Source organism: Mesoplodon mirus (assembly GCF_964341445.2).
Source record: "Mesoplodon mirus genome assembly, chromosome: 1".
In the NCBI taxonomy this organism is placed as follows: domain Eukaryota; kingdom Metazoa; phylum Chordata; class Mammalia; order Artiodactyla; family Ziphiidae; genus Mesoplodon; species Mesoplodon mirus.
Window position 1 is genome coordinate 222,803,268 of NC_138976.1, and position 279,683 is coordinate 223,082,950.

Consider the following 279,683-nt stretch of genomic DNA (forward strand, 5'->3'; position numbering starts at 1 on the left):
ACTGAATCATTTCCTGGATTAAGAAAAGTGGCAGAGACCCACTCCGAGACAACACGCACGCAGACATCCACCTCGTAAGGCAGGAGTCCCTACGAGCACGTCTGCACAGCCCTCTCCTCCGGGGAGGGGTGCCCATTCTAGGTTTAAGGAATTTCAGGGCCGCAAGGCTTGCGGGCGAGCACCCTTCACCACCTAGCGTGGGGGGGGGGGCGGGGGGTTGTAGGCGGGCGCTGTACAGGCTAGGAGATTTTAAAACACCCACACAACAAAAAAAACAACAAAAAACAAAACTGTCCTGGGCGGCTTTAGCTGGACCCTTCCAGGAACGCAGCGGCCTTGGCACCTTCGCTGCAGTCCCGCCTTCCGCCCCTCCTCCGCCCCACTCCCGCTCCGGGAGCTCGCAGATCCAGCTCCGTGTTTTCCCAGCCGCCCTCCCGCCCTTCGGGTTAAAGCTCCCCCGCCAGGAGTAAACAAGCAGCCCGACAGGCAGCCGGTAGGACCGGCCCCCTCTCCCCGTTTCCTGCGCCAGCCCCAGCAACAGGCCCTGCCCTTCGCGACAGGCCCCGCCCCGGGCCGCCAGCCCTCCACCTCTCCGCGTCCGTCGGCCCCGGCCGGGTCCGGGCTGCCGGCCCAGTCCCCGGCCCGCCCCCGGAGCCGCCTCCCTCAGGACCCCGCTCCCCCGCCCGCCCGCGAGCCCCCAGCCCGCGCCGAGGGAGGGTGCGTGGCGCACACGTGACTCGTGTTGTGGGCGGAGCCTGCGTGGGCCCGGGCGGCGACGGCCGCGGGGGCCGGGAGGGCGGGTCCGGCCTCGCTTCTCTTACTCCCGCCTGGGCCGCGGCCTGCCGCCAGCTCCTCCTCCGGCCGGGCTGGGGCCCCGCTCTGGCCCCTCGCCCGGCGAGCGCTGCGCTAGGCCTCCCAGTGACTTTGCCACTGTGACTGCTCCTCCTCGCGCAGTCTCCCCCTGCAGCCCGGCCGCTGGGCTCGCTCCCGACTCCTCGCCCCCAAGTCCCCACGCGGCAGAGCCTCTGAAGTTTCCTGCCCCGTCCGCAGCGCCCTGCGTACTCACAAGCCCCCTGCTGCACAGACACACCGCCTTCCTGATTGCACCCGCAGTGAAGTCCTCCTGCACACACAGACCTGTATTGTACCGCCTTCCGACACCTCTCCATTCATTACCTATCCCGGCCCAGCTCCCTTTCCTTTCTTGTACTTTGAAGGTGGGGAAACCTGAGGTTCAAAAAGGTGAAAAGATTTCCTAGATCCGGAACCAAGACCAGACCTCCTGTGGCCAGGGCCTTCTGTGCCCTGATCCTTTCCTGCAATTCAGGGTCAAACTGACTACCCTGAACCGGTAGTTCCAGCCTTGGTTATCAGTTAATACCCTCTAGATCTCCCCCCCACACACACACCCCCGGGGAAAATGTATCCGCCCTCTACCTTCTGTCCGTCTCAGGGTAGCTCAGGAAATAGATCAGAGCTGGCAGAAAAGAAAACCTTTACCGAGAGGCAGTTTCATCTCGAGGTTGGGAGCGTGGACTTGGAATCAGTCGGCCTGAATTCCAGTCCTAGCTCTTTCCCCTACTAGGTATCTTGGGCAAGCCAGGTGATTTCTCTCTGCCTCTAGTTCCTCACTTGTAAATCGGGGATAATGACACTACCTACCTCATAGAGATGTGAGGATTAAATGTTACCGTAAGTAGAGTTAGGACAGCACCTGTCATATAATAAAGCCATCAAAGAAATCACTCTGGGCTATAGCCACTGGGCTGGGTTTCTTTACGTCCCAGCTCGCTTTCCTGACGCCTCCCTCTATGTATTGCAGGCAGATTAATCTATCAGGCCAGGCTCAGCTTTAGAGGAGAGACTTCAGGCTCCAGCAGATAGTGACTGGAAGGGCAGAGGCAGGGGAGCCATGTTGGCTGGGGCCTCCCCAGGTTGAGAGCAGCACAGCTGACTTCTGAGGAGGGGAACAGGATGTGTGGCAGAGTAAGGACAGGCAGGGAGCTTCTGAGATCTGCCCTTGTAGGGTGAACGTGGTGGGGTGCTGGAATAGGGGGAAAGCTGGGGTGCAGAGGTGGGATTCACACAGTGCAGTGGGGAGACAAAGGCCACTCCCAGAGGGAATGTCAGATAGATACTCCACCAGTTGCTGACCTTTTAGCGCCTGACCCCTCATTCAATAAATTCCGCAAGTGAATATGTTCATCTAATCCTCCCCTGTAAATTTCTTGAGGGCAAGCTCTGTGTTTCGGTCTCCTTTTTTCATCCTTTAGCACCTAGCTCAGTGCTTTGGAAATAAGTGATCGACAGATGTTTGAATGTTTTTTAAATGAAAGTATAACATGCCTATCACTGAGTTGGGTCTCGGCCGGAGGGTCCTAATTTTAAGAGAAGGAATCTTAGAGTTTCCCTATCCAACCCCCTCACTGCTGAGTTAATTTGCCCCGGGGTTAGACAGAAAGTTAGAAACAGAAGCCAAGTCTCTGCTTTCCGTCTGATGTTATTTCCATGACACTGCACTGGACTTACAACGCAACTGGAAGGAAAAACAAACTCCCTAAAAGCTATAAAACAAAATAAGGCAGTGTGTGGTTAATTCCTGAATGCAGGGTTCAGATGGGAGGAGTGGTAGGAGTTGGGAGGACTGCAATCCCCAGGGCCTGGGATCAGTCAGAAAATGCTCACTCCAAGAGAGCGGACCAGTCCTAAAGAATGGGTAGGATTCAGGACTGTGGAGAGGAGAGACAATTCCTGGCTTTCCCTGAGGCCGTGGTGGATATTTAAAGGTCAGTGAAGAAACCAGTCTGGTTAGAAGACAGGTTTGGGTTGGGTTAAGGCGGTGGGGGGGAGGGGGGGGATGCTAGAAGGTTAAGTTGAATCCTTTTTTTTTGGCCGCACTGCTTGCAAGATCTTTGTCCCCCCCTCACCCAGCCCCCTGCAAGGATTGAACCTGGGCCCTCAGCAGCCAAAGGGCGGAGTCCTGACCACTGGACCGCCAGGGAATTCCCAGAAGGTTAACTTGAGATGTGGGGAAATTTCAAATACCAGGAAAAGGAGTTTCAGCCTTGCTCTGTGGATGATTGGGAACCCCTGAAAATAGACACTGAGCTAGGCGCTGCACACCAAGGCAAGACACCAGACAAATATCTGCCAACTTGGTCTGATTTGCATCTTTCGTAGACAGTTGCTTGCCATATATGTGCATTTACTTAATTTACCCACACAAGAAGGGAAACGCCACCAACCAGCTTGTCTATATTTGTTTTGTCTCCAAATATACATGATATCTGTGTGGGAGCAGAGGAAAGAGAGGGAGATTGAGTTTGTGTGCCTGCCGCAGACCAGGGACTTTCATCTGTGATATCTCATGTAACCCTCACAATCTTGTGGGGTGTGGGTTTTATTGCTCCAGTAACACCAGAGATGGTAAGTGACTTGCCCACATCACAGAGTTGGAAGTGGTGGAGCCAGAATTCAAACCCAGCTTTGATGCCAAAGCCCTTTCCAGTCCCCTGTCACAACTTTCCAGTGAGAGGATACAGAAATTGCGTTCCCACTCTCAGGTTCCTTCTTACAGAGGGTCAAGTGTGGAGATGACCCAGCTAGGCTCACATTTCTAGGAGTGCTTTCACATCCCTGGTTTTCTATTTTTATCTTTCCATTCTTATCTTCCTATTCTTATCGTTTCTAGTCTTATTCTTATCTTAAGCATCAGGACCCCTCCTTGCATAGGCCCCTGGCAAGCCCTCTACCCAATTCTGAACCCTTAATCGTGCATGACTGTCTGTACAGAGAACTTCAACAATTGTATAAGCTTCAGGTCCTGTGAAACCTGGATCTGCCTCATCTGGATGACCTCCATCAAGTTACTTTCTGAGACTTAATTTCCTTGTCTATATAAAAATCATCCTAGACTCTGGCCTATCTATTTTACTTCATTTTTTTTCAGGCCACACCATTCGGCATGCAGGATGTTAGTTCCCCAGCTACAATCACATACTCATGAAATTTTTTTTTAATATTTATTTATTTACTTGGTTGCACCAGGTCTTACTTGCGGCACACGGGCTCCTTAGTTGTGGCATGCAAACTCTTAGTTGTGGCATGCATGTGGGATCCAGTTCCCGGACCAGGGATCAAACCCGGGCCCCCTGCATTGGGAGCACAGAGTCCTATCCACTGCGCCACCAGGGAAGTCCTATACTCATGAAATTTATGCACCTGTGGAGCTCTGCAAACTTCTCAAACCTTGGAATCAGAATGCGCACAACCACCCTCTTTTCCTTTTCCCCATCAATTTTCTTTTTAACACAGCAGCCACAAAAAAACCCAACTCCATAAACACAGGATGTCATCGAAACAAATGTCATGCAACCTTATGTTGAAATTGTGGATTTCCTTTAACTAGTAATGCATACCGTGTGGAACCGGTGTTACCCATCAGTGTTTCCCTCAACGACGTAAAATATCCCAAGGTGCCCCTGTGAATTTTCTGCAGCACCCTGGGGTGAGATGGCACACCGTTTGGGAACCTGGGACTGAGGACTGTGTTCGAGACTATTTAAGGAAGCAGCCAGAGGGTAGCAGAGTTCTCTCCCAGAGAATGGGGGAGGGGGACTCACTCACACCCTTGTTCAAGTTTTGCCCCAGTGTTAGTACTCAGCTATCCACAGGGAAGTTTCCAGAAGTTGCCCTTCCTGTTGCCTCTCCACTCTGCCTTGCGGCTATTTACACGACATTAACAATGCAAGGGATGATGGTGGTTTGTCGGGAGTCCTGGGCTCCAGTTCTAGATCTGCCACTTGAGAGGTCCAACACCTTGACCATAAATAACCTCCTCTTTCCAAAGTCCCTTCCAGATTTAAGTATGTATGAATCTATGGATCTACCCTCAGGCTTTCTCCCGAAAAGCCAAAGTTTTTAATGCACTTGATTTTAACTTGGCCTCAAGACTAGGAAGGAAAGAAGTAGTTCTTCTGTTGTACACATGCTGCATGCGAGGAAGCTGGGGAATGTGCCATCTTTAAATCAGATAAAAATCCATTTTCATGTCAGGCACATTTATGAAAAGAGGGAAGAAAGAACAACAACAAGAAGCTCTATACAGGGGGGGCTTCTGGGGTGAAGGAAATGTTGTGTCTGGATCTGAATACAAGTAACTGGGTGTGTTCAGTTTGGGAAAGTTCATCAAGCTATAGACTTTTGATATTTGCATCTCTCTGTATAAATAAATAAATAAATTACAAAAAGGGAGGAAAGCAAATCGCAGAATTCAAGTGATATGTAACTTACATAAAAATATAACACAAACAATGCTTTTCAAAAAATACTTATTGGGCCTCCCTGGTGGTGCAGTGGTTGAGAGTCCACCTGCTGATTCAGGGGACACGGGTTCGTGCCCCGGTCCGCGAGGATACCGCGTGCCGCGGAGTGGCTGGGCCCGTGAGCCATGGCCACTGAGCCTGCACGTCCAGAGCCTGTGCTCCGCAACGGGAGAGGCCACAACAGTGAGAGGCCTGCGTACTGAAAAAATAATAATAATAATAACTTATTCATTATTTATTTTCTATTTTTTGGCTGTGTCGGGTCTTAGTTGCAGCACACGGGATCTTCGTTGTGACATGTGGGATCTCTCGTTGCGGTGCACGGACTTCTCTCTAGTTGTGTTGTGCAGGTTTTCTCTCTCTAGTTGGGGTGCACAGGCTCAGGAGTTGTAGTGCGAGGCTTAGTTGGCCTACAGCATGTGGGATCTTAGTTTCCCGACCAGGGATCGAACCTGCATCCCCTGCATTGGAAGGCGGATTCTTTACCACTGGACCACCAAGGAAGTCCCCAAACAATGCTTTTAAAATTAAAAACAAAAACAAAAAAAAAACCCTGACAATAAATTGTAAAGGTGTTAGTATGCTGTATGTTTGTGGTAAGGTTTTAAAATAAATTTTAAAGCATTTGAAAAACAAAATAAAATAAAACTCTTGCCAGCTCCAAGGAAGCTTTAAGCCTTGGGCCAGGAGTAGGGATGCTCCTTTCCTGATGCATGAAAGAGTGGGATTTTTGAAAGGTCCTCTTTTGTCCCTGCTCTTTTCCCTGTCATACTACTGAGGGTCAGATGATGAGCCAGTCCAGTGCAGAGCCATTATGGGAATTCCCTGGTGGTCCAGTGGTTAGGACTCTGCGCTTTCACTGCTGAGGGCCTGGGTTCAATCCCTGGTTGGGGAACTAAGATCCCATAAGCCTCGTGGCACAGCAAAAAAAAAAAAAAAAAAAAAGTTTATCAGGACATTCTTCAGAGTTAATATAAGCAAAATCCACATTGCTCAAGAATTCAGGATTGGCTAAGCAATCATCTTGAGTAGCCAAGAGACAGAGGCCTCTGCTCAATCTAAGGGCATTGATGGGTTACCTGTTCTCATTGTGAAGCTAGTTCAGGAGAGCCTGAATCCAAGGAAACAGTCAGTGATCAGAGGCTGAAGGAAAGAGCATGGGATGCCTGTGTCCTAGCCTTGGTGACTCAACTAGCAGAGTGGCCAGAGAGTACCTCCTCTTGAAAATGATGAGCAGACACTGGATAAGGTCTCTTCTAGCTTGAAGATTCAATCATTTTGTGAGTTAGTGATGCTAAGAGAATGGTTAATTGTCTTAAGGAAACCCCAGAGAAGAAGTAAACAACACATCCACACTGGAAAGAATAGTTAAAGCAGTCTTTAAAACATCACAAGGGGGTTTCCCTTTCCCTGGTGGCGCAGTGGTTAAGAATCCGCCTGCCAATGCAGGGGACACAGGTTCGAGCCCTGGTTCGGGAAGATCCCATATGCGGCAGAGCAACTAAGCCCGTGCGCCACAACTGCTGAGCCTGCGCTCTAGAGCCCGTGAGCCACAACTACTGAGCCCACGTGCCACAACTACTGAAGCCCGGGCACCTAGAGCCCATGCTCCGCAACAAGAGAAGCTACTGCAATGAGAAGCCTGTGCGCCACAGCGAAGAGTAGACCCCGCTAGTTTAACTAGAGAAAGCCTGCGTGCAGCAAGGAAGACCCAATGCAGCCAAAAATAAATAAATAAATTTATAAAAAAAAAAAGAGAGAGAACTTCGCAAGGCCAGTGGCCCAGGAGATGAAAGGCAAATACATGAATATAACTAACTTCAAAGGTAAGGCCAGAACAGGAGGCTCTGGGTGCAGGAGTGAGCTGAATTATGGGGCTGGGAATTCAGGCCAGCTTAGTGGATAGAATATGGTAAAACCACGTGATGACAAATTTGCAGCCAAATAGAAGTAAACGTGAAAAGTGGTTGCTGCAGCTTTGTGGTTTGATCCCATCAGTGCTGTGCTATGATTGGGTTGACATGGTACACAGGGGGTTAGAATTTAAGAAAAAGTGCAGATCTTGTTCATATTCACTCTCTCTCTCCACTGGTGCAAAGGGGTAAAAGAGAAAGCAACATATGCTATCAGTTACAGAGTATCAAGGAATCAGAAAAACCACTCTGACTTCAGTTTCCTCATCTGTAAAATGAGGACCATAATACTACCTTCCTCAAAGGGTGATTATGACCTAACACTCAGAGCATACAAACTCATGCTCAATAGAGTGGCAATTATTATTTATTCTATCATTATATATTATGCAATGCCAAAGCTCCAGAAAGTCACCCAGAGTCCCTTCAGCCACCCTGATTTGGGGAATCTAGTACTGTGACTTGCTATGCGGTCCTGAATGGAGAGGCATTCAGTTTTCGAGATTTTTTTTTCCCCTCTTGGCATTTTGCATTAACCTTTATTATAGCACTTGTCCATTTAGATTTTAATTCTTCGTGGGATGAGGTGAGAGTGAGGTCATTTCTGTGCACAATGTTGCTTCTTTTCTATTTTATTCTCTAGGGTCTCCCGCTATATGGGACTTTTTTTTTTAATTGAAATACATTTGACATATAACACTGTGTAAGTTTAAAGTGCACAGCATGTTGATTTGATACATTTGCAATGTGATTACCACTGTAGCATTAGCTAGCACTTTGATCATATCACATCACAAAATTATCATTTCATTTTTGTGGTGGGACGAATTAAGATCTAGTCTCTTAACAAGTTTGATGTTTATAATACAATATTGTTGTATATGATCCCTGTATTGAGCATTAGATCCCCAGGATTTATTAGATCCCCAGTCTGCTAGTTCCAAGTATGTACCCTTAAATGACATCTCCCCTACTCCCCCATCCCCCATCCCCTGGTAAGCACCATTCTACTCTCTGTTTTTACGAGTTCAGTTTTTTTTTTTTTTTTTTTGCGGTACGTGGGCCTCTCACTGCTGTGGCCTCTCCCGTTGCGGAGCACAGGCTCCGGACGTGCAGGCTCAGCGGCCATGGCTCAAGGGCCCAGCGGCTCCGCAGCATGTGGGATCCTCCCGGACCGGGGCACGAACCCGTGTCCCCTGCATCGGCAGGCGGACTCTCAACCACTGTGCCACCAGGGAAGCCCCATGAGTTCAGCTTTTTATAGATTCCACATGTAAGTGATATCATACAGTATTTGTCTTTCCCTGTCTGACTTATCCCCCCTAGCATAATGCCCTCAAGGTCAAATTATATATATCTGGTATCTATGTGATATATATATCCCACATCTTCTTTAGCCATTCATCCCTCTACTGGTACTTAGGTTGTTTCTCAGGGATTCCGAGAATTCTTAATAGGAATAATTACTTAACACCTGAGCTTTGACTTCTTTTTGGCCTGATCCCATGGGAGCCACTGCACCTATTAGCAGGCTGAGACCCTGAGGAAACACACTGAAGTAACCTCACTTGGAGGCAGGAGGGCAGGGTTCTAGAAGAGAGACTTCTGGCTGATTTCCCTTCCATCTTTAAGATACTGATTGGGTGGTATCCTTTCAAAGCTTTAGGGGAATAGAAAATGGTGGGGGAAACTGAAAAACAAGAACTGGCCAAAGTCCCCAATAGTCAATGTCTGAGTCCAAAAGGCTTTGAATTTTTCTTTACATTTTTAACGAAAGGAGGCAGGTAGAGCAGAGGTTTGGTGTGGAGCAGAGATGGGGTTACCTGATCAAGGCCCTGGTGTCTTTCTCTGATCAACATATACCGGTGTACTAAGACTGGCCACTCATTCAGTGCGACTGGAAAAATAAATTAGGACAGTCTTTGTGGAGAACAATTTAGTATTAAGAATCAGGAACTTTTAAAATACTTTAATCCTTTCTTTGGACCTTTAAAAAATGAAAACGGTTACATTTTGCTTCAGCTCTATGTTAGCACAGAAAATGTGTTCAAGGAAATGGGAAATGTTTGTAAGGCTACTAAGCACAAAAAGCAAGATACTAAATAATTTGCACAGAATTATCAATTATGTAAAGAAAAATATACACAGCCTCATATGAAGAAATATCCCAATATGTCAAGTGTTTCTTGTGGTTAGTGGAACGATGGGTGCTCCTGTTTTTATTTCTTTTGGGTCAAATTAAGTTACACTTCTGTAACTATGGTGGCAGGCGGAGGTTGAAACCGACCTCAAATCCTCTCAGTTTCCTTCCCAATTCTTTGAATCAGGTTAATTTCCTCTAGGTTAGTTCCCCCTCTTAAAAGTGTTGAAGCCCCCCGCAGGGTCCTTCAGGCGAGCCCGGCGAGGCTGGAGAAAGAAGATTCAAGAGGCCGAGGCGAAGCGGGGAGGGAGGCGTCGGGGGGAGGGCGGGCTTCTGCACGTTCCTTCCCAGATGCGAGCACCGCCGGGGCCGTCCTGCCTCGTGCGTCCCGGCTCGTCAGCGCTCGGAGGAGCTGCGCCCGGGACGCCCCCAGACCGCGCAGGGCGACGGCTGCCAAGGCCCTGGGCCGTCCGGCGTCCCCGCTCCGTCTCTGCCCGGGCGCAACGCCCAAGCCCCGGCTGCGGCCGGCGGAAGCGCCCGGGCCCGGAGGCAGCGCGAAGCCCCTCCCCGCCAGCTCAGCCTCCGGGTGCGCGGGGCCAGGAGGGCGGCGGCGCGGACGTGCCCCGGCCCACGGAGGCCTCTCTGCGCCGCTCCGGGCGCGAGGCCGGCGGGCGGGGAGAGCGGAGGGGACGCGAGGAGGAGCGTGGAGGCCGGGCAGCCCCGCAACCCGGCCGCGCTGCCTTCCCCGCGGCCTGCGCGGCCTTTTGGTCCCCGAGTCGTGCTCGGCCCGCGGATGGGAATCGCGTCCCCGGGCCGTGCGCGCGCTTCCGCGCCGGGGTGGCTGGCCACTCCCCGCCCGCGTCCCGCCGTCTGGTCCTGCGGGCTCTCCACCAGCCCAATCGTTAAGGCCCGCTCAGTCCTAGGCACCAGACAGGGTTTTAAGGCAGCGTTTGGCTTGTCCTCAGTCTGTCCCCTCACCTTTTTGGCCTTGGCTGTCTTTCTACCTCTATTTTCCTGCCGTCCCGCTGCCTGACCAAGGCTAAGTCTGCCGCCCCAAAGGCCTTGAACCCATCTTTCGCCTTAAATCCACCCTCACTCGGCAGCTTCGGTAACCTCCTCCCACCATCCACTGCCCTTTCGCAACACACGTGCCCAAGGCTAAGTGAAATTTGACCTGCGCTTTGCCCCTGGGACAAGGTACTGACCTCTCTCTGTCACCTACACATATTCCCAAAGAATAGATTACCCTTGCGGGGCCACTCAGGAGCAGCCACATAATTTGCAAGGTCCAGTGCAAGACGAAAATGCAGGACCTCTTGCTCAGAAATTAAGAATTTCAAGAGCATTAAACCAAGCCTGCGACTCTTCTAAGCGCGGGACCCTGTGTGCCTACACAGGTGGTACCCCCAGGACGGCGGTCCTGCCAACACCCTTTCTATCAAGCGTATGCGCTAACCATACCCCTCCGCCACCAAAATTTGTCGGATGCATACAAGAACAGACGGATAATGTCTTCCTTGTGGCTGGTTATCAGAACTAGGGATCCTTCCTTGGTCAGCCGTCTCCTTTGTCTTCTTTGCAGTACACACATGGCTGACTACTCTTCCGTACAAAACCCCCCTTTCCTTTGGTTTCTCTGACGCGGCACCACTGGATTTCCCTCCCTCTTTGATGCATTCCTTTAGGTCCTTTGCGGGCTTCCTTTTTCCTTCTCTACCGCATCTGTGCGCGTTCCCAAAGGTGAGGTCCCCAGTTCTTTTTCTTTCTCATTCCCTCGGAGAGATTATTCTCCCCGTTTCAATCACCACCTTTGTGCGTGTAACGCCCCAGCCTTTATCTTCAGCCCAGATTTCACTCCCAAGCCCTAGCCTTGCTCTTCTAACGCTTAGGGGTCCGGGCAACTCAAAGGTAACAAGTCAAAACTTGAATGCAGGGAATTCCCTGGCGGTCCACTGATTAGGACTCTGAGCTCTCCCTGCCCAGGGCCTGGGTTCAATCCCTGGTTGGGGAACTAAGATCCCTCAAGCAGCAAAGCCAAAACATAAATAAATAAATAATTTTAAAAAATTTTAAACTTGAACCTCTTTGCCCCTTCCTTCCCTCCCTCCTTCCTTCCTTCTTTGTGGGAACTGAGCAAAAAGCAAACCAAACCTGGGACCCTTCTAAGTGCAGGGCCCAGTACAACTTCATTGGTGGTACTGCCAGGAAGCCAGCCTTGTCAGCACTGTTTCAAAGTATCTCTTCACTACATATTTTAGTAATTAGATAGGGAGGGTGGAGTCACTTTACCATGGCGAAAACTGGCAGATACCATCTTAATCAAACTAGGAAAGTTAACATAAGTAATGAGATAAATCACTTTGTTGATGCAGGGAGAATACGGTCACTTCTGTGACAGTCCAATCAGAGGTGCATCACCTGGGTCTAATCTGGAGGAAGCAATACACAAACCCAAACTGGGGGACAAACCTACAAAATGGCCTGTAATATTCAAAAAAGTCACAGCCATGAAAGTAAAGGAAAATCACAGCACTTTTCTAGATGGAAGGAGATTTGAAAGACGTGACAGCTGAGTGCGCTGCGTGGTCCTATTTTGGATCCTTTTGCTGAAAAGGACATTGTTGAGATGGGTGAAAGTTGAGTGAGTTTCCGGGTAAAGGGAATGTGGTAGTTATTTTGTACTACTCTTTTGGTATACCTTTTCCCTTAAGTTTGAAACTATTTCAAAAGAAAAAGAAAAAAGAAAATTTACCATTACAAACCCCCCTCCAAAATCGCTTTTCCTCTGGGGTTCTGTTAATAGCAATAACATTCTCTTAGGTGCCCAAGTTCAAAAACTTTGGGATCACCGTTGATTCCTCTCTTCCCTGCCATCCCTTCCCCCACCAACCTACCACTCACTAAGTCCTGTCAATTAAAAAAAATATATTGCTCACATAACCACTTTTAAATTAAATGTCCACTTTTTTTTTTTTTTGGTTTTTGGTTTTTGGTTTTTAATGACACTTCCTCATATACTCATTTTAAGGAGTGCCTCTGAAAAGAATGTGTATAACATAAAGTAGGGTAAATATAAGGTCCTATTACTCCATCTCAAGTCTGGATTACTGCTGTTTACTGATCTAATCTCCCAACTGGTCTTCTTGTCTTTGGTTGCTCCCTTCAACAACCCAGCGTGTATACAGTTACCAAAGTAATCTGCTTAAAAGCACACATTTATCCTTTCGGGTCCTTACTTCCCACGGCTGACAGTGGGACTTAATCCATATTCCCTGGGAAGTCTGATGTTCTATGAGCTGAACCAAGGTGGTCTGCCCTCGTATCAAATATCCTTGACCTTTCCCCAATTAATAGAGAAAAGAACATTTACCAGGTAGAATTTCCTCAACTTGTAAGGGTTTTTTCCCCCCCGATACTTGTTTTTCCATAGTAGTAAGGATCCAAACTTTTATCTGCTAGCATTAGCAGATGACAAACTGAATGAACCAGAAGCAAGTAAATAATAACAAAGATTTGTCAATTGCTGATTGTATTTAACAGCTTGGTTTTCTCCTGGGCACACGCGCTGGTAGTAGCAATCATTATGATATTAAAGGTATAGTCATTTTCTTTCTTAAAATTGTTTCTCTTTGGGATGATGGAAGGAAATACATCAAACTTTCATCATGAACACGTTAGAGAAAACACTGCACTCCTGAATAAGTACCGTGGCCTCTTCTTCAGGGTTTTTCCAGTCTTATCACTACTCCTCCCCTTCATGAATCCTTGACTTCAGAAAAGGTTGTCTAATCTCTGTTCACATTCGCTTTTTTTTTTTTCTCCTTTGCATAAACAATTTTATCTCCCCGGAACTCTGTCCTGGCCTACACCTATCCATACAAACCCCGTCCAGCCTTAAAGGAACAAATCAACTCTCTACTTGGTGAAAACTTCGAAAATCATAATAATCTCTTCTAACTCACTATGTTACTGTGAAAAGTGCATGGGGAAGAACAGAATGGCTTGCAACAGTGTTCTTCAAACAGCAAAGTGCATAAGAAACACCTGGGAATCTTTTGAAAACACAGTTTCTTGTTTGGGTGAGAACATTTAAATTCTACTCTCTTAGCAAATTTCAATTATACAGCCCAGTGTTATCAACCATAATCACCATGTTTTACGTTAGATCCTCAGGTCTTTTTTATGTTACAGCTGAGTTTGTACCCTTTTACCAACCTCTCCTATTTCCCCCATCCCCCCTCCAGCCCCTGGCAACCACTTTTCTACTCTGTTTCTGTGAGTTTTGACGTTTTTTTTTTCCAGATTCCACATATAAGTGATATCATGCAGCATTTGTTTTTCTTTCTTTGCCTTATTTCACTTAGCATCATGCCCTCAAGGTCCATCCATTTGTGGTCACAAATGTCAGAATTTCCTTCTTTCTCATGGCTGAATAATATTCCATGTGTATATACACATTTTCTTTATTCATCTGGTTACAGACACTTTGTTTCCCTATCTTGGCTATTGTGAATAATGCTGCAGACATAGGAATGCAGACATCTCTTTAATAGTCTGTTTAATTTCCTTTGGATATATACCCATAGGTGGAATTCTGGATCACATGGTCGTCATATTTTAAACTTTTTGAGGCAGCTCCCAATTGTTTTCCACAGTGGCTGCACCAATTTATATTTCCACCAGTCGTGTGTAAGGGTTCCCTTTTCACTAGATTCTCCCCAACACTTGTTATTGCTTGTCTTAATGTCTTTATGATGGTCATTCTAACTGGTCTGGGGTGATATCTCACTGTGGTTTTGATTTGCATTTCCCAGATGATTAGTGAGGTTGAACACATTTTCATGTGCCTCTTGGGCCATTTGTATGTCTTCTTTGGGAAAATGTCTCTTCAGTTCTCCTGCCCATTTTATTTTATTCTTCTTCTGCCCATTTTCAAATTAGATTTTTTTTGCTCCTGAGTTGTATGAGTTTTTTATATATTTTGGATGTTAACCCCTTATCAGATATATGATTTCAGCTATTTTCTCCATTCTGTAGGTTGCTTTTTCATTTTCTTGATGGTTCCCTTTGCTGGGCAGAAGTTTGTTAGTTTGATGTCATCCCACCTGTTTATTTTTACTTTTGTTGCCCTTGCTTTTGGTGTCAAATCCAAACAATCGTTCCCAAGACCAATATCTCACCTTCTATGTTTTACTTATTTTGTCGTATCATTTCTCCATGCAAGAACCCACGAAGGCTCCTTACTGCATCTTGTTCAGGTTTTGCCTCCCCTTAGCCCCACACTCCCCATCCGCCCCTCCTCTTCTGCCCTCACGGGGTAAGGGTCAAGCCTTTACACCCCTCCTGGTAGCCAACTTTCCTGCCTCTGTCCTCATGCTCCTACTGTTGTTTCCTCCTCTCTGTCTATCCAAGCCTCACCCTTCCTTTGGGGCTTGGGGCAAGATTCACTGTCACAACACTCTTTAATGATCCCGGCCCACACCGACTATATTCTTTGAACTACAACTATGCTTAACACCTTTAAAATGAAGACTAGAGTTTTGAGGCCCTCCAGTTGTTTCTTTTCTATAAGAAACCTTCCTGCTACATTGTAGTTTCCTTGATGGCAGGGATCCTGTCTTACAGCCTTTAGAATCCTTTATGGAATCTGGAAGAGAAACAACTTTTTTTTTTTTTTTTTAGTACAAAAGGCTGCTATCTTTGTTAAATACACTGATGACAAGTGGATGGGGTCTCATGAAAAATCAGTTATTGGTGTTTCAATGGTATTAGCAAGGGAGTATTTATTGGGGCTTTTCTGTAAGATTGTCTCATAATAGAGCCACGATTCTCAACTCAGGGTGCGTGCTCTCCCCCGAGCTCTAAATCACATTCATTACACACCCCGATTGTTATGCACTCTCCCAGAATCATCAGCACAGAGAGCCACTGATATAATAGGAGAGTCAGTTCCATCAAGTGTTTTGGGGTTGAGAACCACCATGACAGAAAAGTGAAGGTATTGGTGGTATTTATCAAAATAAGATTATTTCGACTGTACGGGGTTAGAATTGCTCCTTTCTGAGAGTATATCAGTTCTTAGTTCCTTGACAACTGATGAGTAAAAGACTCTGCTAGACAAAGTGGGGAAGAATAGGCCAGATCTAGGAATGACATGTGCTTCCATGCCAGCAGGCAGGGCAGACCACCCTGACAGCGCACCTGCTCATGTACAAGCATCTCTAGACCACCTGAGATTCCATTTGTGTGCGATGGTGCACTCAGGAGTAGGCACGGCCTCTCATTCCCTACTCTGCCACTCCTTGGCACCTATATATTTTACCTTACTTTTTTTTTTCTTTTTTTTTTAATTCTTTGGCTGTGCTGCGTGGCATGTGGGATCTTAGTTCCCCGATCAGGGATAGAACCTGTGACACCTGCAATGGATGTGTGGAGTCTTAACCACTGGCCCACCAGGGAAGTCCCTATTTTACCTTAGTATACACACACACGTACACACACACACACACACACACACACTCTCAGATATTTTTTCTTATTCCTCACAGATAGGATTTTGGGGAAGTAAATCTCTTCCCCCGTAAAGAAACTGAGGCTCACAGAAGTTAAATGATCCCCACAATCATGAAGCCAAGTGGGGCAGCCCCGTCAGAAGTGTCTAAGATCCTTCCTGCCTCATTTTATGTTTAAGAAATAAACGAGGGACTTCCCTGGTGGCGCAGTGGTTAAGAATCTGCCTGCCAGTGCAGGGGACACAGGTTCGAGCCCTGGTCTGGGAAGATCCCACATGCCATGGAGCAATTAAGCCCATGTGCCACAACTACTGAGCCTGCGTGCCACAGCTACTGAAGCCTGTGTGCCTAGAGTCTGTGCTCTGCAACAAGAGAAGCCACCGCAATGAGAAGCCTGCACACCACAACGAAGAGTAGCCCCCGCTCGCTACAACCAGAGAAAGCCCACACAGCAATGAAGAGCCAATGCAGCCAAATAAATAAATAAATAAGAAATAAACGAAACATCCTTGGCTGCTGAGTATGAGGTACTGGCAGAACATCCAAAGCTCAAACACCCTGTAAATCTGGGGAAAGAGTGGGATTAAGTGAGGGAAGGTGGTCTGAATTGGGGATAGAGATTTGGGAGTCATCATCATAATCTGGTAAAGTAGACACAGGTCTGATGACCTCTAAGGCGAGACCACAACAATGTCGATAGAGTAAACAGATGGCTGCTACAGACTCAAGGGACCGACCACAGTTAAGCGACGGAGAAGAACCAGGGTTGGAGAAGCCAGTAGTGGGTAGAAGTCAAATAAGACAGTAGCTAGAGGAGAGAACAGGCTTCGGCAGCAGTCACCAAGATGGAGACAGACTTCTAAAAAGAAAAGAACTCGGACTTCCCTGGTGGTCCATTGGTTAAGACTCTGTGCTTCCACTGCAGGGGGGCGTGGGTTTGATCCCTGGTCAGGGAACTAAGATCCCACGTGCTTAGGGGCCAAAAAATTAAATAAATAAGAAAAGAAAAGAAAAGAATGCTTGTCTAGACCAAATGCTACAGAGAGATCAAGTCAAATGAAGACACAGCAAAGGCCATTTGATTTGGCATTGAGGAGGGTCCTGGTAACCTATGTGCTACGATCTGAATGTTTGTGTCCCTGCAAAATTCATGTTGAAGTCCTGGGGTTATTAGCTGGGGCCCTTGGGAAGCGATTAATACATGAGGGTGGAGCCCTCATTGGTAGGATTAGTGCCCTTATAAAGGAGACCCCAGAGAGCTCCCTTACCCCTTCTGCTAGGTGAGGAGGACACAAGAAGAAGGTGCTGCCTGTGAACAAGGGAGAGGAGCCTGACCAGACACCGAATCTGCCAGCACCCTGATCTTGGATTGCCAGCCACCAGAACTGTGAGAAATAAATGTCTGTTGTTTTTAAGCTGCTCAATCTATGGTATTTTGTTTTAGCAGCCCAAATGGACTAAGACTCCATGAGGGTACAATTGCCATGAGGTTAAGGCTGAGACCAGGTTAAGGAGAGTAGTTATTGAAGAACAAAAGAAAGACACACATGTAACTTGCAGGAGAGTGTTTAGTGAAATGAAGGAGAGGAACAAGGCTGCGTCAAATGATAACATTTTAAAGACCAGTGGTAAATTGTGGGGTGAAAAATGTAGGCACCCGAAAGATGCTAAACTGAGAAAGCATGGTCCCAGGAGACCAAAGGGGATGGAACCAGGAGCCCAGGTGGGTGGGACACTAGTCTTAGCAGGGGCCATATTCAGAAACCTTGGCTCTCTCCCTGACAGACGTGGCGATGCACGGCCATGAGGTTCTTCAGGACTCTAAGGCACCTTGGTAAGAGATAAGGCTGTATATGAAACAGGGCTTAAAGATACATCTCTCTCGGTCTGGGGTTTTTTTTTTTTTCTTCCATCTTTAAAGGTATGCTTTAGTAGAATTAAGTAGATTTTTGTTTATCCACTCATCTGTCAATGGACACTTGGGTTGCTTCCACCTTTTGGCTATTGCAAATAATACTGCTATGAACATGGGTGTACAAATATCTCTTTGAGTCCCCACTTTCAGTTCTTTGGGGGTTATACCCAGAGTGGAAATGCTGGATCTTATGGTAGTTCTGTGTTTAACTTTTTGAGGAACCACCATACCATTTTCCATAGCAGCTGCCATTTTACATTTCCACCAGCAATGCAGAAAGCTTCCAATTTCTCCACATCTTTGCCAACCCTTGTTATTTTGCATTTTTGATAATACCCATCCCAATGGGTATAAAGTGGTTGGTTAATTTTTAAAATAGATGTTTCTTCCTTAGCTTCCAAAACTGACTATGTGAATATTTGTTTGATTCAAATGGAATCAAAGACTTGAGCTCAATAAATATTTCCCTAAGTGTGTCACTGTAAATATTCAAAATTCCCCAAAGCCTCTCCCCAGTAGTAGTAAAAAACATGTTTTCACCAATGTCAGTCGTGTCTAAGTTTTCAAGAGAGACCTGAAGGGTGCAGCTCCCTGAACTGAGATAAGGGTGCAGAAGAAAAGGTGCAGCTCCCTGAACTCAGATAAGAGGGGAAGGAGCGCCCTCTTGTGTCCTTTCTGTGCCAGTGTCAGTGAATAAAGAAGCCAGCTGAGAAATGATCATTTCAGATCTTCTGATGACACTTCCAACGACAACAAACTCCAGACACATGCCTACTGCATAAAAGAAAATGTGAAAACATGGAGAGAGTGCAACTAGGATCTTTTGAAGAATTCCCAATCTAGAAGGGGGACGGGAACAAAATCCATGCAGAAATAACAATAGAAGACTAAAAGCAAAATGGATTAGATTACTATAAGCAAAATGAATAGATTATCTATTAAGACTCCACAGGAGATAAGGTTCGCATCAAAATGTAAACGTGGCTGCTTACGAAGGAGCTTGAGTTGGCTCTCAGGTTTCTCTTAAGGCTCCAGTTCCAGGGTCCTGGAGGGACCTGGGAGGGCAGCCTCCATGTAGGGGCCACTTACATGGCTGTCAGGTTTCCAGAGCCCTTTCTGAGGTTTAAACAAGCTCACTGTGCACTCCCATCTTTGGGAGGGAGGCCCTGGGGACTCCTCCCGTGTTCCTTTCTTCCCTGTAGTGTCCTGCCCATGGCTACCTATCCCTTGAGTTTCATTCCCCCCACCCCCACAATCCCTCCCTCCCTAAACAGGCTGTTGATGGGCACAGTCTCCAAAGCTTCATCTGGCCTTGACGTTCACAAAGATAATTATACAGGAGGTATGGCTTTCGGAGTTTTGCAGGTATCATCAGCACGGGGACCAGTTACAGAGGATTAAGAAGCTCTCTTGCAAACTTTGCTCCTGCAAGCAGCCTTCAGCTAGCCTCTTAGGGCCCTGAAGGAGGTACAGCCCTTACTTTGGTTCGCATCCTCCTCTCTCTCTCTATTTTTTTGGCCATGCCAAGGCATGCAGGATCTTAGTTCCTGGACCAGGAATCCAACCCATGCCCCCTGCAGTGGAAGCGTGGAGCGCTAACCACTGGACCGCCAGGGAAGTCCCTGCATCCTTCTCAAATGCTGAATGAAGATAGAATGAAGGCATGGCAGTAGATGTGACCACATATCCAATCGGTAGAAACTAGTGCGCTAATTAGGGAAGCAGCATGGTGGAAGGAGCAGTTCCTCAGAGTCAGGCGCAGCTCACTGTAGAGCCCAGCTCTGCCGCTCTGGGGCAGTGGCCCCGGGGGCACGCTACTGTATCCCCATGCGGCAGTTCTGAAACGGGAATAACAGTCTCCACCTACCTCCCTCGTAAGATGCTCGTGAAGCTTAAAAAAGATAGTGTACATAAACCTTGAGGAAGAATCTAGTGTCATAAACACCCCTCTCCTTCCCCCTCTCGCCCCAGACTTCTTCCTTATCCCGATGTTCCCATACGTCTCCTGGCTGTACGGACCTGAGATTTCTGGGGCAGTTGCACAATACCAGAGATTGTAGGTCAACGAGAGCTGTATGGGAAGCAGAAGAAGGGCTGCTTTGTTTGTATTCTCATGTCAGGTGCAGTGGGGAAGCTATTTCCAAACCATCGTAATGACTTCCCGAGACTTTTTCCAGTTGCCCAAGCCAGAAATCTGGGAGTCATCCTTGACTTCTCCTTCTCTCTCACCTCCCACACGTATATTTCTAAGTTCTGTTACTTCTCCTTAAGACATTCTGAATCCTCTGGGTCTCTCCATCTCCCTCTATTATTTTATTTATTTATTTGTTTTTTGCGGTACGCGGGCCTCTCACTGTTGTGGCCTCTCCCGTTGCGGAGCACAGGCTCCGGACGCGCAGGCTCAGCGGCCATGGCTCACGGGCCCAGCCGCTCCACGGCACGTGGGATCCTCCCGGACCGGGGCACGAACCCGCGTCCCCTGCATCGGCAGGCGGACTCTCAACCACTGCGCCACCAGGGAAGCCCTCCCTCCATTATTTTACTTTAATTCCCCATCTCTGTTCCCTGGAAAACCACCATGGCTTCCTGACTGGCCTTCAGTATCGTCCCTCTTCTTCATCATCCAGCAGACAGAGCTCTTTCTAAATGCAAGTCTCGGCAAGCTGCCGAGATCACTTATTGATGGCTCAACTACTTCCAAGAGAAAGTCTTAACTCCTGAGTGTGTCTCAGTTCCTGTTTGGGCTCCTCCTACTTTTCCAGCGTTTCTCCCACCTATCCTGTGGCAACGCCCATTCCTCTGTGCACCAGCTCTACTGGACTATTTACGGTTCCACGGAGAAGGCACAGTGGCCAAGGTGTTTTCTGGACATGGGACTTTTCGTGCTAAAACCAGGACAGCCCTGGGCAAACCAGGATCGTGGTCACCCTAGTTCCACCTCAGGCCTCCGGGTATCTTCTTTCTTAATCCCCTTGTCTGTCCCACCCCGTTTACTACTCAATACTCCTCATCCTCGGTTTCTGCTTGGACATCACTTCGGCAGCCTCCACGGACCGGTATATTGGTCCCTTCTGGGAGCTGTCACAGCAAGCTCTCCTGGCAGCCATCACTGTATCGTAACGGCTGATCTGTCTCCCTCGCAGGTATAAACTCATTAAAGACAGGAACAGTTTTTTTCTCCTGCCTGTATTCCCAGAGCCTAGTAGAGAGGCCGGCACACGATAGGTGTTCAATGAAGTTTTCTTGAATTAATGAGTATCAATCTAAATTTATCAAGTGTCATCTATTTCATATCACTATGGGGGATGTTAGGGACTGAGTGTGCCCCCCCAAAATTCATATGTTGAAGTCTTAACCCCCAGAGGGGCTGTATTTAGAGATGGGGTCTCTAAGGACATAATGAAGGTTAAATGAGGTGATAAGGGTGGTGCCCTGCTCTGATAGGATGAGTGTCCTTATAAGAAGAGACACCAGGAGAGACATCTCTCTTCCTCTCTCCTTTTCCTTCTCCCTCTGCAAAGGCACCAAGGAAAGGCCATGTGAGCACACGGTGAAAAAAGACAACCCAAGGAAATCTCTCATCAAACACTAACCCTGCTGACACCTGGATCTCGGACTTCCAGCCTCCAGAGCTGTGAGAAAATAAATTTCTGTTGTTTAAGCCACCCAGTCTATAGTATTTTATATGGCATCCCAAGCAGACTAACAACACAGGGGATGTACCTAGTTCACATAACTATGCTGTGACCAATGATGGGTACGGGTCACACAGGTACCATCCTGAGGCAGAGATTTGGTTTCTACTCCGAAACAGCCATAATAATATTTCCCACCCCACGTGTTCTTCCAGAACCTTTCAACTCTCCTCCGTCTACAACCCCTCTGCTGGAAATTGGACAAGCCTCGTGATCACCAGGGGATGATGGAGTGACTTGGAGACTTCCAAGGTGTACAGTCAGGCCACTCAATATGGCTGTTCTCTTGCTCTCTGTACATCCCCTGCCCAACCAGTGCCTGCTTCACCTATATCTCACACCGGTGGCCCCCAGCTTTTCTGGCACCAGGGACCAGTTTCACGGAAGACAATTTTTCCATGGATTGGAGGGGACGGGACGGTGCAGGCAGTAACGCGAGGGATGGGGAGCAATGGGAAGCGGCAGGTGAAGCTTTGCTAGCTAGCCACTCACCTCCTGCTGTGCGGCCCGGTTCCTAACAGGCGGCGGACTGGTACTGGTCTGGAGCCCGGGGGTTGGGGACCCCTGTCTTACACACATGACCGACCTTCCTACTTACTTGCCTCTCCCCCAGCTGATGATTGTTCTTATTAAAGAGGTGGTGAGGGGCGTGCCCCTCTGCTAGTTTCCCTGGAAACCGATGAGCCCACCTGACGTCAATTCTCCTATAACTGGTAATCTCCACTTCCCCACCCCCCGTCCACCCCGAACGAAGACTGCCGCCACATCCTGCCTGCCGTCCACCACACACGGTGAGGTGTTGCTCCAGGACCTTGATCCAGATGTGTAAGCTCCCCCATCCATTAAACCACTGATGTCTCTGTTATTGACTTTGGACTCTTTCTTCAGTCTTGAAGTTGGCAAGTGCAGGCCTTGCAGGCCTGTGGGGTGCAGCCCAACTCAAGGCTAGGATAAAAATGTGATTCAGTTTCCACCTGGCTCTCTTGGGACTTTTGTCCTTAGAACCCACCCCCCATGCGATGAGAATCCCAGCCCACGTGGAGAGGAACAGAGGCCCCCCAACCCTCAGCCCCGTTGAGTGCCCAGTGGACGGCCAGGACCAACTTTCCAGCCATGTTCCTGCACTATCTTGGAAGTGGACCTTCCAGCCCTCTGCTGGGGGGAAGATGCCGTGGGGATCAGAGACAAGCTCTCCTCCAGGCCCCTCCCAAACTGCAGATTCAAAAGGAGAATAACAGACAGCTGTAAGCAACCAAGTTTGGGGTTGGTTTGTTTCGCAGGAATAGATAACCCAATACAGCTTAAGACAAGATGGAACCACTTGTACTGGACGAGCCCTTCTTTCTCTGGATTATGTCCTTGCCCCAGGATATCCTGGTTTATTCCAGAAAGGGCTGGGGACTTACTCCAGACTGGCCCATTCAAACATAGGCCTCCAACATGACTGGTTTCTGACATATGCACAGGAGTTCACTGGGACAAAGCGGGGCAGAATCCTGGAGCTGCAGGTCCTCCCACCCCAGCTTACACAGCTGCCCCTGGCTCCTGGGGGCTGACCATGGGGGCTCAGACCCCAGGAAGAGGAAACCCTAACTGACAGCCATCTGCTTTGCCCATGGGAAGAACACAAGGTCTCATTCTGGGTGTGTCTTCTTTCTTCTCTGCCTCAGAGCCACATATTAAGCTTCATCCTGGGTGATGCAAACCAATCAATTGTAAGTTGGTCATGTTTTGTCCTCCACCGATCATTTGGGCAGCCAAACCACTGTATCTTGGGCCATTCTGCCAGGTCACCATTTTGAACCATTTGAAAATACCTATATTGCAGTATATAAAGTAAGAACATAAGTGTTCAACAGGACAAGATTGACAAACATATTTGTTTTTCTACCATTCTGCTTTATTTACGCAAATAAGTATCCTAGAATGGTCACTTTTGGGACCTGGAAATGGTTACATGAGCAGGTGGTTTAGTTTAGAATGTCTGACTAATATTTTTGCAGTTAAGTAGCATTTTCTGTTTTCCAGTAACTCTTTAAAGCCCATTTACGTTGCCTGAATATGCATCATAATTCCTCCTTTGGAAATGTCTACGTTTCCACCACCGTGCTGGTGATTTTTCATCATCCCACTCAAATCCTACCCCTCCCCGCCCACTCCTGGCCACACCTGTCAGCCTGTTCCCTGGCTCAAAGGCTGACACCTACGAGCTGCATCCCCCCGGCTTCTCTGTTCTCTGGCTTCCAGGTGGGATTGACCAAAGGGAAGTGCTGTTGGAGTGTGAAGAGTGGCGAGAGAGAGGGCTGGGTCTTCTCCCTCCCTCCCTGCTAGGCCCTGGTCTCCATGATGGCTGCGTTCCTCCACCATATACCATAGGCTGGGCAGTCCCTCTCCCGTGGCTACAGCTCCCACTGGGTTCCAGGAATAGCACACCTTTCTCTTTTGCTTCTTCAGGCCAAAGGATGATAAAGGCTTCTGCTGTTGCTAGTTTCCAGGGGCTTCACCATCTCGTCTTGATTCTCTTAACCCCGCCCACAGTGTGGGTTAAGGGCTGAACTGTAACCTCCCCACACCAATTCCTATGTTGAAGTCCTAACCCCCCCGAGACCTCAGAATGTGACTGTCTTTGGAGAGAGTATCTTCAAAGAGGTAATTAAGGTTAAACAAAGTCATATGGGTGGGCCCTAATCCAATCGGACTTGTGTCCTTATAATAAGAGGAGATTAGGACACAGACACACGCAGAAGAAAGACCACGTGAGGACACCGGAGAAGACAGCCATCTGCAAGCCAAGGAGAGAGGCTTCAGAAGAAACCAACCCTGCCCACACCTTGATCTTGGACTTCCCAGCCTCCAGAACTGTAAGAAAATAAACGTCTGTGGTTTATAAGCCACTCGTCAATGGTATTTTTGTTATAGCAGCCTGAGTGGACTCAGATAGCAGTAGTTTGTCACGGCAGCCCTAGAAAAAACACTCCCATCATTAAACTGCTCAAGTAGCCTTGGGAATGTGCTGGCCGTATCCTTCTGGGACCGTGCCTCACACACCCAGTCTCACCAACGGTGCTATCGTATGTCCCTTTATCAACCCCATGGTATCTATCATCACATTTCTATCTCAGTTTGTAAATACGTCAACATCTGTGCCATGAATACCTTTTACCGAAATACTGTAGGACTCACTTTCACAATAAGGTACCTAAACTGTTTCTAATAAAGGAGCCAAGTAACATCCAACTCTCCATGTAGAGCAGCCTGTCATTTCTAGAAAAATCCTTTCACATTTTTAAATCAACTTTGGCTGGAAGGCCTGGGGGTAATGATTGAAGCCCAGAGTGTCTCTGGAGATGCTGCATGAGAGTTGTCGTTGCTGCTTCAGTGGCTGGGAGCCCCACTGGTCAATGTGGAAGCCAAGCAAGATGAGCTGGAATGTGTAGGGGGGTGCTGGGTTCTTCACTTAGGGATATCTAGGGAGGAAAAAGATATCACTAGAGTGAGATTCGTTAAAACATCCAAAAAAGCTATACAGTTAAAATTATTTAAATGATAAAAAACGATTTTATAAAATCACCGGGCTGGATGGGATGTATTGAGTTTCCCAACTTCACCACCTTCCCCCCGTCCCCGCCATCTTCACCTTGAGTTACTAATAATAAGTTCCTTAGTCTCCAAAGTGCTCTTACAACTATATTTCATTTGAATCTCAAGAAAATTCTGCGAGGTAGGTAGGGAGGTATTAACAACTCCGTTTTACAAATAAAGGAAACCGAAGAACAGGTAGTTTAAGTGCCAGCTCAAGTTCATGGAGCTAAAAGGCATTAGAGCTGGGTCTGGAGACTTGTGATTCTTAGACCAGGTGGGTATCGGTAGAGTTCCCATCGTTTATCCACCCTACTAATCTGGGCATGCACGCAAAAGGCAAATGTCACAGGTTGACACCCCAACCAAAACTCACAGCGAGAAAGGACTTCTCCTCGACATCTGGCCGTGAGCAGAAAGAGGAAAGAATGGAGAGAACAAGAGAAAGACATAATACGAGCTGAGCTTGCAGGGAACAGGAGGGATGTACGCTCACCCGTATCTTGGCCCCGGCTGTGTGCAGAGCGACACAGGAGGGCTGGCAGATGTACAGATGCTGAACTTCCTCAAACACTGTCCCCCTCCCCGACTCCACATTCAGCTGCCAAGTCCCAGCAGTCAGATCATCCATTACATCCCTCTAATGCTCTGACGGCTATGTTTGCAACGCGCAGGGTTTCTATTAATCCGGGGGAAATCCTACTTTAGACTCTGTCATCGAATCAGAAATTGCTTCCGCCGTGACTGCCGTCTCCAGCGAACCAGGTCCCTCTTCCTCCACAGAGATGTGCCACACGGGCTGGTCTCGCCCACACCCTCCACCTGCCTCAGGTGCTCTCTTTACTCCTTCTCTAAATCTGTCCTTGGAGGCCCCCCTTCTCCTAGAAGCTTCAGTGTATTGACCCTCAGGGATTTCTGCCTCAGCTGCATTCCCGAAGCCATTATTACCCAGACCCCTAACTTAGCACTGATCGTATGCTCTCGGGCGTCAGGACCTGTTTCTGAATGTACTGGGTTGGCCAAAAAGTTCGCTCGGGTTCTTCTGTAACATAGATAACCTGAGCGAACTTTTTGGCCAACCCAATAATAATAATAATTTTTTTTTTTTTTTTTTTTTTGCGGTAGGCGGGCCTCTCACTGTTGTGGTCTCTCCCGTTGCGGAGCACAGGCTCCGAACGCGCAGGCTCAGCGGCCATGGCTCACGGGCCCAGCCGCTCCGCGGCATGTGGGATCTTCCCGGACCGGGGCACGAACCCGTGTCCCCTGCATCGGCAGGCGGACTCTCAACCACTGCGCCACCAGGGAAGCCCCCCAATAATTATTTGTCTCCTGATGAGACTGTCAGTTCCCTGAGAACAAAGCTGGAATCCCACACCCTATTGAATCTACAGTCCTGCCTTTAGTAGGTCCATCCATGTTTGCTGGTGACTTTTCTGGGAAAGAGTAGGCAAAAGTGGGGTTAAACATAGCCAGTTGTTCGAATCCAGGAGGAAAGGGGGAAGGAGTGGGAATAAATCATCTTCCCATGTTTGAAGTTTTCAGTGTTGTTTCAAGATCAGTGTACAGTCAGCATTTTTTTTTTTTTTTTTTTTTTTTTTTTGTGGTACGCGGGCCTCTCACTGTCGTGGCCTCCCCCGTTGCGGAGCACAGGCTCCGGACGCGCAGGCTCAGCAGCCATGGCTCACGGGCCCAGCCGCTCCGCGGCATGTGGGATCTTCCCGGACCGGGGCACGAACCCGTGTCCCCTGCATCGGCAGGCGGACCCTCAACCACCGCGCCACCTGGGAAGCCCTAGTCAGCATTTTTGTGTTGTTCTAAGATCAGCCTAAGGTAAGAGAACAAACAGAAGCCTTCCTTCGTATCATTTTAGGAACAATGAAAATAAAATAATACCTGTTGAATGGAGAAAAAGCCTAGCTTTCTGTGATACAAGAATGGGCTAGTAACACCTCATCTGTAACAGTTTCAAATTTAATCCTATTACAGTGCAAAGCATAATTTATCACTGTATTTGAGGAACCCTTTCTCCTAAGTCCCCCAGGGAGATTCACAGGCCCAGGCAGGCTCTCCTTAAGCTTTCCTCTTCCACCCTGGCAGGTCCCAGGGACTCCCCCGCCCCCCCTCCTCTCCTCCTGGTAACCGCCACCACCTACCCAGACTGTGGGTTTCTCATCCCTCCTAGATGGGTTCCTGAAGATGGTCTCATTATGGCCACCTGTTGGGCTGCACCCCGCAGGCCTATGGGCCCTGCACTTGCCGAGGTTCAAGACTGAAGAAAGAGCCCGAAGTCAACAACAGAGACATCCATGGTTTAATGGATGGGGGAGCTTACATGTCTGAAGCAAGGTCCCCCCATTTGCAGCAGGCGTCAGACAGGACATGGCGGCAGTCTTTGCTCCCAGGGCGGGGGCGGGGGGGCGGAGATTACCAGTTATAGGGGAAATGACGTCAGTGGGGGGGTCATTGGTTATCAGGGAAACCAGCAGAGGGGCACGCCCCTCACCACCCCTTTGATAAGAACAATCACTAGCTGGGGCGGAGGCAAGTACATAGGAAGGTCAGTCACATGCGTCAGATATAGGTGACGCAGGCCCTGGTCGGGCAGAGGACTTACGGAGAGCAGGAGAACAGCCATCTTGACTGGCCTGACTATACAGGCTTCCTTGCTGTCCCTGAAAACAAGTTTGCAGACCCTTTTCATTTTAAGACTTTTATGTGCATCATTACAAAAGAAAAGACAAGATCTAAGAGCAAAATATGGGGAAGTTATATAAAAGGGTACAAATCTGACAGTCTTGGGTCCTGGTCCAGAGCATCTGATGATCTGGTTAAAATAACTGGAAATTTCTTTTACACTAACATTGGGTATTATAAGCAGAAAGGGTAGGGGGTCCCCGGAGAAAAGAGAACCAGGCATGGCTTTCTTGACACAAGAGAACCCATTTTGACCTAAGCCATTTTGTGATCTAAGCCTGGCCACAATGCTTGCCCTTGAACAGGTCTCAGTAATGAATGATCTTAAGGGAACAAAAGAATGCAGGAACAAAGAAAAAGCAGTCAAGAAACAACGGTTCTGTGATAAAAGAGTCCTAGATTCTCCTCAAGAGATATACATAGATGCAGAGAATGGACTTAAGGACACAGAGAGGGGGAAGGTTGTAAGCTGGGACGAAGTGAGAGAATGGCATGGACATATATACACTACCAAATGTAAAATAGATAGCTAGTGGGAAGCAGCTGCATAGCACAGGGAGATCAGCTCGGTGCTGTGTGACCACCTAGAGGGGTGGGATAGGGAGGGTGGGAGGGAGATGCAAGAGGGAGGAGATATGGGGATATATGTATGTGTATAGCTGATTCACTTTGTTATAAAGCAGAAACTAACCATTGTAAAGCAATTATACTCCAATAAAGATGTTAAAAAAAAGAGATACATAACAATCTGATACATATCGTTGAGTACATACATATCTCTGGGGGCAGAAAGTAAGGCCCCCACCCAGGTGGAGGATGGAATGATGATGTTGATCTTTTCTGACCGTCGTGACTCCAATCAATTGAAGCCTGCACTCTGTCAACCTTTGCCCCAATTCTACACTGACTTTTCCACTGCTTAAGACCCTTCATGAATATGCATGTATCCTTAGTTTCAAACTTCCCCAATTTTGCTATTCAGGGAGGCACAGCTTGGGAAAGATCCCTGGTGTTCCCCTTTCTTTTGGCTGCGCTGTGAGATCTTAGTTCCTTGACCAGGGATTGAACCTGGGCCCTCGGCAGTGAAAGCATGGAGTCCTAACCACTGGACCACCAGGGAAGTCCCTCTCCTTCCTTGCTGCAGATAATAATTCCTTCCTTCTCCCATTCTTTGGTTTGGCCATGTTTCTTGGCTTGACACCCACCCAAAGGCAAATCCAGTTTTTTGGGTAACACATCCACACCGGGAGGATGACACACCCCAACTTCACGGGGACAGAGGCTCCTGTGCTTGGGACCCTCCCAGACCTCGCCCTCTGTGTCTCTTCATCTGGCAGTTCATCTGTGTCTTTTATCACATCCTTTAATAAACTGGCAAACGTGTTTCCCTGAGTTCTGTGAGCCGCTCTAGCGAATTAATCAAACCCAAGGAGGGGGTCGTTGGATCTATAGCTGCTTGGTCAGAAGCACAGGTGACACTGGTGACTGAAGTGCAGGGGAGGAGGGCGGAGAGCAGTCTTGTGGGACTGAGCCCTTATCCTGTGGGTTCTGACGCCGCCTCCAGGTAGATGGTGCCAGAATTGAGTTAAATTGCAGGCCACCCAGCTGGTGTTGCAGAGAACTGCTTGGTGTGGGGAAAACGCCCACACACTTGGTGACCAGAAGTGCCAGAAATGTGTGTCTTGTGTGAGAAGTAAAAGAAGCACTTAGGAGACAGATGGGGCTGAGGTTTCTTCCTACAACAGGAGGGAAAGACTAGAGTTTTCCTTCACACTGGGGCTCATCAAACCTTTTACTTCCTACTCATCTTTGGCTGCTGCCTTGCTGTGAAACTCCGTCTCAGTCCTTCCCCCAGAAAAGTCCATTTCTTCAGTGCAGAGACTTAACAAGGACTATCTTAGCAGGGTAGTTGAACCCCTATTTCAAGTGGTTTCAAGAACTTTCACTTCTGAGCACTTGGAGACTCGGCAAGACATATTTTACTACACTTCTATCCTACATGGGATTCTTCTTTTAAGAGCTTTTGCCTACAGCTCCACTGACTTTTTTCCCTTTTCTCTCTTTTTAAAAATAATTGTTTATTTTTGAACAGGTTACTTTTCTACATAGTTCAGTATTGGAAAGATACAAAAAGGGACAGTGAAAAAAATCTCCCCCACTCACCTCCCAGCCGTCCAGTTCCCTTCCTCAAGGGCAACCAAGATGATCTCTTTTTCCTGTGTATCCTTCCAGAGATATTTTATACATTGCAAGCAAATATACACATAAAATGCAAATATATTCTCCCCCTCTCCTTTTTCATACAATTGGTAGAATACCATCACTTTGTGTTCACTATATATATGAGAGTATGCGTGTGTGTGTGTGTGTGTGTGTGTGTCCGCGTGTATGAACAGTACTTAAAGAACTTCCTTGGGGACTCCCCTGGTGGCACAGTGGATAAGACTTCACAATCCCAACGTAGGGGGCCCGGGTTCGATCCCTGGTCAGGGAACTAGATCCCACATGCATGCCGCAGCTAAGAGTTCGTATGCCACGACTAAAGAGCCTGTGTGCCTCAACTAAGGAGCTGGAGAGCTGCAACTAAGGAGCCCTGGAGCCACAACCAAGGAATCTGCCTGTCACAACTACGGAGCCCGCGTGCTGCAACTAAGAAGCCCGCAAGCTGCAACTAAGGAACCCACCTGCCACAACTAAGACCCGACGCAATCAAATAAATAAATAAAATTTAAAAAAGAAAGAAGCATAAAGGAACTTAAAAAAAAAAAGAACTTCCTCAATCTTTCAAGGGTTGTATTATAGTCCATTTATAGATGAGCCAAATTTATAGCTATTTGAGCTGTTCACAATCTTTTGCTCTTAGAAACGATGCTGATATAAATTTTTTTTTTTTGGCTGTGCCACACAGCATGCAGGATCTTAGTTCCCTGACCAGGGATTGAACCTGCGCCCCCTGCAGTGGAAGTGTGGAGTCTTAACCACTGGACCGCCAGGGAAGTCCCAGATATAAATTGTCTTTACATATGCGCAGGTCTGTCTGCCGTCGCCTGTTTTCTGATGGGCTAAGGGTGTCGACAGCCATGCAATCTACCAGTAATCCCAGTACCGGAGCATCTTCACATAGAGTATTCCTTTCCTCAACCTGCTCCTACAAAGACAGACAGAATCGGGTAATTTAAATGTATTTTTTTCATCAGGTGAACTTACTGTTCTTTTTCTAGAGATATTTACACAATAGTTTCTCTCCATGTTGCTGTCACGTGTTTAAATGGAAGGCCATGGGAGAAGATGCATGGAAGGCCATGCTTCACACATCAGAACTCTCTGGGGTTCTTTTCTTAGACCACTTCCTGGGCAATCAGTGCCTAAATCTTCAACTGCTGGATTTATATCTCTCGCCCTGCTCTCCCTGCCAAGTCTCGGCTCATACATTCAGCTCCTTCTCAATGTGCCTACTTGTCGTCCCACAGGTACTTCACAACAAGCATGTCCAGTCTCAGTAGGAGATGGCATGGACCTTTACACAATCGCCCAACTCAGATACCCAGGAGTCATCCCTACGCGGCTGGAGCCTCCCCCTCAGCCTAAGTCCCTCGAGGGCACGAGGGCACGACTGGGTCTTGTTAGGGTCACACATCCCTCGAGCTCTCTCCAGTGGCTGTAAGATACTTGTTGGATAAATGAATACATATATGAATGACTTCTCCTTCTCTTTCATTTCAGGGCAATGGCTGAAACCACCTGGCAGGGGAAATTTGAAGCAGGGAGAGAAAATTCCTGTCTTCCGGCTGGGTGTCATTTTATTGGGCACAGACAAGGGAGTGAGAAAGGCAACAGGCTACTGATTGACCTGAGGCTGAGTGACCCCAGAAAGAGGGGGGCTCCTCAGGAGGCTAAGGCCCAAGAAGGGCTGTTACAGGGAACAATTTGCATACCAGTGTGTACACTATACACCTGTGTCTGTCACTCCCCAGTTGAATTGTTTTTTGTTCTCCATTTATGTTATTTGCAGACTTTTGCAAATGATCACTGATACACACAACACCCTTCGATAAACCCATGGATCACTTAAGAGAATAGATCGCGTAAAGGAGTACTGTAGGTGGATATGGAAACAGATAAATAGAATCACAACAATGATAGCCCTGCAGGGTGCCGATCACTCTTCTAGAGACACCATCACCACCAACAATAATAATTGCAAATATCTGGCTGCTGGGCATTATATTACTTCATTTAATCTTCCCAAGCCTGTGATGCGGTAAAATAAGCAAAAGAGGGACTTCTCTGGCGGTCCAGTGGTTAAGACTCTGCACTTCCACTGCAGGGGGCGCAAGTTCGATCCTTGGTCGGGGAATTAAGATCCCACATGCCTCGCGGCCAAAAAACCAAAACATAAAGCAGAAGCAATATTGTAACAAATTCAATAAGGACTTAAAAAAAAAATCTACCCTCAACACTTTATGATGACTCCCAGTTCAGGGGTGATGTGCTAATACTGTATGTAAATATAGATTATTGTGTTTGAAAGTCATAAAATCAGGAGTTTTTCATTTTAGTCATATAAACACAACTTCAAATCACCCCTGTAAATTGCCTAAGCGTAGGCTTGGAGCTGAGTGACAAGTAACGGCCACTGGTGGGGATGAAGATGTCTGGGGAGGGACCCCCACCCAGAAGGGTTTCCTTCCAGGAGGAGAGTCTAAGCGGGGTGACTGCTCATCCTGGCTTCAGCTGAGTGGATGCTTCACCCCCAGGATGGAACTGCTTCCTGGACCCCTGCTGTCCTCTGTCTGCCTACAAGCCCAGAAGGCTGCGCAGACGGTCTGATCACCCCTCCAGGTGACACTGACGAAGAGGGTGCTCTCTTTTCCTCCTAGCTTACTCTGCTTCTATGAGAAATAGAGGAAGGTGTGAGGGAGAAATAATCAACACAGCTTTAAAGAAGCCACAGGCCTGTCTTTCTTCTTGGTTTGTCTTTAACTCGGGGTGAAACTGTCAGCTGTGGAGGAAGGCTAGGCAGAAAATTCTAGCCAGGGTTTTGAAATTTAAATCCAAGATTTTGTGGGACTTCCCTGGTGGGCCAGTGGTTAAGACTCCATGCTTCCACTGCAGAGGGTGCAGGTTCGATCCCTGGTGGGGGAACTGAGATCCCACAGGCTGCACAGCATGGCCAAAAAATTAAAAAATAAATAAAATAAATAAAATAAATCCAAGATTATGTGATGGTACCATTCAGCCTCCCAAGTAGGTGGCATAAAGTAGGGATGTGTTCCAAAACATTCCAATGGTTGTTTGTTAGTAAGGATCATGAATTCATATTTCAAAACATCCATGTCTTAGAATATTGGCTTCTACTGTAGTTTGTGGTAAAATACCGCATTACAAAATGTTTTACACGTGCACATACCTATATACTACATATACACATATATTTTAAACCCCAGTAATAACAGTGATTAAAATACCCGTCATAACTAATATGTATATAACTAAAAATATCACATAACTCATAAACACGGTTCTTCTTTTCTGGTAGATCCTCAAGAGAAGCCCATTTTTGTCAAATACTTTGTGATTAACTCTTCAGTAAAAACAAGCAGCCATTTGGCCCCAGGGCAAGAGAAGCAGGTAGAATTACTCCTGTTGGAAATGCCAGGGTAATTTATTATGGGTAGCATGATCAAACAAGAGGCTACAAGACAGAACATGTAAATTATGCTCCTTCAGAGGCAAAGGAGAGATGCGAAGACGCTAAGCAGTGGCCCTTCCTGAGAGTTAATTTTGCCCCCAGGATTCTTAGCAATTAGGACTTTTGGTCTTGTAGGTATCCGAAATTAACAAAAACCCATATTGTAGTTAGTAGGCAGCGAGGGCGCACAAGACAGAATTCACGGCACTGAGTTTAACACACTATTCCATCTGGGAGCATGGAATCAAAAACCCAACACTGGGGACTTCCCGGGTGGTCCAGTGGTTAAGACTCTGCACTCCCAATGCAGAGGGCCCGGGTTCGATCCCTGGTCAGGGAACTAGAGCCTGCATGCCGTAACTAAAGATCCCACGTGCCACAACTAAGACCGGGCACAGCTAAACAAAAAAGCAAAACACAAAACAGAAAAACAACCCCACACCGATGAGGCATAATGAGCAGGCAGAAGATGTTATGGAGGCCAGGCAGGAAAAGAAAATATAGGGCTTACATTTTCTTATAGCTCTGGCTGCAACTATTTTTTACACAGGGGAAACTGTGAGAAAGAAGACAAAGAAAAGTGGGGAAAGTAAAGGTAAAAGCGAGAAACAAAGCTTATTCCACAGGTTGGAGCCTCCTCCTGGCCACGTGGCTGACCGCTCATCAGCGTCACAGCAGCTGGTCACCATCAGCACTCTCACTGGTCCCTGTTGTCTCCATGATGATTTGGTGCGACTCTGACAGCTTCTGCTAGTTACTGAACGCTTGCTTTGAGCTGAGCACTGTTGTTACTAACTCTATTCTACAGACGAGGAAACAGAGCCTCCAAGATTGCTAACAATTTGGCCCAAATCACTGAGCTGCTGAGACTGTGAGATCAGGCACTGAACCTAGGCTGTTTCAGTCCCTAGCCTGTGCTCTTGTTCAGCAAAGTGAAAAATAAGATGGTATTTAATGGGGGAGAACACGAACATGTATTGAGTACTTAATATATACCTGGCGGCATTTAGTCCTTACCACAGTCCTGCAAGGGAGGTATCATTATTCCCATTTTATAGACGAAGAAACTGAGGCTCAGAGAGGTTAAGTAACTTATCCAAAGTTGCGCTGTTAAGTAAAAAAGCCCAGATCTCTCAGACCGCAAAGCCCATACTCTTTCTTATTCTTCCTTCCAAATGGAATTCTCAGGAATTTCACTGAACTAACTAAATAAAAATCTCTCCTTTAGATATTTTTACCTCTGCACATCCAAACCAAACAGACGTTATAAAATGAATACCTGGGGGTTTCATCAGAATTTGAAAGGAATCTATTAAAGATTGCCTGCAAGGAAGCCACTGCATAAACTGTGTTTTGTAAATTCTTCTGTTGTAATTAATTAAGTTTTCTAAAGTTCAAAGAGAAAGATGGGAGGCAGAAACCAGTTTTTATTGGTTTACAATCAGAATTCATGAATATACTGGCTTCTTTTTTGGTATAAGGAGAGAGCAGAGAGTAAATGTGGTAGGAAACTATGGGGGTCCACAAATCCAGACTTTAGCCTGGAATGGACTTTAAAGATGTAATTCAAACTTATAAACGGGGAAATGAAAAGTCAAATAGCTTGAGTGACTGCTAGTTAACAGCAGAGCTGAGGCTAGAAACCTGCGTGTCCTGATTCTTAAACCATTATTCTTTCTATGACATGAACCAGGAATCACTTTAGAGAATATTCCTTTTTTCTCCTCTTTTGACCCAGACAGGGATGAAAAAGTGAGAAAGCTTAACAAAGCATTAAGGATCATACACCATGATCAAGTGGGGTTTATCCCAGGAATGCAAGGATTCTTCACTATATGCAAATCAATCAATGTGATACACCATATTAACAAAATGCAGGATAAAAACCATATGATAATCTCAGTAGATGCAGAAAAAGCTTTCCACAAAATTCAACACCCATTTATGATAAAAAACTCTCCAGAAAGTAGGCATAGAGGGAACCTACCTCAACATGATAAAGGCCATATATATCAAACCCACAGCCAACATTGTTCTCAATGGTGAAAAACTGAAACCATTTCCTCCAAGATCAGGAACAAGACAAGGTTGCCCACTCTCACCGCTATTATTCAACATAGTTTTGGAAGTTTTAGCCACAGCCATCAGAGAAGAAAAAGAAATAAAAGAAATCCAAATCGGAAAAGAAGAAGTAAAACTGTCACTGTTTGCAGATGACATGATACTATACATAGAGAATCCTAAAGATGCTACCAGAAAACTACTAGAGCTAATCAATGAATTTCATAAAGTAGCAGGATACAAAATTAATGCACAGAAATCTCTTGAATTCCTATACACTAATGATGAAAAATCTGAAAGAGAAATTAAGGAAACACTCCCATTTACCACTGCAACAAAAAGCATAAAATACCTAGGAATAAACCTATCTAAGGAGACAAAAGACCTGTATGCAGAAAACTGTAAGACACTGATGAAAGAAATTAAAGACGACACAAACAGATGGAGAGATATACCATGTTCTTGGATTGGAAGAATCAACATTGTGAAAATGACTATACTACGCAAAGCAATCGACAGATTCAATGCAATCCCTATCAAACGACCAATGGCATTTTTCACAGAACTAGAAAAATTTCACAATTTGTATGGAAACGCAAAAGACTCCGAAGAGCCAAAACAATCTTGAGAAAGAAAAATTGAGCTGGAGGAACCAGGCTCCCTGACTTCAGACTATACTACAAAACTACAGTAATCAAGACAGTATGGTACTGGCACAAAAATAGAAATATAGATCAATGGAACAGGATAGAAAGACCAGAGATAAACCCACGCACATATGGTCACCTTATCTTTGATAAAGGAGGCAAGAATATACAGTGGAGAAAAGACAGCCTGTTCAATAAGTGGTGCTGGGAAAACTGGACAGCTACATGTAAAAGAATGAAACTAGAACACTCCCTAACACCATATACAAAAATAAACTCAAAACGGATTAAAGACCTAAATGTAAGGCCAGACACTATAAAACTCTTAGAGGAAAACACAGGCAGAACACTCTATGACAAAAATCACAACAAGATCCTTTTTGACCCACCTCCCAGAGAAATGGAAATGAAAATAAAAATAAACAAATGGGACCTAATGAAACTTAAAAGCTTTTCCACAGCAAAGGAAACCATAAACAAGACGAAAAGACAACCTTCAGAATGGGAGAAAATATTTGCAAACAAAGCAATGGACAAAGGATTGATCTCCAAAATATACAAACAGCTCATGCAGTTCAATATCAGAAAAACAGACAACCCAATCCAAAAATGGACAGAAGACCTAAACAGACATTTCTCCAAAGAAGATATATAGACTGCCAACAAACACATGAAAGGATGCTCAACATCACTAATCATTATGTGATTAGAGAAATACACATCAAAACTACAATGATGTATCACCTCACACTGGTCAGAATGACCATCATCAAAAAATCTACAAACAATAAATGCTGGAGAGAGTGTGGAGAAAAGGGAACCCTCTTGCACTGTTGGTGGGAATGTAAATTGATACAGCCACTATGGAGAACAGTATGGAGGTCCCTTAAAAAACTAAAAATAGAACTATCATATGACACAGCAATCCCACTACTGGGCATATACCCTGAGAAAACCATAATTCAAAAAGAGTCATGTACCACAATGCTCATTGCAGCTCTATTTACAATGGCCAGGACATGGAAGCAACCTAAGTGTCCATCGACAGATGAATGGATAAAGAAGATGTGGCACATATATACAATGGAATATTACTCCATCATTACAGCCATAAAAAGAAATGAAACTGAGTTATTTGTAGTGAGGTGGATGGACCTAGAGTCTGTCATACAGAGTAAAGTAAGTCAGAAAGAGAAAAACAAATACCATATGCTAACACATATATATGGAATCTAAAAAAAAAAAAAAAAAAAGTGGTTCTGATGAACCTAGGGGCAGGATAGGAGTAAAGACGCAGATGTAGAGAATGGACTTGAGGACACAGGGAGGGAGAAGGGTAAGCTGTGACAAAGTGAGAGAGTGGCATGGACATATATACACTACCAAACGTAAAACAGATAACTAGTGGGAAGCAGCCGCATAGCACAAGGAGATCAACTTGGTGCTTTGTGACCACCTAGAGGGGTGGGATAGGGAGGGTGGGAGGGAGATGCAAGAGGGAGGGGATATGGGGATATGTGTATACATATAGCTGATTCACTTTGTTATACAGCAGAAACTAACACAGCATTGTAAAGCAATTATACACCAATAAATATGTTTTAAAAAAAAGAGTAAATAGGCATAAGGGATCTTATTGGGGTTTTAAAATGACATGTTTTAAAACTGATTTAGGGCTTCCCTGGTGGCGCAGTGGCTGAGGGTCCGCCTGCCGATGCAGGGGACACGGGTTTGTGCCCCGGTCCGGGAAGATCCCACATGCCGCGGAGCAGCTAGGCCCGTGAGCCATGGCCACTGAGCCTGCGCGTCCGGAGCCTGTGCTCCGCAACGGGAGAGGCCACAACAGTAAGAGGCCCGCATACCGCAAAAAAAAACCCAAAAAACTGATTTATGTTGATGGATACACAACTTGCTAATTTCACTAAAAATTATTGAATTGCACACTTGAAATGGGTGAATTAAATGTTTTGTAAAATATGCCTAAAAAACCCCCCAAAACTATCCAGACACTAAGAATCAAGTTATCCTGGAAAGAGGTCAAGAAGGTAACTGCAGAGGCTGGAGCTAGCAAAGCTCAGGAAAAGATACGGTCTTATCTAAAGCAATTAACAGTAAGCCGGCAATTAGAAGCTTTTGTTACTTGTATTTAGCTGAATGCTGTGAATAGCAAGCTTTTTGAAATTCTTGGCCAGATCAGAACCTAGAAAGTGAGGACTTCTAACCTCCAAGAAAAGGTTGAGTGTGAGACAAAAAGGTAGTTGTTTTTATACTTAACTTGGTAGAAAAAAGAAAAATAAAAACAAAAACAGACGAGAAACAAGCTATCAGCTGGGGTCTCTGGGGTCCCAATTCCAGGCCCTGGGAAGACCAAAGCTCACCCCCTTGGTTTTTGTGAATTGTCCTGAAGGGCTTTCTAGGTTTCTAGGCTTCGTTTTTTTCTTTCTAATATTAGAAAGTGAAGTCATCCTTTATTTCTCTTTTCTTCACAGGCCACAGCCAATCTACCACAGTGCAGAATATGATCATTCCTCACCAGTACCACCGCTAACATGCTGGTCTGGGCTACCAGCAACTCTCCTAACTTCTTCCCGTTTCCATTCTTGCCCACCCGCCCCCCCCCCCTTTTCTTATGGTCGTGCCACACGGCATGCGGAATCCTAGTTCCCCGACCAGGGATATCGAACCCGTGCCCCCAGCAGTGGAAGTGTGGAGTCCTAACCACTAGACGACCAGGAAAGTCCCCGGTTTCTAGACCTTTGAGACCTTGCTTCCATGTGTAAATTGAGCAGAATTTACTAGAGAGATGGAAGGCGGGGTATACATCCCAGTAATAGGGAATAAATTTGCTGGGAATGGATGGGTTACTATCCAGCACTAACCTGGCCCCTCTCCCCCTTCCCTGTCTCAGCTTCTCTCCATCAGGCTGGCTTCTCTTTCCTGGTCTTACCTCTCTCCTCCCCTCTCTCTGCTCCCCCTCCACTCCCCTTGCAGGAGCAGAAGCAACAAGGTCTTCCTCTAATCTCCAGCCTCGGCAGTCGTTCCTCCTCTGGAGCCCAGGTGCCTGCAGCATGCAAGCCCTCGAGGTGTCATCCCTCCCTACAAGCCCCTCAGCGGCTTTCCCCCAAGGAGACAGCTCCCTCCTTCCCCTTCCCAAAGAAGAATCGTAGGGTCAGCTGTTAAGATTTAAAAAAAATTTTTTTTCACGTCTTTTCACAAGATGGGAAAATCTCTGAAGTTTAAGATGGTACCCGGCTGTCCTGTGGTGTTTATATTTTTTCATTGCTTTGTTCTGTATGGAATTTTGTTATAATAACTAATGGTAATGGGCATTTCCTGATATTTATATAATTTTAATAAACCAGCTTCAAAATGACAAAGCATTAGTGATCGGATCTAGGCTTTATTCCCATCTTCTATCAGTGATTCACACTAAAAGGTGGTTCAATGAAGCAGCTATGATGAGGCAGTGCTAGAATTAAAAGGGAAATCAGGTACCCTTGTGAGGGGCAGGCTTTGAGAACTCAAACCTAATGATAATAGAAAACATCACCAACTCACAGCAATATACGTGGATTTGAAACTGTTTCCTTGAGAATGTTTCTGATATGGGGGAGAACTCTCATATTTGAAGGCTCTAAGTAATGACAGACAAAAAGTGAAAATGTCTCAGTGGCCTGACAGCCACGTCCTGGAGAGATGACCTAAGGAATATTCTTTGTACTTTACATCCATGCTTTTTTTTTCCTTCCAACCCTTCCATTTAAAACATTTATTTATTTATTTTTGGCTGCATTGGGTCTTCATTGCTGCACATGGGCTTTCTCTAGTTGTGGCTAGTGGGGGGCTTCTCTTGTTGCGGAGCACGGGCTCTAGGCCCACGGGCTTCAGTAGTTGTGGCTCGTGGGCTCTAGAGCGCAGGCTCAGTAGTTGTGGGGCAAGGGCTTAGTTGCTCCGCGGCATGTGGGATCTTCCCGGACCAGGGCTGGAACCCGTGTCCCCTGCATTGGCAGGCGGATTTTTAACCACTGTGCCACCAGGGAAGTCCCCAACCCCTCCATTTCACAAAGCTTTAACTTCTCCAAGTATCACATACCCCTTTGCCACTTAGAGGGGCAAGGAATACTCCAGTGTTCAGGCCTCAGGTCCTTCCTGGCTTTGGTGATCTGTCCTTCTCATCCTGGCTTTATAACGTGTTCCCCTAAGTCTGCCTAGTCACCTGTTTCAAGTTCCTCCTGAATCTTCCTAGATAAACCTGTCTAAATGATGCAAGGATTTTCTATCTAATGAATACGGGATTTTCTCCACTGCAATCACACCCAGGCTGTGTCTACCACACTCTCTCTACAAGAGACAAGCTGCACTTGTCGGAGTTTTATTTACTCCCTACTTTTCTTATGTCCCTTAATTGAATTTCCTCAATACCCATTTCCTCTCCTCTCAGACCCCACTGCCACTACTTCTTCATTTTCACAATCACCTTGCCTCATCTAGGAGGTTGTTCTTTTCCTCTGAGGGATGTGGTGGGCAGTGGGGCAAACTGGCACCTCAGGGGGAGGGGGCTTTAGCCACCTGCAGCCTGTGGTCCAAACAGCAGGCTTATCGCAGACATCATTACAGAGTCAAAAATCCTAGCTCACTTTTGGAGGGTTTAATTATGCCTTGTGCTCCTCAGAACTCCTAAGCAGAAACAGGGATTCTCTCTCTTTTTTTTTTTTAACCTTTTTTTTCTTTTTTTTTTTTGGCCTCGCCATGAGGCATGTGGGATCTTAGTTCCCCGACCAGGGATCGAATCCGCGCCCCCTGCAGAGTTAGTGCGGAGCCTTAACTACTGGACCAGCAGGGAAGTCCCCAGAAATAGTGATTCTAATTAGCATATTTACAGAAACAATACAAGTAGATCGATACAATTGTACACTTCACTTATTAATAGCTTAATGGTTCTCCATCATTGTTTAATTTGCCCTGGCTTCCCTTTCAGCTTTAATTAGCACAACTTTTGAAGTTGTTAATTTATAATGACTATTTTCACTTAAGCAAGCCCAGCTAGTGTGTGCCAGATGGTAAACATCAAAAACCCAGAGGAAAGGTTTCTGTTTAGGCTTTGATTTTTGTTTGGTTTTTATTAAGCCAGAGAAAGCTTCGATTGTGCTGATAATTTGTAAGCATACATCACCAACTTTTATCTTCCTTCAAATTCCCTGTTCTCCCCCAGATATCTCTTCTACTTCTGGCCTAGGAGGGGCCAGGGAACTAGGCAGAAGCATGCCTGAATGGCTTGGGTGATAAGCCTCATAAAGTTATTTTTCTCAATTAATGGTTTTCACTGCCAATTTTACTGCTCTATTTTAAGCTTCCCCATTCCCTTGGGCATCTGTACATACGTCTGTGATAAGCCTCATCCAGTCCAACAAAACTGGCTTCTCAGAATACAGACTACCCTGTCTTAAAAAGCTCATCTCTCTTTTTGGAACATAACACTTGAAAATGCATTTAAACAGAAAGTAATTGAGCTTTTAAAGGAGAACTATAAAAGTAATTTATTCACGAGTACACACTTATTCCTCTCCCAATTGACACCCATTTTATATTAATTTTCCTTGAGTGTGTATCCGCAGCCTTCTTCTAAATCTTTACTACTAATAGAAACTGTTTATTCCACCCTTATTCCCTTCAACTTTGCTCCAAAGATTCTCATGTGTGCTGAAAGGAATCTATTGGGGGTACAGAACCACAATTTGGGAAAGTCTGCTATGAAATAATAATGCTCCCTAGTCATAATCACTGACTTTTATTAGGTAGTCAATTAGCTACTTTTTAATTAGGGAAAGAAAAGTTCTTAATTCATTTTTTCTGAAGTTATTTGAAATGCAGTTTTATAATCATGTTCCATTGGTGGTAGGAAAGCTATGGAAATCATGCCTTTTTCTTAGATTAGTGGAACCTTCACTCTACAGATAAGTAATTTCTATAGAGAAATTTCTATAGGCTCTCCTCCCCCCACCCCAAAGGACTCACAGAAGAAGAAAGAACCAATGATAATAATGCTCCCTTTATACTGTACAGTTTTCAAAGCAGATTCATACGCATCAGTTCATCCAAGCTTTTCTCTCTCTTTTTTTTTAAACAGGTGGGAAAACAGAGGCTCAGAGAGATAAAATAAAGGGCATCTTCAAGGTCACACAGCTAGTCAGTCAGTGCCAGAGACTAGGATTTAAACCACCACTTGATGATTCTGATTAAAAAAAAAAAAAATTCAGGGACTTCCCTGGTGGTCCAGTGGTTAAGAATTCGCCTTCCAATGCCTGGGATGCGGGTTCGATCCCTGGTTGGGGAGCTAAGATCCCACGTGCCCCAGGGCAACTAAGCCTATGCGCAGCAACTTCTGAGCCCACACGCTGCAACGAAAGATGCTGCAGGCCGCAACAAAGACCCTGCATGTTGCAACTTACACCCGACACAGCCAAATAAATAAAATAAATAAATAAATAAATAAATTTTAAATTTAAAAAGTTAAAACAAACAAACAAACAAAAAAACAAATTCAATCTTGCGAATAGGATTAGAGATCCAGCAATTATCTTTAACATTATGTTGGGGAATCTTTTGTAAGAAATACTTACCAGTGACTGTGCTTTTCTTAGTTTAGATCTGTCCTGTGATTTATTTTTCTTATCACGTGACTGTCGGTTGAAATCTGGGGTCATTTCGTGTCTTTTCCTTCTTCTGTAAATTGGAAAGCATTGGAAAAATTATAAATATCATTTTAAAGCTTTGGTGGTTGGCATAGCTGTTTGTCCATTTGATTTTGTTGTACCTGTGGTTTAAAAGATTGTCTTCACTCAACTGGAAACAAGCCAAATATCTATCAATAGAGAATGGGTGCAATAAACTCTGACATATCCACACAATGGAGGACTGTGAATTGTAAAAAGGAAGGCAGAATATTTCTTTATATAACTGTGGAGTGATCTCCAGGATATACTGTTACATGAAAAAAGAAAGGGGGATAAAGTGGTATGTACTGTGTGACACTATTTCTTTCAGAAAGGTATGTGTGTGTGTATTTGTTTATATATATATATATATATATATATATAATTTTTTTTTTTTTTTTTTTTTGCGGTACGCGGGCCTCTCACTGTTGTGGCCTCTCCCATTGCGGAGCACAGGCTCCGGACGCGCAGGCTCAGCGGCCATGGCTCACGGTCCCAGCCACTCCGCGGCATGTGGGATCTTCCTGGACCGGGGCATGAGCCAGTGTCCCCTGCATCGGCAGGCAGACTCTCAACCACTGCGCCACCAGGGAACCCCTTGTTTATATATTTTTAAATGGAAGGACTGCACCACGACATTTTGAAAAATAGTTACCTATCAGCAGGATTCCTTTGTGGTCCAGTCAGGAACAGGGAACAGTATGGAGGGGTCGGAACAGAAGCTAGACTTCTCCAAATACACTTTGTTTTGTGTATCTGACTTTGGAACCACATCAAAATTATAAAATAAAATGAAGGAAGAAAATTCCTAAAAATCTAAAAACAAAATGAAACAAATGATCTTATCTCTCCAGTTGGTGGCATTACCCCACACAAGGGAATTACTTCGTGGGACTTTAACATAGTAATTTGTCTGAATAGTCTGAGTAGAATATATCCTAAGGACAAAAACACAGATAAAGAAATCTTAAACTGTTTTTAGTAATCTTATTGTTTGTATTAATACTAATATTTGTTTTCTAAAACTATTGTATATAATAGGACAAAGTAGGGATCCACAAACTACAGCCCAGAGGCCATGCAGACCCATGCCTGTTTTTGTAAATAAAGTTTTACTGAAACACAGTCATGCTTACTTTTTACATATGGTCAATGGAGATTTTCAGGCTGCAGTGTTGGAGTTGAGCAGTTATGACAGAGGTATATCCTGCAAAGCCTAATGTATTTGCTGTTCAGCCCTTTCCGGAAAAAGTTTGCCTAAAATAATGGACCAAGGCAATGATCGTCAATGGCCACTAACATCACAAAAAGAGAGACAAACAGAAACCATGTGCCTCATGATGGAAGTACCTGAGCATTATATACTCAGGCCTCCAGATCTGACGACTGGTACTTGTACAGGAGACAGAGGAACATGCTGGGAGTACAGTCCCCAAAAACCAGAAGGTGAGAAGGTCTGTAGGATAAATGACCTGATTTCTATAACAAACAAATTGCAAGGGGAAAAAAAGGAGGGCAGAGAAGAAACCTATGGATCAAAAAACCCAAAAAAACTTAAGTGACACATGGACCAAATGTAATATGTAGACCTTATTTGGGACCTGATTAAACAAATCAACTGTTTAAAAATATCAAACCCTTATGAGACATTCAAGGAAACCTGAAAACTGACTTGATACTTGATTGATTATATTAAGGCATCATTCACTGACTTAGAAGTGATATGGTATCATCTTATGATTTTTAGACAGAGTCTATCTTTTAAGGAGAGGCCTTGAAATATGTATGAATGAAATAATATGACATTTGGATTTGTCTCCAAGGTAACCAGGGGGAACAGCAGAGTGGGTGAGAAATGAATAAAACCAGACAGGTCATGTGTTGAAAACTGTTAATGCTGGATGGTGGTTATAAGAGGCTGTATTCTCTTTACTTTTGCATATATTTGAATTTTCATTATAAAAAGTTTTATTGGGACTTCCCTGGCGGTCCAGTGGTTAAGACTCCATACCTCCATTGCAGGGGGCCCAGGTTCAATCCCTGGTCGGAGAACTAAGATCCCTCAAGCTGCGCGGCCAAAAAAACAAAACAAAAAAAGACCAGTTTTGCCCAAATATTTCCTGATACTTAATTTTCAAAAATTTCCACCAGCTTTTTTTTTTTTTTTTTTTTTTTTTTGCGGTACGCGGGCCTCTCACTGTTGTGGCCCCTCCTGTTGCGGAGCACAGGCTCTGGATGCGCAGGCTCAGCGGCCATGGCTCACGGGCCCAGCCGCTCCGCGGCATGTGGGATCTTCCTGGACCGGGGCACGAAACCGTGTTCCCTGCATCGGCAGGCGGACTCTCAACCACTGCGCCACCAGGGAAGCCCTCCACCAGCTTTTAATTAAGAAATTTCAAACATACAGAATAGTTGAAAGAACAGTAAAGTGATTACCCATATACTCTCCAACTAGATTCAACAACTGATAACATTTTGCTATTTTTGCTTCATCTCTGTGCATGTGTATATATATTTTCCCCTCCCCTGGGCCATAAAAATGTAAATTGCAGACACTTCATCCCCAAATACTTCACTCATCTCCTAAGATAAAGACATTTGCCTACCTAACCACACTAGTGCCATCATACCTTAGAAAATGAGCAGTAATTCTTTAATGTCATTTTAATATATGGTCCATATTAACTTCCTGCAATTATCCCAAGTGCCCATTATAATCTTTCTTTTTTGAACCAGATCCCGCCTAGATTCCAACTGCATTGGTTTGTTATGTCTCTTATATCTAGAACATTTCCCCCCACCTCTTTTTTCCCCCTATGGCACTGACTCTTGGAAGAGTTCAAGCATCTGGTCTATTTTGGTGAATGTAGCACATGCACTTGAAAAAAAATGTTTGTGGAATTGTATGTTTATCTTTTAAAATCTTTCAGTGTTTGCTTTCTGTACTTTTAGGCTTTGTAATTACGTACATATGCATTTGCAACAGTTATGTCTTTCTGTTTAGTTTATAGATCCCTGTATCATTATGAAATGTCCCTCTTTTTGTTTGGGAATACTGTGTCTTTATGTCTATTTTAACAGATATTAACGGTCATTCTAGCCTTCTTATGCTTCCTCTTTGTATGGTACATCTTTTTCTATCGCTTTATTTTTAAGCCTAACTGTACCTTAGTATTTAAGGTGTAACTCTTGTAAAAAAGCATATAGTTGGTTCTTGCCTTTTTTACCCATTCTGATAATCTCTGCCTTTTAATTGGAGTGTTAAGTACATTTAATGTAATTATTGCCTTTCACAAATAGTATTTGAGTCTCACAGAAAACTCAGGAGACTATTGGTTTTTCTCAGGTTAATGTACCATTCATATGCCTAGGTAACTAAATTTGCCTCTCTCTAATTTACCAACCTAGTCCAGACTAAGGGCCGCATACAAACTTAGACACTATCTTCAGGGGTACACTGACCAATACACAGTTAATACATTCACAGTGATTCCAAATTCAAGAGTTCAAAAGGATATACAGTGAAACTTTCCTATCCATCCTTGTCTCCAACTTACCATTCTCCTTGAGGGCAAATGGTAGTATAAGTTTCTTGTGTTTATTCCAGAGATACTGTATGTATATAAAAATATGAATGTGTATATATGTATCTTTCTCCTCCACCCATTTAGATGTAAACAGTAGTATTTCTTTCAAACTCTGTTTTGTACCTTGTCTCCCTGCCACCCACCTCGAACTTTCTAAATTATCAGCAAACTATTTAGACTTTTTCTGATACAACTAGATGAATGTGAAGTTCATGAATCAAAAGGCTATACTTCCTTTGAAATCAACCATTCAATGAGTATTGCAATGACAGCCAGTGGTAACAGAGATGAGTAAGGCATAGTCTGTGCTCTCAAAGAGCTCAATTCTTGGGGCTCCCCTGGTGGCGCAGTGGTTGAGAGTCCACCTGCCGATGCAGGGGACATGGGTTCGTGCCCCGGTCCGGGAAGATCCCACATGCCGCGGAGCGGCTGGGCCTGTGAGTCATGGCCGCTGAGCCTGCGCGTCCGGAGCCTGTGCTCCGCGACGGTAGAGGCCACAACAGTGAGAGGCCTGCATACCGCAAAAAACAAAACAAAAGAGCTCAATTCTTGCTTAATTAGGGATACCACTCTCATCTCACCTCCAAAGGACCCCAATGTAATTTGAATGTCCCTAATTCATCAAGCCTTCTGGGATTACCTTTCCTTTTTTAGCCAAATAATATCCTTTTAGAAGCCATCGTACTAAAAAAAAATGCTTACTTACTATGTGCCAGGCACTATTATAAGCATGCTACATATATTAATCCTCACAGTGATCCTATGACTCAGGTATTACTACTATTGCCATTTTACAGAGGTGGAAACAGGCACAGAGAAGTTAAGGGACTCCCCAGGGTCACACAGCTAGAAGTGTGGGAGTCTGGATTTGAACCCATGCAGTATGGCCCCTGAGCCTGTACACTGTCACTATCTTATGCTGCCTTGATGTTAATCTGTTGAAATAGAACCTGAAACTATGAAAAATGTATTAAAACATTTTCAAATTTTGTTTCCTTAATTTCTTGTTTATCCTGTGTGCGTGCGTGTGTGTGTGTGTTAACAATTGAACAGATACATATGTACCTACAGATGTATATTTTCTTACTCTCTTTTCTTTCTACATTATGTGTAGGATACTAGAGACACTCTTTTGCAATTTGCTTTTCTCACTTAACTATGTACCCTGGAAATCACTCCTTACCCTTTCATAGAGATCTTCCTCATTCATTTTTACAGTTGCCTATTACTCCATTGTGTGAATGGACCATAGATAGTTTATTCAACAAACACTCTCCTATTTATGGGCACTTAAGTTATTTCCAGTATTTCAAAATCATAAACAATACTGCAATAAATATCCTTGTGCTGGAGTACTTTTGGTATTTTCAAGGTTGATTCCTAGAAGTGGGATTGCTGGGTCAAAATAAATACAGATTTTTTTTGCTGGATGCTATACAATTTTTCTCCACAAGGTTTGAGCTGATGTATGTTCCCTCCAGCAGTGTATGAGGCTGCCTGCTTGCCCACAGCCTCACCAACAGAATATACTGTCAAACTCTAAAGTTTTTGCCGATCAGAGAGTTGAAAAATGGCATATTTTGCAACGTTGTGCAAAAAGCAACACTGGGAGATAAACCAGAAACGCATGGGATTTGTAAGTGGGAATGGGGTGGAAAAGATGAATGTGCGGTAGAGTGGAGGAGATGGAGGGGTGATTCTCTGAGTCCACCTTCTGTATGCTTTTTGTATAGTTTTACATAGTTTTAACTCTAGAATCACATAACATACTCACATGGGGAAGGGGATATTTAAAGAAAAGAACCCACATGACTTTTGAACACAGTAGTATGTGTATATACCCAGGCTAAAGGCAAAAAAAAAACAGAAACAAATATTGAATTCTAGTTAGTAGATTTGTTTCGATAATGATATTAGTTAGCAATTCTGAAATTACTTTCAGAATTTGTTAAGTAGATATATACTCTGTGTATGTACTATATATAATACATTTTATATAAAATTATATATGTACATATAATATATAATCAAAATTATATATGTATATATATATGGAGATATGTATATGGAGATGTACATATTTGTATATCCCTCCCTCTGTCACAGAAGGGAGATACAACTGTGGAAAAGGAAAAGACTAGAATGAACTTTATGGTACTGGATTGGAATCTGAGGTATTAAAATATTAAAAGAAGCTGTAAGGAAAGCATTACAGCTACAAAATGCAAACAAATCCTAAAGAACCGGGCAAATTTACCAATAATGGTTCATTTACTTTTCAATTACTTTTTGCTTCTACGTAGTGAAAAGCATTTGTATTTCACAGTAAGTTCTGTTTTCATCTTTTCATAGACTGAAGTGCCAGTAGATTGTTTCTAAAAGCAAAAGAAGTGGAGAAGGGCATGACTCTCACCCTTGCCAGCTTTGCTCAATGGGGTCACAGTTGTCCAGGTAATTGAAGCGAATGATATCAGTTGGATGTTTGTCAGAGGATCGCCAGGGTGGGAGTTCTTTCTCCCCTGGGTGGTTCTTCTTTCTCAAAGAGGAAGAGGACCGGAAAGCTGATGAAGCGGACGGCTTTTCCTCTGGAGAACTGCTTGTAACTGGTTGAACATCAGTGATCACAAACCCATCTTTTGGAGGTGTCTAGAAGAAGAAAATTAATTATTTCTGTTCTCAAAATACTATAATAATAACAGAAGTAAAACAAAGAACACCATCATCACCATGATGGCAATGATGACAATGGTGACAATGATTATAGCAGCCACCAACCCAGGACTACTTGCTATGTGCCAGGCACTGTCTCAGAAGTGTTCATGTGTTACTTTATTTAACCTTCACAATAACTCTAAAAGGTAATTGTAACTACTCCCATTTCACAGAAGAGGAAACTGAAATAGGATAAACTAATTAATTTGCTCATTACTACTACCTAAGTATTGACCCGGGGTCAGAATTTGAATCCAGGACTATCCTGCTTCAAGTCCACACACTGAACCTCTCTATCCTGAACTGTCCCCTCTCCTACAATATCATTGTACAGTTTTCCACAACTGCAGTTAATTTATTCATAAAAATATACACATTCTAAAAAAAAAGTACCCCAGCCCTAAGTATACCTAAAACACAGAGACAATTTCGATTATGTAGGGGTGGACTTCATAGATTTTATCAGTTATCAAAACTTCAGCCGTTCGCAAAGAATACTTCTGCTTTAATTGCCCAAAATGAAAGTCTATTTTTTGTGTATAAAATTCATAAGGTTTTTATGTGGTTGTAGCCTAAGGGAAGTGGTAGTGGTATGCTGAGAAGCCATTAAAGGTTTACTTTTTGTTCTTTAAGAGATTAGGGAAGCTTTGCTCAGTAAATTGGTTTGCTTGACTTGTTTGTGAAAATTAAAAAATTCCCCAGTCCCTCCAAGCAGAGTCAGTTAATTTCTTATCCTTGTTTCAACTGTTCTTTGTATATATTTCTATTACCAGATAGCACTTAGTATTCAATGTTGTTATTATTTGCTTGTCTGTGTCCTGGGCCACTAGACTAGGCTTCCAGAAAGCAGGGTTAAATACTGTTATGTATTTAATAAATATTTATTCATTTAGTGAGTGATTGCAATTAACAGAGTAAGAAGACATTTTACATTTATATAACTGATAGCTCATTACTGGTTTAGTATTCAATATTTTGTGCAGATCTCATTTTAAATGGACATTCAGGGAATTCCCTGATGGTGCAGTGGCTAGGACTCTGCGCTTTCACTGCCTAGGGCTCGGGTTCGATTCCTGGTCAGGCAACTAAAATCCCAAGCCACACAGCGCGGACAAAAAAATAAAATAAAATAAAGTAAATAAAATGGACATTCATTTCATTTCTCTGAGTTCATATTGAATGAAATCTGTCTGTTTTTGCTGGAAGAAGTCTTGTTTAACACTATTGAGAATAAATAATACATGATAATAAAAAGCAATTTCAGGGGAGAAAATTTAGGCGTGCATGCTAGTAACTATATATAAATAAGCATCATTAATTCTGAAAAGTACACAATATTTGACCCATTAACAGAATAGGTAATAAAGAAAAACTGATGACTTTTCTGTTAAGTAAACAAAAATCTTGTTCCCTTTACCCAAAGTCTTTTTGAGAATTTTTAAAATTGTGAATGTTGAAAAAATTTTGAATGCTTTTGTTTGCATATATTGAAATGACCATACATCTTTTCTCTTTTATTCTGTGAATTACATGGATTGATTTTTGAATATTATGCCAACTTTATTCTCCTTGGATACATCCCACTTGGTCATCATTTATTATTCTTTTTTATATATTACTGGATTTAATTTGCCAATATTTTTAAAGGATTTTTGTGTCTGTGTTCATGAGGGGTATTGGTCTGTGGTTTTGTTTTGTTTTCTTTTAAAGTCTTTATCTAGTTTTGGTACAAAGGTTATGAGTTGGGCAGTGTTCCCTCTTCCTCTATTTTCTGAAAGAGTTTATGTAGAATTGGTATTAAAATTGGTATATTAAAAAGTACTACCTACAGAAATTTAATACTAAGCAAAGATGTGGCAATTTTCTTGCATCAGAACTATTCATTATTTTAAAATATAGTTATGCATAAATATTTTGTGGAGAAAGAGTTATTGCTGAAGACGAAGCATTAAAGTCAGTATTATATATAATACTCAAAACCTTTCTTCAGGGGCTTCCCTGGTGGCGCAGTGCTTGAGAGCCCCCCCTGTTGATGCAGGGGACACGGGTTCGTGCCCCGGTCGGGGAAGATCCCACATGCCGCGAAGCGGCTGGGCCTGTGAGCCATGGCCGCTGAGCCCGCGCGTCCGGAGCCTGTGCTCCGAAACGGGAGAAGCCGCGACAGCGAGAGGCCCGCGTACCGCAAAAAAAAACCAAAAAACTTTTTTCATTCTACAAGTTGGTTAATTACTTTTCTCTCCTCTGCCTCAGACCAGCCCATGCTTCAGCCATTGAATGCCATTTCCTGCCTACAACTGAGAACGAGAGTCAAGAAAAGCCTCATGGGGACTTCCCTGGTGGCGCAGTGGTTAAGAATCCACCTGCCAATGTAGGGACACGGGTTTGAGCCCTGGTCCAGGAAGATCCCACATGCCGCAGAGCAACTAAGTCTGTGCGCCACAACTACTGAGCCTGCGCTCTATAGTCCGCGAGCCACCAACTACTGAGCCTGCATGCCGCAACTACTGAAGTCTGTGCGCCTGGAGCCCGTGCTCCGCAACAAGAGAAGCCACCGCAATGAGAAGTCCACGCACGGCAATGAAGAGTAGCCCCCGCTCGTGGCAACTAGAGAAAGCCCGCGCGCAGCAACAAAGACCCAACGCAGCCAAAAATAAAAATAAATAAATTTTTAAAAAAGAAAGAAAAGTCTTTTGATAAAAAAAGTCATAGCTATTGTAATTTTTAAAATAACTTGTCTACCAGTTCAGTTTAAAAATTTCTTTTTTAAAGAAATCCTCATGGAGAACACCAATTATTGAACTCAGAAAGACTAGTTTTATCATTGCAATTATAACAATATTAATTATGCATAGTTTATTACTCTATTAAATGTAGATGGCTTCTTCTTTGAGCAAACAATAGAACGAAACCTAAATGAGCACACTAAATAGTCAGCTCAGGAGCTGACTATTCATATTTCAAACGGATTCTTCAATTTGAAAAGGATTCACTGCAGCTTTTTTACAGAAAACCCCTGTGGTTTTAAAAATCATTAAACTTTTTAAATTTACACATAATTTTTCAGGAACTCATCTACTGTACAAAACAATGCATAACTCTGTAAGTATATATTAGATCATGCCATAAAGAAAAAGCTCATAAAAATTTCCCATAAGTTACCTAATTAACTGTGACTACAAGAATGAACATAAACATTGGTTATAATGCATGCAAAACCACTAGAAAATATTATGCTCACATTATTTACTTTCTATGATTGTATGTAAATTACATTGCTAGTTTCTAGGGTAAAAAAACTTTAACATACCCATTATGCCCTTCCCTAATTACTAATTTATTGCAAAACTCTTCTTTATAAATGATACAAAAATAAACTTCAGTTCGTCTGGTAGAATCATAGAAAATTTGGATCAGTTACGTAAAGTGTGATGACCCATAGGTAATAAGGACTGCACACTCCCCCAGAATCCCAGTGTCAGAACTCTGTGGTATAGGCACCAGAGACACAGTAATCCAGGAATCTGAAGAGTGAGGAGCTCCCAGTCCTAACCTGGGTGGAACTGTGGTTTGGCAGTGTCCGGTGACAGTTCTCAACTCACATGGATACCTTGAAAAGCGCCATCAAGTTCTCAGAAAAGGAGAATTTTAAAGTCACATCAACAGTATATTTCCTTTGAGTCAACTGCCTTCCCCAACTTCAAGATTGATCATTTAGTCTTAGTTCTAGAATTCCTACATAGTGGATGTTTGTAATTTTGTTGCTTCTTTCCCCAGATTTACCTTGGGCTTGGTAACATGGAGTTCTTTCACCATTTGAATATAGTGTTTCTTCCATATACCCTGCTCAAAGGGAGTTGGAGAGAAATTGATGTACCAATTAAACCGTAAACATTTGAGCATCCAGAGCTGATCCAGTTCAGTTAAGTTCTTCCAATGCCAGCTCACCTGGAAAAACAACACAAATTAAAAAAAAAAAAAACTATTCAGTTTACATGCTCACTTTTTCTAGGTTTTGAGCTGTCCCTTTCCTCCAGATCACAGCTTAGTTACCTACTGCCTGAAGTGCTGCCTAGCCAGGCAGAAGGATTTTTTTAATGTTAATTCAGACTTAGAATCAGAGTCAACTAATGTTTATTGAGCACCTATTAACCATTCTCATAGCAACCTAAGGAGGGAAGTATAATTATTATTCTCATATTGCAAATGAGGAAACTGAGGCTCAGATAGACTTTGGAACTTCCTAAAGGTTCCTGAAGGTCTCCATATGAAAGTTATATGAAAGTTACAGAAACTCCGGTTGGCACATTGCTTATTCTTTTCATCATATGCTTCCTTTTTTCCCTCCATTCTTATGATTTAACTAAATATAAATGTTATAAAGGGAACACCATTGCTAATACTATCTTGGAGTGTCCTAAATAGCCTTTAAGTTTCAATAGAGCATTAAGTATTTGTTCTATACATTCCATTTCCATAGCTTTAGTGTCAATCCTACACATCCAGCAAATAGTGGAGGTGACCCTATTATGTGTAGTAGTACTTACAATAATTTACTCCAGGTTTTGAGTAAGTTTTGTTAGAAACTAGAGTCAAGTCCATAAATAAAGTTGAGACTAGGCATTCTATGTCTCTTATCAAGAGTTGCAAAGATGAGAGCTAACCTTCAAACTCAAATTTCATCCTTGGAAAACTGGCCTCTTTTTCAAGATTAACTAAATAATGAATAATGTTTGAGTGCCCCCCAAATAAGCAGAACACTCTATAATGGAACTTGCTACCCATCCCCATCCATTTACCTATCCCTCTCTTCCTCCCTCCTTCCGTCCTATCATGTCTAGGATTGTTTTATGCACTGAAGATGAGACGTGCAGGAGAGAGGCATGCCGGAGAGGGCACAATTAGAAGTAATGACAAGTTCAGGAGCTGGAAGGAGGAAAAAGCTTAGAGGATCTGATAGAGCCCTGCGGGCAGAAACAGAAATCACATCTACTTTGTTCAACCAGACATGAAACTACACAGCCCTTAATCTCCGTATGGTTAGTTAACTCAATTCAATCGAGAGGTGAGGTTTGGGAAGGAGGGGATGGGGAGAAAAGTTGCTCAATTCTCACTCTTTTCCTCTGAAAAGAGGAACCTTAGATCTGGTTTAGACCTGGGTATTTAAGTTGGGGGTCCCTCCACCGGGGTAAATAAAGTTTTCTTTGTGTTGTTTTTTGTTTTTTAAACTAAACAGGAATGAGGAGAAGGGTTGGTAAGAGCTTTCAAAACTATAAGATAGGGACTTCCCTGGTGGCACAGTGGTTAAGAATCCGCCTGCCAGTGCAGGGGATACAGATTTGATCCCTGGTCCGGGAAGATCCCACATGCCAGGAGCAACGAAACCCGTGTGCCACAACTGCTGAGCCCACGCTCTAGAGCCAGCGAGCCACAACTACTGAGCCCACGTGCCACAACTACTGAAGCCTGCGCGCCTAGAGCCTGTGCTCCGCAACAAGAGAAGCCACGGCAATGAGAAGCCTGTGCACCGCAACAAAGAGTAGCCCCCACTCACTGCAACTAAAGAAAGCCTGCGTGCAGCAACGAAGACCCAATGCAGCCAAAAAAAAAAAAAAGTTAACAAAACAAAAAACTATAAAGCACCCCCCACCATATTTTTAAACAGCTCAAAGCTCATTTTGGTGCAATGACTTTACTGTTTACTTTAAATCTAGCTGAAGAACAACCGCCTCACAGTCAGTTCTGGGAATAAAATACGATGCTGAAATCTTGCAAGACTGACATATGGTGCACATAGATGAGAGGATTAGTTAATTTAAAATAACATCTCCCTGGAATGATAACATTCTCATTGTGAAACACTTGGAAAATTCTGAGAAGCTTGAAGGAAAACAATACCCATAACCCCATCAATCAGAGATGACCATTATTAACAGCTTGGGAGAGTTCTTTTCCTTGCCATCTGTCTCCTAGGCATATACGAAACAAAACTGGGAAACTCTGTATACAATTTAAAATCATGCTTTCTTCATTTTACACATAATAAGCATCTCTGTTCTTTCAAAACATGTTTTCTAATGGCTGCATAGTAATTCATCATATGACTGTATGATACTCTCCTATTATCGGGCACTTAAAATGCTATGTTGGGGACTTTCCTGATGGCGCAGTTGTTAACAATCTGCCTGCCAATGCAAGGGACACGGGTTCAAGCTCTGGACCGGGAAGATCCCACGTGCTGTGGAGCAACAAAGCCTGTGTGCCACAACCACTGAGCCTGCGCTCTAGAGCCTGCGAGCCACAACCACTGAAGTCCACATGCCTAGAGCCCGTGCTCTGCAACAAAGAAAAGCCACTGCAATGAGAAGCCCGTGCACCACAATGAACAGTAGCCCCTGCTCGCTGCAACTAGAGAAAGCCCGGGCGCAGCAACGAAGACCCAACACAGCCAAAAATAAATAAATAAATAAATAAATAAATATTTAAAAAATGCTATGCTTTTTTTTCTTTTTCTTTTTAAATATTTATTTATTTATTTTCTTATTTGGTTGTGCCGGGTCTTAGTTGTGGCAGGTGGGCTCCTTAGTTGTGGCATGCATGTGGGATCTAGTTGCCTGACCGGAAATCGAACCTGGGCCCACTGCATTGGGAGCACGGAGTCTTAACCACTGCACCACCAGGGAAGTCCCGCTTTGCTTGTTTTTTTTTTTTTTTTTTTTTTTGCGGTACGCGGGCCTCTCATTGTTGTGGCCTCTCCCGTTGCGGAGCACAGGCTCTGGACGCGCAGGCGCTCAGCGGCCATGGCTCATGGGCCCAGCCGCTCCGCGGCATGTGGGATCTTCCCAGACCGGGGCACGAACCCGTGTCCCCTGCATCAGCAGGCAGACTCTCAACCACTGCGCCACGAGGGAAGCCCCCGCTATGCTTTTTTAAAAAATTGTTTCATTTTTGGAATAAGTAATATGTGTACATTAATACTAAATTCAAAGACACCAAGGGGCACAAGGTAAAAAAGAAGTCTCTCTCATACCTGTCATTTAGCCACTCATTTCCCTCCCTGGATGTAACCATTGTTACCAGCTTCTTGTGTGTCATTCCAGAATATTAACAGATATGGATATACTCTTATTTTTTCTTTCCAAAATGGTAGGACAACTCTGCACTTTTGCTTTTTTCACTGATATATTGTGGAGATGGTTGCAACCGGTCCCCTATTAGCAGACACTTCCATTGTTTTCCAACATTTTGCTACTACAAACTATGCTGCAATATTCTTTTTTTTTTTTTTTTTTTTTTTTTTTTTGCTGTACGCGGGCCTCTCACTGTTGTGGCCTCCCCCGTTGCGGAGCACAGGCTCTGGACGCACAGGCTCAGCGGCCATGGCTCATGGGCCCAGCCGCTCCGCGGCATATGGGGTCCTCCCAGACCAGGGCACGAACCCGTATCCCCTGCATCGGCAGGCGGACTCTCAACCACTGCGCCACCAGGGAGGCCCTGCTGCAATATTCTTACACAGACGTAATTTTTGCATGTGTTGAAGTATGCCCATCAGACAAATTCCAAGAAGTGGAACTGCTGGGGCAAAGGGAATCTTTATTTAAAAACTGAATACTACAAATTGTTCTCCGTCATGGTTGCATCAATTTATCTACCAACAATATATGAAAGTGCTTGTTTCCCCACACCTCCACCAATATAAAATAGTATCATTAAAAAAAATGACTCAATCCATCTGAGTCATGAAAGATGGTATGATAATGAGGCTAAACGTTTTACATATTTTAGAAATACCTGCTTTTCTTTCTGTAAACTACTTGTTCACTTCCTTAGCTCATTTTTCTGCTGGGTTTTTTTTTTTCTGAATGTAGATTTATAGTAGTTCTTTAAAAAATAAGGAAATGAGCTCCTTGCTGGCCATATGTTTTTCTCCCTGTGTACTTTTTTTTTTTTTTTTTTTTTGGCAGTACCATACGGCTTGCAGCAACTGAACCCTGACCAGGAACTGAACCCTGGGCCCTCGGCAGTGAAAGTATAGAGTCTTAGCCACTGGACCGCCAGGGAATTCCCTCTTGTTTACTCTTTGGATTTATTTATAGTGTTCTTTTCCATGGAGAAAATTTTAATTTTTATAGTCACAACTTAAAATCTGTTTTCTTTATTCTTATTTATCAAACATATATAATATATATACAAAATATATAAAATAAATAAAGATTTTCAGTCATATATTTTCTTTCGAGGCCCTGAATATTATAGAATACTCACAAAGGCCTCCTTCCCTATGTTTCCTTTGAGTACATTTTTGGCTTGCAGGATCTTAGTTCCCTGACCAGGGATGGAACCCGGGCCCTCGGCAGTGAAAGTGCAGAGTCCTAATCACTGGACCGCCAGGGAATTCCCTCCTTCGAGTACTTTAATGGTTTCCTTTAATTTCATATCAATCTTTTATCCTTCTAGAATTTTTTTCCAGATAGCTGCCCAATTGTCTCAACACCATTCACTGAATAATTCATATATCTTACTGCATTCATTTTCTTAATCTTAAAAACTAAAGTTACCATGTTACACATATGTGAATGCAAAGTAACAGGTAATTTCTGGTCTTACTAGGCTATGAAAAGAATCAACAAAATGACTATCAGTTTTCTATCTTAAATAATATACTTTAATACACCATGGAATTACTTGCAAGAAAATAATGGTCAGATCCTTTCCCAACCTCACCCCTGTGAGCACATCTGCCTACTCTGAAGACTTTTTGTCTCATATTCTTTTGTAATTATTGCATTAGCACCTTATTTTAAGCTTTTCTATTTATGAATGGCCTGCACTCTACAGTTTAGGATTTTACTGTAGTTCTGTGCTGTGCAATATAAGACTGTCCTGCTGAACAATTACATACATGTGTATTTCCCCAGCTAGTTAATACTATTTTGTGGACACTTAGTAGTGTCTTACACTTTTTCCCGCTCTTGAGCACTAAGTGCAGAGTCAGACACAAAGGAGATGAGGGTTAATTCAAACTGTACAGACTAGTCATACTGAGCATCTCATCTACTTCTTGGTTTTGTGTACGTGCTGTTTTTTCTCTCAAGTTTCAGCGTTTTCTAGGCTGTCTTTACAAGATGCCATACACTGCTTCTTTGTCTTTACCTGTGCACAACGACAAAGGCTTCGGGGATCCAGGAAAGAAAAGATATATAAAGATAACACCCTTGGAAGCTTGGTAGTAAAATCCAGAGCTTCTGCTGGAATTTTTTCCTGAAGCTTTCGACAGCAGAACTTTTGCTGTGACAGGGAGCAGCGTTCTAACAGCCCTGTCAGGATTCTTCTCCTTTGAGAGTCTGTCCATTTGTCAAACTGGGGAAAAAAAGAAAAAGGAAAAGAAAACAAAAAAAGCTCTAGGTTTAGTCTGACACCAGAGATGCATTGTAAAAAGAAGAGATAAGAATGGCATAGAAAGTGAGTTTAGTAATTTATTCCTAATGAATAGCATGTATTTCTTTCCCTAACTAGTAAATTCCACGTTTTACCACTTATCTGTCCTTCCTCATGTTTGCGTGGGTGAACCCATGCAAGACTGGGGTGTGGACACAGAAGTGCACTTGACCTCAAAACTTGGAGTTACATAAAAACAGTAAGTTGAGAGCTGGCCATATTCATAAACTGAGAATATATATACTTATAAAATACAGATTTTCCTCAACTTCTGATGGGGTTACGTCTTGATACACCCATCTTAAGTTGAAAATAACATGTTGAAAATGCATTTAATACACCTAACGTACCAAACATCCTAGCTTAGCCCAGTCTACCTTAAACGTGCTCAGAACACTTCCATGAGCCTACAGTTGGGCAAAATCATCTAACACAAAGCCTACTTTATAATAAAGTGTTGACTATCTCATGTAATTTATTGAATACTAGACTGAACGTGAAAAACAAAATGGTTGTCTGGGTACAGAAGGTTGTGAGTGTATTCGTTGTGTATCCTCATGATCGCGTGGCTGACTGGGAACTGTGGCTTGCTGGTTGCCCAGCATCATAAAAGAATATCCTACTGCACACAGCTAGCCTGAAAAAAAAAACCCAAATTTACAATTTTTAATATGGTTTCTGCAGAATGTCTATCATTTTTGCACCATCATAAAGCCGAAAATTCACTAAGTTGAATCACCCTAAGTCGGGACCGTCTGTACAACCTCAAGAGAAGACACTCGGGCAGCCTCTCTCCCCCAACCTTTTCTCTATTAACTCGTTAGTGATTAAAACTCCAGGACGGGAAACAAACCTTTGTGTTCACAATCAGAGATAAGGAATAGCAAGCAAACATCCCGGAGAAGGGGAATATACAGGGTTAAAGTTCTACTAATATGTAAATGATTGATATGATTCCAAAGGAAAAGTTGATAGGGGGACCTGGGAAAAAAGTACCAGAGATAGGAAGTAGATGCCAAAGCCATCTGGGGCATGCCAAACAAAAGCTTTGGTTACTTCACAATTTTCTTCAGAGATAACCCCAAACCAGTCCCAAGATCAGTGACTGATCAGAGATAAGAACTTGAGGGCTGGCCAAAACCAAAAGAAAGCCTCTTAGGGGAATACCTAGCAGCTGAAGGGGCCATTACCAGAGTCTAAATCTCTTTTCTTCTTTAGGCCGTTAGAGAAGAGAAAACAGGGAAGTTTGGGGCTACTTGTATTTTGTATACTATTGCATTTAACATATAGAGGTTTACTAGTTATTATAAAGTAATCAGAATTTTATAATAAACTTTAGCTGTAATCATAAAATACATTGACCACCTAAAAAGGCAAATAAAGTAAAAATGTATTTTTTATAAGCCTTATGACAAGTCAACTTCGTTATAATCATAGGATGTATCTTTTTAATTAGTAGGAATACTTCTTCATTAAAACTATTCACTGTTACAGATCTATTCAGTGACCCATGAATCTCACTTTGGAGACTATAATTCATGCACAGGGGGTGGAGTTGGGGGGATGGGGAATCCTAAAATGAAAAAAAAAAAAACCCTAAAACCTTAACTTACAAATACGTGAATAAAATGTATTCATGTGTGAGTGTTCCCAGATTTCTTCTGTTTGTTTCTGCAAAGTCCATATTTCCAACTCCCACAAAATGAGACTTCTTTCCTTTGGGGTTGGATTATTAGAATGAATATAGAGAAGCTGGACCAGAATGGCCAGGGCCAGGGAAAGGATCGACCCAAGAAGCTGCTTTGATCTATAAAATAAAGAGCCAACGGGGAGGCATATGGAGATAGAAGAGCTGCAGGGCTTGGGCTTGTAGGGAGTTTGGGGGGTTCAGACTGTAATTGCCTCTGCAGCAGTTATAGAGTGTGAGAGAACTGGGGAATGAAGGAAGGAGATGTGGGAAGTATTGCTATGAGTTTTGAATTGGATCCCCTGTGATTTTTCTTTGAGAGACAGAATGAATATTGGTATTCATTTTTAAAATTACTTTTGGGCAGTGCTATGTGGCTCTGTAGAAACTGAGCTACGTGGGGATCCAGGATGATTATGCTTACAAAATAATTTTTATGGGATATTATTAGCACCTCAAGAAATCAGAAATAACCCCAAATGCCTAACAAGAGTAGATCAGCTCAGCAAACTAATATATCAGCATGATAGGAGAAAGTATGGCATTACAGATGGAAGGTGGATTTGGGAATGAGGCCATTTGAGTCTCACTAACAACCTCTTAATTTCTTCATTTACACATTAAGAATAATTATATCTAACTTGCAAGATTGTCGTGAGGATTAAATAAAATATGTATAAAATTCCTAATACGGTGCATGATTCGTAGTCATGGCAGTTAATATTATAAAATATCATAGTGATGTTAAAAATAATAAGTATGTGGGGTAAATCAATGTAAAAAGAATAGATATGCAAACAATTAAATTACAAAGCATAAAATTACCACGTTTGTACATTGACAAGGACAGGAAGTACATTTCGAATGACTGAGGTTAGCTCAATTACTTTCATGGTTGCCCACAAAAAGAATGAGCTCAGATTGAAGAACAAGTGATTTAGAATGAATATAAAAGAACATTAGGATTATAAAATGCTGAAGAAATCTATAAAAGAAAACATTAAAACATTTTCCTCTAGAGATTAAAAAGATCATTACATTGGTTCCTCATTTATTTCCCTGATTACAACAAAGATAATTTATATTTGGTTTTGATTGGTGTTCTTTGCCTCGAGGGATTTTCCTTTCTAATTGTGTTTATTTAGGCTAAAAGAAAACTAATTTGCATTCCTTGAACTCCTACCAACTGAAGGTGGGTAGGTGACTCAGAAGAATGCTTAACAGTTGGGGAAAATCCCTTTGGAATTTAAAAGGTGCTAGGAATAATCCAAAAAGTAAATAATCCATGGAAGTGTTAACTGTACAGGAATTTGGTAATCTCCCAGTATCTCTTTTTTTTATTTTAATTTTTAACTGAGCTTAGTTGATTTACAATGGTTTAGGTGTATAGCAAAGTGATTGTTATATATATATATATATATATATATATATATATATATATTCTTTTTCAGATTCTTTTTCCATTATAGGTTATTACAAGATATTGAATATAGTTCCCTGTGCTATACAGTAGGTCCTTGTTGTTTACCTATTTTACATATGGTAGTGTGTAGCCATTCCAACATCTCTTGCAGCACCTCTCAAGAAAAAAGAAAAGAGCCATAACACTGTAGCCAGGGATCTAATGTGTGAGACTGGGGAGTAGCTAGGGTCACTTTCCTATCCTGGTAGGTACCTCACTTCACAGTTAGTTCCTTTTTAACGTTATATATTATATGACACTCTGCTATATTATATTATGCTATACTATCTTATATCATATTATATTTTATAATTATATTTAATGCCTTTTTATAGGCCTTTCTTGACAATAGAATTGTGAAAATCCTATTTTCAGAGTAGCTGTTACAACGATTCTTGCTGCACTTTCAGGAAGTGAGGACAGTTGCTAGAGTGTCAGTGCCACTCATCTTACACCCAATAGCAAGGAAAGTTCCTGGGGAGTGAGGGGCAAGATGAAGACAGAGGCTTGTTATTTTTTGCTTACTGGTTATATTATCTTAATCTGCTTGAGTTTCTGAATCTTATTATCAAACACTTAATTTCACAATAAAAACATGAATACATTATTGTTTTAAAAGTTTCAAATAGGTACTTGCAGAATTAAACATGAAAATCCTCTTTATTCCTTCCCATCAAATCTCACTCCATTCCCCAGTAATAACCACTGTTTACAGTTTGAAGTTCATGCGTTTCTATGCCTTTACATATACATACAGCCATCAATACGGAAGCAGTTGAAACAACAAGGTCCTATTGTATAGCACAGGGGACCATATTCAATACCCTGTGATAAACCATAATGGAAAAGAATATATATATACGTATAACTGAATCACTTTGTTGTACAGCAGATTAATACAACATTGTAAATCAACTATACGTCAATAAAATTTAAAATAAAATAGAGGGGCTTAGGGCCTCCCTGGTGGCGCAGTGGTTGAGAGTCCGCCTGCCGATGCAGGGGATACGGGTTCGTGCCCCGGTCTGGGAGGATCCCATATGCCGCGGAGCGGCTGGGCCCGTGAGCCATGGCCGCTGGGCCTGCGCGTCCGGAGCCTGTGCTCCGCAACGGGAGAGGCCACAACAGTGAGAGGCCCGCATACCGCAAAAAGAAAAAAAAAAAAAAAAAAAAAAAAAAATAGAGGGGCTTCTCTGGTGGCGCAGTGGTTAAGAATCTGCCTCACAATGCAGGGGACATGGGTTTGAACCCTGGTCTGGGAAGATCCTACGTGCTGCGGAGCAACTAAGCCCGTGCACCACAACTACTGAGCCTGCACTCTAGAGACTGTGAGCCATAACTACTGAGCCTGCATGCCACAACTACTGAGCCTGCATGCCACAACTACTGAGGCCTGCGCGCCTAGAGCCCGTGCTCCGCAACAAGAGAAGCCACCGCGACGAGAAGCCCGCACACTGCAACGAAGAGTAGCCCCCGCTCACCACAACTAGAGAAAGCCCACGCGCAGCAACGAAGACCCAAAGCAGCCAAAAATAAATAATTAAATAAATAAATTTATTTTTAAAAAATAGGGAAGCAGTTAAATAAATTAGAGTATACCCACCCCATGGAATACTACACAACAGTTTTAAAAACAAACAAAATATAGCCATAAACGTCCAGATATGCAATGAACTTCAGAGCATGATATTTTCTCCAGTCATTCATAGAAGTACACATCTGCCATGATCTATTTATTCAATATACTACTGATACCATTTAGGTTGTTTCCAACACACACACACACACACACAAACACACATGTGCCTACACACACTGCAATATTCTTGGGCACATTTTTTCATGTCCCATGTGAATATTTCTCTAGTCCAGATAAACAGAAGTGGAATTATAGGTTCAAAGATTCTGCATTTAAAAGTTTAATAGATTCTATCAAATTGTCTTTAAAAAGTCTTTATTATTTTACATTCCCTCTAATTGTGTTTTAAGCATATCCTACTATTCCCCAATGAATGGTTACTTACACTGGATATTATTTATCTCTTCAATTTTTGCCCCATAGACCAAGAGAGGGGTTGGGAATCTCATTATTTTAATTTGCATTTCTCTAATTTTAGTAAAAAGAACATAGTTTCCATGTTTATTGGCCACATATATTTTTGTGTATTTCTCATTCTTCTGTTGGCCCATTATTCTGTAGGGGTATTTGTATTTTTCTTATTGATTTGTAGTAACTTTATATATCTCAGTTATTAATCTTTTTTCAATTTTTTAATTGACATATAGTTGATTTACAATATGGTGCCAATCTCTGCTATACAGCAAAGTGACTCAGCTATATACATATATACATTCTTTTTTTATATTCTTTTCCATTATGGTTTATCACAGGATACTGTATATCATTCCCTGTGCTATACATTAGGACCTTGTGGTTTATCCATTCTAAATGTAATAGTTTGCATCTACCAACCCCAAACTTTCAGTCGATCCCTCTCCCTCCCCCCCTCCCCCTTGGCAACCACAAGTCTGTTCTCTATGTCTCTGAGTCTGTTTCTGTTTTGTAGGTAGATTCATTTGTGCCATACTTTAGATTCCACATATAAGTGATATCATATGGTATTTGTCTTTCCCTTTCTGACTGAGAAGTATACTTTAAATAGTTACCCATTTTCCAAGCAGAGCTCTTCTTTCTTCAAATACCTACAATAAATTAAAAAAAGAATGGAATGATTTCATATTTCACGGTTCAAAATACCCATTACAAAAAAGACATCATTAAAGTATCAATAAATATTGACAGGCTTTTCATTATATCTACTGAGTATAAAACAAATTTTGTACCTGAAAAGGTACTTTACTTATATATATATATATTTTTTTTTTACTTATATTTTTTAAATATTTATTTTATGTATTTATTTGGCTGTACCGGGTCTTAGTTATGGCATACGGGATCTTCATTGCCGCATACAGGACCTTTTCTTTTTTTTTTTTTAGTTGCGGCATGTGGGATCTTTTTTTAGTTGCCACGTGCGGGATCTAGTTCCCTGACCAGGGATTGAACCCAGGCCCCTTGCATTGGGAGTGAGGACTCTTAGCCACTGGACCACTGGGGAAATACCTTTACTTATTTTTAACTTGGGCAAAGTTTCTTTTCTCTCAGTTTCTCCATGTGAAATAATTCATCTTAAAGAAGAAATAATTTTTTAAAGGCAAGAAATAAGAAAAGCTGGGAATTCCCTGGCAGTCCAGTGGTTGGAACTTCGTGTTTCCACTGCAGGGGGCACGGGTTCAATCCCTGGTTGGGGACTAAGATCCCACAAGCCACTCGGCATGGCGAAAAAAAAAAAAAAGAAAGAAGAATGGAATTGTGAAGTGAAATCATTTTTGGAATTTGAAAGCAGATGAAAAAACTGACAAAGGAAAAACAGGAAAATGGAGAACCTCCCCCAAATATTTCAGCATCAATAGTATAAGAACCTGTGAAATTTATGAGTGAGTGGCTCTGTTTTTATATTTCCATGAGTTCACATATCAGGGGGGTGTACATGACATATGTTTGTAGGATTAGAAACTTGCATATGTGCGCCTCTGGGCTTACAGCTCAGTGTTTATCTGTATAGGTTTGTCGTTATATACTATTTAGGATAGAAACCATGTCTCAGTCACCTTGACTTCTCCATTGCAGAGTGCTGTACAGGGCATATTACAGGGACTCATGTTTGCCGGACTAAATGAATGTGATCGTGACAAATGAATATCCTTATGGATGTATCGGTACAATGTGAGTGCATTTCTAAACTGGTTTTTCTGAGCATCAGTCATTTGTATATTTGAATGAGTGAGGAAGGGACAACTAATGTGAGAATGTTTGTTGGAGGAGGGAGTTCTGGGGAGAGGAAGCAAGAGACAGCAGTGAACAGATGTGAATGTCTCTCTCACTCCTACACTACACCCTCTGTCAGCTTTCAAAATTGGGCCTGATGTTTTTCCCTTCCTCTTGGCACTATCTAAATTCTCTCGCACTGTTAAGATCATTCCTATTTGGAAAGTAGCTCAGGCCTATTTCTTCCCTTTTGTGGAGGAGGATGAGGCGCTGGCTTCATTCTTCCAACAGATATGTTTTCCTTCCTTTTTCAGACTCTCAAACCCTACTTTCAAAGGGCATACGACACGGAGATTGAAATAACTGGTTCAACAACAACCTCAAGGCCTGTAAAATGTCATCTTTGCTACTAACCACAGAACCTCATACATCACAGGCAGACACTTTTTATACTTTAGAGAAGAAGAAAAAGAATACCATTCTCCCTTTCCCCCTAATTAACTGCCACCTGGGCTACTAGGACGGCAACAGATAAACTCAGAATTTCTCAATGAAAATAGAAGAGCGGACTTCCCTGGCGGTCTAGTGGTTAAGACTCTGCACTTCCACTGCAAGGGGGCGTGGGTTTGATCCCTGGTTGGGGAACTGAGGTCCCATATGCTCCAGGCGCGGCCAAAACAACAACAACAAAATTAGAAGAGAACCTATAGAATACAGAAGATTGAAAAATCAGGATTCAGATATTTCCTGATCCCTTCTCTTGTGTCTAACCAAATCCTATCAGTCATCTAATTCCCAGCCCAAGTCCCTGGCACCAGCACGTTTCCGGCACCCGCTGACTTCACTCCTCCTAACTCCTCCTCCACTTGCAGCCCATGCTCCACCTGGACTTTCTAGGGTTTGCTATTGCCTGCCAAGTGATTCTGTTCATTTTATCTTCCCTGTAGATGACAACCACTTTCCCTTATATGCTCCACAGGCTCCACGGCAGGCTCTCAACGAACACCCGCTGATGGAACAACAACAGTTTCAGACGTCGTAGAACTTTAGAGCTAGAAGGAATCCTAAGATCTTTTTGTTCAATTCCCTGATTTTAGAGGGGACAAGCAGAGGCCCAAAGAGTTAATCATTGGTTCCAGACTGTCTGTTCAGCTCAACTCTGTACTTGGTTCCCCACTAGATCCCTGGTCTTCCCTATCCCGACCTCCAGCCCTACGTTCTCCTTTTTTTTTTTTAAGCTTATATTTAGTCGGACAGATTGATACATGTTTTATTTATTTATTTATTTTTACAACTTATTTGGCTGTGCCGTGTCTTAGTTGTGGCATGCGGGATCTTTGTTGTGGCATGTGGGATCTCTAGTTGTGGCACATGGGATTTTTTGTTGCAGCATGCGGAATCTAGTTCCCTGATCAGGGATCGAACCTGGGCCCCCTGTATTGGGAGTGTGGAGTGTTAATCACTGGACCACCAGGGAAGTCCCAGCCCTGCATTCTCAGTGAACCGCTGCTCACACTTTGGCCTGACAGTGGGAAGAAAAAAAGATTAGGTCCCAAGACTACAACCTCCTTTCAAAAGGAAGTTGGGATGACTATCGTGGTGTCCAATGGTAACAGGAGGCATTGGAAAGAAAGGGGCACTGACTTGAAGGGGAGAGGAGAGTCACCAAGAAGGTGTCAGGAAAGGAACAGGGTGGGAGGTGGAGTATTTAGAGAGCCAACAACCAAGTCTAAGCAGGATCCAAGCAAATCCAGTTCTTTACCAAAAGGCATTTAGACCCAAGTGGAAACTGATGGGAGTAAAGGGGGAGAGGAGAAACACTAGACAAACTCAGATCTAGTTCTGACTCTGCCCTTGACAAGAAATATAATTTGGGACAAATTATTTAATTGTCAGGTCCTCAGTCAGACTCAGAATCACGTATTCTCTGGTTTGGAGCAAGTCTTCATTCCAAGGATTTGCAATCAGGTGTTTCATCTTTAAGAGCTGGGAAGGGGATGGAGGGATAAATTAGGAGTTTGGGATTAACATATACACACTAATCTATATAAAATACATACCCGACAAGGACCTACTGTATACCACTGGGAACTACACTCAATATTTTGTAATAACCTGTAAGGGAAAAGAATCTGAAAAAGAATATATATATATATATGTATAACTGAATCAGCTGGCTGTACACCTGAAACTAATACAGCATTGTAAATCAACTATACTTCAATTAAAAAAGAGCTGGGAAATGTATCGCTTCAAGTGGAAACGTTAAAGTGGGTCTTCTTTCCTTGCAAAATGCTGTAGTCTGTTTATATCACAGTTTACTCAGAGCCTGCTGTTAAGTCAAAATCCCACGGTTGTTATTTTAGTCTGTTGACACTGCAGTTGCATATTTTACCATGTGACATCATTAAAGTTTGGAATAAGACATTTCGGGGCTCCTAAATTATGACAGATGTATGGTAGTTAGGTGCTTTTTCTCAGAACGCCCTTTTAATATGCACTGTACTACATGTGTGAACCATACTCAAAAAGAAATGTTGATCATTTTCCATTAAAACACTGGATGGCAAAGAAATACATACTTTTAAAACATTCCTGGGCTTCCCTGGTGGCGCAGTGGTTGAGAGTCCGCCTGCCGATGCAGGGGACACGTGTTCGTGCCCTGGTCCGGGAAGATCCCACATGCCGCGGAGCGGCTGGGCCCGTGAGCCATGGCCGCTGGGCCTGCGCGTCCGGAGCCTGTGCTCCGCAACGGGAGAGGCCACAACAGTGAGAGGCCCGCGTATCGCAAAAAAAAAAAAAAAAAAAAAAAAAAAATTCCTTCTCTCAAAGTTCACAATGCCTGAATTATTTTATAATCTGTTATATTTGCCTAAACTGATGATGCTGTTTTTTTAGGTGTTTACATTTGAATTCAATCTCTATGCTTAAAGCCTGCTGTGAAGTTAAAACCCTGTGACTTTCAGTCTGAGACAGTTATGTATTTCACATTTTACTACAGAGTAGAAAAAAGGCAAAATTAAAAACCAAAAACAGAACCTCAAAATTACGCTGATCATTGGTGACAAACGCCCTGTTTTAGAAATACAGGGTAGCCCTTGAAGTTATTGTATGCACACCTTCTGCCGAGCTGTATCCTTGGCCATCTATTTTTAATCCTTTTCACACAGTCAGAATGTTAGATCTGGAAGGGACTTTTGAGGTCATCTGACCCAACCCACTCATTTTCCAAAGGAAGGTAGTGAAGACCAGAGATGTAAGTGATCATTGAAGTTAAGCAGAAGATTATTAGTACAGCTGATCTAGAACCTGTGTTTTCATTTCTCAGAGTTTTTGTTCTTTGTTTGCTTTTATTTATATTTGTTTTTTAAATTGTTTTAAAATTTGAAATATTATTGCACTGTATAAAGTAAAAACCAAAAACCCTTCTAACAGACCTCCCTCCCACCTTCCCATGCCATCCAACTCTTTGGGGGAAACCACTATTAATAGTTTGGTATATACATATCCAAATTTCATTGGTGTGTCTATGTACATTAATACACAGACATATGGGTATATACACATGCCAAGATTTTTTTTTTAATTTTTTTTGCCACACCACGGCATGTGGGATCTTAGTTCCCCAACCAGGGATCGAACCCACGCCCCCTGCAGTGGAAGTCCCCCAAGATTTTTTAGGTTTTTTTTGCAGTACGCGGGTCTCTCACTGTTGTGGCCTCTCCCGTTGCGGAGCACAGGCTCCGGACGCGCAGGCTCAGCGGCCATGGCTCACGGGCCCAGCCGCTCCACGGCATGTGGGATCTTCCCGGACTGGAGCACGAACCCGTGTCCCCTGCATCGGCAGGCGGACTCTCAACCACTGTGCCACCAAGGAAGCCCCCCCAAGATTTTTAAAAATAATTTTACTCCAAACTAGAACCTAACTAAACCAAAATAAAACAATTCTGGAATAAAATGGGAGTTCTGAACAACAAAATAAATATCATCTTTAGAAATTATCATGAAATTTGACAAAAGCTCTTCAGGAACCAAGATAAGGCTGTGTCGTGCTTGCTATGATGCGCGGCCCAGATCCCCCTCCAGGACTGAAGGATTTATTCCCCCCAACTGTTGGGAGTGCTGCTGGCTGACAGCCATGAGCTGGAGAGATCTACCCTGACCGAGATCCCATCCACTGAATGCTCAGTGTGGAAGTATAAGGGCCAGGCCCCCTGATGCGATGCAAGACTCTGAAGGATCTTCGGGGTGTCCTACAGGGTCCATGGAGGTCTTGTTGCAACTGCCTGACAGCCCAGCTTCTTCCTCTGCCCTAAATCTACATCCTGTTCTTCCCTCCCCACACCTCCCCAGGTGTTGATACTGAGAGCCTTCCCCCATCAACGCCCTACATGCCAATCTCAGAGTCTGCTTCTCCAGAAACCCAACCTGCAACAGGCAATCAGACAATCAAGATACTTATTCTCCATGACTGCTAAATTGATGAAGACTTCTCATGTTTCAAAGAAAATTTCTGAAAATCAAGACATCCAACGAATACATATTTCAATTCAAGTCACTTTTTCACGTGCATAAAACCTTTACAATTCTATGAGAAGACATATTTCAAAACTAAACGCTGAAGTTTCTTGGGGCAGAAAGCAGAGAAGCTGCTATATAAACTGTTGGAGAACTAAGAGCATTGCAAACAGGTGCTCAATAAATAATTGTTGAGCTGAATTAAAAAAGACCGTCAATAGACTTGCTTGTTGCTCATGGCTGGATGAAGGCTGGATTTCTCTCTTTCTCTGCTTCTCCTTTTGTTTCTCCTGGTGCCTCCTTTTTTTTTTCTATTTCTCGATCTCCTTTCCTCACTTCCTTTACCTTTTTCCTTTCCAGTATCTCTCCCTTTTACTTCTCAGTATTCCGATCGCTATGTTGGTTCCTCTGTCTCTCTCCCAAATTTGCTCGTGTTCTGCATCAAATGAGTAGAAACAGGAAAGCCCTGAGCAGAAGGGGTCAGGATGGATGCTCCAGCTTTGCCAGAGCGATTAGCATATCTGTTAGTTCAGAGAGGCAAAGGGTCACATCCAGGCTAAGGAAGGAGAGATGTGGGGACAAGAGGGTCAGAATCAATGAAGGAGGTCTCAGGGAGTACAGGTGCCCTCTGACTCCATTCCTTGTGCTTCAGGAAACACATCAGGCTCTGGAGATGCAGAGAGAAAAGACAGAATCACAACCCTTAACGCATTAGAGTCGGGACTTCCCTGGCGGTCCAGTGGTTAAGACTCCATGCTCCCAATGCAAGGGGCACGGGTTTGATCCCTGGTTGGGGAACTAAGATCCCACAGGCCGCATGGCACGGCCTAAAAAAAAAAAAAAGAAAAATCCTATAAAAACACATTAGAGTCAAGTGGAGAAGTCGGTAAATGGTGATGAGAGGAAAGACAAGCAAGGGGGGCACTACAAAGGCGTGGAGGGGATGAGAGAGCTTGGCCCAGATGTAGGATGAGAGCAGGCAGAGGCAGGGCTTGAACTGCGATGCTGGTTAAGTCAACTCATGAAGGGTCCTCAGCGCTCTGTGTGGGGCGGGGGTTGGAATTTACCCTTTGGAGCAACGTGTTACCAGTCTTACTTCATAGGATTAGTTTGGTACTTTAGAAAGATCATTCTGGGATCAGAAGAGAGGATGGATTGCTAGGGACAGAGGCAGTGAAACCGGTTGGGGGGGTTACTACAATGTGCCAGGCAAAGGGTGATGGGGGCGTGAACTGAGAATGTGGAGCTGGAGGTACCCAGTGAAAGGAGAAAAGGGGTCCGGATGAAGAGACCTAGGAGGAAGACTCATAGAGCTTCAAAACGAATTGGATGTGGGAGTGAGCGGGAGCACTGGTAGACACTCCTTCCTGAGCTTCTCATCTCCTAAATATCTGGAAATACCAGGAGTGCAAGGTCCTGACTGCCCTTTTCTTGGGCCATTACTGCAGGCTGTGCTGGCAGCAAGGAACCTGGAGGGGTGAGGTACTAGCTCCCTTTAGAACCAAGAGCAGCCTTGCTAATGCTCAGTATGAAAGCAGTGGATTCCCTGGACTCCTTGTTCCTCAGCTGTGGTGCAAACCCACTGTATGTGTAGTATTTATCTGGGTCTCTGCGTCACCCCTGTGGCACAAGGTGGGCCAGGAGAACCTGTGCAAACATGATGCTCACGCCCCTTGCTGCACTGTAAGAAAGTTCTTTGTCTCTGACCCAAGCATCTCGTGTCTTCTACTGTGAAACAGTAGTGACTTTGCCATAAGTTACAGGCTAAGTTATTAGCTTGTAAGTTGGGGAAAACCAAACCCTGGACCCAAGAGGGAGAAGGAAGATTTCCAGCTTGAGTGACTTGGTGTAAAGTGATGACCTTCCTTAGGGAGAGGAAGTGGCATGTAGGAGCAAGATAATGAGGTCAGTTTTATTGATGTTGATTGTAATTTACTGTCAACTAGATATGGTCCTTATATATAATAAGTATTGATATAGGAGCTCACAGACCTGTTGGAAATTCTGCCCCTAAGTGAAGCAGGAGTAGAAATCCCCAGAGGCTGGCAATCTCACATGCCCGCATGATACCCAGCTGTCCACACTTGCAATGCTTTTTCTGGTGTATTCTGCTGGCACCTCCCCAGAATGCAGGTGGCAAATAAACTTCTTAGGAGAACCCGAGTAATGTGAGTAATCAGCTGACACTGACTCATTTTATTTACTTGGTTAAATGCACAGCATTATCCAGTAACCTCAACTCTAGCAAGAAAACCTATTTTGGGGGGAAATCCTCACACATCACCCCCTCCTCTTTCATTTCCGGTGGTTCTTGCAAAGAACCAGTGATAGAAGGGAAAAGGCATCTGGGGTGAGAGAGAGGAGGAGGGACAGTGGAGGAAAGAGCCAATCTAAGACCTTTCTTTCTAGGCAGGAGCTCTGTGTCTACTGCCAACCCTGGCCATGTAGCAAGCGTTCAGTTAAAGTTTCTGAAAAAGTCCTTCATTTTGTTTTTTCATCCATTACACAGTCCTAAACAATTAATGTTTATATTTTGATAACCAATATTTTAATACTTTTTTTTCTTTAAGGCGTGGACCCAACTGATAAAATAGCTCTTAACACTTACCCGGTTATTCAAAAGCTGATGGTTTAGGGGTGTCCAGCTACTCATCTTTGTCTGCATTTTGGGACCACCTATGTTTTTTGGAGGTGCAAATGCCATCATGAAATAACTGGATATTCTTCCATAAGAAAAACTATACCTGTAGAAGAAATGAATCATATAATCTTCAGAATACTAAAAATACTAATACCATATAATCTTTTAGTACATTGGGACCAGGGATTGGGACGGATAACATTTATTGGGAACATTTTATATGTCAGGAACTTTTATGTTTGCTCAATTAAAACTCGTAACAGGGCTTCCCTGGTGGTGCAGTCGTTAAGAATCCACCTGCCAATGCAGGGGACATGGGTTCAAGCCCTGGGCTGGGAAGATCCCACATGCCACAGAGCAGCTAAGCCCATGTGCCACAACTACTAAGCCTGTGCTCCAGAGACCGTGAGCTACAACTACTGAAGCCTGCGTGCCACAACTACTGAAGTCCACATCCCTAGAGCCCATGCTCCACAACAAGAGAAGCCACCACAATGAGAAGTCCGCACACCGCAACAAAGAGTGCTCCCGCTCGCCGCAACTAGAGAAAATCCGCGCACAGCAAGGAAGACCCAACGCAGCCAAAAATAAATAAATAAATAAATAAATAAACAAACAAACAAACAAAAAAACCTCATAGCAATCTGGTGAGGTGGTGGGTTTTAGCTCATTTTACAGATGAAGAAAATGAGGCTCACTGAAATAACACTCTCTGCCCAAATTTATACAGACAGTAAGCGGAGAACTGGAAATCAGACCCAGGTCTATTTAACTCTGCTTGATTTTCATTGAATCATGGGGGGAAATCCAGAATCACTCCTAGCTAAGAACATACCATATCGGCCAGAAAGAAGATGTATTTATAAAATCACAGTGTAATATAAAAACACTTCATCTTTGTCCCTTGTGACCTTCCTCCTCCCCTCTTATCTTTCTGACATCTAGGTAACTAGGGTTCTACCTTGATACCATATTTAAGAGGTAGAATGGTACAACAGACAAAGCCAAGACTTTGGATACAGACAGATTTGGGTTTAATGGGGGAAATGTGCTGTTTTTAGATGTCCAGTACTAAATATGTCTTCCTTCATTTGATTAAAGCACTCTAGTTTCCATTAGGAATTACTTTTCCCTCATTATTTAGAGTCTGCTGTGTTGGTTAATCAAGGTGGCCTCCCTCTCCCCAGTCATGAGACCAAGCTATGCCAGTTTACTTTTTTTTTGGGGGGGGGGGGCTGTACCACTCAGCTTGTGGGATCTTAGTTCCCTGACCAGGGATTGAACCCAGGCCCACAGCAGTGAAAGAGCCAAGTCCTAATCACTGGACCTGCCAGGGAATTCCCCTAGGCCAGTTTACTGATGCTGGCTTATCCTTACCTTACAGCTGAAGTCGTCATTCAAAGTACCACAGGTGCTCTGGCAGACTAATAATCTGTTATTGCTGCCTCAACCTTCAGAAGCCCCTTGTCCTTTCTTACTCATTTTGTAAGCCAGCTGATACATTAAATCAATCTCCTCTTTAGCTTCCATTAGCTAGAATCTATTTCTGTTGTTTGCAACCAAAACTTTTTACCTTATACAGTTTAGATCCTGGTTCTAAAACTTAGTAGCTGTGTAACTTTTTGCAAGTTATTTAATCCATCTCAGTTTCCTTATTTGTAAAATAAGAATGTGCATATCTACCCTCAACTGCTGTTGCAGAGGTTAGAGAAAAAAGGCTCAAGCAGAATGCCTGACAGATGAGTGGTCTTGATAAGTAGAATCCCTGCAGCCTTTCTTAGAACTTCCTGTCATTTACAGAGTGCCTCAAAGCCTGTCCTTTAGAAGGCCACAACAAAATATTTTAAGGTGAAAAATATTTAAAGCAGACTGATGGTATTTTCAGTATGTATCTTCAATGTTTCTGCTTATTTGTGCTTTTCTTCCTCTCTGTAGGTAGGTTTCATATCCAAGGAAGTGGTGCTGAGTGAGGGGGCTAGGACTTACTTGCCTGCCTGATCTCTGGGCTCCGAAAATTACAGCAACAAATACTGGACAGCTCTTTAAAAAAAAATCACTAGTTTTTAGCTGATAGAGGATTCCCCAAATGCTAGATCTGAAATTTTGAGGCTCTCACTTGACATGTAATATTCTCTCTCAGGTTTAAGTTAGAGCTGAAGATAAAGCCAATGTTTTAAAATCTCAGGGTTTTAAACAGTAGACAGTATCTTCCTACAGTTTTTTGCTGTCACCACTCCACTGGCATAAGGGGGAATAAGGGGGCTCAGATCAGTCCTTATATTCTTAGCTCCAAACAGCTATGTTGCAAAAGGTGTAAGAAATGATTTCATTACAGTATTATGAATTGGCAGCTATAAAAGTACACGTGAGCAGGCAAATTGTAGGTACAAAGCATGGTCACTGAATCTAGATCTGCCCAGTTAAAAATCACATATTTCTTTTTTGTTATTGTTATTTATTCATGTTTGACCTTTCTTCTCTTTTAACCAATTGGTTTCTTCTTTGTTTTATTTTAAATTTTTATTTATTTATTTTGGCTGCTCTGTGCAGCTTGTGGTATCTTAGTTCCCTGACCAGGGATTAAACCCAGGCCCTCGCAGTGGTTAAGAATCCACCTACCAATTCAGGGGACACGGGTTCGATCCCTGGCCCGGGAAGATCCCACATGCCGTGGAGCAACTAAGCCCGTGCGCCACAACTACTGAGCCCACGTGCTGCAACTACTGAAGCCCGCGTGCCTAGAGCCAGTGCTCCACAACAAGAGAAGCCACTGCAATAAGAAGCCTGTGCACCACAATGAAGAGTAGCCCCCGCTCGCTGCAGCTAGAGAAAGTCCACACTCAGCAACGAAGACCCAATGCCACCATAAATAAATAAAATTTAAAAAAAATTCTATAAACCCAGGCCCTCGGCAGTGAAAGTGCAGAGCCCTAACCACTGGACTACCAGGGAATTCCATAAACCGATTGTTTTCAATCTTTTTTTTTTTTCAGGGCCATAAAACTCTTTGAGAATATGATGAAAACTCCTGCTGTAAGCTGAGAAACTCTCTCTCTCTTTCCAGTTTGTGTAGGAAACAATCTGACTGATTCTAGGCACAATTTCTGATTAGGACAAAGTAGCTTTTCTAGGGCCTCCCCAAGGCCTTACACTGGTTGTTTTCTTTTTCCTGGGTCCTCAGAGCTAGAAATTATTTGAATTAGGCTTTCTTCAAATCAACTTGAGGAAAGTTTGGTTTTCAGGAGATGGGCTAGGCTGGGAGAAAGAGCCCTCTTGGTAATAGTCTTGCTGAAGCAGGCAAATGGAGGTGCCCTGCTCTGTCTTTTGTCATTATCTTTTTACAGTTTTTCCTCCTCTATCCATTCTAGAAGATGGGCACCGTGCATATTTGCATGCCCACACCAGTTCACAGTATAGACCACTCAGACACTTTTATACAACATACATAAAAATAACAAGACAAAGCAAGTTGTCTTCCCTCCTTCAACATACAAAGCTTGCTGTTGCTTTTTTATGACCTCTTTTCCCCTTAATGGCCGTCGTTGAATGCTCATCTTTAATTTTTCTTTGGATAAAAAGGAAGAAAAAGGGCTTATGGCCCTTGCCCCCAATGTGTGGTTCTAGTTCCTTGTGTAAAGGAAAAGGTAGGTCCTCTGGTCAAGTTCCAGTGGCCACGTACCTCCAATCCCATCTTCTAAGCCATTCTTCACACTGTCACCATTATTCAACTGCACTAAGGACCTTATTAGGCCTGTATTAGAGGAACAAAGATGAGAGTCTTGGCTATAATGGAGCTAAAAGTCTACTGCTAGAGAGGTTTCTTTTTTTGTTTGTTGTTTTTTTGCCAAATAAAAAAGGCATATATTTAAGGTATACAATGTGATGTTTTAATACATGTATACATTGTAAAATGCTTACCACAATCAAACTATTTAACATATCCATCACCTCCCATAGTTACCGTTTGTGTGTGTGTGTGTGTGTGATGAGAATACTTGAGATCTACTCGTTTAGCAAATTTCAAGCATACATTATTATTAACTATAGTCACAATGCTGTAGAGAGGGTCTCTAGAACTCATTCATTTTATAACCAGAGGTTTGCACCCTTTGATCAATATCTCCCCATTTCCCCACCCCCCAACCTTTGCTAATCACCACTCTCCTTGGGAGGTATTTTTTAAAAATACCTGTCATTTTTCAGCTCAAAAACCTTCAGAGGCTTGATAATGGCTACAGAATATCCAGGCTTCTTAGCATGCAAATCTAGGTCCACTATGAACTTACCTCCACTTACCTTTTCAGCCTCATCCTCCTTTCTCTCCCTTCATGCACTATCTGTCCAGACACACTGAACTTCAGATCAGAGAACATGGTACAAAACTGATGCTTCTTTGGTTATGTGGTTTTCTGACACTGCTCACCTGAATCCTAATTTCAGTAGTACATAATGCGTGCTCAATAAATATTTAAGTCAACTGAATGAATAAATACAACAGTGGAGGGGAGGCGGTTTAAGGATTAAAACCAGTGGAAGGGAAGGATAAAACTCAACATTAGGAACTGAGCACTGGGATTAAACTCAGGACGATCGGATTTTTATTTGCAGTTTACAGAGTGGAAGAGGATTGAGTTTCTATACTAACATACATCTCACCCATTGTACATTGCAGTATGATCAGAAGAGATCAGATATTATCAGGAAATTATCAGGAAAGAGGGTATGGTTAGACTTAAATATGACTTCATCTGATATTCAACTAGGTAGAAACAGAAAAACTATAATACCGTGCAAAGAGCTAGTGCTTGATAGGCATAGAAACAATTATTTGTTGGTTGTTAATTTCAGAAATATGAAGCATCTGTCACTTGAGCTGCAGCTGAAACGGAGCAAAATGTAATTCCCGGGGGGCACTGCCAAGGTTTGTGAGAGACCCAGGAGGATCTGAGACCGGAGCTCTCAAACGAAAGTCTCCATCTTTTTCATGCACTGCCCACTGCTCTCACCTCTTTTGGGTCGTCTTTCTCTCCAAGCCTCTGGCGCTGGTGTTGCCATAGTTGATGTTTCTTTGACTCTGTCTAGCCCCCACCCCTTCCAGTAGTCCAATCACCGCCTATAAATCTTTTCTCTGGCACCCGGGGTCTCTTAGGCAACAATGTGTGGTCTCTTGATTGGTCAGGAGATCCTGGAGGGCTGGCTCCAAAATTGGGCACACGGATAAAACGAAAAAGTGTGAGCGCCAAGAGGGTGGGAGGGACTGCAATCTCCCAACATAATGCTGGTACGAAGATGCAGCCGATCCTGAAATAAACAGCCTTAAAAGCCCTCATTTAAGACGTAAGTGTGTTCCACATCAGGCCAACCTACTGAGCATGCCCAGTGACATCGTTCTGGTCGCTCCAGGGTTCCAAAATGTCTCAACTCCATTTCTCCGGGTTTTAAGAGTGGCCAACAGGTAAAAGAAGGTTGGAGGGAAAAGAATTCTGGAGAGGTTTAGTGAAAGAATAGCACCTGCACACAGGAAGTGGAAGAACGTGGGAAAACTGCCCAACACACAAACTCGCAAATGCTTCAACATGACTTTTAATTTATTGGATTAAAGAATTCAGGCCGACTGACAGATACACCAGGGAACCAGCAGATGGCATGCCTTAATAAGAATAGCTCCAAATTTGGGAAATCTTAGGATCGGTCTAATTTAATTAAATTTGTGGAGCATCCACCATGTAATGAGAGGCGGAGTGAGAATGCAAGGATAAAAAAAGAAATCTAATGAGGAAGCCTGGAAAATGCAATGTAGAAATAACTACTGCAAGGACCACAGTGATAACTACTGTGATAGAACTATAAACAAGTGTTAGAGAAAAACAAAACATTAAACGTTTCAGAACGGAGCCTCTCTGGTAAATGTAAAGCAGTTCTTATGGGCAGCAGGTAAACAAATTAAAAAAAAAAAGACTTTCTCACTATCTAATATTTCCTAAAATAGATAAAAATGTACTCCTATGCAAACAAATGTAAACTCTATGTTTGCGTCGTTTCATAGTTTTGAAATAGGCAGCATTTGTATATCTCCCATTTAAAAAGAAAATGAAAAGTGAAGCTCTTAGAGGTTGTTGCTTTCCGTGAGTTGACAAAGGATCCGTAAGTGGCCAAACTAAAATTAGAACCTAGGTTGTCTGAATTCCAGCTTAGTGGTTTTTCCGCATGATCAGGTTGTATGTAAAATGAATAAACAAAGCCTTTTTGCAGGGGCAGAGGCCTGGGGGAGGTAGGTAGGTGCAGTACTAAATTACCGTGTATTACCAGTTAACATGTATGGTTTCAAGACGGGTTCATCCAGAAAGAGACCAGTTTTAACGACATGCTGGGAGAGTGCTGTGTCTCTGTGAAGTTCCCGCTCATTAAAGATTTTCTACTGGTGGTTACAACATTGAATGAAAGAGAGATGGGTTTAAAGAGAGCAAAACACTTTATCCCTGTTAGAGATGAATATTTTTATCCATGAAAATAAGGTCCCTTTCTTCGATCCTCTCAACCAGCACCCTCTAGACCTCTCCTCGATCAGCCCTTTATCAGTCTGAGTGCTGGTCCTCCAAGTCTGAACACCACCATGCACACTGCGTTCATGGTGAGCGCACTGGCTCAATATCCTTGATAATTCAACATTACTTTTCAATGAAACCTGTCAACATTTCAACCACAAAGAAAAGTTTAGAGACTTGCCTAAGAAACACCCTTGTCTCCCCACAGAGATTTTAAAAAATGTTAACATTTTGCTTCCTGTGTGTGATTAACAGTTGAAGCCCCTTTTGCATGCTTCTCAGATCTCATTCCCCACCCTGCTTGCCTAGAGGCAACCACGATCATGAAATTAGTGTGTAGCCCACTAGTCCACTTTTTATGCTTACTGTATATACATGGTTGACCTCATAAACAATATGGCGGTTTTAGAGAGCTATCATAATTTACTTATCTTGTAGTTTGGTTTTTCCACTCAGGGTTCTATTTCTGAGATGTGATCATGTTGATACATTCAGTGATAATTTCTACATCATTCCCAGCTCCCGGTGTGAACCAAGATATGTTCTATGCCTGACAGCTCCAATGTGTCCGTGTGTCAATTGCATAAAAAACGTGCTAGCGGCACATCTCCAGAAGATCTGCAGGTACAAGGGATCTGGAAGTACATGAAGCAGGTCCACACAGATTTTCACAAACGCTCTTAGCTGCTTCACTCACCCTCAGTAGAGGCAGTGTTGGCTCCACAGGACACAATGACTTGCTAAGAATCAGCCTAAGGATCAATACTACTTTCTTTTTTTTTTTTTTTATGTTACTGCACGAGTAGTTATTTTTTTAACGAAATTGAAAATGTCTCTTCAGATCTCTTTTATGATGCGCTTTCCCATAGCTCATCTTCTGACGTTCAACTGTATTTATGGCTGTCTCAGCTCAACATTTATCATTTAGGGAACACCTTTAAAAACATGTTAAAATATACGAACCAAAATTTACCATCTTAACCAAGTGTACAGTTATGTTAAGTACGTTCATATTGTGCAACAATATCAAAATATTAAGTCCTGTGCGCTACCACAGATCAAAATGATGCCTGTGAAGTCTAGGTTGAAAACGGACGAAAAGGAAGAGAAAGGTAGGTAAAATAATGTAGGCAAAAAGAGGAACAGTTTTGGCTTGAAATGAATCCAAACTCAGCCATTAAAACTGTGTGTGACTTTGGGTAATTCATTTAACCTTTCTGGACCGTTCTTTTCCGCGTCAGAAAAATGAGAGGTTGGGTTTAGATGACTTCTAAGAAATCTTTCAGTTCTAAAATTACTTATGTAGAAAAAGCGAGGAGAAACGTTTCCTAAGGAGCAAAAGATGGGGGAATGCCACCAATCATCCACAAGCTCCACCTGCCCACTAAGATGCTGGTAAAGAAGATACAAACTGTTCATGGGCAGGTATCCTGTCTGCTCTGTTGTTTCAGCCTGGAGCTCTGCAACAGGCCAGTTGACTACCTCCACCTGAACCCAGTGCCACCCTCAGCAGCTGGTGACCCCCCCCCTTAACCATCCCCAATTCCCGGGTCCTCGGGGGCACACTGGTTCTAAAAACAGGTCCTGGTAGTCTCGCAATACTAGCATCCCAGGCTTGAGAGATGAGAGTCGCCGCGCTGTCTCAGCACGGAAAAGAGGGATGGCTTTGCAAAGGGGTTTATTTAAGAAAAACGCTTCTAGAGCTTGGAACGACTCCGCGGGGGGTAGGAGGCGCCAGGCATCACCCGCTGCTCGAAGCCGGGAAAAACGAGGCGAGCGGAGCGGGTATCGGGCAGCTGGGCTCAAAAATGGGAACGCTCGGCTGCGCGTGCGCAGCGCGCCTGCGCCGTGCGTGCGCGCGCGCGCTCGCTCCGCTGGCCGCGCGCCCCGGCGCTCGCGAAAGCTCGCGGTCGCTCTGAGGCGCGCGCCGGCTGTCCTCTTTCGCTCCGTTTACCTGAGGGACCCGCGGCCACCCACGGCCGGCGCCACAGCCCCCCGGGAGCCCGGTCCCGAGGTGTGAGGTGAGCCCCGGAGCGTGCGGCTCCCCCGTCCGGCTCAGCGGGAAGCGGGCTCGGGGAGTGTGGGGACTGAGGAGGTGCCGCCGCGGCTGCCCGCTCCTCTGTCTAACCCTATGCCGAGGAGCCTACCAGCAGCCCCGGCAGCTCCTCCTCAGGGATCGTTATTCTCGTCGCGGCCAAAACAAAAGCCTTGGGTGCCGGGCTGTGGCGGGGTGTCTCGGGGCTTCTCGGGGTGGGCGGCGGGCCGGCGGGGCGCGGGGGAGCGGGGTTTGGGGCTGGGGGTTGAGGCGGACAGATGCCCGCGGACAGGATTAACCCTCTCGGTCCCGAGCTCGCGCCGGGCAACCTGTGCGAGTGTGGCCCGCGTTCCCTCCGCGCCGACCCCGGCCCAGCCCTTCGCCTCGGTGGGCGCCGCGGCGCTCCGGGGCCGCCCGGGGCGTGGGTGGAGGACGCGGCCGCCGGCGGGGAGGACAATACACCGAGGGCTGCGCGTCGGGGCGCGGGGGTCCGCCCGAGACCCGCGTCGAGGCTTCCCCGGGCCCGGGCGGCGTCTCAGCATCTGACCGGCCTCTTGTTTCCAGTCCTAAAAGTTGTTCCCTCCCCGCCCTCCCGTCAGTTCGCAAAGTCTGCTGCTCCCTCCCCGAGGCTCCCCCGCTGCCCGCTTTGATGCTCCGTGTGTTTGCCCTGGGGTACCGCGGGGCAGTGCATCCATAGCCTCTGAAATAAAGCTGCTGTTAAAATATTTCAAGACGTTTTAGCAGCTTCCTAGAGGCTTTTGAAGAGTTAGGTGCCTCCTCAATAAGAGAAAGAAAGACGGCTGCTTCTTTTTTTTCCTTTTCTTTCTTTCTTCCTTTTTTTTTTTTTTTAAGAACAAAAGCACATGCCACTAATTCAGGCATAAGAGTCAACTTAAAGTTGCAAAATATCTGCTGTAGGAAAGAGGTCCGGTTTTTGGCCCAGAATTAAAATGAAAATTTGAATTTTGGTTCCCTTCTAAATTTAAAAGGATGGAGCAGCAGAACAGGGTAGCAGCTATGGACATGAGTAACTGCTATATAAAAACAGCCAAACAAGATCTTATTTTATAGAAGTAGTTCTCATAGACCCGTCATGTTTATTTACAGGAATTGGGTTACTTGGCAAAGCCAGTACCGCAAGAGCAAGGAAACAAAGACCTGACGTTAGGGATGTTACCTCCCTCTTCAGCCTTCTTTTAGCCTTTAGTGGTGTGCTGACAGTCAAAGGAACAGATAAATCAGTAGTTTTGTTATTAAGAAGCATTTACTCCTCAAGATAATGCTTTCCATCCGTACTTTTAAGCAAATCAATACCATCTTTTTCCTCCAGGAAAAAAAAAAAAAAGCATTTGCTTGAACTACCTACCAAACCACAACATAGAGGTAATAAGACAGGAAAGTGGTGTAAAAGCTTAAGGGGGCAGGCTTGCAAGGATAGAGCTGAAGATAAAAGATAATTGAGATGCAGCCCTTCTCTCACTGGGTTGCCTTTTATTTAGTGCAATAACACGTTCCTCCTCTAACCCCCAGGGGCTTTGAAGCTATCAGGAAAATAAGAAGGTAATTAGGAAAGGCTACCATCCTACCTTCTCTTTCCTCCTACTTTTATTTTATTTTTTTCTCATCCACGAATATTCTCTACCTCCACATCTCTCTTGAATCTACCAGTGTCCCATTAATAAAAGCAGAAAGGACCGTAGGCTCTTTCATTCCTTTTTTCATCTTAGCTACTATATTCCTCTGAGCTTTATTCTGTGCTTTGAACATTTAGGTGGCTTTTTCTTGAGAGTCCCATAATTGAGATATTTGAAGTAGGGAGGGTTGAGGGGAATATAATAGTAAAGTGCACATTCTTTCTTTGTATAGTACAATGTGAAAGCTTCATCATTGGGCAAAGAGAGGGGAGTTTTTAACTCACAGTAAGTCCTGTTTCCCACTTGACAGGAAACAATGTCTCTCCCCAACTTAAATTTCATATTTGTTAGTAAAACTATGAGATTTTATACTGAAAACTTACTCTGAGCATATTAGTTTGTTGATGTTAGGCTGCTATGGACTTTATTTTCTTTAAGAGCCAGGTGGTAGGAAACAGTTCTTACCACATCTTTACCTTCTTCCGCAGGGGAGAGCAGTGTTGGCCTCAGGTTTGTTTTTTTTTTAACCCCTAAAACTCTAGAATTAGGGCTGCTTAAAGCTGCAGCTGCCCACTAAAGAGCAACGGTGCAAATGAAAAGCAAGACTTTGAAATATGTACGAGAGATTGTTCAGTGTAGCTTTGCGAAAAGATGTGTAGCAGGGTCTTGAGGAAAGAAAGGAAGGTTTTTGATAGTGGCATTTCCATAAGGCTAGGAATAAATGTTTGAAGAATAACAACTCTTCACTGGCTAGGAAGCAATTTTAACTGACTATTGCATCAAAAATGATGGCTCTCTCTTTGAATTCCAGTTTGTTTTACTGAGAACTAGCGACAGGTTTGGTGGATCCAAGGAATGCACTGCAAATGAAGGTTGAGATAAATATAACTAGGCTAGTCGGCTTAAAAAAAAAATCCTGGTCCCCAAATTTTATCTCACTGAACTAATTTTATAGTCAAAGCATACAACCATGCTAAAGGGAAAAAAAAATCAGGGGCTTGATATTAGACCATTTTCCAAACAAATTTTAATTGAAAAGGGAAGCCAAGCTGGAATGTCACCTGATTTTTTTTTTTTTTTTTTAGTCCAGAATCTGGCCATGTTTTAACTTTCCAGTTTTGTTTTTAGATTCATTTTAAAAGATTTTCTGCTTTCTCTAGTCTTAAAAGTAATGTATAATTTGTAAAATGGACTGGATTTTGATGCCTACCATTCATTTTAATTTTGAACTTAGATGTATTTGTTTTTCCTGTGTTTGTTTTTCTTTCTAAGCCCTATCACTCAGCACACTGGAAGATTAGATTATCCATTGTAATCAGTAGATGACAAGATGAACTTTAAAAATTACAGAGATGAAGTAGGAAGGAGATACTCTGAGATTAATAGGAATCTAGGACCTATGAATTAAATATGGAGTTGTATAAATTTTATTTTTGCAACCAGGAAACAGTATTTCGAGAATGAATTTATTTTTTAAGTAATAAGATATGGAAAACAAAAGGCCAAAAACCACATGGGTTTTAGGAAAAGGGACCTAACACTTAGAGCAGTGAGTATGCTCTGAATGTATATTTTGCTCTCCAGCAAGACAGTAATTTACTTGAGAGAAGAAACTCTTTAGAAGTAGTCATTGCTAATCCTTGTAATGCATTCTTGGAAAACTCCTCTGAAAGAAGACAAGGAATATTTCTCCTGTTCCCATTGTAGCCACTGTGTTTGAGGCAACCTTTAGATGGTATTTTTGAATTGGAAATGCAAAATGTTATCTACATTTATACAGTGTCAAGAAAATTAAATGTAAACTGAGAATGATGAACCAGCTCACTTTCTGTGCAGACAGTGTGAATTGGAATAGAATTGCTGAACGTAATCTTCTGTTGCAGAACCCTCTTGACAAGCCCTCAGGGCCCACTGTTGTCATTGTTTCTTCTGGGATTCAGCCTGCTTTCCTCTTCACAGTTGCCATCTCCTGCTTTTCCCACTTGAGTTCTTTGGGTCTGGCTTTGTAGCCAGCCTGGGAAGACAGTCTTCCAAGATTGCATCCCCTTTATTGCTGTTCTTCAGGACAAATACTCAACTTATTTTAAGGGCTTTTACTTTCTATCATCAAAAGAAAACTGGTAGGGCTTCCCTGGTGGCGCAGTGGTTGAGAGTCCGCCTGCTGATGCAGGGGACACGGGTTTGTGGCCCGGTCCGGGAGGATCCCACATGCCGCGGAGCGGCTGGGCCCGTGAGCCATGGCCGCTGAGCCTGTGCGTCCGGAGCCTGTGCTCCGCAACGGGAGAGGCCACAACAGTGAGAGGCCTGCGTACCGCAAAAAAAAAAAAGAAAAAAGAAAACTGGTAAATTGGGTAATACCAGATTCCTGATGTTACACATTGATAAAGATTAAAGTGTATGTTTAAATGTATCTATTCCTTTTTGTTTTGTGATGAAATGATAATCAAGTAGCTTAATCTTAAATCAGTTTTCCATGTTATATTGCTCTGTAGAGAAGTGAATGTGCCTCTTTTCTCAGGGTTAGGGCATGAACAACTGTTGCCATATCGCTCACTTTTTACTGGGCCCTGCTTCCTGAGGCTGTTCACTCCAGTTATGTTAATCCAGCAGTTCCCTTTATTCAGCGGAGATTCTGCAGATTCTTATAGTAAAAAAATATAATATCAGTAAGAATGCCAGAAGGGCTTTTAACCTTTACTTAATGAGTTGCTATATTTTGGCAGTATCTCTTGGGGTCCCGAATCTTCTCTGTGTCCTGCTGTCTAGAACTTCAACTTACAGCTTTTCCAAGGATTATTCTACCTTAGGAAAAATGACTGTTGCTACCCATACTCACATGACCCTGATTAGAAGCAGATACTTCATTATGTTATTTAAAAGCAGTTTAGAATACATATCAAAAGTTTTTTTAAAACTGTGTATAACAGCATTTGATTCAGCTGATAAATGATATGATTTTTTTCAATATTGAAAATCAGTTTTTGATTCATACTATGTTGATCATCAGTTTTTTGCTTTTCTTACTACCTACAGTAGGACAGTTTTGTGTTCCTTGGCTTGTTGTTTAGTTAGCAGCCAATAAATCAGTGATTCAGGTGGTATTCTTGTCAGCCAGTCAGCACACATTTATAGATTTAGCAGAGTTAAATTATTCCATACACAAATAATATATGACAGATTTTTAAATAAAATTTTAGCATTTATAATATTTTATTTATTAATTTTTTGTTTTTGTTTTTTGGCCACGAGGCATGCGAGATCTTAGTTCCCCAACCAGGGATGGAACCCTGTGCCCCCTGCAGTGGAAGCGCGGACTCCCAACCACTGGACTGCCAGGGAATTCCCTATATTTTATTTTTAAACAACTGAAATAGTTTTATTCTGTTCTGTGTATGTATCTTTTTGACAAAAGTGAGATATATATATATATATGCTGTTTTGCAAACCATTTTTAAATTTTATTTTTTACTTATTGTTACTGTCTTACCATGTCAACATATACAGATCCTGCTCATCATTTTCAGTGAGTATGTCATGTATTGGTTGTACCATAGTTTAACCAGTTACTTATTGGTAGACTTATATGTTGCCTCTGGTTTTTATTTTATAAACAATGTTGCACTAACATTTTGGTTATACATCATGTGTACTTGTGTTTACTTTTTTTTTTAATTTATTTTTGGCTGCATGGGTCTTTGTTGCTGTGTGCGGGCTTTCTCTAGTTGTGGCGAGCGAGGGCTGCTCTTTGTTGCGGTGCACGGGCTTCTCATTGTGGTGGCTTCTCTTGTTGCGGAGCACAGGCTCTAGGGCGCGCAGGCTCAGTAGTTGTGGTGCACGGGCTTAGTTGCTCTGCAGCATGTGGGTTTTTCCCAGACCAGGGATCAAACCCGTGTCCCCTGCACTGGCAGGCAGATTCTTAACCACTGCGCCACCAGGGAAGTCCCTGTGTTTACTCTCTTAGAATAAATTATAGAATAGGTTTGCTGGATCAGATTGTACACATTTTAAGGGCTTTTGATGTACGTAGCTGTTTTTTTTGAAATACCAACTAGTTTACATTCCCACCAGTAGTATTTGAAAGTGGGGAATTCCCTGGCAGTCCAGAGGTTAGGCACTTTCACTACCATGGCCTGGACTCAATCCCTGGTGGGAGAACTAAGATCCCGCAAGCCACACGGCCAAAAAAAAAAACCATAGTATTTTAAAGTGTTGGAATGTTGAAAATATTCTTTTCCCTGCACCCTCTCCTATACTGTGTTCTGTTATTTTTATTTTGCCTATCTGATTGGCAAAAATGTTATATATCATGTTCACATGTTTTTAGTAGTAAAGTTGAATATCTTTTCATGTGTTTGTTGGCTATTTGTATTTCTTTTGTAAATTTATGTCTTTTTCCCATTTTTCTATTAAAGTATTCTTTACCTGCTTTTTAAAAAATTCATTTTATGTATTACTTTTGCTAAGCACACAATTACGTACAAATATTCTATACTCTTAAATTACTCTATTTTAGGATAGCATTTCTCAAAATATGACTTATAGATCACCTGTAACAGAACCTGAGATAATCATTAGAATGCATATCATTTTCCAGAGGTTCAGATTTCTTAGACTTATGGGGGAATCTATGAATCTGCTACACATTAAGATTAGGGCACCTCTGATTTGGGGGAAATTAAATTCTTTAAGATTTTTACTATTCCTATTTTTCTTTTTGTCTCACGGCATTCCACTGTTTTTTTTCTTATTTATTTTAATAATCATAAACTACTCGTGATGTATTAAGATTATACCCCAGCCTAACATAATAGTTTTACAAAAATGTTTTGATATGTGGAAATTTTTTTTTTTAATTTTTTGGCTGCGTTGGGTCTTTGTTGCTGTGCGCGGGCTTTCTCTGGTTGTGGCGAGCAGGGGCTACTCTGTTGCGGTGCACAGGCTTCTCATTGTGGTGGCTTCTCTTATTGCAGAGCACAGGCTCTAGGCGCATGGGTTTCAGTAGTTGCAGCATGTGGGCTCAGTAGTTGGGGCACGCAGGCCCTAGAGTGCAGGCTCAGTAGTTGTGGTGCATGGGATTAGTTGCTCCGTGGCATGTGGGATCTTTTCGGACCAGGGATCAAACCTGGTGTCCCCTGCATTGGCGGGCAGATTCTTAACCACTGTGCCACCAGGGAAGTCCTGATATATGGAAATTTGAATGTCATAGTACATAAAGGAAAGCACTTTTGTAAGGTGGTGGGGAGCCTTGCTTGTAAATGAGGCAAAAGGAATAATTGAGAGAAAAACAGGTAAATAGAGTAGGCAGAAGTATAAGGGGGTTTCTCATCTAGTTTCAAAAACCCAGTGAGCTATTGCTTAGTTTCTTCCTCAAGTTTTATGTGGTAGTCTTCTTTGAACCATATATTTGAAACCCATACTGCTTGAAAAATAGATTAGCCTAAATGAAATTTTTGAAATTCTTATTGTTTTATATACATATTCAGTAGGGAGCAATGTTCCCTTTAACTTTTTTTTTTTTTTTTTTTTTTTTTTGCGGTACAAGGGCCTCTCACTGTTGTGGCCTCTCCCGTTGCGGAGCACAGGCTCCGGATGCACAGGCTCAGCGGCCATGGCTCACGGGCCCAGCCACTCCACGGCATGTGGGATCTTCCCGGACCGGGGCACGAACCCGTGTCCCCTGCATCGGCAGGCAGACTCTCAACCACTGCACCACCAGGGGAGCCGCCCTTTAACTTTCTTTAGTTGCAAGCAGATGAACATGCTGCATAAGCAGCAAACTACAAAGATGGAACTTATATGGATGTTTTAATACTGTAACCAAATAAAGCTTTCAGTGGTTATTTGACACATTTAATGATATGCATAATTGTTACTGTGCTGCATGGTAATTAAGCTTAAATATAAATGGCTGTGTTTATTATCAGTTTTCTACAGCCAGACATCACATTTTTGGGACCAGCTTGAAGGAGGAAAAAATATGGCAGGCCAAGAAGCTTTTGCAAATATTTCTGGTTTAGAGATTTCGTTCAGTATTAGAGAGATTAGATGTTTGGGGATGGGATTGCTCGTATCTTTAGTGTTCCTAGTTCTGGAGGCCACAGGCTTTCCTTTTCCCTTCCACTACTCAAGACCAAATACTAGGGGGAGAAATTGGGAATATTCAGCCATTGCTTTACGTTCTCCAAATAGTTTTTTCTGCCTAGTAATTAAAGCTTGGGATGCAGAGGTCTCAGTCATTGATAGTCAGTGCACAGAGGACAGTTTCCTTCCCTGCTTAAGCCAACCCAGTTCCAGGTCTCAAGGTCTAAGCTGTCACGGGCCCTAGTATATATTTAAGTTGTCTGTTAACCTGGGCCTCTGAGAATTTCTGAACCTGTCTTTTTCATGTTTTCCCAATCTAGGCTGTCTACCGCAAACAGGAATATCTAATATCTATGAAACAAAATGAAATAAAAGCAAATTTAACATCATTATGAAACCAAATGAAAGTATGATAGCTTAGAATATGCTTTTTTCCTGCCAGACGTGCCTTCCAGTCCACCTATACGCTTCCAGCCCCAAATGAGATGCATATTTTTGCCCCTGGAAAAGTGGTGTCAAGTCAATGATTCTAAAACTTGGAAGAAACTATAACTGGGAATCATTCCTATTCCTGCTATAACTTTCTAGGGATGATTTCTAGTCTCTGCAACTTGGCTGTGTGTAATGAAGCATTTGTTGGTCAAATGTTTCTACATCTATGGTACTAAATTTTTGTACTGTCTAAAAGGATGAAGTAATGTTGGGAAAATGTCCTGATACTACTTTTAGAGTCTTCTATTTGCCAGTTCAGTATTGGTTGATAGTAGTCTTTGTATCACCTGTTATTCAGCAATAAAACTACCTAATGTTTGATGTTGCTTTACCTTTTATAGAGTACTTTTACATGCATTACTTCATAATTCACTCATAAATCACCTTTGTTGGGGACGTGCTATTTTCAGGAAGGAAAGTTCTGAGTTCAGAGAAGTTAAGTGACTCAAAGAGCTATAAAGAAGCTTGAATCCATATCTTTCTATTTATTTATATTTTACATCTTTCACAGATACCATCTGCCAAATCATTTAATGTAAAAACTGCACTATTAATGATTAAAACATATAATAAAATTTAAATTAAGTAACTTAGGTTGTAAGTGTGGCAGATATTTAAATAAAGTTTAGGACAACAGCATACAGATTTTTCAAAATGGATCAAAATGTCTTGTGACAAATGAATAATTGCCATCATAGATGGGAAATTAAATGATATGTTGTATAGGCAACTGAGGGAAGAAAATTTGCCTTTGAGTGCTGTTTATGTATTATGTCAGTATATCTATACCATAAATGATAAAGTAGAAAAACTATACTATATCCTTATTAAATACCCATGTATTTTATCTATTAAGTCAGTATTATATCTCTCATCAAAGATTTTTTTTTTTTAATTTTTCTTTCTGGTAGTTCATTGTTAGTGTATAGAAACGCGACTGATTTTTGTATACTGATTTTGTATCCTGCAACTTTACTGAGCTAATCAAAGATTTTAATATCAAGTCCATAATATTTTGAGAGGAAATGACTAATTTCTCCCATTTTTAAAAAATTTCTTTTCAGATATTTCAGTCAAGGGAAGAAATAGCTCTTCTCCTAAGATGGAATCTGTTGTTTGGGAATGTGGTTGATCAACTTGATCTGTTGGCCAAGTGGTGCCCTATGTAATAAAATGAAAAGAAGAGGCAAGATGATGTCATTTTCCCATATTGTGAAACCAAAAACAAATGCCTTTTGTGAGACCAAGTTAACGAACCTCTGACGGTGCAAAGAGTATTTCTGTTTGAAGAACTTAACAGAAAGATAGAAGAAATACTTTCAAGCTGAGACCTGCAAGTGTATAAAGATCTAAAATACATATTGAGTAGGCCTGATCATCTGAGTCTCATTCAGTCGAGGAAGCATGGCTATGAGCTGGATCGTCTTCCTTCTGTGGCCCTTGACTATGTTTGTGGGGCATATAGGTGGGCACAGTTTGTTTTCTTGTGAACCTATTACCTTGAGGATGTGCCAAGATTTGCCTTATAATACTACCTTCATGCCTAATCTTCTGAATCATTATGACCAACAGACAGCAGCTTTAGCAATGGAGGTAAGACTTAATCTATTATCTAACATGTCGTAGAAAATGATTCTTGTATTGCCCTGTTAAACCAATCTAATGAATGTGTCTGATAGACAACAGGAAAATATTGTTGTTTTCAACTACATCTTGTACATTAAAAAGTTATGTATTTAGGTTCAAACTCTAATGGATTGAAGATTTCATGTTTGGGGAATGTTACTCATCTTAGTTTTCAGACATTATTCTTCTATAAAGAAATTTGAAACACTGGAACTTGGGAGATAATAGCCATTCAGAAGTTTAAAATTGTCCAAGTTATGATATGATTACATCTTTTCTGTTTTTGATAATAAAACTTTAAAGAATAGACTATACTAATAGTACTCATAATTCAGTTACTAAATATTGAAGGTAACATGACTTTGAAAATGGGTTCTTTTGTTCAGCCTTAAGGCTGGTGGTTTACAGTATGAATTTTCTTAAATACTTAAAATGATTTCCTGGTCTTACCGTGCCCCTCTGCATGTGGGATCTTAGTTCCCCAACCAGGGATTAAACCCATGTCCCCTGCATTGGAAGGCGGATTCTTAACCACTGGACCGACCACCAGGGAAGTCCCTCCCCGTAACTTTTTATTATGGAAAATTTCAGTTATATATTGATAGAAATGTATGGAGTGATATAATGAGCACCATATATACATCATCCAGCTTCAAAAATTATCAACACATAGCTAGTCTTGTTTCATTTATGACTGCACACCCACCTGGGTTACTTTAAAGCAAATCCCAAACACCATAATTTCATCCATAAATATTTCCATATATATCTCTGTAAAGTAAGGACTCTTTCAAAATATGTAAACATCATACCTGTATCATCAAATATACAATTAATGTTTAAATTACTCTTAGAATTTCACAGTTTTTTTTTATAGTTGACTTTTCAAATCAGAGTTCACGCAGTGCATTCAGTTGGTGTTTCAGTTTATAGTTTCTCCTTCCCTTACCCCTCTCCCTTTTTTCTTGTAGTATGTTTGCCCTATTTCTCATAGTTTTTATTTTGCAGATTGCATCCCTGTGATGTTATTTACCATGTTCCTCTGTCTCTGTTTTTGTTTTTGTTTTGAAAGAATACTTCGTAGGCACATGTCTGCTTGTTACTCTTTGTAATTTTAGCAGCCATCGATTATTTCTTAGGTCAATAATTTTATTTGGGGTTTGCAAAATGGTGATATTCTAGTTCTGTCATTCTTCATTTCTCAGCCAGACTACTTTATAAACAGAAACTTCCTCTTTTTGACTATTGGACTATTAAGTTACTCTTGTGTTCAGTTTTTATAAGAAAGACAGGATAAATACTTGATTGTTTTCCTTTGTTTATTAGTTTTTAGAATAATAAGTTGATTCACAAGAATCTTTCAAAAGTGACTAATGAGGTCTTTTTTTTCTTTTGAAGTATCATTATGAACTCATGGATTTTTACCATATTTGATGTGTTTCAGTCCATTGCAGTTATTATTTTATTAGGGCTCAAATTGTTCTGTCTTTGGTAGTGGGAGCCGCTTCAAGGTAGCTCCTAAGTCTATTTGAGACTACTCTAGTGGTTTCTAATAGCTTCCTTGCTTTCTGGTATGATCCAAGCTCATTTCATAAAATTCTGCCTTAGACCTTGAATTATCAGTTTTTTTAGGGAGCACTGGTTCCTTTTAGTTGGAAAGGATTTTCATGGACTGCTATCTAGGTGTTACATTTATTGATACTAGGTTAGTCATTTTTAGGCCTTTTCATAGACAGAGCTAGGAAATACTTTTTTTAAAAAGAAAGTACATCATGAGTTTATACTGATACTTGCAATTAAATTATATTGCAGAGTTTTTACTTAACAGTTTAAAATTTTATTTTTGTTTCTTCTCTTATACTGAAACCTTATTATATAAAGACATTATATAATTTCAGAATAATAGCAATATTATTACTAACAATGTAATTACTGAAAGCAGTTTTAGATTTCTTTCTACTTCTTTTAGTCCTTAGGGATGTATTTCATCAAGGATGTACAGTCAAATTACTGTGTTTTAAGTTACTTAAGTACTTCTCTGTTTGGTTTAATTCAATACACAATTTAGGTTTGTGTTTCATTTTGATTTTAAAGAATGACTTAAAAAATTTTTTTTGCTTAAGTTTGTTTTATAATTATGTTTCAGAACTTTTTATATAGGACAAGGTACAATCAGAGAAGTCTAGTTTCAGGCCCTCTCCCCTCTACCTTATTCTTTCCTTCCCTAGGGGGTAGTCTTTTTTTTAAAGTTTTTTTGTTTATCCTTCCATTAAAAATTATAAATATAATATAACAATTATATAAAATGTTTATACAGTGTCTATATTTATATATTCTTTCACTTTCCTTTGATATAGTGTCATACTGTTTGTTTTCTCTACCTTGCTTTTTTTACTTAACAATATATCCTGGATATTTCATAGTAGTGTTTATAGATATTCCTCAAAAAGATTTCTTTAATTATGGCAAAATATACATAACATAAAATTTACCATTCCAATCTTTTTTAGGTTTTTTTGGCTGCACCGTGCGGCCTGCGGGATCTTAGTTCCCTGACCAGGGATTGAACCCCCTGCCCTTGGCAGTGAAAACACAGAGTCCTAACCACTGGACTGCCCGGGAATTCCCCCATCCCAACAATTTTTTTTTTTTTTGTGGTACGTGGGCCTCTCACTGTTGTGGCCTCTCCCGTTGCGTAGCACAGGCTCTGGACGCGCAGGCTCAACAGCCATGGTTCACAGGCCCAGCCGCTCCGCGGCATGTGGGATCTTCCCGGACCGGGGCACAAACCCGTGTCCCCTGCATCAGCAGGCGGACTCTCAACCACTGCGCCATGAGGGAAGCCCCCAACAATTTTTAAGTGTGCAGTTCAGTGGCATTAAGTACAGTTGCCTTGGTATGTCATCACACTACCCTTCTCCAGCACTTTTTCAGCTTCCAAAACGAAAATTCTGTATCCATTAAACAATAATTTCCCATTCTCCCATTCCCCAGTCCCTGGCAACCACCATTCTTTCTTTCTTTTTTTCTTTCTCTCTGAATTTGACTACTCCAGGGAACTCCCCAGGGGTCCAGTGGTTAGGACTTCGCGCTTTCACTGCTGCGAGCCCAAGTTCAGTCCCTGGTCGCGGAACTAAGATCCCACAGGCTGGGCCGCTTGGCCAAAAACAAAAAAAAATTGACTACTCCAGTACCTCATTTAAGTGGAATCATACAATATTTGTCCTTTTGTGATTGGCTTATTTCACTTAGCATAATGTCTTCAAGATTCATCCATGTTGTAGCATGTGTCAGCCTTCCTTTTTAAGGCTAAATAATATTTCATTGTATGTATATACAAAACATTTAGTTTAACCATTAATTCATCAGACAGTTGGGTTGCTTCCACTTTTTTGGCTGTTGTGAATATAGCTGCTATGAATATGGATGTATAAATATCTGTTTCTCTGCTTTAAACTTTTTCTGGGTATACACCCAGAAGTGAAATTTCAGGATAATATGATCATTCTATGTTTAATTTTTTGAGGAACCACCACAGTTTTGCATAGCGGCTGCTCCATTTTACATTTCTACCAACAGTGCACGAGGGTTCCAATATCTCTATATCCTTACCAGTGCTAGTTATTTTCTGGGTTTTTTGTTTGTTTGTTTGTTTTGTTTTGGAATAATAGCCATTCTAATGGGTACGAGATTGTTCTCATTTTTTTTAATAAATTTATTTTATTTTTGGCTGCATTGGGTCTTCGTTGCTGCACACAGTCTTTCTTTACTTGTGGCAAGCAGGGGCTACTCTTCATTGTGGTACGCGGGCTTCTTATTGCAGTGGCTTCTCTTGTTGCAGAGCACGGGGTCTAGGTGCGTGGGCTCAGTAGTTGTGGCTCGCGGGCTCTAGAGCATAGGCTCAGTTAGTGTGGTGCATGGGCTTAGTTACTTCACGGGAATCGAACTCATGTCCCCTGCATTGGCAGGTGTATTCTTAATCACTGCGCCACCAGGGGAGCCCCTGTCCTCATTTTTTAAATTCAGTTCTTACTGAAGGACATATGCTTTTGAAAGCAGAGCTTGCTGTTGATGTCCTTATTCATCTTTGTAGGGCCAGCAGCTAACATAGTGGCTAACACATAATAATTGCTAAAGAAATGTTTGAGTGAGTTAATGAACTTTATAAACTGTGTCTTCCGTAAGAGGTGGTGGTAGTCATGGTTGTGGTTATAGTGCTGTACCTAAGCACTTAATCTCTTGGAGTTGTAATTGATAAATAGTGATGGGCTTTTTGGCGGTGGTAATGGTAATCCTCATACCAATACCAAAGATACCACTTTCCTGTGAACACTAGTATTTTACTTTGCCCTTTTTTGGCAGGGGGTGGGGGGAGTGGAGATCAAAGTGACTTGAAGCTTTCAACATTGTGTTTACACTTATAAGTGGGGTAATTAAGAAAAAAATAAAGCAAACCAACTCTCTCATCTCTAGACCTCTCATGTTCTTTCTGCCTTAATAGTCTCATCTCCATCTTTGCCTGTCATATTCTAATGGTTGTACTTGATGCATTAATAAATAGGAAAAAAAGGAGTGGATAACAAAACATTTCATATGGTATCATCCTGTTTTTGTTGAAGAAAAAAAAGCATGTTCATGTAGAGTAAGTGATCTGGAGAGATTTTTGCCAAGGCCAACAGTGATTGTTCCTGAATTAGTACAATTTATTTGTTTTCTATGTTTTTTATTTAATGTTTGTATCAGTATTTTCTGATTTTTCTGTAAGAAACACATTGTGTTTTCAAAATAGTAAAATTAGTACAGAAACTTTATTTTTAAAAATCTCAGCTGTCGGGCTTCCCTGGTGGTGCAGTGGTTGAGAGTCCGCCTGCCGATGCAGGGGACACGAGTTCGTGCCCCGGTCCAGGAGGATCCCACATGCCGCGGAGCGGCTGGGCCCGTGAGCCATGGCCGCTGAGCCTGCACGTCCAGAGCCTGTGCTCCGCAACGGGAGAGGCCACAACAGTGAGAGGCCCACGTACCACAAAAAAAAAAAAAAAAAAAAAAAATCTCAGCTGTCCTTTTTTGTCTAGCTCCCAGTTGCAGCGTCTAAGACAGTATTTATTAAGTGTATTTTGATTGAATGACTGAAACTTAAGGAAGAACTTGGTAAATGCCATAAATAGGCATAAAGTGCTAAGAGGATTCAAAAGAGAGAAGGATCATATGTGGAAGAGATAGCTGCAGATCATATTTGAATTGACCTTGAAAGGCAGGTGGATTTTTCGTTTGTTTTTAAGAGAATAATATACCCCTTTGTACCAATAATTAACATTTTGTGGATAGGCTTCTTAGGAAATGAAATTTCTTTGATTATGTTTATTCTTGAAATTCATTGCTTATATCTTTAGAATATATGGATTATCCAGCAGATTTACCACTCTTATTATCTTTTGTTTAGGTTAATATTAATAAGGTGGTTTTCCCTAAGCAAACAACAATCTAGTGAATTGGATTGAGAAGCCTATTGTGTGACAGGGAAACCAACCAGGAATTAAGAAACTTCTAAATTGAAAAAGTACACACAAGTAGTGGAGAGTTAATTGCATTTAGTTATTTCTGACTATAGGAAAAAAATAGCTTTAAAAATTTTAATTGATTTTCTTTTGTGACAAATCACTTTAAAGGAATGCCTTAAAAATACTTATTTTAAATTAAATTACTAAGTGTGATGGAATTTGGTTTGTGAAGTTTTATCTTTTTTTTTTTTTTGCGGTACCCTGGCCTCTCGCTGTTGTGGCCTCTCCCGTTGCGGAGCACAGGCTCCGGACGCGCAGGCTCAGCGGCCATGGCTCACTGGCCCAGCCCCTCCGCGGCATGCGGGATCCTCCCGGACCGGGGCATGAACCTGTGTCTCCTGCATCGGCAGGCCGACTCCCAACCACTGCGCCACCAGGGAAGCCCGTGAAGTTTTATCTTTTGAGACAGACCATAATTTACAACTGTTCATGATATTTGAAAAAAGTTTACTTCCTGAAGAAAAGTCAAATTTTATGGGCTGCTCTGGAAACTCCCCTTTGACTTAAGAAGATAAATATACGCCTGTGATAATATCATCTTTCTACAAACCAACGCACTGAAAGAGTATTGGAAAGTATTTAATATGCTGTCATAAGACATTTAAAAAAAGGAAGATTTGTAAAAGAAAAGCAAATCTGTGGGATTAAAGGTATTTTATTGCAAACCTAGAATTTTTTAATATGTATATATAGAGTATAATTCTTAAAGTTTTAGACCTTTTCTCATTAGGAATTTTATTGTTACAAAAAGTTTTTAAAAGGTCTTATTTTTAATCACTTAAAATTATTCTAAAAAGTTGTTTTTTAATAATTTCTCACTCTAATTTGGATCTGAAATAGAATGAATACCAGTTTTGAATTTTCAGTGCCATTCCACATTTGGTTTCACATTTAGTGAATTTAGTCATAATATTCCCAAACCTAGTAGGATACAGTTTCTATGGTTATCAGACCCTTTGTAGAGTGACAAAGATTGGAATTCTGATTCTCTTGAGTCAAATTTTGGCCTTTGACTCTGTCCCCTTTTCACACTCCTTGCTAAGCTTAGGCTGTTGCTATGCTTGAGGGCTTGTCAGCTAGAAGGTTCCTATGGTAACAGGAATGGAAATTTCAAAGAAGAAAGAGAATGAGAGCACAAAGGCTTGGTTGATTTGAATTTGAACAAAGAATAGAAGGTTCCATGTCTTACACCTTTGTTGAAGAAAGCAGAAATTTAATTTTAGAAAGTTACTTTTCCGTTTGTAAACTTTGTATACCCTGGTCTTAATTTAGTGAATAAAAGTATTACTGCTTAGGGAAGTACTCAGTAAGAATCTTTAAAAAATTTAATCAGCTAAAGTTCCTTTTTTCTCCTTTATAGAGCTTTGATAGTATTCCTTATCTTAACCTATTCTCAACTCTGCAGTATTCAGCCTAGCTCATTTAATTTTGATTTTGCTGAGGTTAAAAATTGTTAGGGTTAAAATCAAGGCAGTTTGCTTATTTGAAAAATATTATTTTTTTTTGTTTTTATGTAACAGCTTTATTGAGGTATAATTTGTATACAATAAATTGCACCCATTTAAAGTGTTCAATTTGATGAGTTTTGACAGATGTATACATCCATGAAACCATCACCACTATCAAGATATAAAACATTTCCATCACCTCAAAAGCTTCCTTGTGTCCCTTTGTAGTCCACCGCCCTGAGTTGGCTCCCTGTTCCAAGCAACCACTGATCTGCTTTCTGTCATTATGGATTAGTTTTCATTTTCTGAGTTTTATATAAATGTAATTAATATAGTATCTACTTTTTAATGTCTGGTTTCTTTCACCCAGCATAGTGATTTAGAGATTCATGCGTGTTTTGTTTTGCTTTTTAAAAACACCATTCCAATTGACAATTGACTTTCTCACTTGGGAGTTGAGAATGGGAAATCAGCAGGGTTCCTCATGCCCATCAAATTGGCCTTCTGCAGCTTTATTAATTTGCAACTGTTTCCTAATCTCCTTTTAAAATGTCATTTACTGGGTTCTGTACTCTATTTTTAAATTTAATTTAATCTTTAAAAATTTTTAAAAATTTTTGGCTGCATTGGGTCTTTGTTGCTGCATGCGAGCTTCCTCTAGTTGCGGTGAGCGGGGGCTTCTCTTCGTTGTGGTGCACGGGCTTCTCATTGCGGTGGCTTCTCTTTGTTGCAGAGCACGGGCTCTAGGCGCGTGGGCTTCAGGAGTTGTGGCACTGAGGCTCCGTAGTTGTGGCTTGCAGGCTCTAGAGCACAGGCTCAGTGGCACACGGGCTTAGTTGCTCCGCAACATGTGGGATCTTCCCGGACCAGGGCTCGAACCCGTGTCCCCTGCATTGGCAGACGGATTCTTAACCACTGCACCACCAACTAAGTCCCTATTCTTATTTGTATGTATTAAGACCATTTTACAGAGGAGAAACCTGAAATTTACAGAGGTTACATAGAACAAATTGGTTAAGCTCAAGGGCTCTGGATAAGAATGCAGAGGTTTAACTCTTGGGACTGTCTTTGTAGTTATGTGATCTTGGGCAAACTACTTAACTTTCTGTGTCTCATTGTTTTTCACATGTATTATAAAATGGGATGACTAATGATAGTACCTACCTTATGGGATTGTTGAGAAGATTAAATAAGATGTGTGAGGCACTTACACACTGCCTAGCCTGTAGTAAGTGTCAGTAAATGCTAGCTGAGATACAGCACAAGGTACTTATAGCTAACAGGTGGCAGAAGCATAAACTTATAGCTTTAGACTCAGTGCAAGCAGCACAAAATAGTCAAGTCAATTTTATAATTCATGATGGGGCTCACAAATGGAGGTTTTACTAACATAGTACCATCACGATATTGGATTAGTTGGTATTGTATGCATTGCTAAGGACCAGGCAGGTTTGAGACTTACTTAAGGCATACATATGCATATATGTATGATGTATGTACATACATCAAAATAGTGCAGAGATTCTTTGTACTGTACCTAGTTTTCCCCCAGTCTTCCTATCGTATGTAACTATTACACAGTATCAAAACCTGGAAGTTAACATTGGTACAATCTATAGCCCTTATCATATTTCACCAGTTTTTACATGTAGTCATTTTTGTGTCTGTGAATGCACATGTACATGTGTATATATTGTCTTTGCAGTTTTATCACACATATAAATTCGTATAGCCATCACTTTGGTTAAGATACAGAACTGTTTTAGCGCCACCGAGGAACTCTCTTGTGCTTCCTTTCTTCCTCCCCGCTTTCCTATTTCCAAGTAACCACTAGTTCTCTAGCCCTATAATTTTGTCAGTTCAAGAATTTATATAAATAGATCATACAGTATATATAATCTTTTGAGATTGGCTTTTCTTCATTTAGCATAATACCCTTGAGATCCATCCAAGTTGTTGCATGTATCAGTAGTCATTGTTTTTAATTGCTTAGTAGTATTCCATTATATAGATGTTCTGCTATTTGTTTAATCATCCATTGACGGATACTGAGTTGTTTCCAGCTCTTTGCTATTACAAATAAAGCTGCTATGAATATTCCTGTACAGGTTTTTGTGCAGACATAAGTTTTCCTTTTGGGGGGATAAATGCCCAGGAGTGTGATTGCTGGATCTTATGATAAGCATATGTTTGGATTTTTAAGAAACTGCTCAGCTATTTTCCATAACGGGTGTACCATTGTACATTCCCACCAGCAATGTATGAGAGATCTACTTTCTCAGCATTCTTACCACCATTTGCTATTTTCACTATTTTTTATTCAGCTTTTATAATATGATGTGGTATCTCATGTGGTTTTAATTTGTATTTCCCTCATGGCTAATGATATTGAACATCTTTTCATGTGCCATTCATATATTCTCTTTGATAAAATGTTCATGTCTTTAGTTCATTTTTCAATTGATTTATTTTTTACTTTTGAGTTTTGAGAGTTCTTTATAAATTCTAGATACAAATCCTTTGTTTGATACATCGTTTGTAAATAGTTTATCCTGGTCTATAGCCTGCCTTTTCATCCTTTCAACAAGGTCTTTAGGAAAGCAGAAGTCTTAAATTTTAATGAAGTCCTATTTACTAATTTCTTTTCCCTCTTATGGACTGTGCTTTTGGTGTCATTTCTAAGAACTCTTCAGCCTGGGTCTGGAAGATTCTCTCTCTCTTTTAAGTTTTATAGCTTTATGTCTTAGTTTAAATCCATGATCAATTTTGAGTTAATTTGTGTAAAGTAAGTTTCATTTTTTTGGCTGTGAATATCCACTAGCTTTAGCACTATTTGTTGAACAGACTATCTGTCCTTCCACGATTGAATTGCTTTTGCTTCTTTGTGAAAAATGAGTTGGTTATTCTTGTGTGGATTTATATCTGTGTTCTCTATTCTGTCTTGTTTTTTCTTTGTGTCTATTTTACCACCAATACCACAGTGTCTTGATTACTTTTAGCTATATAGTAAGTCTTAAAATTGGAGAGCATGATTTTTCCCACTTTCTTTTTCAAAATTGTTTCAGTTATTCTACTTCTTTTGTTTTTTTAATATAAATTTTAGAATAAGCTTGTCTTTAGCTACTAAAAGCATGCTGGCTTTTGACAGAAATTTCATTAAGTCTAGGGATCATTTAGGGGAAGATTGACACCCTTACATGTTGAATCTCCAGTCCATGAACAGTGTTGTTATGGATTGACTTGAGTCCCCCTAATAAGCCCTAATCCCCAGTACCTCAGAATGTGACCTTGTTTGGAAATAGGGTCTGGAGTAGTGGAGTACTGAGGTACTTCTATTCCAGTATGACTGGTGTCCTTATAAAAGGGAATTTTGGACACAGGCACACATAGAGGGAAGATATGTAAAGAGGCACAGGGGGAATGCTGTGTGAAGATCGGATTTATGCTGCCACAAGCCAAGGAACTACTAGAAGCTAGGAGAGATACCTGGAACAGATCCTTCCCTAGCACCTTTAGAGGGAGCATGGCTCTGCCAACACCTTGATCTCAGACTTTTAGCTTCCAGAAATGTGAGACAATGAATTTCTGTTGTTTAAGCCACACAGTTTGTGGGACTTTGTTGCAGCAGCCCTAGCAAACCAGTATAACTGTATATCTGTCCATTTATTTGTATCTTCCTTGATTTCATCAGCATTTTATAGTTTTCTTCATACAAGCCCTATACAGGTCTTGTTGGACATATACCCAGGTGTTTCTTTTTTTAAAAATAAATGTGATTATAAATATATTGTTTTAACTTAGTTTCTGCATGCTCATTATATATAAAAATGCAATTGTATATAGAAATACAATTCTTACGTATGTTTTTCTTGTATTCTGCAACCTTGTTGAACTTATTAATTCTAGGACGAATACATTTTTTCTTCTTTTGTTTTTTTTTTTTTTTTACTAATTTAAAAGTGTTTTTTGAGATTCCTTGGGATGTTCTATGTAGACAGTAATGTCATCTGCAAATAGGGACAGTTTTCTTTTTCCAATCTCTACACTTTTTATTTCCTTTTCTTATTTTATTGTGCTGATAGGACTTCCAGTACTATGCTGAGTAAGAGTGGTGAGAGCAGGCATTCTTCCCTTGTTTCCAATCTTAAAGATAGGAATCCAATGTTTCACCACAAAGTATGATGTTAACTGTAGGGTTTTTGTATATGTACTTTATCAAGTTGAGGCAGTTACTTTATGTATGTACTTTGCTGGAAACTTGAAAATCATGAATGCTTTTTCTGCATCATTTGGTATGATAATGTGATTTTTTTCTTTGTTATTAGCCTGTTGATTTGATTGATTTTTGAATATGGAACCAGCTTTGGATTTCTGGAACAAACCCTACTAGGTTGTGCTATATAATGCTTTTAATATATTTTTGGACTTGATTTGCTACTATTTTGTTAAGCATTTTTGCATTTTGTTCACTGGGGGTATTGGTCTGTAGTTTTCTTCCTTTGTATTATCTTTGGCTTTAATATTAAGTAATCCTGACTTCATACAATTTGTTGGGATTAGTTCTCTGCTGTTTTCTGGAAGAGATTGTGTAGAATTGGTATTCTTTTAAAATTGTTAGTTAGATTTTACCAGTGAAACCATCTGGCCTGGATATCTTTTTTAGGAGGTTTTAAACTACAGATTCAATTTCTTGAATGGTTAGAAGACTATTCAGATTATCAGTTTCATCTTGGGTGAGTTTTGGTAGTCTGGCTTCTGAGGAATTGGTCCACTTCATCTAAATTGTCTAGTTTACGTGCATAGAGTTGTTTGTAATATTCCTTATTTTATTTTTAATGTTGGCAGTCTCTAGTGATATCCTCTTTCATTCTTGATATTGGTAAGTTGTGTTCCTTTCTCTCATTCTTTTTTTAATCATTGTTACTAGAAGCCTATCAATTTTACTGATATTTTCAAAGAACCAGCTCTTGGGTTGAGTGATTTTTTTTTTTTCCTATTGCCCTTCTTTGTTTTCAGTGTCATTGATTTCTCTTCTTTATTATTTCCTTCCCTTTTCTTACTTTTGGTTTATTTTGCTCTTTTTGGTTATTATGAATAATGCTACTCTGATATGAACATTCATATACAAATTTTTGCTTGAACATGATTTTAAATTATTTTGGATATATTCCTAGGAGTGGAATTGCTGGATCATGTGGTAATTTTATGTTTAACTTCTTGAGGAATCGCCAAACTGTTTTCTCTAGTGGTTGCATTATTTTACATTCCCATCAGCAAATGTATGGGGGTTCTGATTTCTTACCAACACTTGGTATTTTCTGTTTTTTAGATAGGGTTGTGGGTGTGATGTTGTATCTCATTGTGGTTTTGATTTGCATTTCCTAATGACTAATGACATTGATCATCTTTTCATGTGCTTATTTGGTCATTGCATGACTCCTTTGGAGAAATGTTTGTTTAATGTTTTTGCCCATCTAAAAAATTGGGTTGTTTTTTGTTGAGTTACAGGAATTCTTTATGTATTCTGGACACTAGACCCTTATCAGATATATGATTTGCAAATATTTTTCACTGTGTGGATTGTCTTGTTCACCCTCCTTCTGATGGTGTCCTTTAATACACAAGAGCTTTTAATTTTGATGAAGTCCAATTTATTTTTTCTTTTGTGCTTGTGTTTTTGGTGTTTAAGAAACCATTGACAAATCCAAGGTCATGAAGATTTACCCTTATGCTTTCTTCTACAGGTTTCATAGATTTTGCTCTTACATTTAGGCCTTTGATCCATTTTGAGTTAACTTGGATGTGACGTGAGGCAGTCAGCCAGTTTTATTCTTATGCATGTGAATACTCAGTTGTCTCAGCACCATTTGTTGAAGAGACTATTTTCCCCCCATTGAGTGGTCTTGGTACCTTTGTGAAAATTAATTGGCACACGTGTGAAGGTTTATTTCTGGATTCCCAGTTGTATTCCATTGGTCTGTATGTCTAGCATTATGCTAGTACCATACTGTTTTGGTTACTATATCATTGTAATAAGTTTTAAAATGGGAATGTTTTGTTCTTTATTTTCAAGGTTGTTTTGGCCGTTCGGAGTTTCTTGCATTCCATATGAATTTCAGGATCAGCTTCTCCATTTCAGCAAAAAAAGGCCATTGGGAGTTTTGAAGGGATTACATTGAATCCGTAGATCAGTTTATGGAGTATTGCCATTTTAACAACATTAAGTCTTCCAATCCATGAATATGGGAAGTTCTTATGTTTAGTAGGTCTTCTTTGATTTCTTTCAGCAGTATTTTGTAGTTTTCTGTTTTGCATCACATTGGTTAAATTTATTCCTAAGTATTTATTCTTTTTAATGCTCTTATAAATGGAATTATTTTTTAATTTCCTCTTCTTTTGGCTTTTTTTGAAGTTTATTTTTTTTTATTTTTTTTTTTTTTTTGTGGTATGCGGGCCTCTCACTGTTGTGGCCTCTCCCGTTGCGGAGCACAGGCTCCGGACGCGCAGGCCCAGCAGCCATGGCTCACGGGCCCAGCCGCTCCGCGGCATATGGGATCCTCCCAGACCGGGGCACGAACCCGCATCCCCTGCATCGGCAGGCGGACTCTCAACCACTGCGCCATCAGGGAGGCCCTGAAGTTTATTTTTAATATATTTACTACAGTTGTATTTCTGTCAACTGTAGAAATACAGTTGATTTTTTTTTCTATATTGACTTTGTATCCAGTGACTCTAAATTTATTTATTTGATGGTTTATAGATTACTTTAGATTTTCTTTGTGACAACCATGTTTTATTAGTCTGGTTCAATTAGGAGACAGAACCACTCAGTGATTTAAACAAGGGAAGTGTAATATGAAGAATTAATAAACTATTAAAGAAGAATAATTATAAGATATAGAGAGAGCTCTACAGGGTTCTCTAGGGCTGAGGGACAATCTTAGAAGGGGCCCCCACCCCAAGGCTAAGACCTTAGTTGTACAGGATATACTTACAGCTCACTAGGTAGCAGAGAACATCACAGGGTTGCTTGGGCCAGAGCTGGTCCACAGTTACCAGGCAAGCAGGATGCAACCCTTCAGGGCATAGGCAAGTATTGGGTAAATAGAGAGAGTCAGGGCACTGCTGCAGGCAGGAGGCCTTGAGCCTACAGCGTCTATTTTGGGAGGGCTACAGGAAGGTGTTTACTAGGCTGGGCTGGGACTGTGAGGTTGCTGAAGGATCATTCTAGGCACGTGGGCATAGATTTCCTCACATTTACACTGCTGACTATGCAGCAGCCCCAACCAACAAGAGAAGCCCCCTTCATCCTGCAGTATTTCTCCAACACTCTATTGAGAAAGTTTAAAATCATGCTCAGTGTAAAGAAGAAATGATGAAAGGAATCCCATCCATTATCACAGAGCATGTGTTGAAGGGTGAGTTTGGAACTGAGAGATACAAATTTGGTAACTGGAGCACATGTCATCTGTGAATAATGACAGTTTCTTTCCAGTTCATATACCTTTTATTTCTTCTTTCTTTCTTTCTTTTTTCCCTGACAAAGCAAGAGACTTTATTAGGAATGGGCTCCCGGGTGGAGAACAGCAGGGTAAGGGAACCCAGGAAAACTGCTCTCTGTATTTCTTTCCTTCTAATCCTTTACCTTTTATTTCTTCTTGATGCCCTAGTGAGGACTTCCAATACGGTGTTTAATAGGGTGGTGATAACAGGTACTTTTGCCTCATCTTTGATCTCAGGGGACGCTTTCAGTCATTTACTACAAAGTATGAGGTTTGCTGTGGTTTGATGTATATGCTTTCTATAGGATTGAGGAAATTCCCTTCTTAGTCTGTTAAGAGTTTTCATAATAAATGGGTGTTGGATTTCATTAAATGCTTTTATTGCCTCTGTTGAATAGATTGTGTGATTTCCTGCCCTTTTTCTGTGAATGCCATTAATTGCATTAACTGATTTTTCAAATGTTAACCAGCATTGTATCCTTGGAACAAAACTTTATTTGGTGTGATATATTATTCTTTTTTATATTGTTCTGGATTAATTTACTAATTTGGGATATGATTTTTACATCTATGGTCATGAAATGTGATTTTCCTTTCTTATATAGTCCCTGTTGGGTTTTGTTATAAAAATTATGCTGGTTGGGCTTCCCTGGTGGCGCAGTGGTTGAGAGTCTGCCTGCTGATGCAGGGGACACAGGTTCATGTCCCGGTCCGGGAAGATCCCACATGCCGCGGAGCAGCTGGGCCCATGAGCCATGGCCGCTGAGCCTGTGTGTCCGGAGCCTGTGCTCTGCAACGGGAGACGCCACAACAGTGAGAAGCCCGCGTACCACCAAAAAAAAAAAAAAAAAAAAAAAATTATGCTGGTTTTGTGAGGTGTGAGGTGAGTTGAGAAAGTTTCCTTTTTTGGGGAAGAGTTTGTATATGATTGCTGTAACTTCTTCCTTAAACGTTTGATAAATTTTCTCTAGTGAAACCGTCTTGGCTTGGAGTTTTTTGGGGGGGATAGTTTCTAATGGTGGCTTAAATTTCTTCATAAATGTTGATAGAAAACTAGATTTTATATTTCTACTTTTATGATTTTTGGTAAATTGTGATCTTTTTCCAAGGAATTAGTTCATTTCATCCTAACATGTCGAATTTATTATTTATAGTATCCTCATTATATTTCTAGTAATTTTCTGTCCTTCATTCCTGATATTGGTAATTTGTGGGTTTTTTCCTCTTTTACTTGCTATTGCCTTTTTTCTACTTTCTCTAGGTTTGATTGGCCATTCTTTTTCCAGCTTCTTGAGATGGAGCTTACCATTGATTGTTTTTCAGGCTTTCTTATTTTCTGACATATGCATATCAGGTTATAAATTTCCTCTGAATATAGCTTTTGCTGACATTTTTTTTTTTTTTTTTTTTTTTTTTTTTGCGGTACCGGGCCTCTCACTGCTGTGGCCCCTCCCGTTGCGGAGCACAGGCTCCCAACGCGCAGGCTCAGGGGCCATGGCTCACAGGACCAGCCGCTCCGCGGCACGTGGGATCCTCCCAGACCGGGGCACGAACCCGCGTCCCCCGCATCAGCAGGCGGACTCTCAAGCACTGCGCCACCAGGGAAGCCCCTGACATTTTATTTATTGTCTTTACTACTTAATTCTATATGTAGATTATACATATATATATAAAAATTAAAATGTAATACATATGATATATAATTATATACAATTTAAATTTCAGTTATGATTTCCTTTGTTGATTATGGGTTATTTAGAAGTTATTTTGTCTGATTTCCAAACAGCCAAACAGTTGGGTATTTTCTAGGGTTCTTTTTGTAATTGATATCTACCTTAATTCCATTTTAGTCATAGAACAGTCTGAATGGTTTTAGTACTAAGAAGTTTTTTGTGGCTTATTTTAGGACTTACAACATGGCCAGTTTGGGTAAAGATTCCATGTGTATGTTAAATAGGTTCCACTCATTGTTGGGTGCCATGATTATAAATATGTTGCTTAGGTCAGGTTTGTAATTGACTTGTTTAGATTTTCTGTATTCTCATAGAATTTTTTTCTCACTCTTCTTATTGAGAGAAGTGTATCAAACTCACTCTGATTGTGGATTTGTGTATGTCCCATTTTACTTCTGTTTTTTATTAAAATAATTTAAAGCTGTGTTAAGTGGTACATATATGTTTAGATTTACTTTTTAGTCATGGTGAATTGATTCTTTTATTTTGTCTTTAAGAAATGACCTTCTTTATCTCTGGGAACACTCCTTGTCATAAAGTGTAGTCTTGTTTTTGGTTGGTTCTTTCATTGTTTATTGTTTGCCGTCTTTTTAGTTTTAACCTATCTCTGTCCTTATATTGAAAAAAGTGTCTTTGTAAACGGCATAGGGTTTTTTGTTTGTTTGTTTGTTTGTTTGTTTTTGTGGTACGCGGGCCTCTCTCTGTTGTGGCCTCTCCCGTTGCGGAGCACAGGCTCCAGACGCGCAGGCTCAGCAGCCATGGCTCACGGGCCCAGCCGCTCCGTGGCATGTGGGATCTTCCCAGACCAGGGCACGAGCCCGTGTCCCCTGCATCGGCAGGCGGACTCTCAACCACTGCGCCACCAGGGAAGCCCTTGTTTTGTTTTTATTTGTACCTAGTCCAACAACTTTACTCTTTTACATAGTCTTTAGGTCATTTATATATAATGCAATTAGTGATGTACTTGGGTTAATATATACTCTTATTACTTGATTTCAATTTTTCCAAACTGTTTTGTATTCTTTTTTCTCTCCTGTCTTGACTGCTTTTGTATTATTCTATTTCTCTCTTTATTACCTTGTTAGTTGTGCATTCTTTTATTGCTTACCCTAGAAATTATATGTACCCTTGATGTAATATTCTAGTAAAAATAATAACTTTGATCACTCTCCCATTAGTGTTCCTCTGACCCCCATCTTTATCATTTTATTATTACACATATTAATTTACATGTATTTTGTATGTATTTTAAGACATTATTGTTTGTTTTTTAAACTTTTCATATTTTTGTTTCTGCATAGGGTTTTTAAAAAATTTATTTTATTTATTTATTTTTGGCTGCGTTGGGTCTTCGTTGCTGCATGCAGGCTTTTTCTAGTTGCAGTGAGCAGGGACCATTCTTCGTTGCACGGGCTTCTCATTGCAGTGCGTGGGATTCTCATTGCAGTGGCTTCTCTTGTTGCAGAGCATGGGCTCTAGGCTCACAGGCTTCAGTAGTTGTGGCTTGCAGACTCTAGAGCGCAGGCTCAGCAGTTGTGGCACATGGGCTTAGTTGCTCCACGGCATGTGGGGTCTTCCTGGACCAGGGCTCGAACCCATGTCCCCTACATTGGCAGGCAGATTCTTAACCACTGTGCCACCAGGGAAGCCCCATGTTTTTTTTGTTTTTTTTTTTTTGCGGTACACGGGCCTCTCACTGTTGTGGCCTCTCCCGCTGTGGAGCACAGGCTCCGGACGTGCAGGCTCAGCGGCCATGGCTCACGGGCCCAGCCGCTCCGCGGCATGTGGGATCCTCCCAGACTGGGGCACAAACCTGCGTCCCCCTCATCGGCAGGCGGACACTCAACCACTGCGCCACCAGGGAAGCCCACCCCCATTATTTTTTGTTTATACAGAGAATATTTATATTTTCCCACATATTCACCTCTTTTGTTGCTTTTAATTCCTTTTGAATTTTCATCTTAGATTATTTTTCTTTTGTCTTCTAGTGCAGGTTTGCTAGTGACTAGTTTTCTCAGTTTTTTGTCTGTCTGAAAATGTCTTTACTTTGCCTTCACTTATAAAGGGTATTTTTGCTGGCCATAGAGTTATGGTGAGCAGTTGTTTTCTCTCAGCTCTTTACGTAGTCATTCTGTTGTTTTATAGTATTCAAAAGTACAACAACAGTTGTTCTGTTGAAGGTAAGGTGTCTTTTTTTCCACTGGCTGCTTTTAAGATGTTTTTCTTTGGTTTTCAGCAATTTAAATGAGATATGCTTAGGTGTGTTTTTTTTTATTATATTTATTCTTCTGGGGATTTGCAGAACTTTTTGAATCTGTGGGTTGTTGTCTTTAATCAGTTTTGACAAATCCTTGGCCATCGTCTTTCTATATATTGCCTCTGCTCATTCCCTCTTTCCTCTTTTGAGGTTCCAGTTATGCATATTTTAGATTTTTTTCATGTGTTTTACACGTCTGTTATGCTCTTTTCTGTATTTTTCAGTATTTTTTGATCTGTGTGCTTCTGTGTGGATATTTCCTATTGCCTTGTTTTCCGTTCTGCCAGTTCTATCTTCTGACATATCTAATAAGTTCTTAATTTCAGCATTTATGTATTTCACTTATAGAATTTCTCTTTGGTTCCTCTTATGATAGATTCCAATTTCTGCAATTCTTCATCTTTTATTTTCTTGAACGTATTTCTTATATACAGTCTTGTCTACTAAGTCCAATAGCTGGGATTACCAAAACACTGTAATTTTTTATTTTGTTTTTCAGTCATATGGTCCTGTCTCTTGGAATGCCTAGTATTTTTTTTTTTTTTTTTTTGCCGTACCTGGGCCTCTCACTGCTGTGGCCTCTCCCGTTGTGGAGCACAGGCTCTGGACGCGCAGGCTCAGCGGCCATGGCTCACGGGCCCAGCCGCTCCGCGGCATGTGGGATCTTCCCGGACCGGGGCACGAACCTGCGTCCCCTGCATCGGCAGGCGGACTCTCAACCACTGCGCCACCGGGGAAGCCCTGCCTAGTATTTTTTATTGAGTAGTAGACATTACAAAATATTGGTGAGGTTCTACATGATGTTATATTACTACTCCAGAGAAAGCTCACCCTTTCTTCTGCTTAGCAGATAAATGGGGGCTGATCACCTTAATTCAGTGAAGGACTGAGCTGAATTGAGGCTGGGTTTCATGTTTCATAGGTCTCAGCCTCCCTGTCATTTGCCCCTGCTACTGAAGTGTAGTCACTCAGGGGCTTCCAGCTGAGAGTGTGGTATGTTCATTTCCCATTTCCCCTGGCAAGACTTGAACCTCTAATTCATGTTTCCTCATACTGATAAAACTTCCAAAATCTCCACTCTGCTTTTCAGAGGCTTTCTTCTTAGCTTCCTAGCCTCCTTCCCTGTGTAGCTTCAGAATTTTCAAATATCTTGAAGGGAAAACTGGCTCTTTGTCAGGCCCAATTCTAGGTACTTCCCCTTTTCACCCATCTGTTACTTTTGTTTCCAATTTTGTCTGTAGTCTTTTTTTTTTTTTTTTTTTTTTTTTTGCGGTATGCGGGCCTCTCACTGTTGTGGCCTCTCCCGTTGCGGAGCACAGGCTCCGGACGCGCAGGCTCAGCGGCCATGGCTCATGGGCCCAGCCGCTCCGCGGCATGTGGTATCCTCCCGGACCAGGGCACGAACCCGTGTCCCCTGCATCGGCAAGCAGACTCTCAACCACTGCGCCACCAGGGAAGCCCCCTGTAGTCTTTTTTTTTTAATTGGAGCATAGTTGATTAACAATGTTGTGTTAGTTTCAGGTGTATAGCAAAGTGATTCAGTTATACATACACATGTATTGTCTCTAGTCTTGCAAGACTACCAGAGCTCTGCTGGTTTCTTGGTTCTCTAGCACCAGCCTAGGCAAATCTTGATTCTCAGCCTCTTGCCTTACACCCAGATTCAACAGATACCTCCTTGGAAAAGTGCATTTATCAGGCCACCACTCCATGCTTCAGAGCTCTCTAGATTCTTGGTCTCTCTAGTTCTTTTCCTTCACTACTTCTCTAATAGCTTTAAATAGGTATTTTAAAAACTTTCTTTCCTGTATATTGAAGTTGCTCTTGATGGAAACATTGATTTAACACAAATTACCTCTTCATACTTGGAAGTGATAGTCACATATATTTTATTGTTATATATCAGTTATCACATCCATTATACTTAACTTCTTTGACACCAGTTTCTTTGAGACTTGGTTTTCTGACTGTGTTGTGTATGGAAGGACTCTAGAAAATGTTTTATATCGATGTAGAAATAAGTTGATTGAGTCTTAATGGAAAGGCCTGGTGGTGAGAACATCTGTTATCAGTTCAAAATCAGTGACTCTGAAACTGTTATATAAACAAGTGGAAAAAATATTTGGTAGTCAAAAGCCCAGATGCACATTTCTTGGGATAATTGATCTATTCCTATGGTTATAATGATGATTTTAGTATGGTTTTATGTTTGGGGCTACTGTTTTTTCTTTTTGTTTCCTTAATATCAGCTTAACATTGTGAGCTCTGTTTACATCATGTGATTTCAGAGTTGAAAGAACTCCGTTTTTTAAAATAAAATATTTTTAATGTAAAAAGAAAAAGAAAATGTAAGACCAAAGTGAGAGCTCTTCCCTACCTCCCACCCTCAAAATATGTACCACTGTGTATAACTACTTCTCTTCCTCCCCCACCCTTTCCTTTCACTTCTTGTCCTCTCTCTCCTATTGATACACGTAAATTGAAGAAAATATAGAAATTGAAATACATAAAAAGAAGAAAATTTAAATCTCTTGTAATCCCATCACCAAGCACTAATCACACTTCTGAGCATTTGACACGTATCTTTTGTGGATTTTTCTATGTAAAATGGATCATATTGTTGTTAATGGTTCTCAGCCAGGCCTTTTCATTAATATCACCTGTAACAATTAAAATATGTATAGATTCTGGGATACACCTCATACTTAACCAAATCAGAATCTCCAGGGATAGGGCTAAGAGGGTTTTGTTGAAAAAAACAAAAACTCCCCTTTAGAAAATTTTAATTGCCTTCAGAAATCTTTTAAAACAGATTAAAAAAAAAAGAATATTGCCGTATTATATGTAGAAAACTTTAACTTGTATGCAACTCTTTATCTAATGATTTGATTTTAACTTTCTCCTAGCCATTCCACCCTATGGTGAATTTGGATTGTTCTCGGGATTTCCGGCCATTTCTTTGTGCACTCTACGCTCCTATTTGTATGGAATATGGACGTGTCACACTTCCCTGCCGTAGGCTCTGTCAGCGGGCTTACAGTGAGTGTTCGAAGCTCATGGAGATGTTTGGTGTTCCTTGGCCTGAAGATATGGAATGCAGTAGGTGCGAAAAACATAGATTTTCATGGACCATTACTTATGTTGCAGTATATTTAAAATCATTTGTCTTCTAGCTCATCAGTTTTTAAGAACTTTTTTGAAGTGTGTATATTAGTCATAATTGTGAACAGCAGTTTCATGGCCTCAGAGCTGTTCACTTCCTTAGGAATTTGGAAGCACTAAATGAAAAAGGTGGGAAAAGAAAAACGTTCTATGAAGAAATTTTTTAAATAATCAAATTAAGAAAAACATAATCAAGATATTGATTATTGATTTCTCTCCCTTACAGATTTTTTCTGGTTATAAAAGTAATGCCAGTTATTAAAAAATTAGAAAATATAGAGAACATAATCATTTGTTACCTCATTATTAAATATGTTTAATGATTTTAATGGGACTCAAATATCTTTATGATTTAAATGTGTTAATGACTACAAGTAGTCCTGTCAGTTCCGTTTTTGTCATGTATTAACATACCCAGACCCAGAAAATGTCAGATACTTTTCAAATCACTTCCAATATATAGATTGTAAGCATTTCCTACAGGTTTGAGGATATTTACCAGACAGTGTTATAGATTTGTACGAGAGAACATTATTATTAGTAATAACATATACAGTAGTAATACTATATTTCTTATATAATAATGTTGTGCCTTTTGTATTCTTAATGTTTCAAGGATAAAGAATAAGATGAACACTTATATAACTCTTATTACCTAGCTTTGTCCAATCTTAATATTTTGCAATGTTTGCTTCAGATTTTCTTTTTTTTGGCTGTGCTACATGACTTTTGGGATCTTAGTTCCCCAACCAGGGATTGAACCCAGGGCCCTGTCAGTGAGAGCACCGAGTCCTAACCACTGGACTGCCAGGGAAGTCCCCAGATTTCTTTTTTTAAGAAATAAAACAATACAGATAGAGTTGAAGTTTCCTTTCTTAGTACCCATCTTGATTTCATTTCCTTCTTTTCTCCCCAGAGATGAGATAATCATTATGTTGAATTTGTTGTTAATCATTCCTATCTTTGTTTTTATACTCTTACTACATATATACATATCCATAAACAACATTAAATTTTTTTACATGTATCTGTGTTTATATCTGTAACTCTGGTTCATTCCTCTTAATTGCTATATAATGGCCAATTGTATTACCATCCTATAGTTATTTAGCCATCTCCTACTGATGGTCATTTAAGTTACTTCCAGGTTTTTGCTATTATGGGCAGTGCTGCACAGAACACTTTTTTCTCCTTCATGTTTAAAATTAATTTGTTTATCATATGACAGTAGCCCTTGGAGACAGGTGGAAGGCAGGTGTTGTTACTCTCATTTGACAGATGGAAGAACTTAATAAAACATGTATTAGTTACTTGTAGTCAATTCACTGGCATTTTGCTTTCTGATATTTGTCTGCTCTATTTCCCACCTATTTAACATACTCTCTTATCTAGCCCCATCAAACCCTTCATCCACTTTCTCCCCAAAGCCTGGTAATATTTATAGTCCCGCTTTTAGAAGTTTGTAAATTTCTTGATATTTATAGCAACAGTTATGAATTAACCTGGGCAGGAACCCTATTTTATGTTTTTTGTATCTAACTCCTATTGTTTACTGGTCTTTTTATTTTAATAGGTTATATACAAGTATAGAAGTGTCATTATGATCTATATTTGTTTTGATAGGGTTAAATCTGTTTTATGTCCTCAGTATTGCCTGGGATTGTCTAACTCTTAAATCTTAAGCTCTGGCAAACAAATCTTTCATAATAACCTTTCATTCTTCCACATCTCTCATATCCTTGTTCCTACTGTACCTGTTTTTCAACTTCATGGACACCCCCAGACTTTTGTTCCCGCCCCCCCCCCGCCTCTCCTAATAGCTCCCTTCTTGATCTTATTTATTTTCTTACTTAGGTTAAGCTTTGTGGTCCATCACTTAAAGTAATATTTTTGCTAGCAGTTTCAACTCATTCCTTCCACTGTACTTGTTCAGATCTGCAGCTCAGCTAATTTCTTACAAATTAATTATGCTGCATATTTAGTGATTTAAACCATAGCAACTTTTTTTTTAACTACCACCCAGATTTCTACCATTGTTTTATTATGTTTGCTTTTCACATTTGTCCCTCCCTCTATTGATCCATTAATCTACCTTATTCCTTGTGTGTATTTTGAAGTAAATTAGAGACAACGGTTATTGCCCTCACAAATATTTTATCAGGTCTTTCACTAACTAGAATTCGACATTTGTCTACAGTTTTTTCTTTCAGTTTAAAACTTTACAAGGAAATGCACAAATCCAAAGATATCTGAGTTTTGACAAGTGCCTGCACCTGAGTAAGCCAAATCCTCAGAAAGATGTAGAACATCATCACCATTACCTCATGCTCTCATGCTCCTTGATGGTCAGTCCTTGTCTATACCATCCTCTGGAAGGAACTACTGTTTCACATCCTTCCAGAGTATCAATAATTACTTTGTCTATTCTAGAACTTCATACAAATGGAGTCATACAATATGTACTTGTTGTGTAACTCTTCTTTTGCTCAGGTTGAGATTGCCCTTCTTTGCTCTATTTTCAAGACTCATTAGTATGTTCTTTTGTTCATTAGTAGTGCTTTTTTTTGCTGAGTAGTCTTCCATTGTATAAATATACTGTATTTTGCTTATCCATTCTCCTATTGATAGACATTAAAATGGTTTAAAAACCATAGCAACTCTATTTGCTCTTTGTCTTTGGTCAGTTTCCAATTTGGCCAACAGGAAAATTTCTGTTCACTCTCCTCAGCACTTATGCCAAATCTATGTCACTCATGTCAAACCCATATTTCACCTTTATTCTGTATTTGACCCTTATTCCCCTCAACCTTAGCCTGTCCTCCTTTCCTGAAACTCCGTTAGGCCATTTTGTGCGAACTGTTGTGGTCTGCTACATCTCAGACCAGTCCTTTCCAATTTCTTTTCTTGCATCCTCTTCCTCTTTCTGGTGTTTCTTAGAGTTCTGTTCCTGTTTTTTTTTTTTTTTTTTGATTCTGCATGCTTTCCCTGGATAATCCCATCTCACTGATTTTCATTCTTATTCATATGCTGATGGCTCCTAAATCTAAATCTGTAGCCTTGGCATCTTTCTGCTAAATTCCAAATCTGCATATCCAGCAGCCACTGGTAACCTGAATTTGTCTCAAATACCTCAATTTTAACATGTCTAAAATTGATTTTACTCCTTGCTCATTTTCTTTATTCCTGGAAGGCATAGTCCTCCTTCATTGACCTAAGCTCCCACATCCAATCAGTTATAAATTCTGTTGCTTTTATCTAAATAATTTCATAGCTGTCTCATTCTCACTGCCTTATCTGGTTTTAGTTATGGCTCAACTGATATCTCTGCTCTCATTTTTGCCCAGCTCAAGTGTCTTCCACACTCCTTCTAGTCATCTTTCTAATTACTTGGTGAGGGCTATATGAATATATTCATTCAACTATGTGAGGGCTATATGATAAATTTATTCAATTTATCATCAATTCAGGAAATATTCATTGGATGTCTTCTGTGTGCTAGACACTATTCTAGATAGCGAAGGTGACTAGTGAACAAAATGTAGTCTCTGTTCTTATGGAGCTAAAATTCTAGTTGTGGTGGTAGTGGTAGGAGATAAATAAATAGATAATGTCAGATGGTAATGAATGTTAATAAGAAAGAAGAGAGTTAGGTGATAGTGATACAATATGGGGAAGCAGAAGGACTCTATTTTCTATGGAGATGTTGAGGAAGTCCTTTTTAGTAAGGAGGCAGTGAGACAGGAATCTGAATGAAACGAGAGAACAGGTTCTACAGGTATCTAGGGAAGAGCAGTCCAGGCAGAAGAAGCAGAGCAACAAGTGCGAAGGCTCTGAAGCAGAAGCATGCTGGTATATTCACAGGACACCAAAGAGGCTGGAGCCAAGTGAGTAAGGGAGAAGGGAAGGAAACAGGATCAGAAGAGGACTGGAGGTGGGTCTTTAGAGCTCTCTTACGGAATTTGGATTTGACTGACTGAGAACGGAAGCCATTAGAGAATTTTGAGCAGAAGAGACAGGATCATGAACACAGGAGTGGCATGTCTTTAAAGGATCACTCTGGCTCTTGTGTGGAGATGGAGATAAACTGGAAGCCGCTCCAGAAGTCCAGGGATGAGGTACTCATGGCTCAGACTGGGTGGCCGCAGTAGAGGAATTGGAAAGTGGTCAGATTCTGGATACATGGCAAAGTAGAATGACAGGAAGTGCTGGTAGGTTGTGAAGTGGATATAAGGGAGAAGGGATTTCAAGGAGGACAGTAAGGTGTTCGGCCTGAGCAACTAGAGGGAGAAGGGATTTCAAGGAGGACAGTAAGGTGTTTGGCCTGAGCAACTAGAGGGAGAACGGATTTCAAGGAGGACAGTAAGGTGTTTGGCCTGAGCAACTAGAGGAATGGGATTACCATTTGTGGAAATGGAGAAACTAAGGAGTGGAAATCAAGAGTTTGGTTTTGGGAGCGTTAAAGAGGGAGGGGGGTGTATATGGTGAATTGGCAGTTGGATATACAGATACAGCCATTGATATATTTATATCAATGTTTATACATACATACATACAGACACATGCACATATATTTCTGGAATGTGCTTACCTCTCAAACCTTATCTCCTGTCACAATTCATGCACTCCTCATGCCCCAGCAATGCTAAACACACCCTGTTCAAACCTCTGTGCCTTTGTTCCCATTTCTTGCTAGAATACTGATTGCCATACTGCCAATACTGGCAAATACTGATTCAGACATCCTGTGTTGAGGGACTTACTCTATGAAGTCTTTCATAACCTCTTCCCCTGAAATAATTCATCCTCCTTTATATCATTTTTATATTTTATATAGGTTTTGATGGCTTCGTATATCACACTGCTGTATTTTGTGTTGTGTCTACAAGTTTTTGCCTCCTTTTGGACTCAAGGATAGAGACCCTGGGTTTTGGGGTCTTTTTTTGTGAAAGCCCTGGCATACTGTAGAATTCCAGTAAATGCCTGCCTGCAATAAGTTTCTGTCATTTGGCTTTATAATCCAAGCCCTGTGAAGAAAATGGTTTGTATCAGAAAATAAAAGATTAATCAGCTTCAGTGTAAGGTTATACATATATATGGCAAACTTAATATCAGTGATAGTTTCTTGGAAACTATTTGATGCATATAACTGCTAAATATCTAGTTGGTGGGAGTCTGAAGGCTTAGAAACTGATGCTGGCAAGAAACTTGAAGATACAGGAAGTTCATGAGAATAGTACTGTCAGTAGTGTGTGTCTGCAGCACACGCTTTCTCAAGTCTGGAAAACTGTCAAAATGCAGATTTCTTTGGCCCTAACACAGGCATACTGAAATAGGATTTGAGGTGGTGAGGACCAAGAATCTGTATTTTAAAATGACCTAAGTTTTTCTCATGCACGTCAGTGTTTGAGAATAACTGGAATAGAGAATGCAGTGGATTGGAGAGACATTAGTAGTGGTAGGAAAGAACTAGTTGACATTAGAGACCTTAGGAGGACTTTAATTAATCAATATGGTAAGCAGAGAGTGAACTTTAAATGGGAAGAAAAGATCTAAAACTAAGCCACTTGTAAGGGTTTTTGTGCTAATCTAACTCAGAACACTTTGGGCCATGCAATTAGGGAAGATTTTTAACTCTTATTTTTAAGAAAGTTCTATTTGAGTCTAGGGTAAATTGAGGACTATATTGTAATTAAACTTTAGAAAGAAGTAACTTTTAGCTACTATTCTGTTGGAGCTTTTTTTTTAATGTATATTTATTATATATATATTTTTTAATTTATATTTTGAAATCTTACTCTAAACTGTGTATCCTAAATAAATAGTGTATAAATACACTATTTATTGATGGCTATGCCTGACTACTTTAATGAAGAGTAATCTTTTTGAAGCCAAAACAAAATTAGGTATAAATTTTTCATTTTTTTGTCAGCTGTGGAAAATCTAGTTTTATGACCCACAAACAAAATATGACCATTTGCATTATTTCTTCCACTTAATTGTATTGTGCTCCAAGGACATAAGAATAAACCACAGGTGCTAAATTTGGAAATCCAAATCATTAGGTTCCCAATAAGTAAAAATGGTTCTCGTCTTGTATTTTTAGGTTCCCAGATTGTGATGAGCCGTATCCTCGACTTGTGGATCTGAATTTAGCTGGAGATCCTACTGAAGGAGCCCCAGTGGCAGTGCAGAGGGACTATGGTTTTTGGTGTCCCCGAGAGTTGAAAATTGATCCTGATCTTGGCTATTCTTTTTTGCACGTGCGTGATTGTTCACCTCCTTGTCCAAATATGTACTTTAGGAGAGAAGAACTTTCATTTGCTCGATATTTCATAGGATTAATTTCAATCATTTGCCTCTCTGCCACATTATTTACTTTTTTAACTTTTTTGATTGATGTCACAAGATTCCGTTATCCTGAAAGACCTATTATATTTTATGCAGTCTGCTACATGATGGTATCGTTAATTTTCTTTATTGGGTTTTTGCTTGAGGACCGAGTAGCCTGCAATGCATCTAGCCCTGCACAGTATAAGGCTTCCACAGTGACACAAGGATCTCATAATAAAGCCTGTACCATGCTTTTTATGGTACTCTATTTTTTTACTATGGCTGGCAGCGTTTGGTGGGTAATTCTTACCATCACATGGTTCTTGGCAGCTGTGCCAAAGTGGGGTAGTGAAGCTATTGAGAAGAAGGCATTGCTATTTCACGCCAGTGCGTGGGGCATCCCTGGAACTCTAACTATCATCCTTTTAGCGATGAATAAAATTGAAGGTGACAATATCAGTGGCGTGTGTTTTGTTGGCCTCTACGATGTTGATTCATTGAGGTATTTTGTTCTTGCACCCCTCTGCCTGTATGTGGTAGTTGGGGTTTCACTTCTCTTAGCCGGCATCATATCCCTAAACAGAGTTCGAATTGAGATTCCATTAGAAAAGGAGAACCAAGATAAACTGGTGAAGTTTATGATCCGGATTGGTGTTTTCAGCATTCTTTATCTTGTACCACTCTTGGTTGTAATTGGATGCTACTTTTATGAGCAAGCTTACCGTGGCATCTGGGAAACAACATGGATACAAGAACGCTGCAGAGAATATCACATTCCATGTCCATATCAGGTAAGGGAAACCTTGTTCTAAATTTCAGAATATGTGACAGTGAAAAGAGCTAATCTTAGCTGATTGTTTTTTTGTTGTTGTTATTTTGTTTTGTTTTTAACTCTTCGTGAACGACCTGTACATTAAAATTTTAAAGTGAAGATAATGAACAAATTGATTGTAGTAAGAATGTCATACACATGTTTCTATAAACATTTTCCTTTTAAAAGATGACTTTTACAAGTCCAAGCTGTGGGCTTTTAAGCACTTTACTTCTGTTATCGCAAAATAGTTGTTTGTTGATTATTTAGAAGTCTGCAGGTTTGAGGGGAAGTTGTTGATTAAAAGGCAGTGTCTTTCTGTGGAACTTTTACTGATATTCAGAATAAGGATTGTTTTAACAGTTTTGCAAAAAAAAAAATAAGACAGTTGTACAAACAAGTTCATCTCTTAAATAGTCTTGGTTTTTCTTTTTTGCGTACTGAAGTGTTTTACCTTTGAGTTTAAAGAGATCAGGTAATCATAGAATTTTAGATCTAGAGAGAACTTTAGAGATCATTTATTCAGGTTCCCTCTATAATTTAGAGTTCTTAAACATCTGTCTCATTTGAGGCTTAGAATTACTAAGTGACTTGTTCACACTCCGCTTGGATTTAGTTCTAGGAGAGGAGTGCAACAAGGAAAGCAGTTTAGAGGGATTGGTGCTAAGTATTTATCTCTCTCATCTTAAAACCTCTCTAGAACCTATGCTCCTAGCTGTTACCCTCTCTTCTTTCTTTTAAGACAAGTTTTCTTGAAAGAATTACCTCCACTTGGTGTCTCATGTTCGTTGTGCTCCAGCTTCCCTGTTCTCGAAGTGCACCAGCCACCCTTTCATCTCCCCCAACCCTTATGTTTCTCTAATACCTTTTAAATACCTTTATTAAAGTACTTCTGCATTATAGATAACTTTTGTTTACTTGTCTCTTTTCCCTACCAGACAGTGAACTCTTTGAAAGCAAGAACTTCTTTTTCATATTTTTTGAAAGCATGTTCTGTAGGTTAGTAGATGATGGCATTGAGAATGTGAATGTGTAGATTGAGAAGCAAAGACTTTTTAAAAATAAATTTATTTATTTCATTTATTTATTTTTGGCTGTGTTGGGTCTTTGTTGCTGCACGCGGGCTTTCTCTAGTTGCGGCGAGCAGGGGCTACTCTTCGTTGCGGTGTGTGGGCTTCTCATTGTGGTGGCTTCTTTTGTTGCAGAGCACGGGCTGTAGGCTCGTGGGCTCAGTACTTGTGGCTTGCGGGCTCTAGACCCGCAGGCTCAGTAGTCGTGGTGCATGGGGGGCTTAGTTGCTCCACAGCATGTGGGATCTCCCTGGACCAGGTTTCAAACCCGTGCCCCCTGCATTGGCGGGCAGATTCTTAACCACTGCGCCACCAAATGTTCGGAAAGACATTTTTAAAAAAATACATATATTATTTTTATAAATTTATTTATTTGTTTTCATTTTTGGCTGTGTTGGGTCTTTGTTGCTGTGCGTGGGCTTTTTCTAGTTGCGGCGAGTGGGGGCCACTCTTCGTTGTGGTGTGTGGGCTTCTCATTGTCACGGCTTCTCTTGTCATGGAGAGCACGGGCTCTAGACACGCAGGCTTCAGTAGTTGTGGCACATAGGCTCAGTAGTTGTGGCTCGTAGGCTCTACAGCACAAGCTCAGTAGTTGTGGCGCATGGGCTTAGTTGCTCTGTGGCATGTGGGATCTTCCCGGACCAGGGATCGAACCTGTGTCCCCTGCATTAACCACTGCGCCACCGGGGAAGCCCCGAAAAGACATTTTTAAGAAATGGTAACAGTGGTACTGCAGACAAGGAGTGTGTGATTAGCACATAGTCAATGCTCATAAATATTTGATGACTGAGAATGCCAGTTCCCCCTTTTTTATTTTGTGGTATAAATAGTCCAATACAAAATTAATTTTTATTGTATAAATATTAGCTACTGGCTTTTAAAAAAACCAACTCATAATTGAAAGACCAGAAAAAATGAATAATTGAAATTGTATTACACTTCTTGACAGAATTACTTATTAAAACTCTTAATGTGAGGTTTCAGACCTGAAGCTAAGTAATCAAATTTTGCCCCTAACGAGAGAGAAAGAGATGGTTGAATTACATTGTGCGCTTCTCAATATAAGGTTTCTAGGATTCCAAATATATATTGTCTTAGGGCTATTGAACATAATGTTTGGCTCTGAAATAATGATCTGAAACATACCAAACCTCAAACATGTAAATTAGTAAATTAGAGTAGTTGGGCTGCTGCTATTTTCAAGACATTCCTAGAATTCTTTTAGCATCTTTAGAACCAGTTTGAGTTACACAAAAACGTGTGTGTATGCACCTCTTTACAGTCATAGGTTAAAAGTGTTTTTTATTTCCAACTTACAGAAATAATGTTGGATTTCCAACATCCTAAAAGGAATAGAGAATGGTATAATAACAGTAGCATAGTTATTAAGCTGTAAAGTCTGGGTTAGGAATCCTGGCTTCATATCTAACTCTCATTATTTACTAGTTTTATAACCTTAGATCAACTTCATCTCTCTCTACTTCAGTTCCAAAAGAGTAATCAGATTAGATACAAATAGTAGTAGAATCTGTCTCCTAGGGTTGTATTTAGGAGTCTACATGCAGACACTTAGACGAGTGCCTTCTACATAATAAGGCGCAAATGTTAGCTCTGTTGTTCATTTTTTTCACTTATTGTTGCTGCTGTTATTGTTATGTACACACACACACATACATACAGATATAAATGTTTTTTTAAACCACCCAATACCAAACTTTAGGAAATGCTGTATTTGTTTTAAGTTTTTGAGACTATACATGCCGATATGTGTACCACTAACTTGTCCATTTTAACTGCAGTAATCTAATGTATAAACATACTGCTGTTCGTTCACTCATTATTTTGTTGATGGATAGACATATCATTGCTTTGCTGTTGTAATACCTGTCTTCCTTGTACATGACCAAGAATTTCCATGGGCTGTATACCCAAAGGTGTAATTGTGGAATTGTAACATATATGCATCTTCAACTCAAGTGGTTATTTTAATTTACACTCCCAGTATAGAGTATGAATCCCCATTTCTCCCCATCTTGGTGTTCTCAGGCTTTTAGGTTCTTGCTAACCTCGGAAACAATATCTCAAGTCTATCATGATTTTTATTTCCCTTATTCCTCATAAGGTTCAGTATGTGTTCATATTTTTATTGGCTATTTGGGGTTTCTCTTCTGTGATTTGCCTATTTGTTACTGTTGTCCATTGCTCTGTTAGGTTATTTGCCTTTTGTTGTTATTGTCGTTTTAATTCTTTGTCATTTGTTTGCTTTGCAGGTATCTTATTCTGCTCTGTACCTTGTCTTTTCACTTTGTGTTTTCTTTGCCTTTTGTGTTTTAAGAAATCCTTCCCTGCCTCTCAAAGTCATAAAAATGGTCTGCCATATTTTTTCTAGCGGTTTTTAAAATTTGATGTTTTGATTCATCGCTCTAATCCCTTGAAATTTATTTTTATGTATGTTATGAGTAACATAATTTTATTTTTTCATATGAATAAGCAGTATGCTTTTTGCACCATTTATCACATAGCCCATCTGAACTGTAATGCAACGGCTATAATATACAAGTTCCATTTTTAGGCTCTCTCTTTTGTGCACTGGTCTGTTTGTATAACCTTGTAACAATTCCACATTTCCTCTACCTTATTCTTCTTCAAAATTATTTTAACCATCTTGGCACTTTTCTATATGAATTTTAGAATAATTTATCCATGAAAAACACTGGATTTTTATTGAAATTGTTTTAGGTTTTAAATGAATCTGGGAGAAATTGCTATCTTTGTAATACTGAGTTTTAGTATCTTTTCATTTCTTTCTTTATTTATGTATTCATTCATTTGTTCATAGGTACCGTACAGTTTTTGTTGCAATTGTGAATGAGGTCTTTTCTATATTAACACTTTTCATTTAGTTACTGCTGGTGTACAAGAATGCCACTGATTTTTGCATATTGACCTTATATTGAGCATCCCTGCTACACTCTTCTATTAGTTCTAACTGCATATCAGTTCTCTTAGATATTCTTTGTAGAAATCCTCTTGTCTGCAAATAAGGACAAATTCATATCTTGTTTGCTTTCCAATTCTTATGTTTAATTTAAGATTTTTCCATCTATACTCATGAGTGAGATAGATTGTGATCATTTTTCTTATCTTGCCCTGTCCTTTTCGTTTTCGGTGTCAAGGTTATAACAGCTTCATAAAATGAGGTTTTTTTCTTCTATTCATTGAAACAGTTTTTACAATCAGTAGGGTCTGTCTGCTCTTTGAAAAGGCTGGTATATCCTCCTGTAAAAACCCTCTGTCATGGTATCTTTGAAGTAAGGAGAGAGAAGTTTCATCTTTATGAACTGAAATTCTGCACCCATTAATCAGTAACTCCCCATTCCTCCCTGCCTCCCAGCCTTTGGCAACCATTATTCTACTTTATGTCTCTGAATTTGACTACTCTGGGTACCTCATATAAGTGGAACTCAAATACTAGAATTTTTCTTTTTAATAAATTTATTTATTTATTTGGTTTTATTTTTGGCTGTATTGGGTCTTCGTTGCTGTGCGCGGGCTTTCTCTAGTTGTGGCAAGCGGCAGCTACTCTTCATTGAGGTGCACGGGCTTCTCATTGTCGTGGCTTCTCTTGTTGTAGAGCACGGGCTCTAGGAGCGTGGGCTTCCGTAGTTGTGTCACGTGGGCTCAGTAGTTGTGGCTCGCGGGCTCTAGAGCACAAGCTCAGTAGTTGTGGCACACAGGCTTAGTTGCTCCGCGGCATGTGGAATCTTCCCAGGCCAGGGGTTGAACCCGTGCCTCCTGCATTGGCAGGAGGATTCTTAACCACTGCGCCACCAAGGAAGCCTTCAAATACTAGAATTTAAATACTAACTTTCATTCAGAATTTTACTTTAGGGGAATCTTATATAGACTTGTGAATTGAGCATTAGAGATGTTAAATTTCTCTTTGAAGTAATATCCATACATAATTGAACAAGATTTGCTATTACTGAGCATACCTAAAAGAATGCTTAGCAGGTTCTGATGATAATTCCTAATGAGAAGTTTTTAAAATGTGTTAAGCAATGATGTTATACTTGAGGTAGCCTCCTCAGGTGACTTAGAGAACGTAATATTTGAATATATATTCACTTGAAAATCAGTGAGGTTGCTTTATAGTCATTTCTTATATTACTGAAGCTTTAAAACATTTGAAAAATCAGCTTGTGAGGTAGTTGATCACATTGTTTCAAAATACCAATTGGGTTTAATGTAAATTGCATGTATTTAAGTCCATAATTTGAAGAAAAATGGGCTTGTGTAAAGTATTTTAAAACACTTAAAATGAGTGTCCTTGCTGAAAACAGAAATTTGCTGTTTGGATTTTAAAATACTTTATACCAACTGTTTTTTCAAGAACAGTCTATTTAAAAAGTGCATATTAAATGAAACTTGAGAAAGTAATATTTAATGCCTGAATCAAGAATTAATTGTGAAATATAGCTTGAGTTTTCAGAATAATGTATATTTTGCAGTTTAAAATCAGTAAAGTTTATTCCTAGACTATGTTTCATCTTATGTGTTAATCATTTATTTATGTATTTATTTATTTATTTTTATGTATTATTTAAATAACACATTAGTAATTTTCCAGGTACTTAGCGTTCTTTTTTTCTTTTTCTTTTTTTTCTTTAAAAGTAGTTCCCTTTATTTATTCAGGGGCTTCTAAGAGGCTCAAAGCATTTTATGAAAGAGTTTACAAGTTTCAAAGTTTGTTGATATTTCTGGAAAACCATTCACATGTAAAATACTGGTTTAAAACATGGGCTTTAAAGTCCTGTCTCTAACACTCTGAGCCTCAGTTTCCTCGTGTAAAATGTAGGAAATAATATGTTAAATATAATAATATCTACCTCATGGGTGGCAGAGAAGATTAAATGAGAAAATAAACTTAAACCTCCTACTAGAGTGCCTTGCACAAAGAAAAATTTCAGTATTCTGTTGTTACAAGTACATAATTCCTGAGGTTTAAAAAAGGACTGTTCTTAAACTCTGTACTAGAATCATCATTTTTTTCTTTAAACATTGATTTTCAAAAAAACATATTTCCTTTCCTAAAGTGCCCCTTCATTTTTTTTCCATCTCTTTTCATCCATCTAATCCAATGCTGTATGTCTCAAGGAATTTTGATACTAGAACCTGTGTTTCAAAATATAAATAAATGTGTTAGCATAATAGAAGCAGCCTAGCTAAACTGTCAAATTCACATTAGAGCCATTTGTAGAATTAAAAAAAAATTATTTGTGTAGAAAACAAACAAAAAAACATTATTTGTATTCTTTCAGCCACACAAGGCAACCCATCTGTTGTTTATCTAATCTTGATTCAGAAACGTACAAAAACAGCAGAATAACATCAAATCTAACTTAACAATTTTAGCTTCATTTTCTGATAAGAGTGTTTCCCTTTACCAGACAATTCCAAAAGGAATCAGCATTGTTTATGAAAGGACCATAAGGAGATGGGTATGTTTTGCAGTTCCAACATTACTGACAACAAATAATTCTGTATAAAATATATAGTACATACTACTAATCTTTTTTTTCTGCTACTAATCTTTAAAGTGGTAAATATCCTGCCTGTGACTTCCTAGCACCAAATTAATTTTTCCTCAAAATTTTTTAGTGTCTGTAATAGAGGGAAAGAGTGAGAATTCCTGAAAAAATATTCTAAGTCTCTTGTAGGAAAATATTTTAAAATATTACATTTTAGAAATATAGAATATTAAAGAAATTTATTTTAAAAACTATTCATACTATTAGGTACAGGTTGTAAAATGCTGTCAAATGGCACTTTTGGATAAATATTAATTTTTTTTTTTTTTCTTTGCGGTACGCGGGCCTCTCACTGTTGTGGTCTCTCCCGTTGCGGAGCACAGGCTCCGGACGTGCAGGCTCAGCGGCCGTGGCTCACGGGCCCAGCCGCTCCGCGGCATGTGGGATCTTCCTGGACTGGGGCACGAACCCGTATCCCCTGCATCGGCAGGCGGACTCTCAACCACTGCGCCACCAGGGAAGACCAAATATTAATATTTTAAAACATACAAGGTGCTATTATCTTGGTGTCTGATAAACAGAATAAATAGCCTAAGCCATGAGTTCAATTTAAGTCTTAACTGCAGATATATCTGGTATAAAATAGTTTACACATGTTTAGGAAAAATTCAATGTACTTGCTACAGTCTACAGCAGGGCACAGCAGACTTCCTCTGTAAGGTCATATAGTAAATATTTCAGGCTTTGCCAGCCATGTGGTGTTTTTTGGAACTACTCAGCTCTGCTGGTGTAATGCACAAGCAGCCGTAGACAATATGTAAACAAATGGAAGTGTTCCAATAAAGCTTTGTTTACAGTAACGTAATTGGGGCGAATTTGGTTTGTAGGTTGTAGTTTGCCAACCCGTGAACTACAGCAAGCACTATTCTCTATCACCTTTGAGAATTCCTTCATAACAGTGGTTCTCTATTACCTTTGAGAATTCTTTCATAACCTCTGGCACTTTTCTGTCCCATGGAAATTGTCACTGTTTCATTCTCATTACTGAGTTTTGAGGATCATCATTTTACTGTATCACATAATGGTATTAAAAATATTCAATACGGGGCTTCCCTGGTGGCGCAGTGGTTGAGAGTCCGCCTGCCGATGCAGGGGATACGGGTTCGTGCCCCAGTCCGGGAGGATCCCACATGCCGCGGAGCGGCTGGGCCCGTGAGCCATGGCCGCTGAGCCTGCGCGTCTGGGGCCTATGCTCCGCAACGGGAGAGGCCACAACAGTGAGAGGCCCACGTACCACACACACACACAAAAATTCAATAAAATCTGGTATTATATCATGATAATAAAATAAATTCTAGTATATCACTATAATAAAGACATGCCAATAAATCTTATTTCCAGTTGTCTTTGAAGTCATCACCACACCAGTTTAAAGAAATAATTTGAGTAGTTTATGGGAATAGTAAAATAGAAGCAATAATCCGAGAAGCTTCTAGTTATTAAGTATGTACTATGTATCAGGTCCTGTACTTAGCAAATTTATACACATTATTTCCTTTAATCTTAACAATAGCCCACTAAGTTAGATTGTATTCAGTTTTATAAATGAGGAACTGAGTCTCATAAATATATAGAACCTATCCAAATTCGGTTTTTTTTTTTTTTTTTTGGCTGTGTTGGGTCTTTGTTACTGCGTGCAGGCTTCCTCTAGTTGCAGTGAGTGGGGGCTCCTCTTCATTGCAGTTTGAGGGCTTCTCATTGCAGTGGCTTCTCTTGTTGTGGAGCACAGGCTCTAGGCACATGGGCTCAATAGTTTTGGCATGTGGGCTCAGTAGTTGTGGCTCGTGGGCTCTAGAGCGCAAGCTCAGTAGTTGTGGAGCACAGGCTTAGTTGCTCCACGGCATGTGGGATCTTCCCGGACCAGGGCTCGAACTGTTGTCCCCTGCATTGGCAGGCGGATTCTTAACCAGTGCACCACCATGGAAGCCCCAACCTATCCAAATTCTTACAGTAAGTGCTAGAGCTGGGGTGTGAATTGTATTTCTGATTCCAGAGACTACTTACCACCTACCTCATTATGTCAAATGTGAAATCTTCCATTTTATTTCCACTACTGAATCACAAACATTCTATCAGTGACTTTTTAAGCTGTGTTAAGGTCATTGAGTTCATTAATACTGTAAGTTTGCTGAAGGAAGAGCTAAGAAGTTTGTCTTAAAGTAGAACATTAGGAAAATAATAAAATACACTCAGGTTTCTTCAGACATTATGACTTCTGACAATATGTCTGAATAGGAGCATGAGCAATTAAAGTTTGAACCAGTAAAATCTGGAAAGAACACACTCTTTGAGACATCACAGGTCTTTCATACTCTTTGGGGAGATTTCCAAAGAGTCCTCCAATTCAAAAATTATTATGCATTGGAACCAGCACAATAAGGAGCTAGGGCTCGTCAAACGGAGTCAGTTACATCTAAAAAAGACCAACAGGTAGAATGACAGCATAGTCCTTCACAACAACAGTGAAAGCCAGAAGACGATATATTATCTTTTAAATGTTGAGAGAAAAAAACTTTTCAGGGACTTCCCTGGTGGCTCAGTGGATAAGACCCCACGCTCCCAATGCAGGGGGCCTGGGTTCGATCCCTGGTCAGGGAACTAGGTCCCGCATGCATGCCGCAACTAAGAGTTCGCATGCCACAACTAAGGAACCTGCCTGCCGCAACTAAGACCTGGTGCAACCAAATAAATATTTAAACAAAAACAAACTTTTCAACCAGAATTTTGTACCTTGTAAAACTGTTGTGGTAGACCTGGGGATGCATTGCCAGATGCCCTTTAAAGAAAGGCATGCTGCTCAGCTGCAGGGAGTGGGGTCAGCAGACACCCTTCAGGTGCAGAGAGCTGCTTTATCTGAGGGCCAGCCTTATCTGGGGTGGCCTGCAACCAGCGATTGTTAGGTGGGCTAAGAAGGCCTGGCCATTGGCCCAGCATGGGACCCCCTGAAGGTCCTTATTCACTCCACAACTCCCTACCAGTTGGCGAAAGGCTCTTCTGAGAATGCACAGCGGGTCATTCTCTTCTGCCCAATCCTGCTTCCACTCTTTCCTTCACAGATACTGTTCCCTAATAAAGATCTTGCACCGCAAACTTCATCTTTGCATGTTCTGGAAAACTCAGATTTGTTCTCAAAAACAAAGATGTAATAAAGCCATTTCCGTATAAACAAAAACTGTGAGTTTACCACCAAAATACTTGTACTAAAAGAACTTCTAAAGGTTATATTTCAAGAAGAATGAAAATGATCTCATAGATAGTAGGAGATGCAAGAAGGAATGATGAAATAAAGTTGTGAACATATATATACAACTAAACAAATATTGTTTCTATAAAATACCAGTAACAATGTGTAATTTGGAAATACGTCTAAAATCCTGTAGAAAAAAAATACAGCAAAATGTATATATAGACCAGAATTGCGTTAATGCTATAATCAGCTGCATCAGATTTCAATTGATGATCTAGAACTCCTGACAGATGCCCTCCCCACCCCCCTTTTATTGCTCTTCTCATAGGCCTCTTGTTCTTTATGTTTTTTTAAAATTCTGATTCTGTTTTTTAATTTTTTGAATAGGTGACTTGTAATGTTTGTAATGTTAAAAATATATATTGGAAGCATTATTCCTACTCTTGTTCCTCATATTCTCAATTTTTGCCCCCTCTCCATCTCTACCAGTAACCACCATATATGGTTTCTTGTATGTATTTCCAGAGTTTGTTTTTCCATAAGGTGATTTTGAGAAGTAAGTCACAGTATACTTAAAAGAGCCCAGGGCTTCCCTGGTGGTGCAGTGGTTGAGAGTCCGCCTGCCAATGCAGGGGACGCGGGTTTGTGCCCCGGTCTGGGAAGATCCCACATGCCACGGCGTGGCTAGGCCTGTGAGCCATGGCCGCTGGGCCTGCACGTCCAGAGCCTGTGCTCCGCAACGGGAGAGGCCACGGCAGTGAGAGGCCCACGTACCGCAAAAAAAAAAAATAAAAATAAAATTAGAAAGTTTGGTTGTGCCTGTACTTCCTAAGATGCAAATTGTTTTATTATTTCAAGTATTGTAGAATGTGAGATTAGTTGTTTCTTTTTTTGATTGAGGTATAATTGACATATAACATTAGTTGCAGGTATACAACATGATTCAATATTTGTATATATTGCAAAGTGATCACCACAGTAAATCTAGTTAACATCCATCACCATACATAGTTAAAAAATTTTTTTTCCTTGTGATGAGAACTTTTAAAATCTACTCTCTTAGCAACTTTAAGAAATGCAATATAGTATTATTAACTACAGACACCAAGCTGTACATTAGATTCCCATGACTTATTTATTTTATAACTAGAAATTTGTACCTTTTGACCACCTTCACCCATTTCATCCATCACCCACCCTTTGCCTCTGACAACCACCAATCTGTTCTAAGTTTGGTGGGGTTTTTTTGGGGGGAGGGGTTAAGATTCCACATGTAAATGAGATTATAAGGTATTTGTTTTTCTGTGTCTGACTTAATTTCCCTTAGCATAAGCCCTCAAGGTCCATCCATGTTGTCACAAATGGCAAAATGTCATCCTTTTTTATGGCTGAATAGTATTCCATTGTATATGTATACCACATATTCTTTATCTATTCAACCATCAGTGGGCACTTAGCTTGTTTCCATGGCTTGGCTATTGCAACTAATGCTGCAGTGAACATGAGGTGCATATATCTTTTCAAGTTAGTGTTTTTGTTTTCTTCGAATAAATTCCCAGAAGTGGAATTGCTGGATCATATGGTGGTTCTGTTTTTTATTATTTGAGGAATCTCCATACTCTTTTCCATAGTTACTGCTCCACTCTTCACTCCCACCAACAGTGCACAAGGGTTCCCTTTTCTCCACATCCAACGCTTGTTATTGCTTGTCTTTTTGATAATAGCCATTCTGACAGTTGTGAGGTGATGTTGTGGTTTTGATTTGCATTTCCCTGATGATTAGAGATGTTGAGCATCTTTTCAAGTACCTGTTGGCCATCTGTATGTCTTCTTTGGAAAAATGTCTCTTCAGAGCTTCTGCCCATTTTTTAGTTGGATTGTTTGGGGTTTTTTATTGAACTGTTTGAGTTCTTTATATATTTTGGATAGTAACCCCTTAATAGATGTAAGATTTGCAAATATTTTCTCCCATTCAGGAGGTTGCCTTTTCATTTTATTGGTGGTTTCCTTTGCTGTGCAGAAGCTTTTTAGTCTGATGTAATCCCACTTGTTTATTTTTGCTTTTGTTACCTTTGTTTTTCGTGTCAGATCCAAAAAATCATTACTGAGACTGATGTCAAGGAGCTTGCCACCTATGTTTTCTTCTGGGAGTTTTATGGTTTCAGCTCTTACGTTCAAGTCTTTAATCCATTTTGAGTTTATTTTTGTGTATGGTGTAAGATAGTGGTCCAGTTTCATTATTTTGCATGTGGTTGTCCAGTTTTCCCAACACCATTTATTAAAGAGACTGTTCGTTCCCCATTGTGTATTCTTGGCTCCTTTATCAGAAATTAATTGACCATATATGCACTGGTTCATTTTTGGAGTCTATTCTGTTCCATTGATCTATGTGTCTGTTTGTGCCAGTACCATATTGTTTGATTGGTGTAGCTTGTAATATAGTTTGAAATCAGACAGCATGAATGATGCCTCCAGCTTTGTTCTTCTTTCTCAGGACTACTTTGGCTATTTGGGCCTTTCGTGGTCCCATACACATTTTAGGATTTGTTCTATTTCTGTGAAAAATGCCATTGGAATTTTGATAGGATTGCTCTGAATCTGTAGATTGCTTTGGGCAATATGGATATTTTAACAGTAATAATTTTTCCAATCTATAAGAATGGAATATCTTCCCATTTATTTGTCTTCAAATTTTTTTTCTTTAATATCTTATTTTCTTGTTGTAAATCATGAGATTACAGGACAATTTTGTGGAGTTTCAAAGAACTCATTTCTGAACATGGTCTATCCTCTAAATAGTTTTTCCGGGCTGAGGAAGTTGATCTTTTTTTTTTTTTTTTTTTTTGCGGAACGCGGGCCTCTCACTGTTGTGGCCTCTCCCGTTGCGGAGCACAGGCTCCGGACGTGCAGGCTCAGCGGCCATGGCTCACGGGCCTAGCCGCTCCGTGGCATGTGGGATCTTCCCAGACCGGGGCACGAACCCGTGTCCCCTGCATCATCAGGCGGACTCTCAACCACTGCGCCACCAGGGAAGCCCGGAAGTTGATCTTTTGTTGTAATGCTTAGGAAAGTCTAAGCCATGTTTTCTGTTTCATTATTCTATACTTAATAACAAACTAATTTAAAAAATTTTTAGTTGTTATTCTTCAGTTCATATATAGAAGAGAGAATAGAACTTTTCAATATGATTTACCTTTGATTTGGTTTGAGAAAAAACAATAGTTTATTACTTTAATCCAAAATAAAAGGTTATGCTTTTCACAGATGAATGAGCATCATTATCCTGTGAATTCTGATTAAGAGTTTTCTGTGTGCATCAAGATTAAGCATAAATTCTACAGAGTTTTAAATTATTTGTTTCCCAGTTATTGCATCCATTATTGTAAAGTATATGTGTGCAGAATAATGTTCCATTTTCCAGCTATTTCTAGTTCTTAAGCTTAAAGTGACATAAGAGTAATGATCATTTTTTCCCACAGTATAATTAGGATGAAAGTTCAAGATGTTGTCCTTTGCTTAATGAAATGTAACTTCTGAAGAAGTAGAATTTTCTGTTTCATAATGTCATCAAAGCAAAGGAATAGAATTAAGATAACTATTATTTCTATGTTCATTTTAAGTTCTTGAGTGAATTTTGGCTTTAAGCCTTTTCTTACCTAATTTGTGAGTTTTCCATGAGGTTAATTAAATAATAGGCACAATATATCCAGATGTCATGATAAATCTTTGAGATGTTAATATTCTATGGTTATTCTTCTGAGTATATATGCTCTGTACCAATTCCTTTCTAATCAGACACGCTCTCTTTTATTTTCTGTCCGTTTACTGAAGCCATTTTCTCATCTTCTTCCCTGACTAGTTTGTCACTTGGAAAGTTGTGTGTCCCTTAAATATTGGGATAAAAATTTGTTCTTTAATCATTAAATTTTATTTTTTATTTATCTAAAAGTTGACGTCACCCAGAGTTTCACAGCAGTCATTGGTAAAGTTAATTAGGATCTAAATCGTTTACCTTTCCTCATTGCCATTAGCAATTCTTGAATTTAGAAGAAAGCATTCTTTTAAGGTAGTCTTTGTGTTTGGAAAAGAAAATGAGATTATTTGCAAAATATTTGAAATGTGGAGTTTGTTTTATCATTTCCTCTATTGATTGAAGGAAAGCTTGGGAATTGAAATACCAGCTTACTATACATATTTTTCACAGAGTTACAAATAAATCAGTGGGCCAAGAATGGCAGAAGATAAACTTAGAAGTAAAAGGAAGATAGATTGATAGATAAAGATCTAGTTAAGGGGGCTTCCCTGGTGGCGTAGTGGTTGAGAGTCTGCCTGCTGATGCAGGGGACACGGGTTCGTGCCCCAGTCCGGGAAGATCCCACATGCCGCAGAGCGGCTGGGCCAGTGAGTCATGGCTGCTGAGCCTGCGCGTCTGGAGCCTGTGCTCCGCAATGGGAGAGGCCACAACAGTGAGAGGCCCGCATACCGCAAAAAAAAAAAAAAAAAAAAAAAAAAAGATCTAGTTAAAGGGGTGAATTACTAATTAGTTCTCTACCCTACCTAGTGCCGCTTTAATTTCAAAATTATTGTCTCTCTGAAAGGAACAAAGTATTTTGAAATTATAGGAGCCTTGACTTCCTTTTTGTCCTTTATTTTTAAAAGGTATTATAACTTTCTGACATACAGGTATTTATATGTATTTTTGTATGTCATATACATGTATATTATAAAGAATAATACGTTGAACAACAATAGATTTATCACTCATTTAATAAATAAAACAATAACAAAACACCAGGTCCCCTTCCCTGATTGAATCTCTCTTCTAATCTGTCATTATCCAGGATTTGGTGTTATTGTGTATTTACTTATATATTTACTCATTTATATATTTACCTAAGCAATATATTAGTTGAAGTATTTAAAAACTTTACAGTGTCAAAACTGTATGTATTTTTTGCAGCTTGCTTTTGTCATTCATTCTTTTTGTGAGATTTATCTATGGTAATATGTACAGTATGTGTTGATTTGCTGTCTTTGCTGTTCAGTATTCTGTTGTATGAATATATCACATTTGTTTATCTATTTTACTCTTAATGGATATTTAGGTTGCACATTGTTTTTACTCTATTATAAATAATACTGCTGTGAATATTGCTCATCCATGTGAGTTTCTCTAGAATGTATAACTAAAAATGGAACTGTTGGATCTTGTGAATCTTGAGCATTACCAGATGTTGCTAAATTGTTTTCTGAAGTCGTTGTCCCAATTTAGAACCTCATGAAAGTACAGTGAGTTCTCATTGTTCTACATCCTCACCATCACATTGATGCCAATTGTCAGACTTTTAAATTTTTGTCAGTCTTATTGGCAATCCTCTTTGCTATTTTAATTTGTATTTCCCTGATTACTAGTGAGATTGAACTTCTTTTCTTATATAACTTACAATAAGTTAAATAACTTATTAGCTACTTAGATTTCCTCTTCTGTGAATTGCTTGTATATACACACATATATTCTGGACTATAATTTCTTAGTCAGTTTTATGCATTACAGATATCTTCTAACTTTGGTTTTTCATTGTTTTAATGGTGTCCTTTGATGTGCAGAAGTTTAAAAATTTAATATATATATTATTTATTCTCTTTCTTTTTTTTTTAAATTGTATCTTATTTAAGAAATCTCTACCCAAAGGTTGTAAATAATATTCTCCTTTGGGACTTCCCTGGTGGCACAGTGGTTAAGAATCCACCTGCCAATGCAAGGGACACAGGTTTGATCCCTGGTCTGGGAAGATCCCACATGCCACAGAGCAACTAGGCCCGTGCACCACATGTACTGAGCCCACGTACTGCAGCTACTGAAGCCCCCACCCCTAGACCCGTGCTCCACAACAAGAGAAGCCACTGCAGTGAGAAGCCCACGCACGGCAACGAAGAGTAGCCCCCGTTCACTGCAACTAGAGAAAGCCGGCACGCAGCAATGAAGACCCAACACAGCCAAATAAATAAATAAAAATAAATAAATAAAATTTAAAAAATAGATGGTGGGTTAGCTTACCTTGTTAAAAAAAATTCTCCTTTGTTTTAACAGTTTTAAAGTTTTGCTTCTCAGATTTGGATTTTTAGTCTATAGAATTTATTTTCAGATCTGGATTGAGGAGGCAATATCATTTTTAAAATATGTAGATGTCTAGTTAGCATTATTTATTGACTAGTCCATCCTTTCTCCACTGATCTGTAATGCTGCCTCTGTCAGACAGTATCAAGTTTCCATCTGTGAAACTTATTTTGCTGTTCCATGGTCTGTTTTCTATCCTTGTCTTGATCTTCTGTCATTGTCTTAATTACTGTAGGTCTTAATTCCGATAGGTCTTTATATCTGATAAGGTGAGTATGTGCGTTTTCAAAGCAGAATAACAGTAAAGGCAGATAAAGCCTATGTAGTGTAATAAGGGCACAAAATTTGGAATCCAAAGACCTCCATTCCACAACTGTTGTCACTTATCAACATGACAGACGCTGCATGAGCCCGATCAATAGTTGATGTGGGCTTTGGATGACCACAGCCTCAATATAAGACAGCATTTTGTAATGAAAATTCTTTTTTAATGAAAACAAATCTAATACAATATGTGTCTCCATTAGTAAAGGATAGATTCCACTTGATAGGGAAAGAAGCCAGGGACTTTGCCGACCTGATTCAAAGCCAGAGTCTCAGAAACCATAATTGGGGCACCACAGTAACCGTAAATATTTGCTTGGTGGTTTTCTTCTTCTGCAAGGCTTTTTTTTAAATTAAAAAGTATTTAAGCGCCAGGGTCTTTGGTGGATTATGGATCTAAACTGGGAAAACAAAATACAGGAAAATATTTTCCATGTCGTGATCAAATAAAGTCATATTGCAAAATCCTGTTGATTAAAATTAGAGTGGTGTTAGTGAAGATCCGTTGTTCAGAAGATAGTGAATATAGGCTGTTCACAGCTAGCCCGGCTGTTGTAGAAAAAGGGCAGTGATCAAGTATAGGGCTTACCGTGGATGCTGATTGTCTCCTTTCTCTACCTGGGATTCTCCTTCATTTCCCAGTAAATAGAGCAAAAATATATATCAGATGAATTTTTTCAGTTGTTAAGGTGGTACTTTTTTAAGTTAATTTTTATTTTATATTGGAGTATAGTTGATTTATAATGTTGTGTTAGTTTCAGGTGTACAGCAAAGTGATTCAGTTATGCATATACATATATCCATTCTTTTTCAGATTCTTTTCCCATATAGGTTATCACAGAATATTGAGTAGAGTTCCGTGTGCTATACAGTAGGTCCTTGTTGATTATTTTTTATATAGTAGCATGTATATGTTAATCCCAAGCTCCCAATTTATCCCTCTTTCCCACCTTTTCCCTTTGGTAACCATGTTTATTTTCAAACTCTATGAGTCTGTTTTTGTTTTGTAAATAAGTTCATTTGTATCATATTTTTAGATTCCACATATAAGTGATACCATGTGATACTTGTCTTTCTCTGACTTACTTCAGTTAATATAATAACCTCTAGGTTCATCCATGTTGCTGCAAATGGCATTATTTTGCTCTTTTTTATGGCTGAGTAATATTCCATTGTATATATGTACCACTTCTTTATCCATTCCTCTGTCGATGGACATTTAGGTTGCTTCCAGGTCTTGGCTATTTTAAACAGTGCTGCAATGAACATTAGGGTGCATGTATCTTTTTGAATTTTGATTTTCCCCAGATATATGCTCAGGAGTGGGATTGCTGGATCATATGGTAGTTCTATTTTTAGTTTTTTAAGGAACTTCCATATTGTTCTCCATAGTGGCTGTACCAATTTACATTCCCACCAAGAGTGTAGGAGGGTTCCCTTTTCTCCACACCCTCTCCAGCATTTGTTGTCTGTAGACTTTTTGATGATGGCCATTCTCACTGGTGTGAGGTGATACCTCATTGTAGTTTTGATTTGCATTTCTATAATAATTAGTGATGTTGAGCATCTTTTCATGTGCAAGGTGGTATATTTTAACATCAATAGGAATATAGTATTTTCAAAGGACAGTTACAAAAGAATACTTTGAAGTCTTTCATTTGTCCGTATTAATTATACAAGGAACTAAGATATTTAGTGGATTCCGCCCCCCCCCAAAAAAAAAGGTCTATAGGCATTCAGTTCATTATAGGGATATTTTAAAATAAAAACTGAATGTTGTATTCCTTTTCCTTTATTTAAATATTTTTCTTTAGTGGGTTTTGCCTTTCTAGCTAGTACATGTTCTGTTTTACATACTTACTGCCTGCATTTTTGTGTGTTCCTTGTGTGACTTACAACCAGATAATAATGCATTCTCCTTCCTCTTTCTTTTTCCTCATTTATAAGGCAAAACTCCTTTCCTTATAGCAATAACTTGCCTTCTTCCCCAGTATCTTGGCCTTCTGTCTCCAACACTCTTTACCAATAGCACATTCACAAAATAGGTGTTGCTTGAGTTGCTTTCTCACTGTATCCTTATCATGGCAGGTACTGACTTGTCTTCCCTAGGAGTTTGGCTTTAACCAGAACCTTATAATACAAAATGTTCCATGCTGCAACCCTCTGTCCTCCAATTCTCCTCTGTACTGTCTTGCCTAATTGACCGTTTTGGTTGTTGCTGTTATTACTGATTTCGTTTTTAGCACTCCTTCCCTGTAATTCAAGCATTGCTGTTATGTGGACAGTATTTCTAATTTATGTAAGACAATACAATGCAGTTTAAAAGCACTGTAGAAGTTACAACATACGATTTTTCCCTAGCTTCTCTTTTTCTCCCCTCCTCCTTTTCTGGGTAAACTCATCCAGTGCCATATTTTAGATTATGTAGCTCAACTTTGTTTCTGAGCTCCAGACATATATCTATTTATATGACATTTCCAACTTAACATGTCTAAAATAGAATTCTTAATTTTTCTCCTTAAACCTGCTTCCTGCATCCTATCCCCAGTTCTTTCCATTCAGTAAATGGTATTATCATTCACGAGTTGCTCAGACTCATATTTGGAGCCATCTTTGAGCCTCCCTTTCTCACATACCTTATCACACTCAATCCATCAATTTATCACCATCTCCACTTCTACCTTAGTCCAAGCTATCTGATACTTCCACAGTGGCCTTCCAATTCATCTTCTTGCTTCTGTTCTTGTTCCTTTACAATTTTTTTCCAACACAGTAGCCAGGGCGATCTTTTAAAAACAAATGAGATTTTGTTGCACCTTCAAACAAAACTCTCCAATGTTGGGCTTCCTATTACTCTTAGAATAAAAACCAAAATTCTTAATGTTGCCTGCAGGGCCATATGTAATTTGGCCCCTTCCTACTTCCTTGACTTATTTTCTACTGTTCTCCTCCTTGCATCCTCAGCTCTAGTCACGCTGGTTTCCATGTTATTGTTCTTCAGAGACAACAAATTTGTTCTCTCAGGATTATTGTTATTGCTGTTCCTTCTTGAAATACTCTTACTGCACAATATAGTTCAAATCCCTGCTTAATTGTTAAGTCCTTGGAGAAGCCTTTCTAACCACTTTGATACATGCCGCATCTACCATACTGCATCCCAAATGCTATTCCCTACCCTGCTTTAGTTCTGAGTTTATTACTACCTGAAATTAAAAGATTTCTTTATTTCCTTGTTTATTGACAACATTCCATCTTCCCCTGCCCCCATCCCTCCCTAGAATGTAAACTCTAAAGGGCAGGGAATTTTCTGACTCATTTATAGTTACATCTCTTTACCAGGACATTGTAGGCACTCAGTATTTAAGTGACTAAATTAATTAGCTTCGTGACCTTGAGCAAACAGTTCACTTCCCTAGACTTTGATTCCACGTATATAAAACAAAGGGATTTGACTGTATCTATAAGATCTCTGAAGAAGAGTGTTTTAGACGACAGATGATCAATCATCTGGAATTGAAGGCAACCCCTAAGTCTTTAAGTTCAGGCCCCCTATTTAATATATAGAGGTCACATTGCTCTGGCCAGTGCTGTTTTCACATCACACAATACCTCTAATTCAACTCTGATTAAATCTCCCTCTATACTTCTTTGATTACAACTTTACTAGCTTTAATTTTTAGATTCTTGACCTTGTTTCTTTTCATTATATTGTTTCTGTAAGCCACAGCTTTACATTTACAAATAATTGTTTTTCTTCATTCATTGTTTTATTACTATTCATTGAATATAAGCAGATGTGATTTGAAGAATGCTTCTCAATGGTCACATTCTTCCCCTTACCTCCCTCCACTTTTTTTTTTTTTTTAATATATATTTGTTTATTTATTTGGCTGCTCTGGGTCTTTAGTTGGCGGCATGCGGGATCTAGCTCCCCGACCAGGGATTGAACCCTGGCCCCCTGCATTGGGAGCCTGGAGTCTTAACTGCTAGACCACTGGGGAATTCCCCCTCCCTCGACTTTTTTTTTTTTTTTTTTTTGCGGTATGCGGGCCTCTCACTGTTGTGGCCTCCCCCGCCGCGGAGCACAGGCTCCGGACGCGCAGGCCCAGCGGCCATGGCCCACGGGCCCAGCCGCTCCGCGGCACATGGGATCCTCCCAGACCGGGGCACGAACCCGCATCCCCTGCATCGGCAGGCGGACTCTCAACCACCGCGCCACCAGGGAGGCCCCCCTCCCTCGACTTTTATAGGAACTTTTTCTTTTTTTGAGAGTCAAAAAAATGTTTACAAGCAAAAAATATATATAATCATGTTCACATGTACATCTTAGCTAGTACTGTAGGTTTTTAAATCATGGAAAAGGAAAATAACTTTTGTAGTAAAATTGGACATAATAAAAACTAGTCTTTAATTCCCCTAGAAAAATTTTCAAGATTAATAGGATGAATGACTTTGCCTATTCCAACCCCTTAATTTTCAGATGGGGAAATTTAAGTGTATAGCGGCATAGGAAACACTAGGGTAAACAAAGATAAATAGTTCCTTCAGCACTTCTCAGAGCCTTTAATATTATATGAATGTACATGTGAATCTCCAAGAGGGGGTTATAATATCCAAATTTTATTTTACCACAGACTACCTTATTATGGATTACCTTTTAGTATCTTCTGGGACAGTAGTGCTTCATGTAGTACCACATGTTTGAGCATTTATAAGGTGTCAAGCACAGTTCTAAGTACATGTTTTAACCCATTTTACATACTATATGTATTCGTTCTTAACACTATGTGAAAATCTATCTTTAAGAAGCAGTGTGCCAAAGCAGAGAATGCAAGAAATCGCAAGAAGGTGTGTGTGTGTGTGTGTGTCAATGCAGAATATAAGTCCTGTGCGTTGATTCATTTACAGTTAATTCATCATGTTTTCTATCTAGTTGATCATTGATCTGTTTATGTAGCTTAGTTTAAATATTTGTGATATTCACTGTATACTGTGTATTAAATATCAATATAATTTTTTGATAGTTTTAGGGTGATTCATCTGCAGAACATTTATTGATATCTACTAATCCAAATTTACATTGTATCATAAGCTTTTGGCATTCTGTTAATATGATAAAAGTTTTCCTGGTTAAATATGTTTTATAAATGTTGATGATATATATATGGTTTTCTCCACTTGAAAAAATTTCAAAATATCAGGAAAAGTTATTGTAAAAACATGCTCAGAGGAAAAACACACTTCCCCGTCACTATTTACATTTTCCTGTATATTTTTGTATCATTTTGGTAGCTACTGTTTACATATGCACCCCACCCCTTGCCTCCAGCCAGTGAACCACACTTCCTGCCTGCTCTTGTGTGGTCCCTTTCCTTGAATTGGCTGGCCGTGTGACTTGCTTTTGATTAGTAGAATGCAGCACAAGTGATTCTGCATGACCTTGAGACTTAAGTCATAAAAAGACTTCGGCTTTTGCCAGGTCTGTTGGAATGCTTGCTCTGGGAGAAACCAGCCTCTAGTAAGAAGTCAGACTGCTCTTAAACCACAAGATGTATGGACTCCCAATCTAGTCATATATGGAAAGGCTGCATGAAGGGAAGGAGGGACGGAGAGACATCGCTAGCCAGCTCCCACCTTTCCAGCAATGCTAGTTAAGATGCCAGACGTTTGAGTGAAGAAGTCATCTTTATATGTATGTCCAGCTCTGTCTTACATTCAGATGATTCTAGCCCCAGCTGTCATCTGACTGCAGCTACATGTGAGAACCCAAGTGAAAGTCACCCAGCTGAGCCCAGTCAACTCACAGAACTGTTAGAGATAATACATTTTTGTTTTAAGCCATTAAAACCATTTTGGTGTGGTTTCTTACACAGCAGTAGATGACCAGACCAATGCATGGTGGTATGTAACAAAACACACCAAAAAGTCATATTTGATATATGTATAAATAATAAGTTGTGTTATGGATATTATGTATAATCTTAAAATAAAAATGTGATTATATTTGATACAGTAGTCTACACCTAGTAGCATACTAGGGCTGGCTCACAAGAGACAGTTGTGCACATTTCTACATGACTTCACATTCAGTGATATCACTTTGGTAGCTTGAAATAGCCATGGTTGGCGTATTTATACCACAGAAAGTGGCAGATGCTACAAACCAGGGCTTCCCTTCATCTAGAAAGCTACCAATGTGTGCTGGTAAATGTTTAACAAACATTTATCAGCACACCACTGTCTGTTACTTCCTTTTTTCACTTTACATTATCATTTCTGAATGGCTACTTAATTTGGTTATTTGGATGCACCATATTTTATTTAAGTAATCCCCTATTATTAATCTATTATTTCTTTAAGGTATATTTCTTGAAATAGAATTTCTGGATTAAGTGGTGTACACATTTAAATTTTTGATAAGTATTACAAGATTATGTGCCAGAAAGATTATAACAATGTATATTCCCCCTCCCCAACAATGAAGGTATTTCCTCATATGCCACCCAACTCTTATTTTTGTATTTGGAATGATCATACTTAAAAAAAAATTCTCTTAAAATTTTTAAAAAGATAATATATTCATGTGGTTTAAAACCCCAAAGTTACATAAATATATGGGAAAAGGTCTCCCCTCTGCTTATACCTGTATTTCCCAGTTTCCCAGTACCCTTTTCAAGGGTAACTTGAATGTTACAAGGAATTTGTGTATCATTTCAGAGATGTTTATGTATATAAAAGCAAGTCGAATCTTTTTCTTATTTATTTATTTATTTATTTATTTATTATACAGCAGGTTCTTATTCTATTTTATACATATTAGTGTGTATATGTCAATCCCAATCTCCCAATTCATCCCAACACCATCATTGCCGCCCCCCCTTCCCCCTTTGGTGTCCATACGTTTGTTCTCTACATCTGTGTCTCTGTTTCTTTTTTTTTCTCTTATTTATTTAACATCTTTATTGGAGTATAATTGCTTTACAATGTTGTGTTAATTTCTGCTGTACAACAAAGTGAATCAGCTATATGTATACATATATCCCCATATCCCCTCCCTCTTGTGTCTCACTCCCACCCTCCCTATCCCACCCCTCTAGGTGGTCACAAAGCACTGAGCTGATCTCCCTGTGCTATGCGACTGCTTCCCACTAGCTGTCTATTTTACATTTGGTAGTGTATATATGTCCATGCCACTCTCTCACTTTGCCCCAGCTTACCCTTCCCCGTGTCCTCAAGCCCATTCTCTATGTCTACGTTTTTATTCCTGTCCTGACCCTGGGTTTGTCAGAACCTTTTTTTTTTCTAGATTCCATATATATGTGTTAGCATACGGTATTTGTTTTTCTCTTTCTGACTTACTTCACTCTGTATGACAGACTTTAGGTCCGTCCACTTCACTACAAATAGTTCAATTTCATTTCTTTTTATGGCTGAGTAATATTCCATTGTATATATGTGCCACTTCTCCTTTATCCATTCATCTGTCGATGGACACTTAGGTTGCTTCCATGTCCTGGCTATTGTAAATAGTGCTGCAGTGAGCATTGTGGTACATGACTCTTTTTTTTTTTTTCCCATGGCTCTTTTTGAATTATGGTTTTCTCAGGGTATATGCCCAGTAGTGGGATTGCTGGGTCATATGGTAGTTCTATTTTTAGTTTGTTAAGGAACCTCCATACTGTTCTCCATAGTGGCTGTATCAATTTACATTCCCACCAACAGTGCAAGAGGGTTCCCTTTTCTCCACACCCTCTCCAGCATGTATTGTTTGTAGGTTTTTTGATAATGACCATTCTGACCAGTGTGAGGTGGTACCTCATGGTAGTTTTGATTTGCATTTCTCTAATGATTAGTGATGTTGAGCATCCTTTCATGTGTTTGTTGGCAATCTGTATATCTTCTTTGGAGAAATGTTTATTTAGGTCTTCTGCCCATTTTTGGATTGGGTTCTTTGTTTTTTTGATATTGAGCTGCATGAGCTGCTTGTATATTTTGGAGATTAATCCTTTGTCAGTTGCTTCATATGCAAATATTTTCTCCCATTCTGAGGATTGTCTTTTCATCTTGTTTATGGTTTCCTTTGCTGTGCAAAAGCTTTTAAGTTTTATTAAGTCCCATTTGTTTATTTTTTTTCTGATTTCTCTAGGAGGTGAGTCAAAAGGGATCTTGCTGTGATTTATGTCGTAGAGTGTTCTGCCTATGTTTTCCTCTAAGAGTTTTATAGTGTCTGACCTTACATTTAGGTCTTTAATCCATTTTGAGTTTATTTTTGTGTATGGTGTTAGGGAGTGTTCTAGTTTCATTCTTTTACATGTAGCTCTCCAGTTTTCCCAGCACCACTTATTGAAGAGGCTGTCTTTTCTCCATTGTATATTCTTGCCTCCTTTATCAAAGATAAGGTGACCATATGTGCGTGGGTTTATCTCTGGGCTTTCTATCCTGTGTCATTGATCTATATTTCTGTTTTTGAAAAGCAAGTATATTCTTTGTCTCCCTCTTTTTTACTCAGTAGTAACTACTTTACACACTTCATCTTGCTTTTGTCATTTAACAATATATGTTAAAGATCAATACCTAAAGAGAAAAGGCCTCCTTAGTGTTTTTTATGACCTCATAATATGCCGCTGACTGAATAAACCACATTGTTTCTAATATTTTAGTATTGCAAACAATCTGTGTATGTATGAACAGATTTACATATATGTGATATAGTTGTATCATAAATTTTTAAAAGGATTGCTTTATCAATGATTGTAATATTTTATTGAGATATAATTGACATGTATTAGTCTCATAAGAGGTATAATTTTGATAAACATTACTAAATTGTTTTTTATAGAGGTTATATGAATTTCTGTTACCATCTCCAATATATGAGACTACAGCTGAACCTTGAACAATGCAAGGGTTAGGGATGCTGATCCCCCATGTAGTGGAAAATCTCTGTATAACTTTTTAGTACTGTAGTATATATTTATTGAAAAAAATCTGTGTATAAGTGGTCTGTGCAGTTCAAACCCGTGTTGTTCAAGGGTCGACTGTATATTTTACCACACATTTGCTAATAAAATGGCCTATGAGACTTCTGGATCTTACCTGTCTGATAGGCTAAAAAATAGAATTAGCATGTAATTTTAATTTTTTTAAACTATGAGTGAGACTGAGCTCTTATATTTAGATTTCATTTTCTGCAAGCTATCGATATCTTTTGCCTATTTTTCTTTAGGTGGTGGACTTATATTTACAGTTGGCCCTCCATATCCATGGGTTCTGCATCCATGGATTCATCCAATCCCAGATGAAAAATATCTGGGAAAAAAAATTCCAGGAAGTTTCAAAAAGCAAAAGTTAAATTTGCCGTGCACCAGCAACTATTTATCAATATTCCTCATATGATCTTTTCTCATATGGTGCACCCCTGGTATCTATGTGTCCAAATTTCCTCTTCTTATAAGGACATCAATCAGATTGGTTTAGGGCTCACCCATATAACCTCATTTAACCTTAATTACCTCTTTAAAGTCTCTGTCTCTAATAAATCACATTCTGGGGTACTGGGAGTTAGGTTTTCAACATGTGAATTTTAGGAGGACCCATAACAGTGGCAAATGAAGACTTTTCTTTCTTTTACCTACTAACTGATATATATATATATGATCGTATATATGATGTCTGTATTTTACTTTTTACCTAGTGACCTTGCTTATGATATATAATAGTTTTTACTTTATTCTCAGCTTTTCCAGCAATAAAATTATTATTTATAAATAATAATAATAATTTTATCTCCCTCTTTGTAGTTTTTATACCCTTAATTTCTTTTGTTTAATTGTAGTCTGTTAGAACTGTTGAAACAAGGTTAAGAGTGGTGGTGGTGACCTAAATGGGAAGGAAGTCCAAAAAAGGGGATATGTGTATACATATGGCTGACTGACTGCTGTGCAGTAGAAACTAATACAACATTGTAAAGTAACTATGCTCCAACAAACATTTTAAAAAAGAAAAAAAAATAATCTCACCAGAAAAAAATGAAAGAGTGGTGGTGGTAAATACTGTTCTTGTATTCCTGACTTTAATGCAAATAATTTGTGCCTTTGGTGTTCCCTTTAAGCATGATAGAATTATTTTGTCACCTTAAGGGCTTATTCATCATCTGTATGTATTTTATTACAGTATTTACAAGCCAAGTATAGATTCTTAATTTTATCAAACGCCTTTTTGGCATACGTGAAAATGATTATATATATTTTCCTGTTGATCCAACAATGTGTTGAACTTATAAATCAGTTTCCTAATATTGAACTGTCCTTGCATTTCTTTATTTGGTCATGACTTATTCTTTGAATTTGCTGTTGAATTCTGTTTGCATACAAGTTCATAAATGAGACATGTATAGTTTTATTGTTTTATAGAATATGTTGAGTTAGGTGCAGTGTTCTTGCTTCTGGAATCAGTTTTTAAAATATTTTTCTGTCATTTGTTTTCATTAATTTTTAAGTTTATTGAAATGGAATTGAGCAAAGTAATCTCTTAAGATTATTTTAGTTTTGTTCTCTTTGTAATTTTTTACTTATTATCATTTCTCTGTGTGCATATATATGTGTGTGCATGTGTGTGTGTATTTGCTGTTTTCATCCCTTTGTTGTTTTGATCAGGCTAGAGAATTTTTTTTCAAATATTGAAGTTTGGGGTTTATTAATTTGTTTTTTGGTCTTGAAATTACTTAATTCCTCTTTTATCTTCATTAATTCCCTCCATTTCTTTTTACTTTATTGATGGATAACACGGTTAATATTCTTAGTTAACTATTAGTCTATTAATTTGACTTACGGTTTTTTGTTCTGCAGAAGTTTTAAGTTTTTAATAATCAAAACTGTCCATCTTTTCCTTTTTTAACTTCTTTATTTCATATTACTCTTTAAAAAGGGCCTTCTGTACCCCCACTATAAAAATGTTCTTCATTCTTTTCATACTTCTATAATTTGCTTTTATCTGTCTAGATTTTATTTTTCTTTATTGTGTGAGGTGGCATCTAAATTGTTTTGTTTCCAGGTAGACTGCCAGCCATTTCAACGTCACTTATTAAATAGTCTATCTTTTCCCCATTTATTTGAAATATGTTTATCAAATACTTAACTTTCCATGTTCTGTGAAAAAATCCTACTGATCTTTTTGGATTGCATCAACTTTATAGGATTAGTTTGGGGGATAATTGGATTGACATCTTTAAATCATTGAATATTTCCATGTAGAAATATGGAGTATTTATCCATTTACTTCAGTTTTTTTCTATGTCCTTTGATAGCGTTTTATTATTTTCTTTTTCTTTCTTGTTAGGTTTATTCCTAGGTGTTTTATAGTTTTTGTTGATATTATAAATGAAATTGTTTTCATTATGTTTCTTTTCTGGTTATTGGTGGTATATAGGAAAACATTCAGTTTTTGCATATTAATCTTGTCCAACTTAGTTACTGAATCCTCTGATTGTTTCTTTTTGTTTTTCAGTTTCTCTTGGATTTTCTGGATAGTCTTTTTGTCTCTTTGTTCCCAGTTATTATACTAGTGTGTTTTGTTTTGTTTTTTCTTTCTTTTAACGGTGTCTTATTAAATTGACTCGTTTTATTCTCTGTAGCTCCAGAGGGCAGAACTAGGACAGGACAGATGGGCAGAATGGCTAGAGCTGTTTGAACATGGAAGGGACAACTTTGTATTTTATCGTAACCACTGTACTGATTATATTCATAGAACAACTAAATTAAAAGCAAATTAATTTGTTAGGTAAAGAGTAAGACTAGATCACTTCTAAGTCTAAATGTTAAGTTGAAAGTATAAAGAGAGAGAATTAAGGAGCGACTTTAAGAACACCTATATAGAGGGTAGTGGGGGACAAAAGGGTAGTAGAGCAGGAGTAGGAGGTCAAGAAGAAAGGGTAATGCCTGATTAGGAGATTAAACCCGACTATGCAGTATCGTAGAAGCTGGGAAGATGAAAGTTTTGTAAAGTATGAGATGGTCATCAATAACTGATACTGTGTAGAAGTGTTTAAAAAAAAAAAAGCAAGCCAACAAGAAGCCATTGTATTTGTTAATGAGAAGGTTATTTGTGATCTGCTTTAGTGATTATTTTTTTTTAATTTTTAATTATTTTTTTAATTGAAGCATAGTTGATTTACAATATTATGTTACTTTCTGCTGTACAGCAAAGTGAGTCAGTTATACATACATCCAACTCTTTTTCAGTTTCTATTCCCATATAGGTCATTACAGAGTGTTGAATAGAGTTCCCTGTGCTATACAGTAGGTTCTTTTGTGTGTGTGTGTGTGTGGTATGCGGGCCTCTCACTGTTGTGGCCTCTCCCGTTGCGGAGCACAGGCTCCGGACGCGCAGGCTCAGCAGCCATGGCTCATGGGCCTAGCCACTCCGTGGCATGTTGGATCTTTCCAGACTGGGGCACGAACCCGTGTTCCCTGCATCGGGAGGCAGACTCTCAACCACTGCGCCACCAGGGAAGCCCAGTAGGTTCTTATTAGTTATCTGTTTTACATATAGTAGTGTGTAGATGTCAATCCTAGTCTCCCAATTTATCCTTCCCCCCGCTTTCCCCCTTGGTAACCATAAGTTTGTTTTCTACATCTGTGACTCAATTTCTGTTTTGTAAATAGGTTCCTTTGTACCATTTTTTTAGATTCCACATATAAGTGGTATCATATATTTGTCTTTGTCTGACTTGCTTCACTCAGTATGACAATCTCTAGGTCCCTCCATGTCACTGCAAATGGCTTTATTTCGCTCTTTTTTATGGCTGAATAATATTCCATTGTATGTATGTACCGCATCTTCTTTATCCATTCCTCCATCGATGGACATTTAGGTTGCTTCCATGTCCTGGGTATTGTAAATAGTGCTTCAGTGAACATTGGGGTGTATATATCCTTTTGAATTATGGTTTTCTTCAGATATATGCCCAGGAGTGAGGTTGCTGGATCATATGATAGCACTGTTTTTAGTTTTTTAAGGAATCTCCATACTGTTGTCCATAGTGGCTGTACCAGTTTACATTCCCACCAAGAGTGTAGGAGGGTTCCCTTTTCTCCACACCCTCTCCAGCATTTATTGTTTGTAGATTTTTTGATGATGGCCATTCTAACTGGTGTGAGGTGATACTTCTTTGTAGTTTTGATTTTCATTTCTTTAATAATTAGTGACGTTGAGCATGTCTTCATGTGCCTCTTGGCCATCTGTATGTCTTCTTTGGAGAAATGTCTATTTAGATCTTCTGCCCATTTTTTGATTGGGTTTTTTTTTTTTATATTGAGCTGCATGAGCTGTTTGTATATTTTGGAGATTAATCCCTTGTAGGTCACGTCGTTTGCAAATATTTTCTCCCATTCTGTGGGTTTTCTTTTCATTTTGTTGATGGTTTCCTTTGCTGTGCAAACACTTCTAAGTTTAATTAGGTCCCATTTGTTTATTTTTGTTTTTATTTTCATTACTCTTGGAGGTGGATCAAAAAAGATCTTGCTGCTATTTATGTCAGAGAGTGTTCTGCCTGTGTTTTCCTCTAAGAGTTTTATAGTATCCAGACTTACATTTAGGTCTCTAATCCATTTTAATTTATTTTTGTGTATGGTGTTAGAGAATGTTCTAATTTCATTCTTTTACATGTAGCTGTCCAGTTTTCCCAGCACCACTTATTGAAGGGACTATCTTTTCTCCATTGTATATTCTTGCCTTCTTTGTCATGGATTAGGTGATCATGCTTTTAGTGACTCTTCCTAATTTTAGTTCTTAACTATTCTATGGTTTCATTAATTTGTATTTTCATCTAGATTATCAGCTTGGTGGGAACACTAGTCAAACCTTACTTCTGTTTATAAGTCTCATGGGGCTTTTTGAATAACATTATTCTTAGAGTAGTAGATAATCCATAAATATTTGTTGTTTGACTTTTATGTAAATCCTAGAGGAATTACACCTTAACTGCAGGTTATGACTGTGGTTTAAGTTCCATGTTTTGAACTTACCAGTCCAACTATAATCATGTGCCAATTAGAGATAAAATGTAATAAGAAAAAATTTTAAACAGTCAGCCTAAAAGGCAAAATAAACTAATTTGTAGAATAGAAATGCAAAATGATGACTAGAGATAAAAACAGGGGCTACTAGAATCTAGGTCTGAAGTTGCTGGAGGTGGCTAGGGCATTCAGTTTCTATGGGATATAGGGAGGTAAAAGTGTCACGTGGGAGTCAGGACCAGAACTAGGTGCACTGGTTAAAAGTAGGAATTAGAAATGGGACTCTCCTGCTCCTGAAAGGAAGTTTGTATAAAAGGTACAACTGTTCCCTGAAGCTGTATATAGTATAAAAATGCTTAAAATACTTATCTAGAGATGTAGGAGGGTCAAACTGCAATGACTCAGTGCCTGAACCTGCAGTACCTGATAATGTCTGGAGTGTGCAGTCACAAATATTAGACTTGGTTTCTAACTAGGGCCTCATGGGTACTGGTGAAGACAAAAAAGGAATGAAACAGGTGAGATATATGGAGGGAGTGAGGGAGAGAGAAAGACAGAGGAAGAACTCTCTCATGCAAGATCTGTAAAGTAAAATTCCAAAGCACAATGAAACAGAAAAGCTAAACCTAGAAAGACGTCCAATAAAAACAATCAGAAGATGGATTCACTCCCAGATGAAATAAAAGTAATAAAATTTTTAAGGACTTATTTTTAAAATAAGTATGTTTAGGATTCTTCAAAAGATAAATAATAAAAACCACTTTAAAGGAATAAGAAATTATGATAAATTAGCAGAAATGAAATAAGAATAGACATATAAAAACCAATTAGCTTAGAAATGAAGTTATGGGAATTAAGTCAATAGATGGAATGAACTCTAAAGTAGACATGATTGAAGAGCGAATTAGTGAAATGGAAAATTGTTCTGAAGAGATCACCCAGAATGCAGAATGTAGAGAGACATAAAATACTCAAAATTATCTAATTATGCCATTAAGAGATATTTAAAAAATTAGGCTGAGGGACTTCAATATACATCTTACGGGAGTTCTAGAACAGGAGGCCATAAGAATGACTAAGAAGTGATAACTAAAGCGCTAATGTCTTTGAATTTTTCAGAATTGAAAACTTGAGTTCTCAGATTAAAAGTACACTCTGCAGACTAAGCAGGACAAATAAAAACCAATCACAATGAGAAACATTGATTGCAACTATAAGACAGAAGGATAGAGACAAACTTAAAAGCTACCAGAGAGAAGAAATAAATCTCCAAAAGGTTATCAATTACACAAGCTTTTCAACAGCAACCATAGAAGCTAGAAGATAATGAACTAATGTCTTTAAAATGCTGAGAGATGATGACTTTATCCATCTAAACCACCATTCAAGATTGAGGACAGGATAAAGACATTTTGGGGCAAAGACTAAAATAATTTATCTCTGGCATACCCTATCTGTAAGAATTTCTAAAGGGCATCCTTTAGCAAGAAGAAAAGAGAACCCCAAAGATAGGAGTCGAGTGTACTTTTTGGCAAAGTTAATTAACAATAATAACAGAACCAGTTCTTTTTGTAAAGGTTGTTCTGAATGTCTGGAAAATAATAACAAGAAGTATAGGTAGCTAAAATGTGCTAGGTGCATAATCTTGTTCAAGGAGATGGAGGTGCTGAATAATTTTTTTTGTACTACTCCACCTTGATTTTTATTTATAGCACAAACAAAATAGTACATTAGAGCAAACTTTAAAAAGAAAGAAAAGCCTAAAAATCTCTCTAACCATATTGTTTTTAGTTTTCCTTTTGTCTCATTTTGAAAACAAAATTTAAAATAGTTGAATCATGGTGTTGCATACATATGTATCCTGGTTACTTCAAGTAACGTTACCCTATAAGCTATTTTCCAAGTTGCTACATAGTTTCCATATTTACGATCTTTAGTGGTTGCAAAATAATCTGTATTTACTTGTCCCCTTTGCTGTTGTTGCTCATTTAGACTGTTTTTTTTTTGAATTCTAGAATTTTATTTTTTTTATACAGCAGGTTCTTATTAGTTTTCCATTTTATACATATTAGTATATGCCAATACCAGTCTCCCAATTCATCACACCACCACCACCCCCCCGCCGCTTTACCCCCTTGGTGTCCATACATTTGTTCTCTATATCTGTGTCTCTGTTTCTACCCTGCAAACCGGTTCATCTGTACCATTTGTCTAGGTTCCACATATATGCGTTAATATACGATATTTGTTTTTCTCGTTCTGACTTACTTTACTCTGTATGGCAGTCTCTAGATCCATCCACATCTCTACAAATGACGCAATTTCGTTCCTTTTAATGGCTGAGTAATATTCTATTGTATATATGTACCACATCTTCTTTATCCATTCGTCTGTTGATGAGCATTTAAGTTGTTTCCATGACCTGGCTACTGTAAATAGTGCTGCAGTGAACATTGGGGTGCATGTGTCTTTTTGAATATTATGGTTTTCTCTGGATATATTGCCAGTAGTGGGATTGCTGGGTCATATGGTAATTCTGTTTTTAGTTTTTTAAGGAACCTCCATACTGTTCTTCATAGTGGCTGTATCAATTTACCTTCCCACCAACAAACAGTGCAACAGGGGTTCCCTTTTCTCCACACCCTCTCCAGCATTTGTTGTTTGTAGATTTTCTGATGATGCCCATTCTAACTGGTGTGAGGTGATACCTCATTGTAGTTTTGATTTGCATTTCTCTAATAATTAGCGATGTTGAGCAGCTTTTCATGTGCTTCTTGGCCATCTGTATGTCTTCTTTGGAGAAATGTCTGTTTAGGTCTTCTGCCCATTTTTGGATTGGGTTGTTTGTTTCTTTTAATATTGAGCTGCATGAGCTGTTTATATATTTTGAAGATTAATCCTTTGTCCATTGATTTGTTTGCAAATATTTTCTCCCATTCTGAGGGTTGTCTTTTCATCTTGTTTGTAGTTTCCTTTGCTTTGCAAAAGCTTTTAAGTTTCATTAGGTCCCATTTGTTTATTTTTGTTTTTATTTCCATTCCATTTTGTTTTCATTTCCATTAAGAGGTGGATCAAAAAAGATCTTGCTGTGATTTATGTCAAATAGTGTTCTTCCTATGTTTTCCTCTAAGAGTTTTATAGTGTCCGGTCTTACATTTAGGTCTCTAATCCATTTTGATTTATTTTTGTGTATGGTGTTAGAGAATGTTCTAATTTCATTCTTTTACATGTAGCTGTCCAGTTTTCCCAGCACCACTTATTGAAGAGACTGTCTTTTCTCTATTGTATATCCTTGCCTCCTTTGTCATAGATTAGCTGACCATAGGTGTGTGGGTTTATCTCTGGGCTTTCTATCTTGTTCCCTTGATCTATGTTTCTATTTTTGTGCCAGTACCATATTGTCTTGATTACTGTAGCTTTGTAGTATAGTCTGAAGTCAGGGAGTCTGATTCTTCCAGCTCTGTTTTTTTCCCTCAAGACTGCTTTGGCTCTTCGGGGTCTTTTGTGTCTCCCTACAAATTTTAAGATATTTTGTTCTAGTTCTGTAAAACATGCCATTGCTAATTTGATAGGGATTGCATTGAATCTGTAGATTGCTTTGGGTAATATAGTCATTTTCACAATGTTGATTCTTCCAATCCAAGAATATGGTATATCTCTCCATCTGTTTGTATCATCTTTAATTTCTTTCATCAGTGTCTTATAGTTTTCTGCATACAGGTCTTTTGTCTCCCTAGGTAGGTTTATTCCTAGGTATTTCGTTCTTTTTGTTGCAGTGGTAAATGGGAGTGTTTCCTTACTTTCTCTTTCAGATTTTTCATCGTTAGTGTATAGGAATGCAAGAGATTTCTGTGCATTAATTTTGTATCCTGCAACTTTACCAAATTCATTGATTAGCTGTAGTAATTTTCTGGTGGCATCTTTAGGATTCTCTATGTATAGTATCATGTCATCTGCAGTGACAGTTTTACTTCTTCTTTTCCAATTTGTATTCCTTTTATTTCTTTTTCTTCTCTGATTTCCCTGGCTAGGACTTCCAAAACTATGTTGAATAATAGTGGTGAAGAGTGGACATCCTTGTCTTGTTCCTGATCTTAGAGGAAATGCTTTCAGTTTTTCACCTTTGAGAATGATGTTTGCTGTGGGTTTGTCATATATGGCCCTTATTATGTTGAGGTAGGTTCCCTCTATGCCCCCTTTCTGGAGAGTTTTTATCATAAATGGGTGTTGAATTTTGTCAAAAGCTTTTTCTGCATCTGTTGAGATAATCATATGGTTTTTATTCTTCAGTTTGTTAATATGGTGTATCACATGGATTGATTTGCGTATATTGAAGAATCCTTGCATCCCTGGGGTAAATCCCACTTGATCATGGTGTATGATCCTTTTAATGTGTTGTTGGATTCTGTTTGCTAGTATTTTGTTGAGGATTTTTGCATCTATATTCATCAGTGATATTGGTCTGTAATTTTCTTTTTTTGTAGTATGTTTGTCTGGTTTTGGTATCAGGGTGATGGTGGCCTCATAGAATGAGTTTGGGAGTATTCCTTCCCCTGCAATTTTTTGGAAGAGTTTGAGAAGGATGGGTGTTAGCTCTTCTCTAAATGTTTGATAGAATTCACCTGTGAAGCCATCTGGTCCTGGACTTTTGTTTGTTGGAAGATTTTAAATCACAGTTTCAATTTCATTACTCGTGATTGGTCTGCTCATAGTCTCTATTTCTTCCTGGTTCAGTCTTCGAAGGTTATACCTTTCTAAAAATTTGTCAGTTTCTTCCAGGTTGTCCATTTTATGGGCATAGAGTTGCTTGTAGTAGTCTCTTAGGATCCTTCGTATTTCTGTGGTGTCTGATGTAACTTCTCCTTTTTCATTTCTAATTTTATTGATTTGAGTCTTCTCCCTCTTTTTCTTGATGAGTCTGGCTAATGGTTTATCAATTTTGTTTATCTTCTCAAAGAACCAGCTTTTAGTTTTATTGATCTTTGCTACTGTTTTCTTTGTTTCTATTTCATTTATTTCTGCTCTGATCTTTATGATTTTTTTCCTTCTGCTAACCTTGGGTTTTGTTTGTTCTTCTTTCTCTAGTTCCTTTAGGTGTAAGTTTAGATTGTTTATTTGAGATTTTTCTTGTTTCTTGACGTAGGCTTGTACTGCTATAAACTTCCCTCTTAGAACTGCTTTTGCTGCATCCCTTAGGTTTTGGATCATTGTGTTTACGTTGTAATTTGTCTCTAGGTATTTTTTGACTTCCTCTTTGATTTCTTCAGTGATCTCTTGGTTATTTAGTAACATATTGTTTAGCCTCCATGTTTTTCTGTTTTTTATGTTTTTTTCCCTGTAATTTATTTCTAATCTCATAACATTGTGGTCAGAAAAGATGCTTGATATGATTTCAATTTTCTTAAATTTACTGAGGCTTGATTTATGACCCAGGATGTGATCTATCCTGGAGAATGTTCTGTGCACACTTGAGAAGAAAGTGTAATCTGCTGTTTTTGGATGGAATGTCCTATAAATATCAGTTAAATCTATCTGGTCTATTGTGTCATTTAAAGCTTCTGTTTCCTTATTTATTTTCATTTTGGATGATCTGTCCATTGGTGTAAGTGAGGTGTTAAAGTCCCCCACTATTATTGTGTTACTGTTGATTTCCTCTTTTATAGCTGTTAGCAGTTGCCTTATGTACTGAGCTGCTCCTATGTTGGGTGCATATATATTTATAATTGCTATATCTTCTTCTTGGATTGATCCCTTGATCATTATGTAGTGTCCTTCCTTGTCTCTTGTAACATTCTTTTTTTTAAAGTCTATTTTATCTGATATGAGTACTGCTACTCCAGCTTTCTTCTGATTTCCATTTGCATGGAATATCTTTTTCCATCCCCTCACTTTCAGTCTGTATGTGTCCCTAGGTCTGAAGTGGGTTTCTTGTAGACAGCATACATACGGGTCTTGATGCTGAATTCTCTTAGCTTTTGCTTGTCTGTAAAGCTTTTGATTTCTCCCTCGAATCTGAATGAGATCCTTGCCGGGTAGCTTAATCTTGGTTGTAGTTTCTTCCCTTTCATCACTTTAAGTATATCATGCCACTCCTTTCTTGCTTGTAGAGTTTCTGCTGAGAAATCAGCTGTTAACCTTATGGGAGTTCCCTTGTATGTTATTTGTTGTTTTTCCCTTGTTGCTTTCAGTAATTTTTCTTTGTTTTTAATTTTTATCAGTTTGATTACTGTGTGTCTCAGTGTGTTTCTCCTTGGGTTTATCCTGCCTGGTACTCGCTGTGCTTCCTGGATTTGGGTGGCTATTTCCTTTCCCATGTTAGGGACGTTTTCAACTATAATCTCTTCAACTATTTTCTCGGGTCCTTTCTCTCTCTCTTCTCCTTCTGGGACCCCTATAATGCGAATGTTGTTGCATTTAATGTTGCCCCAGAAGTGTCTTAGGCTGTCTTCATTTCTTTTCATTTTTTTTTTCTTTATTCTGTTCCACAGGAGTGAATTCCACCATTCTGTCTTCCAGGTCACTTATCCATTCTTCTGCCTCAGTTATTCTGCTATTGATTCCTTGTAGTGTATTTTTAATTTCAGTTATTGTATTGTTCATCTCTGTTTGTTTGTTTTTTAATTCTTCGAGGTGTTTGCTCTTTCATTCTTCTAGGTCTTTATTAAACATTTTTTGCATCTTCTCGATCTTTGCCTCCATTCTTTTTCCGAGGTCCTGGATCATCTTCAGTATCATTATTCTGAATTCTTTATTCTGGGAGTTTTCGTATCTCCACTTCATTTAGTTGTTTTTCTGGGGTTTTATCTTGTTCCTTCATCTTGTACATAGCCCTCTGCCTTTTTATCTTGCCTATCTTTCTGTGAATGTGATTTTTGTTCCACAGGCTGCAGGATTGTAATTCTTCTTGCTTCTGCTGTCTGCCCTCTGGTGGATAAGGGTATCTAAGAGGCTTGTGCAACTTTCCTGATGGGAGGGACTGGTGGTGGGTAGAGCTAGGTGTTGCTCTGGTGGGCATAGCTCAGTAAAAGATTAATCCTCTTCTCTCCTGATGGGTGGGCTGGGTTCCCTCCTTGTTGGTTGTTTCGCCTGAGGCGACCCAACGCTGGAGCCTACCTGGCTCTTTGGTGGGGCTAATGGCGGTCTCTGGGAGGGTTCACGTCAAGGAGCACTTCCCAGAACTTCTGCTGTCAATGTCCTTGTCCTCATGGTGAGACACAGCCATGTGTCTCTCTCTGCAGGAGACCCTCCAACATTAACAGGTAGGTCTAGTTCAGTCTCCCCAGGGTCACTGCTCCTTCCCCCTGGGTCCCGATGCACACACCACTTTGTGTGTACCCTCCAAGAGTGGAGTCTCTGTTTGTCCCAGTCCTGTCGCAGTCCTGCAATCAAATCCTGCTAGCCTTCAAAGTCTGATTCTTTAGGAATTCCTCCTCCTGTTGCCAGTTCCCCAGGTTGGGAAGCCTGATGTGGGGCTCAGAGCCTTCACTCCAGTGGGTGGACTTCTGTGGTATAAGTGTTCTCCAGTTTGTGAGTCACCCACCCAGCAGTTATGGGATTTGATTTTATTGTGATTGCGCCCCTCCTACCATCTCATTGTGGCTTCTCCTTCGTCTTTGGATGTGGGGTATCTTTTTTGGTGATTTACAGTTTCTTCCTGTCGATGATCGTTCAGCAGTTAGTTGTGATTCCAGTGCTCTTGCAAGAGGGAGTGAGTGCACGTCCTTCTTCTCTGCCATCTTGAACCAGTCTCTAGCAGTGCTGAATAATTTTCAATGTCATTTTTTTCTCATAAAATGAAGTATAAGTATATATTGTAAATGTATGTGAGTATTTATTGGGCACTTAACTATGTGCCAGACACTGGTCTACGCTCTGGGGGTAAAACCATTGGGGAAAAAAACTCCTCATGGAGTTTATACTTTAGAACGAGTAAACTATATATTGTTTAAAAGCAGCAGTATAACCCAAACAGACTTGAAAGAAATACATTGGTAAATAGGAAAAGATACACCTTGAAGATGTGCTGGTATGATGAAGTAAAAAGCTGATGTGGCAATGTTTATGTCACATGAAATACTGTTACAGGTGAGGAGCACTAGAAAGTAACTTGTGCAGCTAGAGCGTTTCTGTAACACCTAACATAGGCTTGAAAGTGAAAAGTGACAGGATTACTGATGAGCCCACAGTTTAGCATACCTCTATTAAAATGGATAGGTAAACAGAAGACTAGTCAAGAAAACATGTGTACCTCATTTTATCACACTTCGCTTTATTGTGCTTTGCAGATAATGCATTTTTTACAAATTGAAGGTTTGTGGCAACCCTGTGTTGAGCAAGTCTGTTGGTACCATTTTTCCAACAGCATTTGCTCACTTCCTGTCTCTGTGTCACATTTTGGTAATTCTCACATTACAGACATACCTCAGAGATTTTGCAGGTTTGGTTCCGGACCACTGCAATAAAGCAAATATCACAATAAAGCAAGTCACACAAATTTTTTGGTTTCCATGTGCATATAAAAGGCTCTCCTTGGACCTCCCTATTAGCTTAGACACAACAATATTGAAATCAGGCCAACTAACCTTAACAGTGGTCTGTAAGGGTTCAAGTGAAAGGGAGAGTTGCACATCTCTCACTTGAAATGAAAAGCTAGAAATGATTAAGCTTAGTGAGGAAGGCATGTTGAAAGTCGAAAAAGGCGAAAAGTTAGGCCTCTTGAACCAGTTAGCCAAGTTGTGAATGCAAAGGGAAAGTACTCAAAGGAAATTAAAAGTGCTATTCCAGTGAACACACTAATGATAAGAAAGTGCAACAGCCTTATTGCTAATATAGAGGAAGTGTTAGTGGTCTGGATAGAAGGTCAAACCAGCCACAACACTCCCTTAAACCAAAGCCGAATCCAGAGCAAGGCCCTAACTGTCTTCAATTCTATGAAGGCCGAGAGATGAGGAAGCTACAGAAGAAAAGTTTGAAGCTAGCAGATGTTGATTCATGAGATTTAAGGAAAGAGGCCTTCTCTATAACATAAAAGTGCAAGGTGAAGCACCAGGTGCTGATGTAGAAGCTGCAGCAAGTTATCCAAAAGATCTAGCTAAGAAAATTAATGAAGGTGGCTGGCTGCACTGAACAACAGATTTTCAATGTCGATGAAAGTCTTATATTGGAAGAGGATGCCGCCAGGACTTTCATAGCTAGAGGGGAGAAGTCAGTGCCTGGCGTGAGAGCTTCAAAGGACAGGGTGACTCTCTTGTTAAGGGCTAATGTTGCTGGTGAGTTTTAAGTTGAAGCTAATGTTCATTTACCATTCTGAATTATGCTAAATCTACTCTGCCTGTGCTCTCTAAATGGAAAAGCAAAGTCTGGATGACAGCACAACTGTTTACAACATGGTTTACTGAAGCCCACTGTTGAGATCTACTGCTCAGAAAAGAAAAGATTCCTTTGAAAATGTTACTGCTTATTGACAATGCATCTGGTCACCCAAGCACTCTGATGGAGATGTACAAGAATAATGTTATTTTCATGCCTGCCTACCCAACATCCACTCTGCAGCCCACAGATCAAGGAGTAATTTCAACTTTCAAGTCTTTATTATTTAAGAAATACTTTTTTTTTTTTTTTTTTTTTTTTTTTTTTTGCCACGTGTTGCTCAGCTTGTGGGATCTTAGTTCCCCTACCAGGGATTGAACCCAGGCCACTCTGGTGAAAGCACCAAGTTCTAGCCACTGGACCACCAGGGAATTCCCATAAGAAATTACACTGTTTGAGGCTATAGCTGCCATAGATAGTGATTCCTCTGATGGACCTGGGCAAAGTCAATTGAAACCTTCTGGAAAGGATTCACCATTCTTTTTTTTTTTTTTTTTTTTTTTGCGGTATGCGGGCCTCTCACTGTTGTGGCCTCCCCCGTTGCGGAGCACAGGCTCCGGACGCGCAGGCCCAGCGGCCATGGCTCACGGGCCCAGCCGCTCCGCGGCATATGGGATCCTCCCAGACCGGGGCACGAACCCGTATCCCCTGCATCGGCAGGCGGACTCTCAACCACTGCGCCACCAGGGAGGCCCAGGATTCACCATTCTTGATGCCATTAAGAACATCCATGATTCATGGGAAGAGGCCAAAATATCAACATTAACAGTTTGAAAGCCCTCATGGATGACTTGGAGGGCTTTAAGACTTCAGTGGAGGAAGTAACTGCAGATGTAGTGGAAGTAGCAAGAGAACTAGAATTAGAAGTGCAGCCTTAAAGATGTGACTAAATTGCTACAATCTCATGATAAAACTTTAATGGATGAGGAGTTGCTTTTTATGGGTGGGCATGAACAAACTGATTTCTCAAGGTAGAATCTACTTCTGGTGAAGATGCTGTGAAGATCTTGTTGAAATGACAACAGAGGATTTAGAATATTATATAAACTTAGTTGGTAAAGAAGTGGCAGGGTTTGAGAGGATTGACTCCAGTTTTGAAAGAAGTTCTACTTTGGGTAAAATGCTTTCAAACAGCATTGCCTGCTACAGAGAAATTGTTCATGAAAGGAAGAGGCAATGGATGAGGTACACTTCACTGTGGTCTTATTTTAAGAAATTGTCACGGCCACCCAGCCTTCAGCACCCACCACCCTGATCAGTCAGCAGCCTTCAACATCGAGGCGAGACTCTCCACACAAAAAGAGTACGACTCGTTGAAGGCTCAATGATGGTTGGCATTTTTTAGCAATAAAGTATTTTTTAATTAATGTATGAAGATTGTTATTTAGACACTTATGAGTAGATATTACATACTTATTCAACTACATTATAGTGTAAACATAACTTTTATATGCACTGGGAAACAAAATTATCCCCATGACTCACATTATTGTGGTATTTGCTTTATTGTGGTGGTCTGGAACTAGACTTACAATATTTCTGAGGATGCCTGTACAGAAGATTTGAACAACACAACTAATAAAGTTGATCTAATACATATAGAAAATTTTGTACCCAACAAATAGAGAGTAAGCATTATTTTTGAGCACACGAGGAATACTTTAAAAAATGGACTGGGTCCTAAATCACAAAAGAAGTCCCCAAAATTTAAGGTAACCAGAATCAAATAGACCACATTCTATGACCGCAGTAGCTAAACTTGAAATCAACAATAAAGAGAACTTTTAAAAAAAACTCATCTGAATAGAAACAAAAAAACTCACTCATAGGTTAAAGAAGAAGCTTGAAAACAGCCAGCAAAGTAAACATGAAAGTAGGTAGAAGGAAGAGCATATTAAATATAAAAACAGAAATTAATAAAATGGGGGGGAAAGATTAACACTTTCCTAATTGTATATCGTGATGACCAATGATAGGATGAGTGAAATTGGCCAAGAAGAATATAGGTATTATTTGAGCCTCTATTCCTATTCATGGTTTATTTTCTATATTAGTAATCTTTTTCTTTAGAAGGTATCCAATATGAGCTAATAAGAAGACTATAGAACTCAAAATATAGAACATAAATTTGTTGTCAAATTTTCAGTAGTGTGTCTTTTCCATATAACAAGAAAATTAACTATAGAACTGTGTAAGTGAAAATATCAGACTTGTAGAATTATTTTACTATTTATTTTATTTAAAAGATTTTGTAATGGCCTTTAATAGAAAATTCTATTTATGTGTGTAAGATATTTTTCTTTCCCTTCTTGTAGGTTACTCAAATGAGTCGTCCAGACCTGATTGTCTTTCTGATGAAATACCTGATGGCTCTCATAGTTGGTATTCCTTCCATTTTTTGGGTTGGAAGCAAAAAGACATGCTTTGAATGGGCCAGTTTTTTTCATGGTCGTAGGAAAAAAGAGTAAGTTGAAGTAAATTATCATGGTGTTCACAAACTTCACATTTACGCAATATTTTTGTGTTTCCTGTGTTAAAATAATTTGGATTTGGAGGAAGTATTCCAAAAAGATTGTAACCTCAGCTTCCACCAGTTATGATTAAACCTCAAATCACAGTTAAAAACTTATTCAGAAAAGATAGCCAAGTAGAACCAGGTTTAAGGCCTATTCCTTACTAATTCAGAATATTTGAGGGAAGACCAATCTTTGTCTTTAAAAATCCAAACTATAATCTTCTTAAAATTAAAAACAAATTAATGATTTTATATATATTCTTATTTGATCTTCTTGACACTTCTCTGAGGTGTGTATTATCATCTCAGTGTTACAGATGAGAAAACTGAGGCACAGAGAGGTTAAGTGCCTTGGCTGAAGTCACATAGGTATTAGATTAGACTTCCATTTCCAACTGTCCATCATTCTTCCAGGTTGTACCATAAATTATTTAAAGAGATAGCATGTTATTCCATTCTCATGCAGTACACGTTAAAGCCAAAATAGTAAAATGATATTAGTAAATAAAATGGAATATGTTAAAGAAATTATTTTAATTCATAGTTGGCCACATTGCATATTAGAGTGTCATGGTAAAATATAAGATTTGCCAAAGCAGTCTTCTCAGGGCATATTTGAGGAATCTTGAATTTTTTGACCCCATAATTAATAAAACAAAACAAAACAAAAGACCCTGCAGTATTCACAAAGGAACAAATGACTTCAAAGTGTTTACTAAGTATAAGTCTTATATGTATACTGTATTTGAATTATCACAAATTCTAAGTTAGTGGAGTCTATATTCTTACGATTTTACTTAACCTAAGTTCCATGGAAAATGGATTTGGTGGGATAGTCTATAAAACTCTTAAGATTATATTTAAAATGTTATTGTGTCTTGTATGGGTTAATGTACTTTTTTGATACAACTTAAAGTACTGCATTAGCAGGATCTGTATTTTCTAAAATACCAGTAATTAGCAGCTTCTGTTACATGGATTAGATTGAGATTTTTTAAAATCACAGTTTTAAAGTGTACATTTCTTATTACCATATCTGAGACTACTGCTAGTAATATCAGATAATGCATTTCCCCTTTAAATACAGTTTCATAGGGCAGAGAAGGAAAGAAGGGGAAAGATGAATTCAACAACAAAAATGTATTTCCTAAGAATTCATCCTTTGAGAAAGTCTTTAATGAATGTTTACTGTGTGCTTTGAACTATATTGGGATGCCAAGGATTCAGTAGCATACAAAACAGGCCAAGTCCTTGCTTTTTGTGGAACATCCTTCCTTGGGGGATTTATCTGTATATTTTTTAAAAATTTTAAATATGTTTTAATCACAGTAAAACATAATTCTGAGGGTTTGAATTAAACATTCCTGGTCATCTCTGGACCATACACAAACAATTCTGTAATACAGCAATTCTGTGGTATTAGAAACTCCAGATGGAGCTAAGCCCAAGCTACCCTTTTGGGGAATCTTCCTAGTTATTTGGGGGATCCTGGTTGGGTCAGAATCCTTTTGAAACTGGTTAGAACTCCCAAGAACCCTTCCATTTGGTTTTCTGGAACCATGGACCCCCCCACACACAACCCAACAAAGTCATTGTGACCCTCCAAGCTGGGACTGTGCTCTGGGCTAGAGTACCTACCACTCCTCAAGAGTGTGGGCACCCTACAGCCATTTCTAGCATTTGTCTGGTTGAGCCTTTGAGAAATGACTATGGAGTAATCATAATAATGATTACCAATTAATTGAGCACACTTAATACTCCAAGCACTGTCCCAAGCATTTTATATATTATTAAATCATTTAATCCTCTAAACAACCTTGTGAGGGAGATAGTCATTTTACAGATAAGAAACTGAGGCATAGAACCAAGGTTTAATAGCTAGTGAATGGCAGAATTGAGATTCACACCCAAGCAGTCTGACTCTAGCCTCTAGTCTGCTCTTAACCCCTCTGTTATACTGTGTCAAAAGACTGGCTTCTAAAATTATGCCAGTCAAATTAGTGTTCTTCCTCTGAGTGAAGCCACATTTAAGACTGTGCTTACGCTAATATTTCTGACACTGATTGAAATATTTTTAGAAATCTTCTTTTGGAATTATCTGGGTCACAGCACTTAATTTCTCTGGACCTCTGTTTTCTTATTTGTAAAATGAGGGGGCAGACCTTCACCTTTTGAAGGTGGATTAAATTTTTGGAATGACCGGAAGTCAGTTTGAACCGATTTTTAAAAATAAGTTTAGAAAACAAATTCAGCAATCCAGAGTGACTTAGGATGTATGTATATATGAATAGGGCCATTGATAACACAAGAACAAATGTTGTTTTAACTATCTTTGAGTTGTTCTTTATTCTATTTAGTTTTTGACATTTTGTTTTTATCATATACATAAACATTATGTTTTATCATTACTTTATGATTGTCTTTGAAGCCATTTAAACTTAAGTTTGATCCCCAACTGCTGTTTTTTTGTTTTTTTTAAACATCTTTATTAGAGTATAATTGCTCTACAGTGATGTGTCAAAGTTTCTGCTTTATAACAAAGTGAATCATAATTATATGATTATACATACACATATGTCCCCATATCTCTTCCCTCTTGCATCTCCCTCCCTCCCACCCCCAACTGCTGTTTTGTTGTATGACTTTTGGAGAGTCCTTTAATCCCTTAGAACCTCAGTTTCTTCATCTGTAAAATGGGGATCACAATATTTATTCTTAATGGATATTTAATATCTTTTTAGGACTTCATCTCTATAATAAAAACATTATTAAGAAAGATTAAAGGAGAGTATATGTACAATACCTGGCACAATGCAGGTACTCAACAACTATTAGTCTTCTTTCAGCCCTTCTACCGCAGCACTAAAACAACAACAGCAATAACAGCAGTGATCGTTTTCTAATTCGAAAACTTAGAATATACGCACTTTCTCAGGTCATGATCCAGTCTTTACGTGTTGGAGGGGTTTTTAATGAGATTGTCTGATGTTAACTTTATGTATGATTCTCATCGTCATTATTTACACAAACTGATACACTGAACTTTGCAACTATTTAATTGGCTCTTTTATTAATTACCACTTTGTTCATCATCATGAATATCTGTCTGCTTTTAACCCTTTCATAGCAGTTAGAAACTTTTGCTCTGGACATGATTCATCCCCTTAATTCTTTTTTCCTAAGCCTCTAATGGGTCTGGGACTTAATTGTATGTTTGCTTAAATTAATTTTTCATATGTTTTGTTCTAGTTATGATCATTCATGTTTATTCCAGCACTAGACAAATGCTCTGTCATAAAGTCAACTTGTTACCTTAAAACAACTGCTCTTACAAATTAAAAAATGTGTCTATGCCATGATGAGGCCTCCACTACTTCCATAAACCATGCAAGAAAATAGTATTTCTACTTTATAGTAGTACCTTTGTAATATTTCAGTGTCCTTGAGAATGATAAATTTCTTTAGCTGAAAGAGACTTTTTAGAAATGATGAAATTGTATACCTTCATTTTATAGATGAGGAAAATTAAGAAAAGGGGATAGTGACTTGCCTAAGATTACATATTTATTGACAAGAGTTGGAACTAAAATCCTGATTTCCTTATTCTAATACGAACCTCTTTCTATCATACCACTTTTGGGAACAGATTGACACAGATTTTTGTTATATTCTCTCTTTGGTCAACAGTGTTACCATATATCTGTCCTAAAGACATTATTTGGGAAGGAATTAATTTCAAGAATAACATCAGTTTGTCAAAAAAGTAGAGATGTTAGTCTGTATCTTAAACTTAGGATTTTGTTGTCTAGGATAGTGAATGAGAGCCGACAGGTACTCCAGGAACCTGATTTTGCTCAGTCCCTCCTGAGGGATCCAAATACTCCTATTATAAGAAAATCAAGAGGAACTTCCACTCAAGGAACATCCACACATGCTTCTTCAACTCAGCTGGCCATGGTGGATGATCAGAGAAGCAAAGCAGGGAGTGTCCACAGCAAAGTGAGCAGCTACCATGGCAGCCTCCACAGATCCCGTGATGGCAGGTGAGTTTTATTGGTAACTTAGTTTATTTCGTGTGCTGAATTAGTCACACGGCGAGTAGCCAATGTGACTACTACTATTGGAAGAGTAGCCAATTCTGAAAAAGAAGTTGATTATTAACGTTTTTGAACTTTCCTAGGTACAGTTGTCCCAGATTATGGTCAGACTTAATGCCAGTCAGAGGAGTTTAGAGTTTAGACTTGATGCAGCAAGCAATATGGAGTCATTGACGGGTATTACTGAACAGGGAGAAGGCAGGGTAAAAGTGGTTATTTTAGTAAGATTAATTTGGCAAACAGTTATGGAATACCTACCATGTCAGGCATTGTGCTAGGCTCTGGGAATACAAAGATGATTTAGGCGTGATCTTTGTTCTTAATAAGCTCAAGAAAGATAGTGTAGTCATTATTCGTGTTGTGGTTAAAAGCATGGAGTCTGGAATGATAAGCCTCAGTTTCCTCATCTGTAAAATGGAAATAGTAATAATATTTGCCCCTTTAGCAATGTTATAAAAAATAAATGAGATAATGTACCTAATTGTTTGGAACAGTGCCCATCTCAGTAAGTGCCTGATATCAACTTTTATTATCATTATTATAAGTTAATAATTAAAGTAAAATGCAAATATAATGGTATAGTCCAGAGGTTGGCAAACTTTTTCTATAAAGAGCCACATAATAAATAACTTTAGTCTTTGTGGGTCATATAGTCTTTGTTGGCAACTATTCATTTCTGCTGTTGTAGCATGAAAGCAGCCATGGACAATATGTAGTCAAAATGGGAATGGCTGTGTTCCAGTAAAACTATTTACAAAAATAGCAAGGGGCCTTATTTGACTGGCAGACCATAGTTGGCCAACCCCTGTTTAGTAGCTTGGACGAGGGGGTGATTAATTCTGGTGGGGAAGGGGATGGGAAAAAGCTTGACAGAGAATGTTTGAGAGTGGGCTGGATGTGCTTTCCTGTTAAATTTGATGGTGGAGACACTAGAATTAGAAACTTCTTCGGAGCCTTGCATTAATTCAGCTGAGAGATGATGAAGGCTTATGGAAGAACAGTGGCAGTGGCAAGAGAGGAAGAGCTGATCTGAAGGATATTTAAAAAGAAGAAATGAAGTGATAGGAGTTGGAGATGGATTAAAAGCTATTGGAGAGAAGGAATGTGCCAAAGATTTTTTTTTTAATATTTCTAGTTTGGGAAACTGAAAGAATGAAAATTATAATGCCTGCAATTCTTTGTTCACTTTGAAACATCTCTGCTTCTACAGCTGTCCTGTATCCTTCCAGTCTCATTCCAGCCTTTCTCTCAGTGTTCCCTGTCCTCCTAGTATAGGATATGATTCCTATACTTACTGTCTTTTTAGTCCTTCTGGTTTGTCCTCTCAACTTGCTTTCTTTTGCCTTCTAACTTGGTCAGCTAACCTATGTTTTAAAAAGGAGCAGCCTTTCTTTGACTATCATATATTTTCTATCTTTTATCCATTTCTTTTTCTTTTCCTTGCCAGATTTTTGAAATGAATATTTTGAATATTTCCGTTCTACCAATTGCATCCTTCATTCCTTGTATTTCTAGTCTTTTTCACCTTCTTAACCACTTCTAACATCACCAATGACCTGTTTTTTAATCACATTCAAAGATCTTCTCTTTCCTGCCTTTTCCTTCCATTCAGCACTCCTAAATAAAAAGCATTCTTCTAAGTGCTAGGGACACAGAGATGGAAGACAGAAGAGTAAACAGTCGGTAGTAATATACTTTAATGGGTACGATAAAATCATGTACAAGTACATGGGCAACCAGGGCAACTGTAGGAGATGAAACATGCTGGGAAGTTTGGGGGTTTTTCCCTTACAGCAATGAGAAACTATTAGAAGACTTTGAGCACTGGGGTGATAAAATCAGATTTGTATTTTAGGAAGATCACTTGGACAACAGCATAGGAGAGGAGATTGTCAGTAAGCCCAGTTGGGAAGTTTCTAGAGTAATTTAGAGGTCTTAGCTTAAGACACTCATAAAGAGGGAGGAAATCAGAGAATCTTCCAGAGTACGTTTTGTCGACACCACCCTCCGTGAACTGAACTCTCAGCATTATTTGCTGTTTGACATTATTAGCCTTATCCTTTTCAATAAGGAATGAACAGTTAGAGTACAGCTCTATGCATGTGGCATTCTGTATATAAAGAGATATATAGAAGAAAGCTAAAGTATAATTTCTGTGCTCTAGAAGAATATAACCTTATGAGAAAGATAGGACATATACATAAGAACCAACTAAAAAACAGTGCAAGCCAGCATATAATTAAAACAGTGAGTATTAGAGATGATCAATGTTATAGAACTTCAGAAAAGGGGAAGATCAGATTGGCCCATGAGAATATCTCAGAGGAGATAAGTAGGGTGAGTGAATGGTAATACAAGATAAGTTCATATTGAGTAGAGAATTTCTGAAAGCAATTAAATATAGGGGGATTTCAGCATCAGTAATCTGAATGGAATGGGAGTTTAGATAAGAAAGTTTATAATCTTTAATATAAGGTAGTTGGTAATTAAAATTGTGAGATAGAATTCCTTGAACCTTAAAAAAAAAAGAACAGACCAAGAACAAGACCTTGGTAAATACAGTAATCATAATAATACAAGGACTTCCCTGGTGGCACAGTGGTTAAGAATCCGCCTGCCAATGCAGGGGACACGGGTTTGATCCCTGGTCCTGGAAGATCCCACATGCCACAGAGCAGCTAAGCCCATGCACCACAACTACTGAGGCTGCACTCTAGAGCCTGCGAGCCACAACTACTGAGCTTGCACGCCTAGAGCCTGTGCTCCGCAACAAGAGAAGCCACTGCAATGAGAAGCCCGCGCACCGCAACGAAGAGTAGCCCCCACTCACCACAACTAGAGAAAGCCCACGTGCAGCAACGAAGACCAAAGCAGCCAAAAATTTTTAAAATTAAAAAAAAAAATTAAGTGCCTTTAAAAAAAAGTAATAATAATACAATAAGCATAGCCTAGCATGTGATTCAGAGAAAGTGCTTTTAGACATATGAAGGAATCTATGAAAGTATAGTGTCATGGAAACTAGGGGATAGACTATGACCTCCTGTAATGGCCTTTCTTCTCTCTGATTAATTAAAATCATACTCATCCTTTAAGGCCTGCTTGATTCCCATATCCATGGCAGTTAATTAATTGCATTTTAATCATTCTTTCGGTGTGACCTATTTTCAATACAGTTGTTTTTCCTTGGCTAAGTTTGCAGTTTCTGGAGGATGTGAACTTGGTGACAGACATTTGTATATTCCCCTATAGTATCTAGCCCGGTGCCTATTAGGAGACAAATAAATCTATCAAACAACTTTAGAAATAATGTGGTCATGCCATCTCATGGCGATTTCTTTCTGCATCAGTTTTTAAGTTTACACGTGAACACTATATTTTGGCCATGGTTTTCTCATCATTTCATGGTATCTTGGCTATGAGATCACACGTATACACACATTCCTGCTTCTCAGTACTCACTCTAGTCCAGACTCCTTGATGGATAATTACTGATCTCAGTGCTACGTAAAATAAAATAGACTTGGGTAAATATACTTTCACATGTATATCAACTTCAAGGAATAAGTAATTGGTAGTTAGATGAGAGGATGTAAAAAAGGAAGTGGAGGGCTTCCCTGGTGGCGCAGTGGTTGAGAGTCCGCCTGTCGATGCAGGGGACACGGGTTCGTGCCCCGGTCCAGGAAGATCCCACATGCCGCGGAGCAGCTGGGCCCGTGAGCCATGGCCGCTGAGCCTGCGTGTCTGGAGCCTGTGCTCCGCAACGGGAAAGGCCACAACAGTGAGGACCGCATACCGCAAAAAAAAAAAAAAAAAAAAAGGAAGTGGATGAGTAGGTAGGTGGAGGTTTGAGAAAGAGTGGTTAGTTTGGTAAATAGGTGACATTTTACTATGTAGTTGAGTCCTAATTATCCATGGGCAGGTGGTTCATATTCTAGAATTTTGTGGATAGCCATATATTTCACTTAAATAATTAGACATAAGAACTCAATTTTTTCTATGAAAAAAAGTATTCTTTTAGTCTTATTCCTTAAATTAAACTCAAAGATTTCATTTTAGAAAATACTCACATATTTTTAATTACCTTGATATCATTCCTAGAACACTGCGTCATATTTTGCTCTTTTTCATTTGCCATATTCGTTTGAAGTAGATACTTATGAAGTCATTGAGAGGTGAAAGGTCTCCATATTGGCTGGCAAATCATATTTGGAGAAATCTTTCACTCAGTTTAGGGCAATGATTATTATGTAAAATAATTATTAACTAGAATAACTGGCTTATTATGAAATATTTTCATTTGCAAACATTGTAATTATTTTACCAAAACTTGCAAACCAAAGTTAAAACCTTTGTATTCTGAATGTGGATTATTTTAATAAATAAGAATTAAATGCTCTTTTATCCATTCCATTAACAGGAATTTCAAAAATATTTTAAATGTAGCTTTTTATTCTTAAATGTTCTTTTTTGCTTTATGCAAACTTGGAAAAAAGACATGCTTTCTTTTATAATTTTAAAGGACTTTTTTGCAGTTTGTGGGCCTCTCATTGTTGTGGCCTCTCCCGTTGCGGAGCACAGGCTCCAGATGCGCAGGCTCAGCGGCCATGGCTCACGGGCCCAGCCGCTCCGCGGCATGTGGGATCTTCCCGGACCGGGGCACGAACCCGTGTCCCCTGCATCGGCAGGCGGACTCTCAACCACTGCGCCACCAGGGAGGCCCAAGGACTTAATTTTTAAACTCTGTGATCTAATGAAAACATTATTTGACAACCACTGCTATAATACTAGATCACCTCAGTGGTATATGAATCAATCTTTAAAATCTTTAAATTTTACAAATGATTCATATTGAGTCATGAAATTTGTTATAATCATTAAATGAGGGAAATGATAAATGCTTTTTGACAGCCAGTAGGTCTTCAGCTGCTTGTGATTAGTTGTTTTGATGACTATTTGAAAAAGGAATGGCCTGCTACCTTTTTATTTTTAGAAATACTACTTAAAATTTAATGTATTAATTAAAGTTATAAATTATTTTCAGTTGTTTTCTTTGATCTTTGTTATTCTAAATTAAATATTTTTTACAGAAAGTGTATAGTATGTTTGAGTGTGAGTTTTCTTACCTCTGATGGGGGGGGCTCAATGAGTCAGAATTGCAACAAAAGAAAATTTAACAGCTCCCACTGCTGCCTTTCAAGATAAGTAGAATGACGGAGAAGACAGTCTGCAATAAGCCAAGTAGCCCAGTTGACATACTCAAAAGCTGTGTCTTGGGCTAGGGATAAGGAGAGAATTTGCTTTTGCAGGAATATGGGTTACAAAGTCTTAGGAGTTTGCTACTTCTGTATTTAAGTTGATGTAGCTTTTACAAAATAGCATCCTCACAGCCTGAAGCCCTAATGAAAAGTAATTAAGACCATTTACAGGTAGTTAATTCAGCTGTTAACTGGGCTCTCTGGAAAGAAGCTGTCCGCACCTAGCGTCATCATTGCTTGCCAATCCCCTCACTTTTTTTTTTTTTTTTAAGGTCACGGTAATTTCTCCTCTAATTTCATTTGCTCGCTTTTCCAATGCTACTCTTTTAGTAAAATTGGAGTTTGCTGTCCTACTGATTATAACCATTCTTCTAAACTCCCTGGGACAATGCCATATTTCTTCTGTTGCTGTTCTTCCTCTCCTGGAACCCACCTCATAACCCAAAACTTATTTGAATGAGAAAAGTATCCTTACTTAGTTAGCATAGCTCCAGATCAGTCAGCTCTTCTTAACTTCAGCTTCTGTCCTTTTGCAAAGCATACCTTAATTCTGAGCCTCATTAGTAGATTTTCTCTCCCTTCTGTTTGGCCACTTGAATAATTCAAGAGTGTAAATCATCAAAAGTTGGTTGTTACTTTTTCACTTGTTAGTTTCCTAATTGTTCCACTTGATGAGGTATTTTCATGAAAATTTTTCATGTTATTTTCTAGTGTGTTCTGTTACCTACTTCAAAATAAACTGTCCTATATTAGGTACACTCCCTGCAGTTACAGAGGAATGGAGGAGCGACTACCTCATGGCAGCATGTCACGACTCACGGATCACTCCAGGCACAGTAGTTCTCATCGGCTCAATGAGCAGTCACGACATAGCAGCATCAGAGATCTCAGTAATAATCCTATGACTCACATCACACATGGCACCAGCATGAATCGGGTTATTGAAGAAGATGGAACCAGTGCTTAAATTGTCCTAAGGTGGAAAACTTGTGTTGTTTAAAAAGCAGATTTTCTTCTTTGCCTTTGCATGACTGATTGCAGTAACTCACTGTTATGATGCTTTCAGTCAGGTGCAGATTGTGTCCATTGAAAAGTAAACTTTTGCTTTTTATATTGCAACAAACTTGTAACATCAAGGCATCCAAAATGCTAAGAATTATATCATCGCATAAATAATTCTTATTTCTAGGTTATGAAGAAATAATTATTTGTCTGGTAAGCATTTTTATAAACCCACTTGTTTTATATTTAGAAAAATCCTAAATGTGTGGTGACTGCTTTATAGTGAACTTTCATATAATATCAACTAGTTGTGAGATAACATTCTGGTAGTTCTGTTAATAAAACAATATTTCAAAATTAAAGAAATTTTCTATGCAAGGTTTATTTCTCAGATGAATTGTAGGAGTTTGTAGTTTCCTTTCCACTAAGTGAAAAAGAACTGTGTTTTTAAACTGTAGGAGAATTTAATAAATAAGCAAGGGTATTTTAGCTAATAGAACATAAAATCAACGGAAGAATCTGATTAATCTGTTGAAGGCTCTTTTGAAATTCTATCAAAATAATCTTTATTCAGAGAAATACAGGAGCAGGATTAGCGACGGAGTAAAAGCGGAGATGGGCATTTTTCCCAGTAATTGTGCTGTTTTTATTACTTTTGTAAATATTACTTTTACTGGCTGTGTTTTTATAACTTATCCATATGCATGATGGAAAATTTTTACTTTGTAGCCATGTTTTCCCATGTAGTAGTTTTGATTCATAGAGAACTTCATGTTCAGATATGTTCTGTGGAAGCATGTAATAGAATAAGCATCACACATTATAAGGTTTTTTGTGGTAACCATAATTACAAAATGGCAAAATGTTTCCTCTGTATTTGTTGTTGTATTTTTCTACAGTGAGATGTGATCTTGCCAAAGCCACCAGATCTTGGTATCCAGGCCCCTCCTGTCAGTGGGTTGATTGTCTGCACTTGCATTGCCCAGTAGCCAACAGGCTACAGCTTTTGCCCCACACCCTTATTTTCAGATCCTGGATCATTCTTGTTTATAACTGAAATATATATAACCTAAGTCCAAAGAGGTGATTAATTTGGGGTATTTGAAAATCATTGTAGCTAAGTGGAGCATGATTAGTCCTGCTGTGAAGTATCTTTTAATCTTAAAAATATCAACTCAAAAATGTTTGACATTTTGTCTTGTAAAATTTAAATAATTTATAATAAAAACTGTGAACTTTATTAGGCATGAAATTGATCAGAAGGGAAAGAAAAATGCTGGATGTGTTTTACAGAAAAGTATATTTAAACAAGGGATCCTCAACCCTGACTACAGATAAGAATCACTTGGGGAGCCTCTGATACCTGACACCTTCCTCTCATTCAGATGAGAACTGGTAGTTTTTTTAAAAAGCTTTCCAGGTGATTCTAATCTGCAACCTGGCTGCAAGGTGTTTTAAACTAACTTGCCTCTGATGATGATGTGATGGCATCATGTTGTATCACGTGAAAATCTAGCTGGATTCAGTGTTACGCTTTTATATCATTACCCGATATACAACTGGAATTCTGGATCCCACTTCTAAGGATTCTTACTCATTAAGTCAAAGGTGATGGTAGGCCTTTAAAATCTGTAGTTGTAAAAAGAAATACCACAGGTGATTCTTATGCAAGTATCCAAGAATCACACTTCAAAAAATATTCTAGACTCTAAAGAGGCCTGGCTTTGCCATATGCTAATGTTTTACCTTTAACAGGTCAATTTCTCTGAGCCTCAGTTCTCTTGTTTATAAATGAAGACAGAAGATAAATACCTACCTCACAAAGTTGTCAAATAGGTATCAGATGAAAAATCATATGAAAGCTCTTTGAAAATGTTAAAGTGTTATGAACTATAAGGGATTAAGATTATTGAGGATTTAAGAGATTTGTTTGAGGGCTACCATAGTACATTCCTTGACATGTGTTTAATTCATGTGTATACTTCTTCCTCTCCTTCTTTAAAACAAAAAGTACCAAGAAATTAGGTGTTGACAGAAGCTTTTATCAGGTGCAGAAGTCAGTTTTCTGATAATAATAATTTGTGTATCATGTTTTTTCTTTCAAAGTTTGTATTAATATTTATTATTAATCCTTCTTAAGATATAGTTGAATATTTGGTTCAAATGCTTTACTTTTTCCTCCATCTTCTTTTCCCTTGAAACTGGAGTTAATACTCAAGACAAGTAGAGTCTGAATTCCCTCACATCTGACAGTTAGTAACCCTTTACTCTGAAAGCCAAACTTATAACAACTCATTTATAAATAAATTAGTAATTCTTGAGGCTTTTGTCTGAGGATTTCCCCTGAGAACAGCATGAGAGACCAAAACAAACATTCAGACAGAAAAATAATATAGAAGGTACCAGTTTCAGCTCAAAGATGTTGTCATCCATCGCCATCTGCATTATATTATCAATTGCCAGAATGTTAATTGGGGGCTTCCCCGGTGACGCAGTGGTTGAGAGTCCGCCTCCCGATGCAGGGGATGCGGGTTCGTGCCCTGGTCCAGAAGGATCCCACATGCCGCGGGGCAGCGGGGCCCGTGAGCCATGGCCGCCGAGCCTGCGCGTCCGGAGCCTGTGCTCCGCAACGGGAGAGGCCACAACAGTGAGAGGCCCACGTACCGCAAAAAAAAAAAAAAAAAAAAAGTTAATTGGTTTCTTTGTGGGCCAAGTATAGACAGTTAAGTGAACATCATTATGAAAATCTTAACTTTGTGCTTCCTCATTTTTATATATTCATTTGTATCTTCCCTACTAAACTGTTGATGTATTTTTAAAGGCTATATTGTCCTCTCAGTTACTTTCAGTATCTTAGTTTTGCTCCACAAAATTTACTTAATATTGTTAATCCATTGTTTTTAAAAACCGTATTTAGTTTGGGTTGTGTTATTTATCAAACTAGAGCTCCAAATTAAGATTTTTTTTCTTTAAAGAAACAGTTGAGGAACTATAACAAAACAACAATTTCAAGTCTCAACTAGCTTAAACCAACATGAGCAAGTCTGGACAGCTTTCTTACCTTATGTTTAATTTGTGTTGTGATTGGCATATGATAATGTTTAGTATTTTATTTGTTCAGTTGACAACTGAGAAAATAATAGTTCTCTCTAAAATGTTAATATATAACTGAAAGGTTTTCGAGAAGTACTCTGATTTCAGCAATATTGTATTGAATTTTTTCAGTGGTTAAAGCAAACAATTCAAGACAATATTAAGCTCTAAACAGTAGTTTCAAAGAACAACTGATTAATAACAACTAGCAGAGTGCATAGTACATAGTAGGTTTTCAATAAATATTTAAATGAATGAATAACTCATGTTATGCAACTCACTTTTACTCTAGCAGTGAAGTCTCACTTCAAAGAAATTTGAAGAGTCTAAATTTAAACTAAGTGAAATGAAGTCTCTGCTTTACCGGAATAATATGCGGCAATTAGTAATATGTGAATTGCACCAAATAAAGTGTATTTCTCCTAGAGTAACAGTCCATATTACTATTTTAATTAAAGAAATATATATACAAACTTGTACCAACACTTTATATTAATTTTTTTTCTTTTTTTTGCGGTACGCGGGCCTCTCACTGTTGTGGCCTCTCCCGTTGCGGAGCACAGGCTCCGGATGCGCAGGCTCAGCTGCCATGGCTTACGGGCCTAGCCGCTCCACGGCACGTGGGATCTTCCCGGACCAGGGCACGAACCCGTGTCTCCTGCATCGGCAGGCAGACTCTCAACCACTGCGCCACCAGGGAAGCCCTCACTTTATTATTAATTTTAAAAGGTGATGAGCAATTCTTAGAGGTATTTAGGTTCTTGTTGGTTTTATGTAAAGTTAGATCTTTGTGTAGTAGTTGGGTAAATGAATATTCAAGTAAACCTTGATTAATGATGATTTTCTAAAAGCTGTTTCTTAGAGCAGATTTATGAAAATTCTGAGAATCTCTTCAAATTAGAAAAATTTACTACATTTTAACCTACCTCATTAGTTTCTTTGTGATAATAGCTATCAGTAACTGAAGTTGTAACGGTATTGGTTTAGGCTATATCCCCATGAAATAAAAGGAACTACTTAAAATTTTTGATAAAATAGTGGATCATTGGCTTGAGCTTAGAAAACATTAATATACCAAAATTTCACTATGATGATATTTATATTGCTTTTGACGTGCCAAAGGTATATTTACATATTATCATACTTGGAATCAAAAGACCCATAATTATGATGTAAACTAGACAGCTCATTTAATTTCCCTTGGTCTCAATTTCTTTGATATAAAATAAGGATAAGGTAATCTGGGGCCCCGAAACCTATCTCACTGGACATTGTGAGGATCAAATGAGATAACAGGAATTATAGTGCTCTTTAACCTGTAAGTTCCCCTACTGATAGTATTTGCTTTTGTTAGAATTTTGGGGTTACAGAAAGCAAGAATAATGGTCTTCAGTGGTACTTAGCAGTAACATCAGAATAGGCAATTAGATCAGTATTCATTTGGTATAACCTTTAAATCAGCAATCCAATTAATCCTTTAAAAATGAGGTTCTTTTTCAAGAGTGGCTATGCCCTTAGATTGTATTGGTTCTTTATTATATGTTATACCAGAATATGCTTTCAAATTTTATATGGCTGAATTTGTAGGTCACTTTCATCAGGAATTTGGGGATCTCCATTATATGTTTTCTTTGATACAGAATGATATAACTACATTAGCTTGGTTTCAATGAAATTTATAAGAAAAATATAAAGAGAAGTGTAAGCCTTATTTTTCTTTCTTTGAGGACTTTCATGTGCCCAGTTCTTTCCAATTAACAACAATTTTTAAAATGTGATTACTGTAACTTGTTGGTTTTCATCGTAGCAAAACTTTACATTTTAAGTGATAATATTATCTTGTTTGTATATTTGCATATATAGTTTTTAAACCTGCATAAAGTAAGGATTTCTCCATTCTTTTCCACACATAAGCACACAAAAGAGCATTTTTATAGAACCTAGATTTACAAAGGAACTCATGATTCTTTTAAACTTCTTTTATTCCTTTTTTACAACTGATTAAAATAAGAAAAAGTGTTTACATTTAATTCAGCTATGTTTCTTAGTAGCTGTATGATTTTATACATTATTCTTATATCATTTTAATCTATTTTATATGAAAAAATTATGTTGACATCTCTTAATATTTTAGTTCCCTTCTTTTTTGTTCCAATTATCTGAGTTTTGAGAAAGGAGTAGGAAGACTAAGCAACCTTCACCTTCCATCTGACTATAATTAGTCTCCTGGGTTTTTTTCTAATGTAAATTCTATATTTCTTTAACAGCCAAATTGATATCGGGTTATAATTTTCTCTCAGGATCCAAAGTATTCTGAGAAAGAAAATGTTAAGGTCTATCCAGAACCAGCCATTTTTGCAGACATTCCTATTTGGTTGATTTATAAAGATTTAATATAATAAGTTAATAAGCATCTTTCTTATTCTGTGATCTCTAATTAGAAAGTAAAAATTTTGTTGCCATAAAGATAAAAGAAGGTAAATTTTCACTTATATTTTAGTCAAATCCCATACCAGTACAACATTATTCCTATAAGTGAGAGTCATTCAGTCTATTTAAATGTACTGAAGGTTGGTTTCCTTCAGAGTACTTTTTTTTTTAATAATCACTTTTCTCAGAAAATCTATTATGTCCTTTCTCGGACATTTTCATTGGTATGATAGCATTGTTCATAATTTTTTTCTCATTTTATTGGCCACTGTCACCAGTTTTCCCTGATCAAGAGAAACAAGTTTTTTATCTTGTAGTAATTTGGGTTTTGAAAATTCAGTGTTCCGTTATTTTGGTAATTACCATTCACTAGTAACATTAGTATTTATAAGACAGTGCTATTTTTCAAGCTTGTTATTTTATCATATTTCCTGAAGTGGGGTGAGCTACAACATTATTATTATTATTGTTGTTGTTGTTATTATTATTGCCCTGGGGGTTTTGTTATATAAGTCAGCTTGTTTGTATTGCTAACTTGCAAGTATTTCTTTACCTGTGTTGACAGGCTTACTGACATAAAAGAAAAAACTTGAGAGCTTAACAATTTCTTTTTTTCTAAATTGGCAGATTTTTTTAATGCTTAGTAAAAATGCATGTTATTTTTAAATACCACAAAACTTTGTGTCAGAAGACCTGATTTCTAGTGTTGCCTCTGTTTTCAATGAGCTGCGTAACTTTGGAATTTTACCTCTTGGGACCTCAATTTTCTCATCTGTAAATGAAAGGAACAAGGGGATTAGATCAGGTAGTGTCTCAAATTCCACCTGTCTCTGATTTGGTTATCCCTTGACTATTTTATAACCATTATCTAGGCTTACTTTTATTCTTGTTATTCTTCCCATGAACTGTATTTACGAGATCAGCCTGTACTGTTAATGCAAGTTATACTCAAATTAATAGGATTCAGATATGTTGCTAATTTTGTTTCCCATGCATGATTTTAAGTAATTTTATTTTATTTTATGTTTTTCGGCCACACTGCGTGGCTTGTGGGATCTTAGTTCCTTGATCAGGGATTGAACCCGAGCCATGGCATTGAAAGCACCAAGTCCTAACCACTGGACCACCAGGAAATTCCTGATTTTAAGTAATTTTAAAGGAGGAAAATCATATTACAGATAATAAAAGTAAAAGGTTACAAATAATTGACATGACCTTTTTTTCTCCCAAGGGAAAAGTCTCCTAAAGAACCAGCATAAGCACCTTAAAATTGATATACAGAGGGCTTCCCTGGTGGCGCAGTGGTTGAGAGTCCGCCTGCGGATGCAGGGGACACGGGTTCGTGCCCTGGTCTGGGAAGATCCCACATGCCACGGAGCGGCTGGGCCCGTGAGCCATGGCCGCTGAGCCTGCGCTTCGGGAGCCTGTGCTCCGCAGCGGGAGAGGCCACAACAGTGAGAGGCCCGGGTACTGCAAAAAAAAAAAAAAAAAATTGACGTACAGAAAACAATAACATGTAAAATTCTGTGATCTTTGTTCTCTTAAATATGAATGTAGCTACTTAGGCTAAACTTTTAACAAAATGTATTCAAGGTAAAATTAGTAAACAAAGCAGTGATAGCACTGGCCCATATAGCTAATTAAAAAGCTATTAGGTTTTACTGACATTAAAATGATTATAAAATGTAAAAGGAATTTAAGAGGAATGGATTGAAATTTTTCTGTTCAATAATTATTCTTAAGCTGTATTCTTAGATTCATTGCATAAATACAGTTGCACGATTACTATGGGCAAGTTAATGTCCTGCTTTAAAATATTGTTAGAGATAAATGTGGTGTGTTATTTTTTATTTTTTTCTGGCTCTGCAGAAGATGTTTCTCTAAAGCCTCCTTCTGTAATAAAATGTGGAGATTCCATTAGTTCCATCCTTCAGCAGAGTTCTCTTGTAGATTTAATTACATTCTCTGAGAACCAGGCCAAGGAGGTTCCTGTTACTTTTAAAGATCATTGTCTTTCTTCTAATTGTCTTCATTAGCTCATATCAATCTCTTGAACCCTTGGTCTATAGATTTACAGTCTAGGTATTGGGTTTGGTGTCTGATGGGTAGAGAAGAATAATGGAAAGTTGATATAGGAAGGTGTACTGGTTTCTGGTGTGATTTCTTTGGCTGTACTTGATTCCTTGTCTTTGGTCAGTTCACTGGATCAGACAACTCTCCTGTCTTCCGGAAATTAAATTAGATGCCCAGCTTCTCTCATTCAGACATGCCTGTATTACAATGTTATTTTAACTGCCTGTTAAAAACAGCCACTTTATTTTCAGTTCTCTGTCTCTGCATGTTTTGATATTACATTTGTTAAGCTTGAGTCTGAGGTTTAAACATTTCATTGAGTATTTTCTGGGTTTTGATAATGGGATATTCTATAAGATAAAACAGATAATCCTAGGGTGATTTAATTTATATTTATCCATCCATAATTTTTCTATTTCTCTACCTACTTATCCCCTCCCCCAGTTTTGAAAAGGAAGTTTATGTCTTCCCTGTCTCTCTCCCTTAGTCCTGCCTCAGATAATTTTTCTTTGAACTACTCTTGTTGGCAGAAAGATTTAATATGAAATAATTCTATATTTCTGAGACAAGATCAACACAGTAGTTCTTTACACTGAGCTGAGGTGTTTATGTACTTGAAAATATTGTGTTTTCTTTATATGTGAACTTAAAATTATTTTTTTAATCATGAAAAGGACTCTGATTTGAAAATATTAGTCTGGAAATTCTTGTCATCGGGTGCTATTTTTACCTTAGCTTGTGAATTATCATAGTAAATCTGAATTCTTTATCATTCATCTTTTTAAAAAGTTAATTTCTCTAAAATTATCCCATTTCACAGATCTTTAATACCAACTTCAAACAACTTTTCTGCTTTTATTTTCAGAAATGCCAAATTCTGTTTTCGAGAGTTTTATTTTTTCATTACAGTTTAAACATTGCATATGTGAAGGAGTGATGCAGTTTAGAAATTTACTTTGGCATGATAAAGACAGCAATACCACAATCCCTTACTCCCAGTCCCAAAAAGAAAAGTCATTTGACATTCAAAAGCTATTAAATTGTCTTATTTTTATTTGAAAGAGCTATGGAAACTGTTTCTTCTAATTTAAACTTTTTAAATTAGGAAAATACCAACTTTGCTGTATTTTAATCTGTTAGTGAATTGGGGATATTATTTATGTAAGTATATATGTCTACAATTTTTTATAGTTAATAGTTATTTCGCTTTCTGTAATATACGATACCTGAAGCTCACATTTATTTAATGTGAGCTTTTTTTTTGAGACTTTGTTTTGTCTTATTTTCTTAATGTTGTACAGTATTGTATGTGTTAGGTTATCACAGTCATCTCAGCAGAAAACTCTTCCACAGATGGACTGTTCTTTCTGAGAATCAGCCCAAGGAGAGTCATATTACGTGGTCATAGTTGGATAATATTATTCTGAGCTGTGTGAAGTTGCTCGTTTTGTTGACCAAGTGTTAACAATTTCATAATATATATTCAAGAAACAACCAAACAAAGATCCTTTAGAACAGATGTAATGACTTCCCATTTCAACTCTTTTAATCAACCTACCAGGCTTTATGAAAGAGACTCAAACTAGAGATAGGTCTATAGGTCTATCAAGAAAATTCTGCTTTGTTTTGCTGTTAAATTGCCCAGTTTTCAAAGATGTTTAATCAAAATGACTTCAGGGTTTCCCTGGTGGCGCAGTGGTTGAGAGTCTGCCTGCCGATGCAGGGGACGCGGGTTCGTGCCCCGGTCCAGGAGGATCCCACATGCTGCGGAGCGGCTGGGCCCGTGAGCCATGGCCGCTGAGCCTGCGGGTCCGGAGCCTGTGCTCCGCAACAGGAGAGGCCACAAGCAGTGAGAGGCCCGCATACCGCAAAAAAAAAAAAAAAAAAAATGACTTCAGTAATTGAAGCAAATATCTTTTGGGAATACATAAGTTACATACGCTTTCATTAAATCTATGTGTAGTTTTTAAGCTTTCATTATTGAAATATTGTCATACATCTAAATATCATTTAGAGGCAAAATAACTCCCCTCCCCACCCAATATCTAATATGGACTCAAGTTTTGCCAGCTATAGAATTTTATCTTTTTTTTTTTTTTTGGTATGCGGGCCTCTCACTGCTGTGGCCTCTCCCGCTGCAGAGCACAGGCTCCGGACGCGCAGGCCCAGCGGCCATGGCCCACGGGCCCAGAATTTTATCTTCTTGATAGGCATTCTAAAATAATGAATACTATTATGTTATGTAGTCAACAAATTTGCCTTAAAGTGCCATTTAAAGATTTTCTTTATGCATATGTTTCAGGTTGTAAGAATTAAAATATATGAGTATAAAAAAGCATATAAAATTAAGAAGCTCCTACACAGGAAATCCCCAGTTTTAAATAGAGCTATGTTCTAAAAGGTTGCAGATTGCGTTGTTCCAAAGTCATACTACATCTCCTCATATAAATAATATTTTTGTGAATAATAAGGGTAACAAATAGCCAACAAGAGCTGACCTAGTGCACTCCAGTATTAATCTAGGGGTCTTGGTTTGGAATAAAGTGTTAGTGACTATAGCCCTTTCACCTCTCTTAAAAACAGACAAATACATTGTTGTTAGCACAGATTACTATCAGTTAGTAGAATATTAAGCTTTAAAAGTGGAAATAATTTAGTGTTGGTGGAACTATTTTGAGACAAGAGGTACCATTTAAATGACCTAACTTGGGAATCTGCTCCTCTTTCCCTGAGGAAAAGGGCTGTATATTTTCAGTGACCTCGAAGAAAGGAGCCTGTCATTTCTTTTTTATGCGTCATATGAAGTCGGGGCCTTACTGATCTCATGTTTTTCAGTTCAAAGGCTGTGTCTGGAACATCCTAGATATCCTTCACCCACGCTCTTCTAAGGCTGCCTGTGTTTCAGGCTCTGTCTGCCCTGCCTTCAGGTAGGCCTGTCTTCCAGCTCTGCCCCTTGATATTAAATTTACAGCTGGGCACTGTCCATTCTTGTTTTAAAAAAAAGTCTTTCCTCATTTTACTGTTCTCAACAGTGACCACCACCTTCTCTTTTTTTCAAGAGATATAAAGGTAGAAAGGATATTCTTTTTTCATTATTTTCAAAAACTATTAAACAGCTGGCACTTAGCAATTTAGTTTTCAAACTCTAATCTGAATTAAGTTGATGAGGTGATTCTAAAATCGATGCTAAAATTTTAATCTTGCTTTATCATATAAACATCTAGTTAGAAACTTTATGCCAATAAAGACTTGTATGTTGTGGCATTAGTTCTTCATGTTTCTTTTTTATGTATTTAAAATCGTTCATTCATTTCCAGATGAGTGGAGAAGTTACTGCTGAGCTCTGTATAGGACAAGTGCGCTTGATTAGAGCATGAAATGTACTTTCACATTAGCTGGATGTGCTTTGCACTCTGCTCTTGTAGATTTATTTTGTTTACAGTAGACTGATGTCAGTTTTTGTAAATGTTTTTACTTAGCACTTTAACTGTGAGTGTATAAACTGATTTTAAATGTAGTGGTTGTATATTTTGGTTATAAATTGGAGATTTGTAATAAAATTAAATGACTTGTTCTGTATTTTGTCATTAGTACCTGACTGAGTATAGTTTTCTACCTCATCTTCTAGACTCTGTTTAACATATTACACTGCTATTTTTATTTTTTTTTATTATATCACCAAATTTACTTAAGAAAAATAGATTTGAACACTTTTTTCCTCCAGTTGACAACCTTTGAGAGATGTTGCTGTTCAGTGTGGCACACAAATTAATAAGGAAACATTTTGATGACGGGGCATTATATTGAAATACCCTCGCATACCTCCACCTCCATGTGTAAAAATACTCCTTTGGAATTAATGCTGCTATCGCCTCTTGAGTTTAGATTCAATTGTCAGTAAACCTAAATTAAATGTAGCCACAGTCTTTAAAATGATTGCATAACAAAGAGAAGTAGTTAAAGCTCTCAGAACCATGATATGTTACAATTATAGATATGTGTAATCAGGCTATACGAAACGTAATACTATTTTAAACATTACATTTAAACTAAATAGCAGTTTCATTTTGCCATTAAAATTAATAATGGTGCTTCACATCCAAAAGAGGTGTGGAGGTTTGATTATTTCCCATTTGAGAACAACGTAAGTGCTTTCTTGCCTCTGCTTTTCCATCTCATGGATTCTCAGGGGTTCAGAGGTCATGTGGTAGCCCCCTTCTCACTTATGGAACCAGCTTTGAAAAGGCTCCAAATTAAATATAATCCTTGGCAGCTTTATTCCAGTCCTAGTACAGAAGAATCGGGTTATCTCACCAAATTTTTCAGTCCTCTGATAAAATCTGCAGATGCTTCTTAATTTGCCTCTTTGCTAGGAAAGATGAGAGAGGAAAATTCTCATCCATCACAACTGTAGGTAACAGTGAACTATGGAAAGCACTAAAGTTTAAAGCAACGTATCATCATTTGGTCTCACTGCCGATGTTCAAATGATGTCAGTAAATCTTTCACACTAGCAAATTATAAGTTGAAATTTTTTCTAAAAGATTGAAGGTAGCCACAATTCTCCCAGGCACAGATAGAATAGGTTTTCCTTCCTGCAAATTGGGGGAGAAGAGATAATGACTTTATTATTCTACAGTGGGAACAGCTGTACTTGATTCTGTGCATTCCCTGGCCTAATATCCACGCATCTGGGGGTACAGTTAGCTCTGAAAAGTTCTAAACAGAGTAGGTAGATCAATGAAGGTATTACATAGTAGTGACCTTCTAAGCCTGGATATGAAACAGCTTCATTATATAGACATTTCAAAATACCTATGCAGCAAGAGGAAAATAGACTTTTCAACCAAGTATCAGTTGAAAGAGATCTGAATGCACTGAGTAAATTATTGCCTAGTGTTCCAGAAAGGTGCCTGCCACCAACGTGCTGGAAGGCACCAAAATTTAGTGTGAATGTAAATAGGAGCTCAACATATGGGGATGGGGAAAGCAATACTGAAACACAGTTTGCTGGTCTCTACTCCTTTATGGCTAAATATTAATTGAGCAAGGAATTAAGACCAGAAAAGAAGCGAACCTCAAGTACTGCTCCTTTCAGGTTCCATTTTAAAAAGCTCAAGTTTTATAACTTATTGATGATTTCCAGAAATTTGATGTATTTTTTAAGAATTCTGTATTTACAGGTGCTTGGTGCTGTGCTTCATGAATGCAGTGTTCTATTTACAGTCCAGATCATTTACAGCCGTTACATAGTTGTTGGGTATTTTCAAATAAATGGTTATCTATTTCTTAACTGCCTCTCGAATTAGAAGCTGTAATTACATGAGTCTCAACGGCTGGCTCTTTATGTTTTATTAATTATTTTTGTTGGTCTCCATCACAGATGGAATTTTTCACTGGTAATTCCTCAGAACTAAATCCATTCATATGGAATTCAGAGCAGTGAAAATAAATTTCACACCATAGAGTAGGAGATAATAACAACAGCAGTAAAAAGGAGCAGGAGGGATCTGGGGACAGCCAGCGGGACCAGTTCAGTTCTCAACTGGTGGGTTTTGCAAAAGTTGGCTCATTATAACCTGGACAACATAGCCCTTTACGAACTTCAGGTCTTCCAACTTCATTTTGTCAGTGAGAGGTCTGCCAGAAAAGAACAACCGCTGACTGCCCGGTTCCACTCCTTCTGCTTGCATGTAGCCGCCTATTCATGTGGTACAGTGTGTCTGTGCCGTGGACCACAGGGTTGAGTCCTTGCTCGCGGAATGGCGCAGACAGAGCTGAGATTCATACCCAGAATTGGGTGGTGGCTCAGGAATATCCAGAGTCTCTGTGTTGCTCTTTACCTCTATCATGTTGATTGGTGGTGCCACGCAATAGACCGGAAGCTGATGCCTATTCCCCAGTTCATCATAGCACTCTGTAAGCGCACCATGTGGTAACGTTATGTTCGCACCATCAGTGATTGCCTGTGCCAGGTCCTGATCGTTGCTTTCAGAAGCATGTGCTGCAGCCTTCAAGGCATCCCAAATCTCTTTACAGCCTTCAAAAGCTGGTGCAGTATCCCAAAATTCAGCTCTCTTGCTGAGCAGTTGTCCATCTGTCATGGGATAATCGCTTTTCCATTTGGATTTCTCCTTTTTCAAAGGCTGGTCACGACCTAAAGCGACTCAGTCTCAGGGCCGCCCGCCTGGCAGGCCTGGCCCCCGCGCCGCCCTCGCCTCTGGCTTGGCCCCGCCAGACCAGGGCTGGCCCATCCCGGGCGGGTCGCAACGCCCACTTCACCCCCTCACAGCCCAGCACACCCACATCCAGGCGAGTCCAGCCCCGTCGCAGCCTGTCCACCAGGCCCCATCGGCCCCCGCCCCTAAGCTGCTGTTTTTAAATTAGGTTTCATATTTTATGTTCTTCTAATTACTAATTTTTTCATTCATAATAACATGATCCACACTAATCTGGAATATAGAAATATATAAACACACCATTCTGTATTATATCTCTTTCACACTTGTCTTGTTGATATAGATGAGTCCCACCTCTGTTCATTATTATATCCTCAATATATACCGCCACTAGGCACATAATAGGGGAAAAAATGAATACATTAAAATATCTGTATCAATTTCCCAATAGAAAATCCTACCCACGTAAGCAAATCAGTTGATTTTTTTTTTTTTCACACGCAGGACAGCAGATCAGGATTTAAACTGCTATTAGAGTTTTTTGCCTAGATCATACAGTGTTTAGTTGGAAGGGACCTTAGAAATCATAAGGTCCAACTTCCAACCCAGTACAAAAATCCTTCAGAACCATCTTTTATAAGCCTCAGCTTGAATGATTTCAGTAACAGGAAGCTTACTACTCTGTAAGGCCTTCCATGTCACTTTGAAGTCGGCCAACAACCAAAATGATCAAGGAAATTAACACTCCCCAAAAGTCTTCCTAAGGGAACTGCTGACATCTTCATTTTAGCCCTGTGAGATCCATGTCAGACTTATAGAAGATAATAAGTTTGTATTGCTTAAGCCCCTAAATTTAGGGTAATTTGTTAGAGCAGCAATAGAAGACATATATTCAGCCTCACACTTGCACATCTGCAAAGTGTAAGCAATGAACAAGTGAGTAATGGAAAATGGCCCAAGGCGTCCATTAGGGACCAGAAACGTTTCAGAGAGCTGGCCAGTTGCCATGGACCAGACTGCTGAGGCGGCTGGGATAGGTTGGAGGTACTGAGATTAATCAGAGCAGTCAGTCCCCAGTGCCCTTCTTCCAATTTTAGTCTTCATTTTTTTCCACCATTATTTTCCAGTTTCTTTTTATTCCCATTTCTCCTTTTATCCTCTCTTCCATCCTACTTTCCTTTTTTAAACACTGCTCTTCATTTTTCTCTGCTAATCAAGCGTATGTTTTTATCAGCCCCACACTCCCACCAGCGTACTCACCCATTTGTCAGAAGGAGACAAGGAGCAGAACGTGAGAGGAGCCTTGGGAGAATGTCGAGATTTTCAAGTGTGCCAAGAATTAAAGAGGTAAGGAACATAGCTTTACCACCTGGTCTCTGGGTACTCCAGAGCACCACATGCATTCACAAAAGACGGTTATATACAAATCCATTTACTTAAAAAAAGAAATCAACACAAAACTAAGCAGGCACTCAAAAGTATTTTGAAAAGAAAAAAAGGTTTTTGCTAAGGTACTGATTAGTCACTATCTTCTATTTTGCTGCCGAAAAATTATGTTGAGCCCTTTTCACTATCTCTTAGCGCAAAACTAAAGGCCCTAAGGGGCTAATGGAAAGTCTTCATCAACTTAAAATATTAGCTGAGCTACTGAACAAAAATAAATACAGTAGAAGCATTTAAACACTTCACATGAAGTGAATCAATGAAGCATGTACAGTTTTATTTTAAGAATTTTTGGGCACCAGATTTGCTAGAAAAGTGTTTGCTGAATACGGGGACTAGATCCATGACTAATATCTATATGCAAGCTTCTGGTTTCCCACAAGTCCTCGTGGCTGCAAGGGCAGATGAAGGGACATTGTTCTCTGGCAACAGATTGGGCTTTGGTTGAGCCAGTTTAAGGGAACTGTTGGTAAGAATCCTGAGGACAGGGGTAATACCTGTGCCCTTAGCCATCAGTATAGTAGATTTCAAATGAACCCTTACCACAAAGCAAGGAGAGATTCCCTTAATGATAAGCATTTCTAAAAATTCCAAAGATTATGTGGACCATGTGGCTGCCAGAAATTGGCTTGTTTCTGGAGCCATCGCTTTAACACTAAAATTGGTCAGCAAATTCAGAGGAGAACAAGCTACACCTTTAATCCAGAAGTCCTTTTCTTCCTCTCTTTTGTCCTATCCATTGGTAGGAGTTCTTTGGCAGAGACATGGCATATTTAACTATAAACTTGTTTTAGCTGTCACAGTTTTAGTCTTTCCAGAGCCGAGGGTTATATTCATATTGTTTTTCTTGTCTGTTGATGAAAGTAATTTTAGAAAATGATCTTTCAAGTCTCTGTGACCATTCATTAGCATGAATTCATTCATTCATTTATTCAGTAAACACTCATTTGTCTACCTACTCCTTACCAGGTAGTGAGTAAGACCCTAGGAATTCAAAGAAGAAAATGTCATGATTTATACTCCTGTAAAGTTCATACTCTAGTAAGGAGATAAGCTTTTCAACACACGAGGACCGTAATACTGATGTGTTCAAAGTGTTATTTGAGCACAAATGTGGAGGAAGTTACTTCTGCCACGAAGACTGGGTATTCAGAGAACTTTATAGAGTATGAAAGATCCAATCGATAGGAATTTATTAATCACCTATTAATTGCTGAGGTTATGGCAGGGAACAAAGCAGGCAGTTCTGTTTTAGTTCTGTAATCAAAATTTTGAATCTAAAGGGGGGAGGCAGACAATAAATAAGTAAAGACATTAACGGATTAATTTCAGATAGTAATAAGTGTTACAAGACTAAGACTGTCCTGGAGGGAGAGGCTTAAAGGTAAAGAATATGGATTTTGTTCAAAGTGCAGAAGAGTGCCATTGAAGCATTTTAATTAGGTGATTAACACGACCTAATTTTCCTTTTTAAAAAATTATTCTGGTAGCTCTATGAAGATGGATTATGTAAATCAAGAATGCACACAGGGAAACCAATAAAAAAGCAATTGCATGAGTACAGGTTAGAGATAATAATGACTAGCACTCAGATGGTAGTTGTAGAGATGGACAGAAAAGGGAAGATTCAGGGTGTCTTAAACACTGGATGTGATAGTTGAGGAAAAGGGGACGATGAAAGATGACTCTTGGTTCTTTGGCTATAGCAGTGAGGTGGAGTAGGGGCCACTTCCTAAGGTGGAGAAAACTGGAGGAAGAATAGATGCTGATGGGAAAAATCAAGAGCTCTGTTTTGGACAGGTTAGGTTTAAAGTGACTATTAGTTATCCAAGTGAAGATGCCAAGTAAGCAGTTGGATATAAGTCTAGAGCTCAGGTTGAGATTTTGGCCTGAGATAGAAATGTGAGAATCATCAAGATATAGGTAGGATTTAAAGCCATCAGTTTATATGAGATCACCTTGGAGAAGACTGGATAGAGAGAAGAAGTTGTGTAGAAGACAAAAGGTCAGGAAAGGAGACTGAGAAGGAGAAGCCAGTGAGATAAGAATATCCAGGGAACCTGTTAGAGAAGCCAGGAGAGAAATGTTTTATAAAGGAGGGAGTCGTTAAACCAGTCAAATGATGCTTAAAGATAATAAGATGATGACTGAGGAAGATCATTTGACTTGATCATGTGGAGGTTATTGAAAAGAACAACTTAGATAGAGTGGGAGGGGGGCCAGCATGGAGTGGATTGGAGAGAAAATGGGGAACTTACATTTCCAGCAGTTGGAAGATTAGGTACTTTTCAATGACCCTCCCAATGTAAGCAGTTAAAATGCTGGATTATATACAAAAATCACCTTTGTGTTTGTATTGCTGAACTGGCATGATCTTACCAACAAAAGTCAAAAACAAGGTGAGAGCAAGAAACATTGGCGATAAAGCAGCACCAATACCAGCTTCTGCTCTAAGAGTTTTGTTGCTGAGCCCTGGAGACAGGACCATATCTGGGGGATAAGAGATTAACCCCAAGGTCAACATCAGTTGGAGAATGTAATAGACCTCTGCAGAAATCTGGGACTTCAATGGGTTATACCTTCAATGTAAAGGAGAAGGGAGAAAAGAAAGTCACCCAGAACAGGACATCAAAGAAATTTGTATTCCAATTTAGCATTGATTGGCAGGAGTATGGTGGCATTTCCCCCTGAGAATGTGTAAAGGCCTCACGCACATTTCTTTTTAATTTAATTTTATTTATTTATTTATTTATTTATTTATTTTTGCTGTGTTGGGTCTTCGTTTCTGTGCGTGGGCTTTCTCTAGTTGCGGCGAGTGGGGGCCACTCTTCATCGCGGTGCGCGGGCCTATCACTGTCGCGGCCTCTCTTGTTGTGGAGCACAAGCTCCAGACGCTCAGGCTCAGTAGTTGTGGCTCACGGGCCTAGTTGCTCTGCGGCATGTGGGATCTTCCCAGACCAGGGCTCGAACCCGTGTCCCCTGCATTGGCAGGCAGATTCTCAACCCCTGCGCCACCAGGGAAGCCCCCTCATGCACACATTTTAGTCCAAATGTACACTGTGTGTGATCTGAACCTTAAGCCAAGAATATAACTCAAAGGGTTCTGGATTGCTTGTTACTTCAGGCAGTTGTCAGAAGCAAATGCACATCTTCTTTAGAGGAAAGCAATTTTAATTTAGGTGCCAAGGAATTTGCACAGAGAAATTTCCAAGGGAAAGGAGCAGGTCATAGTCAAAATTAGCAAAACACACAAAAAAGAACAAGACATCACAAGTGACAGCCTATTCTCCAAAGGCTTAAGATGTAGAGTCAACACACAATATAAAATAACAATTTAACATGTTTAAAGAAGGTATTGGGTATATAACACGCTACTATGAAAAGTGACTAGGCAGATTGGAAAAAAGAGACCTAGTTGAATTTCTAAATATGGATGACTTAATAATCAAAATTAGAAACAACAGATTAAGCACAACTGATGAAAGACTACTGAACTAAAATATATGTGGTGATTTTTTTAACTTTATTTTTTATTTTTAAAATTATTATTTTTGGCCACGCCATGTGGCATGCGGGATCTTAGTTCCCTGACCAGAGATGGAACCCGTGCCCCCTGCATTGGAAGCGCAGAGTCTTAACCACTGGACCACCAGGGAAGCCCTGTGGTGATTTTTAAATGTCCAGAATTCTTTGATATTCTTCCTTTCAAGAGGTGGAGTTTAATTCTCCTTTCCTTAAGTATAGATTGGACTTAGTGATATGCTTCTAACAAATTGAATAAAGCAGAAGTGAAGGTGTGTGATTTGGGGACTGGGTCATAAAAGACACTGTGCCTTCCTGCTGCTGCTTTCCCTCTCTCTTAGATCCCTGGCTTGGGGAAGCCAGCTGGTCTGTCATGAGAACACTCAGGCAGCCTACTGAGAGACCCCCGTGGGAGGAACAGAGGCCTCCTGAGTGAGCCATCTTGGAAGCAGCTTGCCAGCCCTAGTCCCGCCCTCATTTTTTTTTTTTTAACATCTTTATTGGAGTATAATTGCTTTACAATGGTGTGTTAGTTTCTGCTTTATAACAAAGTGAATCAGTTATACATATACATATGTTCCCATATCTCTTCCCTCTTGCGTCTCCCTCCCACCCTCCCTACCCCACCCCTCTAGGTGGTCACAAAGCACCTAGCTGATCTCCTTGTGCTATGCGGCTGCTTCCCACTAGCTATCTATTTTACGTTTGGTAGTGTATATATGTCCATGCCACTCTCTCACTTTGTCACAGCTTACCCTTCCCCCTCCCCATATCCTCAAGTCCGTGCTCTAGTAGGTCTGTGTCTTTATTCCCGTCTTACCCCTAGGTTCTTCATGACCTTTTTTTTATTCTTTTTTTTCTTAGATTCCATATATATGTGTTAGCATACGGTATTCGTTTTTCTCTTTCTGACTTACTTCACTCTGTATGACAGACTCTAGGTCCATCCACCTCACTACAAATAACTCAATTTCATTTCTTTGTATGACTGAGTAATATTCCATTGTGTACATGTGCCACATCTTTATCTATTCATCTGTTGATGGACACTTAGGTTGCTTCCTTGTCCTGGCTATTGTAAATAGAGCTGCAATGAACATTTTGGTACATGACTCTTTTTGAATTATGGTTTTCTCAGGGTATATGCCCAGTAGTGTTGGTGGGAATGTAAATTGATACAGCCACTATGGAGAACAGTATGGAGGTTCCTTAAAAAACTACAAATAGAACTGCCCTCATTTGATCACAGCCCCAGGGGCAGCTTGACTGCCACCTTGTGAGAGACACTGAGCGAAAACCACCCAACTAAGTCACTCCTGGATTCCTGACCCCCAGAAACTGTGTGAAGTAATAAATGTTTGTTGCTTTAAGCTGCTAGGTTTCGGGCTGATTTGTCATGCAGCAGTAAATAATACAAGATTAATTTGAAGAAATTACCCTAAAGGCAGCACAGAGGAAGAAAGAGATAGAAAATATGAAATGAGATGAATCAACATTCCAGAAAAAATAATGGGAACAAAGAAATATTTGAAGTGTTAATTGCTAGGAAATTTCTAGAATTGTTGAAAGACAATAATCACTAGGTTCATGGAGCCCAGCGAATCCTAAGGTTTTTTTTTTTTTTAACAGCACTTAGACATCTCATAGGAAAACTGAATGAATACCAAAGGGGAAAAAGTCTTAAAGCAGCCGGAGAGGGGAAAGATCAATCTCAAAGGAATGGCGAGTACACTGAAAGCTGATTTCTCTATTGCAATAATGGAAGTCAGAAGCCAGGAATATATCTTAATTTACTGAGAGCAAAATAACTGTAAACCAAGAATTATCAACCAGCAAAACTATCTCTCAAGAATGAGGTTAAAGTAGAAGCTTCTGGGTTGGTGAACACATAGAGGTGTGGGGAGAGTTGACCTCAGGTGGTCTCAGCCTGCGGCAGCTTGAAGCACAATTCCCCTGCCAGAGACTGAAGTCAGGCTGTGGCAGTGAGAGCTCTGGATCCTAGCCACTAGACCACGAGGGCCAGTAGCCAGTGACAAGGCCTTGGCCTGTTGGCTTTGTAGAAATGAAATTCCACAAAGAGACAGAAAGTAGTGAAACAAGTGTGATTAGGGGGAAAAAGAGTACGTGTGAATAGACTCACGTGGGCGGGCTCAGAGAGAGAGTCGCGCCCTCCTGATAGCTCGAATCACTTATATGGGGCATCTCTTCTGGGTTTCCTCTGGCCAATCATCTTGCTTTGCCTAGCTCTGAGCCCACATTTGGTACATCTCAGGATCCTCCCATGTGTGCACGTGCATCTCTGAGCCAAGATGGATTCTAGTGCAGAGGCCTATGGGTAGGTTGACATCACCTACTGTGGGGTGGCACCCCCGCCCTTTTTGACCCCCAAGGAGCCTTTCTGCGCATGTGTAGTCAGGAAGTTCTCCTTGACCTCGAGAATGAGAAATACGTGGTCTCTTGATCTCTTATCTGGGCAGGATTCAGCTCCTCCTCCCTCCTGTTATTGTCTTCATCTTGGAGTATCTGTCCACAGGGGACAGACTCCAACTGCTCAGTCTGGGGCCCATCTATCTCCTGCCTCAGAGTGGCGTGCTTGGAGGAGCATGGAAACTCTGCACTGTCTCCCCATACTTTGCCCTGTGCGTCTCTTCCATCTGGCTGCTCCTGAGTTATATCTTTTATAAAAAGCCAGGAATCTAGGGCTTTCCTGGTGGCGCAGTGGTTGAGAGTTCGCCTGCCAATACAGGGGACACGGGTTCGTGCCCCGGTCCGGGAGGATCCCACATGCCGTGGAGCGGCTGGGCCCGTGAGCCATGGCCGCTGAGCCTGCGCGTCCGGAGTCTGTGCTCCGCAACGGGAGAGGCCACAACAGTGAGAGGCCCGTGTACCGCCAAAAAAAAAAAAAAAAAAAAAAAAGCCAAGAATCTAGAGGGTACATATGAAGATGGTGGCATCAAATAATGGAAGGAGACACTTTATTTGCATTTCCCTGATGATTAGCGATGTTGAGTATCTTTTCATGTACCTGTTGGCCATTTGAATATCTTCTTTGGAAATATGTCAGTTCAGATCCCAGACCAACCAGCACTATAGGATGTGCTCTGCCGCTGCCCAGGTTCTCTGGCCAGGTTTCCCGGATGGGCAGGAACCGAGGCTGTGTATTTGCTTTCCTGCTGTAGTGAGGCGGTAGAATGAGCTGGTGGGGGCCCTTGACTGGAGACTCAAATAAGGCAGGACTGCCAAACAACCATATTCCCTGGCCAGATAGGACCACAAGCAGAGCCACTGGCTGGGATCTCTGCACCAGCGCACGGCAAGTAGTAATGCGGTCTGCGGAGGCCTGAGTGCTGGCTGCTGCAAGCCCGGCGCTCTGTCTCCAGTGGTGGAGCCCAGCCGGTTCCCCAAGTGATCTCTTTGAGGCGAGACCCGAATGCGCCTCCCTGGAAGCGCATTCCGCGATACTGGGAACGCTGGGTGTCCACTTTGGGTTCTCTTTTTCCCACTGGAGGAAACTGTAGGCGAGGGGCCTTCAGGTGGTGCTGTGCTGGCCTGGGGGAGGGGCAACGTGGTAAGAGTGTAGCCACTCCTCTTGCCTTCTATCCTTCTCAGTCTCTGTGGACCAGGGGGGTGCTTCAGCGTCACCTCTACTTTCTGGGATTTTCTCAGTGGTGTCTTGTCTATGGACAGATGCTAATTGATCTTCTTGTGAGGGGGACTGAAGTGGATTGAGGCATGTCTCCATCTTTTTTTTTTTTTTTGCGGTACACGGGCCTCTCACTGTTGTGGCCTCTCCTATTGCAGAGCGCAGGCTCAGTGGCCGTGGCTCACGGGCCCAGCCGCTCCGCGGCATGTGGGATCTTCCCGGACCGGGGCACGAACCCGCGTCCCCTGCATCGGCAGGCAGACTCTCAACCACTGCGCCACCAGGGAAGCCCCATGTCTCCATCTTGATGATGTTATTTTGGGGAGGATACTGCCACAGGCCCAGCTGGGGCACAGGTGGCAAGCTCTTGCTGGCCCAGAAAGCTAGGTTGGGAATAGCAATATCTGCTAGTATTGGAGGGTCTAGTGCGGAGGCGGGGTTGGCGATGGCTGTGGCTCACTGCGGGGACGAGGACACTGGGGACAGTAGTTCTGGGGAGTACTCATTGGTGTGAGCCCTCCTGGAGGCCGCCATTTTCTCACCAAGACCTGGCCCTACCCAACAGCCTGTAGCCCCTCAGAGATTTAGACACAGTAGGTCCGAGGTAGGGCCCAGGAATCTGAATCTAGAAGCACATATGATTCCGATGCCTGTGGCCTGAGGACCACACTTTGAAAAACACTCCCCCGCATCATGGATTCTTGAATCCCTTAGGCAACAAGTAAATCCTCTTTATCACAGAAGGACAAATAAGCAGGGGATGGTGAGTTGTTCTGAATACTTCCTGAGATTTTCCCCTTCCCTTTGTCCCCGAATTCTTCTCTGTGCAGCAGCTTGCCTGTGCCGTGAGGTGGGCATGTGTGAAGTAGGCAGACACCTGCCAGCCAGCCTAGTGGGCGCAGTACAGCTCCAGGGAGTGGCAGGGCACTTCTGAGTCAGCTTTCCTAATGAGCATCGTTTGTTGACTGACTGGAGGGGAGGAGCTCATTATTCACGTTTGGCCCAGAGCCTCCTCTTGTAGGATTGCAAATGAATGGAGGCCATATGGCTCCCACCACATTCACCTCCATGGAAAAAAGTGGAACGATCATCAAAGCAACACTTTAGTTCACCCTTCTCATTGAAAAGGGTCAGATTAGCTGGAAGGAAGCTCGTGAGGCTGTTTGGCACAGACTTTTCACACTTGATCTATTCCTTTCTTCCTCCATCTATTACCCTTGCCCAGCCCACCTTGATCCCTTGAATAGGGACATTGTCTGCTCCAAGTCATCCAAAACAAAGCCTCTGTTGTTTTGAGCAATTCCTGCCTCCAGCCCCCTAGATACTTCGGAAATATAACCCCTAAGAAAACAACATGAGGTTAGGAATATCATGTCAGTATCCCTCTTCCCGTAAAAGGGCTGGCCTAATCCAGAAACTTCATTTCTTATATTATCCCTGCTTCAAACCCCCTACAGTACCTTTTTCTTAGAGCTCTTTATCTCTTGGTAGAACTCTAGAATAAAAACCCTAGAGCCAAAGATATCTATTTGGAGTTAAAAATTAAGTTGGAAGACAAGGTGGAATTTGTGGCTTTCCTGGGTCATCAGCCCCAGCCAACACTCCAAGGAAAGGGAAGAAGCCTGGGGCAAAGGTCAGCTTTAGACACTTCAGGTTGATGGTTTCAACGCAGACAGCCACCTTCTTTAACCATGAGCCCACTCTATACAGAAGCGCAAAGGGTGGCTCCTCCCCCACCCCAGAAAAGGGAGGTTCCCTTCATTCCTGCCCCCATTTCTGTAGCCCACGGGTGCTGGAAGGGAGGGAAGCCTTAGCTCGTCTTTCTTCAGGCTTTGCTCCTGCTGCCCATGCATGGCATCCAGGACTCCTACTGGCCCCTGGACAGCTTCTGAGCTGACCTTGTATTGAGTCAAAAATGTCCGTTACACCTATGTGAGTCCCTTCACTGGGTCTTGAGAGGTGAATAATTTGCTAAGATAACACTGCTCAGGAGGGTGGCTCCCTTTTGATGTTACTCTAGAATGACTCCTATCAATAAATTTTGTATTTTTTTCTCTCTTTTATTTTTATTATTATTATTATTATTTTTACATCTTTATTGGAGTATAATTGCTTTACAATGGTGTGTTAGTTTCTGCTTTATAACAAAGTGAATCAGTTATACATATACATATGTTCCCATATCTCTTCCCTCTTGCGTCTCCCTCCCTCCCACCCTCCCTATCCCACCCCTCTAGGTGGTCACAAAGCACCTAGCTGATCTCCCTGTGCTATGCGGCTGCTTCCCACTAGCTATCTATTTTACATTTGGTAGTGTATATATGTCCATGCCACTCTCTCACTTTGTCACAGCTTACCCTTCCCCCTCCCCATATCCTCAAGTCCATGCTCTAGTAGGTCTGTGTCTTTATTCCTGTCTTACCCCTAGGTTCTTCATGACCATTTTTTTCCCTTAAATTCCATATATATGTGTTAGCATACGGTATTTGTCTTTCTCTTTCTGACTTGCTTCACTCTGTATGACAGACTCTAGGTCCATCCACCTCATTACAAATAGCTCAATTTCATTTCTTTTTATGGCTGAGCAATATTCCATTGTATATATGTGCCATGACCACGGTGCTCCCTTTTAACATGGGGCGTAAGTTTAGATGAGAGAGAAGATAGGATGGGGAGAAGAATGCTCATCTTCCTTTCTTTCCTTGGGGCTCTTTCTACCCATCTCTCCATCTTTCTGCCTTGCTGGATCTTTCTCTTTGCTTTTGCTACTCTGTAGCCCTGTTTAAACCAGGAGTTGGTTTTTTTTTGGCTGCACTGCTCGGCTTGTGGGATCTTAATTCCCCAACCAGGGATTGCACCCGGTCCACGGCAGTGAAAGCCTAGAATCCTAACCACTAGTTCACCAGGGAACTTCCTTAAACCAGGAGTTCTTAACCTATGGTTCATAGATCCCTTGAATATACAAGAAGAAGTCTACTGTATGGGAAAAGGCCCATAGTTTTTCATATTGTCAAAGTGGACTGTAATGAGAAAAAACTTAAGAACGATTATTCTAGACTTTTTTCCCTTTTCCTTTCTCTGACCCTCTCGCTGCCCCCTTAGAATTCTGACTATTGTACTGTTAACACCCTTCCTCCCTGGACAATGTCTCTCCTGTCCCTTCTCTCATGCCTTTCCTCTTTCTCCATCTATCTTTGGTTTATTGCCCCATGCCATCTTTTTTTTTTTTCCTGAAAACTGGCCATAATACAAAAGTGAATACTAATAATTGTCACATATTGAACAGTGTTCAGTAAATAAAGGTTTAGTTTCCCTAGTTATGTTCCTAATTTTAAAAGCCACTGAATTGGATCTTTCATATTTTTCTCTAAAAAAAATTCAGGAGGGGTAGTTGTTGGTACGCGGGCCTCTCACTGTTGTGGCCTCTCCCGTTGCGGAGCACAGGCTCCGGACGCGCAGGCTCAGCGGCCATGGCTCACGGGCCCAGCCGCTCCGCGGCATGTGGGATCTTCCCGGACCGGGGCACGAACCCGCGTCCTTTGCATCGGCAGGTGGACTCTCAACCACTGCGCCACCAGGGAAGCCCTTTTTAAGTTCTTTAAAAAAATTTTTTTTTTTAATTTACTTTTGTCTGTGTTGGGTCTTCGCTGCTGCGTGTGGGCTTTCTCTAGTTGCCGCGAGAGGGGGCTACTCTTCACTGCAGCGCGCAGGCTTCTCATTGCGGTGGCTTCTCTTGTTGCGGAGCACGGGCTCTAGGCGCGCAGGTCTCAGTAGCTGTGGCTTGAGGGCTTTGTTGCTCCGAGGCACGTGGGATCCTCCCGGAAAAGGGATTGAACCCGTGTCCCCTGCATTAGCAGGCGGACTCCCAACCACTGTGTCACCAGGGAAGACCCTGTTGGCTACTTTTTTGCTCATCTGTAACAATTAATTTTACCCCCTATGAACCTTCAGCTGTGAATGAGAACGTAGCTTCCTGCCCTTGGTCTAATCAGATGTCGGGAGCACAATCGCTCCCCCTATTGTCACATGTTTACATTGCATGCTGCGGTAGATGAGGAAGGTACGTCAAAAGGCACCAAACCTAACAGAATTTGAATCCATGAACAAGACTGGTTTTCAGCAGCTTGCTGGTCTGTCTGAACAGGTGGCTACAGAGAGAAAGAGTCAGAGGAGGCAGGGAAGGGTCAGACTCTATGTCGTCTGAGCAATACGAGACTCTCCTCAACCACTGGATAGAGCAGATCTTTGATCTTCAATAGTACAGACTGCAATCCCACCTTTAAACGTGAGCCCACACTATACAGAAGTGCAAAGGGAGGTTCCTCCCTCCCCAGAAAAGGGAAGTTCCCTTCATTCCTGCTCCCATTTCTGGAGCCCACGGGTGCTGGAAGGGAGGGAATTCTTAGCTCGTCTTTCTGCAGCCTTTGCTGCCCCTGGACAGCTTTGAGCTGACCTTGTATTGAATCAAAAATGTCCGTTTTCACCTCTACGAGTCCCTTCCTTGTACCTTCAGAGGTGAATGATTTGCTGAGGAAACACTTCTCAGGAGGGTGGCTCCCTTTTGATGTTGGTCTCTAGAGAAGCATTTTCCCTACTTCACCTGTAGCGATTGGCAACATGCTACCTTGACATTCAGAGCCTGAGTGACAGCCCAGGTAGGGCACCTCTCATTTGTTTGTCTGAGGCCCATCTTTATGGGTAGATAGGTTTTCCCTGCATTAACACATGTTTTCTCCTTCAATTCTCTGCCCCAAACGCTCTCCCCGTTCCTCCACCCTAAGTCACATCCACCGTCCTGGGTTTCTCTGAACCTTCCCGTCTTCCCTACATTGCTCCCAGCCTCTCTATCCCACAGACACTCTTCGCCCCTCACATGTTTCATCCAGCCTCCGTCCCAACCCTCCGCCCCTCTCCCCAGATTGGAGGTCCCAAGTCTACTGACCGCAGTCCACCCTTCTCTTCTCCCGGCCTCTCCCTCCCACCTTCCCTCAGCCTGGCTCTAACGTCTCTCCTCTTGGGTTCTTTCTGGGGTATGAAACTGCTCCTGAGAACTTGGGATTTGGGATCTTTGGTCTAAAAATCCTGGCATGACCCTGCCCTTAAGATCCAAGTCACTGGGACTTCCCTGGTGGCGCAGTGGCTGAGAATCCTCCTGCTAATGCAGGGGACACAGGTTTGAACCCTGGTCCGGGAAGATCCCACATGCTGTGGAGCAACTAAGCCCGTGTGCCACAACTACTGAGCCCATGTGCCACAACTACTGAAGCCTGTGCGCCTAGAGCCTATGCTCTGCAACAAGAGAAGCCACTGCAATGAGAAGCCCGCACACCGCAACGAAGAGCAGCCCCCGCTTGCTGCAACTAGAGAAGGCCCGCTCACGGCAACGAAGACCCAAAGCAGCCAAAAATAAATAAAATTAAAAAAAAAGATCCAAGTCGCATTGGTTTGAATGCCTACTGCAAAGCTAGGGGGAGTCCAGAAGTTTGCCTGCATTTCTGTGATCTCCTGACTCTGAGCCCTGCCTCCACCATTAGTGTAGCTTATGGGTCTCATCCTCACCCCATAAGCGCTGTCTGTGTTCTGCACTGTATCTACCCAGAAATGACATTGAGCCTCACCTCCAATCCCACCTAAAACTGACGTACAGGAGGCATCTGTGTGAGGAACAGACTTAACTGAATGTTCAGGATTAAGGAGTGGTCACAGTGCTCCAAGGCAAACAGCTTCAAACTGGCCATCGGAAATTTCTGGTTTTGAGAGAGGATGGGTGGTTGCCAGGGGTGGGGGGAAGATGGGTGAAGGTGGCCGAAGGGCACAAACTTCCGGTTATAAGATGAATAATGTTAGCATGGTGACTGTACTTAATGATAGCGTATGTGTATTTGAAAGTTGCTAAGAGTAGATCTTAAAAGTTCTTACCACATACACACAAAAATGTAACTCTGTGAGGTGAAGGACGTGCTAACTAACCTTATTGTGGTGATCATTTCACAGTATACACATACATCACATCATCATGGCAGACACCTTAAACTTCACGTTATATATCAATTATATCTCAGTAAAGCTGGAAAGAAAAAAAAATCTGTTGTTAAAAGTCCCTTAGCCAGGTTGCCTGCCAGTGACTCTTGGTCATTTTTTCCCCTCATTGTTCTGGTCTCATGACATTTTCATAGCTCTTTTCACTTCCCTATCTTTTCTCTCTCCCTCACATGCTTTTTCCCAGTTACCAGTGGGAGCTACACATTTATTCTTCTCTATTTGACAGAGTAGTTCAGCATCCTAGTCCACTGTTTTTCAATCTATGTCAAAACCCATTCATGGTAATAGAATCAACACAGAGGGTCACCACCAGGCTTTCTTTGAAATGAAATAGAATAGAAAATATGAATGTGTGCATGGTAAGAATAAGTACTGTTTCGTGAAATGTTTCAATCATAATATAAATAATAAGGGTTGTGATTTTTTTAAAAAAAGAAAAGAAAAGAAAGTCTATAAAACACTTTCTGGCTCTAATGGGTAAACTTAGCCCTGGGCCCCCCTTTGCGTGACCAAAACCATCAAAGAGCTCAGCAGAATCAAAGGACCTGTCTTTGAACATGACACACCATTCCGGAAGGCTGTTTGTAAGATGATTTTATTTTATTTATTTATTTTAATTTTATTTTTTAAATTTTACTGAAGTATAGTTGATTTACAATGTTGTGTTAATTTCAGTTGTACAGCAAAGTGACTCAGTTATATGTACATATACCTATATATATTCTTTTTCATATTCTTCTCCATTATGGTTTATCACAGCATATTGAATACTGTTCCCTATGCTATACAATAGCACCTTGTTGTTTATCTGTCCTATATATAATAGTTTGCATGTAAGATGATTTTAAAATACACCTTACACAGGACTCACATTTTCCGAAGTAGTGACCGCGCAGCCGGTTTCTGAATATGATGGTCATAATGCAGAACACTTTGGTTGCTACCTATTTTAGCAACTGATTTGATGCTGCTGTTTGACTAGGAACTTTGTGACATAATTGTTTCATTCAGTAGTGTCCAAATGTAAAATTGTTGTTTGCTGTTTGTTTTGTTCCTATGTCATGTACAAAATTGACATCCATCCGGGGATGGGAGATGGATGGCATCCACGGGAGTCTCAGGGACCGAGGGAGGATATGTTTCTGAAGGTGAAAAACAATGATGGCATTAGAGGCCGAATCAAAATGCTCCTACATCAAACCAGCTGCACCAAACTCTCACAAACCTAATAACATATGCAGTTACCAAGAGGCGGGGAGCCGTGAACCAAATCGGCCCTGCCCATATGGAGGCGGTTTATCTCGATTGCAGGCCAAGTAGTAGGAGGAAATGAACTTATCAACTCACCATTTTTTTTATTATTATTATTTTTTTGGCTGCGTTGGGTCTTCGTTGCTGTTGCTGCCTGCGGGCTTTCTCTAGTTGTGGCGAGCGGGGGCTACTCTTTGTTGTGGTGAGCGGGCTTCTCATTGCAGTGGCTTCTCTTGTTGCAGAGCACAGGCTCTAGATGCACAGGCTTCAGTAGCTGTGGTACGTGGGCTCAGTAGTTGTGGCCCATAGGCTCAATTGCTCCACAGCCTGTGGGATCTTCCCGGACCAGGGCTCGAACCCGTGTCCCCTGCATTGGCAGGTGGATTTTCTTAACCACTGCGCCACCAGGGAAGTCCCCACCTTTTTTTAAGGGCTGTGGGATGAGGTGGAGTGGGATGGGAGTGGAAAGGAACCAACATTTACTGAGCACCTACTATATGCCAGCTACTGCCGCTCATTTAACCCTCAAAAAAGCCCTGGGTGGTAGGTATTATCACCCCTAATTTTCAAGATTCAGGAGCTGAGAATCAGGTTAAATGGCATGAGTTTTCCATGTTCCTACCGTGGATTTTCTACAGCGTCCCTCAATAACTCCTTGCAGAGCTGAGCCAAAGGTGGGTCCAGTTATAGTTGCCCAGACGTCCATCTCTAAAGAGTGCCCATACCTTGCTGGAAATGTAGTGAGGTGGAGAATGCTTTATTTCCAGCACTTTCTCTTGGGGAGAGTAGAGTAAGAAGCTTTAAGAAATAGTCGATGGGCTTCTGGGGGTGGGGTGGAGTTATAACCCCTGGCTCCTAGCTGGCCTTCTGGAGCGTGGAGGGGGCTCTGGCTAACTCAGGGTTCTGGTTTGCCGAGGTGCTGTGCAAGGTGAGAGAGAGCCGAGTGCTTTGGGACCGTGGGGGGAAAGGCGGAGCGGCTGCCCCCAGAGGGCGCCCTTCCTCCTGCCCGGCACCGCAAAGTGTCCACACCCACCATGCAGCTCTTGTCCCCCACCCCAATACTGAGCAGGCAGCTAAAGACGACTGCGGGTTGAAAGGCGAGGCTAAGGGCTGGTCCAGCCCTGGCTCCATGTGTGCCTTCCCTGCCTGGCCTCCACCCACATCCGTTTCATTTCTCCAGTCTTCTCCTTTCTCCCCACTCTCCACCCGCCATGCACACCCCCTCCCACACTTTTCTCTGAGGATCGTAGGGTAGCAATGAAGCAAATCTCCTGTAACTGCTTTTCCACCGCGAGGCACTTTGTCAATTATCGTGTCTATAAACGGAGGTTGTGTAGAAATTCTTTGTGACTTCCACTTTGAGTAAATATTTTCGGTCCTTAATAACAATGTTGCTGGAAATTATTTTCCTCGGGGGAAAACAGCAAGCCCCTCATACTATAATTCCAACAGGCTTTGTTTTTTAACTTTTAGAGTAACAGCTACTTTATTTTTATCTATTTATTTATTTATTTTTGGCTGCGTTGGGTCTTTGCTGCGTGGGCTTTCCTTAGTTGTGGCGAGCAGGGGCTACTCTTGTTGCGGAGCACGGGCTCTAGGCACACGGGCTTCAGTCGTTGTGGCGTGTGCGCTCAGTAGTTGTGGCTCGCGGGCTCTAGAGCGCAGGTTCAGTAGTTGTGGCACACGGGCTTAGTTACTCCACGGCATGTGGTATGTTCACGGACCAGGGCTTGAACCCATGTTCCCTGCATTGGCAGGGGAATGCTTAACCACTGCGCCACCAGGGAATTCCATGAAAACTACTTTAAATAGTAGATTTCTGTGATCATGTACACGTGTGTCTAAGTTCACAGGAAAGATGTTTCATAAAACAAAATCTAGCCTTTTCCAAATTCCTTTTTAAAATAAAATAATCCGGAATGCTGTAGAAAATTGTTAGATCTTCTAAAAAAAAAAGAAAAGAAAATTGTTAGATCTTTCTCCCACATTATAGAGGAAAGACATGAGTGGGAAGATTGGGAAGAGAGAGGGAATCACACAGAGGGATGGGGTAGAAAAAGAAGTAGGGGGCTTCCCTGGTGGCGCCGTGGTTAAGAATCCGCCTGCCAAGGCAGGGGACACATGTTCGAACCCTGATCCAGGAAGATCCCACATGCTGCGGAGCAACTAAGCCCGTGTGCCACAACTACTAAGCTTGAGTGCCACAACTACTGAAGCCCACGTGCCTAGAGCCCGTGCTCCACAACAAGAGAATCCACTGCAATGAGAAGCCCACGCACCGCAACTAACACCAGCCCCCACTCATTGCAACTAGAGAAAACTGCATGCAGCAATGAAGACCCAATACAGCCAAAAATAAATAATAAATAAAATAAATAATTTTTTTTAAAGAAAAAGAAGTAGGAAGATAAAGAAGACATAGTGGGAGGAGGGCACGGAGAATGATGTGATGAAAAGGCTGAAATAGGTGATGAAGAGGAAAGGGAAAGAAGAGAGGCACGACGGGTCCTGTACCACATGTCCAGAGTGAATTAAACGGGCAGAAATTAAAGCCCAGGTGTTAGCACTTTGAGTTTTCCTTGACTATGAGGTGGAGTGTGACGGTGAAATTCGGGGAAAAGAGTCATAGAGAAACTGCTAATTCCACATTTTTTCTCGGGGCATATGCTCATCTTCTATATCCACAGCTGAGGAAACTGCAGAAGGAAGGTCCAGATCTGTTCCCCTCACAAGGTGTGTATGCTTCCATCTGCCAGGCTGTCTGCTTGCTTTGCACATCTCTCTCACATCATATGCCCACAGCACCCGTCGTATGCCATCCTGGCACAAACACAAGAGGATGCAGCTAAATTAAAATGTGGGGGAGAGGGATAGAGCACAGCTTGTTTTCTGTTCTGAAATTTGTGGTAATTCACGGGTTACTTTATTATTTTTTTATTTTAATATATTTTCTTACTTTTTAAGTGAGCTATAACTTATATAGAGTAAATTGCATTAATCAGGACAACTTTTTACATGTATTGGGTTGGCCAAAAAGTTTGTTTGGGTTTTTCCATATCTTACAGATAAACCTGAACAAACTTTTTGGCTGACCCAGTATGTTAGGATTAGGTAAGCACAAGCCAGATTAAGATATAGGATGTTTCTGGACTCCAGTACGATCCCCTATGCCCCCTCCTAGTCAGCATCCCCCCAAAGGTAAGCACTTTTCCTGTCTCTATCACTGTACGTTAGCTTTGTCTGTTTGATGTGTACATATGGAGAGACAGATGATAGATAGATAGATAGATAGTTAGATACATAGATAGACAATGGATAGATAGATAGATATTTGTGTTTGGCTTCTTTCTCTCATCATCGTCTTTGAGATTTATCCATGTATGGTGTTATATATAGCAATAATTCATTCTTTTTTTTTGCTGTGAGTCATTCCACTGTGTGAATATATCACAATTTATCCATTTTGCTGTTGATGGGCTTTTAGTTATTTCTAACTTTTGAAGAAAGCTGCTGTGAACATCCTTGTATATGTCTTTGGTGGCCATAGACACTCGTGTCCCTGCTGTAAACCCAGGGGTGGGATTACTGAGTCAGAAGGATAACATATCCTTTAGCAAAGCATCTAGCTTTAACAGGTACCGAACGTTGGTTACTTTAACCAAAGTGCTTGAAAAGAGAAGAATCCTCCATGGAGATTTGTATCTGTGGTTTTCAGAAGACCCAGTAAGTCGCCAGAGAGTGAGAAGTAGCGAGGGATGTAAGGAGTAAACTGACAGGAGATTGTAAAAGAAAAGAAACAGAGAAGGGAAGAAAAGAGAGGAAGGAGACGGGGCTCCAGCTCGAGGAATGAACTTGGCCATGGAATGTCGAGTTCAAGACAAGTGAGGGTGGCAGAGAGAACACTGTAGCTGTTTTGGGGTGGCTCTTCAGCATTGAATATTCTTTTGCTGATCACAAAAGAGAAACAAATGGAGAGGACAAAGCTTTTAAAACAGGTTAAAATCGTTCAGAATGATGTCATTTGCTTGTAAAGACGAGTGAATTCATTTTCCTGAAGACAAAATAAAAAATAAATACCCCTGGAGTCCCACTGTGTGGCTGTCCGCTGGGTGTGATGGGGGCCTTGGTCATGTAGATCAAATTTGACATCCGTGACAGTCACAGACAATGAACTGTCCGTGTCTTATTTACTGAAAAATGTATTTATGAAAACAGTTTAAGTTCATTATTTTAGAGATTGCATCGTAGAACAACTTTAGAAGCACATACGCAAGTAAAATCAGACATTTTCTTCATTAATCTAAAGTTTTCATCTATTAACTCTGTTAACTCACTCCTGTCTTAGCAGTTAATCTTCACCCGTCAGGATGACTCAGCATCACATGTCACATATACTGGGGGTGCCTGTTTGGGGAGGTCTCTTCCTCTTTTCTGGGTCACCCGGGCAAAGCACAGCAAAGCTTGGGTTTGTGCCGGGAGGTGAGAAGGTAGCTGTGAATATATGTAAATGCTGTCGGAAGTTTAAGATCCACACCCTGCCCCTCCCCCACCACCCCCCTCACTCTTCTGAGCCATAAATTGGTTTAGCCACCTGGGTAGGAGTCACACTGCCCTCTCTCATTTCCTTTGTTCATTTCACTCATTTATTGAACACTGCCTCTGTATAAATAACTGTGATCATTGCTAAGAGGAGATTTAAAAAATGAAAGACATGATTCTTCTTTCAGGGAACGTATAATCTTCTAGGGTAACTCTAGGTGTAAAAAGTAATTATAAGATAAAATAAAATAAGTAATCTAATGGATTTATGTACAAAAGGGTAATGGAATCTGGGAAAGCCTTGGCTCATCTCAACTGCAGATCATGGAGTTTCTGAGCACTGCAGCTGTGCCTTAAAGACGAAGAAATAGGATTTCAGGAGGTGGGGGATGGGAAGGAGCCGAAGGAAAAGCAAAAGGTATGAAATTGCATGGCATGAGGTGAAAATAAGGAAATTTCACATTTGCTTTAAGAAACTGGTTCTTCTTAACAACATCTGAGCCCTGGCTCGAGATAACCTCTCCCTTCCAAAAAGCCTCCCATGAAAGAGGCCGTAGGACTTACATAGCAGAGCATTTGTAACAAAATTCATCTGTCTGAAAACAAACATTTGGGCTGGTCTCATTACAGAAACACATAGAACTCTATTTCCAGAGGTCTCCTGGTGGAGAGGCCTTTAGATGTCCAGACAGTTGGGATCCTCTAGAAAAGGATTTGGGGTTTTGTGCTGAACTTGCCCACTCTCTTCTCATTTCCACAGATTTCTGTGAGACAGTCTTGGGATTCAGTTAAAATGAACACTCCCCCAAGATAAGGCTCTTTAGTTCACTTTTGGTGGTTTGGAGTTCTTTTCTTTTTCTATTCAAACAATAAGTATCTGTTGCGTGCCTTCCCTGTGCCAGAACAGGAAACAGCGTGGATTGAAAGATTCCTGCTATCTCACAGAGCGAGTGAGACAGACAGTAACTAAAGAAATAAACAAGAAAACTATCAGCAAGTGATATGAGCTTCACAGAGAAATAAAATAGGGTGCCAGAATAGTGAGTGAATGGGTGGCTTCTGGCACAGATCGTCTGAGGTGGTGACATCACGCTGAGTTCTAGAGGAGACCACCAGGCACAGGTATGAGGGAAACACATTCCAGGCAGAGGCACGGCTGGTGCAAAGGCCTTAGCACAGGACCAAGCTTGGCACATTTGAGGAACAGAGACAAGGCCAACTTGTCCTGAGCCCAGTGACTGAACAGAGAGAGCAGGCATGAGATGAGTTAGAAAGGCAGTAGGGGGTGGAGGTAGGTCATTGAGGATTTTGTGACTCAGAAGAAGGAATTTGGAATTTTTTTCCAAGTGCAGTGGGAAATCATTGGAAAGCTTTAAGCTTTGGGATAATTTGATCTGGTCTATATTTTTAGAAGGTCACTCCGGTGGGTTTATGAAGAGGGGGCAAGTCTGGAATCAGGGAGATCGGTTGGGTGGATACTGCACTGCTAAAACAAAAACTGATGGTGGCCTGGACTTGATGGTGGTGGAGTCAGAGCAGAAGAAACGGAGAGAAGAGAATGGACTCGGGTGCGTTGTGAACGAAGGTTCTACGGCGCTGAGGAAGATGAAAGAAAGACACCCAGGAAAATCCCTAGATTTTTGGCTTAAGCAACTGAGTGGATTGTGTTGCCTTTTTCTGAGGCAGGGATGGTTGACAGAGGAGCTGGTTTGGATGTGGGAGGGGAGAATCAAGAGTTCTCTTCTGAGCAAGCTCATTCTAATGCCTGTGAAACCATTCAAGTGTTCGTCTAGAGTTCTGGGCAGAGGTCAGGGCTGAAAATGTAGATCTGGGGAGCCACGAGGCTATAGGAAGAATCCCCGAGCGCTCTTTGTTAAATTGCTATTGTGTTTGTCTTCCTGTGCCAACATTCTCTTCCCTTTCCAAATGCCTAGAACCTCACTCTCCCAAGACCATGCAGCCTGCTTTTCTTGGCCGACTGGCTCTTTCTCTTTGTACGTATGAGGACCTGGACTGACCAAAGTCCTTACTGACCCCGATCGTTTTTCCATTTAGAATAGGACCACCTTTCCATCTATTCCCATCACCCTCTACGGATGGTCATACAGTCACACACACACACACACACACACACACACACACACACACACACACTTCTGCTTCTTGCAGCAAATACACATGTAAATACAGATTAAGAAAAGCGCATTGAATTGAGCAGTTGGGAAGGCTTCCAAAATATCAGATAATATCAATTTTTAATGACCTTTGCCCTATTTCTCAGATGAAAAATTGAACTGCAGGTGGATCTAGGTTTTCATGTCTAGCTTCTCAGGGGCAGAGGCAGAAACTAAGCCCCATTCAGTATCTCATTTGCTGGAAAGCAGAGCTACAGAGCCACTGGAACACACCCAGGGATCCCTTTCATCCCCATCTCGACCTGATACCTGCAAATACGCTACCTGTTGCTGTCATTTGGACCAGAGGAAAGAGGAATGAACTGTGATTCCAGAGCCCAGGCATTGAGTTCTGGCTCTGACCCTGGGAACCAAAAGAAAGGAAAATAATTATTGAGGACTTTTATGTGGCAAAAACTATGCCAGTGCTCCGCAGGTTTCTATCTTAATTTTCACACCAATCCTGTGAAATGATTCCTGTTATGCCCATTTTACAGTTGAAGAAACAGGGGCTCAGATGGGTGCAATGACTTCGCATTTGGGAATCACGCCCAGATCTGTTGAAGGCGATTGTCCTATATTGCTTCTCCTTGTCATGTGTCCAAGGGCCAGACTTTTAACCTCTCTTGACTGGGGTTTCTTCATTTATTAAATGGGACATTAAAATTTTAATTTATATGGTCTCATCCAGCTGTAATATTCTGGATTTTAAATGCATTTCAATGTTTACTTTTTCAGTTTTCTCAGCAAGAGTTTTGAATCATACCATAACTGAAATGCTTTAGCCAGAGTATGATTTCCACCCTTTCACTGCAAGAGAGGGTAATTGACCTCGCCTTTGGAGTGGATTTGTTACCCTGACACCCAGGAGTGAAAGGCCACTTAGACACAGAAAGGATACTGACATAGCTTCTTTGTTGCCCTTGTTTACAGCTCTTGGTTTCTTCTTTTCTTTCTTTATGTCTGGAAAATACTTATCATTTTCTAAATCCTTGTGCTTTGAAGACCAAGATTGCCAGAGAAATGTCAAAGGAGACACGGGGTTAAATACAGAATTGATTCTGTTCACTCCTAGCTGCAGAAGCCCCAGACACAGTGTCACCCCAGACCTTGTCATCATTGTGAGAGCAGAGGCTTGGCATTCTGGGATCATCACTTCCTTTGCCAACAGCAAAGGGCAAAGGGCTCTTCCTTAATTGATGTTTGACTGTCTAGGTCCAGAAGAGCATTCTGATGGGAGAAAGGAAAGGCATCACCAGTCTGGCAGCATGATGTTTTGGTCAAAACCTATCTTCATTGCAAAAGTTACCTTGGCGTTTTAATCTCATCCCTTTTGTTGGTTGTCCACTTATAACATGTTTTAAAATTCTAACAAGGCGAGTGTTCTCTCTCTTAGTGTTCTTGACAATAATTTATTCATTTAAAAATTGTTATTATCTTATTAATTTTGTATAAAAGCTATTATCATGAATCGGTGTTGAATTTTGTCAAGTACTTTTGCTGCATCTATTGATATGATCATATGATTTTTCTTTTCTAGCCTGATAGGCTGGGTTCCATTAATTGATTTTTTTTTTTTAAGATTTAATTGTATTTATTTTTGGCTGCGCTGGGTCTTCGTTGCTGCACGCGAGCTTTCTCTAGTTGCGGCGAGCGGGGGCTACTCTTCATTGCGGTGTGCAGTCTTCTCATTGCGGTGGCTTCTCTTGTTGTGGAGCATGGGCTCTAGGCACGTGGGCTTCAGTAGTTGTGCCTCGTGGGCTCTAGAGCACAAGTTCAGTAGTTGTGGCGCACAGGCTTAATTGCTCTGTGGCGTGTGGGATCATCCCGGACCAGGGATTGAACCCGTGTCCCCTGCATTGACAGGTGGATTCTTATCCACTGTGCCACCAGGGAAGTCCCTCATTAATTGATTTTTAAATGTTGAACTAGCCTTGCATACCCAGGATAAATTCCACCTGGTCATGGTATAAAATTCTTTTTATATAATGTTGGATTCAATTTGCTTATAATTTGTTAGGGTCTTTGCACCTATGTTCATGAAAGATATTAGTTTGTAGTTTTCTTTTCTTGTAATGTCTTTGTCTGGTTTTGGTATGAAGATAATGCTGTCATCATAGAATGAGTTAAGAAATGTTGCCCGTGCCTCTATTTTCTGGAAGAGATGGTAGGGAATTGATATAATTTCTTCCTTAAATGTTTGTTAAAAGTCATCAGTGAAGCCATCTGGACCTGGTGCTTTCAGTTTTAGAAGTTTATTAATTATCAATCCACTCTCTTTAATAGAGAAAAGCCTATTCAGATTATATATTTCTCTTTGTGTGAGTTTTGGTAGAAGAGAGTTTGGAAAAATCCCTGCATCTTCAAGGAATTGACCCATTTCATCTAAGTTATCAAATTTGTAGGCATAGATTTGTTCATAATATTACTTTATTATCCTTTTAATGTCCATGGGATCTGTTATGAAAGCCTCTCTTTCATTTCTGATATTAGTCATTTGTATTTTCTCTCTTTTCCTCTTGATTAGCTTGGCCAGAGGTTTATCCATTTTATTGATCTTTTCAAAGAATCAGCTTTTGGTTTTGCTGATTTTCTCTATTGATTTCTTGTTTTCAATTTCATTAGTTTCTATTCTAATGTCTGTTATTTCTTTTCTTCTGCTTACTTTGGATTTAATTTGATCTTCTTTATGAGTTTCCTGTAGTATAAGCTTAGTTTACTGGTTTTAGATATTTCTTCTTTTGTAATAAATGTATTCAATGCTATAAATTTCCCTTTAGGCACTGCTTTCACTGTATCTGACAAATTTTGACAGTTGTACTTTCATTTAGTTTACATTTTTAAAAACTTCTCTTGAGACTTCTTTGACCATGTGTTATTTTGAAGTGTGTTGTTTAAACCCCAAATATTTTAGAATTTTTCGATGATGTTTTTGTTATTGATTTCTAGTTTAATTCCACTGTGGTTTGAGGGCATACTTTGTATGTATTTTTTTTTAAATTTGTTGTGGTGTGACATGGAAGCAACCTAAGTGTCCATCAACAGATGACTGGATAAAGAAGATGTGGTATATATACACAATGGAATATTACTCAGCCATAAACAAGAATAAAATAATGCCATTTGCAACAACATGGATGGACCTAGAGATTTTCATACTAAGTGAAGTAAGTCAGACAAAGACAAATATAATACGATACTGCTTATATATGGACTCTAAAAAAATGATATAAATGAACTTATTTACAAAACAGAAATAGACTCACAGACATGGAAAACAAACATATGGTACCAAAGGGGAAAAGAGGAGGAGGGATAAATTAGGAGTTTGGAATGAACATATACAAACTACTGCATATAAAATAGATACCCAACAAGGACCTACTGTATAGCACAGGGAACTATACTCAATACCTTGTAATAACCTATAATGGAAAAAGAATCTAAAAAAGAATATATATGTATATATATGTGTATATGTATAGAACCAAATCACTTTGTTGTGTACCTGAAACTAACACAACATTGTAAATCAACTATATTTCAATTTTTAAAAAAGGAAAAAAATTTGTTAAGGTGTGTGTATGGCCCAGAATGTGGTCTGTCTTGGTGAATGTTCCATGTGCACTTGAGAAGAATAGGTATTCTGTTGTTGTTAAGTGAATTGACAGTAGATGTCAATTATATCCAGTTGATTGGTGGTGTTGAGTTCAACTATATCCTTACTGATTTTCTGCCTGCTGGATGTGTCCATTTCTGATAGAGGGCTGTTGAAGTGTCCAACTATAATAGTGGATTCATCTATTTCTCCTTGCAGTTCTATCAGTTTTTGCCTCATGTATTTTGATGCTCTGTTGTTAGGTGCATACATGTTAAGTATTATTATGTCTTCTTGAAGAATTGACCCCTTTATCACTAGATAATGCCCTTCTTCATCCCTGGTGATTTTCCTTGCTCTGAAGCCCACTTTGTCTGAAAGTAATATAGCTACTCTAGTCTTCTTTTGATTAGTGTTAGTGTGGTATATCTTCATTTCTTGGATTAAAAAAAAATTATATCCAATCTATCACTGATGAAATTATTACTTTGAAAAATGTGACCACTCTTGCAAAAGGCAGTATAGTAAGCTATTTTCAGTCATTCACACCTTAGTATGAATTAGTATATAAGATTCTTTCAATAAACAGGTCAAGGTTATTTATTTATTTATTTATTTATTTATTTATTTATTTATTTTGCTGTACGCGGGCCTCTCACTGTTGTGGCCTCTCCCGTTGCGGAGCACAGGCTCCGGATGCACAGGCTCAGCGGCCATGGCTCATGGGCCCAGCCGCTCCGCGGCATGTGGGATCCTCCCAGACCAGGGCACGAACCGTGTCCTCTAGCATCGGCAGGCAGACTCTCAACCACTGCACCACCAGGGAAGCCCGGTCAAGATAATTTTATGTGGAAGGAAATGGGGAAGCTGTAAGAGATGAAGAGTCAGTAATGGAGACAGCGAGGTGGAAGCCCCACAGAGAGAGAGATAGTCAGATGTAAAAGGCAAATCTTGTGCTCCTTAAGATTTTTTGCACAAGGCTGATATTGCTTGAATGCTTAGGAGCTTTCCTTTCTAAGTGAATTCATTAGCAGTTGTGTACTGAGTGTGGACTTGGATATGGAGCAGGAGCTAGGAACACGCAAAGGCTCCCAGGAGCACCCTGGTGACCACAGTACCTAGTGGCTCTGCATAGGCTGTGGTTTCTGTCTCCAGGCTTAGGAAATGGAAGGGAAACAAAATTGATTTACAGGGCTTATTCCCCAAGGTTCTTTTTGCTTCCTTCTTTTAGCCACATCCTCTTTTATCATCTCAAGCCCTTTTTACTCAGACTACATCAAGGTAGCCCAGTGTTCCCGGTTATGCTCAACTCCAGGAAGCAGGATGTCCTTTCAAAGCCCGCTTCCTGTCAGAGTGTCTCAGTCTTGAGAGGATCTGTCCAAGTAGGACTGGCCTTTCAGCCAAGCTGAGTATGTGGTGTGTGTAATGGTGTGATATGAGGAGTGCCTGCAGGGTTGTCACATCCGAAAAATTTCTTTCCCACTCATGCCTAAAATTCTACCCTTCATGATTCATACCAGTTATCAACACCTGGTGCCTGGAAGGGAAAGACACAAAAAGAAGATGCTGGCTGTTTACTTCCTCATTTTGCCTGGCAGTGGCCCATGTTTAGGGTCATAAAGTGACTTTTTAAAAAATTTTTATTGGAGTATAGTTGATTACAATGTTGTATTAGTTTCTGCTGTACAGCAAAGTGAATCAGTTATACATACACATATAGCCACTCCTTTTTTTAGATTCTTTCCCCATATAGGTCATTAGAGAGCACTGAGTAGCGTTCCCTGTGCTATACAGTAGGTCCTTATTAATTATCTATTTTATTTTTTTAACATCTTTATTGGAGTATAATTGCTTTACAATGGTGTGTTAGTTTCTAATATATAACAAAATGAATCAGCTATATGTATACATATATCCCCATATCCCTTCCCTCTTGCGTCTCCCTCCCACCCTCCCTATCCCACCCCTCTAGGTGGTCACAAAGCACTGAGCTGATCTCCCTGTGCGATGCGGCTGCTTCCCACTAGCTATCTATTTTACATTTGGTAGTGTATATATGTCCGTGCAACTCTCTCACTTCGTCCCAGCTTACCCTTCCCCCTCCCCGTGTCTTCAAGTCCATTCTCTACGCCTGCGTCTTTATTCCTGTCCTGCCCCTAGGTTCTTCAGAACCATTTTTTTTTTCTTTTTTAGATTCCATCTATATGTGTAAACATACGGTATTTGTTTTTCTCTTTCTGACTTCCTTCACTCTGAGTGCACTTCCTCCTGCTGTGTTTGGTCTCCTCACCCAATCCCCATCCCCGCTGCCCTGGAGGCTGTGTGTGGTCCCTCATTCTCACGGGCCTCCCCACTGCCCTGGCTCCCTGCTAGCAAGGCTGCCCAGCTGGAGGCTCTGCTCCACACCCACAGGAGCTTCCCTTCTCTCTGCTCTTCACTGGGGTGCTCCCAGAAGCGGCTCCCTGGCCACCTCCTGGCTTTGAGACCCTGAAGCCAGTTACCGGGGCTTGGTGGCATGCTGGCATTCCAACTCTGTGTTCAGAGACCTTATGTTGGTAGCTTGAAATCAGCCACAGTGGAAGTATTTATGATGCTGAAAACTCGGCCTGTCGGGGCCAGAGCCAAATCGAATCTCAGAGACAGAGTTTTTGGTGAAGTAGAAAAGAATAACTTTATTGCTTTGCCAGGTAGAGGGGGACACAGCAGGCTTGTGCCTTGAAAAACTGTGTGTCCAAACCCGGGAGGATTTGGTGAGGAGTTGTATAGCTATAGTTCAAGGGCAGGGTTGCTGATAAGGATCAGGTTGTGAGCAGGGCCTGTATTCCTTTAATCTGGCCTCAGCTGGTCTCCTGATGAGCTTTTTGTTCTCAAGCATTTGTTTTTGTGACCTTCTCTCTGAAATGAAGAATGCTTCAAGTAGTAAACATCTTCCATTTGTTGGGGGTTTTAGTTCTGCAGAAGAGCTCAAAGATATTGTTATGTGTATCCATTGAGGCAGAACCAGGACCCTGCCCCAAGGCTGCACTGTTGTTTCCTGGCTGCTCCTCCCTTGTCTCTGCATCCCCTCCCTTCCCTGATTAGAAACTGTTTGAACCTGCCCTTTGGAACTCAGGGAAGGTCATGGAGGCTGAATGAAGCCTATTCCCTACAAACAAGAAATGGGGGACACAGAAAGGCTTCCATGCCCAGGAGCCCCTCAGGGTTCTGCTCAGTTTTATTTACACCACAGAAATCTGCAAACACCACGAATCAGAGCTTTTCTTTCTGGAGAGCCAGTTATTTTTATGAGTACACCTCTAATTGGGCTTCTGGTTCTTTCAGAAGAATTAACAAACAAACAAACGGATCTGGAAGTATTAGGCAGGACTTCCTTCTCTCAAGAGATCCTCTGGGTCCCCATCACCTCAGAAGGCAGGGCTCAGATTTAAAGCTTCTCTTCCCACCCATGTGGTGAGGTTACTTGGGAGAGCCTGGCTCGGCTCAGGGAGACTGGATTCCACCTTCACAGGGCACTCTCCCCAAGCTGAGGCTCTTATCGGCTTCTTGAACTAAAGCTGAGTTCTTCACAGGAGGGTGTCTGTGTGTGCTGTCCAATGATGGGATCCTGCTTCCTATAATTCTCCACCCATGGCCTCTCTGCCTTGTTCTCGAGGCTCAAATGTAAGAGATGCCCCCCTTCTTCTGGGCCCTGGGACACGCCCTTCTCCAAGCCCTTCCTGCAGGAGGCCAGACACATCAGATCTACTCTCTGTGAAGCTGGAGGCTACCTTATTCCATGAACATATCCGGTTCCACTGGAAAGGCCTGAAATGTTAGAGGACAGAAAGCAGCATGTTGTAATCAGTTTGGTTTTATTCTAAGTTGTCAGGGTTTTGATACATTTGAGACTGTATACATTATTACTATTATTTTTGTCATTGGGTGAGTGCCCTTTTCATAAGGTTACACTTTGAATCTCAAGCTCTTGCTCCCTGTTATGGGCTGAATTGTGTCCCATCCCTCCTAATTCATACATTGAAGTCCTAGTCCCCAGCACCTCAGAATGGGACTTCCTTGATCTCAGACTTTGAGCCTCCAGAACTGTGAGACAATATATTTCTGTGGCTTAAACCACCCAGTCTGTGGTAGTTTGTAGCTCTAGCAAACTAATACACGCCCCAGTAAATTTACTTTTCTTTTGTGCCCCATCAGGGTTTGCAGATAAGCAAAACTCTTTAATGTCTTATCTTTGTTAAAACCTCAGAATTTTTTCTTTATCATGTAGAATGAGGGGAAACTGAAATATTGCAAAGCCATCCAAAATTAGAACTAGTACCTACAAGTTAGAAACGTTTAAAAAGTTATTTAATAAAAATAAAACAACCTTAGGACATATAAAACTATTTACATTGCTCCAAAGATTCTTTTTACATTTGTCAACACATATTTTCACACAGAATCATTGGCCATGTGCTTTCCTGGGTTCTGTTTTTCACATTATTTGATAGAAATATTTCTACTTAGTGATGATGTTCATATTCTTATTTAAACAGCGATATTTTATCTTTGTGCCTTTCACGTATTTTAGTTGTTTGTTACTCTAATTTTTCACTGTGAATATTTTTGTGTAATGTATTTTTACTCCACTTGAACTATTTCCTTGAGGAAGAGAAAGTCCTGAATTACACACTTTCATAGTTTCTGTTCCATATTATTTTATTCTCTAGACAGATTGAGCCGATCTGTGGTTTCACCAGAACTAAAAACTAAGTGTTCAGGTTTTCCCATAATCTTGATATCATTTTTATGATTTTAAAATTACTTTTCCTAGCTTAAAGAGCTTTTCCGAGACTGAAAGTTGCTTGTTTTTTTTTTTTTACTTATGTCACTACCCGGGAGAGGGGGGCCCAGGCACTTTGAAAACATCGTTTATTTCTAACTTTGAGATGTGAGCAATACGTAACCCACAATAGCTCGCAGATGCTCTCGAAGTGCCCGGCCCCGCCTCTCCCTCGGCGGGTCCCCGCAGACGCACCCCGCCAGCCCGGGCTGCTTTTTGGACGCGCCCGCCAGGGGTCAGCGCAGCCTCAGCGGCGGGCTCCGGCGTCCCACAATGCACCGGGCGCTCGGGTCCGGAGGTGACCGAGGTGCGGCTAAGGCGGCCGAGCCCCGAGGGTTTACGGGCGTCCGAGGGGCGGGGCGCCCTGGGGGCGGGGCCAGGGCCGCAGCTCCGGCAGCCGTCACTCGAAGCTGCGCCCCTCCTGCGGCCAGCCGCTCGGGCTCAGGTTGTATCTTCCCTGGCCTCGGAGACCTGTCCACCTGGCGCCGAAGCAAGGTAAGGGGTGCTCTCCCGGACCATCCCTTTTGCGGGGTGTGAAGTCTTTTTTTCCCTAGTTGTGCCAACAGGAGAAGTCTTAATGTTGCTAACATTTAGAGATGGAGCTACCAGTTTCGCTCGGAGGAATCTATTTCAAAAGTCTTCTGTTTCCGTCCCATCCTCCCCGTCCCGCCCGCCCCTCCCCGACTCTGCTGGGCTTTGGGAAACCTGATTTGGCGAGTCTGTGCCAGGGTAATTTCAAGCTTTTGGTTCATCCCTCCTGTCTTGTGTAGGGCTGCAAAAACTCCGGGTGGGGTTAGAATGCGTGAGAACTTGTGTGGGTGTGGGCTGCGTGTCTTCAGAATGTGTGCCTTTGTGAAAACTCGTGAAAAATTAGATGTCCATAGCGGTCTAATTCTCGGGGTGGGTGTGGGTCCTGAGTCCCCGCTGTTTCAGGTACTTAGTGAGTGGCGTCTGTCACGTGCCTGCCTCCGCCACCCTATAGCCGTCAGGAGGTTGCTGTCCTGTGATCTAAGCCAGTGGGTGCCCTCAAGTTCTACACCCCAGAACTACTCTCCAGGACACTGCTTCCCAACAGTCCCTGTGCGCCACACCCCAGAGCGCCTCAACCCAGCTGACCCTGGTTTGGGGATCCCACAGTTCGAGCTTTTCAAAAAATAAAGTTAGGCAGATAGAAGGCACTGGAATATGCGGGCACCTGGGATAGCTTAAACTTGTTGGGGTCTGTCCTCCTCAGCCTGTTTTCTGGGTCACACTGCATGGCTCCATCCATTCGGTCTCACTTCCTGTTACTCCAGTGCTCCCCTTGGTAAAAACGCCAATCTGAAATAATTCCCATCTGAAACCTGTGATTCTAAAGTGACTCCACCTTTGCCCACTTCTAAAGGCTCAGAAAAGCACTTCAGTCCTTTGATCCCTAGCTCTGATGTAAAATAAGTTATAGTTTTAAAGGTTTATTTTTCTTTAAAACCCTCACCCAATAAATATCAGTTGATTGCTTTTACTTGTGAAATCCAAGCAGTTTCATTTGTTGTTTAGTAATAAAGATTGTAACTAGGAAGACCATCTAAACGATATATTCTTCAGGTGAACATGATCCTAATTAACAAATTAGCCGATAGTGCAAGGCAGAAGATGGGAAATCAGGGAAGCTTGGTTCTAAAACATTTCTGCCTCTGAGAAGTCTGGACAACTAAATTGCCTTTATTTTTCCTTCAAAATGTAAAATGCTGTGAGCACAGCTTCCTTTTTTGCTAGACACACCTCTCGATTTGAGATAACAATCAGAAGCAAGAATATTCTTTCAAACAGTTATCATCTCACCTATGCCCAAGGAAAGAAGGTAAGTCTAAGTGTTGTTAGGATTCTAAATCTTTGTTAAGCAGAAGTTCTTAATGATCCTTAAGCCCATCTCTGGGTACTTTCCCCCAGAAGTGTCTGTTCTCCATCAAATATGAAATTATGAATTTCTCATTATGTATATTACTTCGATATTTGGAAAATATTTGTATTTTCTACATCTAATATTAATATTCATTTAAAAGCATTGTGTATTTGTGCATAAAATGATAGAAATCTTTAAAAGATTAAAAGCAAGAAAAAAAATTTTCTTAGCTAGTATTCATCAGTGATTCCCACCATAAGGTACTCAGTTAGTGGCAATAAACCCCAAAGATAAAACCACAATCTAGAAAGTCATTAATAATCACTAGCACGCATAAGAACTAGAGGACACCGTTTGAAGCTTAAAAGGAGCTGTTTAAGGACATGTTAAAGATAACCTTGAACGGGGCTTCCCTGGTGGCACAGTAGTTGGGAATCCGCCTGCCAATGCAGGGGAACATGGGTTTGAGCCCTGGTCCAGGAAGATCCCACATGCCACAGGGCAGCTAGGCCCATGCGCCACAACTACTGAGCCCATGTGCCACAACTACTGAAGCCTGCCCGCCTAGAGCCGGTGCTCTGCAACAAGAGAGGCCACCACAATGAGAAGTCCATGCGCCACAACGAAGAGTGGCCCCCGCTCGCAACTAGGGAAAGCCCATGCACAGCAAGGAAAACCCAACGCAGCCAAAAAAAATAAAAAATAAAAAATAACCTTGCACAGTAGATTGCAAGCATCAGTTAAGGCTTTAGCTTGACGAGATTCATATGGAAAGACACTGACACCCATATAATGAAACTTAAATACCAATTCATGGGCTCACTAAAAATAAGCAGATCAGATGATTCCCACATCAACTGTAAATACTGTATATGCACTTTAGGTTAATTTAAATAATTGTCCCATTGCTTTTACAACCTTCAAATGCCTTGATTACTTCAAAACTGGAACAGCTGGCACTGTTCTTGCTTCTGAAGGGGGTAAATTAAGAAACTGACCTCCAGCCGCAGACCAGAGTTCACAGGATTTAGCACAAACAAGCAACTCATGAGGAACTCAGTTCTTGGGCAGATATTTATCAAGCGCCTACTAAGTGCAAGACTGGGCTCATTACTTTAGCCCACTCATGAAAAATAGCTTCAGGGGTGATCTCTTATCAGGGGTCGTGTCATCAGGGCCATGCACGTAGAGGTCAGGCTATTTCTCAGATGCCAAGGAAGCAAAAGTATCTCGGAAGAACCATGAAGACCCGAGGAGCTCAAGTGAAAAACATCCCACTTATTTTAGAAGGAGAAGGGGATAGAGAAGTTACCTTGAAATATTTCCCTTTTGGCTTCCATCCTTTGTGGTGCGAGTTTTTCAAAAAAAGTCTTCATTATATAATGATACTAATTATTCTAATACTAGTCATGTAATATGAGACTTTAGAAACAGTTATCCTGATGAACTCAGGAGTTAACCTTGTGAACTATTCCAGCTTTCCAATAATAAAAGCACCACCCTGTTATTCATATATATATATATTTGTTCAATAAACATCCTAGCACTGTGCTAAGGCCGGAAATGCAGAGATGAATCATCTAACCCTTGATATTAAGAAGCTGATCGCGTTGGGGAAATCAACCCACAGATGGTTGTAATGAAGCGTGTGCTTGGGACGGCGATAGATAATCGCTCCTAGTGCCGTGGGCCTCGAGTCTAGTCTGGTGGAGTCAAGAAAGGCCCGGAAATGCTGGAAATTAGTAATTCTAGGATGACTCACTTTTAGCCAACACTGGAGGAAGAGTGCTCCAGGTGGAGGGGACAAGCATTAAGAAGATCGTGGGGGTACAGTGGCAAGATCTGAGAAGTAGACTGAACACAGGAAGGCCTGGGGAGGGTGAGGGGAGCCCCTGAAAACCTTATCGGGGGGACAGGATCCTATCTGCTTTAGGGAGCACACTCTGAAGCTGGAGTGGAGGAGAGACTTAAGAGGCCAGGAGGCAGGAAGAACTGCTAGGAGACCATAGCAGAGATTCGGAAGGAAATGAGGAGGGCTTAGCGTTTGTAGGAAGCCTGACCCTTTCCAGCTCTCTCATCCGCTACGTGGTTTGGTTTTCAAAACCACCCTTTGCAGTCAGTAGGGTGATATTCACAGCTTCATTTTCTAAGTACTTACCTGGTGCTTTGTGTACATGACCCCTGACCTTTATAAAAACCCTGAAAATTAAGTATTATTGACCTATTTTACAGAAGTGGATCCTGAGGCAGGGTCAGGCTCAGACCCAGGTCCTGTGTCTAAAGCAGGACGTATTCTAAACAGCAGGTGGATCCTGCTCCCCTAGAGAATGAGGCAAGACAACCCTTCTGGGCAAATCTACACCCGGGAAACATCTCTTAGGAGTCAGCTTGACAATACGACTGCGGTGGCCAGCTCTTTAAGCGGTTCTGTCTCTGAATTTAAAAGTCCCATGGAACAAAACAGTGTGGCAGGGCTTCCCTGGTGGCACAGTGGTTGAGAGTCCGCCTGCTGATGCAGGGGACACGCATTCGTGCCCTGGTCTGGGAAGATCCCACATGCCGCGGAGCGGCTGGGCCCGTGAGCCATGGCCGCTGAGCCTGCGCGTCCGGAGCCTTTGCTCCGCAGCGGGAGAGGCCACAGCAGTGAGAGGCCCGCCTATTGCAAAAAAACAAAACAAAAAAATATAGTGTGGCAGTTCCTCAAACTAGCAAACATAGAATTACTGCCTGAGCCTGCAATTCCACTTCTGGGTGTACACCCCAAAAAAGTGAACGCCAGGACTCAGATACTTGTACACTTGTGTTCATAGCATTATTCACAATATTCAAAAGGTGGAAACAACACAGGTGTCCACTGATAGAAGAATGGATAAACAAAATGTGGTCTGTACATACAATGAAGTATTATTCAGCCTTAAAAGGAAGGAAATTCTGACACAGGCTACAACATGGATGAACTTTGAGGACATAATGCTCAGTGCAGTAGGCCAGTCACAAAAGGGAAGATGCTTTACGATTCCACTTAGAGTCAGATTCACAGAGCTGGAAAGTAGAATGGTGGTTGCCAGGACAGGTGGAGAGGGGGATGGGAAGTTGCTGTTTAATGGGTAGAGAGTTTCAGTTTGGAAAGATGAAAAGAGTTCTGGAGATGGACGGTGGTGATGGTTGCACAACAATGCGAATGTACTTAATGATTCTGAACTGTACATTTTAAAAAGGCTAAAATGGTAAATTTTATGTGTATTTTGCCAAAAAAAAAGTTCCATTGAGCAAGTGACTTACCCAGGGTCACTGAGCAAGTTCAGGCAAAAGGAGAATTCAAAGGAAAAACATGGCCTCTGCCAGACAGTCACACCTGGTAGTGACAAGGAAGCTCTCTGGGCGGATGGAGGTGTGCTCTGGCTTTCTTTCTAAGCAGAAAGAGAAACCAAGTTTTCCATTGTTATCAGCCTTACTGCAGCAAACTCTTAGGATTCCAACCACTGAAGAAACATAGGTGCTTAGAACCTGGTGTTTGGTTGCTGGCTTTGTCTAGGTAATCAAGGTGGGAAACTGGTGATAAGTTGGATTTTGTTCATTCATTCATTCATTTGTTCATTCATTCATTACCAAATATTTGAGGGCCTATGTTGTGCCAAATATCCTCTCCAGTTTCCAACTTTTCTGTCTAGTTACAGCCATCTGCCAGCTTTATCCTAGATGCTCTGCCAGTTTCCCTTGGACATAAAGTCCTAAATTATATATACCTTCCTTGATTCCTGGGAAGGTCAATAGGGGGAACGGGTAGGGTTGAAGGGAGGTGATATGAGGTGAAGTGGGAGGTGCCAAATGCCTAAGAGAGTTGGGATTCCAATGAAGAAGCTGCTAAGCGCTACAGGAGTCCCATGAGGTGTATCCAGGGGCTGCAGGTGCAGAAGTATTGAGTGCAGCTCATGTACCTCACCCCTGGCATAGACCAAGTGTGGGCGCTGCCTGGAGTCTTTTTTTTTTAAATTGAAGTATAGTTGATTTACAATGTTGTGCTAATCTCTGCTGTACAGCAAAGTGACTCAGTTATACACATGTGTACATTCTTTTTTCATATTCTTTTCCATTATGGTTTATCCCAGGAGATTGGACATAGTTCCCTGTGCTATACAGTAGGCCCTTGTTGTTTATCCATTCTAAATGTAATAGTTTGCATCTACTGACCCCAAATTCCCACTCCATCCCTCTCCTGCCCCCCTCCCCGCTGGCAACCACAAGTCTGATCTCTATGTCTGTGAGTCTGTTTCTGTTTCATAGATAGGTTCATTTTTGCCATATTTCAGATTCCACATATAAGTGATATCATATGGTATTTGTCTTTCTCTTTCTGGCTTACTTCATTTAGTATGATAATCTCTAGGTCCATCCATGTTGCTGCAAATGGCATTATTTCATTCTTTTTTATGGCTGAGTAGTATTCCATTGTATATATGTAGCACATCTTCTTTATCCATTCATCTGTTTATGGACATTTAGGTTGTTTCCATGTCTTGGCTATTGTGAATAGTGCTGCTGTGAACATTGGGGTCCATGTATCTTTTTCTTTTTAATTTTTAAAAGTAAATTTATTTTATTTATTTATTTTTGGCTGCATTGGGCCTTCATTACTGCTTGCGGGCTTTCTTTAGGTGTGGCGAGCGGGGGCTACTCTTTGTTGCGGTGTGCGGGCTTCTCATTGTGGTGGCTTCTCTTGTTGAGGAGCACGGGCTCTAGGCACACGGGCTTCAGTAGTTGTGGCACCTGGGCTCAGTAGTTGTGGCTTGCGGGCTCTAGAGCTCAGGCTCAGTAGTTGTCGTGCATAGGCTTAGTTGCTCCATGGCATGGGGGATCTTCCTGGACTAGGGATTGAACCCATGGCCCCTGCATTGGCAGGTGGATCCTTAACCACTGTGCCACCAGGGAAGCCCCATGTATCTTTTTTTTTTTTGCGGTATGCGGGCCTCTCACTGTTGTGGCCTCTCCCATTGCGGAGCACAGGCTCCGGACGCGCAAGCTCAGCGGCCACGGCCCACACGCCCAGCCGCTCCGCAGCATGTGGGATCTTCCCGGACCGGGGCACGAACCCGTGTCCCCTGCAGCGGCAGGCGGACTCTCAACCACTGCGCCACGAGGGAAGCCCCCCATGTATCTTTTTGAATTATAATTTTGTCTAGGTATATGCCCAGGAGTGGGATTGCTGGGTCATATGGTAGTTCTATTTTTAGTTTGTTAAGGAACCTCCATACTGTTCTCCATAGTGGTTGTATCAATTTACATTCCCACCAGCAGTGCAAGAGAGTTCCCTTTTCTCCACACCCTCTCCAGCATGTATTGTTTGTAGGTTTTTTGATAATGACCATTCTGACCAGTGTGAGGTGGTACCTCATGGTAGTTTTGATTTGCATTTCTCTAATAATTAGTGATGTTGAGCATCTTTTCATGTGCCTACTGGCCATCTATATGTCTTCTTTGGAGATACGTCTGTTAAAGTCTTCTGCCCATTTTTCGATTGGGTTGTTTGTTGTTTTGTTGTTGAGTTGTATGAGCTGTTAGTATATTTTGGAAATAAAGCCCTTGTCGGTCACATTATTTGCAAATATTTTCTCCCATTCTGTAGGTTGTCTTTTTGTGTTTTTTTGTTTTTTGGGTTTTTTGTATGTTTTCCTTTGCTGTGCAAAAGCTTGTAAGTTTGATTAGGTCCCATTTGTTTATTTTTGTTTTTATTTCTATTGCCTTGAGAGACTGACCTAAGAAAACATTGGTACTATTTATGTCAGAAAATATTTTGCCTATGTTCTCTTCTAAGAACTTTATGGTGTCATGTCTTATGTTTAAGTCTTTAAGCCATTTTAGTTTATTTTTGTGTATGGTGTGAGGGTGTGTTCTAACATCATTGATTTACATGCAGCTGTCACACTTTCCCAGCACCACTTGCTGAAAAGACTGTCTTTTTCCCATTTTATATCCTTGCCTTCTTTGTCGAAGATTAATTGACTGTTGTTGTGTGGGTTTATTTCTGGGCTCTCTATTCTGTTCCGTTGATCCATGTGTCTGTTTTTATACTAATACTACACTGTTTTGATTACTGTCACTTGTCTGAAGTCTGGGAGAGTTATGCCTCTTGCTTTGTTTTTTTCCCTCAGGATTGCTTTGGCAATTCTGGGTCTTTTATGGTTCCATATAAATTTTTGGATTATTTGTTCTAATTCTGTGAAAAATGTCAAGGGTAATTTGATAGGGGTCACATTAAATCTGTAGATTGCTTTGGGTAGTGTTGCCATTTTAACAATATTCTTCCAACCCAAGAGCATGGTATTTCTTTCCATTTCTTTAAATCCTCTTTAACTTCCTTTATTAATGTTTTATAGTTCTCAGCATATATGTCTTTAACCTCCTTGGTCAGGTTTATTCCTACGTTTTTTTTTTTGGTGTGATTTTAAAAGGTATTGTTTTTTTACATTCCCTTTTTGATATTTCATTGTTAGTGTAAAGAAATGCAACCGATTTCTGAATGTTAACCTCGTATCCTGCTACTTTGCTGAATTCATTTATTAGATCTAGTAGTTTTTGTATGGAGTCTTTAGGGTCTTCTTTATATAGTATGGTACTGCCTGGAGTCTTAACGCCTGCATGGAGGATCAGGGTGATACCCACAGCAGAAACCCCAAAAGGCAGACAAAACGAGCAATACATGGAGACAAGCAGTGGTACAAAAAAAGAGAGTGATGTGGAAGACAGTGCAATCTGGAAAAAGCCCAACTTTTATGGAATGACATCCCCATCTTGTGCCTCTAAGGATAAAGCCTGGTTGACTGTTCACAACTATGTGCATAAATGTGCATAGTCTTTAAAAAAATCCACAATATTTGGACCTGTCTGCTTCTAGGAGATATGAAGTATAGGATACGAGGTAAAGCATAACTTTAAAAATAAGGCACTAGGGTAGTTTAGTAAAACAAGCACTAGATTTGAAATGACGTGAGGAGGAAGGGCACATCGGGAGAAGCAGGGTTCTTGGCATATAAGAGACGCACAGTCTATTCTAGCCATTTTCAAAATGTAAGACAAAAATGGTCGTAGCAGTGAAGCGGAAGTGGGTCCTACTAGGCATCTGAGATGAGACATTTGACATGGTATAAAAGGAAACAGGTTGGGTTACGTCGTTTTCTTACTCTGGGAAGATAAAGTATACAGATTCAACTCTAGAGGAGACAGTTTTTTTCCTGGAACTAAACTTAGGGGAGGATTTACCACATGGGCTCTGTTGAATACAATTTTGAATCTGTGGACAATATCTTCGATAACGTTTTATAGGTCAGCTCTGAAGACGTCATGCAGATGAATGGGTTTTACCTTTGGTGAAAACCATCTGGAGGCAAAACTGAACATGTAAAGTATTTTTTGTTAGAATGCTGTAGCGGGGCTTCCCTGGTGGTGCAGTGGTTAAGCATCTGCCTGCCAATGCAAGGGACACAGGTTTGAGCCCTGGTCCGAGAAGATCCCACATGCTGCAGAGCAACTAAGCCCATGCGCCACAACTACTGAGCCTGCGCTCTAGAGCCTGCGAGTCACAACTACTGAGCCTGCATGCCTAGAGCCCATGCTCCACAACAACAGAAGCCACCACAATAAACCTGAGCACCGCAACGAAGAGTAGCCCCCGCTCGCCACAACTAGAGAAAACCCGCGCACAGCAACGAAGACCCAATGCAGCCAAAAATAAATAAATAAAATAAATTTATTTTTTAAAAAAAAAGAATGCTGTGGTGGTGGGATTCCGGACAGTCACTTTCAGGAAGTTACCAAAGGATGAGTCATTAGAAGAACCTGGAGAAGTGGGCTGAATTGGACACCTGAGTAGGAAAACCTCTAACCCTCAGTTGAGCTCGGTCATTTGCATTGTTCTCATGGGGTAGAGAATCCCTTGGCAGAAAACCAGAGCTAAGTGGTCCAACAGGCGTTTAAGCTTTGAAGCAAGAATAGAATAAGGCCTGTGCTGATCTTGACACAAGATGGCAGACTCCGGGGACGGTAATTCCTGCTGCTGGTTAATGACCAAATCAGTAGTTTTACTTCACATAAACAGGAGGTTGTGATGTGGTGGATGGGTATGGTCTTTGAAGTCAGATAAAGCTGCTTCACATCCTAGGTCTGCTTGCTACTTACTAGCTATGTGGTTTCACAAATTACTTAATTTTTCTGATCTTCAGTGGGATATTAATATCTACCTTGTATGAGTCATCTTACTGATCAGAGATCAGTAAATAAAAAAAATTATTATTAAATAATAATAAGCAATGGTAATAGTAGCTAGCAGTTTTTGGTCAGTTATTAAGTTTATTATGTAAGATATCTGACATCGTGTTTATTCCAACTTAAATCTCTAATATCACTCAGGTTTTTCCAATTCATTCAAATAATGGCTGCCACTTCCCCAGACTTTCAGCAGAGGTGCTGCTTGTCTGTGGTAGCTGACAATTATCATGCTTACCTCAGAGCAAGCTTTATGCTAAGTGCGCTAAAGACATTATTTATTCTTCAAATCAACTCTGTATGGTGCATACCACCTGGCACGTAGTGGGTGCTCACTGAATGTTATCTATTAGTATTATTAGTATCAGTTATAATAATAAACTGATGACATAAAAGAAAAGAGGCCGTCTTTGCCCTGGGAATCAGTGCCTATAATCTGCAGGGCAAATCTGGCCCATCTCCTGTTTTTATATAGTTGGTGGGTTAAGAATGGTTTTTACATACCTAAATGGTTGAAAAAAATCAAAATAAGAATATTTCATGATAAATTAAAATGACATAAAAGTCAAATTTCAACGTCCATAAATAAAGTTTTATTGGAACACAGCCATGCCCTTTGGTTTATACATGGTATATGGCTGCTTTCATGTTGCAGCATCAGAGTTGAGTAGTTGTGACAGAAATACATATGACCCCCAAAGCCTAAAATATTTACCACGTGGCCCTTTACAGAAAGCAGTTGCTGACCCCTGATCTAGAGCAAGACCTCCAGGGGCAACTCCAGGGGAGAAGCTCAGCTAACCTCAGTGTAAGCCAGATGGCCCAGGGGTGACTGTTAAGAACTGGGTTCTAGAAGGAGCAAAAACCCCATCGGCGTCACGTTTGCACCAGGGACAAAGCAAGTGTTAAGCTGTTCCAGTGCCAACATGGATGGGTAGAGGAGAGAAAGAGGGCTTGGGTTGAGCCATCTGTGTACAAGTTCCTATCTGGAGCTAGAACTTTGTGAAGCAGCTAAGAGATCTGGGATCTGTGAGCTGTTCATTTTTATGCTTTTTACTGTTTGCTTTTTGTTTTGTATTTGTTTGCTTTTCCCTTTGTGCTTTAGCTTCGCTTTCAACAATTCTAATCTTATCTAGGCTAAGCCAAGGGGAAACATGATTGGTTCACGCCTGAGCCAGGATAAAGTTCAAACTTCTTAACTGCTTTTAAGCCAGGAAATGTCTGGTCCCTTCTCACTTGCTTAGCCTCATCTTCCGACCTCTCCCCACACCCTGTACTCTACTTGTGCTGTGCAACCTACAGCCCCCGGGAGTAAGCCTGTTCCATGGCTCAAGAGGTTTGTTTCTCTTTTTAATTTTAGTTCATTTATTTTTGGCTGCGTTGGGTCTTCGTCGCTGCGCGCGAGCTTTCTCTTGTTGCGGCGAGCGGGGGCTACTCTTTTTTTTTTTTTTTTTTTTTTTGTGGTACGCGGGCCTCTCACTGTTGTGGCCTCCCCCGTTGCGGAGCACAGGCTCCGGACGCGCAGGCCCAGCGGCCATGGCTCACGGGCCCAGCCGCTCCGCGGCATATGGGATCCTCCCAGACCGGGGCACGAACCCGTATCCCCTGCATCGGCAGGCGGACTCTCAACCACTGCGCCACCAGGGAGGCCCGGGGCTACTCTTCACTGCGGTGCGCAGGCTTCTCATTGTGGAGTCTTCTCTTGTGGCAGAGCACGGGCTCTAGGCGTGTGGGCTCAGTAGTTGTGGCACGTGGGCCCTAGAGCACATGGGCTCAGTAGTTGCAGTGCATGGGCTCTATGGCAGCAGGCTTCAGTAGTTGTGGAGCACGGGCTCTAGAGCGCAGGCTCAGTAGTTGCGGCACATGGGCTTAGTTGCTCCGCGGCATGTGGGATCTTCCCTGACCAGGGCTCGAACCTGTGTCCCTTGCATTGGCAGGCGGATTCTTAACCACTGAGCCACCAGGGAAGCCCCCTCATGGGTTTTTATACTCTGCTGTTCCCTCTGCTTCCCACTCTTCCTCACCTTCGCTGCCCAGAGAAATCGTCATCCTTCAAGACTCTGCTGAAGTGTCGCCTCGTCCAGGAGCCCCTCCTAACCCTTTCTGCCCATCCTGGAGGAGATGATCACGTTCGCCTTTCCACCCCCTCTGCCTCCTGTCTCAGCTCCTGTCACTCTGTATTGGCATTGTTTACTGAGTCTGTGAATCCTTCAAGGTTAGGGATGAGGTTGTAATCTTAGCTCATCACCTTGCTTCTGGCTTGTGGTAACCTAGATGTGTGAAGGCTGAGGAGAATCAGAGTACTCTGATGGGCCAGGAGGAATGAACTTTCCAGCTTAAGAACCTGGAATGATAAGTCAGAAGTGGGGCAGATAGGGCTTCCCAGGTGGCGCAGTGGTTGAGAGTCCGCCTGCCGGTGCAGGGGACACGGGTTCGTGCCCTGGTCCGGGAAGATCCCACATGCCACGGAGCGGCTGGGCCCGTGAGCCATGGCCGCTGGGCCCGCGTCCGGAGCCTGTGCTCCGCAGCAGGAGAGGCCACAACAGTGAGAGGCCTGTGTACCGCAAAAAAAAAAAAAAAAAAAAAAAAAGAAGTGGGGCAGATAAATGAAAACCCAGGCAAGGAAAGCCTTGGATAGGAAAGTTCCCACCTGGGTTTTTTTTTGTTTGTTTCTGTTTGCTTTTTCTTTATGAAGAATATTGAATAATTCAGTAGTAAATACCCTCAACTATGAAAGACAAAAAAAAAAAAACGCTCTTCAGAGTGTTTACATCATACTTCTCTGAAGATAGGTATCACAAGACTACATCGTAATTCGGAAGAGACATTTCAGGAGGGGTTGAGACAGTATGGTCCAAAAACTTTGCTGAGGATGAAACTAAATATAAGGATAGAAGTTGAAAACATGGATGACTAATGTGATCAGTAGATGAGGTCTTCAAATACAGTTATCTCACATGAGCTCTTATCATTCTTAACTGAAACTTCAGTCTTGATACTGGAAAGGCCTCTTGGTATTTGGTATTTGTTCAACCCAAGGGTTGTATCTGCTCTTAAGAGCATTGTTCTGGGGACTTCCCAGGTGGTCCAGTGGGTAAGACTCTGCACTCCCAATGCGGGGGTCCTGGGTTTGATCCCTGGTTGAGGAACTAGATCCCACATGCATGCTGCAACTAAGGAGTCCGCATGCTGCAACTAAGGATCCCACATGCCACAACTAAACATGCCTCAGTGAAGATCCTGTGTGCGGCAACTAAGACCCAGCACAGCCAAAATAAATAAATAAATAAATATTAAAAACCAAGAAATAGGGCTTCCCTGGTGGCGCAGTGGTTGAGAATCTGCCTGCCAATGCAGGGGACACGGGTTCGAGCCCTGGTCTGGGAGGATCCCACATGCCGCGGAGCAACTAGGCCCGTGAGCCACAACTACTGAGCCTGCGCGTCTGGAGCTTGTGCTCCGCAACAAGAGAGGCCGTGACAGTGAGAGGCCCACGCACCGCGATCAAGGGTGGTCCCCACTTGCCACAACTAGAGAAAGCCCTCGCACAGAAGCGAAGACCCAACACAGCAAAAATAAATAAATTAAAAAACAAAAAACAAAAAACAAGAAATATTGTTTTTAAAAAAAGAGCATTGTTTTGGTAACTTTGATCTCTTAACTGGGTGGTCACTGAGATCCCAAGACCTTTATTTTACGAGCACAGTTTGAGTTTTGTTTTGTGTTTTAGACCCAGATTCGTTATCACATTCCAGCTTTCTGAATCTTATCCGCCACTCTGGATTCTGTCACATCATTTTGTGAGGTCTTCCTATAGTTTATCTCCATCAGGTTGGCAGTTTACTATGCAGAAAAGCTGAGTGTCCTATCAGCAAACTTAAAAGTTCCTCTTTTAGATCAGTAATGAAAACGATCCCAGTAGACACTAACATTTTTTAATTTATGAAAGAGATAATTTTTTTTGAATTAAATCTGATTTTATTATTTTTTTTTACATCTTTATTAGAGTATAATTGCTTTACAATGGTGTGTTAGTTTCTGCTTTATAACAAAGTGAATCAGTTATACATATACATATGTTCCCATATCTCTTCCCTCTTGCGTCTCCCTCCCTCCCACCCTCCCTATCCCACCCCTCTAGGTGGTCACAAAGCACTGAGCTGATCTCCCTGTGCTATGCGGCTGCTTCCCACTAGCTAGCTATTTTACATCTGGTAGTGTATATATGTCCATGCCTCTCTCTCACTTTGTCACAGCTTACCCTTCCCCCTCCCCATATCCTCAAGTCCATTCTCTAGTAGGTCTGTGTCTTTATTCCTGTCTTACCCCTAGGTTCTTCATGACATTTTTTCTTTTTTTCTTAAATTCCATATATATGTGTTAGCATACGGTATTTGTTTTTCTCTTTCTGACTTGCTTCACTCTGTATGACAGACTCTAGGTCAATCCACCTCACTACAAATAACTCAATTTTGTTTCTTTTTATGGCCGAGTAATATTCCATTGTATATATGTGCCACATCTTCTTTATCCATTCATCCGATGATGGACACTTAGGTTGTTTCCCTCTCCGGGCTATTGTAAATAGAGCTGCAATGAACATTTTGGTACATCACTCTTTTTGAATTATGGTTTTCTCAGGGTATATGCCCAGTAGTGGGATTGCTGGGTCATATGGTAGTTCTATTTGTAGTTTTTTAAGGAACCTCCATACTGTTCTCCATAGTGGCTGTACCAACTCACATTCCCACCAGCAGTGCAAGAGGGTTCCCTGAAAGAGATAGATAATTTATAAATCAGTTGCCTCATTGTGATCAAACATTTACTTTCAGATTCCATCCTTTCCTCGACGTACCAGATTTGGGGGAAACTATGGAATGGTTTTCTGTCATCCAGTGGGCCCTCGTAGCTTCCAGTCAATTCTGTGTTTTCCTAGTCTCTCTCCTGTTCGCCACGGCAAAGTTTCAGATGGCTTCCATTCTCTTTAGGCCTTCCACCCCCAACCCCGCCCCCTCCACCCCTGTTCACCTCATCCTCAGCAAAGGGCCCCGCCCGCTACTTTGTGGAGAAGATGGAGGTTGTCAGGCAGTCGCAGCATCGAGTTCCTGCCGCCACTGCCAGGACGCCTAGTTAATTCCACCCGCATCCTTCTCTCTGTCGGTTTCCAGTGAAGAGGTGTCCTTCCCTTGAATTGGGGCCGACCTTCAAGTCTGTGCTTTGTCCTGTGCTGTGGACCTTCCTCCTCCTCAGGGACTCCCCCAGCTGACTCCCCTCTCCCGTGTCCTCCTCGTTAGCCTTTACACATTCTCCCTCCTCATCCATCTGAAAGCATCTCCCGCCACAGCCCTTCCCTTCAGACTCAGTGCCTTGACTTAGAATTGTTTCTGTTCTATTTCCTCACCTCAGCGCCTCACCCTTTCAGTCTGGCTTGTACCACCACCCCTCGCCTGACACTGTCCTCACCAAGGCCACCAACTACTGCCTTGTGGCTAAACCCAACGCATACATCTCGGTCCCTGTCTGCCTTATCTCTCTAGGGCATTTGGCTTTACCGACCACATGCTTCTCTGAAAACTCTTCTGCTCGCACTGCAGTTTCCCAGGCTCCTCCTTCCTCTCTCTTTCTCATTGGGCTCATCTTCCTGTGTCGCTTCTTCAGTGGTGGTTCTACCTTGGTCTCTCCACTCCCACTCTCCCCTCTCCCCTCTCTTCCCAGGATTCTTTTGGTTCCAAGCGACAAACCCCAATTTAAATTGAACTAAACAGGACTTCCCTGGTGGTGCAGTGGTTAAGAATCTGCCTGCCAATGCAGGGGACACGGGTTCAAGCCTTGGTCTGGGAAGATCCCACATACCGTGGAGCAGCTAAACCCATGCACCACAACTACTGAGCCTGCGCACTAGAGACAGCGAGCCACAACTACTGAGCCCACAAGCCACAACTACTGAAGTCCACGCGCCTAGACCCCGTGCTCCGCAACAAGAGGAGCCACTGCAATGAGAAGCTCGTGCAACGCAACTTGGGAAAGCCCACGCACAGCAACGAAGACCCAAGGCAGCCAAAAATAAATAAATAAAAAAGAAAAAACAAATTAACTAAAAACCAACCGAAACACCACCACCACCAAAAACCACAACAAGGGAAATTCATTGATTCATGTGCCTGCGAAGTCCAGTAGTAGATCTGGGATAGCCGGTCCGGAGACGTAACATAAGGATGTCAGAAACAGCTTCACCCTCTCGGTCTCTTAGCTTGGTTTTCCATTGTGTTGGCTCCATTCTAAGGTGGCCTCTTTCTAAATGATGGCAAGACTTCTGCCAGCAACTCCAGGCTTATAGCCAATCCTCTTAGGAAACAGTGGAAGGTTTTCTACCCAGTTTCTTAAGCTGGAAGTCTAGGAATCATTTTTGACTTCTGTTCCCACACACCTTAATCACCAAGTCCTGTCCTGTCTTCTAAATGTCTCTGCATCCCCGTGGCCAGTGTTTTAATTCAGGGTACCATCTTTTGTCTAGATTCCTGCAGCAGCCCCCAGTGATTTTCTTCCTTGGGTCTTGCTGCCCTCCAACCTGTTGTTCACGTCACAACCAGGGTCATCTTTTGAAAATGTTACGTGATGGCCCCCCAGTGGATAGGAAGTTCAAGACAAAACTTGTTATGTTCCGGAAGGCCTTGCATGATACAGCTCCTGCCTGCTTGTCTTTTCACATCATCCCTTATTCCAGGCAGTTCAGCCACAGATGCCAGACTAGCCAGCTCCCTCCCAGCTCTGCCTTTTTCATGCAGTGCTCCTTCCACCTGGACCGTTTTCCTCCTGACCCCCCACCTAATGAGCCTCTTCTTACCCATTCAGGTCTCATATTAGATATAACTGTATTGAGAAAATCCTTCCAGGAATTCCCTGGCGGTCCAGTGGTTAGGACTCCATGCTTCCACTGCAGGGGGCACAGGTTCGATCCCTGGTCAGGGAACTAAGATCCTGCAAGCCACAAGGTGTGGCCAAAAAAAAAAAAAAAAAAAAAAAAGAAGAAGAGAAGAAAAGAAAAACTCTTGGCAGAGAAAATCCTTCCATAGTGCATTATGTACACACTCTTCCTACAAGAATATTCTTTTTCCACCTTAGCAATGATCACATTTTATTGTCATTGCTTGTTAAATCGTCTGTATCCCTCAGCAGACTATAAGGTCCATGAAGGCAGATATTTCCCTTGTTTTCTGAAATATCCCCAGCATCACAGAGTAGACACTTGATAAATATTTGTTAAATTGTAAAATAAAATGAGATGTGATTGTAGTAGGTGATTTTAGAATCTGGATGGATTCGCTAAGCTATTGGAAAGTCTGTAATGTCTACTGCTTTTCTTTTTTATATGCTTATTGGTCCTCTTTAAAAAATAGTAGAGTTATAGAATTAAAGAGGATCTTAGTAATCATCCTGCACTAATTCACTTCACTTGACAGATAAGGAAGAGGGAGCTCAGAGGGACTTAGTAACTTACACAAACCACAGAGCTATTCACGGTGGTCTAATTGGACTGGAGCTCAGAGCTCCTGACTTTTAGCGCAGAGCAGCCTCCTCTTCACCACGATAGCAGCACTTCTAACAGACTAGTGTAGTGCGATTTTTATTTTATAATATTTTGCCTTTTAAAAAAACTCATTGATTTATTGATTTACGGCTGTGTTGGGTCTCCGTTGCTGCACGCAGGCTTTCTCTAGTTGCGGTGAGCGGGGGCTGCTCATCATTGTGGTGCGCGGGCTTCTCGCATTGCGGTGGCTTCCTTTGTTGCAGGGCACGGGCTCTAGGCACGCGGGCTTCAGGAGTTGCAGCATGCGGGCTCAGTAGTTGTGGCTCTCGGGTTCCAGAGCACAGGCTCAGTAATTGTGGCGCACGGGCTTATTTGCTCCGCAGCATGTGGGATCTTCCCGGACCAGGGCTTGAACCCATGTCCCCTGCACTGGCAGGCAGACTCTTAACCACTGCGCCACCAGGGAAGTCCCTGTAGTGCGATTTGTATTTTAATTCAAAGGAAGCTTATCGCCTACAGCCTCACGTTTTCCTTCTTAAGATGTACTTGCCGATCCTGTACATCTCGGTGGATTCTGACAGTTTTTCAGGATGCAAATCTCCCCGGTCTGTAGATGCCTAAGTATCCTGTAGAGTCTGTCCTCTATGCCATTGGCCCATGAAGAACCAGAAGTTACACATTTGCTTCCCTTCTTCCACCGTTTCTCTTTGGAAGGGTAATTACTGAGTAGATGCCATCTGGATTTGATCTGAGGAACACTCATGTTGTATAAAAGAAGTAACAGACTTCTGTTTAACTCTTTGTATGAACTACTCTTCTCTCTTCCCTCTGTGAGGCTTACTGACTGATGCCCAGTATGAGACAGGAGCTTAAAAAGAGAACTGCTTCTACAAAAACAAGTTGAAGTTTGGAAAAGACTGGGTAGGAATAACTTTCTAAAAAGAATTATAATAGAATTGGGTATGGGTGAGAAAACAAATATTGGGGAAAATTTTTAGTTAATAGAAAATAGTTTTTAGGGACTTTCCTCGTGGCTCAGTGGTTAAGAATCTGCCTGCCAGTGCAGGGGACAGAGGTTCAATCCCTGGTCCGGGAAGATCCCACATGCCACAGAGCAACTAAGCCCATGCGCCACAACTACTGAGCCTGTGCTGTAGAGCCCGCGAGCCACAACTACTGAGCCCACAAGTCACAACTACTGCAGCTTGCACACCTAGAGCCTGCACACCGCAACAAAGAGAAGCCCACGCTCTCTGCATCTAGAGAAGGCCCGCACGCAGCAACGAAGACCCAACACAGCCAAAAATAAATAAAAAATTTTTTAAAGTAAAAAAAAGGAGTTTTTTTTTTTTTTTTTTTTTTTTTTTTTGTGGTACGCGGGCCTCTCACTGCTGTGGCCTCTCCCGTTGCGGAGCACAGGCTCCGGACGCGCAAGCTCAGCGGCCATGGCTCACGGGCCCAGCCGCTCCGCGGCATGTGGGATCCTCCCAGACCGGGGCACGAACCCATGTCCCCTGCATCGGCAGGCGGATTCTCAACCACTGCGCCACCAGGGAAGCCCAAAAAAGGAGTTTTTATGTTAAAAATTTTAATTTATTAAAAAAATTTAAAAATTAGGGAAACCAAAAATGGAACCTGTCGACCAAAGCGTTATGAAACTTCAATTAATTGACCTATTCTGTGCATAAATGTCTTCAAGTGTTCATTTTAAATAAAACGTTCAGTGTATCTTCTCATTATGGTTCCTGCTTTAAATGGATTATTTCAGTTAACTGAATTACCTACTCTTCTGCCTTTTGTAGGTGGACATGTTATATGCAGCTGAATCTTTCATGTGGTTACAATTTTGCTTTTGAATTGAATTTAAACTTCTCAAGGGCTCGGAGTGGACCTACGTATTCCATTTCCTGTAGATCTTACCATGGGGCCTAACTCTGCATATGCCTCCGATGACGGGGTTTTATTTCCCTAGCCAACTAGTCTCTCTTTAGTGGGCCAACTAGTCTTTCTCCCTCTGGGTCAACATTATTACTTTGTTTTCATCTTTACTCCTTCCTTCTTCCTAACTCACGGACATTGTTCCTTCTGAAAAGGAGAGAGAGAGAAAGGGAATATAAGGAGAGCATCCGCCAACCTCCCTCGGGGGCCTGCCATGTATTTGGTACTAAAAAAGAAACTAAAAAGGAAGCGAAAGACAAGTTAAAAATATATTTAAAACAGATGTTTGTGCTTAAATTTAAAAATTCCAAATGCCACCCTTTGACCCAGCAGGTCTACTTCTAGAAGCCTATCCTGTGGAAATAATTAAACACATGCAAAAAAGATTTAGCTCTACCATGTTCATCTCAGCCTTGTTTATAATGGGGGAGAATTAGGAACAACTTGAATTTTCAACCTCCAATTTTCAAGGACTTAACATTTAAATACAATGGAGTTCCATTATTTGTAAAAATGCATTTAGTGACATATAAAGATAGTTATAATTTATTAATTGAAAAACAAGCTATAAAATGTGTACATCCCATTTTTGTAAAAGACAAATGTGCAAAAATGACTAGGAGGATATACATAAAGATTATATGATGATAATGAAATAATTTTTTTCTCATTTATGCTTTAAACTTGTTTACAAAAAACTTCTGTAAAGTTCTTTTTAAATTAAAAGCTACTCCCAACAAAATAGGTCCTATTAATGTCATTGTTCAATATGACTTTTTTCTTCAGAAGTAATTGATTGTAAATAAATATGTTAATAGTTGAGGTCTTCGGAAAAGGAAAACATCTCTTCTACTTTCCTGCCTTAATACCACTTTTCTTCCTAGCTGCAGTGGATTCCAAATCAGTAGTTCTGTTAAGCTGGAGTTTTGTGAGAGGGGAGGAGGTGACTGGATTTTATTTCTAGTTTACTAATTCTCTTTATCACCTTGGGATATTTACTTTTCAGCTTTTGTTCAGTAACCCTCTCTGTAAAATGGGGAGAACTCCTTCCTCATTACTACCCCAGCAGAGGGATTGAAAACACCAGTGGGATCCACCCCTGGCCTGGAACATGGCCAGTCTCTGCCACAAAGCCATGATACACATAATAAGTACTAACTTAACAGTAATTCATTGATTATGTAATAAGTAATAATTCACCTGGCCACCCAGGGTAACTCATCACTCTCACCCTAACTACTGTGAACATTTACTAAATTGTCAAGTGATTCTGAGCCATTACTTATTCATTAATTCAACAAATAACTGAACAATAGCAACTAGGAGTCAAATCCCGGCTCTCCCGTTTAACTCTGGGAGCTTGGGGAAGGAAGTTAATTTCTCTGGGCCTCAGTTTCCTCCTTTATAAAATGAATAATACAATACATGGTTGTTGTAAGGATTAAATGAGATACAAAATGTGTAACACCCAGCACATAGTAAGCTCTCATGTGTGCCAAATGCTGGGATGCACGTTCATTCATTCAACAAACATTTATTGTTTAGTACAGGGCAGACAATGTTTCAGGTGCCTGGGTTACAGCAGTGAACGAAACAGATCTGCCTGTTATCATGGGGCTTGCACTCCAGCAGACTCAAAGATTAATTCAATGTAGTCCAATCCATGGTTATTGATAATAATACACTATTATTACTGTTAATGTATTATGTGCCAGCCACTGTGCAAGTGATTTTCATACATAATCTTATTTTCTCATCAACCCTGTAAGGTAGGGATTTTTATGGTTACTTGAGAGTGTGGAAACTGAGCCTCTGAAAGGTTGTGTACATACAACTGGCAAGTGAGTGGAGGGGTGGTATTTAGACCAGGTTGTCTGGCTTCACCACCACACCTTCCTACCTTCACTTGGTGAGCCATTGGTGATTGTCATTTTTTGCTTACAGTTCTTTCTTTCTTTTTTTTTTTTAATTAATTTTTATTGTAGCATAGTTGCTTTACAATGTTGCGTTAGTTTCTACTGTACAGCAAAATGAATCAGCTATACGTATACATACGTCCCCTCACTTTTGGATTTACTTCCCATTTAGGTCACTGCAGTGCATTAAGTAGAGTTCCCTGTGCTATACTGTAGGTTCTGATTAGTTGTCTATTTTATACATAGTATCATAGTGTATATGTGTATATGTGCCAATCTCCCAATTCCTCCCACCCCCTGCCCCACTTTCCCCCTTGGTATCCATTCATTTGTTCTCAACATGTGTCTCTATTTCTGCTTTGCAAATAAGATCATCTATGCTTACAGTTCTTTCTTGACACCCTTGCCAACACTTTTTGCTCTGCAGTAGGAGCTGTGAGAGAAAGAAACTTGAGTTTTCCTCATTTGTGTTAAAATACTTAATTATCTCTGCAGGAAATGATCAGAGAAGGAATATATGACAGCTCTGCTTAGAGTGTTTTTTTCAATCAATTAGAAATTGCAGTTGACTCCCATCCGTGTTTAGGAAAGAGGTCTCAGTTAGAGGGAGGAGTCGAGGTGCAGCCTTGAGACAGGAGCGTAGCTGGGGACGGGGAGACTCCCAGTGGAATGGCCTTGATGCTGGTCATCCTACCAGGCTAAGGTGAAGGCAACAGAATTGGTGCCTCCTGTGTCTCTTGGCGTTGCATCGTCTTCATCTTCTGGCTCAGAGTCTTTAGGAAACATACCGCAGCTCCACCTCTAAAGATCCCTCTTCCTTTGCTGTTCTGCAATTGCCCAATGACCTGGAATGTTCATGTCCTCCAAAGTCATGGTGAATAATACTGCTAGAGTTTAAGAAAGTATTGTTATGAAGTATTTCAAGTATTCAGAAAAGCGTAAAGAATATCATGTACTCAAAATTTAGTTTTGCCAAATATTAACATTTTGCCTTTCTGCTCCAGTTCCTTTTTTTAAATAAAAAATATAGATGTAGCTGAAACTCCCCTGTGTACCTTTTCCCAGTTTCACTTCCCTCCCTCCCTTCCAGAGGCCACCACTGTCCTGAATTATCATTACAGTGCGTGCTTTCATCCTGTCACTTGCTGCCTGTAAGTGCATGGATAAGCACCCTTACACACGGTGCTCTGAGGCACATTCTTGTACCCGTGTCCTTGTACACGTGTGCAGGAGTGTCTCTGGGATGTTGCTGGCCATCGTGAATGTGCACTGACATGGCCACATTTCTCTCCAGGATGGCTGTACCAACTGATGGTGTGTATTATAACAGCTTCTCCTTCTCCAGGGCCTTAGTCATGCTTACTGCTGTCTGACTTTAAAAATTTATTGCTAATCTGATGAGTGTGAAATGGTGTCTCACAGTTGTTTGTATTTTCCTGATTACTATTGAGATTGAGCATCTTTTCATGTGTTTATTGGCCATTTGTGTTTCCTCTTTGTTGAACTGTCTGTTTACGTTCTTTGCTTTTGCATCTGTTGTGTTGCCATTTTTCTCACTGGTTGAAGTAGTTCATTGTGTATTCTGTTTACTCAACCTTTACCAGTCACTTACCATGCAGAGGTCTTCTCCAAGTCCCTTGCTTGTCTTTTACTTTGTTTATGGCATATTTTGATGTACAGACAAGTTTAATTTTAATGTAGTCAACTATTTTGCAATTTCTATTATTCGTGCTTTCGAGTTATTTTTTTAAAAAATTTCCCAACTTCAAAATCATGTGTATATTTTCCTCTATTTTCTTTCTAAAATTTTCTAAAAATCTGATTTTCACATTAAGCATGGGATCCATCTATAATTAATTCTGTGATTGCTGTAAGGTAGGGATCCATTTTTCTTTTTCTTCCACATAGATAATCAACTGGTCCAGCCCCTTTACTGTATAGTCTTTTCTTTCTCCACTGGTGGGTTATGTCTGACTGATACCAAGTTTCCATAGAGTCAGGGATTTGCTTGGGGCTTCTTTGGTCGATCTAGTTATCTATTCCTGGGCTAATATCACACTGTCTAAATACTATAACTTTTCATGTACGTCTTGATGTCTCATAGGGAGAGGTGGCCTCCCTTGTTTTTCTTTTTTCAAAATTATTTTTTGTTATTCTTAGTTCTTCCATATGGATTTTAGAATCAGCTTATCTAGTACTTTAAAAACACTAATCAGTACTTGATCTTGAGCTTTCCTGGGCTTCATCTAGACCACCATGCTTCTGTTTGCTTAAACACTGTAACAGTATCCCTCCTGGTAAACTTTCACAATAGCTTCTAATTCCTATGTTCACAGGTCAGTTAGCACAGGTTACTTTTTTCTTTTTAAACGTAATTGTGAAAAAATATGTATAACGAAATTTGCCATCTTAACTGTTTTAAGTGTGTGACTCAGCACTAAATATGTAATGTTGTGCATGCATCACCATTATGGCAAAACTCTGTAATCATTAAGCAATAATTTCCTATTCCTCCCTTCCACCAGCCCCTGGCAACTACCATTCTACTTTCTGTCTGTATGAATTTGCCTTTTTTAGGTTTCTCATAAAAGTATAATCATACAATGCTGTCCTTTTGTGTCTGGCTTCTTTCACTTAGTATGATGTTTTCAAGGTTCATTCATGTTGTAGCATGTATCAGAACTTCATTCCTTTTTAAGGATGAATCATATTCCATTATATGGATACTCCACATTTTGTTTATCCATTCATCTCATGTTGGACATTTGGGCTATTTCTCCCTTTTGACTGTTGTGAATGATGCTACAATAAACATAGGTGTACAAGTATTTGTTTAATTCTTGTTTTCATTTCTCTTGGGTATTTATATAGGAGTAGAAGTGTTGGGTTATGTGGTAATTCTATGTTTAACTTCTTGAGGAATTGCCAAGCTGTTTTTCACAGCTGATGCACCACTTTATATCCCCACCAGCAGTGTCTGAGGGTTCCAGTTTCTCTACATCCACTCCAACACCTGTTATTTCCATATTTTTTTATTATAGCCATCCTACTGGGTGTGAAGTGGCATCTCACTGTGGTTTGCTTTGCATTTCCCTAATAATGATGTTGAGCATCTTTTCATGTGCTTATTGGCTATTTGTTTATCTTCTTTAGAGAAATGTCTATTCAAGTCCTTTGCTGCTCTCCTCCTTGCCCCTGCTTTTAGAGCAGTTTTAAGTTTACAGCAAAATTGAGTAGAAACTACAGAGAATTTCCATATAACCCCCCCCCCCCCGCCATGCACAACCTCTCCCACAATCAACAACCCACAGCAGAGAGGTACATGTATTACAGTCGATAAACCTATATTGACAAATCATTATCACCCAAAGTCTATAGTTTACATTAGGGTTCATTCTTGGTATACACTCTGTGGGTTTTGACACATGTATAATGACACGTATCCACCATTGTGGTAGCACACAGAATAGTTCACTGCCCTAAAAATCTTCTGTGCTCCACCTACTTATTCCTCCCTCCCCTTTAATTCCCCCCTTTGCCCATTTTAAAATCATGTTGTTTGTGTTGTTGAGCTTTAGGAGTTCTTTATGTATTCTGTATTTCAGACTCTTATTGTATATATGATTTGCAAATATTTTCTCCCATTTTGTGTATTGTCTTTTCACTCTCTTGACAGTGTCCTCTGGTGCACAGAAATTTTTAATTTTCATGAAGTCCCTTTTATCTATTTTTTCTTGTGTTGTCTGTACTTTTGGTGTCATGTTTAAGAAACCATTGCCAAATCCAAGGCTATGCAAATTTGTCCTTAGATTTTCTTCTAAGAATTTTATAGTATTAGCTCTTAAATTTAGGTCTTTGATTCATTTTGAGTTAATTTTTGTATATGGTATAAGGCAAGGGTCGACTTCATTCTTGTGCATGTGGATATTTAGTTTTCCCAGTACCATTTATTGAAGAGATTGTTCTTTCCCTATTGATCGGTCTTGACACCCTTGTCAAAATCAATTGACCATAGATGTGGAGGTTTATTTATGAACTGTAAATTTTATTCCATTGCTCTATGTGTCTGTTCTTATGCCAGTACCACAGTTTTGATTACTGTAGCTTTTTAATAAGTTTTGAAATCAGGCAGCATGAGTCCTCCAACTTTGTCCTTCTTTTGCAAGATTATTTTGGCTATTCTGGGTCGCTTGAAATACCGTATGAACTTCAGTATGGATTTTTCATCTCTGCAAAAAACACCTTGGGATTTTCATAGAGATAGCCTTGACTCTGTATGTCAATGTGGGTAGTATTGTCATCTTAACAACATTAACTCTTTAAACCTGTGAACATGAGATGTCTTTTCATTTATTTAGACTTTCTTTAATTTCTTTCAGCAATGTAATATATATTTTTCACTTATCACATTTATGTTGGTTGTTTGCTGATAGTAGGAAGATAGTAGCACATCTCTAGAATACAAATAAGAGGCTTGAGATGTAGAGTCTTATAAATTTTACCAATAAATGGAGATAGCAACATAGTATTTATTTTTAGTGTCAGAATTGGTTTCCCTAGTCATGATCTTTTAGGATCTTTGAATAAGGAAAAAAAAAGATAAAAATGTCTGGGTTACAGATTCTCCGGAGATTTTGTTGACCTCATGATGCTTAGTAGGTCACAATGAGATTAGTTTACCCTATGTTGAATTTGACTCAAAAAAAAAAAAGAAGAAAATTCAGGAAGAGTTTATTGTTGAATTCATGTTCAAAATGGCAATATCTTTTCTAATTCCATCTTCTATCATCATATTCACATTACAATATATCATATAACAATTCAGGGCAAAAACTTTAAGTGTTTGACTTTCTGAATTCCTGTCTTCTTTCGGACCCTAATTTAGTCATAATCCTTCAAACATTCAAATTTATTGGCACATGCCACATACCCCTCCCCCCCATCAAGTTCAACAATATGCTGGGAAGATGACTTAAGTTACTCAAATTTTACTAAAAAATTCAGGGAATTAACATTCTCAAATTTTCTGTCTCTTTAAATATAGAGTCTGGCTGTACTCCTTCCCAAGGAAGAATGACTCCATACCTTTTCCTTTAGATAATGGTCTGCATCAAAACAGTGCTTAACAAGGAAAACAGAGAACAGTTATTTAATCAGTTCTTTCAGGCTTAGAGGAAAAAAATGGCATATCTTTGGGAGCCAAAGCAAGGTGGGAAGAGGGATGCAGGTTTAGCCTCCTGGCCCTCTGCACTGCACTTGCATTTGTATATTGACCTTTGTAAGGTTAGCAGAGTCCTCTAATATTAGCAGCATACATTGAAGTCCCTTAGCATCTTGGCACTTAACAACCTGTCACCTGATTTAATCTTCACAATACGTCTGCAAGACAAATACTATTATGCCTGTTTTATAAGGAACTCAGCCTCAGAGTGATTGGATAACTTGCCATGGTCATGCAGAGAGTAAGTGACAGGGCTGGATTCAAGCCAGAGCTGTCTGGTTCCAAAACCCATGCTCTCGTCTTGTCATTTTCCTAGTCTTGGCTTCATTAATCTTATCTTTTGGTACTAAAAATCCTTCTCTCTTCAATAGGTATTTAGCAAGAAAGGACCTAGGCATCATATTTCTCTTTCTACTATGTACCAGATGATTCAAAATGGGGTCATAATGGGGTTCTGAACCAGGACAGTTGTAGATGGAGGGAAAGGGACTAAGTGGAGAGTTGCTGTTGCCCAGAAACAATAGGAGTTGGTTGGCCAGACTTGGGCAGGAGTAGGGGGTGTCAAGATGAGTCAGGATGCAGGCTCATGGAGAACCACATTGCCTTTTTATACAGTAAATGTACTCATTTCAGAGAAGCACCTGCCATTAAAAATGGCATTTTCTCTGAGGCATTCTAGACCCTTGTCGTTTATAATCAGAAGGCCGGGACACATAGCAGTTTGGATTTTGCTAAGGTGGAACAATCTTGAATTGTGTGTGCCCTAAGGCTGGTGTATAGGAGGGAAGCTCTTGGCTCTGAGACCACCCAGCCTCTTCAACTCGCTGCAGCTTTGCTGCATAAAAACTTAAACATACGACTCCCGTAAAGGTCTGAAATGACATTTACATTTTTCAGTTTTACTTTGTTCCTTTTTGTTGGCGTGTAGTAGCCTTCTCTTACTTTGCTTAGTTATTTTGGTCTGTTTGTCACTCCCTGTGTTCTGAGAACCGCTGCTCCTCCACATCAACCACGTGATTCAGCTGGCGCTGCCATGTTCTTACAGCTGATTGGCCCAGGGCGGACACCTGACCTTCACTGGCCAATCAAAGCCTCCTCTCAGGAGTTTTGAACTTACAACCAGAAAAAGCTTGAGGAGTTCCTTTTCAGTGGTGGTTCTTGAACTCTTAATGGTCACGTTCCCTGCCATGTGGGGAAGGCAATGAAAATGGCTTGCAGTGGGGCGCATAAATGAGAGAGGGGCAGAGTCCTGATGCTGTATGTGTCCCGGGTCTTGTTTTTAGGGAAGCTTACTGCATCTCTGTCTTCCTAGATTTGGTTGTTCAACCATTCCTTGAATTCTGTCTTCCAGCACACTCCAGTTTCTGTCGTTTGCGTTTCTATGATTTACAGTCAAAAGAGTCCTGCCTAAAGGTGGGGTGTTTTGGGCAATAGAGCTGTTCCCAAGTTTGGGACTCAGGAAGAAGGCTTTAGGATAGATTCCTTGCAAATATCAAGGTCTACTGTATTTTTTCCCAAGCGTTGAGGGTTTGCATCTAACTTTACTGACGGTCATTTAAATAAAACTGTTTGTTAAATGGTGAGAAACAGCCTCAGCTACGCCCAAACCTACTCAAGTAATTTAAATGTTAGCTTACTTTCCCCAGGACTACTAAGGACCTGAGAAAAAAATTGGCCAAGTTTCAAAATGTATTAAGTTTCTGAGATGAATAGGACCGTCATCAACATTTGGGTTTAGAAAGTGGAGGGAGGAAAGTGGTTCGACTTTCAGGATATCGAGTTTCAAACCCCAGGAGAGGAAGACAGTGGGAAGGCGCTGGCTATCAGCTGGAGAGCGTATGACTAATGGAGACATCTCTTTAATGACTGCACTTTCCTGCCCTGGAACCGTGGACAGTTCCAGTCTGCCCAGCCTGACTAGGTGGGTCACACTGACCTACTGTCAGGTGACACCTTCAGCACTATAGGAGATTTTAAAAACTTATAGTAGTATTACACTTATTGTTGACAGCTATAAAATTCTTGTGCTGCCCATCTCAATTTCCTTTATCTTTCAGAGTGTCAGGACTATGTAAGAATAGTGGTTTGGTTTTTAATATATACATCTCTCACATTGTATGTAATAGTTTTTGGTTTTTAAGAGTAATGTATACTCATTAAAAAAAAATTGGAGGGCTTCCCTGGTGGCGCAGTGGTTGGGAGTCCGCCTGCCGATGCAGGGGACGCGGGTTCATGCCCCGGTCCGGGAGGATCCCACATGCCGCGGAGCGGCTGGGCCCGTGAGCCATGGCCACTGAGCCTGCGCATCCGGAGCCTGTGCTCCGCAACGGGAGAGGCCACAACAGTGAGAGGCCCGCGTACTGCAAAAAAAAAAAAAAAAAAAATTGGAACGCACATCAAAGCATAAATAGCAGGAAAAAAAAATCACCCATGATGACACAACTTGAAGCTGGCCTGATTCACGTTTGGGCAGATTTCTCGGTGGTATCTTGGGGGAGTATTTTACAAGCTTGACTTGGCAACTGGCCAGGTATCTGTCCCAACTCTTTGACCTCCTGCATTTCATTCCTCTCTTAATAGAAGTTTACTTAATTGACCTGCCCTCCCCCTTCTGCCCTCCCATAGTAAAAATTAAAGGCAGCTGCTGGAGGATTCTGGTAACTGGTGAGGATAGCGGGTCATGAGCATCCTGGCCAGCCGCGGAGGTGGGGAGGAGTGGGCTCTGGGCTGTGGTGAAGGAGAGGCACCTGGCAGGGAGGCATTTCAGCTGGGCAGAGGCTCAGAAGCCCTGGGACGTGATGGCACTTACGCAAACAGCGCAATGCGGCCAGCGCACAAGCTGTGTGCTCTGTGCTCTCTCAGTTTCCCAGCTGTTCGCAGAGCTGCCCAAAGCTTAAGTCGAAACTCCACCCAGGGCCAGGAGGATTCCTGCAGAAACCAGCTTCCTCCTCATTCAGCTCTGCCTTGTTGGGGGATGTTTTTTCATTATTCTCTTCTTAATTGTTAAAAGGAAGACATTCACGTGGTTCAGAATATACCTGTGCATTTTAGATGGCAAGTCTTACTCCTGCCCTGAGATCTTCCAGCCACTTTTCACCTTCCTATAACTCACTGCAGATAATCAGCTTAAATTTTTGTGTGTATTCATCCAGACTTTACTTATGAATATTAAAGCAAATACAAATATATTCTGTATTTCCATTTTCCCCTTCTTGTAAACAAAAGGATAAATTGTATACACATTTTCTGTGCCTTGCTGGGATTTTTTCCCCCACTTATCTTGGAGACTTTTAAAAATATCTGTGCACTGAAAGCTTCCTCATGCATTTTTATACTTTCAAAATTTTCCATTGTATATATGTAGCATAATTTATTTAACCAGTCCTCTGTTCAAGGGTATTTGAGTTCTTTCCAATCTTTTGTTATTTTGAATAATGCTGCAATGAGTAACTTTGTATATATGTTACTTCTTAAGTACGGTGGAAGGATAAATTCCCAGAAGTCATATTACTGGGTCAAAGGAGGTATTCAGCTGTAATTTTGATCTCGGTGCCCACATTCCTTCCCCAGGGGCTTGTACCAGTTTATCCTTCTGCTGGGAAAGTATGAGAATACTTGTTTCTCTTGGGGGATTATTACAGACTGCTTAGATGTTACTTTGAATTGTTCTTCAGTTGTTTTAATTTGGATGTTGTCCTCCCAATTAGATGGCAACTTTATTGAGAGCAAGGGCCAAACATTTTATTGCTTTTGAATTATCCACATTTATAAATAATACGGTACCCTAGGAGCACAATAAATTTGTTTCCAGTGTAATTTGGGAGAAAAAGCCAATTAAACCTTAATGATAAAAAGATTTCTATACTTGGCTAGAGTTCAACTGAACTGATTTCTCCCCCTGCAAAGGAAAACTATTATGAGGTCTTGTTTCAAGTAATTATGGAATGAGTCTTGAGTTGAGGTGTTACTGCAGGTTCACTTGCTTACACATGGCCTTCTCTCCTGGATCTGAGTGTCGTTTTACCAGATTCAATCTGGTAACGCCTTGGCATCAGCCAGGCTAATTGGGTGCCTGTCCTGTCACTTCTTTTCCTCTACGTGTGACAGTGCATGCCTGCCCCACAGTAAGCAGGAGAACAAAGAGTTGCTTTTAAACATTTTATATCTACTGCATATGTAAACATTGCATCATTGTAATTTAGTCTGCCTACATCCTAGTAGCAAAAATATACTAATTGTTCTCTCAGTTTCTACTATGTTGGATTCCCCCATATGTATTATCCTGTACTGGTGTCCAGTGGTCATCCAATTTTTTCTTGCATATCCTCCAGAGGAATTTTGTAAAGTTAAGCTTACCCTCACACATTTACAGTCTATATCTAAAATTTAATTACAAGTTTAAATAGTTTGTAAGGATATATTTACAGTATATTGTCAGTATTGACTTTAAAAAATAATTGTTCACTATACATGTATGTATGTGTATGTGTACATGTGTATGTTAAGCTCTTATACACACAGAAGATATTTATCCATCATACTAAGGAAATATCCCTCTATTCCTATTTTTTTTCATTTCAATTTTTTTTTCCTATTTCAATTTTAATGGGGCAGGTTTCCCTCTCTTTATTTGCTTGGTTTTTTTTTAACGTATGATAAAATCTGTCAATTTAAAGTGTAGGATATCATAAATTTTGGCTATTGTATATAACTGCATAATCTCACCACAAAGTACATTCATGTTGAGGCTTTATTATCATATATATATGATATATACACATAAAATATAAATTGGTTCCAGGACTCCCCTGCAGATACCAAAATCTAAAGATGCTCAAGTCCCTTATATAAAATGGTATCATATTTGCATATAACCTATGCACATCCCCCCTTATACTTTTTTTTTTTTTTTCTGTGGTATGCGGGCCTCTCACTGATGTGGCCTCTCCCATTGCGGAGCACAGGCTCCGGACGCGCAGGCTCAGCGGCCATGGCTCACGGGCCCAGCCACTCCGCAGCATGTGGGATCTTCCCAGACTGGGGCACGAACCCGTGTCCCCTGCATCGGCAGGCGGCCTCTCAACCACTGCGCCACCAGGGAAGCCCTATTCAGGGTCTTTTGTGTTTCCACACAAATTGTAAAAAAATTTTTCTAATTGTGTGAAAAATGCCATTGGTAGTTTGATAGGAATTGCATTGAATCTGTAGATTGCTTTGGGTAGTATAGTCATTTTCATAATGTTGATTCTTCCAATCCAAGAACATGGTATACATCTGTTTGTATCCTCTTTAATATCTTTCATCAGTGTCTTATAGTTTTCTGCATACAGGTCTGTGTCTCCTTAGTTAGGTTTATTCCTAGGTATTTTATTCTTTTTGTTGCAGTGGTAAATGGAAGTGTTTCCTTAATTTCTCTTTCAGGTTTTTCATCATTAGTGTATAGGAATGCAAGAGATTTCTGTGCATTAATTTTGTATCCTGCTACTTTACCAAATTCACTGATTATCTCTAGTAGATTTCTGGTAGCCTCTTTAGGATTCTCTATGTATAGTATCATGTCATCTGCAAACAGTGACAGCTTTACTTCTTCTTTTCCCATTTGGATTCCTTTTATTTCTTTGTCTTCTCTGATGGCTGTGGTTAAAACTTCCAAAACTACGTTGAATAATAGTGGTGAGAGTGGATAACCTTGCTTGTTCCTGATCTTAGTGGAAATGGTTTTAGCTTTTCACCATTGAGAACGATGTTGGCTGTGGGTGTGACATATATGGCCTTTATTATGTTGAGGTAAGTTCCCTCTATGCCTACTTTGTGGAAGGTTTTTATCATAAATGGGTGTTGAGTTTTGTCGAAAGCTTTTTCTGCATCTATTGAGATGATCATGTGGTTTTTCTCCTTCATTTTGTTAATATGGTTTATCACATTGATTGATTTGCATATACTGAAGAATCCTTGCATTCCTGGGATAAACCCCACATGATCATGGTGTATGATCCTTTTAATGTGTTGCTGGATTCTGTTTGCTAGTTTTTTGGTTTTTTTTTTTTTGCGGTACGTGGGCCTCTCACTGCTGTGGCCTCTCCTGTTGCGGAGCACAGGCTCTGGACATGCAGGCTCAGTGGCCATGGCTCACGGGCCCAGCTGCTCTGCGGTATGTGGGATCTTCCTGGACCGGGGCACGAACCCGTGTCCCCTGCCTCAGCAGGCGGACTCTCAACCACTGCCCCACCAGGGAAGCCCTGTTTGCTAGTATTTTGTTGAGGATTTTTTGCATCTATGTCCATCAGCGATATTGTCCTGTAGTTTTCTTTCTTTGTGACATATTTTTCTGGTTTTGGTATCAGGGTGATGGTGGCCTCATAGAATGAGTTTGGGAGTGTTCCTCCCTCTGCTATATTTTGGAAGAGTTTGAGAAGGATAGGTGTTAGCTCTTCTCTAAATGTTTGATAGAATTCGCCTGTGAAGCCATCTGGTCCTAGGCTTTTGTTTGTTGGAAGATTTTAAATCACAGTTTCAATTTCAGTGCTTGTGATTGGTCTGTTTATATTTTCTATTTCTTCCTGGTTCAGTCTCGGAAGGTTGTGCTTTTCTAAGAATTTGTCCATTTCTTCCAGGTGGTCCATTTTATTGGAATATAGTTGCTTGCAGTAATCTCTCATGATCCTTTGTATTTCTGCAGTGTCAGTTGTTACTTCTCCTTTTCTATTTCTATTGATTTTAGTCTTCTCCCTTTTTTTCTTGATGAGTCTGGCGAGTGCTTTACCAGTTTTGTTTATCTTCTCAAAGAACCAGCTTTTAGTTTTATTGATCTTTGCTATCATTTCCTTCATTTCTTTTTCATTTATTTCTGATCTGATCTTTATGATTTCTTTCCTTCTGCTATCTTTGGGGTTTTTTTTGGTTCTTCTTTCTCTAATTGCTTTAGGTGTAAGTTTAGGTTGTTTATTTGAGATGTTTCTTGTTTCTTGAGGTAGGATTGTATTGCTATAAACTTCCCTCTTAGAACTGCTTTTGCTGCATCCCATAGGTTTGGGGTCATCGTGTTTTCATTGTCATTTGTTTCTAGGTACTTTTTGATTTCCTCTTTGATTTCTTCATTGATCTCTTGGCTGTTTAGTAGTGTATTGTTTAGCCTTCATGTGTTTGTATTTTTTACAGATTTTTTCCTGTTATTAATATCTAGCCTCATAGCATTGTGGTCAGAAAAGATACCTGATATGATTTCAATTTTCTTCAGTTTACCAAGGCTTGATTTGTGACACAAGATATGATCTATCCTGGAAAATGTTCTATAAGCACTTGAGAAGAAAGTGTATTCTGTTGTTTTTGGATGGAATGTCCTATAAATATCAATTAAGTCCATCTTGTTTAATGTATCATTTAAAGCTTGTGTTTCCTTATTTACTTTCATTTTGGATGATCTGTCCATTGGTGAAAGTGGGGTGTTAAAGTCCCCTATTATGATTGTGTTACTGTTGATTTTCCTTTTTATGGCCGTTAGCATTTGCCTTATGTATTGAGGTGCTCCTATGTTGGGTGCATAAATATTTACAATTGTTATATTTTATTCTTGGATTGATCCCTTGATCATTATGTAGTGTCCTCCTTTGTCTCCTGTGATAGTCTTTGTTTTAAATCTATTTTGTCTGATATGTGAATTGCTACTCCCACTTTCTTTTGATTTCCATTTGCATGGAATATCTTTTTCCATCCCCTCACTTTCAGTCTGTATGTGTCCCTAGGTCTGAAGTGCGTCTCTTGTAGACAGCATATATATGGGTCTTGTTTTTGTAACCATTTAGAGAGTCTGTGTCTTTTGGTTGGTGCATTTAATCCATTTACGTTTAAGGTAGTTATTGATATGTATGTTCCTATTACCATTTTCTTAATTGTTTTGGGTTTGTTATTGTAGGTCTTTTCCTTCTCTTGTGTTTCCTGCCTAGAGAAGTTCCTTTAGCATTTGTTGTAAAGCTGGTTTGGTGGTGCTGAATTCTCTTAGCTTTTGCTTGTCTGTAAAGGTTTTAATTTCTCTGTCGAATCTGAATGAGATCCTTGCTGCGTAATCTTGGTTGTATGTTTTTCCCTTTCATCATTTTAAATATGTCCTGCCTCTCCCTTCTGGCTTGCAGAGTTTCTGCTGAAAGATCAGCTGTTAACCTTATGGGGATTCCCTTGTATGTTATCTGTTGTTTTTCCCTTGCTGCTTTTAATATTTTTTCTTTGTATTTAATTTTTGATAGTTTAATATGTGTCTTGCTGTGTTTCTCCTTGGATTTATCCCGCAGGGGACTCTCTGCGCTTCCTGGACTTGATTGACTATTTCGTTTCCCGTATCAGGGAAGTTTTCAACTATAATCTCTTCAAATATTTTCTCAGTCCCTTTTTATTCCTCTTCTTCTTGTGGGACCCCTATAATTCGAATGTTGGTGTATTTAATGTTGTCCAGAGGTCTCTGAGACTGTCCTCAACTCTTTTCATTCTTTTTTCTTTATTCTGCTCTGCAGTAGTTATTCCCACTATTTTATCTTCCAGGTCACTTATCCGTTCTTCTGCCTCAGTTATTCTGCTATTGATTCCTTCTAGAGAATTTTTATTTCATTTATTGTGTTGTTCATCATTGTTTGTTTGCTCTTTAGTTCTTCTAGGTTCTTGTTAAACGTTTCTTGTATTTTATCCATTCTATTTGCAAGATTTTGGATCATCTTTACTATCATTACTCTGAATTCTTTTTCAGGTAGACTGCCTATTTCCTCTTCATTTGTTTGGTCTGGTGGGTTTTTACCTTGCTCTTTCATTTGCTGTGTGTTTCTCTGTCTTCTCATTTTGCTTAATTTAATGTGTTTGGGGTCTCCTTTCCTCAGGCTGCAGGTTTATAATTCCCGTTGTTTTTGGTGTCTGCCCCCAGTGGCTAAGCTTGGTTCAGTGGGTTGTGTAGGCTTCCTGGTGGAGGGGACTGGTGCCTATGTTCTGGTGGATGAGGCTGGATCTTGTCTTTCTGGTGGGCAGGACTGCGTCAGGTGGTGTGTTTTGGGGTGTCTGTGACCTTATTATGATTTTAGGCAGCCTCTCTGCTAATGGGTGGGGTTGTGTTCCTGTCTTGCTACTTGTTTGGCATAGGGTGTCCAGCACTGAAGCTTGCTGGTCGTTGAGTGGAGCTCGGTCTTAGCATTGAGATGGAGATCTCTGGGAGAGCTTTTGCCATTTGATATTACGTGGAGCCGGGAGGTCTCTGGTGGACCATTGTCCTGAACTCGGCTCTCCCACCTCAGAGGCACAGGGCTGACATCCGGCTGGAGCACCAAGACCCTGCCAGCCAAATGGCTCAGAAGAAAAGGGAGAAAAATAAAATAAAATAAAGTTATTAAAAAATTAAAAAAAATAAAAAATTAATAAGTATTAAAAAAAGAAGACAGCAGCCTAACCAAAAAATAAATCCACCAATGATAACAAGCGCTAAAAACTACTAAAAAAAAAAAAAGAGGACAGGCAGAACCCTAGGCCAAATGGTAAAAGCAAAACTATACAGACAAAATCACACAAAGTCCACCTCCTCAATTTTGGGATGATTCATTGTCTGTTCAGGTATTCCAGAGATGCAGGGTGCATCAAGTTGATTTTGGGGATTTAATCCGCTGTTCCTGAGTCTGCATGGAGAGATTTCCCTTTGTCTTCTCTGTTTGCACAGCTCCTGGGGTTCAGCTTTGGATTGGCCCTGTCTCTGCGTGTAGGTCACCTGAGGGCGTCTGTTCCTACTCAGACAGGACGGGGTTAAAGGAGCCGCTGATTCGGGGGCTTTGGCTCACTCAGGCGGGGGGGAGGGAGGGGTACGGAGGCGGGGGAAGCCTGCGGCGGCAGAGGCCGGCGTGACGTTGCACCAGCCTGAGGCGCGCCGTGCGTTCTCCCGGGGAAGTCGTCCCTGGATCCCGGGAGGGGAGGTGTGGAGAGCGACCTGTGCTCGCACACAGGCTTCTTGGTGGCGGCAGCAGCAGCCTTAGCATCTCACGCCCGTCTCTGGGGTCCGCGCTGTTAGCCGCGGCTCGCGCCCGTCTCTGGAGCTCATTGAGGTGGTGCTCTTAATCCCCTCTCCTCCTGCACCAGGAAACAATGGTCTCTTGCCTCTTCGGCAGCTCCAGACTTTTTCCCGGACTCCCTCCCGGCCAGCCGTGGCGCACTAACCCCTTCAGGCTGTGTTCACGCCGCCAACCCCAGTCCTCTCCCTGCGCTCCGACCTTAGCCCGAGCCTCAGCTCCCAGCCCCGCCTGCCCCGGCGGCTGAGCAGACAAGCCTCTCGGGCTGGTGAGTGCCGGTCGGCACCGATCCTCCGTGCAGGAATCTCTCCGCTTTGCCCTCCGCACCCCTGTGGCTGCGCTCTCCTCCGCGGCTCCGAAGCTCCCCCTCCACCACCCGCAGTCTTCGCCCGCGAAGGGGCTCCTAGTGTGTGGAAACCTTTCCTCCTTCACGGCTCCCTCCCATTGGTTTAGGTCCTGTCCCTATCCTTTTGTCTCTGTTTATTCTTTTTTCTTTTGCCCTACCCAGGTACGTGGGGAGTTTCTTGCCTTTTGGGGGGTCTGAGGTCTTCTGCCAGCGTTTAGTAGGTGTTCTGTAGGAGTTGTTCCACATGTAGATGTATTTCTGATGTATTTGTGGGGAGGAAGGTGATCTCCACGTCTTACTCCTCCGCCATCTTGAAGGTCTCCCCAGTCGTCTATCTTAACACTGTCAACAAATCCATTTAAATGGATTCTCAAAGCTGATAGTCAGTAAAAGTAAAATTACATTTTATAGCATTTGTATTATTGTTTAAGCCATGGATATTTTCAGGAGGGTGAGTTTGACAGTATGCGTTATGCACATGATAGATATGTACCTAAAACGGATACAATGTTATATGTCAATTATACCTCAATCAAAAAATAAAATCATGGTGCTTCCCTGGTGGCACAGTGGTTGAGAGTCCGCCTGCCAATGCAGGGTACACGGGTTCGTGCCCCGGTCTGGGAGGATCCCACGTGCCGTGGAGCGGCTAGGTCCATGAGCCATGGCCACTGAGCCTGTGCGTCCGGAGCCTGTGCTCCGCAACGGGAGAGGCCACAACAGTGAGAGGCCTGCGTACCGCAAAAAAAAAAAAAATTTTAATTAAAAAAAATAAAAAATAAAATAAAATCATGACAGATGTTCTGTTGAGTGCTGGAAAAACAGCTCACCATGAAGCTAAAAAAACAGTTTGGTGAAATTTGGTGGAAATAGAGTTGCTGGGGGAAAAAAAAAGAAGTAAAAGAGTCAGTTCCCTAAGTCTGCTATAAATTTATGAATATGGGCTTTTCTAGGGATGCTTGCAAAACAGGAAGAAGCCAAATAAGTAAGCTGAAGGGCTTTAATGCCAAAATATGAGTGTTTATTTTGTAGAAGGAGCTAGCTGTACAGTTTCACGTCAGATAGTCAACACCTCCATCTGTGATAGAATGACCATTCGTAAAGATGCAGTTGATGAACAGTCGATGAGAAAATGAGCAAAGAGAAATGAACCAGGATTTGGCTGAGTGCCTTAGTCTGTTCAGGTGCTATAACAGAATACCATAGACTGAGGCTTATAAACATCAGACATTTCTCTCTCATAGTTCTTGAGCCTGGAACCTCCAAGATCAAGGCAGATTTAGTGTTGCTGAGAGCCCACTTCCTCATTGATGTTGTAACCTCATGGCAGAAGGGGACGAGGGATCTTTCTGGGGTCTCTTTATAAAGGCAGTAATCCATTCATGGGGGCCTCACCCTCATGACCTAATCATCTCCCAAAGACCCCACCTCATGCAGTCACAATGGGGATTAGGTTTCAGCCTATGCCTTTTAGGAGGGGACACAAAGAGTCTATAGCAGTGTGCCTAGGTGGCTTAAACAACAGAGATGTATTTTCTCACAATTCTGGAGACTGGAAGTTGGCTGTTAGGATGCTGGCATGGTTAAGTTCTAGTAAGAGCTTTCTTCCTGCCTTGCAGGCAACTGTCTTCTCATTGTGTGCTCATGTGGCCTTTCGTCAGTGAGTGGACCTGGAGAGAGGGAGAGATCTCTCTCTCTCTCTCTCTCTCTCTCTTTCTTTCTCTTTTGGCCCTGCAGCATGTGGGATCTTAGTTCCCCGATCAGGGATCGAACCCACGCCCCCTGCATTGGAAGTGCCGAGTCTTAACCACTGGGCTGCCAGGGAAGTCCTCTTATTCTCTTTTTATAAGGCCACAAACCCTGTTGGATTAGGACCCTACTTTTATGACCTCATGTAACCTAAATTACCTCCTAAAAGCCCTACCTCCAAATACAGTCACACGGGGGGGTTATAGTTTCAACATATGAATTTGGGAGGGGCACCATTCACTCCATAGCACCGGGAGTCAGAATATGGGGGTCCTAACCCAGATCCTGCCACTAAGTGGCTGTGATCCTGAGGGATATATCACTTGATTGTTTTTCTGGGTTTCAGGGCAAACATTTTTGATGCTGGGGAATGGTGACCCCTTCCATGGTGATACAGGGTCCTGAGTTGAGGAACAACCTGAATTTTTTTCGTTGTATCATTTACTCTGGCCAGAGAGGGGACCAATATATTGAAAACCATTTTGAAAATAATAAACCCTGAAAGAGGAACAGAGATTTTAAGACATCAGCAAGAAAAGTTCAATTTTCCAGAGAGCCTTCTGGGTAACTAGGGTTCTATAGTTCACCAGCACCAAAAGTATGACAAAAAATCTATGTGGGGTCTCAGTGATTAAAGAAAGGAATAAGCCCAAAACCTGAGACCAGTTTTGGTGGCTGATCTTGCAGCCAGCATCAGGGCAGAAAGAAAGGGCCAGCACTCACAGAAGAACATTGAGCACCTCGTTCATGAAATCACCTGCTGTGGTTTCATGTAACCCATGTCATTCTCTCTCAGATTTTTTTCATTTTGTGTGAGCAAGCACCTGAAGTATTTTTTCAGATAGGATGAGTGTTGTAAACGGCTTAAGTTTTTACAGGTCTGAATATTGTATTTTGAATGTTTCTTTATAGAATTCAGAGTTCAAAATATACTTTCCCTTGGGAGTTTGAAGACATCACTCCATTTTCTTCTAGCCACCAGTATTGCTGATGAAGTCTGATTAATTCTCTTTCCTCTTTATGTGCATTTTCCCCCCTTCCTGGAAACTTTCAAAATTTCTGGAAGTCTGAAATTTCACAAAGATGTAAGTGAGTTGGGTCTTTGTTTACTCTGCACAGCAGTCAGTGGGCCTTTTAATCTGAAGACTTAGGTCTCTTTTCAACTCAGGGACATTTTCTCTGAGATCTATGATGATTTCCACCCTTTCCTTATTTCGTTTTCTCCTTTTGGAACTCCTCTTAAAGAAAGACTGGACTACATGAATGTGTCTTCCATGAGTCTTATCTTTTCTCCCGTATGTCCATATTTTTGTCTATTTGCTCTTTATATTGAAAATTCTCCTTTATTTTCAGATCACGGTCTTTGCCTGTGTACATTCTAATAAACTCAATCCATCTATTGAATTTTACCATAAATACCAAGCAGTCTTTTTGTTGCTGTTGTTCTTTTCTAGGTCAGTTTTCTGTAGCTAGTTGGAGGGCAGAGGCTGAATTTGCTTAGGGAGAATAGTGGACGTCCTGATCTCCCTCGCTGCTCAGAATGCTGTTCCTTAACGAATCACCCTAGTGATGGTCTGTGGTGCCCCTCTGCACTTTTTATCTTTGCTACCCAGTTTGAAGCTTCCATGGAACTTCTTCTCAAGACCTGTGCTTCCGTTAAGTGTGTGAGCTGTGGTTTCTTTAGCTTGTTCCTGTCAATATCATTGTGATGCTTTCGGCCCTGTGGGAGGTCTCAAGATTTCTGGTCTGCTCATGGCCGCCTTTCTTATGTTTGTACTTTTGTTGTCATTCTATTCTTTCTCAAAATATCTTTTTCAGCTTTTCAGTGGGTCCTTGGATGGGAGAGGAGAAGGATCTTGTACTCAGCTCACCAGGTTAAACTGGAAGGCTCTTTCCTTTCTCAAAACTCTAGCCTGTATAGACAAGTTCATTTGTACCCTTTTTTTAGATTCCACATATAAGTGATATCATATGATATTTGTCTTTGTCTGACTTACTTCACTCAGTATGACAGTCTCTAGGCCCATCCATGTTGCTGCAAATGGTACTATTTTGTTCTTTTTTATGGCTGAGTAATAGTCCATCGTATATATGTTACAATAGCCAGGACATGGAAGCAACCTAAACGTCCATTGACAGAGGAATGGGTAAAGAAGATGTGAAAAACAAACAAAACAAAAACAGTAGCCTGGTCCGCTCCTTCCTGCCTCCTACTCTCTGACTGATCTCCTTGGCTTACAGAAAGGTTCCCACAATCATGCGTTCTGGATACTTCCCCTGGCAGGCTGGGCTTGAAGACCAGGGAGCTCTCTGTAATGGCAGGCTTGCTGACTCATCACCAGGTACTCTGGGACTGCAAGGATGAGAGAGCTCTTCCAGTGTTTACCTAGGCCCTGTCAAAGAAAAATTGCTTTGGACAAGTCAAATAGGCAAAGAAGACTTTATCCCAAGACTAATGTGATAAGGTCAAGACTGTGGCAACAGGGGTGAGAGATTGAACTCAACTCTCAATACAACAGAGGTAGCTGGAGGATTATAGCCAATGGGCAGGATGAGTGGCATCAGTGGATGGAAAATACCAAGAGGAGCTTGGTTAGATACCAAGGGTTGTGGGATTCTTGCTAAGCTGGCTTGGCTGGATTCTTGCTGAACTGAGCTTAAGCAGGCTAAGGATGGAAGGCCCGGGACACAGCCTCATCAAGAGGAGAGCTCAGAGGAGCTGGACCAAAGTCTGGTCAAAGAAGGGTCCTTGTCAGCTTCTCCCTTATTCTACATACAAGGTACCATGAATATTTCTGGTCAATGCTGGGACTCTTGGCTTCCTGGGCAAGTGGTTACCATCCTAATTAGATTGCTAGCCCAGGCCTAATGGGATCTCTCTACCTATCTATTAATTTTTTTATTTGATTGGTGGTATTTCCTTAAAGGTTGGTCATCCCTAGCACTTTGAAAGGCAAAAGTGTATTGTGGTTACGAGCATGTGCTTTGGAATCAGAAGCACCTGGGGTCGGATCCCAGCTCTGCTAGTTGTTAGCTCTGTGAGTTTGGGCAGGTCACTTAAAATTATCTTCTTCCTAGAGTTGTTAACTATTACTGTAATTATCATTGCTCATTAAATGGAAGCTACCATTAATATTATTATTATTTTGACCCAGATTCAAATCATCTGGATCTCCTCAAGCCAACTCCAACAGTATTCCCTACGTCATGACTAATATACAAATGTCCCTGGGCCTGGCAGATTGGCAAATATCTCCTAGGTACTGGTAACCTATACTGTAGCCCTGCTTGCTCCAGAAGAAGCAGAGTCCCTGAAGCCCTCTATGGTAGCTCTCTTACGCTGCATAGCAATTTGGCTTGCACTGCACTAACTATAAGGGAAGCTAACTTTATTCCAATTGCATTAAGCATCAAGGCATTGGGACATTCTTTTTTATGGTGTAGTTGTTAAAGTAGTTACCTGCATCAGTACTTAAAGTGGAGTGGAGTGTTAATGTCGTAGAGCTTGTCTGCTCTTCCCCGCTTATCCTATGCTTCTCTCCAAGTTACTTTTATTAACTGATTTGTCCTCCATTGCCTCTTGACTTTCAAAAGTACATCTACAAGCTTTCAGAAGTTTGAGAAGGAATGGGTGTGTTGTACAAAGTTAGGGGGCAATGAAGAGGAGAAAACCCTGTCATTTTTGTAGAGGACACATAGAAGATTCAAGACAAAGGACAGAAATGAAACAAGATCCTCGCAAATCATAGAGACTGTGGGTGCTGTTTCTGCTTCTGGTATCACCTCTAATGTCTTTATTCTCGGATAGTAATAGAGAAAATTCAACATTACAATGGGTAATAAATGAGCATGTGTTTCCCTTCCAGCAAGTCTCAAACCTGACATCACTTCCAGGGCTGACAGCACAATAAGGCTGAAGTCACTGGTGAATCATTGAATCTGAATCACCTCTACCAAAATGTCAAGTTACAGACATCCTTTAAAGGGACCTTGGTGGAGGTTGCTAGGAATAGTGCTGATTTTTAATGAAGTATAAATTAAAGAAGAAAAGAAGTGAGTTAGAAAGAGATTTTTGTGCAGTGCGGTATTAGGACTCTCCAGAGTCACAGAACCAATAGGGTATGTGTATGTGTCTGAGTGTGTGTTTATATATATATATATATATATGGAAAGATATTTATTATAAGGAATTGGCTCATGCAGTTATAGAAGCTGAGAGGTCCCAAGATCTTCAGTCATCAAGCCAGAGACCCAGGAGAGCTGATGGTTTAATTCCAGTCTGAGTCCAAAAGCCTGAGAACCAGGAGAACTGATGGTGTTAAGTTCTCTCCCCAAAGCTGGCAGGTTTGAGACCGAAAAAGAGCCAGTGTTTCAGTTTGAGTCCAAAGGTGGGAAAAAGACCGATGTCCCAGCTAAATAGGCAGAAAGAGTTCCCTCTGACTCAGCCTTTTTGTTCTATTCAGATCTTCACCTGATTGTATGAGGCCCACCCACATTAGGGAGGTCAATCTGCTTTACTCAGTCTGTTGATTTAAATGTGAATCTCCTTCAAAAAGACCCTCCCAGGGGACTTTCCTGGTGGTCCAGTGGCTAAGATTCCATGCTCCCAGTGCAGGGGGCCCAGGTTCCATCCCTGGTCAGGGAACTAGATCCCGCATGCCACAACTAAAGACCCCCGCATGCCACAACATAGATCCCACGTGCTGCAACTAAGACCCAGCACAGCCAAATGAATAAATATTAAAAAAAAAAAAAGAACCTCTCAGAAACACCCAGAATCATGTGTGACTAAGAAGGCAGGCTCGTGTGTGATCACACAGGATCTTCGTTATGGCATGTTTAGTTGCGGCATGTGAACTCTTAGTTGCAGCATGCATGTGGGATCTAGTTCCCCAACCAGGGATTGAACCCAGGCCCCCTGCATTGGGAGTGCGGAGTCTTACGCACTGGGCCACCAGGGAAGTCCCACCATATGGTCTTCTTAAGGCAGATCAGATTATTCTCTCCTGGCGGTAACAATCGTCAGGTATAGCACTTATACTCCTGACTTAACCAGTTCTCAAAGTGTGGTTCCTGGGTCAGCCACAGCAGCATCCCCTGGGAATTTGTTAGAACTAGAAAATCTCAATCCCACCCGAAACCTACTGAATCAGAAACTCTAGTGGTGGGACCCAGAAATCTGCATTATAACAACCCTTCTGGGTGATTCTCATGCTTACTTAAGTTTGAGAACAGCTGACCTAGTATACTTGCAGTTAAGTTGCTTGCTCGTGATGAACATATCTTGAAACTGAGCAAAAAGCTAGAGAGGCAACAAATTATAACCCTGGAGAACTCCAAAATGGTACAGATCACATTCTTCCTTTGAGCGGATATTTTTGTCAGTGTATGGTGAATATAAGCCTTGCTCAGTTTAGTCACATGTCCTTTTATGTGTTTTCATCAGTTTGAAGAAGGCAGGCTCACCCACAAGTGGCATGTGTCATACCTCGGTGTCCTCTAATAGTGCATTGAAGAAGATCAGAACTGATGTTCCTCTCTGAAAAGTGTAGGACAGGCAAACCTAGTTTGCTGACTGGTTGAAACACAAGTTCTACTTCCTGTGGTCCAAAGGGTGTGAAATGGATGAGGGGGAAGAGACCTCTGCAGGTAACTTTCATATTGTGGTTCTGCCTTTTAGCATTTTCTTACCTCTGTAGGCTGACAGAGCTCCTGAAGATTAAAGAAGCTCATTTAAGGTGGACAGTGATTAAGCACCTTTATTGTTACTGTCAGCAGCTGCTTCCTCAGCTCTGTTTAAAAGAAAAGTCTTCCAGGGCCTCCTGCTTACCTGTGTAGCAGCTACTGTGCAGAGAGTTATTTTCACATATTTTCTTTTCAGAATTAAGTAGAGGGAGGGAGAGTTATTTAGGAGGGACAAATATGCCTGTTATTGGTAATAACAACAATTGGATGTTGATGTTCTTTAAAAAAAAAAACACGTAACAAGTTTTCCTTGCAGAGTCCGAAGACTCTGCATATATTACCAAAAGCACAAGAAGATTACCCCCAAACTGAATTAGGTGTTCCCGCATGTAACTCCCTAAACTTTTCCCTCTCATGGAATTGAGTACAGTGTTAAGAGTATCTGCCTACTTGTTAGTTTCCTCATTAGAGGGTAAATTCTGGGAGGGCAGAGGTTTTTTTGTCTTGATTATTGTACCCACAATGTTCCTCACGTAATGTGTGTTCAGTACGTTTTTGTTGAGTGAGGCAATTTTATGAAACCCCCCAGGGGTTGGGGCCTATGCGTGGTGCTGGCTATACAGAGGCACATATGGCAGGCTCCTGGCCATCGAGATATTACAGTCTTACAAAAGAGACAGACAAGAGTGAGTACTCCATAGGGTAAGGAAGACTTCACAGAGGAATCGACATCTGAGTGAGCTTTGGAAGGGTGAATGGAAGCTTGCCAGGAAGACGAGCTGAGGTGGGAAGGTATGCAGAAGGTGTCAGAATCAGGTGCCAGGATGTGCTGGGATACATAGTGGTGAAGCTGCACGGGCCATTCCAAGAACTGGAGGTGATTCAGTATTACTGAAATATCTGTTGTGAATTTATGGAAGGGAGATGGATGGGAAATACCCTTGAAGGTGAGGCCAATTAAGGGGCTTAGAAGTTAGTGTATGAACAATGGGGATTCATTAAAGGGATTTAACCAAGGAGGTCATGAGGTGGCCGCCGAAGGATGAGCTGATTAGGAAAGATGAGAGCTGACAGGGCCCGCACTGGGGCGGTGGTGGACTAGAACTGTCTGTACACGAAACTGACCGGAAGGAGGTGAGAGGAGAGTTGAAATGACCATGTTGGGGGCAGAGCTGCCCTACAGCCCAGATTATTAAAACCAATATAGAGTGGGTGTAGGAGCAGATATTGGGTTCATTTTAGACATACTGAGTTTAGAAAACTATGTACCCTTTTGGCAGAAAGGTCCAGAAAGCTACCAGCCATTCTGGGGGCTCAGAGAAGAGGCCAAGGATGGGGTGATCCTCAAATGTACTCACACCTATGTTTATTTTTATTTATTTATTTTTTTTTTTGCGGTACGGGGGCCTCTCACAGCTGTGGTCTCTCCCATTGCGGAGCACAGGCTCTGGACACGCAGGCTCAGCGGCCACAGCCCATGGGCCCAGCCACTCCGCGGCATGTGGGATCTTCCCGGACTGGGGCACGAACCCGTGTCCCCTGCATTGGCAGGCAGACTCTCAACCACTGCGCCACCAGGGAAGCCCCACACCTATGTTTAAACAGACAAATAACCAAATCAACCTTTGGGTGGCTGAGATCACTTAGGGAAAGGATGAAGCTCAAGGAAAAAAGAGGCCAAGACAGAGCCTTGGGGAGTCAAACATGAAAGCGACAGAGGCAGGCAATCCAAGATGGTGAGGAAGCAGAGGCGTGGAGCGTAGGCAGTGCTTCTCGGGTGTGCCTCAGAATCAGCCGTGGCGCGTGTCACAGCACAGATCTTGGACACCCTCACGCACAGAGATTTTGATTCAGTAGGTCAGGGGTGGGTCTGAGAATTGCATTTCAAACCTGTTCCCATCCGGGGTTGATGCTGCTGGTCCACAGGCCATGCTTTCGGTGGCCGTGGAACAGGCTGGGATGAGAAGGCAAGGGGGGCGATGGTTGCGGGGTAGTTTGAGGTTTCTGGGGACGTAAGGACCTTGGGCATGTTTGTAGGTTGAGGTGAAGGATGTGGCAGAGACAGGGAGAGGTTGGACATCCTGGAGAACAAGGGGATGATTAAGGAAGGAAATTCGCGGATGAGAAAAGAGGAAGGGTCCAAAGAAGATGGAGGCGCCAGTGATGATGGTCCCAGTGAAAATGTCTGTGGGCCATGGTGTCCCCTTTAAAAACCAAAGCCCCCTTGGGTAAGATGATTTTCTTGTAGCTTCCCCCTTTTCTATTTTCTTTAAATCTCCCACCTCCTCCAGCTGCTGTTTACTGTCCCCTTTCTGACTCTCCCACTGTGCCTAGGAGCCTTTGTCTCTCTACCAATATTCTCTCAGCACTGTCACTTCCGTGTACAGAGCCATAAAGAGATGACTTGCTACAGATGAATGATCAGTAATGAATAGACTTTCAGCAACACAAGGCGTTTCAAGGGTAAAGGAACATTTCAAAAGCTGTTGGATTATTATTGCTAAAATTGTGTTTCTACCACCTTCTTGCTAGAACTGTCAAGCTGTTTGACAGCTCCCCTGGGATGTCAGTCTCTGGCATCGCAACCCTAGCAAAGCACAAAGACACAGCTCTCTCCCCTCTGCTAACCAGAGCCTGCAGCCAATCTAGAAAAGCTTCAAAAATTACTTTGTACAATTTTAAAAAAACAACCACCACCCTGATTATAGCTGTGAGCAGCTATGGGCCCATGTGTGTCACACTGTTTGAGTTCAAGACAACAAAAATTTATTGAAGGCTCATCATAGAACGAGAGGCACTGAGATCCAAAGATTAGAAGAATTGGATCTTCTGTTGGGATTCTGAGAGGGCCTTCGTGTCCCTTTCTTTTCTGAGTCCTGAACCAGATGACAGAGGAAACAGACTGGGATTCAAATATCACCTTCTTTGCTGCTTAAGCTCGTCTGGAGGATGTAGCTGGGACCCAAGGACAAAACAGGAATCTCATTTCTTCCTGCATGAACTGAACTTCCCCCCTAGACATAGGCGAAGTCACAGGAAGCTGCTTTACCGCTACTGCATGAACAGAGAAGAAAGTATATGGCCTGTGGGATAGACATCTCCGAGAGAGAAACTCAGCAGGAGCGTGGGCAGTGAGTGTGTAATGACCCTGTACCTAGTCTTAACAATCACAGGAGTAATTTTTTCTTCCTGGAGGAGGAATAAATAAGGGAAGTGGGCAAAGAATAGAAGCTGTCTCAATACTGTAGACAGAGAAAGTTTCTATGTTCTTGACCAAAGCAAACTGGGGAGATGGGAATAGCATGGTTTCTCCTTCATTTTCCAACCATTTGATCTCTTAACTCATGAGTTTTATACTCAGACCTCTGGCCCACTGAGGATGGGGCTGCCCTCCTGTGATACGTATGTCAGGAGCGATAAGACAGAAATGCCAGGGGTTGTATTCCAGGCAACAAGGGCAGTCAGCTCCAGCTTTCATAAGACCTTTCCCTCCTGTAGTGGCTTTGTGTGCCCGCCTGGGAACCAGTGGTGGGCTTCCCAGCTGTGCCTGCAGAAGGGTCCATACAGGGACAGAATAGGTTCGTTGAGCAAAGCACTGTGCTTTGCTCTGAACCAAAGGTTCATTTTCTGTTCTAGTTCTCATCTCAAGAATGTCCAGCCATGTTTCGCTGTGAGCCCAAACTGTAGCATCAAAGTACTCCAGTAATACCATGACAGCAACATAATCATGGGAGGAATACTCCTCCCATGACTAAATTCCAAAAGGCAATTTAAGTTCCTGCCTCAAGAAGCTCTGAATCTAATAGAATAAGACAAATGCTTAAACAAATAATTACAACCCAATCTGAGCATTTTAGGGTAAAAATAAAACCACAGCGGCTGAGAGGAGGCAGCATTAATTCTATCTGAGAGAGTGGGAAAAGGTTTCACTTAAGTGATAGCTGTTTAAAAAACTTTTTATTTTGAAAAAATTTCAAATGTACAGAGAAGTTGCAAGAATGGTAAACAGTAACTCAGATTCACCAGTTAACGTTTTGCTGTATTTGGTCTTTCTCTAGTTACACACACACACACATGCGTGCACACACACACACTATTATTGTTACTATTAATTTTGCTGAAACATTTTAAAGTTACAGACATCATCATCCTTTGCCCCTAAATACCTCAGGATGTATCTCTTAAGAGCAAGGACCTTCTCTTAGGTAACCACAGTGCAGTTTTCAGATTCGGGAAGTTTAATGTTGCTATAATGCTATTATATAGTAAAGAGTCCATTTTCTAATTTCACCACTTGTTCCAATAATGTATTTTATAGCAAATTTTTTTCAATCAAACATCCAACTCAGGGTTATGTTTGTCATATTTCTTTAGTCTCCTTTCATCTAGAACATTTCCTCAGCCTTCCCCCTCCCTCCTTCCTTTCTTTTTTCATGATACTGACATTTTTAGATTATAGGTCAGTTGTCTGGTAAAACGTTCCTCAGCATGGGTTTGTTTGATTGTTACCTCATGGATAGATTGCGTCATGCTTTCTTTTTCTTTTGAAATAATTTCAAACTTACATAGAAGTCAGAATTATATAGCTTTGCACCTTTTTTTAAGTTCCAAATGATTCTTCTCCAGATTCACCAATTTTTAACATTTTATCACATCTGCACTTATTTTATCATTTTCTCTTTTCTCTTCCCTTTATGTGTGTTTGTATGTTTATGTAGGCGTAGACAGTTTTTTAAAAAAAATCTGAACCAGTTAAGATAGGTGTCACCCTTTAAGTGACAGCTTTCGAATTTTTTAAAATTTAAATTAAAATTATGTATATTTAAGGTGTACAACATGCTTTTGTATGCATGTACATACTGAAACGGTTATGATAGTCAAGCTAAATAACATACCATTTCCTTGCCCCAGAGTAGTTAACCTTGTACTGTGGTGAAATCTAACCTCTTAGCAAATTTCCAGTATTCAATACAGTATTACTGACCACAGTCATCATGCTGTACGCTGGATCTCTAGACTTATTCATCCTACATGATGGCAACTTTGTACCCTTTGGCCAACATCTCCTTGTTTGCCCCACCTCCACACCTCTGGAAACCACCATTTTACTCTTTGCTTGTATGTATTTGACGTCTTTAGATTTCACATCTAAGTGAGATCATGCAGTTTTTATCTTCCCGCATCTAGACTGTTTCACTTCACATAATGTCCTCTGGGTTCATCCATGTTGTCACAAATGGCAGGAGTTTCATCTTCTTAAAGGCTGAATAATATTCCATTGTGTGTATCCATCAGTGGATAATTAGGTTGTTTCCATGTCTTGGCTGTTGTGAATAATGCTGCAGTGAACATGGGCGTGCAGGTATCTCTTTGAGGTACTAATTTCATTTCCTTTGGGTGTATACCCAGAATAGGATAGTTCTGCTTTTAGTGTTTTGAAGAACCTCCGTATTGTTTTCCGTACGGCTGGATGACTTTACATTCTCACCAGCAGTGCACGAAGGTTCCCTTTGCTCCACGTCTTTGGCAACATTTTGTTATTGCTTGTCTTTTGATGGTAGCCATCCTAACACGTGTGAGGTGACATCTCGTGGTTTTGATATGCATTTCCTTGATGATTAGTGATGTTGAGCACCTTGTTTTGTACTTGTTGACTGTTTGTATGTCATCTTTGGAAAAATGTCTGTTTAGGTTTTTTCCCATTTTTTATTTGGGTAGTTTGTTTTTTGCCACTGAGTTTTAGGAGTTCTTTATATATTTTTTATATTAACCCTTATAAGATATATGGTTTGAAAATATTTTCTCCTAATCTGTAGGTTGCCTTTGCTATGCAGAAGCTTTTTAGCTTGTTTATTTTTGCTTTTGTTGCCCGAGTTTGCGTTGTCGTGTTAAGTGACAGCTTTTGAAAAAGTTCTTGAGGGGATGAAGAAGCTTGCCAGTTGGACAGAACAACTTGGAGTGGGAAGGGAATTACAACCAGAGGGATCAGCATGTGTGGAGATGTAAGCCAATATGTATATGATGTAGCTGGTGAAGAGTCAATATTGTAGAGTAACCAGGATGGGGGAGAATGGGCAGGAAGGCAGTTGGACTTTGTTCCATATGAAAAAAGAAACGTTGAAGATATTAAAGCAAAGAGGTGATAGCATCTTATTATTTTCTAGAGAATTTAACTGTAGGGCAATTTGGAGGAGAGAGGGCAAAAGAGACCAACGAGGTGGACATTGCGTTAGACCAGGTGATGATGAAGACCTGAAGGAAGGGAATGCAGGGGAATCTTTGTTGAATTCCAGCTACGTGCTGGCCATTTTGCATATGATACCTCATTTAATTATCACAAAACCCTGAGATCAGAGAGGTGAAGGAACTTGGCCAAGAATAGTCTTGGTAAGTTTATGGCATAGTTAATATTTGAACCCAGGCCCAGGTGGCTCTAAAGGCCACTCTGGACTACCCTGGGGTCATGAGGGATGGAGCAGGACTGAGAGGTGGCCATAGGATTCTGGATGTCAAACTCTGATAGCCAGTTGGACACAGTGGACAAGGGAGACAGGAGGATAACAGTTGATGTTCATGATGAAAATGGGGGAATTCCCTGGCGGTCCAGTGGTTAGGACTCCATACTTCCACTGCAGGGGGCACGGGTTCCACCCCTCGTTGAGGAAGTAAGACCCCATGAGCTGTGCAGCACGGCCAAAAAAAAAAATGATGAAAATGGTTACTAGGAAGAAAAAGAATTGGCGAAGACAGAGAAAATGGTCGTTTTGTTAATAGTCTTTATGACTTTGGTTTGGAAGGCTGGGTTTGTGCAATACCTAGGACAAGATGTCTAGTGGGCAGTTTGGCTCAAGAGCTCAGAAGAAAGGTCTAGGTTAAAAGTAGAGATTGGGCTGCGTTCACCTAGTGGGTGCTGAATGAGAACAGAAGATGGCTAAGGGCGGAACCTGGGCACACAGACACTTAAAGGGTGGTGGAGAAAGAAGGTTCAGGGAAAGAAAAGAGAAAGAGTGGTGAGAGAGCCAAGACTGGACCATTTCAAGAAGGTCGGTGACTAGGACTACCACGTATTCTGCAGAAGAATTCCAGAAGGAAAAGATTCACTGGGATTAATGACTGGGGAAGTCACTGGTTACCTTAATGAGAGCCATTTCAGTAGATTGGCGGGAGCCAGCCTTCTTGGGTTCAAAGAGTGAATGGTGATGGAAGGAAGGGGACCCAGAGCAGAGATGACTTTTTAAAGAATTTTGGTGGATGATGATCGCAGTTAACATTATGAGGGCTTACAGTTTGCCAGGCACTGGGCTAACGATGTACACTCATTATCCAGGGTAATCCTTATCATACTCCTAAGAGGTAGGTGCTATTATTATCCCCATTTTCTTTCATTTATTTATTTATTTATTTAGCTGTGCTGGATCTTAGCCGCGGCATGTGGGACCTAGTTCCCTGAGGAGGGATACAACCCGGGCTCCCTGCATTGGGGGCCTGGAGTCTTAACCACTGGACCACCAGGGAAGTCCTTATTATCCCCCCCCTTTTTTTTTTTTTGCTGTACGCGGGCCTCTCACTGTTGTGGCCTCTCCCGTTGCAGAGCACAGGCTCTGGATGCACAGGCTCAGCAACCGTGGCTCACGGGCCCAGCCGCTCCGCGGCATGTGGGATCTTCCCGGACCGGGGCACGAACCCATGTCCCCTGCATCGGCAGGCGGACTCTCAACCACTGCGCCACCAGGGAAGCCCTATCCCCATTTTTTGATGACGAAATTATTGCTGAGAGTATGTAGAGAGGTTGAGTAATATGTCCAAGGTTATACCATCAATAAACAGAATAAGGATTCAAAGTCTCAACCTTTCTGAGTTCAAAGCCTGTGTTGTATGATGATGGTAGTTTAGGCCTGAGCCTGTACATAAGCAGTGGGGGAAGTGGGGGAAAACCCCTGTAGTGAGGAGGATACTGACTTTACATAGCAAAGAGAGAATAATTGATGGAGCCAGGTCTAAAGGAAGGATATTAGATCACATTAAAAATAGAGCTACTGGGCTTCCCGGGTGGTGCAGCGGTTAAGAATCCACCTGCCAATGCAGGGGACACAGGTTCGAGCCCTGATCCAGGAAGACCCCGCATGCCACGGAGCAACTAAGCCTGTGAGCCACAACTACTGAGCTTGCGCTCTAGAGCCCCTGAACCACAACTACTGAGCCCGCCTCCTGCAACTACTGAAGCCTATACTAGAGCCCGTGCTCCGCAACAAGAGAAGCCACCTCAATGAGAAGCCCGTGCACCGCAACAAAGAGTAGCCCCCGCTCACCGCAACTAGAAAAAGCCGGCACGCAGCAACGAAGACCCAACGCAGCCAAAAATAAATAAGTAATTAAATAATTAAAAAAAAATAGTGCCACTTTGGGACTTCTTTGTCAAAAGCCAGAACAGATGAGAGGAGAATGTGTGAATATGTACCCAGATGTCAGCTAAAGTAGCATTCTCTTTTGAGATTTAAGTGTTGAAATCAGCTTGTCCCCATCCCACATCCATTGGGGAGTTCAATGCCTGCTCCAAGATTTCTGTTAATTCCTGGGAGCTGATTTTATGGTTCCTTTGGCTTTTGCGTTTCTGCTTCCACTAAATTCTTCATCTCACTTGTAACTCAATTCCCTTGTTCTTATTCCTTGGTTCCATGCTGACCCAGTTGTAGAACTCAGACCCACCCCGATCTTTTTTTCCTGGATTTCTCCCCAAATCACTTACCTAAGGCATTTGTGCATGTGTCAGATATTAGTGAAGGCTTAGGGGATTTTATGTCCTTAGCAACACAAACAATGTAAAGTCCAATAATAGATATTTCTATTTTAAACCTACTTTCAGCTCCACTGTCCCTGGAGCTCTCTCCCCAAGCTTTTACCTCCCACGTTGTTGTTTGAGCCCCATTTCTCCTTATCTCCCTCCCATTTCCTCTCCTTTTTGCTCCCTTTCAGTCCTCATGTCCTTTGTCTTTTTTTTCTTTTTCTTGTATGTAAAGCTCTGTTTAGCTATCTCTTTTCTTCAGTTTTATTGTAAGTCTAGCTTTCTTCTTTCATACTTCAAGCGTTCATATCAAGGTAGTTTCCTCAATAAGGCATTTTCTATCCCTAAGAGGAGCTCTGATATCAGCTGCTAAAATAATAATTTTTCACCCCAATATTTATAGATAGGTTTAAAAGTGGGAAGATGGAATTTAAAAGAGATCATGTCTGTTGCTTCTGCTTTCTCTGTGAATACGAGACGTGCTCATCTGTTGCGATAAGGATGGGCTTGTAAAGATCTGACAGCCAAGGTGAGGGATTCTGTCAATAGAAATTTACCAGATTTCTAAAATATTATAAAATACCATATTTACATAGGATGATTCCTTTAACTAAGCCTACAGACTTGTAGAATTGATTCCCTTGCTAGAGATGGATTCTTCAGTTTGCTGAGTACTTAGGTCAATATGAGAAAAGTAGAAAAAGCAACGGAGAAGGAAAAAGTCGATGTAAGCAAACTAAAGCCAGAGTAATGGAGATCACAAGCCATCACTAATCCTCTCTCTCCCAATGTAGGCATGAATTCATGTTAAGCAGTTTTGGCACTGTGTTGGGGCCAGAGAGCTGTTCATCTTGTAGCTGAAAAAGGATAAAGGAGTTGCATTAGTTATTTATTGTTCCATAACACATTACCTCACACTTTGTCATTTAAAACACAACTATTTATTATGTCTCAATGTCTGTAGGTCAGGAATTCAGCAGCAGCTTAGCTGGGCCATTCTGGCTCAGGGTCTTCCATTAGGCTGCAGTCATCCAGAGGCTTGACTGGAGCTGGGGTGGTCTGTTCCCAATTTTTTTTTTTTTGGACAGGATGCTTTGCTTGCCATCTATATATTGCCACTGATCTTTTTCCATGATGTATTGACATTTATCACTTATTTATTTATTTATTTTTGGCTGTGTTGGGTCTTCGTTGCCGCGCGCAGGCTCTTCTCTAGTTGCGGCGAACGGGGGCTCCCCCTCGTTGCGGTGCGCGGGCCTCGCACTGCGGTGGCTTCCCCTGCTGCAGAGCATGGGCTCTAGGCGCCCGGGCTTCAGGAGTTGTGGCTCGAGGGCTCTGGAGCGCAGGCTCAGCAGCTGTGGCGCACAGGCCCAGCTGCTCCGCAGCATGTGGGATCCTCCCGGACCAGGGCTCGAACCCGCGTCTCCTGCATTGGCAGGCGGACTCCCAACCACTGTGCCACCCGGGAAGCCCTGTTCCCAATTTTACTCACCTGGCTTTGGGCAGGAAGCCTCAGTTCCCTATCACAAGGACCTCTCTGTAGTGTTGCTCATGACATGGCAGCTGGCTTCTTCCAGAGTGAGGGATGGAAGAAAGAGAGAAACCATTGTGAAAGCTGAAAAGCCTTGTATAACTTAATCTCAGGAGCGACATGTCATCACTTTTCCTGCGTTCTCTTGGTCACACACACCATCCCTGGTATAGAGTGGGAGGGGACCCCAAGGGTGTGAATACCAGGGGCAGGGATCACTGGGGACATTTTGGAGGTCTGCTACCACAGAGTCTTTCCATAAACATTTTCTTGAGTGTGTCTGTGTGGGCTCATACTTTAAAATGCCATGAAGGGGGGTATTTAGACAGACTGGTAGTTAGTTGACTTTTGGATTTAACGGACTAGTAAAATAAAAAGTAACTGATGGTGGTAGGCAGCAAAATAGGTATGTTTCAGTATTTTTTCATATAAAGAAGATAAAGAAAAAACTGCCATTTACCATTACCATAATTTCATAAAAACACATGTTAACACAAGAAAAGGGAAAGGACGTAATCTCAAAGGACAATCTTTTCAATTGAATAAATTAGCTTTATTAAAAACTCACTAACTTGCCTTGGCTTTTCTCATTTAACTGTAGACTGATGAAAACTTTATTTGATCTTGCTCTAAAAACTGTCATTCAGGAACCACTGAGACAGACATGGAATGTCTTTAGAGATGACTATGAGAATCATGTAGAAACACATAATAGTCCATTCAAAGTAAGTGAAAAAAGGAGAAATGGAAATGGTTGATACATAAAGATAGCAATTTTATAAAATTGTGCTCATGAGCTGGAAGGAAGCCATAGAGTTGGCAAATATTTATCAGTTTTTGTGATTTTTTTGCTATTAATTTATGTACCTACTAACATTTACATGCTTATTGTTTAAGCTAATTAAGTATGAAATATAAGGAAATATTGAGCATCATTGAAACATAGTTAAATGTACATAAAAATAATACAAATGCATGTAGTATTTGAACTTTTAAAGGATTTTCATACTTAGCACTTTTCACATATGGTTAAAATATTTTTTGATTATTTACATCACTTACGTCAGCCATCCTTTTACTAAATAATCACCTCTTCACCTTACAGTTATGCTTTTCTTCATAACCTACACAATGTAATGATGTGTGTCCCTTTGTAACAAGAGGGTGAAATAATCCGACATTATCCATTAGAGTTGAGCTTTGGGGTGTTAGTTTTGGACCACAGAATTGATATATTTGTAGAAATGTGGTCACACTTTCATTTGCTTCCATTTTTGACCTGTGGCATAGTCTTTGCAAGGCTTCTGAAGGCTTGGGTTGAGGAAGGGGTCAATGATTATTTTCTTGGATTGACTGGGACCACTAGGATCATGCTCTCACTATTTAGGTTGAGAATTCATATTTAGGAATATTTGGGAAAATAGTATTTTTCTTTAATAAAATCTTGTTGCAAACCTTCATGAATTGGTTTAAAATCTCCACATTTTTCTTTTGAAAATCTGGTTAGCAGAAACTACTTTAAAAAAATACATAAACCCATATGTTATTAAAAAGTTATATATTTTAAAAGTTTTGAGCAAGATTACATTTGGAAATTGCTCTTTCAATTTTGATTGTCCAGCCAAATTGGTTAACTAAGATGTTAATTGATGTTCTTTAAGTACCTCTAAGACACTTGGCTAATTTTCAGTTGGAATGCCTTGTTTACAGGAAGTATTTTTAAGTGAAAGTAGTGAGCAGTTGATTTTTTGAATCTATGAGTAACTTTTGGTATTAGGACAATTTTGGAGTCATGGAGCTGCCTACAAATGTGACATTGGAACTCAGCCGTCAGCGCTTGGCCTGACTTGTCTTTTTTCTGGTTATAGCTCTCACTGCATTAAGGTCTTCAACTAGTCATTCATGCCATGTTGTGGCATGTTGTACCTAACTGGGCACATTTTTACTACTCACTGGCCTAATTTAGGGCAAATGTTAGGTGCCTGTATATTTGCTTTTGGGAACATTTGCATCACTATTTGAAATTTCCAGGAGCAAGCTTAGGAAATTTTGATGGCATTTTTTTTTTTTTTTTTTTTTTTTTTTTGCGGTACGCGGGCCTCTCACTGTTGTGGCCTCTCCTGTTGCGGAGCACAGGCTCCGGACGCGCAGGCTCAGCGGCCATGGCTCACAGGCCCAGCTGCTCCGCGGCATGTGGGATCTTCCCGGACCGGGGCACGAACCCGTGTCCCCTGCATGGGCAGGCGGACTCTCAACCACTGCGCCACCAGGGAAGCCCTTTGATGGCATTTTGATATCTACTGATCGTCCAGTGTGACTGCCTCGGCAAAGCTGTGCTGACATGGTGAGCAGAGAATAAAAACACACAGGGGAGAAGGCTTTTGAGGGAAGAAGGGAACTTAGAGACAGATACATTATATTTGAGAGACAATAACTAACTTTTAGAATGTTAATTGGTCATTATAGATTACATGTCTTGTGTAGACAACAGGTTTGCCTCAGGCTAAGCTTCCTGATGTGAAACTAGTACAAAACTTATTTTTCTTTTTTAAAAAAAAATTTATTGGAGTACAGCTGATTTACAATGTTGTGTTAGTTTCAGATGTACAGCAAAGTGAATCAGTTATACGTATACATATATCCACTCTTTTTTTAGATTCTTTTCCCATATAGGCCATTATAGAGTATTGAGTTGAGTTCCCTGTGCTCTACAGTAGGTTCCTATTAGCAAAACTTATTTTTCACAGCCACGTGCAAGGTAGTGAGGAAATGAGTTAAATCCTCTTTTTGATGATAATACGTGCTTTGTTTTGGACCTCAGGTTAAACTCAGTGTTCTTACTACAAATTATCACAAACCACCCAAACTGTCCCACCCTTTGCCAGATTACAAAACAGCCTCTTTTTAACTTCAAAGCAAGGACTTGCAGACTGAGCCATTTAGCAGGCTAAAGAGTGCTATCCGTGGAGCCTCAGAAGATGACCTTTTGTCTTTTTTGGCATTGATGTACCAAAGAGAAGTGTCACCTTGGAACTCTAATCTAGAAATTGTCATGCATTGTTCTAAATATAAGCCACAAAAGTGTTCAATCATATATAGAAAAGATCTTGAGTAGTGGTTGTCAGCACTTTCTTTTAAAATCAAAGCATTACGGAGAGAACAAGTTCTTATCTGACTTAAACTCACTGATAATTCCTGAATCGTACCTTTTGAAGGTTGCTGGGGGTCACCAGTGGCTTGGTTGTGATTGATCTAGAAGCTTTGCTGAGTGGACTGGGGGCCTGGCCATCATCATGGAAACTGACAACTGGCACCTCCCTCCCTGAGACTTGCAGTAACTTTTATCATCAGTTTCTCCTTCCATAGCATGAAAACTCCCTTCTCCTGGGTATTAACATTTTGGGGAAAATAGGTAATCAGTGGGGACCCGCTAAGAGAGCGTTTTGCTAAAATTTTTTAAATAAACAATTTCCTGGTATAAGAACACAGTCTTACTTAGTATAATTTGTCCCATTATATGCATTTTATGTTTCTCTGGCATCTACAACTCAAACTGTAATTCCCTTGTGAAAGAAGTGCTTACCAACTTCTTCAGACAGCCAGTTTTTAAATCTTTTTTTTATCATTTCTCCATTTAACAGAATCAGATGCCTTAGTTAAATCCATTAACGCAACATGCAATTCACGTTGCCATTTTCAGCATTTCCCTCGCACTGCAGCGTAGTCAAGTTGTTAAGATTTCAGGCTCCGGGATCAGACTGCTTGGGTCCAAATCCTGGCACTATCACTTACTGGGTGTGTGATTTGCGCAAGTTACTTATCCCCCCTCTGGGCTTCCGTTTTCTCATCCGAGAAATGGGCATCGTAATGGTACTTACTGTGTAGGGTTGTCATAGGGACGAAATGAGATAATACGTGCCACAAACAAACCTGTTCACACTAATTTAAATAAGTAAGGTTTTCTTTTTTGTGCTCGTATGGTTACATGAGCAATCTGATGGATACCCAGTGACAGGTGGGGCGCATGCGTACCAGAGCTGGAGAGTAGGCAGCTTCTGGGGCGTGTCTCTCCATCTCCCACAGGTTTGTTTACTTCCTTCTGTGTATTGGCTCTATTTTCTGCAGATCAACTTTCTTTGCTTATCACTGTGCATATGTCCAGAAATTCTTTGCCTCAAATCTGTGCAATTTCTTAGATGAAGCACTCTCTATCACCTGACTCAGCTTCAAAGTGTCTGGCTCCCACGTGTCCAGGTGAGATCAAGTCCAGTCAGCTGGGGCTGGAGGGGAGGAGGCCGTGCAGTAGGAGTGGCGGCTCTTTCCAAAGGCTGACGGGGTTTAGGGTCTCTAAGAAGGTGGCGGATGGGGCCAGCAGTAATTGGCATCTCTAGGATAATCATAGCAACAGTGTTCAAGGGTGATTAAAGGCTCCTTGGCTTAACCATTAATTACTTAATCTAAAAAACTTTTTAAATTGAAGGATACCATACATATAGAAAAGGACACATATGATAAGTGTACAGCCTGATGGATTGGGACAAACTGAACGCACCTGTGTAACTGTACCCAGCTCAAGAAACAGCAGGGGGCTTCCCTGGTGGCGCTGTGGTTGAGAGTCCGCCTGCCGATGCAGGGGACACGGGTTCGTGCCCTGGTCTGGGAAGATCCCACATGCCGCGGAGCGGCTGGGCCCGTGAGCCATGGCCGCTGAGCCTGCACGTCCGGAGCCTGTGCTCCGCAACAGGAGAGGCCACAGCAGTGAGACGCCCGCGTACCTCAAAAAAAAAACCAAACAAAAAAACCCAAAAGCAAAACAACAAAAAAAACCCCAACAAGAAACAGCAGGACCAGCGCCCACGCAGCCCCTTTTGTTCCCCTCTAGTAATTACTTCCTAAGAGTAGATTAGTTTTGCCTGTTTTCATATTTTCTATGAGTGGAATCATACCCTATATACTTTTTCATGTCTGGCTTCTTTTGCTAAACACTGAGACATTCATCAATTTTGTTGTGTATATTTGCAAAGCATTCATTCACATTGCCGTAAAATATTCCACTGTGTGCATACACTATACTTTATCTAGTCTACCGCTGATGGACATTTGGGTGGTTTTTATTCTGTTTCTGTCTGTTTCTAGTGTTGCTGCCATGGACTGGTTTTGTTGAACATGTACATGTTAGTACTGATTACTTTTACCACCAGAGGCTTATATATGGTGTGGTTAGTTATCTTCCATTACATATAATTGGATTGATGGTCTCTTAGGGGTGAATATTGTTATGATTTTATCTAGTGATTTCTTATTTTTTTTTTTTTTTTTTTGCGGTATGCGGGCCTCTCACTGTTGTGGCCTCTCCCGTTGCGGAGCACAGGCTCCGGATGCGCAGGCTCAGCGGCCATGGCTCACGGGCCCAGCCGCTCCGCGGCACATGGGATCCTCCCGGACCGGGGCACGAACCCGTATCCCCTGCATCGGCAGGCGGACTCTCAACCACTGCGCCACCAGGGAGGCCCGATTTCTTATTTTTTAAAAAAATTAATTAGTTTATTTTTGGCTGTGTTGGGTCTTCGTTGCTGTGCACGAGATTTCTCTAGTTGCAGCGAGCGGGGTCTAGTCTACTCTTTGTTGCAGGGCGTGGGCTTCTCAATGCGGTGGCTTCTCTTTGTTGTGGAGCATGGGCTCTAGGCATGCGGGCTTCAGTAGTTGTGGCTTGTGGGCTCTAGAGCGCAGGCTCAGTAGTTGAGGTGCACGGGCTTAGTTGCTCCATGGCATGTGGCATCTTCACGGACCAGGGCTTGAACCCATGTCCCCTGCATTGGCAGGCAGATTCTTAACTACTGCATCACCAGGGAAGTCCGATTTCTTATCTTTTTATGTTGTGACTTTCATGGCATGAGGGCGGGGTCATGTTCTAGACATGTTGCATATATGAAAGAACCTTGCATATATTTTGGTAGGTGCCCAGCTACTTATTGATGGAATGAATGAATGAACAAATGATGAATGGTGTATGCCTCCTTTTCTGGGAACAAGCCCTATTTATAGGAGAGGCTCCAACTGCTATATTTAGACAAGGTTCACCGGCTGCTCAACCAAGGCTGATGGATCAAGGGGTGGAAAAGGGACCCAAGCCAGGCCAGTCATGTCTCTTTTCTGGGAATTTAAAATTTGGAACCAAAAATAAAGAGACTGGGCACTGCTGAGTCCCTATGACCATGCTTTAGAGAGAAGACCCATAGGCTCCCGCTATTAGAAGCCTACAATATGTTGTAAAAGGTCATAATATTGAGAGGTCTCATATCAGCGAAGATGAGCTTCATTGTGTGTCCTGTTGTCTTGGCTTTCTTTCTTGAGGAGAGCCCCTGTGAATGTGATTGTATTTCCTGAGCCAGAACTTAAAATAGTAAGGCAACAGCCCAGGAGAGGACTTGAAGCCAGGAACTGGGTGTGAGACTGCAGAGAACAGATTGTAGAGATCGTACACATCAAGGCTTTAAGTCTTGAAAATTGATTTAACGTGCAGGTAAAGAGAGATGTCAAAGATGACACCAGGGGAATTCCCTGTTGGTTCAGTGGTTAGGACTCCGTGTTTTCACTGCCGAGGGAACTAAGATCCTGCAAGCTGCGTGGCGTAGCCAAAAAAAAAAAAAAAAAAATGATGCCAGGTTTTGAGTTTCTATGTTAGGAAAGATAATGGTCACACTATTATAAATAAGGGCATTTGAGGAGAGCACAGGGGGAAGGGATAAAGATGAGTTCAGTGTGGGATACATTAAGCTTAAGGTCCTGGTGAGACAACCAGATTGTTCTGGTCAAGAATATTGACTTTGAAGTTGGGGAGACTTGGAGTTCCATCTGTACTTTGCACTTCACTCTGTGACCTTGGGCACCTTATTTATTTAGCCTCTTGACATGTTGGTTCCCTATCAGTAAGCTGATATCACCCTGCAAAGATTTAAATGAGACAATGCCAACAAAGGGTTTAGCTTAGTATTCATAAAATAGGTATTCATAGGATGATGGTGGTGATGTCTCCAGTGCAGCTGGAAAATAGGGACTGGGGCGATGCGGTGAGGGACCTGCTTCGAGGTTGAGATGATGGTAGGAAGAGAATGCTGAGAGGAAAAGAAAGGGGCCCACATCACAGCTAGAGAGATGAACTGTGGGAGAAAAGAGGCTCACAAGATCCAAAGGAGGCAGGTGCTCAGCAGCACCCAGGGCTCTAGGGATGTCAAGGTTCGACCAAATTTTGGTTGGGTATCCTTTTTCACCCTAAATCTTGAACTATTATTGGAATCAAATAAGTCGGCGTTAGGGGCAGCAATGTTAAGTCACTCAGATGTAGAAGAAGACAGTTAGGATGAGTCCGCCAGGAAGCAGCTATCTGCAGGCCCTCTTTTGTCCGCGTGGAGATGAACCAGTGCTTGGTGATGAACCAGCCCTGGCTTCTGGGCTTCTGTTGTGTCTCCTCCCACACTGCCAGACCCTGCCTGCTGCCG

The 279,683-nt window shown here is 41.0% G+C and overlaps 2 protein-coding genes and 1 pseudogene across 5 annotated transcripts; 1 reads left to right on the forward strand and 2 right to left on the reverse strand.

Moving 5' to 3' along the window:
* Nucleotides 1-24,105: 24,105 nt before the first annotated feature.
* On the reverse strand, nucleotides 24,106-77,835 carry FBXO16 (F-box protein 16). Of its 2 annotated transcripts, XM_082607468.1 has the most exons (8): nucleotides 77,763-77,835; nucleotides 72,724-72,859; nucleotides 64,436-64,471; nucleotides 58,335-58,541; nucleotides 52,965-53,129; nucleotides 48,886-49,118; nucleotides 42,793-42,895; nucleotides 24,106-24,966 (listed from the first exon to the last, which is right to left on the reverse strand). In XM_082607468.1, the coding sequence occupies exons 2-8, from the start codon at nucleotides 72,820-72,822 to the stop codon at nucleotides 24,898-24,900; spliced, it is 912 nt and encodes a 303-aa protein (XP_082463594.1). In that variant the 5' UTR covers nucleotides 72,823-72,859; nucleotides 77,763-77,835; the 3' UTR covers nucleotides 24,106-24,897. The 2 variants fall into 2 exon arrangements, with proteins under 2 accessions (XP_082463594.1, XP_082463595.1); XM_082607469.1 differs by lacking the exon at nucleotides 58,335-58,541.
* A 3,361-nt stretch (nucleotides 77,836-81,196) lies between these two features.
* Nucleotides 81,197-173,681, forward strand: FZD3 (frizzled class receptor 3). 2 transcript variants are annotated; one of them, XM_082619123.1, is made up of 7 exons: nucleotides 81,197-81,322; nucleotides 90,608-91,136; nucleotides 112,574-112,770; nucleotides 118,933-119,950; nucleotides 161,960-162,108; nucleotides 165,969-166,202; nucleotides 172,265-173,681. In XM_082619123.1, the coding sequence occupies exons 2-7, from the start codon at nucleotides 90,948-90,950 to the stop codon at nucleotides 172,476-172,478; spliced, it is 2,001 nt and encodes a 666-aa protein (XP_082475249.1). In that variant the 5' UTR covers nucleotides 81,197-81,322; nucleotides 90,608-90,947; the 3' UTR covers nucleotides 172,479-173,681. The 2 variants fall into 2 exon arrangements, with proteins under 2 accessions (XP_082475249.1, XP_082475250.1); XM_082619124.1 differs by lacking the exons at nucleotides 81,197-81,322; nucleotides 90,608-91,136 and having other exon boundaries at nucleotides 112,688-112,766.
* An 11,962-nt stretch (nucleotides 173,682-185,643) lies between these two features.
* On the reverse strand, nucleotides 185,644-194,705 carry LOC309807318 (ubiquitin domain-containing protein 2-like; annotated as a pseudogene). The gene is made up of 5 exons: nucleotides 194,558-194,705; nucleotides 194,336-194,466; nucleotides 193,703-193,845; nucleotides 190,111-190,310; nucleotides 185,644-186,275 (listed from the first exon to the last, which is right to left on the reverse strand). The product of its transcript is annotated as a ubiquitin domain-containing protein 2-like (transcript).
* Nucleotides 194,706-279,683: the final 84,978 nt, after the last annotated feature.

What these genes read in the sequence shown, in the direction of transcription:
- FBXO16 (XM_082607468.1), bottom strand. Translation starts at nt 72,822, where the DNA reads ATGATGGCATTTGCACCTCCAAAAAACATAGGTGGTCCCAAAATGCAG. An exon ending in ATCAGCTTTTGAATAACCGG is followed by an intron (nt 64,472 to 72,723) that starts GTAAGTGTTAAG and finishes AATTTATTGTAG; the next exon opens with GTATTTGAAGAAAGAAGAGC. An exon ending in ATTGAGCAAAGCTGGCAAGG is followed by an intron (nt 42,896 to 48,885) that starts GTGAGAGTCATG and finishes TCCAATTTACAG; the next exon opens with AAGAAGGAAAAGACACGAAA.
- FZD3 (XM_082619123.1), top strand. Translation starts at nt 90,948, where the DNA reads ATGGCTATGAGCTGGATCGTCTTCCTTCTGTGGCCCTTGACTATGTTT. An exon ending in GAAGATATGGAATGCAGTAG is followed by an intron (nt 112,771 to 118,932) that starts GTGCGAAAAACA and finishes TTGTATTTTTAG; the next exon opens with GTTCCCAGATTGTGATGAGC. An exon ending in CACAGATCCCGTGATGGCAG is followed by an intron (nt 166,203 to 172,264) that starts GTGAGTTTTATT and finishes GTCCTATATTAG; the next exon opens with GTACACTCCCTGCAGTTACA.